This window comes from Heteronotia binoei, chromosome 7, assembly GCF_032191835.1.
Source record: "Heteronotia binoei isolate CCM8104 ecotype False Entrance Well chromosome 7, APGP_CSIRO_Hbin_v1, whole genome shotgun sequence".
Lineage (NCBI taxonomy): Eukaryota > Metazoa > Chordata > Lepidosauria > Squamata > Gekkonidae > Heteronotia > Heteronotia binoei.
Window position 1 is genome coordinate 58,130,720 of NC_083229.1, and position 251,030 is coordinate 58,381,749.

General features: G+C 42.9%; 4 protein-coding genes, 4 non-coding genes and 1 pseudogene across 11 annotated transcripts; 5 read left to right on the top strand and 4 right to left on the bottom strand.

The window, feature by feature from the left end:
* The first annotated feature begins 12,645 nt into the window (after positions 1 to 12,645).
* LOC132575597 (U6 spliceosomal RNA) lies at positions 12,646 to 12,754 on the top strand. The gene has a single exon (XR_009555690.1). It is a non-coding gene; the product is annotated as a U6 spliceosomal RNA (small nuclear RNA).
* Positions 12,755 to 31,943: 19,189 nt separating this feature from the next.
* CRH (corticotropin releasing hormone) lies at positions 31,944 to 33,614 on the top strand. The gene is made up of 2 exons (XM_060242962.1): positions 31,944 to 32,273; positions 32,911 to 33,614. Exon 2 carries the CDS (start codon positions 32,927 to 32,929, stop codon positions 33,482 to 33,484), a length of 558 nt encoding a protein of 185 aa, XP_060098945.1. The 5' UTR covers positions 31,944 to 32,273; positions 32,911 to 32,926; the 3' UTR covers positions 33,485 to 33,614.
* Positions 33,615 to 36,475: 2,861 nt separating this feature from the next.
* Positions 36,476 to 78,869, bottom strand: TRIM55 (tripartite motif containing 55). 4 transcript variants are annotated; one of them, XM_060243697.1, is made up of 11 exons: positions 78,539 to 78,868; positions 77,762 to 77,934; positions 70,420 to 70,585; positions 68,131 to 68,226; positions 62,079 to 62,312; positions 60,165 to 60,187; positions 59,924 to 60,048; positions 57,891 to 58,108; positions 56,502 to 56,810; positions 53,002 to 53,092; positions 36,476 to 37,213 (listed from the first exon to the last, which is right to left on the bottom strand). In XM_060243697.1, the coding sequence occupies exons 1-11, from the start codon at positions 78,704 to 78,706 to the stop codon at positions 37,203 to 37,205; spliced, it is 1,614 nt and encodes a 537-aa protein (XP_060099680.1). In that variant the 5' UTR covers positions 78,707 to 78,868; the 3' UTR covers positions 36,476 to 37,202. The 4 variants fall into 4 exon arrangements, with proteins under 4 accessions (XP_060099680.1, XP_060099679.1, XP_060099681.1 ...); XM_060243696.1 differs by lacking the exon at positions 53,002 to 53,092; XM_060243698.1 differs by lacking the exon at positions 36,476 to 37,213 and having other exon boundaries at positions 52,731 to 53,092; positions 77,762 to 77,939; positions 78,539 to 78,682.
* A 16,810-nt stretch (positions 78,870 to 95,679) lies between these two features.
* TRNAY-GUA (transfer RNA tyrosine (anticodon GUA)) lies at positions 95,680 to 95,775 on the bottom strand. The gene is made up of 2 exons: positions 95,739 to 95,775; positions 95,680 to 95,715 (listed from the first exon to the last, which is right to left on the bottom strand). It is a non-coding gene; the product is annotated as a tRNA-Tyr (tRNA).
* Positions 95,776 to 96,647: 872 nt separating this feature from the next.
* On the top strand, positions 96,648 to 96,720 carry TRNAR-ACG (transfer RNA arginine (anticodon ACG)). The gene has a single exon. It is a non-coding gene; the product is annotated as a tRNA-Arg (tRNA).
* Positions 96,721 to 98,020: 1,300 nt separating this feature from the next.
* On the top strand, positions 98,021 to 98,111 carry TRNAY-GUA (transfer RNA tyrosine (anticodon GUA)). Its single transcript is given in 2 exon segments — positions 98,021 to 98,057; positions 98,076 to 98,111. It is a non-coding gene; the product is annotated as a tRNA-Tyr (tRNA).
* Positions 98,112 to 104,019: 5,908 nt separating this feature from the next.
* On the bottom strand, positions 104,020 to 135,714 carry DNAJC5B (DnaJ heat shock protein family (Hsp40) member C5 beta). The gene is made up of 4 exons (XM_060243684.1): positions 135,582 to 135,714; positions 115,043 to 115,256; positions 111,909 to 112,080; positions 104,020 to 104,290 (listed from the first exon to the last, which is right to left on the bottom strand). The coding sequence occupies exons 1-4, from the start codon at positions 135,686 to 135,688 to the stop codon at positions 104,193 to 104,195; spliced, it is 591 nt and encodes a 196-aa protein (XP_060099667.1). The 5' UTR covers positions 135,689 to 135,714; the 3' UTR covers positions 104,020 to 104,192.
* Positions 135,715 to 179,129: 43,415 nt separating this feature from the next.
* On the top strand, positions 179,130 to 249,723 carry PDE7A (phosphodiesterase 7A). The gene is made up of 13 exons (XM_060243685.1): positions 179,130 to 179,873; positions 197,496 to 197,556; positions 208,842 to 208,925; positions 231,460 to 231,611; positions 232,881 to 232,944; positions 239,299 to 239,394; positions 241,559 to 241,659; positions 242,129 to 242,260; positions 242,599 to 242,690; positions 243,648 to 243,792; positions 245,514 to 245,610; positions 246,571 to 246,651; positions 248,008 to 249,723. Exons 1-13 carry the CDS (start codon positions 179,736 to 179,738, stop codon positions 248,217 to 248,219), a joined length of 1,455 nt encoding a protein of 484 aa, XP_060099668.1. The 5' UTR covers positions 179,130 to 179,735; the 3' UTR covers positions 248,220 to 249,723.
* On the bottom strand, positions 203,010 to 203,581 carry LOC132574785 (phosphatidylethanolamine-binding protein 1-like; annotated as a pseudogene).
* Positions 249,724 to 251,030: the final 1,307 nt, after the last annotated feature.

A 251,030-nucleotide genomic window follows, 5' to 3' on the forward strand; every position in this document is an offset into this window, starting at 1 on the left:
AAATACAAGTTGATGGGGTGTGAATTGGCAGAGACTGACCAAGAGAGAGATCTTAGGGTCATGGTATATAACTCACTGAAAATGTCAAGACAGTGTGAAATTGCAATAAAAAGGCCAACGCCATGCTGGGAATTATTAGGAAGGGAATTGAAAACAAATCAGCCAGTATCATAATGCCCCTGTATAAATCGATGATGTGGCCTCATTTGAAATACTGTATATAATTCTGGTCACTGCACCTCAAACAAGATATTATAGCATTGGGAAAAGTGCAGAAAAAGGCAACTAGAATGATTAAAGGGTTGGAACACTTTCCCTATGAAGAAAAGTTAAAACGCTTAGGGCTGTTTAGCTTGGAGAAACATCGACTGAGGGGTGACATGATAGAGGTTTACAAGGTTATGCATGGGATAGAGAAAGTAGAGAAAGAAGTACTTTTCTTCCTTTCTCACAATACAAGTACTTGTGGACATTCAATGAAATTGCTGAGCAGTCAGGTTAGAACTGATAAAAGGAAATACATCTTCACCCAAAGGGTGTTTAACATGTGATTAACACTGCCACAGGAGGTGGTGGTGGCTACAAACATAGACAGTTTCAAGAGGCAATTGGATAAGCATATGGAGCAGAAGTCCATCAGTGGATATTAACCACAGCTTATTGTTGGAACTCTCTGTCTGGAGCAGTGATGCTGTGTATTCTTGGTGCTTGGGGGAGGCACAGTGGGAGGACCTAGTGTACTGGCCCCACTGGTGGACCTCCTGATGGCATTTGGGTTTTTTAGCCACTGTGTGACACAGAGTGTTGGACTGAACGGGCCATTGGCCTGATCCAACATGGTTTCTCTTACGTTCTTATGATAGCCTCCCTGTGATCTGCTGGTAGCTTGAAATACAGCAGTGTTTTCTTCCAGTTCAGATTACTTTGACTGCAACTCCAATTTCATGTTCAGGTATGTTAGGCCAACTTGGAGGCTGGAAAGCAGTTCAGACATGCATGTACATCATTAGGGGTCTCATCACTCAGTGTAGTAACACTTAGCCATATTGTTCTCACTCAAAAGTACTGTATGTGAGTTGAACTGTATGTGAGTAACACTACAGTTTGGCCTGGTGCAAGTCATATGTGTTTGTTCATTTGCAGGTGTAAATCATCTCTTAGTGTTCTGGTCAATAAGAAAAGAATGGGCATGTGTGTGCAAACCAGTCCTCCATTAACACAGCAGAATGCCATTTTCAGAAAAGTAAGACTAAGGCAGAAGCATATATTCAATTGTCTTTAAATACAGAAACTCTTGGCTGTAGGTGTCTGTAAGTGAGATGAATCATGTCACTTATACAAAATATACCTAAGAGACTGTATTTTTGTTAGATCCAGCTGGGCAGCCATGTTGGTCTGAAGCAGTAGAACAAAACAGAAGTCAAGTTGCACCTTTAAAACCAACAAAGTTTTGTTCAGAATGTAAGCTTTCATCAGACAATAGAATGGAATGGCAAGCAACACACATAGAAACACACTTCATCAGACAATAGGATGGAATGGCAAGCAGTCCTAAATATAGAGAAAGTTGGCAGTGAATTGGTGTGCAAAATCATATAAATGTTTTTTAGCAGATTAAAAGAATCACAAGTTGGGGTCTGGTCATTGTTTGTGTTGACTGAGCTGCAAATGTTAGTTCATTTCTGTCAAGGCCTTCAATCGGTGGGGAGGGGGAGGAGAGGGTGGAGAGGTAGAGAATCTGCTGGTTATATAATTTAATATTATACTGAAGCAAATATTCATAGTAATACCCTTTTTGTGTTCAGAACAAGATATTATGAACCTGTTTGGAACAGCTGAACTATTTCCTTCTCTGAAAATAGGTTAGTTTGATCATATGATTAAGTTTCTTTACTTTTTTAATCTCCTCCTGAATACTAGGATTTGAATCTTTCTTCCAGTATCGAGCAAAAACTATTCTGGCCATAGTAACTAGGTTCTCTCTGAACTAAAGGCAGATTGTAAAAGATGAACTATGAGAAAGAATGTAATGCTGTACTTTATCAGGTATCACAAAGCCCAAGGTGTTATTTCACTGATTCCCCTTTTATTAATTGTTAGAATTACCTTGTAAATTCTAGTCATAAGATGCTAACCCTCATGAATTTGTATTTGTTCAAATTTTGAACATTTTCTTAGATTTGACCCTCTTAGGACCTTATTGTGTAAAAAAACCTTAAGCTGGATATATAAATGGTATAATTTAATTATTAATAATTAGAGATATATACACATTGAGACATGCTTCTTCCTAGTCAGAGAGAAAAGTAAATCAGTAGTGCTGGGATCTGTGTAGACCTCTAACTGCTGATCGAGAGATCTTTGGAGATATCCCAGTGACCTAGAAGATGATTTATCACAAAAGTATTATTTAATATACTTTCTTTCTTTCCTGTTTTGTAATCCATTAGAATGGATTTTTAGAGGCATTTAACATGTGCCTGTTCAATAGAGATTTTGGAAAACTATCTAGCTAGAAACCATCTAGCTAACCATTCCCATCTTGTTGCAGCATACAGCTGCTGCTGCAGGATTTGCATATTAGGTGCCCCCAAGCCTCCATTGAGCCATTTATATTAGAGCCTGTTTAATCCTAGGATCCCTTTTCCAGCAAATTAAATGATTGATCATATTCTGCCAAAGTAGTCTTAGGGATTACTACTGGAAGATCAGTCAACAAATAGTTACATTTTGGGATAATCATCATTTTAACAGCATTTATGCAGCCCAATAAAGACAATTCAAAAGTTTTCCACAGAGTCAACTTATTCTTGATGTCTCTGATTACTTTTTAAAAGTTGTTATCCAGTAGTATCTCCTTTCCTATATAATGCAACATCACCTGTGAACCATGTTTCCGAGCAGTCAGCTTCACCATCTCAACAATGTCCCAGAACCCATCTAATTTATTAGGGCCCTACTTATTTATTTGGTTTTCAGGTCTTTGCCAAAATTATTCTTGCCAATGTTAGTAAGTTCAGAATAATTTCTTATATCTACAGAAGTACCATTTTTACATAATTTAATAGGAAGGCTTGTGCTATAAAGGATAAAGTGATTCTCAAAACTTCTAATATAACTTCTGAAATAATTTCTTTGTATCATTCTGCTCTCTGTCACACTGCAAATCCTCATTCTTCTTAGAGCAGTACAAACACAAACCAGTCAGGTTATAATATATTTTTAAAGCCTTACTGGTGTTAAATTTGAGTTTTGGAACATGTTATTGACAAATGAACAGAGAACAATTAATCCCATGTACAGATTAACTGCCATTTCTCTGAGGCTAATGTATACCTTAAACTTTTTTGCCACCCAGTCCCATGACACTCTCTCTCTCTCTCTCTCTCTCGGCTTGACTTCGCGAACGAAGATTTAAGAAGGGTGCAGTAGTCCACGTCTGCTGCAGGCTCGCTGGTGGCTGACAAGACCAATGCGGGACAGGCAGATCCGGCCACAGTGGCTGCAGGGAAAAGTCTGATTTGGGGTTGGTGCTGTAGCAGTGCGATTCTTCCTCAATCTCCTTTTGTCCTCAAGACCAGCTATGCGTGCGTTCTCAAAGGAAGAGACAGCCTGGTGGATGGTGTGCCTCCATGCTTTGCGATCTGAGGCTAGGTCAGACCACTGGTGATGGTTGATGCGACAGGTGCCAAGGGATTTCTTCAAGGAGTCCTTGTACCTCTTCTTTGGTGCCCCTCTATTTCGATGGCCGGTGGAAAGTTCGCCATACAGGGCAATCTTGGGAAGGCGGTGGTTTTCCATCCTAGAAATATGCCCTGCCCAGCGCAGCTGCGTTTTCAACAGCAGTGCTTCGATGCTTGTAACCTCCGCCCTCTTGAGGACTTCAGTGTTGGTCACAAAGTCACTCCAGTGGATGTTGAGGATGGTGCGAAGGCAGAAGTTAGTCTGAAGAAGACAGAAGTTCTCCACCAGCCTGCACCCCAGGAAGATTATCACCCTCCCTGCATCACTGTGGGTGAATCAGTACTGAAGACAGTCCAGCAGTTCAGCTACCTGGGGTGCATCATCTCCTCAGATGCCAAGATTGACAAGGAGATCGACAACAGGCTGGCAAAGGCAAACCGTGCATTTGGCCGACTGCACAAAAGAGTATGGAGCAACAAGCATCTGAAAAAAGGCACAAAGATCAATGCTTACAAAGCGGTTGTGTTGACAACCCTCATCTACGGCTCCGAATCGTGGGTTTTAAACCGTCATCACCTGCGACTCCTTGAGTCCCATGACTACTCTTCCTTTATCAACCAATTCAATCAGCAGGGTATAACATATGAATACAAATCCTTGAATAGGTTTCATCACAGGATTTCAAACCTCATTAACTTTCTTAGGCCATATTCACACAGAAAAAGATCAGTTCCTAATCTGAAAATCATTTTGAATTTGAAAATATTCCATTTTTACTTGTGTTTTAACAGTTTCATATAAATTATCTTATTGTTAATTAGGTCCCCTTATCAAGCCTAGCCTGCCTTTTCCCAAATATTGGTATTATCTTCCATCTGAGTTGGTTTAAGGTTCCTGCACCTTTACTACTGAAACCACAAGAGAGACAGCCAGAGACAACTTTCTGCTAAATTTATTCCATGCTGACAATAAGTCATTAATTACTCTATTATCTCCTTTGTATGTTTTCTTCCTTTCAGAATTTTTGTACCATATCTATGTATGCACTGGATTTTTAGCTAAAGCAATCTCAATTATTAAAGCTGTTTTATCATTTTGCTGTTTCACCTAAAGATTTCTTTTTCTACAGTACTTTGTCATATAATAAAAGCATACGTTGTGGCACTGTTTTCCATACCTGTCTGATGGTGAAAGTCTCCAGTTGTATTATGGACTCCTGGCCAGGAACCACACCTGGAATAAACACATTTTTATTCACTAAAAGGGAGGTATCTCCTTGAGACTCCAGGCCAGCCTGTCTTTTCTCCCTCCTGAGCCAGAATCCTTTGCTGGACTGCTGATAACTAGTCTCCTTGGATCTATGAGAGTTGGGGTAATAGATTCATGCTGATATGCTTGAGGAACAGCATGTGATGTAATGTAAGTATGTAATGTAATATAAGAATAGAATGCAATATAAGAAAATGTATGATTTAGTAGCAATTTATATATCCTAAACAATTCAAAATACTTTATCTCAAGTATTATCAAACCCTAAATTTGACTCTTTTCTCCACATCTCACATGCCTCCCTCAAAGCTACAAAGTATTCTTATTAGATATTTCCTTTGGGGCAGGAAGAGAAAATGTTTACTGTTACACCTCAGATGAAAAATTAATTCACAGTTGAATGACAAGTAAATTAGCAATTCATTCTAAACCAGCAGGTATCCTGTTAACAAGGGTAATTTGGATTTCTTGTATTTGTTATACGGCTGATGGAGCAATTCCATTTCTGTTTAATTTCCATGAATTAAATATGTGTAAATGGTCTAAAAGTTACATTGGAAATGTTACTGGTGTTGTACAGTTGCTTGAAATTATTTGTTGGAAATTAGGCTTGTGATGGCTTCATCAATGGATGTTTTTCTACCTTGTAGATTTCATGTGGAAAAAAGGTATTGGTACTTAGTAAAAATTTGCCATATTCATTCATTATTATTTTGTCAGTTCAGTCTCACATAATGGGAAAGTGTGCTACCTATGATCTTCCCAATATGTGTGGCTGCCATTTTGTGTGAATAGGGCAACACACCTTTCCCCCCCAGTTTAGGTATGTGCAAACTTGTACTCTAAAAATCTGGGTTTCTGATTGTGTGTATTGAAGCTGGAAAATATGTATGACTACATATATTGATAGGATTGGGTACAACACAATCTCTCCTTTTGTGAAATTATATCATAAAAATTGCACTAACTGGTCATGATTATTAACTAGAAGTTCATAAAACATTGCCAATTAAAGAGATGTTAGTGACCAATGTTTTAACAGTGTGGTGCCTTGCATCTATGGTGCAAAGTTTGTGGATATTTTTCTCTGTAGATAAACTGGCAGATAAGTGCTAGAAGTTGGTTATACATCAGTGCCAATGACATTTGGAAAACTTAGGTTGGGCAGGGTGCTGAAAGGTGTGACCTCCAAGGTAGTAATTTTAAAACACCTAAGTGTTCCATGCACAGGGCAAGAGATTAGGATCTCAATACATTGGTGAGACAATACTCTTTGGTGGTGGATAGTGCTGTCAAGTGGCAACTGACTTATGAAAACCCTGGCAAGCTTTCAAGGCAAGAGATTAACAAAGGTGGTTTGCCATTGCCTGCCTCTATATTGCAACCCTGGACTTCCTTGGTGGTCTCCCATCCAAATACTGACCAGGGCCAGCCCTCCTTAACTTTTGAGATCTGACAAGATTTGGCTATACAAACCAATATATTTTCACTTAATATAAAAAACACTCACCAAGAAACTTTTAAATTAACTTCTGGGGAACATCTAACTTGAGACCCTGGATCAAACAATTTAGGAAGATTCATCCCTCTGTGATAATTTTTAGAAGTCCCTGGTCATGTTCAGCCTACTGGTGGATTGCCAGCTCTGGGAGTTGTAACCTATGCTCATTCAACAAAGGAAATGTTTTTTTAAGGAGTTCCTACCAAGGAACAGTCAGCCTAGCAATTGCAGTGGCATTCATACCCACCAGTCATTGTGCAACATGCAAATGATGCCCCATTATAGGAAGAGGTCAACTGGTTTACAATGATACAGGAATGCTCTGGTGATATCAGCCTGCTATTGCCTTAATGCAAACACCCCTCCCTGCAAGGAGGCCCATGGCATGTGTAGAAGGTACTCTCAAGCAAATATGCACCAGAGTCCCACAGATGCATGCTTGAGTTGCCTCCTTCAGCTACATTCCCTTTTGCCAATACACATACAGGGAAAGAAACATGGCCACTCCAAACATATTGTCCCTGTGTCTCTGTAGTAGAGACAATCCAAAGAGAATGCCCAAGAACCTTCCCACACAGGTGCTTGGATGGAGGATACAGGTGACAAATTCTGGAACACCAGTCTTTCTTTTGTCATATGAGGAAGATGCAAACATTAGGGACAACAGCAAGGAACAAATGACTCAGCTGATCTGGCCACATGGATCCATGCTAAGGTCACCTTGAGGTTTGACTACTGTAATACACTGTCCATGAATCTGCCCTTAAAGTCAAATAAAAAACTCTAGCAGGTACATAAGGCAACATCCTGGTTACTATCAGGTGACGGTGGAACATGCATGTTGTATCAATTCTGAAGTTAGTCCAGTGGTTAGCAATCATTTACTATGTTCAATTCAAGGTACTGGTTATTGCCTACAATGTCCTTAATGGCTTTGGACCCATATAGTTGCATGACCACCTTTCTGGCTATGGTCTGAGGCAACAAGACATGGCTTGGTGAAAAGGCTCAGATATAGCATATCCAAGGCCCTTGGTTCAAATCATTGAAGATAATAGCCTTAGGCAGACTAGTTAGATTTTGCCCCATCAAATAGCACTTGAGGTGGGCCACTCATATTGATTGGCTGCCCCCCCCTGAACATTTTGATCAACAAACCCCCATGCATTATCTTCTTTCTTTGCTAAGTGGGCTTGCTGATGCCACCTGGTCCCAGTTGTTAACAGTCAGACACTGCCTGGCCTAAGAGCGAAACCAAAATGGAACGGGTACAAACAAAATGGATGCCAGCAAGATTCAAATTGGAGACAAGCCTGGGAAAATATTTCTCTTTTTGGAAGGTGAAGTCAGATGGTTGACTAATGACCCTCCTCCCCACCCTAAAGAAATGCATAATTTAAACAATGGGTTTCTCAAAAAACAAAACAGTACCTCACCTTGAATTAAGTGTCCACATCAGGTCATACCTTCTCCTTCCCATTCACCCTAATTAATGAGCTAATCATACAACTTGGTAGCTTGGCCACCAAATGAGAAGGGAGCACGCACTGGAGATGCTAGGAAAGGCAGAAGGCAAAAGAAGAAGGAGACGGCAAAAGATGAGATGACTTGACAGTGTTACTGATGTAATTAACATGAATTTGAATGGACTTCGGAGGATGGTGGAAGATAGGAGGGCCTGGTGTGACTTGGTCCATGTGGTCACAAAGAGTTGGACTCAACTCTCAAAGGGTCATCAGGAAACATTAAGCACCATTAGCTCAAGTCAGGCAAACCCATCATGAATTTCCCAAGGTCTTTGCTTACCCTGTGAAAGTAATCAAGGTATTGTTGTAGGGGCAAATATGTCAGACAGCCCTAGAGAGGATTTTCCTTATACATATACACACTGTGCCCATAGCAATGTGTGTGTTCTCAGCACTAAACATTGTACTCTCACCTGCATGTGTGCCCTTTCCTCTTCTTCATGAAACCATGGTCAGTTCTCTTGCTGCCTTCTGCAGAACATAATCTTAGAGACTGGTAAGTATCGCCTTCCCTGAATATCTTCTCCCTTTTATCTTCCTCTTAGTTAGCTTGTATGTTCACTGTGTGCTTTGTGTGTATGTTTTGCTCTTTTATTACTTTTTTCAATAAAATAGCCTTCTGGTTGAACTTCAGCCTGCTTTGTTTTGTGAGTTCTCTAAGGGATAATTCTGGCATACATAGGTGGAGATCCCAATTACTCACCTCTTGCTAAACTAATTTCCTCAATTAATTAATTTTCAGCCAATCTGGGTACCAATCACCCCAGCAACCTTTGCGCCTCATTAGTCCCCACCCCGTATGCAAACTGCCTGGTTTCTCAAACATGGGAGGACTGTGTAATCTGGATTGTGTATCCTGACAATATATCTATACAGTATGCTGCCTTTCTAGTGCCAATTATTGTTACAATAAATGCATGAGCAGGCAAAGATTAAGCAAGTGCATTTCCCAGTAGCTAGATGCAGGACTAAAGGGAGAAGTTACATTTGCATTCCTTAAAGAACTGATTGAGATTCCAAAAACAGATTGGAAAGTTGGCGATAAGAAATGCACAGCATGAAAGTCTTTACTTTTTGGCAAGAAAGAGTAGAGCAGCTTGACACAATCTGTGACGTAGTTTCTAATGAAGTATTGATAATAAAGCATTTAAAACAGCACAAGAGGCCTCTCTAGCCCATTGGGAGGGAAACACAAGGGGCACACATGGCCCAAATTCTATCAGCCTTCAACAGACAAATCTCTCTGAAAATGAATATAGAACTCAAATGTAAGTGAGCGCTGTGGGGAGGAAGTCTTGTAGTGGGAGGAAACAAATGAATTAGAAGCTACACTTGGAGGGAGATTCTTGGAGAAGTGGACAAGACACAAATTGATACTTGTTTACTGCCATTACACTTAAGGTGGTCACAAGAGATTTTATCACTGTTTCTAAAGAAGCTAAAATATACACAAATGACATGGGGATTAAAGTATCTTTGATAAATCTCTCATCATGCTGGCTTAACTTCATTTACCAAAAAACAAGACAAAATCTATTTCAGCACATTTGGAGGACCAGTGAGTTAGTCCTGTCAAGGGAAGAGACTTCTACTAGTGCCAGCATCACAAAAGCATAGTGCAGGAGCTAGAATACTAGATGCTTGAGCAGAGAGCTGGGAAAGGGGTCCTACTGGGTGGGCTTGTTGGTATTCTTTAGACTAGTCTAAGATTGATGTGAGGTTAAAAGGGCATGAAATCCCATGAGGAAGAGTGGATTCAACTTCAGCTTGTTCTGCTTTAGCAACCTGACCATCAGCTCAAAGCATTGGTTCACAGTCAGGATGGACATATCTGGAGGGTTAGATAGTAAAATACAGAAAAGTCAACCAAAGCCTGAACCACCATCAGTGGATCATTGTATTGGATGAACCAGATCTCTCCCTTCATCTAGTGCCTTAAAAAAGCCTACTACCTTGTTGAGATATTGATTTATATCATATCTTGGAGGATTAATCACTCCTGTGGTACCTGTTTGTTGGGATATGCCAAGATCTAAATTCCAGTCGTTATAGGGTTAACATTTGTTTTCATTCTAGCACAGACCTGACCTGGAAATACAACCTGGCTCAGAGCCAATCTTGTGTGTTAATTGGTGTGTTTGATAAACTGATTGGGTGGTTTTGACTTATCAGTGTTTTCGGTTGGCTAATGAATTCCGTTTCGGTTGGCTAATGAATTGCAGTCAAGGTTGCAGAAAAGAGATTAATTGCCTATTAACCTCACATGCCTTGCTATCTGCTGTATTCCAGTACTTGTTGCAGCTGCCACCTTTGTTTTATGCATTAGCCTATTTGTAAATATATAGGTTTTAGAACCTTTGTTAGTTTCTGAAGAACCAACCCATTTTCCTGCTTCCTAATAGACTTAAATAACTTTATTTTGAAATAATGATCCATTGCCTCCATGCCTTATTTACCCAACACTTGCCATGTTTCTAAGGTCATGCACAAAGGTTCTGCACTTGTGATTCAGGGGAGTTAGCTATTTGATCTGGGGTTTTGTTTTGAATGTAGTTTAGAACCAGATGCTAGAACAGTCACAAACTTAATAATGTAGGATTGACCACTGGAGAGATGGTACTCATGTTACTGCTATATTATTTACATTGGAATTTAGTTACTGCTGAATCATACATAGTACATTTAAAGCGTTAGATATTTGGAATTTAGATGCTGTAAATCACAACAGCATCCCATTATGAAAAGTAGACCCAGGAGATCTCAATATCTATAAACCTGTCTCAGGGTGTGGTCACGCTCACCATTAAATCCATCTGCAACATCTAGTTCACATCTAGTTTCAAAAGTGAGTTTTGTTTCCAGACATAGGGGCGGATAAACGATTTATCGAGCCAACATTCGCTCGCTCATTCACTGGTGCAGTTATATCACTTGCAGGGGGCTTTGGGAGGGAAGCGGTGGTGTGCTTCCGATGAGTCGCCAACAATGGAGCGTTCAAACAGAGAAATTCTGCTCAGGAACCGTCAGAAGAATTTTGTTCCGGATTTAAAGCAGTATCAAATTAGTCCGTGCCCCAGTCGTCTCCACGTGGGACTTGAACGAGCTAACCACCATTCGCAGATGCTGACGTTTGGACAACCGCTTAAAATGCGACATGCTTCCAGACTCCACTCATGCCCGTAGCAGGATTTTCTGAACGTCTGACCTCACCCTCAGATGTTCAATTCTCAAGCAAGATGGTTGAATGGGTTGTCCATTAAGGTCACTATTGTCTACTCTGACTAGCATTGGCTCTCCAGGGTCTCAAGCTAAGGTTTTTCACATCACCTACTGCCTAGTCTTATTGACTGGAGATGCTGGGGACTGAAATTCTGCATGTCAGGCAGATGCTCTATCACTGAGCCACATTCCTTTTGCTCTTCCAGCCACTCCCAGAGAGGCTGTAGAAACCCTGAACTGGTGCCTGGAGGCAGTTTTGGAGTGGATGTGGGTGAAAAAATTGGAGCTTAATCCCAACAAGATGGAAGTGCTACTGATGAGCATAAGGTCTGAACTAGGACTTACAGTGTCACCTATTCTGGATGGGGTAGCATTCACCTTCAAGCAATACAGTTGTAGTTTAGAAGTGCTCTTGGGACCAGGATTACTGTTAGAGAAGCAGGAGGCTGATATATCCAGGATCACCCTTTACTGGCTTTGATTGGTTAGCCAGCTGTGACCTTTCCTGGGCGGAAAAGATTTGGCTACTGTGGTGTATGCTCTGGTTATGTCTAGATTCGATTAATGCAATGCATTCTATATGTGACTATCAGATTCAATGTACTAGATATATTAAAAAATAGAGGTAATCAATAGAGGAAGATAAAACTAGTATGTGACATTTTTATACCACTGGTATATGATTAAATCTGGTCAAATACCTCTGGATCCTTTGGCCTATTTATAAGATATGAGGAACAGTGTGTGTGTGTGTGTGTGGGGGGGGGGAATTTTAACAGACAGTGATGGATCCTAAGCCAACTTCTGCCTTTACTAAGTCAAAGATGAATTAGTAAAAGTAAAGGAAGATCTAATGGATCTGTTACTATTAATTTCTACTAGCAACTTAAAGCAACCAGGTTCTTCAGTAGGGAATTAGGCGGAAGCTTCTACTGTATTTCAGTAAACAAGATCATTATGTAAAACATTAATTATAAGGATATGAACTATCAGAGATATATGGCTCCACATGAACAATTAATTCCATGACAGTGCAACCATACAGAATTTAAAGCATTCTGTTTTCTGGGGACAGGCACATGGGAGCAGAGAAAGCAATTTTACAAACTAAGGGCATACAATCTACAAGGGAATCCTCTTGGCCATCCTCAGTTGCAGAAAATGGGTGCTATGGAAGAGCACTTACAAGGCTGGAATCTGATATGCACAGATCACAACATGGGAAAACTAAGCGTGGAAAGAGTTGTGCCTTTTTATTCACTTGTTTATTTGTATTTTTCGTTATGTTTCCAAGTTTCAATATAGATAAAAGGCTCTCTCTCTCCCTCTCTGAATATAAAAGTGATAAAGCCTGTGAAAATGTAAGAGCAGCTGCACATTTGTGCATTATGAGTGTATAAAGAACACCATGTTACCAGGCTGACATAGATGTTCCTATAATTAATGGTGTACAATTAATTGGAAACACATATACTAAAACTAGAACGATACAGAGAAGATTAGCAGGGCCCTATGCATGGATGACTTGCAAATTCATGAAGCATTCCATATTTTTGCATAAGTCATTTTTCATTCATATATCTTGTGCTTTTTCAGATTGTTGGTTTAGCATCTGTATACATCACATATACAAGTTTTGCTTGTATGAATAATAACTTACAGCAAAACACTGCATGTTTTTGGTTTTTTCAACTTTATTATTGGATTAATTGTACACCATTAATTATAGGAGTATCTCTGTCAGCCTGGTAACATGGTGTTCTTGATATATCTGCTTCTGTTCTACATACCATGGTCCATTTTTGTTTTTGTTTACATTTGTGTCTTACAGCAGGATTGGTGCCCATACTCATCTTTCATTATCATCCTGTGGGCAAAGAAAGAAATGTGAACACAGAATAAATATTGGGTCCCCAAATCAGCTCATGTGTGGGAAATCAGGAGCCCCTTCATGCATTTTGCAGTGGTAACTCACAGAAGACACTTCATAGATTTATTGAGTCTCCAGAGTCTCCCCAGTTTAAACTCCCACAAGTTTAACTAGGGCAGCCACAGTAATCAGTTAGACTCCCATTTAATCTGGATGAACTATGTCCATCAAAACACACTGTGTAAGATAACGCTGGGATTTGCTATTTTTTTCCTGAAATGCTGTCAGTGTCATTCTACTGAACTTAATTATGTTGCACATTGTATCCCCTTCCAAGGATTAAATGAGTGGAAGGCTGGGATAATTACTTTGGGTTCCTTCCTTCCTTCCTTCCTTCCTTCCTTCCTTCCTTCCTTCCTTCCTTCCTTCCTTCCACCTGACTAAGCTTTGCCAACTTTAGCTGGAGTCTTAACACTGATGGCATCAGCTCAATGGAAGTCAAATCATAGCCAATAGTAAGACTGCATTCTTAGTCTTCATCCAGTTGCACAGTAGTCTTTATTAAAGTAAATTCAAGGGTCACACAGTATCTCAATTCTTGGAGAAAATAGTAATTTCTTTATGCATGCTTTATCACTTTCTTAGTACTAGAATCTTGAGACATGAGCTCAATGGTAAGATTCAATCCTTACTCTACAAGAATCCTGACATTTTTACAGCTAGCCTGTGGGATGGGTTGAAACTTAAATTAAGGGCAGGACGGTACTGACTGGATATTAGGAAAACCCCCCTTTTTTTACAGTAGAGTTGTTCAACAGTGGAATCAGCTACCGAGGGAGTTTTCAAGCAGCGGCTGGACAAGCACTGGTCAGGGATGTTCTAGGCTGATCCTGCATTAAGTAGAGGGTTGGACTAGATGGCCTGTATGGCCCCTTCCAACTCTGTGATTCTATGCTGCTGCTATTACATTAGAACTGGACTCAGCTGACCAAGGATTATATATTAAGTATTTATTAGATCCTGATCCAAAACAAAGTGAAGCTCATCCAGAGATATGTGTGCGGTACCCATGTGCTGTTGAGTGCACATATCTAATTGCATCTACATGTGGCCATTTCTGTTAGCTGATGGAGAAAGGTAATTCCCTAAGTCCTACACTCCTGAATCCCTGACACAAGTGAAAGAAGGGTAGCAAAGCTGACTGTGTGGACCATCTGATTAGGTTAAAGATGTGATTCCAGGAACGGGAAAACCCCATCTGCAGCTCCTAGTTCAGAATATTGTAGGAAATTTATGTACAAGTCCTATTTGTGTATATGGTTTTCCAGTCATGCTGAGGCTGTGCACATGCAGCTGTGCTTGTGCATATCTATCTCTTCTGTTGGAGATTGAGGGTGACTATCTCAGAGTGAGTCTTGATTATATCTGTACTGTTGACTTCCAAATGTGGTTCTTTAGGATTAGAACCTATCAGTGTCAGTTCAACGCCTCCCCCCTCAAATTCATCTACTTGCATTGTTGATTATCAGCTGGAGTCCTCTTTTTGTGCTCACAACCTGACTTTGATCCCAGTGGAAGCTGGGTTCAGGTAGCCAGTTCATGGTTGACTCAGCCTTCCATCCTTCTGAGGTTGGTAAAATGACTACTCAGCTTGCTGGAGGTAAAGTGCAAATGAATGGGGAAGGCAATGGCAAACCACCCCATAAAAAAGTCTGCCATGAAAACATTGTGAAAGCAACGTCACCCCAGAGTCGGAAACGACTGGTGCCTGCACAGGGGATTATCTTTACCTTTTAAAATTTATATAAATACAAATGCTGTAGGATAGCACATATCAGATTTGTAGGAACCTATGAAGGGGTGGTGTATAAATGCAGCATGTGAACTGCAAAACTTTCTGGTATTTAGGAGTCTTTTATTGTGGGAGTCCACTTGGCATCTCCATTCAAGTTAGCAGCAAAGCATATTAGCCTAAACCTCATGAATCTTAATTACTGAATAAACTTTATGAAAAGGTGTGATCTTATGAATGGCTGGAGTGGGTAGATCCCTATAACTGAAACATAATGTCTGAATTAGTCCCAGGTGCTAAGCCCAGGCAGTATCATGCCTAGAAGAGTACAAAACACAGGAAGAGCTGTATTTATATTCTGGTCTGTCCTTGCATCAAATAAAAATCAATGTGAAATGGATCTTTGTATATATGACAATTAGATGCAACAATCTGTATGATGAGAAGTTCTTTCTCTTCATTGTTCTTTGAGATGACTCTCAAGAAACTCAGCTTCCAGTCACTTGCCCCTCTTGAAAAGTAGTGCCCTAGTAGCCGGAACAAATGGAGACTTAGAGTCTTCAGTTCCTTTGCACTGGTAATGAAAAACAAATGGTACATTAGATTCATTGGCTACTTTAAGTACTCAGACATCTGAATTCCTAATTGTTTTGTGTTAGTCATAACTTTAAGTAGGACAGAGACAATGCTATATATAGTTGATTGCCTATCTATTCAAGAAACAACATAGGCTTGGATCCTGTGTGGCACAAGTGGGGCTGTTCTCCGCCACCACTCTCTCATGGCAGTCTTTTATAACTACTAAAAATGTGTGGGTCAGTGGACCTCCAGGAACATCATGCAGATTGAAGTGTGTAGGGGAGGCCTGCAATGAGAGAGGGGAACTGGAAAAATCACCTCCCCTTTGTCTGCAAGCACAAACGCTCAGCATGAGCTGAAAGGGAGGTTCAGACTATGTTCTTTCCTAGCTTTGTGATGGAACTGAACATGACAAAAAAAATTATTTATTTATTTTCTGTATTTATATCCCGCCCTCCCCGCCGAAGCAGGCTCAGGGCGTATATTTAAATCATGGATGCATATTTAAATCATGGAGCTGCTGCTGCAAGTTCTCCTCCCTCTTCATAACATCTAGGGTAACCTTCCCCAGGTTCTGAATTGATTTTACTAGATGTCCCAGATGGTAGCAAGAGGAAAGTGGAAGCCTGCTATATAATGTCATCCAAGCATATGAAGTTGTCCTGTATTATACAACCTGGCTCAGGACTGCTGTTTTCAAAGTCCCACGTATTTTTAAATATTTAGTTCTGTCCTTAGAGACGCAAGATGATCGTTAGGTGTTCATTTCCATAGGAAAGAAGATGCAAGCACTGCTGCTAAACTGGATTTGGATATAGGTATGGGGGAGGTCTCCTGAGGGAGTTTTCTATAAAAGGCAACTATAAAAGGAACTTTGTGGTGAGCAATAGGAGGTGACTAGAGAAAATCAAGGAGCAAACTGGAGGAAGTGAGAGAAACAACTTGAATGAGGTAGAAGAGAATGAAGGAAAAGGGCTGTCTTTGCTGACAGCATATTTCAGTACAAGATTGGGGGGAAAATGCATCACTTAGATTTCCTATTGGGGAAAAATACATCACTTAGATGCATTTAGCTTTCAGGTGCACTCAGGCAGTGAATATGTGGCTTTTCAAAAACAGAGGAATTCAACTGTAAAAAGAATTAAGACATGTAAAAAGTGTTAAAAAGTAAGTGTAGTGGGCTACCATGCAATGATAAGGCTGGTGGGGCAGGACACACCCTTGAGCTCAGCAGCAAGACTCACCTGGGTGGAACAGGTTGGAACCAAGTGCAGGAGAGAATAGCCAGGGTAGCCTCAGAAAAAGGGCAGCTTGGGCAGCCTGCCACAGGAATGCACAGGGAACAGGAAAGAGAAGGGTGGAGCTTAACATAAGAGCTGGGTATGAAGCTGGGCTATAAATAGTCAGGAGGAGGAAAGGACTGGAGGAAGAAGGGCCAGAAATGGAAGTCAAGCTACTATGGTGGAGGTTCTTAGGCAAAGAGACAGGTTACAGCACTATGGCTCTTTTCCCTTGTAATGTATCGTAACCCTGACCTGGGTGCAGCTAATCACACCTTCAGTACTTGTAGTAGTCAACTTGAAGTAAAAAAAAATATATCTAAGAAAGCAGGGACTGGACTGGGTGTTTTCAACATCCCTTGGACCCCTTCTGTTATTGTATCCTTAATGCTAGCCATCAGAATAGGGAGATAGCATAGTTTCAAAGGAGCATGGTTTTAGTAAGTCTAATGCTTTCTCTATCTGGAACTACAGTGCCAACAACTTCCTTTCTCTCTGCTCCTGGCCAGTGGCGTGGACTAGGGCAGTCTAAAACACTGGCCCAGATCAAAGGAACAGTGTTATCAGAACATCACAGGGATGGGATCACAGTAAGGAAAAAGTTATTTCTTCCCCAAGTAATCCAGCATGTTACTTACTCATAGCTCTGAAAGTGTTGCGAAGAGATAAAAAAGAATTATTAAAGTGTATCAGAACACTTTACATTATGTTTGTGTAAACTTTGGTCAGTCGGTTTAATTGTAGGGTGGGGCTCAGGTATTGTGGCTTTCCAGTGGGCACAAAGAGTTTGTGTCCAAGGTGAAATTTGAACTGAGGACTTCTCAGATCACAAATCATGTCTTAGCTGCTATGTTGCACCAGGTCTCTTATATGCTAGTCATGAGAGCGTAGCAAATGTTTACTCTTGCCAGTTCTGAGGAAACAAGCAAGATCCATCATGCTCTGCTATTGCCAGCTTTGCCCAGGTAGTAATAATAATAATAATAATAATAATCTAACTAGGGAGTTTCAGCAATCTCACCCTACCTTACTACCTGTCTCTACTTTTTTTTTGCTGTTCCTATTTGCAGCATATCTTTAAACTGAACAGTATCAGCTTTACAAAAGTTTGTAATGAAGTTCCAGTTAAATGATGTATCATTTCATGAATTATTATTGAACACTAAATTTATTAAATATTCAAACAAAATCTGTTTCAGCACAATGAACAAGTGGATTGACTCAGAAGGTAATATATAAACCTCTTCATACATACTTCTCAGCCATCTAGGTTAAATTGCATTACAGCTTGTCACTTTTCTTAACTTGTAAGCATTTCTGTTCATCGCTGTCTTTTAGAAGTAAAAACCTAACTGCCTAGGCTTCATCCTCTATTTTCATCAGTGCACTCTGTTCTGTTATTTCCCTGATTGACATTTCTCAAACGACATTCTTTAGCTGTTATTATTTTGCTGACACTTTTTTTCCAGATTCCAAAAGGGGGTCTCCCTAAATGGTTACAGGATTATCTGTTTAACTAGGGCTTTTTTCTCGGGGAACATGGCAAAATGGAGTTCTGGAACCTCTTTGTGGAAACAACGTTCTCAAAAAATGTTTAAAAGTTCATGGGGGCACCTGTGTGTTTCTCATTCATTTCCCTCTTGAGAGTTCTGGCACCTCTTTTTCCAGAAAAAAAACCTTGTGTTTAATCATTCAGTTCTTATCAAATTAAATAGACTCCTATTTTACAATTTCAGGTATTCAAACTTAATATTCATTCTATACAGATAGTTTAAGAGATAAAAATGTATAGTTAAATCTCTAAAACATATCCCAGTTGTATGGTGAAATCATTTAATCAGATCAAGATATGTTATTGAGGACGGAAAGTAAAATGCAAGTGTTAAGATTGGAACAATAATTTGTATTTTAAACTTTTCACAGAAGCATGATGAGCAACCATTATGGTTGTGAGTTAAATGGTAAAATTAGGCAACTAGTGACTGAATTAAACTGACTTCAGAAAGAACTTAAAGCTGTTAAAATCAATAAATTTAAACAAGATGAAGCTGATTATCAGATGGTGTATCCATTTCTAAAAAGATTTGCAAAGTCTCCTTTTCAGAGCCATTAACAAGTGGTATTGACAGTAGTGGTTATCAGAACAATTCTGGACCATCTGAAGGTGAGGACAATTGGCAGGTCTTCTTTTTAAAGCTCCACCCTCATTCCCAACATGCATCTATGGGGAGGGAAATGTGTACAATGTGATCAGCCCACTATCTCAAATACAGGGCCTAGTAGTTAAATTGTCATCCAGAAATATCATTAATGGTTTAATAAGAGTTTAGGGTTTAGGCTTTGTTTTGACACCAAAATATCTCTATTTCAGTGCAAGAGCTGATGTCTTCAAATTGGTCCATGTGATTAAATTAAAGGAGCAGTTTGGGGACATTCAGTTCAGTGATATTCTTTTTTGTCCTTGATCTAATTATAATCCATTTGCCACCAATCATAATATTCTGGCCTTTGAAAATGTTGTTCTCCAAGATATTGAGAGATCAGAGACACCATTTAGATCTTCGTGGTATAATTTCATGTGCAAAGAATACCAAATTTTGGATGATCTAAGCACATTGGTATCAAACCAGCAGAGAAGAAAGAGCTGATGCAGAACTCTGTAGACCGTATACATGAGGCATATGGGCAATTAGGGGATGCCACCTTGCTTCTTTTTAAGCTAGTTACTTAATTTTACCATATAACCCACAACATCATAAGTGCCCTTAAGTTTTCAGCTTTTTGATTTTTGGCTCACTGTTCAGTGATGTTTAAAATAGAAATTAAAGCTGCAATTAATGCAATGAAAAATGGAAAGGCACCTGGGCCAGATGGATATACAGCTAAATATTTTAAAATCTTTAAAGATGAGTTAACACCAAAATTGCAGAAGTTGATGAACATGATAAGAATAAAAGGGAAAATACCAAACACATGGAAGGAAGCTGTTATTTCATTGATATCAAAGGAAGATAGAGATGTCATGAATGTAAAAAATTATAGACCAATTTCACTATTAAATAATGACTATAAAATATATACAAGAATCTTGGCAGAACAGCTTAAACAACATTTGATAAATCTTATAAAGAAAGATCAAGTGGGGTTTCTTCCCAAAAGGCAAATGAGAGACAATATCAGAACTGTTGTAAATATTGTAGAATATTATGAAAGACATCCAGAAAAGGAAGTAGCATTATTCTTTGCGGATGCAGAGAAAGCATTTGACAATTTAAACTGGGACTTTATGTTTGCAGTAATGGAGAAAATGGAGTTGGGAGAAAGCTTTATAAGAATGATAAAAGCAATATACACTGAACAACGTGCGAGGCTATGTATAAACGCAGACCTTACAGAAGATATGATAATTAGCAAAGGTACAAGACAAGGTTGTCCGCTTTCCCCATTGTTGTTTATAATGACTCTTGAAATATTACTATGCAGATCCTAGAAGATAAAGAAATAGAAGGAATAAAAATAAAAGGATTTACTTACAAATATAGAGCATTTGCAGATGATATAATGTTTATAAATGAAAACCCCATACAAGTCACACCTTTGTTGTTAGCCAAAATACAAGAATATGGGGAGTTGGCGGGACTTTGTATTAATAAAGAAAAATCAAAATTTCTATGTAAAAATATGCAACTAAATAAGCAACAAGAATTACAGAGACTAACAGGCTGTGAAGTCACCTCCAAGGTAAAATATTTGGGTGTGGAGATAACAATGAAGAATATTGATCTATTTAGAAATAATTATGAGAAGCTATGGCATAAAATGGATGAAGATATGTTAAAATGAAACAAATTTAATTTGTCATTGCTGGGTAGAATAGCTGCAATTAAAATGAATATTCTACCAAGAATAATGTATTTGTTTCAAACTATTCCCATTGTGAAAGAAAGTAAACAATTTAATAAATGGCGAAGAAAAATTTCAGAATTTGTGTGGGCTGGGAAGAAACCAAGGATCAAAATGAAAAATTTGACAGATGCAAAAGAGAGAGGTGGATTTCAACTACCGAATTTAAAATTATATCAGAAAGCAATTTGTAAAAAGAATGGATAACGCTGTTAAACAAAAAACTCTTAGTGCTGGAAGGTCACGGAAATAAATTTGGCTGGCACGTGTATTTGTATTATGGAAAAAAGATGGGCTTTTTTTCTTTCACCATTATATAAGAAATAATTTGCTAAATACATGGATGAAATACAAGAGATATGGGGATGAGAGAAAACTGTTATGGATAGTGCCAGCTGAAGTAATAAAAATAACGGCTGAGATAGGTGAAGAAAAGTGGTTGTATTAAAAATACAAAGTGGCAAAATAGAACTGAAAACTGCTGAAGAGTTGAATAATAAATATGATTGGTTCCAAATGCAACAAATAAAGAGTTTGGTGGATAATGATATCAAAACTGAAGGAATAAGAAAAGAACAAACAGAAATGGAAAAAGTTCTGCTCGGAGATAATGAAAAATTAATTTCAAAAATATAAAAATTACTACGAAGGATGAAGTAGTGAAATCTCAAATAATTAAATGGGCAATTAATGTAAATAAAGAAATACAGATGGAAACTTGGGAACACTTGTGGAAGAATTCTATGAAGCTTTCAACGTGTCATAGTATTAAAGAGAACTGTTTCAAAATGATGTATAGATGGTATATAACTCCTAAAAAATTGACAAAGATGAACAATAAGATGCCAGATAGATGTTGGAAATGTAAAAAACATGAAGGTTCTTTCTATCATATGTGGTGGACTTGTGAAAGGGCAAAAAAGTATTGGCAGATGATTCAGCAAGAAATTTCTAAGATCTTGGGATATGAATTTAAGAAAGTTGCAGAGACTTTTCTGTTGGGATTACAAATGGAAAAATTTCCAAAAGAAGATAGAACTGTAATTTGGTACTTGCTTTCAGCTGCTAGGACATTATATGCGCAGTTGTGGAAGTAAGAAAAAATACCAGAGAAATGGGATTGGATTATAAAAGTTATGACATGGAGTGAAATGGACAAATTAACAAGAATATTAAGAGATTATGATTTAGAAGTTTTTAAGATGGAGTGGGAAAAGTTTAGAAGCTATGTAGAAAAAGAGTGGAAAATGATGGGCTGAGTCACTCTTGTTTTTGCCTGTGCCTTTTCAAGTGCTAAAACATTCCCTCCCTGCAACTGTTTTGGCAATTGAAAAGAAGCTGGGAGGCAGGAAAATGAGAATGTCTTCACCCACTGAGCTACCTTGTACCATTTAAAATATCTTAAAATGGCAGTGGCACTTTTTAGACTTCTAATTTGGCTGTCAGTCTGCTGTACCAAGACAAAATAGAAGTCCAGAGTCCATTTATTCTGGTGTGAGCTTTTGCGAGAGAGAGCTCACTTCTTCAAGTGCTGTGGGAAGACTGGGGGGGGGGAGGTTTTTTTCTTCCCATTGTACATGAAGTGATGAGCTCTGTCTCATGAAAACTCATATTGGAATAAACGTTATTAATCTTTAAGGTGCTGCTGAGTTTCTGTTATGTTCTGTTAAGAAGTAGCTTTATTCTTTTGATCTTTCACAATTTATAATGGCCCTGATTATGTTTCTAGTCAGATGGCCCTTTATCATGGGATGCCTGCCTTTGTGTAGATAGATTGCAAGTAGGTTGTAGTTGCACTCCACTTTTAAGATGAAACTCTATGTTGTTGTGGTGGGAACCTGACTTATAGTGGTTTTGAAGGCAAGAGACATTCGGAGGTGGTTTGTCATTGCCTGCCTCTGTGTCACTTTCCTGGAATTGCTTGGAGGTCTCACATTCAAATACTAGCCATGACTGATCCACCTTAGCTCCTGAGATCAGGCTACCCTGTGCTATCCAGGTCAGGGTTAAAGTGTTACTGGAGGATTATAATATTATTATAAATTCCAAATTTTAGATTATGAGAATTGTGCAGTAGATAACATCATCAAATTTCTCTGTGGCTGTTTTTGTTACTCCCACTGCTCCTTGTGATTAAGGAGAACATGACCTTGCCATGTTATAGATTTAGTAATAGCTCTGAGAGGAGACACTTTCTGATTTACCCAGCTGTTTATTTCTGGCCGAGAGTTTCCCAATTATTCCACCTGTCCTCCTCTTAGATGCTGAACATGATCTGAATAAATGCTGCCTCACCTCACTGCTTTTCCAGTGTTAAAACATTGATCCATCAGAACAACATCCAGGTGATGCTGAGAAGCGACCAAGGGCCAATTCACTGGGCTACATTTTGGCCTAATTGCTTTGGAGCAGTTTGCAGCCAGCTCTTTCTTGTTATAAAATAGTTCAAGAATACAAATTACTCCAATGTTCCTATGGGAGGCTTGTTTGATGGAGCCCTCAGATGTTACCAATGATGACTATAAACTTCCTAGTGCAAATAATATTAATGTTAATGACTGAAAGTTTCTAAAGACTTATCTATTATTGAAGTTTCCAACTTCAGTATGGGCTAAAACTTATGAAATAAATGTAAAAGACAGGTGGTCTCTTCATAGAAGCTGTTTAGTAAAGTCCAGAAAGCTTTGGTATTTTTAGTCTTTCCTAGAAGAGCACAACAACAAGAGAAGAATACTGTTTAAGAAAATCAATGAAGTATTTCTTCATATGGTGCATATTCAATATGTGGAAACTCAGAATGACATCCTTTAAAAACAGGTCAATGTCAAGCATGCGGTTTCAATGACGAGTCAGGTTTGATACAAAACTACGTTTATTGATAGACCAACACTTTCTGTGTAACAGATTCTTGAGAGTGATGCTAAAGATACAGTGATACAATACTTTTAAGGCATACTTCAAAAGGATTCCAAAAGGTGGGGTCGAGGGATGCGCTCTCACACATAAACTATCATAAATGTCTACATTAACATAGCATTATCAGGATTCCATCCTTGGTTTCCCCAGGTGTGCCACACTCCCTAACAGGAATGTATGGGAAGGTGCTGATTACTCTTTCTCAAGTTAGTTCTGTTTCTCTACTTCTGCTTCACAAGCAATAAAGCAAGAAGGGGGAGGGGGAAAGAATAACAGAGTTAATAGACCTTGGTCCTCCATGATATTTCACAGGCCAGCTCTATGGAGGACTCTAAAACAATCAATTACCAGTGGAATTCTACCATGCTTAACAGTCAGATGCTTAGATGGGAGACGAGCATCAGCTTGTTGTAATAGCAAATGCCAAATTTTAGAGAAAGGCTAGCACAACTGTGACTGCCAGATGCTGAAAGTTAGCAACAGGATTTGGATATGAACATTACCTCTCAGTCTATGAGGTCTAGGCACTATAAGCAGACAGGTTACTGATCTATATTGACAGTTGGCCTGACTTCCATTGCAATCCTGACATATTTATTGTTGGTTTTTATTAATCTGAAAATAATTTGAATATGCTATTTTTCCAGGATGAAAGGGGCATTTATTGGGAAGGGGAATATGCCCTAGCCCACTCCTTCTTACAGCTTTTGGTTTAACTTAAGGATTATTTGCTACGCAGTCAGCAGCTCCAGCAAAAGCATTTTCCAAAAAACAGATGCTTTGTATCATGTTGACTATATGAATGCGCAACCAGAAACAGCTAGAACCGAGTCAATGAAAGCTCAGCAATAATGACTATTAATTCTAAATAATCTTGTATTGGTTATTTTTAATTAGTTCATTTTCTTATAATATGATCCCAAGTCTAATAGAACCTTGGGAATATATCACCATCCAACAAGCTTATTTTGAAGCAGTCTGTAAATACAGTCTGTAAGGTTTTCAAAGCCTAAAATTTGTACGCTCCTCAAGTGATGGAGAGCCTCTGACCATTGCTGGTTTGTTGATGAAGGAGCCACAGGACTTGTGGATACCACAGAGGTCCACTCATGGAGGCCCTTGGGTCCAAGATAACCACCAGCCTCAGCTCTATACTGAACATCCTTGGGTCCCATTAATTGATGTGAACTCGGGATCAACTGGGACTGCCAGCTGGGTCTCGAATGAGACATGTAATTCTTCCAAACAACACAGAGAACAGGAAGTATGGTTTACCCCATAAAAAATTAAATTGTGGAATTCAGTGCCAGTGAAATTAGTGATAGCCAGGAGTACATATGGTTTTAAAAGGGGATTAGACTGATTCACAGAGGGTAAGTTCATCAATAGCTACTAGTCATTATGTCTAAAGGGAACCTACAGAGGCAGTATACTTCTGAATATTAGTGACAGGAGGCAAAAGCAGTGGAGGCCTTGGCCTTTATGCCACATTTGTTGGCTTATCAGGGTAGCTGGTTGGCCACAGTGTGAGGAAAGATGCTGAACTAGACAGACCCCTGGTCTGTTCCAGTAAGACACTTCTTATGTTTTAAGTAGATTCCACGGTGTTCAACAGGAATTACACTTGGATTTGTGTGAATAGGATGGCAGCCTTGATGGTGTTTACTATTTTATCATTTTTATCATTGTTGTTCTGTTACTATTGTTTATTGTAATTTTTAATTCTGTTCTGTAATTAAGTATCTCCCAAATTAAATACTGCCAGACAACTTCACTGACAAATGATTATGGGGAATCAATTACTTGTTTGTTGAGTAAATCTTTCCCAAGTGAAGAAGTTAAAGTTTTATCAGATCACCAGTCTGCCTGAATTCTTCCAACTTTCAAAACTGCTGGGGTCAAATCCACCTCCAGTGAAACCATAAACCAGTTTCAAAAGGGCCACACTGTGAATGGAATCAATGCAAAAGATATTCAGGTCCATGCCTATTTTTATAGCTACAGAGTGTGTCTGTTTATGGCAAGACTGAACTGGCAAGAAGAGGGGCTAAAATTAGATAACTTAATAAGATTTTTTTCTATGTTAACTACATATTGTATTCTGAGTCAGAGCTCTGGAAGAAGAGACTGTTTGACCTTCCCCACCCAGGACAGAATTAATAAAATGCTGGTGTTTCCTGTATAGAAGCCCTACAGTATATCACTTGAGGAAAATTCATCTGGAAAAAAAAATTCTGTTCTCCAGTGCTGCATTTGACTGACAAACTGTTTACCTACAGGCAATAATTTCTGCAGAGCTGCAAGAAACACATTTTGTAAATGCTATCTTGCACTGATCACGATGGCACCACTTGATAACCTTACAAACATGATTCAGGAGAGAGGGAGCCTTAGTCCAGTGACTAAAATGTTTTCCTTCGTTGCAGTTGTTTGTCTTGTCTCTTACAGGCCAGTGGAGGCTTGAAGCTGATGGAAACAACTGCTGGTCAATTTCACTCCTACAGTATGCTCTGGAGAGGGGCAGCAGCTACTCCATGTTAAATACAGCATTTACTTCAATGGACTTGAAAGGGTGAAACTCTGCTTAGGATTCAACTAAATCCCATTGAAGAAAAGAAGTGCATCCTTAAAATGCCCTTAACAGCCCTGTCCTGCCATTGAAGGCTTAGGCTGGAATAACTCTGCATAGGATTGCACAATGATCTTGAGATCTTCAAGTGTTTTTTAAAATACGAGAGCATTGCTAAACATTACTCTGTAGGATCAGCTCTCTACTAAAGAGCTGCATGACAAACATTGCATATGCACACAGAGATATACAAGCATCCTTTACCTGGTTTTAAAAAATGTTTTAAAAATTGTACTGAGCATGGGAGGAGATGAAGTGCTAGTCATAACTAGTGTTGTCTATATTGTTTTTCTTTTAGAACTGCTGCATGATGATTGTGTACACACTCCCCTTCTGATATACACTTTATTTCTTTGTATTCCATCTTTCCTCTTCGCTTGGGGCAGTTTTCCTGTGTTTACAGTAAAACAAAACTAGCTGTTGACATTAGGGGATAAGTAGGGAAATGCCTCCAATCTATATATTAGTAGTTCTACCTTTGTTTCTGGAAGCTTATCTAATCTTTCCTCACATAGCACTTCATCTTCAGAAAACAGCAGAACTAAGTGTATCAGAGAACCAGTGGGACCAGAGAGCCGAGCCAGTTACAATGTCCTTTGGGCAATCCCAGCTCTTTGGAAAGCAAGAATCTGAGCACAGAATTTAGATAATGTTATTCTCACAACTCTGTTTAGGATATGTCTTTCTTTGTTATGATGATGACAGATACAAAGAGGGTCCTGATGGCTATTACCACAAGCCTGGCTTTTTCATTAGTGATTGTTGTGTGTTAATTTAGTAGGGCCTCTTTTAAGACTAGCAGCCAAATGGCATAGAGTGATAAAGCAGCAGTACTACAGTACTGTGGTCTGAACTCTCTGCTCATGACCTGAGTTCGATTTCAGCGGAAGCTGGATTCAGGTAGCCGGCCCAAGGTTGACTCAGCCTTCCATTCTTCTGAGGTCGGTAAAATGAATACCTAGCTTGCTGGGGGGGGGGGGGAGTGTAAAAGACTGGGGAAGGCAATGGCAAACCACCCCGTAAAAAAGTCTGCCGTGAAAACTTTGTGAAAGCAACCTCACCCCAGAGCCGGAAACGACTGGTGCTTGCACAGGGGACCTTTCCTTTCCTTTTCCTTTTAAGACTAGTCTCAGGTCTGGAGTGCTGGAGAAAGTATGACACAGGCACCAAGTCCTGACATACAAATGATCACCCTGAAATCTCTTCAGTTTGTGAAGTTGTGCAGTTTCCACTTGCACCTGCTGGAATGGCCTTGGGTTAGCCATAGCTCTGGCAGGGGTTGTCTTTGAAAGGGCAGCTGCTGTGAGAGCCCTCTTGCCCCACCTACCTCACAGGGTGTCTGCTGTGTGGGGGAGAAGATGTGGGAGATTGTAAGCCGCTCTGAGACTCTGATTCAGAGAGAAGGACGGGGTATAAATCTGCAGTCTTCTTCTTCTTCGGAATAGGTTTTTTAATATTTCAAAACCCTAGGAAAGAAACAACAGCAACCTCTATGGTTAGCAACCATGGTGGGACAAAAGAAATATGTATAAGAGCAATAAGGTCAGTTTAGACCATTTTCACTCTCTTAAAAATCAACTCCAGCTGAACTGTCTTTGAGAGAAAGCGATGGCTGCAACACTGTTGTTTGGACCACTGTGCAGTAGCATTTCAGTTCTGTTACTGGGTTGATTCCTCCTACACCTACGTTTTCAGCATGTGAGTAGAAGAAGAAATTGGATTTATACCCCACCCTTCACTTGAAGTCTCAGAGTGGCTTACAATCTCTTTTCCCTTCCCTCCCTACAACAGATACCCTGTGAGGTAGGTGGGGCTGAGAGAGCTGAGAACTGCTCTTGAGAGGAACAGCTCTGAGAGTGTTATGACTGACCCAAAGTCACTCAGCTGATACATGTGGAGGAGTGGGGAATCAAACCTGGTTCTCTCAGATTAGAGTCCGCTCACAACCACTACACCAAACTGGCTCTCAGTAGTCTGTCACTGTTGCGCTACCCATTCAAAAGAAATAAATAGCTTAAGGCAACTCATTCCAAACATGTCAAGAACCTCCCCCCCCCACACACACTTTAAAATGAGTGGGTCATGCTCAAGGGTTGGCAAGCTGGGCTGAGTGGCCCTTGCAGAGCTACAAGCTGAGAAAAGCAGCACTGCAGATGGTTGGCAACCAGCTGGTGACAAATGCAGGAGGCAACTGGTTCAATGGCAAGTCTGCCTCCAGACCAGATCCAGACAAAATGCTCGTTAATGTGCTCAAGTTAATGGGGCTGAAAAATACTTGAGCACTGACAACTTAATAAAAAGAATGGGTCTGAAGATCACGTGGGACCACTGAGATGCAGAAATGTTCCTTCCACTTTATCATTGCCAGTGAAAAAAATAGGAATGGATTGCTGTGAGAGATGTTTGAAAGGATGTGTGGCTTCATGGGGAGATTTAGAAAGCATCCTACATTTTCTCCAGCCACAACAGTGCTCAGTGAAGTATAGGAGTCTCTTGCTGCATGTGCACATGAAACACCATGAAAGCTGCACCAAGGCCAGGGTCATAGCAGAGACCAGTCTGGAAAACCAGCAGTCTCCTTTGCACCTATTGTCTTACTTTCATTCTCTGTAAGAGGCTATGTGAGGGGTTCTCAGCCTTTTTGAGCCTGTGGGCACTTTGGGAATTTTGGCACAGTGTAGTGCGTGCAGTCACAAAATGGCTGCTGAAGCTTCCCTTCAGTCACACAGTGAAGATCCTTATGCTGAGGTGGCAGCAACTGCCAATGTCACATTTTTAAAAATTGGCATAGTCAATTAAATCTCTGGTCAATCAGAAGCCTTGTTGGGCAAGAGCCTCATCCACTGTCTAAAAGCACTTGGCAGGTGCCAGGAAAGGTTTGAGCAGGGGTGGGGATGGACCCCTGCACTATGCCAAGAAGAAAGACTGAAACACAAGCAAGAGGGACACAGAGAAGGCTATTAGTCTGGGCAGTAACTAGTGGCACAAAGGGTTGAGAGCCAGACTCAGCCTTCTTATGGAACAGATGATCAGAGGGCAGATTTAGGGAAGTCCAGTCCCACCTGCAGGTGTGAAGTGCCTCTCTTGACCATGTTCTAGCCCAGGATGTCAAATATGCGACCCGAGAGCTAGATTAGGCACCCAGAGGGTGCTATCAGGCCTGCGAGTAAATCAAAAGTAGGTTTGCAACCTATACACACCTGAACAACATCTGAACAGCATCCTCAAGATTGCTACAGCACAGACATTGTCTCCAGTTTTTGATGCAATAATTCAGAACAAGAGGTGTCAGTTATTGGAAACTGTTAAATAAACAAAATATTGCAAGAGTGCTAATGCTTAAAGCATATTTTAAGTTTTTAAAAAAATCTTTAATTGTATTTGTGTCCACTATCTGGCATTACATTTCATGACATACATAGCCCAGCCCAACAAGGTCTCATTTACCTCTGGCCCTCATAACAAATGAGTTCGATACCCGTCTAGCCCTATAGGAGAACTGCCTCCAATGGACCAAGTGTACACCCCAGGCAGTCTTGTTTAAGACTGGTCTAAGTCAGTGGGTTTAGACAGGAGTAACTTTGCGTAGGATGGCACTGCGAGTTCTTTTATTCAGAGGGAAGTTTCCACTTTCCCTCAGTGAATTCCACAAAAGAAGCTCTGAAGAAAGACTACAGGAGTTTTTCGCGGGGTGGTGAGAAATGTCCGCATCTCCCTCGTTTTCTCCAGGTTGCTGATGAGACAGGTGTTGGCCTTCTCTTGAGCAAGCGAAGGGGGACGAGGCAGCAGAGTTCAAGGCGCCAGATCTCTCGCTCCCTCCTGGCCCGGAGCAAAGCCCGGCAATGCACCCGACCCCTCGGCACTCTGCAAGCCTTTGGGGGCGTCCCCAGTGCCTCCGCCACATGTGCTCCGCCAGGCGCCCGCGGAACTCTCGGCGCAAGTCCGGGGGGGAAGACCTACCTCTGGCTGCTTTTCTCCCATTCGCAGAGAGCAACGCTACTCAGAATGCCCCCCTGGCCTAGTCAGTAGGACTTCCCTTCTCCCCAGGAAAGTGTGCTTAGGAGGACAATCTGCTGGGGGCAGGCGTTATCTCAGAAGCCGCGTCCTGAACCAAAACACGTCCCCTTGGAAGCCCCACCAAAACTTAGTGACTGCCCCGCTCCTCCGTCCCACCCACATGGAGCTCTTCGGATCGGGCTTTAAGAGAACACCCTGCAGAAATGTTGCCCGGCACAGCAGCCACATCGGCGCGTTGTTTCGTCGACGTGAGGCTTGTAGGAAACTTCTGCCGTTCCCTTCGACAGTAGACGGCAGGCAGGCAGGCAGGCCGGAAAGATGTGCTGGAGCCACTGAAGCGGCCTCGATTAGGGCACCGCCCTTGCTAAGAGGCAGCACCCCCTGGCCACTCACCGGGGAACTGCGCCGGAATGAGCGTTGAACAGCAGCCCTCCAGTCAGTCCCCTGTTGGGCACTGCTGGCTGGCAGGAGCCAAGTGGCTGGAGGAACGGAACGGAACGGAACGGGAGCGCGCTCGCTCCCTCCCCCCTTGGAGTTATCCAAGCGCCGTTTCCTTCTCCCAGGCGGAGAACGGGGGACGGGGGGGGGGGGGGGGGCTGGAGTGGCGGAGAGTTGAGGATGATTTCTGGCCAGGTCCTTGGGTGGGACGGGACCAAGTGTGCCTGCTCCAGGCCGCCGCACACAACACGGTCCCTTAAACAAGCAAACAAACTCAGAAATGATTCCCTGGAAATAACAGCCACCTTTGGTTCTGTGCTCGCCATCCACGCAGGCACAGTTGGGCTACCTGCCCACTTTCCCTACTTTTGGATCCCATCAGGATTCCCTTGGTAACCTGCATTAAACAGGACTTGAATTAGAACCCCGCGAAGGGGTATCGGCCAGCCTGGGGGATGCCTGTTGCTTGTGGCGGAGACCTTTTCATTCCAAGTGCTTTGGGAGAGTCAAACGCCTCTCAAGGGCAAAGCTGACGAACGGACAGAACCACAGGGAAGGGACAAAAATGCGAAAATGGGAGCGGGGTCTCGATTCTGGAAGGAAATCTGGAGCTCGTCTAAGCCCAATCGCACCCGAAGGCAGGATCCTTTCTTTCCTCCAATGAGCCCATTCCTCTTCACTCAGACCACCGAGCTCTTACCTCATTCTAAACACTTGGAAGAAATCAAGGGGGCGTCGAGGAGCCCAGGACTGAGGAACTTCCCACCCTGATGGGAAGCTAGCAAAGTTTTTTCTAGACAGTTGCCTGTAGCACCCGGCCAGAACAGCTGGCGATGTCTGTACGCCTTACCCACGGCGAAGCTTTTTGCGCTTTCGCCTGCCTTCGCTACCGGTGAAAAGAAAAACGCTAATGCTGGCTCAGCTTGGTTGCCAGCCTGTCTTTCCGAGGGACGCTTTCCCACAACCTTAAATGGAAGCTGCTTGTGTATTCTGTCCTGCAAAGGGGCTGTGCAGACCGGATAGCTGAGTGGCTGCCGGCACTTCCTTCGCAGAACTTCCCACGCCAAAGAGTTGAGACGGGGCATTCTGCCCCAGACGCCACCCGAGAAATCTCGTAATTCACTTAAAGGCCCTTTTCTCCTCTGAGACCAAAGTGGAAAGTCTGGGGCCACCTTGACCTTTGATAGTAAGAGGTGGCGCTTGCAATGGCTCCCCCCCCGCGGCCTCCATTCAAGGGTTTTTGTCAATGGGAAGAGAGTCCTGCTGATCTCCCCCGTCGCGGGTTTTGCTGACGTCACTAACGAGGCGATAAATATCTGTTGATATAATTGGATGTGAGATTCTGGGTTGTGATAGCAGAACGCTGCCCATTGCCTCTCCGAAGCGGCCCCCATGATTTATTCAGCAGTGGATCGGGGCACGCAAGCGAGCTGTCAAGAAAGCGTCAGCTTATTAGGCAAGGGCTGCGTGATTCCAGAAGAGGGTCTAACCTATAAAAATCACGCACCCGAGCTCTGATTAGCAAGCAATCTGATCACAAGGACGGCAGGAGACGGCTCTAAGAGACACGCATCCGGAGAGGAAGGGGAAAACCCGATCCACCCAGCATTGACTCCACCCGTCCAACTTGACTCCATCGGCATCTCTAAGGTATGAAAAGATCCATGTTAACTACACACGTAGACTCTGCAAGCTTAACTTGATCAGATTCTACCAGATAGTTTGGACGGCTGTGTGACTAGAGTGGGCAGTATATCTGCATGCGCGGGGAAAGAAAACAAAGTCATCTTGGGATCAGGGTGGAAGTGGCTGTGTGAGAGATTCTCTGGAAGCCGCCAAAGGGCTTTTACGTTGGGTTTTGTTCCTTGAATCGCTTCAGTTGTTTTGAATGATTATAAATCATGAGGCTTGTTGGGTCAAGTTTCTAAATCCAGTGCTCTTGCCGCCATAAAAAGCTTCCCTGATGCTCTAAAGCATGATCTTCGCATCCGGTGCCACTACCTTTGCTAAAGAGGGAGGTTTAGCCCTCGAAGCAAAGAGGAAATGCAATACTCCGCCATGAGCCCCAGAAGGATTTGGTTGTTGGTGTGCATTCCGTGGAGGGAATGCTGCAAGCTTTCAGGACCAAGGACAGCGACAGTTGAGTTGGTCGCGAGCGGGACACCTGTGTCTACTGAGCCCTGTGCTCACTACTCCGAGGGACAGAGCCTGCAACTTATGCCAGTTCTCTTCCCTTCCTGTTATATTATATTACATTATATTATCTTTTCTTTTTTCGTTTTTTAAGAACTGGCCGCTGAAACATGAAGATCCAGCTGCTGGTCTCTACAGGGATCCTGCTGGTCGCCCTCTTGCCTTGCCATGAGTGCAGAGCCCTCAGCAAGAGCGTCCCAGCCGGCGACAGCGCTCTGCAGCAGCCAGATCTTCTCCAAGCGCAACCACAGTCGCTGCCCATCTTGCTCCGCATGGGAGAAGAGTATTTCTTGCGCTTGGGCAACCTTCACAAGAACCCCGCCGCCTCCTCCCTCTTCCCTGCCTCCTCCGGCACTAGCAGCAGCAGCTTCAACCACCTGGCAGCCTCTGCGTCCGCCGGCAACTTTTTCCGAGCAGCGGCGCAACAGCTGCAGCAGCTGCCGCACCTGCAAGAGCGCTCACTAGAGGGCGCCGCCGAGCCCTGGGAAAGCGAAGACGACAGCGCCCACCTGGAAGCCCCGCAGAGGGAAAAACGCTCGGAAGAACCGCCGATCTCCCTGGATCTGACTTTCCATCTCCTCCGCGAAGTCCTGGAAATGGCCCGAGCGGAGCAGCTGGCGCAGCAGGCTCACAGCAACAGGAAACTGATGGAAACCATCGGGAAATGAAGCGCTCTCTCTCCCCTTCGCCCCTCCCCTGCCAAAGAGATCCTCCAACTAGCACAGCAGTTCGACAGCAGCATCCGCGCCCCTCCCCAGAGTGGCTCCAGTCCCATCCCGTTCTTTTGATTCGACAGCTTTCTCCATTCAAGGCGGTGCCCGGCCGTCGACCCACACCTGACCTCGATCTTCTCACTAGCATGCCCCGCGTTGTATCCGCGTGTCGTTCGTAGCCTCCTGTGGTTTCCCTTCTCTTTTCCTCGCCGTGTCAAGACTGATGGCGTGTTTGGGGGTGGGCTGCAGGTGCGGATCAGCTGTGGAAGCAGGCGAAGGAGAGAGCCTTGGGTGCCGGAGGGGGGCGCGCTGAGCAGGGGCGGGCGGGGGGGGCTCTCTGTGTACGCGACTTGGAATCTTCTCTTCTTCTTCCTTCTTTGTAAACATTTCCACAAATAAAACATCTTTTCAGCGCTCGGTCAATTGGGTTGTGTAAGAGAATGTTTAATATCTATATTTTTAATAAAAGCTGCAACGGAACGATGGCTGCTTACACTTTCCTTGCCTGTTGGTTGTCGAGAGTGTCAGGGCGGAAGGGGTCCCCACCGGCGCCAGCGGCCTGGGGTGGGGAGGGTGTGCCAGCATCCTGCGCCCCAGAGATGGCGATGAACCGGGAGCTGGGGGCACCGAGGGGCCAGGGTTACTTAGGGAGTCGCACTCATTATAGTAGGCAATCAACTCTAGATCTTAAACTGACCGCCACAACTCAGCCCTGGGGCGCGTGCCTCTGACCATGTACAAAGAGCACTCAGGCACCCCGAGGAACTAGTGTAGTGCAACACTTAGGCCCCCTGAGGGAAGGGCGTGGTGGTTATCCCGCCATCACTGCAGCATGGGTAGATTTAACGAGAGCTGGTTCCAAACGTATCATCTGTGCAGCCAGTCTTCCAGGGACCCGCCAAAAGTGCCAGCAGGAGGAACTGGACTAACCCTAGGGCCAGAACCCCATTCTCGACTTCTCCGCTCCTCTCCCCACCCCCTCCGGTTATTTCCCGGTACCAGGAAGGAGTGACGTCGCAGCAGCTTTATTTATAGCCAACTCTGAACTTTTTAAAAATCCAGTTTTGAAAATAACTTCTCGACTTTCTTTTGTGTCTACAGAATCAAAACTCGGTTTCTTTTCACTGAAATCTTACTTGCAAAATGTTGAATGAGAGAGAGATGCTGACTGCTTAGGAAACATTGTTTGGAAAGAAAAGTCATGTCAAAAGAGCTCGGCTGGACTAAGACGACTGACCCACGTGGGGGAGGGGAAGGAGGAGAGGTGCCCTTGTCCCCACAAGGCTTTCAGTCCAGCTCTCGGGGACGCGACGCGACCCGCCCCGGCCAGCCTCACCTATCTCGCTCCTGCTGTGCGGATGTGATCTTGGCAAGCCGCGCTAAGCGACCGTCCTTCGCCTTCCCCGCGAGTGGTTGCCTGGCCGGACATCCGACGGGGGGGCGCGGGGGGGTCGTTGGGACTCAGGGAGCCTGCCTGAAGGCGGCCCCCTCTCGCCAGCTGCGGTGCGGTGGTGTGGCTCTTGCTCAGTCTTCCCCTCGCCCAAAGGCTCTTCTGGGGCCAGGCGGGCTGGCCGGCCAACCCCACCCCGGGAGGTCCCCCGCGGCCCTTGGGTGCCCCTGTGCGGGAAGCAGGAGAAGGGGGGATGGACCCTGCGGGCCCTTCGAGGAGCTGAGGCAGAGCATGGATCCCTGCCCTGGGTCAGCTTGAGGCTTTTAGTCTCCCGTTGGGCAGTGTCCGGGAGAGTAAGAGCTGCTAGGCAGGGAAGGGGGGATGGGGCGGTTGTCTTCTGGGTCACCTGGGGTGGCCACTCTGTTTGGACCCCGTTCCCCCAGTGATTACTAGAGGCAAAGGTCCAGCTCTGACTTTCCCACCTCTTTTGCCTGAGAAAAGAGCTCCTGCAGCTATCCTGGCTCCTGAGAGAGCTTTAACAGCATTGACTGAAAGGGGCCCTTGTTTGGTTGGAGGCAGAGACTCCCCCTGCTTTTCTAAAAGCCCGGTATGCTGAGTGGGGGTCCAAAGCAGGTCACGACTTCATTCTCCCCTCCTCTCCTTACCCCTCACAGCAACAACTCTGTGAGGCAGGTCAGGGAGAAACAGTGACAGGCCTCAGGCCATCCAGGGAGCTTCCACAGCAGAGCAGGAATCTGAACCTGCATTTCCCAAATCCTACCCTGACGGTGTGACCCTTAACCCCCCCTCCCCCTCCGGCTCTGCTTGGGGATGTGTAGAAGAGGGAATTTCAGCTTCCCTCTGCCTTGCATGGCAAGCTGCTCCTGCCAAATACCTGCTCTGATGTGACCATTTGGGGTCTGAGCCTCCTTTGCAGCTGATGTCCAACTACATAACAATGAAATGTCTTTGGTGGTATTAGAGACAAGCAGTCTCAATGTTATTTTCTTTGTCATAGCTGTCCACATTAAGCTCTTATTCCCCTCTCTGTCACTAGCAAAAAAGATGGACTGATGATAATAATAATAAAGGGCTGTCAGGTCATGACTGACTTATGGTGACCCCGCATGGGATTTTCAAGGTAAGAGATGAAGACCAGGGTTTGCCATTGCCTCTTCTGCATAGCATCCCTGATCTTCCTTTGTGTTCCCCATCCACATATGGGCTGTGGCCAACCCTGCTTAATTTCTGAGCTCTCACAAGCTCAGAATGGTCCAGGCTATTCAGTCAGCTAAACATGGGTTACAGCTGCCTACAGTCATGGGCATTGCACTTACAGAGAAATACTGTATGGTATCTAATTTATAAATGTCCCAGCACTCACTCCACTAAATAAGCAAGCATCCTCTTCACCCTACTCATCTTATTTTATTTATTTATTTATTTATTTATTTATTTATTTATTTATTTATTTATTTATTTATTTTATGTTAAGATTGGTGGGAGGGGGGAGAAGCAGGCAGATAATAAAAACAGTGATGAGCCTTGCTGAACAATGAGGTCTAAATTTTTATTAACAATAATGCCATTAGTGAGGAAACATCTAACAATGTTGCTAAAGCCCTTACTTAAGAATAGAAGGATTTCCAAGACATTTGTGAACATGTATAACGTGTATCTAACTCTAGCAAAAACAGCAGAGTGTTTATTTTCAACACATTGCTTTCTGAAATAGATTTTGTTTGAGCACACTCAGGATCAGTTCATGTGAGAATTGCGCTATCATGGGATAGCTCGGTTTCATCCCAGACTGACTATTATCCATAAAGCTCTGTTACATGAATTCAGTATCCAGTTGTCATTTGTGAATTGGGCTTTGTCAAGTCATAAAGTTATTTGATGTCTGTCAATACTTCAAAAGGCAGGATGGATTTCACTCTCAACTGCTTCATTATTAGCTATCAGCTCACATTTCCTTCTTGTCCCTTTTCCAAATTGGCTTCAAACATCTTGTTTCAGAGAGTCAGATCCAGTGTGAGGGTTTTCAAACAAAGTTCTTAGGATAAAATCTGATCATTCATCCCTTGTAATGTACTATTTCTTATCTCTTCCATCCAAGTCAGTTACTGCCTGTGAATTCCTTCAGAATGTATACTAGAAGTCAGTTGGTTCAAGAGCGATCATTCATTCAATGAGTTCAACCAGGAGAAAGAGAAGACATGTCGAGCTGGCTCTTCTGCTCTTTCATTGCTCCCTGGCTGTCCTTGTCCTTGAGTGAGTGGATCAGACCCAGTCTGATAAAAGAAGCAGTTACAAACACTGAAAATTCATTTCTTTAAAAAGCTGGAGCTATGTTTTTGACTATACAGTTTCACAAAAAAGTAATTTTTCAACTACTGGGAAATCTCTATTCCCTAAATCTCCCCTTCCAAAGTATAGCTCAATCTCATCAGATCTTGTAAACTAAGCAGGGTAAGTACTTAGATGGGAGGCCACCAAGAAAGATGCTGCAGAGAAAGGTGATAGTCAACCACCTCTGCTTCTCACTCACCTTGAAAGCCCTTTGCTGGGTCACTATAAGACAGTTGTGAAAAGTAATAGAACAAAGTAGGAGTCCAGGAGCACCTTTAAGATCAACAAAGTTTTACTCAGAATGTAAGCTTCCAAATGCATGCATATGAATAAAACTTTGTTGGTCTTAAAGGTGATACTAGACTCCTACTTTGTTCTATTGCTTCAGACCAACACTGCTGCCCACCTGGATCTATCTTGTGAAAAGTAACTTATGTATGCCAATTTTCCTTTGAGCCAGCCAAGTTCCTCACCTCCCATTAATTTCCAAGGACAAGGAGTACGCTCAGTCTTCATTAGTATGGGTTGGGGATTTTTTTTTTACTTTTAAGTGTACAAAACCACATTTTCTGCATTTCTAACAAGTTCCAACAGAATAGTGACCCCCTAATTTATTTTTATTGATTTGATTTGTATCCTGCCCTCCCTCCCAAAGCAGGCCCAGTCTGGCCTATCCTTGTTTCACTGCCCAACCTCTACCCACTTACAAGTTACCTTTTCTCAGGTATATCCTCAATTGGGATCACAAATATTCTAGGGACTCTATGCTTTCCAGACATAGGCCTCCAGTTTGGATTGGGATCATGGTATGTGGGGAGAGGGAGCTTATATTTATATATTTAGAAAATGTATATGCTACCTCTCCAGAGATCTGCTTGAGGCAGCTTGCAACTAAAACAATACAACAAAGCCATCAAAACCAGTGTTAGATGCCTACCTGTGCTGCTTTCCCATACTGAATATCTGCAGAAAATGACTTGTACGGCACATGTAAATATCAGAACATATGATATTGTACAAAAGACAAGGTCAGAAAAACAGTAGGGAAATGTGTTCACAGTGCTCCCTTTCCACACATGACATGATAGAAGGGTAAATGGGGCTCTGGCCACCAGAGAAGCACAGAGAACCCAAAACCCATCTATGACCCACCCCAGGGACATAAGGAAAAACATAACTCTGTTGCTGGCCCATCATGATAGGCACATTACTATCAAGTTCAGTATTAGAAGATATGATGATTATAATGGTTATGACCATGTAGAACAATCTGCATCATTCCCTTTCACAAGCCCCACTGAGATGAATGAGTGTGTGATCTTGTGCAGTTCTCATTAATTTCAATGGGGCTCGCAGAGAAGAGCTTTGCTAGATTATGCCCTTGTGTTCATCAAGTATATTGATATAATGAATGCCCAAGTTTCACTGAGACCACTGAGCACTGGCATAGAATAATACTAATATGAGTGTTTTTATCAGTCACTCTTGAAAGTCAACTTTAAGTCTTTTATAAGGCAATTGCTTTTGATACTTTCTAAAATGATACTTTCCATAAATTCCACTTTTAACCTGGTCTAGTGCTGTATAGTAGATTCATATCCTTTTTGTCTTAACCCTGGAAAACTCAACAGAAGACTTCCCTATTTTCTCTAAATGTATGTTTTTAACTATATAAAACAATCTCTCTCCTTCACTTAACAATGGAGAACTCACATCTCAGTGGTACTGCATAGAGGTATAGAGATACCTCAAGATTATAACACCATCACAAAACATATATACAGCTGCCACAAGTGCTTATGATGAATGGATATATGGGATACAGAATGGTTTGGCACATTTCAAGCATCTTTTGTAAACACTCAAGCCTGAATTAGTGAGGGATGATGACCAGTTAGATATTAGTTGGCAGCTTCATGCTACTTAGACAGTGTCATGCTGCTATAAGAAAAATCCTGTTGCTAAATTAAAATGTAGTTTTCTTGCTTCTATTCAACCAGAGGTTTTGACATCTGAGGATGATGAGTGCTACTAACCGACAGATGCTGCCAACTGTACAGGTGCACAAGCAACAGATGTACTCTAACTTAGTTGATCTTAAAGAACCTGGGGACATTCCTAACCAAAGAAAGTCTGAACAACAATGATTGCATGTCAGCAGAGGCTATCTGAGCAGCTGCCACACTGAGGCAAAATTACTTGAAAAGCTATTCCTTTTGAATTCTGAGCAAGTAATCAAAACTGTTTGTTGACATGTTCAACTCAACACAAATTCAGCATTTCAAACAAGGTCGGTTCAAGTGTCAGTCACATTCTGTGTTAAGCTGGCAGCATCCTGGGGTGTAGCTAATGCTTACCAGAGCTCACCCCAAAGGCTATCAACCTTGGCATGTGTGAGCAGGACAAAAAGGCAGGTGTTTGTGTTTGCCTGTCTAGATTACTGTGAAAAGGCCTCACTGGGTAAACTAACATCTGGTCAGGAACTCTATGAAAGAACACTGATCTTCCTTGAGAGCTGGAAAACTCTCTGACCTCTGTTTGGAAAGTGGTACTCTTTAGCTACTGGGACGGAGGAAGTCCAGTGGACTTGGGCAAAGCCAAGATATTCTTATGGTGCAGTTCCTCTCTTAAAAAACATGATGCAAGATTAGCATTTGTGCTGCCAGTTTTAGGGGTCTGCTTCATTTAAGCTGGTTTTATTGTTATAAACAAAATAGATTTTGGAAGAACACCCAGGTGCATTAATAGAATGAATCTCCTGTACTCTCTGGAAACCAAACCATTGCAGCTGCTAGATCTTGCACTAGTCAAGGGAATGAAAAGCCCTTGCATTTGATCACATGCACAGCAGCTGAAATTCATACCCAGTAAGTATCAGCATCTCACTACCCCACTTCAGGGGACCATTGTTACACTAAAAAGGTAAAGGTAGTTCCCCTGTGCAAGCACCAGTTGTTTCTGACTTTGGGGTGACGTTGCATCATGATGCTTTCATGGCTTTTTATAGGGTGCTTTGCCATTGCCTTCTCCAGTAATCAACACTTTCCCCCTCGCAAGCTGGGTACTTATTTTACCAACCTCAGAAGGATGGAAGGCTGAGTCAACCTTGAACCGGCTACCTGAACCCAGCTTCTTCCGGGATCAAACTCAGGTTGTGAGTAGAGCTTAGGACTACAGTACTGCAGCCTTACCACTCTGCACCATGGGGCTGTTACACTAAGCAGGCCCAGATGTTACACTTGCCACAGGAATGCAAATATTGATCTTTCTAGCCTGGCTAGCATAGTTTCTCCATTGCTGCTCCAGCTGCTGATCCATATCAGCAGCAATGGGGCTTCCATTAGGTGGTTTGCCTTGTCATTTCCTTGCTGCTACAGCACTCCCTGCACTACAAATATTATTAATTTATTATTTATTATATTAAATTTCTAACCCACTCTCCTCACAAGTGGGCTCAGGTTGAGAAATACTAGGAGATTTGATTTTATTGGTACTTGTTTTTGTAGTTTTTATAGGGTTGATTTTCATGTTTGTATTTTCTAACACTCCCCACACCCCACCATGGGATTCTTCATTTTAAAAAATCAGCAGTCGAATATTGTTACAATGATATAACAATCTGTGTACTGAATTTCCAGCTTTCATTTTTAAAACAAATAAAAGGAGTTAGAAACTTACTTTTGCAAAAAAAAAAAATGAATCTGGGAATTCAGAAAGCCTGACAACATAATAATATTCAACTGCTGATTTAAAAAAAAAACAGTTTGCCAACAACACTGAACCTTCACCCTGAGAGTCAGACCATCCTGTAAGGCTACTGAGACTATCCTGTAGACTACAAACCATCCTGTAGGCTACTTCACTTGGAGAGTCAGTCCACCCTGTAGGGGAAACTCATTGCACAGTGTCCCTCAAATTATGCTGTGCATTCTTCTGCTGTATTATGGAATGCTTTACCTGGCATTAATTTATCACTTAATGTGTAGGGTGATTGTAGGTCTTCAATAGTTGAGTAGTAATTAGTTGTCACAAGACGTGTAGAGGAAATTGAAGTTATTTTACAATGATTTCAACTTTCTCTAAAGACTTTCTGTTTACTTTCCATAGAATATTATGCCCTTGGCAGAAATTCCTGCAGCTGTCAACTTTTATCATAACATTACAGCTACAAGCTCAAAGAATGCTTTTCTTCTGTCTATTTTTAATTCTCTGGGACCTAACTGAAATTCTTTTCTATAATGAAATAAGTTGTTCAGCTACTTAATGGTAGGCAAAGTAAAAATATGCACCAGCAAACGCCATCCATCATAAGATTAGCTGTTCAATTCCCAGCAAGGTAGTCGACAGTGAACTTCTAGCGCCCATGGGGACTGAATGTCTCACCAAAATAGATTTCCATTCTATTACAATTAGAGCACTGTGGCAAAAGAATAATGCAAGGCTGTTTGTTTCACAACCTTAATGATTCCAAAAATAGTTCCCAGCAAATGAATTCAGTGTTCCTGTTTGTGTGTTGGCTGGCTAAGTTTCCTGAAGGATATAATGTCAAGCACACTTTAGAAGTGTTAAACTAATGGGGAAGCCTTTCTGGGTGAAAGGGGCCCTTAAATAAGACTTTTTTGATATAATATGAGAGTTCCTTTGGGCTCAGGTCAATATGCTTCATTTCAAGGCATTCTGAGTCTGGCTCCAGTGGCTCTATGCAAAGGTATCGATAAAACCAAGTATGTAACATTTCCATCAGTGATCTTATGGCAATGTGCAAGACACTTATCTTGGCACAATTTGAATGGCATTCATGTCTCCCATAGCAGCCTTGGCATCTACTGAAGTGGATGGAGGAATGTTGGGCAGTATCAGAAAGGAGTTTAAGATGGATCTCCTGAGCAGTCAGGCCTTGGGATGATATGCCCCATTGCAGCTATTTGCTCAAGACAGGCTTTGCAAGTTAGAGGGAAAGTGGTGAAAAGCACTTGGCAGTATTTGGCAATTGCCTGGTACACTCCTCATCTACTTTTTTATAGGGCATCAATATCTGATGGCTGCGTCAAATGCTTCTTCCCCATTCTGAGCTTTAAAACATGCCTAGCAGCTGGGCTTTGATCCAGCTGCAGCAAAGGGGAAAAACACTACAGGGAACAAAATTTGATTCCCATTTCATTGTGGCCTCTTGCAAGTTTGGGGATCCCAGGAAGCTTCCATCAGAAAAGCCTGGTGACCCCTGAAAATGACTGCAGTCGATTACCTTGTATTCCTCAAACTACATGGATCTTCTAAAGGAAGTCTGAAATTCCCCTCCCCTTTCCTCCTTTTTGGAGATTATAATGTTAGACATCAAGCCAGGTGCTGGTTTGTTCAATCAGTCTGCCTTCAGCTTTTCATTGTCCCATTGTTAACCAAATGTATGTAAAGAGATGGTGATCATGTTAGCATCCAAAATGTGTCCCAAGAAGTATCAAATGCAAAGCAAAACCAAAACTGCAGAACCTTTTAAATGGACACTGAGTTTTTAAAAATAACATTGTAATAATTTAAATGTTAACCCAATCTAAACAGTTTTTCAAAAGCTCTGAGTACTGGGAGCACTGGGTTGAATCCCACAGATTCATTCTATTAATGCACCAGTAGCCTTCTCCTCATAGAAGATGGTCTGGAAATGTTCTTGCATTGGGGAAGGCTCCAGGGCCTGAAGGAAAGGACCACTGATGGTGAGAAAGGATCCTTGAGATCCAGCCCTGAATCTTAAAGAGATGGTACACCTCTTCAAGTTCCTTGCTATTGAACCAAGTTGCTTGAGAAACAAATGCACTTATGAAGCACATTCAGTTTAAGAATAAGTATAGTGCTACATGATAGGACTGACCAAAGAAAAGTGATGGCTCTTTTCTTTGGGAAAACTGCTTTAGTTGGTTGCTCACTCCTGACATAGGAGAAGTAGTCACCTTCTGAAGATCAAACAATGGCTGTATTATGCTGAGATATTAAGGGCAAGGTCTGTACTAATGATTACCCTTGACTTTGGAGGGAGAAGCCCTCTGTTTCTCCCAGCTGCTCTTGTTTAAAATGTATCTTGTGCTTCAAAAGGATGATAGAGTTTTCAGCTTGTGAAAGGTGGTCTGATAGAGCCATTATTGCCCATGGTTTGGTACGTTCAAACAGGTTTAGCAGTATTTTTGCAGCACTTCAAAAACCCGTAAAGCTTCTTTGACCAAAGTGAGTAGAGGCAAAAGAACAAAACAGATTGAAGTTTTCAAAAATAAGGAATTATTAGTCTATATATCTCAGGTAAGGACACTGCTATGATATCACCTTCAGCTTTCTTTCACTCCAGGCTATGCTAGCATGAATTTTTTTAGCAGGAGGTTAAGGATCAAACTGGGGCTCCTGTGGATCAGCTATTGGCTCTGTTTGCAAACTCATGTTATTTAAGTGGCTGCATATGCATATTGCAGTGGCATTAATAATAACTCCAAGGGATGTTTTAAAGAGGAGGGAAAGTGTGGCAGGAAAAGCAGTTGCCATTTCTGCTTGTGAGCTCCAGTCATAAGGAGAAAAAGGCTTACCCAACAAACAGAAGGACCATTTGAAGTGTAAAGAGGCCCAGTAGAGATGTGTTAGGGGATAACATCATATGTATTTATTTACATCTCCTACTCACATATGAAGCATAGATGGGCTTAAAACTCTGTCCCTCTTCCCCCTTCTCTGCTGCTGTAAGTATTTTGTTTTCCTGCCCAGTTTATTTCTGGTACTGGAGGAGGATGGAGAGAAAACCTTAAATCACTGAAGAGGTAAAACAGGGTGGAAGAAAGAGTTCAGCTTCCCTCACCAACAAGTTTATTTTCACTATAAAAATAGTCTTCCACCTCCTGCTTGACTCATGAATTGAAGAACACATGGTAAGGTATAATGTGGCAACCCCTCCACCATGTCTAGTTTGCCCCTTAATCTACTAGAACATCTTGTTCAAGTCAACCACATCAAATTGCCTTCCCCTTTAAGGACTGTGATCAAACAGTTTCTTACTAAATTGTCTGTAACTATTTTTTGTTAGCTGCTTTGCACAAACTCACCAGATATTGCCATTATGAAAGTTTGGCAAAAGACTTTGGGTATTAATGTGGCAAAGAGAACTTCATACTGACTCACTCCCATTTACTTAATACCAACTAAGAAAATAGTGAGGAAACATCAAGTAATCCTGTACCCTGTGCATTTCAAGAAGTAGACCTCAAAGAGCTGTCAGAAGAAACTTCCTCTCCTTTTGGAGAGAAGGGCAGAGATTCTAGCAGTGACGCAGAACACAGTCTTTGTATGCCACTTAGGAAGCAGACAGCACTTTAAAGTATAGATTGTTCTTTGAAAGGACCTGATGAATGAGGGCCCATTGCCATTTAAGATTATGACTCATGCCAGAGTTTGTGCCAGTTTCATTGGATGAGGTAACAAAGCCTGCATAATTTGTCAGATTTAGATGTACATAGCACTTGATCATGAATGAATGACTTAGTTTAGCTATGGCAAATATGTTAGAACTGGCACACAAGACCTATAGACACCCAGTACACATGCTATGGAAGCCAGCTCAGATCTGTAAGAACTCCATAAATAGAGCATCTTGCTGAGACATCAACTCCATCAGCACATTCTAATTCCTCGAAGTTACTCACTAGTTGGAAAGTGTCCACAGTACAATGTCAACAGTGTTGTTTACTCAGATCTCTTGCTCTCGCTTGGAGTTTTTTTGGAAAAATCTTGGGTTTGGGGTCTGAAAGGTATTATTTCTACGTACTGTGACCTTCAGCCTAAATGCGGATAGGTGGGAAATACAGAAAAATATAACATAGTTCAGCTTTCTGGCCCAAGATGAAAGACTGAATCATGAAAGACAGAGTAGATTTTCCCAGATTAGAGTCAGCACACTTAACCACTACACCATGCTGGCTCTCATGCTTAATGAAGAGAAAGCAAAACATACATAAATCCACTGTCTTCGTTGATGGTTGCTTTATAATAATTCAATTGTCACAGTCCTTCCTTAGACACAGACAGCACAAGTGATAGGTTGGATTCCACTAGTCAATTTATTTGGTGCCAACACATTCCTTAACCACAAAAAATGTCCTACCAGTACAAGGGCCCTCCTTGTCAGTGGGAAATCCTTGCATCAAAGGAATGTGCCAGCTGGACAGAATGGCAGGATCCAACCCAGTGAGATTATTCTACTTAAGACCGCTACATTCTCAAGAGAAATGTTATCAGCGAACCCTTGCTCATCTGTTCTACATTTTGCAGATTGTTTTGTTCTTGAATAGTTGAGAGCAGCCTTAAGGCTGTAAGAAAAGCAGCTTGAATTCATCCATGAATAATGAGAATGACCTTGTATTTCCCTATTCAGATTAGCTCTGCTCTTATAGAGAATGGGCTGTAAGTTAGGAACTTTCCCTATAATGGTATTATAAGCACTTATTAGTCATTGCAAAACATACTTGAAAATATTCAGGTGTGGGTAGAATTCGTATTGCTTGTCTCAGATTTTGCAACAAGCAGTAGCCACATCTATCACAACAGTGGTGATTACTTAAAACTCTATATGAAGTAAAATGTCCAAGAGAAGATGTTGTTTTGAAAGAAAGAATGAAATAGTATCTCTTTCTAATTTTTTAAAACTTTTTTTTCATTAACTCAGAGGATTACAAATTATTTTAAGAAGGCAATTTAATTTAAGAGGGCTTTCAGTTTTCAATGAAGCAAGATATACAGGCAAAGTCGACCTTTATTTGTATAAAGGAAATCACTGTATCTGAGGTAAGACTGCTAAGAAAAGACTGACTTTACAAACCAGAAGATACTTTGTGACTCACCATATATAAACTGTAGATGTGACTATTACATGAGACTGGGAAGGAAGGATAGCTTGGACTAATGACACTAGCACTATTGCTTGGAAACCCAACAAAAATGCTTTCTTATTACAAAAGTTCCTTGCTGGTGCTGCTGAATCACATAAGCAACTTCCAGAGATTAAGAGCTGAATTAAAAATAAGGAGGCAGGGGCAGGCCTTTGAATATTAAATATGAACTTGCTTATGACTAAACGAGCACATGTAGATGGTCTTTGTTAAACAGGAAGTCACTTCCAAAATGGTGACCATGAGTGGAGAAGAGATGGGCTGGGAGAGACGGATGTGCAGAACCCTCATGTTTGTTGCTAGCAGTCTTATCTCGAGATAAGGGATGAGGCACCAGCCAAATATGGCTCCTCTGTGTCAAATAGGTAGGGTTGCCAAGTGCAGTTCAAGAAATATCTGGGGACATTGGGGGTGGAGCCAAGAGCAAGGTTGTGACAAGCATAATTGAACTCCAAAGGGAGTTCTGGCCATCACATTTCAATGCCTTCCCTCCAATAATGAAGGATAGGGGCACATTTTTGGGAGGCTCATAGAATTGGACCTCCTAGTCCAATTTTTTCAAAACTTGGAGGGTATTTTGAGAAGAGGCACCGGATGCTATGCTGCAAATTTGGTGCCTCTACCCTTAACACTCTTGGATTCTACCAGCACTGTATGGGAAAACTATTAACATTGGGGTGAAATCTAGGAGCATCATACCAACATGATTACATTATTTCCACATTCATGTTAGAAATGATGTTGTGACACTGCATGACACTTACGTGCATGTCCCTGCCCTCTAAACCTCCTATTCATTGCCTGTGCTTGGCTGCTAACCCTGCTACCAGCAGGTTAGAATATCAGAATACTACCAGGCAGTGATGGTTTATAATTTGGTTTATGCTGTGGAAGATTTCCAAAGTAGGTTGACTACAGTGTGACTGTGGTGTGGAGAAAGCATAGCTTCTATAGGTCAGGAATGCATTCGTCTGTCTAGCATATTTGTATTCTGCCCAGTATCCAGAACAGCGTGCATAGTTCTTCTTTCCTCATTTTATTGTTATGACAGACCTGTAAGGTAGATTAGAATGAGAAAACACCTGTTCCATGGTCACCCAGCATGATTTATAGTAGGATAGAGATCCTGAGTCAGAGTCTAGCCTGATACTCTAACTTCTGCACCATTCTGGTTCCTCACTATATAATTCTGCAGGGGGCCATTTATCATCATATGATCTTGCACTGACTTCAGTACATTTCTACCTCTGTGAGCAAACCCATCTGACTCACAAGGGTATCAATGTGCAAAAAATAAGGCAAATGCTTAATTTTCTTGTTAGATTGCAAGCTGGAAGACTAGAAACTCCCCTTCTAACCTGAACCTTGAAATCTTCAGCAAAGGACAAGGAGGAAGAAACCTTTAAATGATTCCAGAACTGAAGTCTAGAACACCAACTTTAATAATATAATCACAGTTTATCACTGTGATGCAAATGTAGTGCGGCATTAATGCACAGTCTGATGTTTCAGTCCCATCTCTTAATGATCTCATTAGCTATTGTGCATTTAAAGTACTTTTACATAACGAGTGGTTGTCTGAGATTCAAATGTAATGTAGACTTCCTTGACATTTGATATAGTCTACCTCTTGGGCCGACACATTTTTAAATTTCAGTTCCTAATTCTATCTCTGCTTGGCAATTATGGCAGTCATGTAGGAATTGTGGCTTCTATAGTAGGAAAAAAATGACCCTCTGAAAATTCCAGCAGAGGGAACATGGTTCTAGCCAGATAATATGGGGGGAATTATGAAAAACAGAGCCCCATGGTGCAGTGTGTTAAAGCTGCAGTGCTGCAGTCCTAAACTCTGCTCACAACCTGAGTTTGATCCCAGCAGAAACTGGTTTCAGGTAGCCAGCTCAGGTTGACTCAGCCTTCCATCCTTCTGAGGTCGGTAAAATGAGTACCCATCTTGCTGGGGGGAAAGTGTAAATGACTGGGGAAGGCAATGGCAAACCATCCCCTTAAAAAGTCTGCCGTGAAAACTTTGTGAAAGCAACGTCACCCCAGAGTCGGAAATGACTGGTGCTTGCACAGAGGACCTTTCCTTTCCTATGAAAAACAAGAATAACAGATGCAGTTCAGCTTCTTTGCTCGATGGGAATGGAATCACAGCAAAGTGGATAGTTAAGGAGAAGCTATGAAAATATTTGGTCCCAGTGTATGGCTGAACAATGCAAGCTATAGCAGCTGTGTGGGGAGGGGTTGGCCAAGAAACTGTGGAGAGGATAAGTGATTCCCCTCTAGGATTCTGTAAGCCATAAGCTCTCCAGGCCTTGATCAGTTCAATAGGCTTGTTTCTATCTCTTTCTGCCCCATTCCTTGCTTTCTAAAACCTTTGCAGTATGCAAGTAGTTATGGGATGCCCCCCCCCCACACTTTTGGTTAATTTATGAGGGTTGGGGTGTTTGGTTTTTTTTGCATGCTTGAAGAATCCACAGAATAGAGAGAAAACCCTACTTTTAGTATATATGGCTTAATTTTGCTACTTTTGTAAGTAGTACAAGCAACCTATACAGATACCATTGCATTTGAATGAATACCTGCTTTTAGTTTACAAGTAACATAAGTGTATTTAATATGCCTTCTGGTTTTGAAAGGCAAGTTAGAATCAGAGGATTTACTTGTACAGATACTTTCCATGTCCTCACCTGATCCTCTCCAAAGGGTGAACTATGTGAAAAGCTGAGAATGTAGGCAACTAGCAAACATGTCTTTGACTGCACACAATATTGTAGCTCCACAGACAGCTATACTAATTTATTTCTATCAGTTATGCCCTGTAGGCTCTCACTGGTCATCAGATATTGTGAGTAGGGTAGGCACATGGGAGTCGGAGAACTAGGTGGCGGCCTAGGGCACTGGCTCCCCCAGGGGCGCCTCCCTCCCTCTGGCATGGTCAGCTGCACCCCTTGGTCCCTCCCCCCGCTGCCCTCCTCCCTTCCTTCGTGACGCTGGAAGCCAGCGCTACGCTCTGCTTGCCCCCCCTCCCGCCACCGAGCCTAGGCTGGTCCTTACCAGCTTCAATGTGGCTGTGTGCAGCTTCTAAGCCTTTGAAGGGCCCACGATAGGAGAGTTCACTCCCTCTCACTTCCGGTTCCAGGAAGGAGGGGGAGCGAACTCTCCCCTGCGGGCCCTTCAAAGGCTTAGAAGTCTCGCACAGCCACATTGAAGCTGGTAAGGACCAGCCTTGCCGACGGCAACGGGGGGGGGGGAGTGCGACCTGGCTTGCAGCACCACGATGGAGGGAGGGCGGGGGGGGGGGTAAGGATCAGTCTTGGGGGTGGGCAACGGAGGCTTTGCAAGCCTCGGCAAGATGGGGGGGGCAGGGAGTGAACACGCTCAGAGCCAATGGCTCAGAGCATGCCTGCTGTCTTCCTGCTCTTGCCGAGGCTTTGCAAGACTCGACAACATGTGGGGGGTGCCCAGCTCTCTCCTGCTTCGAAGTGGGAGAGGGCCAAGAATAGGGGGGTCCACATGCGCTGCACACAGCTCGATGATGTCATCATGATGATGTTGGGCCGTGTGCGCTCTTAAGTTTGTGAAAAACAGAAAAAGGAGGGGTGGGGGGCAAATTTCGGCCTGGGGTGCTGGAAACCTCAGCACTGGGCCTGATTGTGAGTGACCTAAGGATGCGTAAAGAGATTGTCCTCAGTTATCATTCTAATAAATCTCTTAAATACACCTGTAAGGCAGTCAGCTGATTTCGATATGGGAAATCAAGAGAAATCAGAAGAAAATGTTTAGGCTCAGCTGATTTATTAGGATACTAGTCACAAAGGTAGATGGATACTCAAAGTTTCAGATATATCAAAAGTTAAATTCTGGCAAAAGACCTATAGAACACAATCAACAGAGGCCACTCGATAGTCTGTGGTAATTGGAGGAGGGACATGTAACATTAGGTGTGCATTCCAATTGCCCTACAACATGGAAGCTGTGAGAGGGGATACGTAAAATCCCATTTAAAAAACACTGTCTGATTTACTACCCCCACCCCCACTAGGAGCATAATTTTCCCCGACTAGATATGCAAGCATCCAGCAAGTCACACAGAATTATTATATATGGAGAATAACTTGAGTGTTCAGCAAAGAAGATAGCTTCCCCTTCCCCTTGAAAAACTACTGATTCTTGGCAGCTGATGGAGGCAGCAGTAGAATTGCTAAACTGAGAAGCAAGAATACCACAGAGATCTACTGGGCCTAATTAAAGGTAAAGGTAGTCCCCTGTGCAAGCACCAGTTGTTTCCAATTCTGGGGTGACGTCGCATCACGTTTTCATGGCAGATTTTTTACGGGGTGGTTTGCCATTGCCTTCCCCAGTCATCTACACTTTACCCACAGCAAGCTGGGTACTCATTTTACCAATCTTGGAAGGATGGAAGGCTGAGTCAGCCTTGAACCAGCTACCTGAACCCAGCTTCCTCTGGGATCAAACTCAGGTCTTGAGCAGAGCTTGGACTGCAGTACTGCAGCTTTACCACTCTGTGCCACGGGGCTCTTCTGGGCCTAATTACAACTTCATTTTATTTATTTTCCTTTCAAATATGTAAGGAAAGGGGCCATTAATCAGAAATGTGGCAAAAAAATATTAGAGTAAAAACTAAGGATGTTGTCATTCATCTATAATGGGGACTTGTTTGTCTAGAGCCTTATTTAAGGTTGGTTATTCTAATGTGACCCAAAGACTCTCTGCTCAAAGGATTGGGTAATTGGTGCCAACTTTAGTATCCTGCACTGCCTCTAGTATGACGTCTTGGAGAACCGATAATGGGTAGTTGGATGTCCTAGGTTAGCCCAGGCCGATTTCGCAGTTAGCGTTTGCCTCCCTTTTGCTGTTGGGTTGTTCCCTGCAGGTCTGTTGTTCTGATTCTGCATTACAGAATTTCTCCCGGAGCAGCTTTCAATCTGTCTTTTGATTCTGCATTACTGTTGCTCGAGGAGTTCCCCCCACATCTGGAGCTATGTTCCCCTCCCTCCGCTCCTCCTTACACCCCCTTTTTTCCTATGCATGCATGTTTGAGTTACAACATGATCTGTGATTTCCAGCATAATGAATATTAATGAACATGACCACATGTGTATCGCTGCCGCATCCCGATCTGGTATTCACCCATGTTACGCACACAAAAGTTTAATGTACCTTTCCCCCCTCCGTTTTTTTTAAAAAAAGTGTGCTTGTTCGCATTACAACACAATCATTGAAGCCTAATGGAGGACAGCAGTAAAGTAATCCTCCTTCATCCCACAATGCAATTTCAAACTTCCCATTTTTTCCCTCCAGGCCATCCAGAAGGTCTGATGTGCCAGCATGCATGGTCTGACATGCTCATTGGCTGGTTTGATTGCAAGGTAGAGGATTCTCAAATGTGAACTGGGAGCATTAAGATCTTGTGAGACTGTGAATCCTATTGAGGCCACTGCCATCACTTGTCCCCCATGGTCTAATACAGAAAATGGCGGGTCAATTTCAATGGGCGCGCAAGTACACGATCAACAAGATACACATTGATGTAAAACACACTATTATCCCTTGAAAACAGTACTGAAGCACAAACCGCAGCATGAATGAGATTGTTTGTGGGAGGAGAGGAGATGCTTTTCCAGAGGAAAAAACCAAAAGCTAATTCCCGTGTTTGAAGATCATAACAAAACATGAAAAGCCATAAAAGCAGGGGCGGGGAGGCGTACAATGAAGTAAGTGTTTGGAGAATTGTGCAAATGAGACTCGCATTACATCACTATGTGCTGTGTTGCGTTGTATCACGGATTGGAGTTCTTTTTTTAAAAATTGCTCATTGCCAGGTGTGATTTCAAAAGGAAGGGGGCAAAAGTTATGCACAAATGAATGACGCAATAACAGGGCGGAATTGTGGGCGTGGAATGATGTGGGTGAGTTCTAATGCTGCGGAAGCTTGCCTGCGCATTTGCAAGAGTTCAGCACAAGAATCTAGAACCCTGAGTGTGGGGCAACCATAAACTTCTGGGAAAATGAGGATCACGTTGGAACGGTGCAAAAAAGGGTGAGAAACGGGTCAAACCGCCGCACCGGATCAAATAGTGCAGAATCTGACAGTAGCCCCGGGGAAAATAGAGCTGTAATGCTGGGGCAAAGGCAACTGCAGAATCGGCCCCAGTGTCATAAGATCTCAGAAGCTAAGCAGGGTAAAACGAGACTGCAGAATGCATGTCTGCATGCTACTCTATATGTAGTATGGAAAACTAACATGCCAAGGAGAAGGCCAGGCTAGAACCCAAGCTTTCCATGGACACAGAATTTTTGACATCAGTATTCTGAAGTGGAGGTATATCCCAAAGGAGATATACCCATGCTTCTCATGAATGCATAGTTGTTTTTTTGGGTACACACGCACACTCATACATACCTTCTACTTCCAGTATAATGTATACATCTTTGGGACAAGCAATCAAGCTCATCAATGGCATGATCTTTGCCATTCTTGTTCCTTTGCCATCTTTGTTCCTTCTTGCAACTATATTTCAGAGATACTTAATATAAGTCCATGGGATTTATGTGGGATTTCCTACCTTTCCTCCTTCTAAAACAAACTCTAATGTTTAACCATGCAGGACTTCACTCCAGGATGATGTTTCACAAGGAGGGGATGATAAGGAGGGAAAGCCTTAGGCAGCATGTATTACATGACAGCATGGTCCTTTGAGATGAAGCAAATGAGTTTCTTAACTCCCTTCAAGCATCACCAGAGGAATGATTTGTGCTGTTAGTTAAGGATATAACAAAACAGTTCCTACCCATTAAAGTAAAAATCATGTATTGAATCTGACTCCAGAGATGGTGCAGAATGATAAGAAAAGCCAAAACTGATATGCAGAATGCTAACCCCTGTGAGAAAATAACAAGAAGAATACTTCACTAATAGCACTGCTGAGATCAGTGAAGAAAACATTCAATTTTAGAAAGCCCCCCTAGTTATCTTTTCTGAACAATTTTTTGATAACTGTGATGAAAACACCCAGATCTGAAACATATATAAACTGATTTTTTGGGGCCATATTAATCCTTGAGAGAAATACATACAAAAAACCAGTAATCCACTTACTAGAAGCCTTCCTGCACACAGAATTTGCAGTACTCACTGAGAAAAAATAACTATTAAAATAGTTTAACTATGTGGTATAAATATGCCCTCTGCTACTAATATGACACCTGTCCCCACAGTACAAAATTTCAACCACCTGTTCATTCTTCCAGACAGCCTTATCTTCATTTTAGTCATTCCTTCTCTCCCATGGGGCTTCATTAACCTTAAACTATGAACACTCTATTGCTGCTTTTATTCCTGAGCATTGATCTATGCAAGCTTCTCCCAAAACAATTATTTTAAAAACATTAATCCTTAGTGCATGCATACAAGAATTCCACAGAAATCAGTACAATGTACTTTTATATAAGGCATTTAGGATGGTTAATGATGTAACACAGATGAAGAAAAAAACATTTGAATATTTTAGATACCATGAGTAGTAGAAAAAGAGACCAGCAGCATCTTAAAGACTGACAAAATTTGTGGTAGGGTATGAGCTTTCGTGAGTCACTGCTCACTTCTTCAGATACAGCTGCATCTGAAGACGTGAGCAGTGACTCATGAAAGCTCATCCCCTACCACTAATTTTGCTAATCTTTAAGGTGCTACTGGACTTTTTTTCCTTCCTTTTTTCTACTGCTACACACAGATTAACACAACTACCCATCTTGATCTACCATTTAGATACCATAAATTAGTGAATGTTTTAAAAGTGTAAGTCTCAAAAACTTCACACATGCAAAGGTGATATTGTGTTCATTAGATAATGTGTTTGCATGTGGCCATGGGTACTTCAAAAATTAGTTTGTTAAGAACTTGATATATTTCATAAGCAGATTTTAAAGTGGGACCTTTTAAAATATAATGGATACAGTCCTCATGATGCAATGTAATTTCACTTATTTAAATTATTTCAAGGTATCATTGATGTCAAAAACATTGTCACTCTCCATCTTTGTGATCTTATTGAATTTGAGATAGTGGTAGTGTAACACAGATCTGAGGTCATATTACACTGACTGAATTGAGGTAATCTATTTTCTGACCTCAGTACAAACACTACTATGTATGTTATTTGCAATGCAAAATTAATTTAAAACATGCCGTGCTTTTTTTGGAATGCTGTCAGAAATCAAAGAAAAGAATCCTATTATGCTAAAAAAAAAGAGAGAGAATCCTTTATGGTTCTGCATATACACACAATAGGACACTTTTAGATTCATATGACCAAAGTGAAAGCTGCATGTACAGAACTTGCACAAATACATGGGGTTGGATCCAACCAGTTTTTCTGGTGGTGAAAAAAGGAGGGGAGGTGCCCTTTGACCACCAAATTTTATACTGGGGATCAGTTGACCTGCATGGACAAAAGCAATGTGGGATGAGCCTGCCCTGAGCCCATTAAGGGACGGTGGGATATAAATGTAATAAAATAAATAAATAAATGAGGGCTTCAGAAAGGAGGGCCATTATATAAGATTGAGTAAAAACGCTAGCTGGACCCAACCTATGGTCTTGGCTAAATTACAGATTGGCTAAATTACAAATTCAAAGATAGACTGAATGGTAGTTTGCTGTTCTAGTACTTTCATGCATAATATTAAATAAATTAGACATGTTCTAACTGACCTTGCATATGACCAATTCAGGACAGTTTTCAAAGTTTTATTGGCATGAATCAGGATCCAAAGAATTACTTTAGGTATGTTCAAGTACTTTTGATTTTTGACATTTTTTGTTTTAAAGCAACTTACAAACTGCTTTTTCTCCTGCATTTCAAATGTGGTTTTCTGACTAGCATATTGGAAGGTGAGGAAGACTGCTGTTTGAGAAATCAAAAACTCTTTGTGCACACAGAACATGATCTTTGAATTTTGGCCACACGTCTTGTAAGAGGTCTTAACTGCATTGCCAGTTTCACTTTAGGAGCACTTTTTTTGTAGAAGCAGCCCAGCAGGTACTCATTTGCATATTAGGCCCACCCCCTGATGCCAAGCCAGCCGGAACTGTGTTCTTGTGCGTTCCTGCTCAAAAATGTCCTGCTATTAGAGCATTTATACATACTGTAGTTTCATTGTGATTGCCAGATACACATTCAGGAGACATTTGAAACGACATTTGAAACTTGAAATCTGGAATCAAGTTTCCTTGGACTAGTTAAGTTGGCCCACTGCATAAGTGACTGCATAAGTTAAGTTGGCCCGCTGCATATACTGGATGATAAACTGTCATGCTTGGATATTACCCAGAATGCAATGAAAACAATGAGTAGTCAAAAACTGGCCAGCTCACTAGAAGACATATTAGGGACTTTGATTACAAGAGATTGTTGATCAGAGCCCACAGAGTGCTCATCCTTTTCATTTGGCATTCCCCTCCAACATAAATGCCAAATTATCTATCTGAGTTAATGACACCAAAGTATAGAAGAGCTGTTATGCTAGCGTGGCTGAATGCTCTATCTTCAGCAGTAACACTAGGAAGATTCAGGGAATTCCATACTCAGATAGACTCTGCAACTGTGGCAGCAACAAGATTGACTCTGTTGACCATGCATTTTTGTTTGTTCTAAATTCTCAGAACCAAGAGCTGAATTGGTCTCCCCATTATTTAATCAGAACTCTCTTTCTCCAGAAGCAAAATCATCCTGGCTACTCAGAGACAAAGGTAAACAAGCCACTCTGTGTGTGGTGAAATTTTTTGCAGCTGTTGTTAACTTGCATGATAACTAACTTTTAGGTTTTCCTTCCATAGGATGAAGGTTTGCTGTTTATTACTTAGGTTGTAAAAACAGTAAGAAGTAAAAGGAAAGTACAGAAATTACTTCTGAAAGTGTGACTTGGGTGTGATGCTGATGTACATGGTACATCAAATCATCCCAAAGCAACAAAAGTCAATTGTAAAATCAGTATAGACACAATATTCACTTATTGTCATTAATAATACTAGTGCTATGAAAGACTATCAAAGTCAGCATCAAAAAGTATACAGTACACTAATTTGCAATACTGTATGCACCTACATCTGAGAATGTGGCTTTATTTTTTAAAAGAATCAAAATGATTACTTTCTGAAATTTCACTGACTTTCCCCTTTATAATGACATATGTCACAGATATTAATGTACTTATGTATTTTGTTTTGTAGATATTACTTTTCACTCAGAGCCATGAACCAATAAAATATACCTAGAAGCTACACACTAACCTGCGAAGTAGCTGTGGGTGTATTTTCTTCCTTACCACTCACAACAGGACTCCCATTTGCTGTGGCTGTCTCTGTCTTCTTTACATTCACTTCTACAGGAACAGAAGGCCCTACCTGCCTGTTTTCGGCCACTGGGACTGAATTTGAATTGCTTGTTTCATTCACTGGGACCATATTTGAACTGCTTGTTTGTCGAGGCTGAACCTTATACCAGCTAGGATAAAACAAAGGATCGGTTGGGTCTCCACTTGATCGTGTATCAGCTCCTGGTTCAGCAGGCTGTTGAGCAGTAATCAGCACAACTTCACCCTTGATTGAATATATTAAAAGTCATAAGTCATAAAACAATGCTTGGAGAGACATTCTCTCACACAAAAAGGGTCCTTTTTGTATATCTTGGCAAAGGTTTCTCTGAAGAAACTAAGAACATTGAAATTGCCTTTGGATTTGCCATATTGGCTTGGCTTGCTGGCAGCAAGCGAAGAACACTGAAGGATCATAATAAATGATGGTGAGCAGAGAAATATAATTTCTCCATATCCATACATTAGTTTTTCAAGGTTCTTAGTTGTATCATGCCTTCAGGGCCAGACTCTGAGACAGAAGTCCAGGCACTCAGTTTACTAGCTTAGCAAGCCCTTCCCAAAAGGCAAGCTATAGCTTTCCACTTGAAGAATACATTACCATCTAGAATCATAGAGTTGGACGTTACCTCCAGGGTCATCTAGTCCAACCCCCCGCACAATGCAGGAAATTCACAAATACCTCCCTCCCCCTTGCTCCATGCCCAAAAGATGGGAAAACTCTTTCCAGGATCCCTGGCCAAACTGGCCATAGAGAAGTACAAGAAAGAGGAAATCAGTAAGTGCAGAGTCTAAAATTACCTACCTGTACCACTGGATTGATTGCACAAACATTAAACATATTCCAATGAATGCACATAAATCCTTTCTTCACCACTACACTATTTCATTCTACCCTCTCATTTTTCTTAAAACAGACACACAACAACATATGTGATTGTGTGTGTTTTAATGCCAAACTACATATAACAGTGGGAGACTTATGACTTTAAATAAAGGTTTTCCTCAAGCATATGTAAAGCAGGGGCATTTAAAGCTCAAAAGAGTGAAATTGATGGGAATGTAACCCTACCAGCTGATACTACATCTAGAACCTCTCCTTTAGGTGTTGTTTTTTTCCTGTCCAAGTGAGAAAGGGAAAGGGGGGAGACTTGTCAACTGTCACATTTCAGCATGTTTATAACAATTTCAATTTAATCTGTAAATTAAAAAAAAAACACACTAAGCCTTCTCCACATTTTGATCAATAGCTAACTAGGACACGGAGAAAGCATTTAATACAGCCTACAGGATGCCAAATAATTACTTGATTAGGTGCAGTGGTGACAGCATCTGGTGCTGGAGGTGGTAGTGATGGTGCTGAGTTATTCTGAGGTACAGCTGATGTGTTCTTTGGTGGAATATCCCCTTGGGGCTGCTGAGATGGCAGTTCAGATACTTCATCCTCCTCACCAGATGATTCTGTGTGGATTTCATCAAATTCTTTACCTTCAACCACATCCTCTTCCTCATCTTCTTCTTCCTCTAATGGAACATAGAGATGAAACACAATGCTTGATTTCTATTAAAATAGAATTTGTGCATTCTTTGTAAACAGAGAGTTAATTCTGAGGTATCATTCTCCTCTCCTTTATATGAACAATATTGGCATAAACTTATTAAAGGAAAATAGTGTTAGAAAGTTAACACTGTGTTGTGTTCTGTGAAGCCTCTCCCATAGAGAAGTCCAAGAAAGAGTGTTTGGAGATGAAAATGTTACCAGAGTCCTCCTTGTCCTGAATAAACAAACAAACTTATTTATAAAATATTTAATTCGGAGAACGGAATCAGTTTTCAATATCGAGGCATCTATCAAGTATTCAAAAACACTAAAAACTTTAAAAAATACTAATTTAGGATTAAATTAGTGTCATCCTAGGCAGTGTTACACCCTTCTAAACAGATGATGTACCTGTGTCATCCTAGGCAGTGTTATACCCTTCCAAAGCCATATACTTCAATGAGCTTAGAAGATAACTGCTCAAAATGGCATTTTAAATGTGATTGGCTTGATTCAGACTATTTCCATAGGTGCAAGATTTCAGCCTGCAGAGCACAATTTCCCTGCTTTCTGCCACCCATAGCATCTGGAAACGCTCTATGGAATTCTGTGATGATCACTTGTTCCCAGGGAACAGGATTCTGAGGAAATCCTTGCACCCATGGAAATGCTAGTCTGGATCCAAGCCCTTTGCTCCATTGAAAATACATACAAGGATGCATGATTAAACCATGTCCTTTACCCATTAAATGTTACAGCTCACTGTAATACTAACTATAGACTGTAGCTGAATGTTTATTTTTCAAAACTACCATTTATAAGGCACTGAGATGTATAGTGCAAAAGAGGCTTTATTAAAACAGATACATCTCTCATGTTCGTATGATGTTACTTCAAAACAGATCCTGCAAATGTTATTGCTGCAGTCAATATTCCTGGATCATCTAAAAGAGACGGACTAAACACCTTTCAAAAATTCATTTCTATTTAAAGTTCTTTGAGAATAGCTAGTATTAACAATGCCACCCAAAGCAGAGTTTGCTAAGGAGAAGCCCTACAAGGGTGTAAGTCTGCTTAGAATGGCACTGCAAGTCCCATAGATGTAATGGAAATAGCTGACTGAGCTCTTGGTTGTCCATATAACAGGAGGATGGGGGGGAAGTACATATGAACCAAAATTCTAGAACTAAAAGTTCTCAGTAACTTCAAAGGTGTCAGGAGGTCTCTAATATTGCTGCTGTGTACCTTGTTACATAAAGGTATCTTAAACATCAGTGTATTTTCTTAACAATTATAATGTAAAACACATATTGTTATTTATTATTATATTTGCTTCTATAGACAGACATTATTACCATGGAGTTAATATTATTGGTAGAGTAGGTCTGGTGGAAATTAAACTGTTCTGGCCAGATCAATCCCCATTCCCTTGCCATGACACATAGGTGCCTTTATTCAAGGAAATGTTCTCCCATGCAACTAATAGCTGTTGTGCTTCTGTCTAGTCATACAAACAGGTCAAACAGGTTAATAACTCTGGTGGTATACAGGATGTTTGACTCTCAAAAATGGCTGTGCACATCCTGAGGGCTAAGGCATCAGATTTGATTAAAGAAGAAAAGTATTTAAAGCATGCTATGTTAGCCTTCGTGCAAGTTTACTTTTGATTATGAGACATGTTATGTTTTTGGAATGTCAAAAAGGTCTCTTCACCATATTCCTGACAGGATGTCTTCCCACAAAGTATGCACTTCTCCATAATTAAAAGAAACCAATTTGATTTTTTTGAAAGCACATACCTCTGTAAAAATCAATTTCTTGTATTATCTTTTCTTCTCTGTTGAGGCTGACTGTGAAATGGCTCATGTTTTCATAGCCAGACTCTATTTTTTCCATCTGAAATGCTTTAGAGGCTTCAGTAATTCTAAAATACAAGCAAAGTGTCGTTCGCCTTAGAGATTGCAAAGAAATGGTTTGAAAACTAGTAGCTTGTGATAAATGTGGAAAACATGCATAATATCTTGAAAGGGAAGAACTTACTTTTGTAGCAATGCTTTGGCATTCTGTGAAAAACAAGATAAAACCGGTAAAATTAATAAATCTTTAAACTGGTAATTTGCTCACCCACACCCCCAGACATATAGACTGCTAGTAAATGTTTACTCAGAGTGCTAGACTATGTTTTAACAAACTAATTACTTTGACATCTCAGATTGACTGGGACTGTAAAAGCAAAGCCCCTCCCAGAGAAGGTCACACATTTTCTCCCATAAGGTATATCTCTTTCTGAGTTTTCCTGCACAGTTTCATGCATACTGTCACACAGCTGCAGAACAGGAGGGAATGAGCTGGTACACCTGGCTACCTGACACTCTGAACATTTTTCCCAATTTATAAAGTGCCTTTATTTTGTTCATCAGGCTAAGCAGTAGCAGGCTGTGTATATTGCCACTGTTACCCTTTCAAGAAATGAGTTAGCTAAAATAATAATAATAATTTTATTTAGATCCTGCCCTCCCCGCCGAGGCAGGCTCAGGGCAGCTAACAACATCAGTCAATACAGTAAGTTATACAGTGATTTAAATAATAGCTAACAATTATTAAAATTCTAAAAACAATAGAACGATAAAATTAGCTAGTCATCTTTTATAAACTGGAGGGGATTTTATAAAGGAACAGGACAAACATTTTTTTAATTGGAAAACTCCAAAATAATTAAATCATTTCAACTGAATCAAGTTTTCTGGGCTCTAAGCTTGAGAGTATTTAACGTAATGGTTAACCCAGCCCTGACTATGAGAGCTATGAATAGAATGGTGTAGGTGGATTTCCCAGCTCAAAATCGCAAACATAAGGAACTCTGCAGGGTAGTGGCATCTCTTTGCAAAGCTGTCGTGTTCTGAAAGAAGGAAGATTCATTATGCTCTGATGTAGAAAATGTGGCTTTTTCTGAAAAAAGGGGTGTCCTGTATATTAGAGACATCTGACCTCATCTTATGCTTTAGGCCTCAACTCCATTGTGTGGGAGTTAAAAAAAAAGTTTGAAAAAAGAAATGAAGACAAGTTAGACACTGTATTAAGACTCCAATGAATATCTGGATTAAACATATGCAGAAATAACCAAATTAGATGTATTTGCCATATGAAAGCATGTCACAATGGCAAACATGTGACATAAGACAAGCCAATTATCCAGTATGTACCTCTCCTCACATTATATTTAACAATAGCTCTGGTTTTTTAGACCAGGGGTGGCCAAACTATGGCTCAGGAACCACATGTGGCTCTTTCACACATATTGTGTGGCTTTTGAAGCCCTCACCACCCTGTCAGATGGCTTGGAGGAGGCACTTCTCCCAGCCAAGCCAGTTGGCAGTTTGGAGAGTGCTTTTAAAATGAAAGTTTCTTTCTTTCTACCTCTCTCTTCCCCATCTATTTTGCTTCCTTCTTTCCTTCCAACCATCTCGTGGCTCTCAGACGTCTGATGTTCATGTCTTATGGCTCTCAAACATCTAACATTTATTCTATGCGGCTCTTACATTAAGCAAGTTTGACCACCCCTGTTCTAGACACTGGTCTGCATGTACAACATGATAAATAGCCATTTAGTAAAGTGTCATTTGTATTCAGCCTCGTTTTCACTCTTAACCATTATTAGTTTGGAGATCACCACATTTGAGTTTGTTGTTTAGTGGGTGACCTGCTCTATACTTGTGTTGGTGACATACATTATCAGAATGAAACACTTGCAGAATCAATGGACAAAAAATTCCCAAACATAGATACAGATACCCCTTCAAAGGTCACTACTGAGTAGACTGATATGAATACTAAAAACGATAATTTCCAGGCAATGACAAGAGGAGCTATAGTGTGTAAATGAAGAAATGAAAAGAGTAATTTAGAATTTTGGGGACAGAATTTCTCTTTGCTTTTGGAGTCTCTCTCACATACCTGTAAAAATACAGCCATCTCTGGTTCTTCCATGAACTGGATTCCTGATTCCACCAGTTTAGACACAGCCTCCAAATGGTCTGCATGCTTTTTAATCAGAGACCGGACATGTTCCAATTTCTCCTCTTGACTCCGAGTGATTATTTGTGTCATCTCACTTTTTTTTTCTTCTAGTATGGCGTACAAATAATCAAATTTTTCACACAATTGTTCCTTCTGCCTTTTGCAGCATTCCTATAAAATATGTTAAAGCTTACACTGTCATCATTTTTAATCTCCAGAAATTCTGGGAATTGCTTTTATCAAATATTTGCTTTTTTGTGAATGGAGGCTTTTAAAGACCCTGAGCAGTAACTTTTAAAGGCCCTGAGGCTTCTGCAGTCCTTTAGATGAAATCTGTTTCATTTCAAGCAGGTCCTGTGAAGAGGTGTCATATCATTTTTCTAAATAAATAAACAAATGAAATGTTTCAGAGCTGTCGGATAACTGAAGAGTTCTTCTCCCTCCCAGTATTTCCAATCTTAAGCATTCTATTATAATGACAGAGGGATAAAATTGTACCAGAATGTGCATTCCTGATCCAAGCTTGTCTTAGAAAATGCTGGCTTTCATGCCAACACTTAAGTTGTTACGATGACAAATATTTTAAAAGCTGGAGATAGGGTGCTAAAACTTAATTATACAGCACAGTTTAATTACAGATCACATCCAAAACTATGAACTGCAATGGCTTTTAAAGTATTTTTCTCTGTAGGTAAACTTTTATACCTATATATGATTATTCTCGGGCATACCATATAAATTTGCATTAGTTGGGAGTGTGGTTTCTTTCTTAACATAAATTGAAAGCTCATCTTGTGCCAATCATAAGAGCTAAATATAGCTGAGCAGGCTCTGCCTTTTAATTTGAAACTAGAAGTAAATAACTAGGCTTGCTCTTTTCGTAGCTGTGCCTTGTTCAAAGTTTTCAGTGAGCTAATTTAAGCTAGGTCAGAAAATATCCTGCATTAATAAATGAAGCAAGCAAACCTGGTCACTCAGGCTGTTCAAATCCCATTGAATCCAACTGTGCAAAGGATTGCAGCCCACATCTCTCAACAGAATAAAGAGTAGGCTATTTCTCCCCCAGTTCCAGGTAGTTCTTTCCACTTGGTAAATTTCAAGGTCAAACTGATGTCCAACAGAGATGACGATGATGTGAAATGCATAATCATAATTTGGAGGAAGCTTCTTATGTAAACATTATGAAGGCTGTTTTCCATAATCTCTTGGATTATTTATGGATGCAAAGCCTATTAAAATGCAATGAAGGTGGAAAAAAACTGTGCACATCTCCATTGCTCAAATCTGGCAAGATGGAAGTGGGGGGGGGGGGGGGGGAGTAGTTATTGGATGTGAGTCAGTTTTGGAAATCCTAGACTTTGGTCTTAGAAATTGCTTATCTTTCTTAATTTATCATTCTCTGTACTCTTCAGTCTTCTTGTTGTTGTTTGACTCAGTTAAAACTTGAATGTTAAGGAGTCTCTGCTTTTGTTTGATTCTACGTTCCTCAGTGTACTTAAAAGGCTCATTGGTGTCTGCAAATTCCTGATAGTACCCAATTTCATCCTTGCAAAGCAATGCTTTCCTGACAACAAATAACTTTTAACTGTTTATACTGTTTTCCTCCCAGTACTTGGTTCAGAGGTTTTAAAAGACTTTGGACTTTGTTTGATATACTATTTCCTGCCCCTTCCTTTAGTTCTATAAGGAACTGTAATGGATTTTTCTGCCAATTAGAATCACAAAGTGTTAATTTTAAACATCCTTTACCCCAGTTTTCTATTTATAATATTTCACTGGGGTGGTGGGACTTCAGTCATGTTAGTTGTCTTTTCCCCCCTTTTCTTTTAAAGAGTGTGTGAGATTGGTGGAATATCTTCAGCCATATCTGAAGGTTCTCCATAATAATAATAATACATTTTATTTATATCCCGCCCTCCCCGCCGAGGCAGGCTCAGGGCGGCTAACAACATCAGTCAATACAGTAAGTTATCTGTCACATGACATTGCACCTGTTGACTTTCTGTTAATTTTTAAAGTTCTGATATTGCAATGATAGTCTGAAAGTCACCTAAAATGGAATTCTGCTACATCAAAGCATTTACAAAAAAAAAAAAAAAGCAGTAGCCATCATATCCATGAGACCGGCCCCTCAACAACCAAAACCCTGTTTGATGCCTGCTGCAGGTAGAATTGCCCAGTTGCTCAGATGTTCTAAACCTCAGGTATCAGCTTCTGTTCCAACATCCCTAAGATCATCTCCTTGCAGTACTGGCAGCCTCCACAGGCAGAAGTGACATAGTCAAGGCACAGATCTTTGCCAGCAATGTGACCTGAGAGCTTATCTGTAAAGAGAAATGCCACTTCTTGTGCCTGAAAAATGTCAAAAGAGGAGTGGCAGGTTTCAGATGTCCTTACTGATGTCTCCAGGGGAAGTGTGCAGAGTAAACAGACCACATGGTGCTCCCAATTAAGCACTGACACTCTCTAATTGACCCTTATGGGAGTTATGACTCCTAAAGTAATATGGTAACAAGCAAGAAGTCATACACAAAGGTCATGAAGACCAAGCAACAGCAGGAATTTAATCTGTTCATAAGGGCTTTCTTCTGCAGGTATACCAATGGAAAACTTTGGCATGTCAATCAGTAGTCATTTCATTATATCTTCAGTTTTACATCTGAATGACCCACTACAGTTTAGAGCTATAGACTGCTTGCCATTCTAACAGCTAAATCTTTTTTTGCAGCTGGCCTAACATGCAACTGAACCAAAATCCTGGCAGAATTAATTTATTTTGTATGCCCATCCACTTCCACATGATACAGTCCCGTAATATAAGAGTGCACATATGTGTTGGAGATGCACCATGGCTCAGTGATAGAGCATCTGCTTTGCATGTGGAAGACCCTATATCCAATCCCTGGCATCTCCAGTTAAAATGATCAGGTAAGACATGATTTCAACTTGAGACTCTGGAGAGCTGCCACAAATCAGTGTAGACAATACTGACTATGATAGCCTGCTCCTAGACTGGTGCTGCCTAGGGCAGAACAGAGTGATTGGTAATGGCATGAGAGCAAAAAACACCCCCTGGCAAGCCTGTTCTCATCAGTGATGCTGGCCAGGTCTCAGCCAAGCAGTTACTGCAAAAGTTGGTCAGCTCATCTTCCTCCAACAGCATTTTAAAGATCCAATTTATCCCTGCAACCTCTTCCCCAAAGTGGGATCCTACTGTGCAGAATGGCTCCCACATGTATGGCAAATGAGCTTTGGCAGCATTCTATAGTACATACTTACCTACATGGTGGTGGAAAGTGACGTCATGTTACAGCTGAATTATACCAACCCCTCAAGAGTTTTCAAGGCAAGAGACATTCAGAAGTGGTTTGTCATTGCCTGCCTCCGAGTCATGACCCTGGTATTCCTTGGAGGGCTATACTAACCAGGGCTGATCCTGCATAGTTTCCAAGATCTGATGAGAAAGGGCTAGCCTGAGCTATCCAGGTCACGGCATACATGCATGCATGCATACCTACATATGCCCATTGAGGGAAGGGCAGATTATAAATCAAAAATAATACATACATATATACATAAATACACATATGGCTTTTTAATAGAAAAAACTCAGCAGGAACTTATTGCATATTAGGCCACACACCCTGACATCACCACTGTTTCATACAGGGCTTTTTGTGTAGAAAAAGCCCAGCAGAAACTCATTTGCATATTAGGCCACACCCACTGTCACCAAGCCAGTCGGAACTGCGTTCCTGATTTTTTAAAAAAGCCCTGCACGCATACATACTAATTTATTAAATATATATTCCCCTTCCCTAGGTCTCAGAGTGGTTTACCACAGTTTCTTCAATATCTCACTTTCTCCCCACAAAGGGCTCACAGTTGTAGTAACAGCTTTGGATGGCTTATGGAAACAAAAGAGAGGAAAGTAAATTCCTTTGCAGTCATTAATACTTTTAGTTCCTATTGTCCATTTTCTCCAGAACATCATTTCCTTTCTTCACTTTCTTCTAGCTCCATTTGCACATACACCCTTCAGTTTTCAGGCCACAATTGACCATAATCCTCTCTACTGCAGGTAGCATGCCTCTTCCTCAAAATGACTGGTGATGAGGATTGCCACAGCAGATCAACTGTTCCAACAGAAAAAGTCAGAAGAAAAAATTCAAGTGACTTTTCCTTCAGGTGTCTTCACACATTAAAGTTTTTTTATACTCAGCTAAACTAGATCTGTTTCTGATTCAGTACTGGTTAGGTCTGCCAATGTCAGCTTGGGAAAATCCTGGAGATTTGTGGGGGAGGGGCTAGTGCCTGGGAACATAGTTTGGGGAACAGAGGGAGCTAAGTGGGGATACAATGCCATTGAGTAACCTCCCCCCTCCCCACCGAAGCTCCTTTTTAATTCAGAGGAACTTCAGATTCTCAGGAGTGTGAAGGCCTGATTCAAGTTGAAACCATGACATGTGGGCAAAGGACCTTAAAACATTTTCCCTGTGCTGTTTTCCTGATATGAAATGGCTCTATGGATCCATTAAGGAATCTGATAACCCAGACTGTGGTACCAGGTGCTTACCTGAATCATCTGGACTTATTTACTAAACACATTTAACTGGGCTAACCCTGATGGTAGATGATAGATTATTAAAATTATTAAGATTGTATCTTTTATCAGACAAATTGTGCTATTTGAATAGTAAACTTTTGGGCTGCATAGAACTCATCACTACTCAGAAAGCAACCCTCTATATCAGGGGTCCTCAACCTTTTTAAATAGGGGGCCAGTTCACTGTCCCTCAGACTGTTGGAGGGCCGGACTGCCGTTACTGTACAAGGCCGCGGGCCGTCAGTTCTCCGTCTTCTGCATCTCTCTCCCTTCCCCACACCACACACCCCGGCCTGGGAACTCACCTCACCTCAGTATCACCTCAGCCCAGTGCCGGAAGTGTGCGTTGCTAACGCGAGTTTAGGTCGAACGTCACTTCTGGTCTGATTTTGCCATAACCCGGCGGGCCGCATAAACGTCCTCAGCGGGCCGCATCTGGCCCGCGGGCCGTAGGTTGAGGACCCCTGCTCTATATAATCTGAAAATTTGTTTTGCTTCATTCCCCAGTTAAGAGTATCCATCTGTATAAGCATACAAGTAGTTCCCCATCATTTTATCAACATATCTAATTATCAGTGCAGCCAAATATGTAGATATTTAAATTTGGGGGCTGGAGCCATGTGCAGGCAAGAAAGATTTTTCTATAAACCAGATAAATGCACCAGATTTGCATAAAAATCTGAAAACTAAAATAAAAAAAATTATGGGTTTTTTTTTAAAAAACCTTCAAAATAACAGAAGTAACATTAGTAGTTTTAAGAAATGAATTACCTCAGCTGCTATTACTAGGCAACCACAAGAGTATTGGCAGCCTTCAAGCCTTGGAAATAGTGGGGAAGAGGATAAAGGAGAAAGTGAGGTGCCCCCTATAAATCTTTGTGAACTCTCCACCATGCAATTGAGTCTGGCCTATCAGCCAGAACTATGCAGGGATTTTCCTGGGAAAGGCTGCCATGGGGAGGAAGGAGGGAAAACAGAAGACAGGGGGAAGATAAAGGTAGGTTGTCTGGTAAAAAAGGTAAAGGTAGTCCCCTGTGCAAGCACCAGTTGTTTCTGAATCTGGGGTGACGTTGCATCACAACGTTTTCATGGCAGACTTTTTACAGGGTGGTTTGCCATTGCTTTCTGCAGTCATCTACACTTACTCCCAGCAAGCTGTGTACTCATTTTACTGACCTCTTTAGCCTTGTCTGGTAGGTGGGAAGAAAAGCAGAAAAAGGGTAGAGGCTATCGGGGTCTTCAGGAAAGGGAAAGTGGAAACAGTGGAGGAGAGAAAAATGAGGCGCCTCCTGCAAGACCTTGCAAGTCCCCCACTTATACATATCTAACAGTCCTAATTACAAACTAAAATCAGCTCTGTAAATTGTAAATTTAACTGCTTACCTCCACTGTTCTGCAGCTTTCTTCCAACTGACTTACAATTCCTTGTATTCTGTCATTACTTCCCACTAATACTGCAATACCATCACTGAGCTCAGACTGTGGAGTGACAAGAATAAAAGAAAAATACAAAGTAAATATAAAATGTCACCATGGATAATTTTGTTTAATGGTCTTATTGGCTATCATTAGAGAGATTTGGGTTTTTTTTAATTTTCATAAAGATATTGGTAAAATGTACATACTTAACTGTTTGAAGAAGCAAGAAAATCTAATGTTGAAAAACCACAATAAATAATCTTGCTGAATAATATACATTTGCAATAGATTAAGTCAGTCACTGCAAAACATTCAATTCATTCTGATAATCTTCTTATCCTTCAGGAATGTTGACTAAACTCTAATGAGCAGGATTTTATTAACTTTCTGAAAATTTTCAGAGTTCAATTATTCCAGTTTCTGAGCTGCTCACATTTTTTTTCCTGGAGTATATACTGTGAATACACATTAGGTGAACATCTCCTAAATGCTGCAATTTGGGAAGGATTACTCAGAGCTTTTACATTATCTGGCTGAAATAGTAAATTATATAATAATTATATGAATATTCATAACACTTTTCACAGCTAGCTTTACTAAACTGAATCTCCTTATGACGATGGTAAAGCCATGAACAGCACCCAAGATTTTTCTCCAGTTAGAAATTGAGATGTTTTTACCCAAACCATCTATTCACGTCTAGAATTCATAAATAAATATAATTATAGGTTCCATCTAAACACAGTATTTGTAAAAGGCTCTGCTTCAAGAAATTAAGCTGTATTTCTTAGGAGGCTATTCCAAATAAAGAGGTAGGTTATTGTTAGGGCTATGGATATAGAACATTTTCTTTGGATTCAGAAGGTCCCTGGTTTAATCCCTGGCATCTCCAACTTTTAAAAAAGCATCAGGTAGTTGCTGATGAGAAAGTCTTCAGCCTAAAATCCTGCAAACTGCTGCCATTCAGAGAAGACAATGCTGAACTTGAATGGTCTGACACGGTATAAAGCAGTTTCATGTGGCAGTAAGTGGCGTGTTATAAATAAACAGACAAACAGTTCTTGTACACCTAGGAAATACATGTCCTTTTGTTTTACCTAGACTAGACTTTCAGCAACAGCAATTAACAGGCAACTTTTATTACCTTTTATTGCTATCCAGACCAAATGATCTTCCAGTTTATTACACTGTCTTGACATTTGATCCTTTGTATCAGCTTATACTCTTAACCCACCAACTACATGTATTTCAGCTCACTGTACCCTATCCCTCATCTGAAGAAGTATGCATGCATATGAAAGCTTACATTCTGAATAAAACTTTGTTGGTCTTAAAGGTGAACTTGATTCCTACTTTGTTCTACTGCTTCAGATCAACACAGCTGCCCACTTGGATCTAAGTAAAACAAAGTTTGAGACCAGTGGTACCTTTTAGACTAACAAAGTTTTATTCAAGGTAAGAGCTTTTGTGTGCATGCAAACTTCTGTTCTTCCAGAAATTCTTTTCTCCCAGAATTACAACTGCTCTCCAGACTACAGAGATCAGTTCACCTGAACAAAACAGTTGTTTTGGAAGGTGAACTCAAGTTGTAATAAGTTGGGACAGATTCAGAGGGGAGCAACTATAATAATAATAATGATGATGAATACTTTTAATGTATTTTTATCTTTGACATGCCAATAAAGGTTGTCTGTATGTCTAATAATGAATAGTTTGGCATTGCACATGAGGAAGGGCTGTAGAAACTGGGCATGTCTTACAGAGCTATGCACTGTTCATAAGGTAATCATGTTGGAAACATTGAGAAATGCTTGAGTGTGTGTGTGTAAGTTACAATGTTTGAAATCTGCTCTAGCAACAATTGGCATTAGTCCTACCACATGGGACATCTAATTCTCCTGGTAGTTTTGGTTATTGGTATTCTCCACACAGTGGGTCAATTCATGTATTTTCATACGTGTGCCACTTCAAAGAGCAGGCTAGATGAGCAGGCACATATTTGGAATATACTTAGAAAAATCAAAAAGATCTTATCAGTTCACAGGACCAAGATGTCTCAGCTCAATAATCTTGATAAACCCAGATGGTTCTAATATTATTCAATTAATTAACTGTTCCAGTTAATTAATTGTTAAAGTTAGACAAAGAAATTGCAATCAGGACACTGGTGAAGAATCTAAGGACAGAGCACTTTATTTCTTGTTTTTAAAAGTGGCTAGAATTCTACTTATGAAAAGAATTATTACTTTTTACCTTTTGTCTTTGGAAAACATTTGTGAGAGGCGCAACCTGGCAATCTTTATGAGCACCAAAAACTTTGCACATTGAACATGTGGGCACTTCACAACTCAGGCAATAAATATTAATTTTCTCATCTTCATGTTCTTCACACATCGGCTGTTCAGTTTTTCTTTCAGGCCTGTGAATAAATTTAAAGAATCCCAATCAGGAAAGACTACAGATCAAACAAAAGGAAACACAAAACAATGACTGCAAAAAGAGTAGGGTTACTGAGAACAGGGAACTCTGAAATTTAATTTAATTTAACTCTGAAATTCAGGAACCCCTGCATCTATAGGGGGTCCTATTAAGTCTACAGAAACTATTTATCAGGGATCCATCCTGTCCCCAAACTCCTATCATCCTATGTTGGTCTTCTGCTCATCTGTTTAAAAAGAATTATTTCAGACAACATTGATCCTACCCCAGAGGAACAGTTCTCATGGATGAAATGAATGAGACTTGCAAATAAGTAGAGGCCTAATATCTTCCAGTTGTTGATGGCTAACAAGGGGGGTGGGCTTTGACCTCAGAGGTATCAGGTTGGCTGCTGTGGGAAACATCATGCTGCAATAGATGAGCCATTGGCCTGACCCAACAGAACTGTTTATGTGATCTATACTGTCTCAGCAATATCAGAAAATACCACTTGTGTTGGAATTAAAAATAAATATTAATCTGGAAAGCAAAACAGCAACTTCAAGAAAGGGTTATGATAAGCAAGGTAGCACTACTCCCTACTACTTCTCCACTCTGTGTGTTGCCCTCAGATCCACTTCACACTTCCAACGCCTGTGCTGTGGGTAGGCTTGCCAATCCCCTGGTCCCAGTGGGGGTTCATCCACTTTCCCAGGCTTCTTCCCGCCCCCAGTCAGCTGGCTGGTGGGGGGAAGCCCCGCCCCCAGAGGGCCATGTGCCTTTCCACCTCCGGAGACTTCAGTCTCCGATTGAAAGGTTTCCTCTTGGGGTGGTGTGTCTGTGTTACTTTGAAGAAGTTGGCAGCAACTTGTGAGTAGAGAGGCCAATCCCTCGCTTCAGAGTTCCCAGAAACAGGGTGGTGGTGGGGAGGGAAACATCTGCTGAGCACTTAATTATTCCCTATGTTGAGATCGATTCTCATAGGGCGTTTTCGCACTGACCTTAATCAGCAGCGACGCCCCTCTTCGCCGCGCAGGATCTGCGCGGATTTCGCACTAACTGCCGCGGAGCACCCAGAAGAGCCGGAAAGTCCCGCGGCTTTTGCGGCACAAACGGAAACCGCCAAAAACCAGTTTCCATTTGCGCCACAAAAGCCGCGGGACTTTCCGGCTCTTCCAGGTGCTCCGCGGCAATTAGTGCGAAATCCACGCAGATCCTGCGCGGTGAAGAGGGGTGTCGCTACCGATTAAGGTCAGTGCGAAAACACCCATAGGGTATAATGGGGAATTGATCTGGAGGTTTCGGGGGCTCTGGGGGAGCTGTTTTTTGAGGTAGAGGCACCAAATTTTCAGTATAGTATCGAGTGCCTCTCTCCAAAGTACCCCCCAAGTTTCAAAACGATTGGACCAGTGGGTCCAATTCTATGAGCCCCAAAAGAAAGTGCCCCTATCCTTCATTATTTCCTATGGAAGGAAGACATTTTAAAAGGTGTGATGGCCAGAACTCCCTTGGAGTTCAATTATGCTTATTACACCCTTTGTTCCTGGCTCTGCCCCAATGTCTCCTGGCTCCACCCACAAAGTCTCCTGGCTCCACCCCCAAAGTCCCCAGATATTTCTTGAATTGGACTTGGCAACCCTAGCTGTGGGGTTCTAAATATATTTTTGAAGGCAAAAGTATACTGCCTCCAGCTCCATTCTTCAAATTCCTCTCCCAAAGCTATATTATTATAGTACCATGGTACCTAACATAGCGACTTTGGTGAACACCTTTCCTCATGCCCATCAAATGTCTTTAAAAAGTGGGCCGCTCCAAGTGGAGCTTTTGTCCAGAAAAGGTTCTTATTGGCCACTGGAGAGCTGATTGTCAAAAGCTGACAAAAATTGCTTTGGCAGGAGCTTTCACCACAGCACAGTGATCTTCACTGCATGCCTGAAAATAAGCTGTGTGTAAGCAAGAAAATAAACAGTTTGTTTATTTAAAAAGCATCTTGTTAAGCGGAGCTTCTGCCTGAAATTCTGAAGAGTTATTATTAGAGTTATGCATAATCTCACTCTCTGCCATTTTGTGGCTGGCTCCACCTCTTGCAACAGTCATTTTGTTTGTGTTTACCACAAATTCCAAAGATGCCCTTACTAAGGGCCCCTTAGGCTTAAAAAGTTTGGGCAGCCTGGTTGTAGAAAACCAAAATACAAACAGTCTGCATGGATATGCAGTCATGCTCTTCATTCTGAAGAGCAAAATAAAGATTTTCTACACCAGTAAGTGCAGATAGAAAGCAACTGTCAAGCTGGCATAAAAAATAAAGACTGGACTGAGTATGCCCCAAAAATCTGATGAGACTGGAAATGAGCAATATGTTACTGGACCAAACCACAAACAAGAAAGGCTAAAAAAGTTCTATTTTTAAGTTTTGCCATCTTGTATTTCATATATGTATTTTAGCTGTGGTTTTTAGTTTGGTTTATGATGCATTTTTATTGTGCTGTTTTAATTGTTGGTATCCCTGATCGAACAGTAAGGTGGGATATAAAATGTCAGCAAAATAAGAAAGTCAAATTAACTGGATGTTGAACCGAGGGACCCTCATCCCACAGTAGCAAGTTTCAACCTTTCAAGGCATTAAAGAAGTAGGTCCCAAATATGTGACGTATTTATTTTAATATTTATACCCTGCTCTTTTCAGTATTGCTATCAAGCAGGGCTTTTTTTTTTTTTTTGGCAAGAACACACAGGAACATGGCTCCGGCTGGCTTGGCCAGGGCTCCAGCTCAAAAATAGGTCTCCAGCAGAGGGAAGCACTAGGCAGCTATGCTCTCCCAGACTACACACTTTGTCCTCTCTGCAGCCTCCAGTGGGCTTGTGAAGAGAACAAGAGATGCAGAGCTGTCCACGAGCGCCCCCTCCCAGGAGAAGCTGGACCTGCCACTGCCTGCTCTGCCGCACATGGCTCTCTCTCTCCAGCTGTGTTTTGGGGAGTGGACAAAACAAGGCCTCTCATTGGGCTGTGTGAGGACATACTTCCATGAAATGCAGCTGATGGCACTGTTCTGTTCTGTGTCAATATGTGGAAAAGTAACCTGCTGAATGGTTGATGTCACTTCTGGTGACATCAGGGGGTGTGGCCTAATATGCAAATGAGTTCCTGCTATCAAGAATTTCAGCTGCCTCCGATCACAACCATCTTATGACATAGCCTCCTTTCTTAAAGAATATCTTAGAAGTCAGTTACAGCTCATCCAGAAAAGTCACAGTGGCTTCAGAATAGATCCTCTGTAGCCAAAACAGTCAATGTATGGCTGCAGAGTAGCCTGGAAAAAAAACATACTGTCCCTTTACTAGAGGCTTAATTAAATGTTATTTACCTCCCTGCATGAAGACTTAAGCTGCCCATTTCCACACATGAAACTTCTATTAAATGGACCAGACTCCCCCCAACCCGGCAGGCTAAGTTGGCAACCAGAGACAAAGTAAGCTTCCCTTAGAAAACAATCTTAAGCAGGACTACTCAGAATCCTATTGAAATCTACTCAGTCAGGCTTACTTCCAGGAAAGGCAAGAAGCCTCTCTTCACCCTGTTTTGACTTTGGATGATTTGCTGTCCCACTGTCAAATCTCATTGGCTCTGTAGCACCATCACAATGCTAAAATGTACCGAGTCACTCTGTTTTAGCTTCAAGATAGCATCCTGTAGCCAGAGAGATTTGGTTATGTGATGGCATTTGATACCAAAACAGGGTGAAGTCATTGCTGCCTATCCTTAGTTTTGCTTAAAAATAGAACTGGAAAAATGGGGCCCAGCAGTTACAAAGAACCAGCTGCCACCAGTGGTAAATGAACCGACATTCTGCACCATTTTCAGCTTCTCCCATCAACAAGAAATTAGAGACACACCTGTTTGGAATAGGAAGGGACAGTTCAGCTCAGACCTATTTATAAAACAAAGTGGGGGAATCCCATGGGCAACTAGCATGGTCAGCTACCTGCTACATGGTCTTTTCTGACAGTACCTTTGCCTCTTTGAGAGTGACCATATTTGAAGCTACTTATGAATATGGGTAACTTTCTACATACAAAACAAAAGGAGTAGGGGAGACAAAGTTCTCCTGGTTACATGTTCTACACAAGTATCAGTGAATAATTTAAATGTATGACAATACAATGATTTATTTATTTATGGGATTTGTATCCCACCCTTTCCACCAAAGTGCGCTCAGGGTGGGTTACAACATAAAATCATACAATAAAATACATAACATAATAGATTGTCTCTAAAAAGCATCAATTTAGACAGATAGTAAGATGGCAAGCATTAGTTCTTTGGGTCTGAGCAGAAATTCAATAAATAAGTTTGTTCATTGATAATTTTAAGCCAGCAATTTAGATAAACAGTGTAAGGCAGTTTGAGCAGATGTAAGCAGCTCTGAGCAGTTTTAGGCAGAAAGGGCCAATTCTGTTGGATGTCCACTACCACAACTGAAAGCCTGGAAAATAGTTCTGTCTTACAGGCCCTGTGGAATTTTAACAAGTCCCACAGGGCCCTGATCTCTGTGGAGAGCACATTCCATCAGGCTGGTGCCGAAAAGGCCCTGGCCTAGTTGGGACTAGACAGACACCTTTTGGGCTGGGGATTGTTGATTGGCCATTCTTAGGACCCTTTGGGGAACATATGGGAAAAGGCAGACTCGCAAGTATGTTGGTCCCTGGCCATTTAGGGCCTTAAAGGTTAAAACCAGCACCTTGAACTGGATTTGGAACTCTATTGGAAGCCAGTGCAGTTTGCAGATGACTGGCTGAATGTGTGCCCACAAAGGCCTCCCAGACATCAGGCTTGCTGCTGAGTTCTGCACTAGCTGGAGCTTCCAGATCAGGTTCATGGGTAGGCCCACATAGAGCGAATTACAATAGTCTAATCTGGAAGTGACCATTGCATGGATCACTGTAGCCAGGTCTTAGGATAAAAGGTAAGGAACTAGCTGCCAAATCTGCCAAAGATGGGGAAAAGCTGATCTGGCAACCACTGTGACCTGGGCCTCCATCGATAAGGAAGCATCCTGTGTCACACCAAGACTTCAAACCCTGGATGTCAGGGCCAACAATGCTTCATCCAGGGCCAGGAGCTGAATTCCTTTATCCATTCCCTCATGGCTCAGGTACAGGACCTCCATCTTCGATGGATTTAACTTCAGCTGATTCTGCCACAGCCAACCAGCCATGGCTCTCAGTGCCCGGCCTAAGATGCCTGGGGCCAAGTCCGGTTAGCCATCCATTAACTGATACAGCTGGGTATAATCTGTGTATTGATAGCACCCAAACCCAACTCCTGAATTAGCTGGGTGAGAGGGTGTATATAGATGTTAAATAACATCAGGAAAGGAATCACTCCCCGAGAGACCCCACATTCCAATGGGAATCATGGGGAGACCCTCTCTGCTAATGCCACTCTCTGTCCCTGGCCTTAGAGGAAGGAAGAAAGTCATTGTAGGGCAGTCCCCCAAATCCCCACATTGGCAAGGTGGTGGGTCAAAAGATCATGGTCAACCTGAGGTGCTTCATGTACTGAGGCCTAGTAGATGATCACAACCAGTAAAAGAGATGGTAAATCTGTGAATGGACTTCATAATTTCGGATTAAAAGTGTGATTGATTTCTTCAGACAAAAAACTTACCTCCACACAGAAAAACAGCTGCCAGGGAAGACTCTACCCTAATAGTCTCTCCCTGGTAGCTTTCTAATGTGCAGGCCAGATTCACATTTACCACCTCGTCTGCTATTCATCAGAACTAGGTCTGAGGTAAGGTCTTCCATATTCAAAACTTCCTAACTAATTAGCCCATGCAAAAGGTGCCAGCTAGCAATGTGTCACTACCACAAACAGAAAGCAGAAGAAATCAAAGAGCAACAAGCCAGAATATACAATGGAACAAATACTGCAGAGATAAACTGAAAATTCTCTTTAGGCTTAATCCTTCTTCAAAACTGTACTATAGAGAGCTGCCTGATCTTGGTTACAATCCTGAGAACTACTTTAAGAGAATCCCACAGTTGGTATACACCTACTTGGATTTTGATTCCCCCCCTCCTTTAAACTTTACATCTGTTATTCTCAATGCTAGTGTACTTGATGTTTGATTTTCAAAAGTTCTTGAATATTGTGACATATACAGAGGAGGAAAGTATACAAATAAATCAGTGGAGCCCACTCAGTTTGCTGTCTTGATAGGCCACAGCATGTTTTCTTTCTCAGCTGTGTGCCTATTAAACCCCTTGATTTGCCTGAGTGTGGATAGAAAGAAAGGCCGCTCATGGATGAATTAATTGTAGGTTCACTCTTCAGATGTGGAGGGCAAACACTCATGCCATTTTGAGTGTTGCTATAGAGCCAGTAATTCCACAAAACAATAAACCACAAGTGCCAACATTCTGTAACACCCAGAGAGGCCTGTGTGGCATCCAGTAGGATGAAGCCCCTCCCTATCAAAAGCACTCACTTCTTTTAAGGCATATCCTGGCTTGTATCAACAGTTTAAGAACCCATGGCCCAGCTACTTTTAACTAGGAGCAATGGGCTCTGATCCAGCGGGGCCTGCTGCTGAGTCTCCCTGTTTTCTTCTTCTGTGTGTGGTTGGTTATGTTTCCTCCTTCACCCAACTGGCAAGAAGAAGAAAAAAGTTGGAATGGAATACTCCTGGGGCATGGGCAGCAGCAGACAACTTCTAGGATGAAAATTCCTAGAGTGTCCTAGGTAGGAATTCTAGCCTTCAGGTCAGAACTGGGAATTCTCCAGAATTACAGCTCATCTCCAGACTAAAGAGACCTGTTTTCCTGGAGCAAATGGATGCTTTGGAAAGTGGACACTCTCGGCTTGGCTTCGCGAACGAAGATTTAAGAAGGGTGCAATAGTCCACGTTTGCTGCAGGCTTGCTGGTGGCTGACAAGACCAATGTGGGACAGGCAGGTCCGGCCACAGCGGCTGTAGGGAAAAGTCTGATTTAGGGTTGGACACTATGGCATTGTAATCTATTGAGGTCGCTGTCTTCTCCAGACTCCATACCCAGATCTCCAGGATTTTTCCAGCCTAGAGCTGGTAACCCTACCCCCTCATCACCTGGCACCCCTATTTCCATAGCAAATACAACTAAGTTAGAACCAGCATCAGAAGAGGGAAGTTTGTTACCTGGTAGATTCTTGTTTGTATATATCAATGATATTTTCCACCAAAAGATTCCTTTGAAGACCATACACACCATGTCTGTCCAGAACCACTTCGTGTCTGCAAGAGGGGCAGCGGAACCGACCTCCCGATGCTACAGTAGTGCCTCCTCTGGTTGGCAGGTATGGGTTTGAGGCCTGTTCTTGCCAAGCAATAAAATCACATCTTTGTAAAGCCAACTATGAATTCTTTCAATTCTTTCCAATTATTTTAAGTGCTCTCATTTTGGCATCATAAGATCAAAATCATTCTGAGTAAGCCATGATCTGATGTTTCTGCACATTTACTCCTGCACATTTACTTCAGCAGACTTTGGATCAAGACCTTTAATACAACTTACCTTGGATATGGAAGCAAATTCTATCCCCCAAATACACAAAAAGTTAAATAACTTCCAATACCATTTGTCCAATGCTTGCTAGCTAATAATAAAACAACTTATGCTTGAGACAAAAATTGCCATTTTTAGAGGTGTTGGGGAACAACAGGAATGGGTTTATGTGTTAATATCTCTGAATACTTGAAATAACAATTCCATCTACATAAATAAATAGGGACATTTCCAAGCGTAAGGGATCAAAATAAATAACAAAGACATTCTCTTTCCAAATTAAATGTCTCCTTATTTTTCCTTGTAAGAAAAATCTTGTTTATTAAACTAACATAAAGAATGACTTCCTAATTTTATAATATATTACTTTATACATTTTCAATCCATTTTAAAAGACTGAATGAACCTACCTGGAAGATATCACTGGCGCATTTTCTGCAGAGGTTGTGCTGACAGGGAAGGATAACCACCGGCTTGGTAAACATTTCTAAACATATGGGACAAATCAGTTGCTTCTCTAAGTTATCCATAGTTTGTTGCTCTTTGGAAAAAGACTTGTAACTAAGGGAGGTGCTCATCTCCTAGCAATTTCAAGGAGCAGAGGCTCAGAAACAGGGTGCTGCTGACCAATTTCCGGATTAGGTCCCCCAAAGAATTCCAAAGCTTGTGTGATCAGATGTTCTTTGAGGTTCTTTCCCTGGAGGACATTGTTTAAACTGAGTGAAGGGAGCTGAGTCTATTTTAGAAGCAGAACGTCATTGGTTACCATACTTACTTTCTCCATATATGCATCTGACACAAGGACAAATTTAGACAGGTGACAGCTCACTGGGGTGAGAGATCAACATTCCTGACTTTAAGAAGGAAGGAGTGCAAGGGAAAGGGAGAGACACTGACAGTTGCCACTGAAAGATATGAACCACTCACTGTTGAAAAAAGCTGGCTGGAGAATGCTGATCAGTTCAGCGTTCAGGCTTCACTGCAACAAAAGAAAGCACAAGGCCATGGGGAGGGGGAGGGGAGACAACTGGCCTGTTGCCTTTAGTTAGCATAAAGTCCTCACCAGCTCTAACCTAGCAAAAGTAGAACAATCTCTTTCCAAAGTATTTTTTTAGTTTTTGTGGATGTCGAAAGAAACCAAGCTACAGCTGGCAATTTCTTATAAAGAACTGAGGTGGGTGAGTGCTCCGATGATAACTGAAGGAGGAAATTAACAAGTATAGAAATGAATGGATAGATAAATGTTCCTGAAGTCAACCAAGATTTCTGAAACTAGGGCCTGTCCTGCAGAACAAGACAATTCAACTTTAACAGCAGATTTGGGGATGTAATCCAAGGTCAGTGAGTTGCCAGTTCCTTTGTTTATTAATGTGCTTTTATCACAATGGGAGTGTCATTTGGATTTTCTTTCTCAGATGTTGAATTATCTTAGACCATCTTTACCGAATGACAAAATGATGCAAGGAAAGGCAAGACATCCTGATGTTCTTTGAATTTTTAAAATTAAATCTTAAAACTAACTGATCATATGGTTGCCAACCTCCAGGTGGGGCCTGAAGCTCTCCTGGAATTATAACATCTCCAGACTACAGTGATAATTTCTCCTCAGGAAAAATGGCTGATTTGTAGGATGGATTCTATGGCATCACTTCACCACTGAACTCTCCCCCCTCCTCTCCCTAAAACTTGCCCTCCCAAGGATCTACTTCCAAATCTCCAGGAATTTCCCAATGCAGTTAGAGAGCCTAGCTGAGAAAAACAGCTGTACCATTGTAATGTACTGGGAGACGAGACGTGGTAAAGGCATTGGTCTTTAATAGCTGATACATTACAGAACTGGGAAACACGCGGCCGGGTCCGCTAATATATACATGCACCCCGGATCAACCCCCCTGCTGGCCAGCCCAATCCTGGCCAGTTAAACTTCCCGCGCTTGGTCTTGATTGGCGGTGACTTTTCCCGCGCTGCGCCAGGTAACCCGAGGACGTCCCGGCTTGCGCGGCGCGGGTGCAGAGTCCGATACTCAACACTCCTCCCCCCTTAGTTTAAACCACATAGTCCCGGAGGTACGCCGGTGCTCTCCGTTCCCGTGTCGATCTCCTCGGGGTCGCGCTTGGTGCGGAGGCTGGTTCCGTTGTGGGCGATGCTGCTTCTGGCTGCGGGATGTTGGGGTCTGTTTCAGGCTCTGGCTCTGGTTCGGTGTCTCTGGGGGCGTCATAAGTGGGTAGTTCCTGTATTGGCGAGCGCCCTTCCGGACCTTCGGTTGCCCGCGGATCCCTATTCCCTACCTCCTCTGTTTCTTCGGGTAGGGTGCGGCGGCGCAGCTGATCTATGTGCCGCCTTAGTACCTGGCCCCCCTCGGTGGTCACCTCGTATGACCTGGAACCTGTCACCCTAAGGACTCTCCCCGCGACCCACTCGGGACCGCTTGCGAAGTTCTTCGCGTACACCGGGTCACCCGGAAAGAACCCCCGCACCGCCTCCCGGACCTCTGGGGACCCGCGGACCTCGGGGGCCCGGTCGGGGTGCAGCCTGTCTAGGCGTGTTGTCAGTTTCCTCCCCATAAGCAGTTCTGCGGGGCTGGATCCCGTTATCGGGTTTGGGGTGATCCTGTTGTGGAACAGGAAGGCTGAGAGGCGGTGGTCCCAATCCCCTTGTACTATTCTCCCCAGTGCTTCCTTGGTGGTCCGCACCATCCGCTCTGCCTGGCCGTTGGTGGCCGGATGGAAGGGTGCGGATCTTATGTGTCGTATGAGGTACCTCTCCGTGAACTCCCGGAATTCCCGGGAGGTGAATGCAGTACCGTTATCCGTCACCAGGGTGTCTGGGATCCCGTGCGTGCATAGGACCCTCCTGAGTGCCCGGACGGCTGCTGCTGTGGAGGTTGAGGCTACTGGAATCACCTCCAGCCATTTTGTGTAGGCATCCACAAGTATAAAAAAGATTTGGCCCTGATACGGGCCTGCAAAATCTAAGTGGAGGCGGGACCATGGTCGCCTGTTAGACTCCCATCTGTGGACCGGGGCTGATGGGGGATCGGGCCGGGATTCTTGGCAGGGTTGGCACCTCCTCACCCACCCCTCTATCTCCTCATCCATGCCCGGCCACCACACATAACTACGGGCCAGGGCTTTCATCCTCACGATGCCCGGGTGGGTCTCGTGGAGGTCTTCCAGCACCTGCTTGCGCAAGGGGGGGGGAACCACCACCCGACTGCCCCAAAGCACACACCCCTTGTGGGTTGATAGCTCGTCCTTCCTGGACGCGAATGGCCTGAACGCGTCTTCGACTTTGCCTGATGGCCACCCCCTCCCCACCCAGTCCCTGACCCGTGCCAGGATGCGGTCCCTCCCTGTTGCCCGAGCCACCTCCGCTGCGTGCAGGGGGCGCTCGGGGAGCGATTCAATGAGCATTACCCCATGTGCAGGGGCGGGATCCGGTTCTGTCGTGGGGAGCGGCAGGCGGCTGAGGGCATCGGCGTGTCCCATGGCTTTACCCGGGCGGTGGATCAGTTCATACGTGTAGGAGTTCAGGAACTGGTTCCACCTCAGGACCCTCTGGGATAGGATTTGGGGGGTCTGACGGTCAGGAGCTAGGAGGCCCAGGAGCGGCTTGTGGTCCGTGGCGATGGTGAAACGCCTACCGTAGAGGTAGTCGTTGAACTTGTGCACCCCCGCCACGATCGCCAAGGCCTCCTTGTCAATTTGAGCGTAGTTCCGCTCCGCTGGAGATAGAGTCCGTGAATAGTACGCGACTGGCACTTCCCTCCCGTCCGGGAGTTGGTGCCCCAAAACCGCTCCTACTCCGTAGGGGGAGGCGTCGCAAGCTAGGATCAGGGGTAGGTTTTCGTCGTAGTGGTGAAGTACCGCGTTAGAGACCAAGAGGTCCTTCACCGCTTGGAACGCCGCGGCTTGGCGTTGGCCCCAGACCCACGGGGCCTGTTTATCCAGCAAACGGTGCAACGGTTCCGCTACGGCGGCTTTGTGCGGTAGGAACGTGTGATAAAAGTTCAACAATCCTAAAAAACTCTGTAGTTCTGCCTTGCATTTGGGCGCAGGAGCCTGGACTATGGCCCTGGTCTTGTCCGCCGTCGGGTGTATCCCCGCCGCGTCCACGGCGAACCCCAGGAACTCCACTCGCGGGACCCCTAACAAACATTTCTCCTTTTTGACTCTCAGCCCCGCCGCTTGGAACCGCCTGAGGACCTCGCGCAGGCGGCAGCAGAACTCTCCTTCATTGGGGGCGGCGATTAAAACGTCGTCAAAGAAGGGTTGAACTCCGGGGATCCCTTTAAGGAGAGAGTCCATTATGCTCTGGAATATCCCCGGAGCCACACTGACCCCGAACTGCAGCCGTTTAACCCTGAACGCGCCCCTGTGGGTCACGATCGTCTGCGCCTCCGCTGTCTTAGCGTCGACCGGCAGTTGCTGGTATGCTTGTGCTAAGTCCAGCTTCCCAAAAACCTTCGCCCCGGCTAGCGCTGCTAGGACGTGGCTGACCACCGGGACTGGGTAGGGGTTGTCTTGTAGCGCCTTATTGATCGTGCACTTGTAGTCAGCGCAGATCCTCACCTCCCCATTGGGTTTGACGGGCGTTACTATGGGGGTTTCCCATTCCGCGTATGTTACCGGTTCTAGGACGCCCTGGGCCGTTAGGCGGTCCAGTTCTGCCTCTATTTTAGGCTTAAGGGCGAACGGGACGCGCCTCGCTTTAAGCCTTATGGGCCTGACCATTGGGTCAATCGGTAGGGTGATGGGCGGACCCTTATAGCTCCCCAAAGACCCATCAAAGACCTCGGGGAACTCATGGCAGACCCCGTCGAAATTGCTTGCCTGCAAGTGGTCCACCCCCACCAGCTGGATCCCCAGGGGATTGAACCAAGCCAACCCTAGAAGTGTGGTCAGTTGGCGCTTGACCACTAGGATGTCCAGGGGCCCTCTGAAACCCCTTCTTTCCACATGCACCCGGGCCCACCCCACGATGTGTACTGGGTTCTTCTGAAAGTCCCTCAGTACGAAGTCCGCTGGCCTCGTTTGAAGGCGGCGGTGGGGGCATAGTTTCTTGAGGGTTTCCTCCGAAATGATGGAGATGGAGGAACCCGAGTCCACTTCCATGGTGCAGGGGGCGCCCTCGATTAGGACCGACATTTTGACCTTGTCTGGGGCCGATAGGGGCAAGTTCAATACCTGCAGAGTGGTGGATGCCGTCGTGTGGGTGTCCAGGGAGTCGTGATGCGCTGATGGTTGTCGGCGGCTGTTCTTGGCCCGGCAAGCCCGAGCGATGTGGCCCGTCTTTCCGCAGCTGCGGCAGTCCAGGTTGCGGTACGGGCAGTCCCGGCGCTCGTGGGGGTCGCCGCAGCTGGCGCATCTGGGACCGGTGGTGGCGGTGGCCCTCTCCGTCGCTCGCTGTCTAGTGGGGGCCCTTGTGTCCGTTCTTTGGGGCCGCCGGAGTTGAAACGCTTCTTCCTCTGTTCGGTCTTCTGGCTCCGTTTCCCCTTGGTGGACTGCTTCACCTCGTGGCTGGCCGAACGCCTTGGTGGCCCTCTCGAAGGCCGTTGCCTCGTTGAAGGCTTGTTGTAGCGTTAGCTCCTCCTTCGCGAAGAGCTTCTGCTGCAATCGCTCGTCGCGGAGGCCCCAGACGAAACGGTCCCGCAGGGCTTCGTCCCTTTTGTCAAAGTTGCAATTTCCGGCGATCTGCCGAAGGGCCGCCAGGTAGACCGCCGCTGTCTCCCCCGACTTTTGGTCCCTCTTGTGGAAGAGGAATCGGCGGGCGACGATGGACGGTTGGGGTGAAAAGTGGCCCGTGAGGAGCCTCACGACTTCCCGGTAGGTCCTCTCCGTCAGCTTAGCTGGAGCGGAGAGACCTCGTGCGATCTCGAAGGTCTCTTCGCCACAGACGCTCAGCAGGACGTCTCTCTTCCTCTCGTCATCGTCGATCAGGTTCGCCCGCAGGTAGCACTCGACCCTTTCGGTGTAGGTCTCCCATCTCTCGGGGTGCTCCGGGTTGAATTCCGCAAGATGGCCCGTCGTTACGCTCGAGTTCGCCATGGTGGCGGCGGGCTGCCCGATCCTGCGGTCTCTCGCCTTCCTCGTCTCCGGCCGGACCTATCTAGATCCCACCTTCGTCGCCAGTGTAATGTACTGGGAGACGAGACGTGGTAAAGGCATTGGTCTTTAATAGCTGATACATTACAGAACTGGGAAACACGCGGCCGGGTCCGCTAATATATACATGCACCCCGGATCAACCCCCCTGCTGGCCAGCCCAATCCTGGCCAGTTAAACTTCCCGCGCTTGGTCTTGATTGGCGGTGACTTTTCCCGCGCTGCGCCAGGTAACCCGAGGACGTCCCGGCTTGCGCGGCGCGGGTGCAGAGTCCGATACTCAACAACCATCATTAGCAGGCTTGGGCCCCAGCTGTGCTAAGACACATCCATCTTCTTGGCCTTAAAACAACTCTAGCTTCCTTATTGATGGAATATGATAAAGCTGGGGGTGAGGCGCTTGAGGGTTAAATTCCAGTCATCCAGGTTGCTCTTTGGCCCTAGAGAGCTTGTCAATGTGCTGCTGGTATGTGGCTATAAATTCCACACACTAGGGGAATTTACTGGAGGAGGGGGAGAGAAAAGAGAAGTTTTACTGTGGTCCAGTCATTCTCCCTTGTCCTAACCTACCTCACATGATTGTTGCAAAATGGGTGGAGAAAGGTAGAACCATATACTGCCCAGAGATCCATAGAAGAAGAGTGGGATAAAATGGAAAGAACTGGATGTCTGATGGACCAAGCAAGAACGATTTCTTAGCTTATTTGTTCTAGATTTTTTTTCTTATATAACTTGGGTTGATCTGGATAGTGTGAAGAAAGACAAAAGGCGGCTTTTTGTCTGGAGGGTGGTTGTGGCTGTCAGCAGCTTTATTTATTACAAGGTCATTGATTCTTTGCTAGATATTTCATGAAAACAATTGACGTTATGCATTTGTATTCTAACCTTGTTGTAAACACCTTAGCAGGGCCGACGCATGGGAGTAGGCCAAGTAGGCGGCTGCCTCGGGCGCCACTTGGCCTAAGTGCGCCATGAGGTGGCCCCTCTCCCCGTGCCCACTGCCGCCACCCACCTCCTCCTTGTGTCCACTGCCGCTGCCTCCCCAAGCACTGCTGCCTCCTCCCTGTGCTTGCCACTGCCGCCCAACTCCTCCTTGTGCCTGTCGCCACCTCCCTGAGAACCGCTGCTGCCTCCCCGTGCTCGCCCGCCACCTCCCCCCATGTGCCAGCCCCCCCCCCCCAATTCTTCTGAATGCAAAGTGCCCAATGTGATTATGTCAAGTAGAAGCTGGGGACATTGTATTGTGATGCTATGGTATTTGGGGGGAAACTCTATAGTTACCATAGAGTTTTGCTTGCCCAAATTACCAGAGCCTCACTGCGTGACATTCCTGGCATGATGATTTCACTTCCACATGATGTCATAAATCTGTAGGTATAATGGTATAAATCTGCAATTCTTCATCATGCTGGGGATGTTGCGCTGGGTCATGGCTTTTGGGGATGGAGCTTCCCCCACCTGCCAGCAACAGGCAGGAGCCCATGAAATCGAGGGATCCCCCATTCCCACCTAGGCCACGTTGCTGGCATCACAAAGGAAGTGACATCATCACACCAGCAACTTCCAGGTGACATTCTGGTATTTGGGTGAAAACACTATGGTAGAAGCATATTTTACCATAGAGTTTCTGCCCAAATACCATAGTTTTCCCCCAAATACCAGAGTGTCATCTGGAAGTTGTTGGTGTGATGATGTCACTTCCTGTGTAATGCTGGCAATATGGCCTAGGCTGCCTTCTTTCTACTGGTAAGTCCCCCCCCATCCTCTGCCAGAAGGGACCTGGAAACCCTAGATCAGAGCGCCAATGGTGTTCAGTTTCCCAACTTGCCATGAAATTCACCTGGGTCAGTCACTCTTTCTCTTGTTCTAACCTACCTCCCAGGGTTGTTATTTTGAAGATAAAACCAGGGAAGGGAGAGCTAGGTGTGTTATTCTGATAAAAGTGTGATGGATAGAATACCAGCTAATGGGAGTGATAGATGAGCAAGAAGAGGTTGTTGTCATTGAACAAAGAACCAAGGAAAGACCTTCACAACTAGCAAGTGAGGGGGTGATGGAGGTAGGGTTGCCCCACTCTGGCTTGGGAAATTCCTAGAGATTTGGGAGAGTTTTATGGGAAGTATGGAGAGGATGGAGCTAGGCTTATCAGGCCATGGGTAACAACCCAGAGGGCCACGGAAAAACAGGAAAATACACAATAGATATACCGTGGTCTAATTACTAATAATGTAACTTGTAATATTCATCACTAATCAATCCAATCTCAACACAATTCATTCAATACATAGATATTTCATATAACAATCTTCCAGTAAAGTGCTTGTTTCAAAATAAGGTGCTTGTGTCAAAGTCACAACATCTATTGTCTAGCGATCAGTTGTAATAGCGGGAGATCTCCAGGCCCCACCTGAAGTTTGGCAACCCTAGGAAGTGATCCCATTAACCTGAGATCACCTGTAATTCTGTGAGAACTCCAGGCTCTACCTGGAAGTAGGTAATCACAGATGGAAGTGGAGAGTGGCCCAGCCACAATTACACAGGTATATTGATGCGCATTCGGGATGGGAAAGCCTGGTTTGGGGTTGACAAACTGGGTGGCCCTGAACGGAACCTTCAAGCTGAACCCCTGAGCAAAGCCTGCCCAAGCTGAACCCCAGTGTATCTACACCATCCAAAAGTGACACAAGTGCAACCCCTTGCTGCATGCAAACCACTTCCAGGTGGTGTTGGGTACTTTCCCCAATGCATCTGTGTTACCCAGAAGTGATGCGAGTGTGTCAATCAATGCACTAATGTCACTTCCAGATGATGCAGGCGCACCAGGGCAGTACTTGACACTGCCCAGAAGTGGTGTGCATGGGTGGGGTGGGGTGGGGTGAATACCCAAACCAAACTGTGCAGAAGCTCAGTGAGTGTTCATGGAAGACTCCTTCCCCAACCTTGGTCCAGAATTGAACCTAGGACCTGTGTAGCCACCGCACCTGTCAGACTTTGGTCTGCTACCCATAGGAGGAATCATATACAAGTGTGGTACTGTCTATATCTTTCAAGCAAAGGAGAACTGAGACAGTGGACTGTAAAGTACCACCTTAAAAGAGTGATGTGAAATAACATTCTGATTGTGAAAGTACTACCTTACAAGAGTGGTGTGAAATAACTTTTTTATTTTTCTACGGACATTTAATGAATTTTGGTTTGTGATAATAATATAATTGCATCATTATGAAAGAGATTGCTTAAGCATTTATTTGCAACATAAAAATGCAGTGGTTTATTTATAGTGTTTGCTAATCCCCAGGTGGGGGATGGGAAACCCCCCCCCCTGGTTTGGAGGCCCTTCCTCTGCTTCAGAGTAATTAAAAAGTGGGGGAAGGGGAAGGAAATGTCTGCTGGGAACTCTATTATTCTCTATAGAGACTTATTCCCATAGAAAATAATGGAAAACTGATCTGCGGGTATCTGAGTCTCTGGGGGGCCTGTTTGTTGAGATAGAGGCACCAAATTTTCAGTATAGCATCCAATGTCTCTCCCCAAGTTTAAAACAAAATTGGACCAGGAGGTCCAATTCAATGAGGCCCAAAAGAAGGTCCCTTATCCTTCATTATTTCCTATAGGATTAAAAAGGTGTGCGGTCCCTTTAAATGTGATGGCCAAAACTCCCTTTGGTGTTCAATTATGCTTGTCACACCCTGTCATGAACTCAGTGGGTTGCTGCCTGTGACTCACTCTGCCTTCTGGAGGATCCTTCTCTCAGCCACAGAAGAAGAAGATGATTATATTGGATTTATATCCCACCCTCCACTCCGAAGAGTCTCAGAGCGGCTCACAATCTCCTTCTCCGGTGGTCTGGTCAGTGGGTCGGTCCGACTACTGGGTATAGGCTCCTCCTCCTCATCACAGGGTCGGGTCTTCCAATTGATCCGGAGGGGGGAGTGGCCTATACCTCCCAGAACTCTCCAGTTTTTCCCCGGCCCTGCATGAAGCAGGACGGTCTTCTTCCGAGCGCCTTCGGAGAAAAGCGCAGAAGATCCGGACGAGCAGGAAAACGAAGGCCAGGAGCATAGGGGTTGGTCCCCAACAAAACCGGCAGAGGGGCAAGCTGCTAGGGCTACTCGCGAGTAGACCCGTTTGACAGACGGCAGAGCCCTCTAGAGCTCCGTTTCCTCGCTGACGCGACCGAAACAGAGCGGGAGAAAAGCGGCGCAAAGCCGCATGAGCCCGAAAGCTGCAGCGCGGTAAGTCACCCCGCAGCGGGAAAGAGCCTGGCACGGTCGGACTAAAACCCCGGGAAGAGGCACTGCGCAGGCAGTACTGCCTGGAGCCCAAGCTGCCTGGCAGTGAATGCATGGCAGAGGGGAGAAACCTTTCGCGGGGGCAGTTTTAAGGGTCTGAGGGAAAGGCACCTTTAGGCCCGACAGAGGGCGCAGTGAAGACATGCTGCCCTCCATTTTAAGCTCTTCCCGCCCTTTTTTATTGCATCTACTTTCACTTCTGTTTCCAGTGACATTGGAAGGCAGCGAAATGGCGGCTAGCTCACAGAGCACCTCTCCCAGTGAGTTTGACTTGCCTCTTCTGTCAGGAACTCTGAACCCTCAGCAAGAGGCTCAGAATCCCGACCTTACAGGGGAGGATGCCAAGGCGAATTTACTGCAATGGCTTAAACAAGAAATGTTGAAAGAGTTGGGGCAGGACCTCCGTAACGTCTGGACTCCCCTGCTTCCTCGATGAAGCAAAAGAGACAAGAGGGAAGGAAAAGAGGCAGAGATCCCAGCCCTAGTGACCCTCCGGAAGGACGACCTAAGGGCAGGTCTCATTTAGGCTTGGATTCGCCTCTCCTAAGTTTGGCTGAGGAGTCGGAGTGCTCTGATCAACAGTCAGATAGGGAGGAAGGCGAACTTTCAGATGAGGAGGAGCAGCCTGATACTGTGCAATCTAGGCTTTTCCCCCTTGAATACTATTCAAAGTTGCTCCCTAAGGTTTTAAGGACCCTTAATTTTGTGGCTACTCCTAAAGAAAATGAGGAGCTGGATCCTGACCTTCCCACAGGCTCAGGGGAAATGATGCCAAAACTGAGTAGCGCTCAGACAGGGGTTCCCTTGCCAGCTGCCTTTTTTGCTATGGTCAAGGCAGAGTGGAAACGGCCGGCTAAGCCTAAGGCCAACCAGCAGGTCCTTTCTAAACTCTATTCCCTAATTCCACAGGCCACTAAGAGGCTAAAGTTGCCAACAGTGGATGACCCTCTGACTAGTCTGATCTCTAATTCGATCCTGCCTATGGACGCAGATGGTTTACCCAAGGATCCATGTGATAGGAGAATAGAGCAGGCTTTGCGCAAGGAATTTGAGGCGACAGCCTGGGCTATCAAAGCAGCCACAACATCCTCTTTGTTTGCCAGAGCAATGTGTACGTGGGCTAATAATTTAGCAGCAGCGGATAGTGGAGCTCCTAAGGAGTTCAAGGACGAGCTAAAAAAGATTGCCTTATCTGCTGCCTTCGTGGCAGATGGCTCATTGGACACCATGCAGCTAGCGGCTAGAGCCATGGCATGTGGCGTGGCGGCTAGATGCAACATTTGGCTTCGGAATTGGGAGGTCGATACTGCAGCCCAGGCTAGGGTGGCAGCAGTACCCTTTAAAGGAGCCTTGTTGTTCGGAGAGGGCCTAGATAGGTATCTCATTGAGAACAAGGATAAAAAGAAGGTCCTACCCTCCAAGGGTAAAGAGACAAAACAGAGGAAATCCTTTCCTTCCTTTCGAGACCCCAAAAAGTCATCTAGACCAGGTCCCTTTCGTTCCTTTAGAGGAAAGTGGCAACAGAAGGGGCGTGATTCCAAACCCTACTATTCTGGGAAGTCAGACCAGAGTTCTAAACCCCTTTAAAAAAAAAGGGGGATCCCAATGACTATGCCTCTCACCAGCCGACAGGGAAAATAGGGGGTCGTCTCTCTTTGTTCGCAGACACCTGGAATAATTCGATTCAAGACAAGTGGGTACTGGAGGTGGTGGCACAGGGCTACGCCATAGAGTTCCACTCCCTCCCCCCCAACCACTTTCGTTGGGTCCCGCGGAAGAGGGATTTGATTGCTCACAGAGCAATGCTGTCGGCCATTCAGCACTTGGTGGATATAGGGGCGGTGGAGCCTGTCCCAATACCCCAACAGGGCGTGGGAGTTTATTCCGTAATATTTTTAGTTCCAAAGAAGAACAGGGAGTTCAGAACCATCCTGGATCTGAAATGGCTCAACAAGTTCGTTCTAACGAAGCATTTCAAAATGGAGACCCTACGGTCAGTGTTTCTAGCCATTCAGCCACAGGATTTCCTAGCTTCCTTGGATCTATCCAAGGCTTATTTACATGTTCCCATTCGGGAATCGCACAGAAAATTTCTGCGTTTCTCCTACGGGGGGAAACATTTTCAGTATCGGGCCCTACCATTCGGTCTGAAGTCTTCGCCCCAGGTGTTTACAAAAATTCTGGTGACCCTGGTGGCGGAGCTGAGACTGCAGGGAGTGGCCCTTTTCCCTTACCTGGACGACATTCTGGTGAAGGCGGGGTCATACCAACAATGCCTGGAGGGCATTCAACAGACAGTGACCATGTTACGCTGTCACGGCTTTGTTGTGAACCTGGAAAAGAGCAATCTTCTTCCCTCACAGAGGCTAGTGCACTTGGGGGTGGAGATAGATACAACTGTGGACAGAGTCTTCTTGACTTTAGAGAGACGGGAGAAGTTCTGTCTTCTGTTATAAGGGGTTCTGCAACAACGCAGGGTGTCGGTTATGACGCTAGCGCAGTTGTTAGGGATGATGGTCTCCTTTCAGGACCTACCTTTTTGGGCCAGGTTCCACTCTCGACCCCTGCAGTTGTTTCTCCGTCCGTTCCAGGACATTATAGGGAACAAAATTCCCAAACTGGTGATTTTGCCATCAGAGGTGTCAACCCAGTTACAGTGGTGGCTGGATCCGGTTCGCTTTCTTCCGGGTCATCCGCTTTGCGAACCCCAGAGGGTTTGTATGACCACAGATGCCAGTCTATGGGGCTGGGGGGCTCACTCACAGGATCAAATGATCCAGGGACAATGGGAGCCCCACGAGATGAAGCGCAGTATCAACTTCTTGGAACTCAGAGCGATTTGGCTAGGGTTGCGAGGGTTGCAGGCAGTCCTGACGGGTCGCCATGTCCTGGTGAAAACGGACAACTCAACAGCCAAAGCGTACGTAAATCGACAGGGAGGAACCAGGGTGAAATCTCTTCATGCCGAGGTGAAGGTTCTCTTCGAGTGGGCGGAAGCCAATCTCCTGTCGATCAAGGCGGTTCATGTTCCGGGGAAGGACAATCTGTTGGCGAATTGGCTCAGCAGACGTTTTCTGGACCAGACGGAGTGGGTGTTGCACAGAGACACCTTCAGTCTGATAGTGGACAGGTACGGTCCAGTGTCGGTGGACTTGTTTGCCACGGCAGAGAATTGTCAGGTGGACAGGTTCTTTGCCAAAAACAGAGACACAAAAGCAGAAGGAACCGATGCGCTCAGTGGCGAGTGGCCAGCGGGACTGTGTGCCTTCCCGCCCATTCCTCTATTGCCCAGGGTGATACAGAGGGTGGTGGAGTTAAGGGCAGAGATGGTGCTGGTGGCTCCTTTCTGGCCAAGACGGTCGTGGTTCCAGGAACTTCTGAAGTTGTCGGTTCAGCCCTCTTGGCGGCTCCCGAGGAGGGACGACCTTCTGACTCAGGGCAACATGTCTCATCCTCAGCCAGACCTGTTACAGTTGACAGTTTGGAGGTTGAGCGGTTGCAGCTCGAGGAGCTAGGTTATAACAAGAGGGTGGTGGACACTATGTTGGCATCACGTAAATTCTCCACTAACAGAGTGTATAATACCACTTGGAAGGTTTTCTCTTCGTGGTCGACCCAGCGGGGGTGGGACCCGATGACGGTGAATGTTAAAGGTGTTCTTTGTTTCCTACAGGAAGGGGCAGACAAGGGGCTTTCCACTAGCACACTACGGCGCCAGGTAGCTGCCATATCTGCTATCCAAGGGGTGCGGGGGCGTAAGGCCTTGTCATTGCATCCGCATGTTAGATGCTTTTTGAGGGGTACTGCACTTCTTAAACCTCCACAGGTGCACAGGTTCCCCTCGTGGAAGCTGAATGTAGTGCTGAATGCCTTGTGTGGGCGTCCCTTCGAACCCATGGCTTCTTGTGGGATTAAAGAGCTGACATTTAAAACGCTCTTTCTAGTGGGCATCACCACGGCACGGAGAGTGTCTGAATTGAGGGCCCTTTCGGTTTACAAGGAACTCTGTGTTTTTCATAATGAGAAGGTGGTACTGAGACCAGACCCATCTTTCATCCCTAAAGTTAATTCTGTTTTTCATAGGTCTCAGGAGTTGGTTCTCCCGAATTTTTGTCCCAATCCTAAGTCTCCCAAGGAAAGGGAGTTGCACTGTCTAGACGTTAAGAGGGTGCTTAGCTTTTATATTGAGCGCACAAAAGACTGGAGAAAGTCTGATTCCTTGTTTGTTCCTTTCAGTAAGAGGTCACAGGGACGTCAGGTTTCCACTTCCTCTCTTAGCAGATGGCTGCGGGAATGTATTGTTCTGGCCTACAAGGCCCAAGGTCAAACCCCTCCAGATGGGATCACGGCTCATTCTCTGAGGGGTGCTGCAACATCAGCTGTGTATAGGTCCTTTCCGTCCTTGGAAGCTGTGTGTAAGGCAGCGACTTGGAGGTCGGTGCATACCTTTACCAAGCACTATAGGGTAGATAAGTGGGCTTCGGCGGAGGCGGCCTTTGGGAGGCGTGTGCTGCAGCATGCACTCTAAACAGGGAAGCCGGTCCCGCCCGGGGATGTACAGCTTTGTTACGTCCCAGTAGTCGGACCGACCCACTGACCAGACCACCGGAGAACGGAAGATTTGTATCACTTACCGTGAAGCTTCCTTCTCGGTGGACTGGCAGTGGGTCGGTCCGGCCCGCCCTTTGGAGGTTGAGCGGCTTCCTGGGTTTTGGAGATGGATTCTGGAGCTGGTTTCCTCTCTTGGAATACGTTGCAGTTTCTATGTTTTGCAATGCTCTGTTTCAATCTTCCATTTTGTATGGTGTATTGAAGCATAATAAAACTGTTCTCCTCGTTTACTCGTTTTCTGTATGTGAATGGGGAGGTTTTGGAAGTTATTTTTCTTAGGGGGATGCGGCTTGGATACAACTGGAGAGTTCTGGGAGGTATAGGCCACTCCCCCCTCCGGATCAATTGGAAGACCCGATCCTGTGATGAGGAGGAGGAGCCTATACCCAGTAGTCGGACCGACCCACTGCCAGTCCACCAAGAAGGAAGCTTCACGGTAAGTGATACAAATCTTCCGTTTACCTTCCTCCCCCACAACAGCCTGTCCACCCAACCTGACTCTGTGAGAGAAAAGAATGCAGTTTCACAGCCCACAAAGTTTATGTATCCATCTCCTCATACAATCCCTGGACACTGATTGGTTACAGCAGGCACCAAGCATTGTGGGGATTGTAGGCTGTGTCTGCTTTCTACTCCCACAGTGGTCTCTAGGCCTAGGCCTTCCAAGGCCTTGTCTCCCAGTCCTGCACAGATCATGACAACACCTTTGCTCCTGGCTCCACCCCAAAGTCTCCTGGCTCCACCCCCAAAGTCCCCAGATATTTCTTGAATTGAACTTGGCAACCCTAATGAGTGCCTAAGTGAAATTACCTCAGTGTGGGAGTACTGAAGTATTACTACAGGGAAAACATCATTTGCTGTCAAATAATATCCTATGGATACTAGTTCCAAACAATAGTTAGTTGCGAACAGAGATACATCAAACATACTTCTAAGCAAAATTTACATTTGAACTGGTTCCTGATTGAAGTTCTCAGCAAAATGCTGAAGAAATACCATTTCTTTGGCTAAGTGTAGGTGATAATTCTGCTTGGGTTCCATGACCATCGGATAATCTCACTGCTTATGTTTCAGTGCTAGGCACTGGTGTGTTTCTTTCTGTTTATTAGACACACAGATCTCTCAGAACTTGGCACTTGTTCTGAAGTTATTTTTAAAACGACAATTTCCCAGATCACGTCTGGCATGTGAGGCCTAATCTTAGGGCAAAGCCATCTGTGCTGTTATTTGGTAATACTTTATCACACAACTGTACAAGCAGAATGGATTGTGTCTACAAGTTTCAACCAGATATCCACTGCACTTACTGTAGTAAACTGTTCCTGCTTATGTTCTGTGCATATAATTAAATACATTGGCTCCTTTTATTTGACAATAAAATAATTAGACCTTTGCAGAATATTTTCTACATAAAGTATGTTTTACACACTGCTTAACATTAATGAATCATTATGAGAATGAAAAAAAGAATCAGTCTACAGATGTTATGTATTCTTACCTGAATTTATATGTTCAGAGACAAAAGTGGATTAACTCAGTGAAAAGAGGCCATGTTGATAGGAAATAGTAACATGCCAAATAAGAATTTCAGAAGTAAATCATTTTGGAGGCTAAATTCTGCCAGAAATGGTTTCAACAATGTTTTAAAAAATATCTGCTTTATTTTAAATATAACAATAAAGCACAGTGTAATGGTATTGGTTGCATTTACTACTCTGCTTGTGATATGTGTGAGTGTACATGCACCATACAGTTCACAAGAGAGAGAGCTAACACACACACAAATTTCTTGAGTGACAGATTCCTTGCTCTTACTTCCCTAGGATGACTTCACAAACTTCAGCTTGTCTCACAAAGTTTTACATGTCACTGTGCAAAGTTTTAATTCTGGCCAAATTGTTGACTTTCCCCTCATTATACAACATTCTGGAATGTTGGTTCAGTAGTGTAGTGGTAAGAATTTTTGGCCAGGACCGGAGAGACCTGGGATCACCAATGAAATCAGCCACTTATAAGTCCCTCTGCCTATTGGAAAACAAAATAATTATATTCTTTTATATGATGTATGCATGTGATATATCCAGTAGTTGTGTGCAGAATAATCATGGGGAATAATAATTTGCTATAAATTGGCCGCAACGATTAGTTAACAATAATAATAATAATACTTTTTATTTATATCCCGCCCTCCCGCAAAGCAGGCTCAGGGCGGCTCACAACACGTAAATACAATGTACAGTAAAACCATGTACAATAATTACAATTTCAATTATAAAATCATCCTTAAAATCATTAAAACTTACATTAAGATTAATATTATGGTTGTACATGAAACAGCAACTTCGGCACAAATACAGCAGAAATTGTGATTACAACCTCAAATTTTTAATTATCTTATTATATATATAGAAAAGTATTCCGCCTCCCCCTCCCCTGCTGAATGTGTTAACAGAACATACTGCTATATTTCAATTGAAAGGAGAAGCCCAGAGTAATCGTCTGTTTTCAATCTGCTTCTAATATTCTTAGCTGTAAAAGAACAGTCTCCTTCGAGCCGGAATCGAACCAGCGACCTAAGGATTTCCACAGAATGTTGAAGGCTTTCTACAGTCCTCCGCTCTACCAGCTGAGCTATCGAAGGAACACGTAAAATTAATTTTCCGAGAGCAACTTAATAGCTCTCAGCTGAAGAGACTGTGAGTATCTATATAATTTTATTTGAGAAAGCTATTCGGGATTTTGGAAACAAAATGCACAAAACCAGCCCCGTATTCAGTAGTATTCCAAAGCAGCCGGATTGTGCATCCGAACAAAGACTGGAGAAATCAAATGGAGGCGTGTGCCTGTTAAATGAGAAACCCACACATTTTACAACCGAGCAATCTTAAAACTGCAAAATAAAGTTCATGAGGCTTCTCTGACCGCCGGGGCCTCTCCGCAGGCTCCCACAGGACTTTTCTTCAGCTCAAAGTAGGAGTCAAGTTGAACTTTTAAGACCAAGAAAGTTTTATTCAGAATGCAAGCTTTGTTGGTCTTAAAGATGCACTTGACTCCTACTTTGTTCTACTGCTTCAAACCAACACGGCTGCCCACTTGGATCTTTCTTCAGCTCAGTCTCTTTTCTAATTTGAATAGGCATCCCCGAAGTTCCCCCATAAAACAGCCAAACGAGCTTCCGGCACAAACGTGATGCGTTCGTGTAGGTGACTCCGAGTAATAATCGCTGCCTTAATTCATCGAAGGCCCTGGGCTGTAGCCCGGGAAAGCAAGCCCCTGCCGCGAAAAAGCTGTTGCTCCTGAAGGGGCCAAGGAGCCGGTGCCTTCTCGGACGGGGCTGGCTTCTCCTCTGGGGCTGCGCTGGTGTCACGCGGCATCATTGGCCACTGACCCTGTGCCTTGCGGGGGAAACACGCAGACAGGCGAAGAGGCTCAAAGTCACACTCTATCTTTTTCTTAGCTGCTCGCCGGTCAAACACTTTCTGTGATAGGGCGCAAAGCCTGACAGTCACGGGAGGGCCAGTGGCGCAATGGATAACGCGTCTGACTACGGATCAGAAGATTGTAGGTTCGACTCCTGCCTGGCTCGAGGGTTTTTTGTTTCCTCCCGTCAAAAAGTTGCAAGATTGTTCCAGCCTGGAATACCATTGATTCGTCACAATATTTAAAACGTATGTGTCCATCATTTTTTATAGTTGCAGTTTGAATACTATTATCACAATATGATCCATACATGTTTCTCTCTTGACTTCCTTTCTATCTTGTCTGACATACTAACTCCAATACGCCAGGTTCCCCCTCCCCACATCATATATTACTTTTATGGATTGCACCGATTTTCTAGCCAGATATAAAGTATTCGATAATTGTATTGTTTTCATTATTTGCACTTTTAGAGTGTGGTCACCATTTAGTTATTTTGAAAGTCAATTGGCCTAAATGCTAATTTATAACTGATTATTTGCATCTTTTATTTATTTGATTTCAATATTTATATCCCACAATGGGAAAACGAAGAGGCTTGTATCACTCTCCGTCACCCTCGCAACAAACGGGGATTTGAACGGAGGCCTGCCAACATCCTAAACTGACGCTGCGGCTTTAAAAACTTCAGTATGTATAAAATATTATTTTGTGGGATCTTCGCCCTTGATCTCATTCAAGGGTTTAAAGAAGGTTTTGTTTAGGTTTATCTAGGACTAGCTGTTGCGCAGAGAATGATAAACAAGCTTCAGTTTAACATCAGTTTCTCAGATCTGCTTTTCTTTAATGTGTAATTTATCTCCTGCACGTCTAGGCAAAACTAAAAGCTTAAACGAGCCAGGCAGGACTCGAACCTAAAATCTTCTGATTTGTAGCTAGACGCGTTATCCATTGCGCCACTGGCACAGCAGATGCAATATTTTATTATCGTTTCTCAACATGTATATAATAGAAGTTTCATGTCGATTCTACAGAGATCGACTTTCCAAATTCGAAATACTTTCAATAGGCGCTTCTTACAGCTCAGCAAATCACTCGTTTTACTCCCAAACCTGCCGCACTCACACTTGGAGTCTCAAAGCCACAGGAATCTCCTGAACCAAAAAAAAGCATTGCTGTTGCAGGCAGCTAAGGGGACTACGGCGCGGCCTGACATGTTCTTAGATCTGAGCGCCTGGTTCCCCGGAGGCCATGCCAGCAGCGAGCGCGCTCTAAGCACCCTTGTCCTTCAGTGCCCTTCCAGTCCTCCGAAGTTTCAAATGCACAGTGATCACTTTGCTGGCCGCCAGTACAACGCCTTCCCGCGCATGAACTCTAGCGCCATCTTGTGATTTAATAACGCCAGGACTGTCTAACTAAGTAGTGTGGGGCAGATTCTTTTCTATAACGGCAAAAAATACTAACTCCCTTCGATAGCTCAGCTGGTAGAGCGGAGGACTGTAGGAATGTTTCTGGTTGGTAATCCTTAGGTCGCTGGTTCGATTCCGGCTCGAAGGAGATGGTTTTTCTCTCCGTCCAGGTTTTCATTTATTTATTGTTGAGAAGACGCTCATATCGCCTCCCATTAAGAGAAAACTACGGGAAGGGTACGGAGCTGACTTTAGTCAAAGGATGGCAAGTCGGTTGTCCAGCAAATTGGGATTTTTCATTGTTTAGTACATGACCCAACATAAACGGCGAGTAATAAAGCCTTTGAGACGACACAGAAGAATGTACTTCCCTCAGCGCGGAGCTTGGGAGGAAGGATTTCCATATGTAGGATTCATATTCGGAGCACCTGTCCCCGGAATTGGAACTTAATCTAGATCTCATACTTCCCAAATGTGACTGGATTAAAGCCCCCGTTTCCTCTTTTTTTGTGGCAGAGCTTCCTGGCCAAACTCCACTTGCCCTGACTAAGACAATTCCTCAGTCGCTGTGACTTAATTCTCTGGTCAAGCAGGAGCAATTAAAGTTTTAGGGGTGCCAACTGCTTGGAGAAAAACAATGTTCTGTTCTTTTAAGAGTCTTAATGGAATATCACTTACCTCCATGCCACACAAACCTTCTGCTCTCTGTTTCCACACAATAAAGCTCTATTAAAAGGAAAGGATTTGGATCTTTAACAATCCATACAGATTACAAACTGCCAGCTATTTTCAACAATTCATTAATAAATAATAAAAACACGGCAAGCCTACAAAGTTGCTCTGGCAAATTCCTCCCCCAAAATGGTAGCTTGGATATTTTAGGCTGCAGTAGCACTTCATGTGTGACCAAAAGTTCACAATGAAGAAAAGGCCAGAATGTACATGGGTAGATTATACAATATAGGTAAGATTTATTATTCACATACTATAGTGGACAACAAAAGTCAACATCAGCGTACATAGTACATTTGGAAAACAGTATAGTAATAACTTTAATTGCATAGAGTAAAATTCTTGGAAATATAAGGGAGACAATTAGAGCAGGGGTCCCCAACCCCCGGAACCATAGACCGGTATCAGTCTGGGGCCTGTTAGCAACTGGGCTGCGAGGCAGAGGCACCATACCACCCCTTTTGCCTCTCTACGACCTAGGCTGACAAAAGAGGCAGGGGAGGCAGCATTAGCGTTGCCAATCCCCAGGTGGGGGCAGGGGATCCCCTGGTTCGGAGGCCCTCCCCCCGCTTCAGGGTCGTCAGAAAGTGGGGGGAGAGAAGGGAAATGTCTTCTGGGAACTCTATTATTCCCTATGGAGATTTATTCCCATAGAAAATCATGGAGAATTGATCCGCGGGTATCTGGGGCTCTGGAGGGGCTGTTTTTTGGGGTAGAGGCACCAAATTTTCAGTATAGCATCTAGTGCCTCTCCCCAAAATACCCTCCAAGTTTCAAAAAGATTGGACCAGGGGGTCCAATTCTATGAGCCTCAAAAGAAGGTGCCCCTATCCTTCATTATTTCCTATGGAAGGAAGGAATTGAAAAGGTGTGCCGTCCCTTTAAATGTGATGGCCAGAACTCCCTTTGGAGTTCAATTATGCTTGTCACAGCCTTGACCTTGGTTCCATCCCTAATGTCTTCTGGCTCCACCCCCAAAGTCTCCTGGCTCCACCCCCAAAGTCCCCAAATATTTCTTGAATTGGACTTGGCAACCCTAGGCAGCATTGGAGCAAGGCAGAGCAGCCCCAGCACCCCTTCCACCCACCTGGGACTTGGGTGGATGAAAGAGGCAGTGTGGCCTCATTCTGAAGTTGCCTCCCCGCTGCTGCGACCTTTGCCTACCCCTCATTCATAGACTTCTGCTGATCGACAGGGTTTTTTTAATGAGAGGGGGAGGCAGACTAGCCTCTTCTGTCGCCTGGCCACCTAGCAGGGAGGCAGCAGAAGCAGCCCCAGTCTCCTCCTCATTTAAAGACTCCCCCAGGGGGAGCAGGGATGGGGCATGGGTGGAGTGGCAGCCTAAGGCGACAAAAAACCCAGCACTGCCCCCCTATCAGTCTGTGGAAAAATTCTATTCCACGAAACCGCTCCCTGGTGCCAAAAAGGTTGGGAGCCACTGCATTAGAGGATGCTATAGGCTAATCCTGCATTGAGCAGGGGGTTGGACTAGATGGCCTGTATGGCCCCTTCCTACTCTTATGATTCGAGGTATAATATAAATCATGTAGGTTTCATCTGTCTCATTCACCTGACTTGGTGATCACATAATCACAAATGAGGAATAAATCAAGCTCCATAACAAATAATTGAGGCCAAATGATATTTTGATAAAATAAATGCATACAGTAAGTGGAATTGTTGTAAGCCGCCCTGAGCCACTCGTGGGAAGGGCGGGATATAAACCCCGGAATAAATAAATAAATAAATAATAAATTCCTGGTTCAGGATATCTGAAACAGATCCTGTTCTTGACCCCATACAAATTTAAAAACTACTTCTGTTACAACTTTGTTCTGGATTAATGACAAGCAGAAACCCAGTTTTCTCTTCAAGGAAGTGTTCTTGTTTTGCTTGGAGGGAACTTCCTGCCATTCTATTTGCCATTTTATTAGAATCCAATCCTATGTCCATTGGGACTTCCTTTCATCTCTTTAACTGTGTACAGTCACAACCATGATGTTGACTAATATTTTAAAAAATCAAATACTTGCCTTTGTGCTCCTATTCCTCAGTTGTGCAGTCCAACATCACTAACAGATCAGTGTTTTGTTATTTGCTGTGTGTAACCCTTTTTTACAAAATAAATCTCAGCAGTCCACAGTTATACAGTAATTAAATGCCTACAATGCCCCTCAGTTCTCTACATAGGACAAACAGGTCAAACCCTATGCCAAAGGATAAATGGAAAGCTGAGAAGCATATTTACATTTTCTCCAAGAGAAAGGCAATGGCAAACCATCCTGTAACAAAATGTCTGTCAAGGAGTTGCCGTGATGTGACATCACCCCATGGGTCAGTAATGACTTGGTGCTTGCACAGGGGACTACCTTTATCTTTTCTCCAAGGACCTAATGCAACAGTCCTTTCCTGGCACAAATATCCTTTTGTCTTCACACATATATACATGTTTCCAAAGGCATGAAGATAATCTTGTCTTCATGTCCATTAAATAGAGATGTACACTCAGATATTTCTGGTCCAAATATGTATCAAAAAACATTCTATCAGTATTTTATATACATATATATTTGGTATCCTGAGCAATAGTACTGAGCAGAGTACTTATGGGTACAAAAAAAAATTCTGGAAATATTTGGGAACATTTGGAGGTGGCATTTTAATGCTCCTGGGCCTGTTTTCATTCAATTTTAAAGGATTCCCAGGCAACTGGGGGAGGCCACTGTTCCAAGCAATGGGATCAGATATTAGTGGGATCACTAGAACTGTCTGCCCAGTCATCACAGTTCTCTCACAGCCCTCCCTTATTAGGAAGGGAACTGAAAACAAATCAGCCAGTATCATAATGCCCCTGTATAAATCGATGGTGCAGTCTCATTTGGAATACTGTGTACAATTCTGGTCACTGCACCTCAAAAAGGATATTATAGCATTGGAAAAAGTCCAGAAAAGGGCAACTAGAATGATTAAAGGTTTGGAACACTTTCCCTATGAAGAAAGGTTAAAACGCTTGGGGCTGTTTTGCTTGGAGAAACATCGACTGCGGGGTGACATGATAGAGGTTTACAAGATTATGCATGGGATGGAGAAAGTGGAGAAAGAAGTACTTTTCTCCCTTTCTCACAATACAAGAACTTGTGGGCATTCAATGAAATTGCTGAGCAGTCAGGTTAAAATGGAAAAAGGAAGTACTTCTTCACCCAAAAGGTGATTAACATGTGGAATTCACTGCCACAGGAGGTGGTGGTGGCTGCAAGCATAGCCAGCTTCAAGAGGGGATTGGATAAAAATACGGAGCAGAGGTCCATCAGTGGCTATTAGCCACAGTATGGCTTCTCTTATGTTCTCTATTGCTCTCTAAGCATGGACAAAAAGGATAAAAAGCAAGCCTGCAGCTTGACTTCATTTCAGAGAAGCATGTGTGTAAGTGTGTGGTTTGCCAAGTCTGAGTGGCTGCCTTGGTACTGGATTGCCTTGGATTCTGTGGTTTGACAATGGTTGTGTTGCGCTTTCCACATCAGCTTATGGTTTGCTAGGATTCTTTGGTTGGTTTTGCTGGGTTTTTCTGGTTCTATTTACATTCAGAGGCTTTTTGGCTAGTGATTGCCCTTGTATGTTTGGATATTGGCCTTTTTCCCCTGAAGAAAGCATGAAAATGTTTCCCTTCAGAAACAATGGATACAAATAGGATAGCTAGAGGTATATAAGAAGAAACTTGCTGGATCAGACTGATGGTCTATTGAGTCCAGCATCCTGTTTCACATATTGGCCAACCAGTTCCTCTGGATGGTCAACAACGGGATAGAGGCCAAGGCCTTCCCTTGATGTTGCCTCCTGGCTCTGGGATTCGGAGGATTAGTGCCTCTGAATGTGGAGGTTCTTTCAGTCACTATGGCTGGCAGCCATTTATAGATTTATAATCCATTAATCTATCTGATCCCCTTTTAAAGCTGTTTATTCCTGTGGTCATCACTACATCCTCTGGTAGCGAATTCCACATTTTACTCACTCTTTGTATGAAGCAGTATTTCCTTTTGTCTGTCTTGAACCTCCTGCCCATCAGGTTCATTGGATGTCCATGAGTTCTTGGGAGAAGGAGGAAAAGTTCTTTGTCAACTATCTCCACCCCATACATAATTTTATAAATATTTTCTAAACTGAAAAATCCCAGACTCTTCAGGTTTTCCTCAAAAAGAACATATGAAGCTGCCTTATACTGAATCAGACCCACAGTCCATCGAAGTAAGTATTCTCTGCTCAGACTGGCAGTGGCTTTCCAGGGTCTCAAGCTGAGGTTTTTCACACCTATTTGCCTGGACCCTTTTTAGTTGGAGATGCCGGGGATTGGAACCAGGAACTTTCTGCTTACCAAGCAGATGCTCTACCACTAAGCCACTGGTCCTCCCCAAGTAGATTTATAAAGAAGGTGTCCCAATCCCCTAATCATCTTGCTTGCCTTCCTCTGTACTTTTTCCAGCTCTGTAATGTCTTTTTAGAGGTATGGTAACCAGAACTGCACACAGTATTCCAAATGAGGCCACACCATAGTTCTATACAAGGGCATTACAATATCAACCATTTTGTTCTCAGCCCCTTTCCTAATAATCCTTAAATTTGCCTTTTTCAGCACTTCAGTACACTGGGGTGACACTTTCATTGTTCAGGGTCCCATAGAACTGGACTCCTTGATCCAGTTTTCTTGAAATTTGAGGAGTCTTTAGTAAGGAAGCACTAGGTTTCCTGTAATTTTCCTGCTGTTTTACCGTCACTGAACAGCCACTCTAGCTCTCCCCCCAAAAGATAATGGACCCTTCCTCCCCCGCAAGCCTCTGAATTAATATTCCAAAATGGTATTGGGGGTCTGAATAATCTGGAATACCGATATGGATACCCTTTCCAAAATCCAATTTTTTAAAAAATCCTATTTTTAAAGTGCAGATTGCTACTATTAAGTCAAAAGCTGACTCTGAAAGCAGTTTAAACTGAATGAAATTATAGTCCCTATCTGAATGAAATTATAGTCCCTATGTGGTTGCAACACTGTACTGGAAAAACAGGGAGATGGGTGTACTAATTTTTAAAGATCCTAGAACTAAAGAAGAAATTATGTTCAAATTGCCTTTGACTAAATTACAAATCAAGTGCAGTTACTTACTTGACTAAGGACATTTTCCCATGTGTTGCTAAAGGTGCTTTTTGCATGGTACGTGAATGTAAAATTATGCACATTCAGTGTAAGAATGACTTCCACTTTATATCCATGTTAACTACAGTAAGAAGGGCAAGCAAACAGTTCTTAAGAGGTTGAAGGTGCTTTTAACAAGTAATCCTATACATGTTTATTTTCTCAGAAGCAGCTTTCACTGACTTCAATGGGACTTAAGTAAATCTATGGAATGAGATTAGAACACCTAGAAAATGTGAGAAAATGCTTTAACCAAGTTTTCCATTCAGTATTTTTTCTGTGACATTCAACCAGACTTCAATGGCTCCTTGTCTATGAATCTGTATGGTAGCTGCGATGACTGTCTCCAATAAGCTGAGTTTTCTCACTTGCATTTGTCATTTGCTGAAGTAGAATTGGAGATTCCCCATCTAAAATGAAGAAAACAAGATTATACATTTGTCTGATTTATTATCTAGTTCACCCTGGCCTAGCTTCAGATTTCAGAAGCTAAGCAAGGTTGGCCCTGGCTAGTATTTGAATGGAAGACCTGCAAGGAACACCAGAGTCATGAAGTGGAGGCAGGCAGTACCTCTGAACGTGTCTTGCCTTGAAAACTCTATGGGACAACCATCAGTCAGGTGTAACCTGATGGCAAAATAAAATAAAATTTTTAAAAATCCGGTTTAAGGTTTCATTTAAGAGACTGATTGTAGTCATTTTGTCTACTAGCACCAGTGTGCTATAAGCGTTCTACCATAGTTTCAACTAGTCTTCTTTTCAAAGTCCAGTTCCTGCTCAACAATAATCATATAGTTCAAACTAATGTTTAGATATTCCCATGAATATCTACTGGAACAGAATAAATATAATGGTTCACTGATGTGAACCTACTGGAGTAGATACAGCCCCTCATTTCAGCGAAGTTTTAAGCTTTCCTGTAGCCTAAAGAGCCTTCTTCCAGATTGTGGCCTTCTATCCCACTATCAGCAGAAGAATAGTACAAACATTGGAGTCTTGGGTCAATCCAGTGGCTCATCCAGTACTGCAGTGGCAAGATAGCTATCAGAAAGCTTCACAAAAAATAGCTCATGATGGCTATCGACCCTGTTATTCAGCCTGAGTATGTGAAAATGAAGTTTGCACCTTTGAAAGATAAGCAGCCATCACTATCTATTGTCTTTCATGCATTTATCTAACACCATTTAAAGCCATTTATGATGGTGGCTGTCACAGAATTCTGTGCTAAGTGCCATATGTAACTATCAGCCATTGTCACACATCAGGGGACTAGGGAGGGCCTTCTCCTGGCTACCACCACTCTGGTAAGGGTCTGTCTGGGAGGGCCCAGAGCACCCACCTGACCCCTGTTTTCTTTCTTCAAACCATGACCGAAGACACGTGAGGACAAAGGCAGTGTAAAATGATAAGTTTATTGTTAGTGCTCAAAAACAAACAAGTGGGTTTTAATTATTACTGCAACACTGAAAGGTAGAAACGGTAAAGTTGATGCAAAGAAAATAACAGCCCTAACTAAATGTCCCCTTCCTCTAATGCCAAAGACTCACCACCCTTGGGTGAGGGAACCCTTCTGCTGCAGCCTTTTCAGAGACAACACTCCTGACTGCAGCCATCCTCCAGAGAGAAAATTTCCCTGACTATAGCTAGATCTTTTATTTCCTTTCTTTCAGGCCCTACCCCTCTGGTCAAGTTTTTCCACCAAAAGTGCTGCCCACCCAATCAGAGGGACACAAGGGATCTTGGGAAATGTAGGCTGTGTAGCTGCTCTCACACAGGATTCCCTGGAGCCTGTAGGCCTCACTAGGCCTAGGATAATGACAGCACTATTACATACACATCTTGTTGGATGCTGTCATTCAATTCTCTGATAATGGTGGAGCCATTCTTTAGTTCAAAAAACATGGTGCAAGAGAGGAGGCTTCATTATTCCTCTCACTGGGGAAATGTTCCATCATTATCAGAGTGGAATAATTTAGAATTATTTGCAATTATTATTAGTTAGTCAGACACCCTCTACCTATATGTAATGTGTTGATGACTTCTGTTTCAATTTATCGGAAGAAGTGTGCATGCATGCAAAAGCTTATACCATGAATAAAGATCCAAGTGGGCAGCCGTGCTGGTCTGAAGCAACAGAACAAAGCAGTAGACAAGTTGGTCTTAAAGGTGCCACTGGCTCAAACTTTGTTCTGGTGATCAAAATAAGGCAAGATTGTAGCTTTCCCCCCCTCCTTACAGTGATTTTTTGCAGCTACTTGCCAGTGAAAATCTATGAGGAATCATCTTGTGAATAGGACTAGAACAAATTCAACAGCTGCTCACATTACATTGTGATGGAAAATCCACAGTTCTAAATATCATTCGCTATACAGACAGTTGGCCACGCTTGAAGCCATAGGAGTTTCAAGGCAAGATATGAACAGAGGTGGCTTGCCATTTCTCTGCCTCTGGACTTCCTTGTTGGTCTGCTATCCAAGTAATCACCAGGGCTGAGCTCTGCTTAGCTTCCACGTAACCTGGACCATCAGGTTGGGGCAGTCCTCAGTAAGCCCTGACTTGGCTGTATAATGCTGGCAAAGAGAAATCCCCACTTGCTGCCACTCTTCTCTACACTAGTTGTGGTTCCTCTCTGTTCTGGTAATGAATGCTCTTTCCTTTTGAACTAATGAGCATATTGCCAGCAAATCTGGCCATGACCAAGATTTGCATGGCATGTGTTTGTGAAATGGTTTGCAAAATACTTAGCTCTAATTTTGTAAAATTTGTTTCTAGTGTAATTGTTGCAGGGGTGGGGAATGAAGATATTGGCAGTGGCTATAATTCACCACCTGTCTGCAGTGGTGTCATGATAGTATAGTATTCAGAGCTATCAAGATATTCTAATCTAGAGAATTCTATCCTTTCCTCCCATCACTGTTTTTACCTCCCCCCCTGCAATATTTCATTGCTTTTGGACTTTTACATGTCTTTTACATAGACTCAGATATGTATTCTTTTCAGAAGTGCCTATCGAATGTCTCTATATTTGGTTTCTACGTTCCAGAAGGGGTGAAAGGACAGAAGGAACCCTGTAGAAGACGTCTGGCTTTGTCTGTCTAGTGTTGGGCTCTAATACTGGACTGTCCCTTGGAGTACCTGGTCTCAGGGCATGTACAGACCATAGCCTCTCATACTTTTAGGTGGGAATTGTTATGGGGAAAGTCTGATATTTATCCAGTTCACTACCGTTACTGTCAGAAGCCAACATTGAAAGTTAGAATTCATCTAGTGAACAGTGCTGAAGACAATGAGGAGACAAGCATGGGACTGAATCACATCTAGACTGTAGAGGAGGAGATGAAAGCGTTGCTATGGCTGTACTCTGGTTTACTGCTAAATAACTACTCTCTCTAAATAACTACTTTCCCAAGTCCTCAGATATTTTGATGGGGGGGAAATACAACATTACTAAAATCAACTTTGCAAGCAGATGCTTGCAAAATACAATGGAAACACTGTCCATATAGTGAGAAAAAGGATTATTATTTTGCTTATCTCCAAAGCATGGCAGACATATTTACATGTTCACCTCGGGGGTGGGTGAGGGGAGAGTAATCCTTTTCCTGCAGGCTCCTGAAGGTCACAATGCTCTTGATGATTTCCCACTAACAGCAGGAAGTGCAGTGCTATGTCCCGTTTTGATTCTTCCAGTCAGCAGGCGGGACTAGAAATATGATATCTAATATCTCTTCAGAATCATGACACGAACTCAAAAATTGTGAGCTGTAAAAATGTCACAGCTGTCTTCTGAATTGCATTGTGGAGGGCATGCCAGTACTGAAGAGAGGCATTACAGGGATTTCATGAAGATTTGAACTTGAATTTCTAGGACATTCAAGTTTGAGGTTCCTCAGAAAATAAGATTTGCCACCTGGAATGCATTTGTTTGATCTCAGCTTCAGTGGTAGGCAATTTAAATTCTGCATAAATGCATGAAATGAAAATGCAAATCGGCAATGGCCAGTCTCACCCCACAGGAAACAATCCTGTCATAAAGCGAGAGCTCCTGCCATTGTGCAAAGGGTTCACCATTTCAATCAAGGACATTGTTTCAGCCCCCATCAGCTTGTATTGGTTAAAATTCATTTTCTTTGAACTGTTTCAGTTGAAAAGACACCTCCCCCCTCCCAGCAGAGTAATTTGTGATTATGTGTTCGCATGTAGACAAGGGTTGATATCTGATGTTCTGGAATAAGAAACACTATAATTTCCATTGTGTTTATTCAAATTGTCTGAGAACAGAATAGATTTGCATAAGGCTTTTGTTTTTCCCAAATTCACAATTTCGGAATCGGGGCAATAAATGTTCCGGTACTCATTTAGTACCATCTCCCATTAGAGTTTCCATTTCTCCCCAGAAGATGCTTCTACATGTTACTGTGCAGAAATTCAGCAGGTACAGCTTTTTCCTGGCATAGGAATTCAGGTATTGTAATGTGACACCCCTTGAATTTCTTCAGGAATAATTTTTTCACACAAACACCATTTTATTAGGCTAAGTTATTTTGCTTTCTTCTTGAAAGTGAAGTGTTGCATTCCTGAAATCATATAATATCCTGGAACGCTATCCAAAAAGATACAGAATTTATTTTAGGTTAGGTATGAAGCAGCAACCAAGTGTGTTCTGTTGTTAGTAGGGTTGCCAGGTCTGACTCAAGAAATATCTGGGGGCTTTGGGGGTGGAGTCAGGAGACTTTGGGGGTGGAGCCAGGAGCAAGGTTGTGACAAGCAGGACTGAACTCTAAATGGAGTTCTGGCTATGACATTTAGAGAGACCATGCACCATTTAAATGTTTCCCCTTCTTTGGAAATAAGGAGGATTCACAATTTCGGAATCGGGGGGTTCATAGAATTGAACCTCGGTCCAATCTTTTTTAAACTTTGAGGTTTTTTTGAGGAGAGGCACCAGATGCTATGCTGAAAGTTTGGTGCCTCCATCTCAAAACACAGCTCCCCTGCAGAGCCCCAGATACCCATGGATCAATTTTCCATAATACCCAATGGCAGGAGTGTCAAATTCATTTGTTATGAGGGCTGGATCTGATATAAATGAGATCTTGTTGGGCCAAGCCAGGCTGGGCCATGTGTGTCATAAAATGTAATGCCAGCTAGCAGAGATATAAACTTTATAAAGAACACTGTAAATAGTGTAAACTTTATAAAGACAAACACACTGTAAAAAAAACACCCTTAAAACATGCTTAAAAGACTAGCACTCTTGGGGGAGTGGCTCTGACCAATATCCGGTCAGGAGCTTTTGCCTAACGCTCTCCCAGCTGTCTCCAAAGTTATATCTTTTTTCACCCCTTTAACTATATTTTTTGAACTTTTGAAAGATGCCTCCGAAAGGGGGAAAAAAAACCAAGCAGAAGGAAAAAAGCTTTCAGCCTTTAACTAACTTCTTGGAACAGCCGTCCACCTCCCATGCAAGGTTGGGGAGAGATGAGGAACCAGAAACTGAAGATAGCCCTCTCACTGTGAATTTATTGTCTCAAGCTATGTCTAAATTAAGACAAGAATTACGAGAGGACATAACTTCTATGTTTCAACCAATGTGTCAGCGTCTGGATGAATTAGAGAATTCTTGTAAACTGGCAACCCAGACCGCACAAGAAGCCTTAAAAAAAGCTCAAGAGACGACTTCAGATGCATGGACGAGGGAACGAGTTTTAACAATGGACTTTCGTAGTCGGGAGCTGTGCTTAAAATTTAGAGGTTTTAAATCGGATGTGGAAGCTGAAATGGACTTATATATATTCATGGCAAATTGGCTTGCTGAAGTAACCCACCTGGAAGTCGAAATTCTCCCACTCATTCAGAAAGCATATCGTGTTGGCAAGGTATGTGAAGACAATTCGTCTTATACCAGAGATATTGTGGTGCAGTTCAAGGATTATAGAATGAGGCAAAGAGTCTTTGCAGAGGCTAGGGAGAGGGGAGGCTTCGACTACCAGGGGTTAAAGATTCAGGTCTTTCCGGATCTTCCTCCTGAATTTTTAAGAATCAGAAGAGACCTTAAGGGCACAACTGCCAAATTGCGGGACTTAAAAATTAAATATAAATGGCTACAATCAGGCAAACTATGTGTCCAAAAAGGCTCCACTTCGTTTACAGCTTATGACGCAGCCTCGGGTGAGATACTACTCTCTAAATTAATTCCCTCCCCCCCTACATCAAGAGTTAATAAGAGAAAGGAATGCTCTCCACTCGTTCCTCCAAGGACAACCCGTGCGTGTACTGAGGAAGTTCATGTCAATCTGGAAGAAAATATGGACTCTATTTAAAAGACACTGAAGCAACAAGAAAAGGGAAAAGCTGAAGAAACTTATAATTTATATTTATTGTTTTTTCTTTCAGAATTAAAGGCGGGGTGGGGTCAGCTGGTGAGAGCACCTGGGTAACATCCCTCCTTGTTTAATTCAGCCCAGGTGAAGAAAGAAGGACTTTCTTTTTTTTTTTCTTCTTGACCTTAATTTTAAGGTCTCCAGGGACTGAGATATATAGTTAGAATTTATTCTTTATGGATTTTTTTTTGAGAGTAGAAGGAATAATCAAGATATAGAAGAAGAAGGAAAATAAGAAGTTATATTGAATGCTTGTGGTATTAAGTTTTAAAAAATCTGTTAGGGAAAGCAGCATTGTTAAGCTTAATTATTCCTCTGCTATAAAAAAATAGAAAATATAAATAGACACATATATATATTAAGTGGTGTGGAATGGTAACATATGAGATATTTTTAAGCCACATTGTTTTTGATTTGTTATTATGGTACACCTACCTGGTGGAACAGGTAGTAATTTAATGAGTCTATAATAAAAAATATGAGTATGGAAAAAAAAAGAAAAAAAAAAGACTAGCACTTTTGCAATATTTTATTTAGCAGTCTCTGATAACTGACACCTCTTGCTCTGAATTACTGCATCAAAATCTTGCTCTTTCCCTCCCTCCACAGGGGACTAGGAAGGGTAGGAGCCTCAGCCAATAGAAGGAAGAGAGACTTGGCTCAGTAGCTCTGCTGTGTGATTGAGAGACCCTGACAAAGCAAGCTCTTCCTCCCCCACTTCCTTCCCAAGGGAAGAATCTCAGCCAATGTGGAAAACAGGCTTTGCTCTGTAGTTCCTGTGCGACTAAGAGAACCTGGCAAAGCAAGCAGTGATGCAGAACCATAAAAGGGAATGGTACCATAGAGTTTTCCTCCCAAACTGCTAGAGCATCCAAGAAAACCATAGAGTTTCCTTGGAAGCTCCTAGAGCAGCCAGTGTGTGATGTTGCCAGCACAATGATCTCACTTATGAGTGAGATCATTGTGCCAGCGATATTGGGAGGGGATCATCCCACTGGCCCACTGCGGGCTGGTGGGTTGGGGACCCACAAAGTGGGAGAACCCCCGCCTGGGAACCTGGCAGCCCTGTCAAAAAACCCCCTCAAGTTTCAAAAAGAGTGGACCAGCCGGTCCAATACTACAAGTCCCCAAAGAAGGTGCCCCCTCCTTCATTATTTCCAAATAAGGGATGGTATTTAAAAGGAGCACAGTCCCTTTAAATGTGATGGTCTGAACTTCCTTTAGAGTTCAATGGTACTTGTCACAACCTTGCTCCTGGCTCCACCCCCAAAGTCCCCAGATATTTCCTGAGCTGGACCTGGCAACCATAAAAGGGAATGAAAGCCACAAAGCTAAAGGACCAGCTGCTGTAACAGTAGAAATTAACACATAATAAGGCAAACAATGCAGGAAAGAAAGGAGAGCAGGAGGGCAAATGGATTTACAGGGATGTTAACCTGCTGGGCATTTACCAAAGTAACCTGTGCAGGATGAAAGGAATTCAATTAAACACTTCTTTCAGTTTAGTGCCTTTTCTCAAATTAAAACCATCAAAGCTGAACAGCTGGCGTAAAACCCCAGGGTCTGTATTTGAGAAAATACTGCACTTTTTTTTTTTTGCTCAATAGTACTTCTCCACTGGCCGCCCGGCCGCAATAATAAGCACCTCTTTCCATGTCAGTCTTAATTTGTTCTTCCAGGTCCTCAGGAGACATGCAAAATTCTTGTTCTTCCTCTGGTGGCTTGGGCTTACACTTGCCACAACAGCAGTTGAAACAACAGCAGAGGCAGCAGCAAAAGTAGCAGCCGGTCAAAAGGCCACAAAGAGCAAACAGGCCCTGGAGGAAACAGAGGAGAGACACAGACTCTGATTAGACTGGAAGCCTGAGAGATAGAATCCTTTTTTTCACACATGGAAGGCAACCGGACAGGATCATTTAGAAAACTATCTAGGCTGTTGAATTAAATGAATCTAGACTGGGACTTAGAAACAAAAGCTCTTCCTTTGTATCTGGGCCAAGAAGAATGGGTTCAAAATCAAACTTGTAAACTGTAAATAACCTGGTTTTTATTTTATTTACTTCATTTATACATTTCTCCCCAGGGGGTGGATAGTTCCTGTGGAAAGTGGGGTTTGTGGGGGGGGGGGAGACCTCACAGGGTTATAATGCTATAAAGCAGGGGTGGCCAGAGGTAGCTCTCCAGATGTTTTTTGCCTACAACTCCCATCAGCCCCAGCCATTGGCCATGCTGGCTGGGGCTGATGGGAGTTGTAGGAAAAAACATCTGGAGAGCTACCGTTGGCCACCCCTGCTATAAAGTCTATTCTCCAAGAGTAGTCATTTTCTCCAGGGAAACTTATTTCTGGAGACAACTGTAACTCCAGGAGACCTCCAGGCCCCATCTGGAGGTTGGCAACCCTACCTGGCTATGATACAAGGTGTGGGAAAGATGGAGAGGGGTTCAGCAGCTTTGGCTTCCAGTGTGTGGCAATGAAGCTGATGGCAAAATGGAGGCAGAGAAAGAGGTGGCTGTAGCACCTCCCATATGCCACCCTGAGGTCACCCACTCACCCCCCCCATCAGCTTTTATTCGAAACACACATCTCGGTGTTCCTGTAAACCTGCTTGAACTAGCCAACAGACTGTACTGCAGCAGAAAATTGTGTCTTTCCTAAAACCTACTACCAATTCTTGTCTGAAAATGATTTTCTGCAGGGTACCCTAAAAAAAAAAAGGTTGAGTTAAAATACTGATATTTATGTAGCTGCTTTGGGTAGCTCCAATAGGCTAAACTGACCCATGGACCTATGGAGAAAATCACCATTAAAAGACTAGGGAAAATACGTCCATTACTGGAATTACAGTTAGTTATTTGCAACGACAGCTTTGGAATTGACTGTATCTAGCGAGGACACCTTTTAAGAAAATTGGTGCTTTCAATAGCTGTGTGGTGAACAGAAATTCAGTGCACATGTAAGATTTTTTGTGTAATCGACACTTGCAGGAGATTAAGCAGAGAGTGGACTACTATGTCATACTTAAGATAGCAAATTAAAATTCTTAATGCTCCCTGAGTTGGAATAATTCTCTGCAGATGGTTCTACCCTGGCTCTTTCTCTGATTTTCTATCTACAAAGATTTTTTAATGCAAGGACCATTCAAAATTGCAACTAGGCACCTGTAGTTCAAAGTGGTACAGTCAAGTCTATCAATTTAGTAAACTATTGCCACGTTCTACTACATATATAGGCCAAACTGTAGACCCAAATTTCAGGAAAGTGTTTAAGGCAAAGTTTAGTTGAGAATCATACACAGAAAGAGTCTGAGGTCACAAACAGACATGATAAAGACCATGAGGGTTGAACCTTTCTACCCACTGTGGCTTTGGTAAGTAAAACCTCCTTTCTCCACTTTTATTAGCCCCATCAAGGGAAAACCTCCTTTAAAACCCATTGTTTCCCCTTGAGAGAGCTAATAATAGCACAGGAGTGAGGGATTTCAATGAACAGACATGTGTAGGGGGGTGTTAAGGGTTAAATCCCTGTTCCCTGTGCTATCTCTATAATATGTGAATGGAGATTTGTTATCTTCCTCATGTCTGTTGGTGCCCTGAGTCATAGGCAAAGCCTGACAGAATAAATACTCTGTCATACTAGAACAACTAGAAAATATGGAAAGGACATTGAAACATTAAGTGTTCACCTCCACCACTGCATTTCACAGCTGGAGCAAGTTGCACTTGCAATGTTTCTTTAAGTTATGTGGCTATAAAAGGCATAGAAATCTATTGGGGGAAAGCTAGGTCTCCTAACAATACTAAACACTAAAACTCATTTGGAAAAACCAAAGTGCAAGAGTATCTCACAGAAGGCAAAATAAAAGTATCACAAATTTTTAAAAAACTGTCTTGTGCAAAATGCCAAATCTTGTGTGCCTATGTTCTATTTAAGTTAACAATTTTCCTGCCCCAAAGATGTTGTAGCTCAAAATAGCAGTGAGAATTACACATTAGGTGTGAGTTTTGACAGATTCTTGATGCCTGAGGCCCAGTGTATTTGGTCAGATGCTGACTAAAGTGCTAGTGTGTGATACGTACACCCACAAATGCCAAATTCTTAGGATTACATAACAAACCAGATGAGTAAGACCTCTGATGCCATCAGAACCACAAGATGTTTACCCCAGTTCAGCCTGAACCGTTCTGTTCTTCTCCAACCTCTTCCACTTCCTTTCCCCTACCTCTTTGCAAGGCACCAAGGTGTGCCATAATCACACACAGTGTTATGTATTACTATTGCTTACGCAGACGCCATGCCATATATAGTCCAGAATGTGGCTAAGTTTGTGCTGCAAAAACTTATTAACTGGTTGTCACACTAAGAGGACTTTTCACTTTGAGCAATGAGTCATTTACATTTAGTCATTACTGAAAAGAAAGTCAAAATTAACCTGGAGCTCCAGCTTCAAATATAATTAATGTCTTGAGGCGATTAAAGTGGCATCCAGCATATTTAATTAGTAAATGAAAGGGACACGGAAGCATCCTTTAATAAGCACTTCCCTCAAAGAGTGTTTCAAATTATTAATTTTTTGCTGTTGTTTCTGAAGTTAAGATGGGCAACTGTTTCTACAAAGCTCTTTCTGATGCTGAAACTTGTTTTAGATGGATGTTTCTAGAATTCTGTGGAAGTTCCAAGTGGGTTCTGTGAACACTCCAGCAGCCAGACATAAAACAGGCTTGGCAATATCATGATTCCCTTTTACAAAGGATGAGCTATTTTCACATTGAAGTACTTACCTTTGCCCACCAGCTAGAAAGCATGAAATATGTATTGACATTTTCTTCGCCAAATTGCTCTGCTATGTAGAGCCCTAATGATCCATACTGGTCATATATGTTTCTTTTGGATACATCAGTTAGTATTGCATGAGCATTATTGATTTCTTTAAACTTTTCTGCTGCTTCTGGGTTATCAGGATTCTTGTCAGGATGATATTTCAGAGCCAGCTTCCTTAAACAAACAAGAAAAGGAGAATGCTGTGAGTAGACAGTTATTAAAGCCAGAGGAATGCTTCTTTCCTGAGCAGAAAGTTGACATGGCCCTGGTGAGCTCAGATTTACAGTCAAAAATTGTCATCAGTGCAGAGTTTGCATGAATAATCACTGTTTAGTTTAGTTACTACATTTTTGTTAGTGAGGTCTAGGGTTGCCAAGTCCAACTCAAGAAATATCTGGGGACTCTGGAGGTGGAGCCAGGAGACTTTGGGGGTGGAGCCGGGAGTAAGGGTGTGGCAAGCACAATTTAAAGGCATATCACATTTAAAGGGACCACACTCCTTTTAAATGCCTTCCCTCCATTTGGAATAATGAAGGACAGGGGCACCTTCTTTGGGGGCTCATAGAATTGGACCCCCCCAGTCCAATCTTTTTGAAACTTGGAGGTTAATTGGAGGAGAGTCACCAGATGCTATGCTGAAAATGTGGTGCCTCTACCTTAACAAATAACTCCCGTAGAGCCCCAGATACCCGTGGATCAATTCTCCATTATACCCCATGGGAATCATTCTCCATAGGGATTAATGGAGTGCCCAGCAGACATTTTCTCCCCCCACCCCGCTTTCTGATGACCCTGAAGTGGGGGGGAGGGCCTCCAAACCGGGGGATCCCCTGCCCCCACCTGAGGATTGGCAGCCCTAGTGAGGTCTTCTCACAAACAGGTCTGTGGTTCCTGTTTGCATATTCATTAGTTGCATCCTCTGGATAGAAAATGCAGCTTTGCTAAACTTTAGAGAATACCTTAATATATTCACAAAAAATATATCAAATGATTTTCAGTACTTTGCTGTGAAAACAGGAAAAAACTGTTAATTAAAATTATATGGGTAATTTTTTGAAACACTGTATATTTAAACATTAAATATTATTTTATTGAAGACAGTGATATTTCTCTATAAACATGACTGCAATTATGTGTTCCTGTAACATCATACAAACTGAGATATTGATGACTTCATCCCAAAACCACAGCACATATGGGCATGAACACAAACAGCCTGATTCTGTGGGTGTTTACTTGGAAGAAAACTTTGCTGACTTGCCCCCACTTTGCTGACTGGGGGATTACTTCTGCCAGGGTTGCAGTCCTGCACAAATATGCACAGGAGTAAGTTGTTCTGTATTCAGGAGAGTTTATAATTAAAAAAAATCTCGCTAAGATCAGTTTTATGGGGGTCATAAGTATTTTTGGCCACCTAAATATAGGTCCCTAACAGCCAGCCTTTAAAAACTGGGCAGCTGTTTAAGGTAATTTTGAGGATTCCTGTGTGAAGTTGTAGAAATGAAAGGCTAAATAAATCAATGTGAGAAAAAGAAGTGCAAAGGGAAGTAGGAAACCTTTGGTTACAAGTATAACACATTTTCTGCCAAGATCTGAGTCTGCCTCTCCAAAACGGGATTAAATGAGGAGGATGTGTAAATCATCTCCTGCACAGGAAAACGAACAAAAATTTGAAGATAGTCTCTTCATGGAAAGAACCTTTTTGCTCAGAAGGTGGTTCTTTTCACACACACTAAATAACGCACTTTCAATCCAGTTTCAGTGTACTTTGCAACTGGATTTCACTGTGTGAAATGGCAAGATCCACTTGCAAATGGCTGCTGAAGTGGACTGAAACTGCATTATTTAGCATATGTGAAACTCACAGGTTTCATTTTCAGCCTGTGGAAATGAAACATGATATTGTTTTCACATAACATGTCAAAGCTCCAAGCCATAAAATCAGCATCCTTAAATTTCTATCTAAATGCAAGAATCAGTTAATATGCTTTGAACTGAAATGAACCAAGTAGATTGCTCATTATAACCAGGCTATAACTGCATTACTCAAGCGCAAAAATTCATATAGGGTTTAGCTATGCAGCATCCTGTGAGGATCAGTTTTATTAAAAGAGGAGGGGGCATTATTTACCCCTACTGGAATAACCAGGTGGTACCTCTTGTAGCAGATTGGAGAGATACCCCAGGCTAAGAGCCTGCAGCCTTTACAAGGAGTACGGACTTACTACAGAAATGATCTAAGAAGGATTGATGCAGGTGGGATGATTATCTGGGGTGGGAGAAGATTCTTGGAGCAATGTATCATTCTGCCTCTCATATTTAAGGTGAAGCAGATGTGAGCTAGTCCTCTGAGCCTTTTCTTGAATCTGGATCTTCGCCTAAGTACAGGCTTGTTTTCACGTGATGCTTGACAATTGTCCACACTCAACTACACTGGTTAGAGGATATATGCAATTTAATATTGACCCTTTTTGGTTTTCACAAAGCTCATAAGAGACACCTTTCAGGTTAAAATACTTCTATGTGCTTCATTTGTGGCATAAAGTGATGGATCCATACCCATCACTTGTGCTATTCCTATCTATATGAAGCTATTGGGAGAGGTCGTCAGGAGGTATGGCCTGCAGTGGCACTGCTATTTGGCTGATACTCAGCTCTATCTTTTGTAGCGAGCCAGTTTGGTGCAGCTTCTGGGTGACCTTGGGTCAGTCACAAGTTCTCTCAGAGCTGTTCTCTCAAGAGCAGTTCTCTCAAAGCCCTTTCAGTCCCACCAACCTCACAGGTTGTCTGTTGTGGGGAGAGGAAGGGAAAGGAGATTGTAAACCACTCTGAGTGAAAGGCAAAGATTGGGTGAGTACAGACTGCCGGCTCAGGGTGGCATGAAGCCACTTCAAAGAGACCCCACAAAGCCACCCCAAAGAGAGCCAGTGGGGAAAGGGGCGGACTGGAAGCCTCCAGATGGCACGCGGCATGCCCCTAGAACAGGGACGGACTGCATGCACTCTGGAGGAGCTTCCAGTGCACTTGTGTGTCTCCCCCGCCGCTCCTCAGGTACTTCCCGACCATCCAAACAGCCAGGAAGTGCCTCGAAGTTGCCTTGGAATTTAGGCACCACTTTGCAAGTGGTGCCTTTCCAAGGTGGCTTTGAGCCGGCCTCAGGCAGGCTGAAGTCAGGACGGGGACAGGAGGCAAATGCGTGCGTTTGGATGCACTTTTTTTGTTTGCCTGCCTCCCGTCCCCAGAGCGGCTTAAACCGCCTGTCTGTTGTCACCCTATAAACCCAATCTCTTCCTCCTCCCCTTCCCCTGAGGATACTGTTGATGTTCTGAACCAGTGTGTGGAGTCAGTAATGGGCTAGATGAGGATGGACAAGCTGAAACCTAATCCTAACAAGACAGAGGTTCTATGGGTTATAAAAAGGCACACCAGAGACTTCAGATCTTCCTGTTTCCTTGAAAAGCTAGGTTCACAGCTTGGAAGTGCTGCTTGACAACCTTAGAAAACCAGGTAGCTGCTGTGGCTTGGAGCAGTGGCAGATTGGCCAGGGTGTCAGCTTGCCCGAAGGCAAGTGGGCCCCTGATGAAGTGGACCTCCTTAAACACTAGACACTAATGCTTAAAATGTTAATGTCCTTTTAGTAGCTTGAAAATACAATAAGACATTCCAATAGTATTACTGTAATGCAACTAAAATTTACATTTTATGGTTGCCAGCTTCCAGGAAGAGCCTGGGGATCTTGACTACCTTAGAATCTTTGGGTCTAAGGCATGGGTTAATATTCCTCTAGACAAGAGACGAAAAGGGGGAGCCAGAGCCAGAAAGCTATTATTTTTAGGCTATCAGAATGGCATGAAAGCATATCGGTTTGTGGATTCTAAAGACATGATAAGGCTGAGCAGAACAGCTTCATTTTGTGAGGATGAAGGCTGGAATAGGATTCATGCCAATGAAATGCCTAAGAGTGTTGAGTTACAGCTATCTCTGCAGAGTGAGGAGGGGCGCAGGAATGTAAACAGAGAAGCTCCCTCACTGAGACAGAGAGAGGAAATAGCTGGCAGTTCAGACAGTATAAAGCAGGAAAGCTCTGAAGATGTAAGGTGCAAAACGCCTGAGGTCAGAGTGTCTGCCAGAGAAAACAAAGGAATACCACCTAAATGGTATGGCTATGACATTGATGTTAATCGTGTGCTCAGTATAGAGTCCAGATGCTATAATAGTGTGTTAGATTTGGACTATGGAGAAGAGTAATGTCTGACTGAAAACTAATGGAATGTAACTGCAGAAAATAAACTCAGGTTGCCTAACTAATGTATAAGCACCAAAGAATGATGTGAGTGCTGGTGAGCTCAAAGCTGGGGAAAAGAGTGAGCTTCTATACTATAAACTATATGGTATGTGCTCCCATGGAGCGACTAGAGAGAAAAAGGAAGAGCCAGGGAAGGCTACATAAGTAAACTGCCAAACTGATAAGAGTGCAACTACTGGAACAAAAATAAAGTGCAGAACTAAACGTGTGTGCTAACACAGAGTCACAGAGGCAGTATAATAAAAGGATTTAATGATATGAATGGTAATGACTGTACATCTGAAAGCAATATGTAAATGTAACTGTGGAACATGTGTAATGTGCAATGATAAGATATGTTACAACTATGTGCTATATGAAACTGAGGAGGGGTGTCAGTATTGTGAAAGACAATGACAGTTTCTAAGCACATGCTGGGAAAGTGAAAGTAACTGATTTGCCAGGTAGATCATCTAGGTGACAGGAGGTGGCTGCTTGCCAGATTGCATCAGCCTGGACAGTGTCAGCATGACTCAGCAGCAAGCTGATTGGTCACCTGGGGAGATGAATTGTATAAATGTACAGAGACACTTTACTATGTGTAGGTTATGTATGGTGGTGTTGCAGCGGAGCATTCTGTCGGTTTGGAGAGTGGAGGTGTAAATAAATTGTATATAGTAGTTTTATTACTGCTGTGTGCAAGCCTTCATTCTTTGCATCACTAAAGACCACCCTCACTAAACACTGGCGCATCAACAATCAACCTTTTCCCCTTGCAATATGGCAAGTGTCTTATTGATGGTATTATAGCTTGCATGACCCAGATGTCTGTGCAACCTATGAATGCACCTACTGTGGGGTTGCTTATTCCACACTGTCTGTGCCCTTCCCACCATCTGGTCTAATACATAAACATTTTCCTTCAATACACCCTTTGCCAATAGTTTGCTTGCTTTTAGTATCTTATAGCCATTAACATCAAAGGATACTGTGAAACCAGCTGCTGCTAATGCAGAGACGCTTAACAAGCTTGTCTCCAAAGTTGGCACACACAGCACATTAGCAAAGGTATGCTTTAGTCCTGGAAAATGCACCGTTCCTTGGCAAAGCACTTCAGCCTCCTGGCCGTCTGCTAGGCTTACAGTTTTTAGACTTGCTGGCTTAGTGTCCTGCAACAGTTCCTCCTTGCAGCAAAACATCTGCGTTGCTCCAGAGTCTATAATCCACGGCACACTCTGTAGCCCTGAGCCAGTTCTCACCAGAGTTGCTTGCTGCGTCCTTCAAGACTGCCGGCCTCTTCTTTGCTGAGCACAACTTTTCCACAAATGTCCAGCCTGCCCGCAGATGTAGCACCTTTTCTTCTTAACTTGTAAAGCTCTCTTCTCCGGCTCTGCCTGCCAGCTGGAAACGACTCCTCTGGGCTTCTTCTTTCTCTGGTCGCGGTCAGCCTGCTCTTTGCATTCCAGCTGCCTCTGGTCTTCAGCCAGGAGCTTTCCAGTTATGTATGGCAAAGTCAGTTTATCCGTATCCTGGCCCTCAAATGCCATTCTGAGCATGTCAAATCTCTCATGAAGAGAACTGAGGATTAGGTACACTTTGTCCTGCTCAGGCATTATCTTCCCCCGCTGCTCTAACTCCTGGAAACACACAGACATACCGTCGAGGTGGTCCCTTATCGACTCCCCGGCCAGCATGCGTTTCCTGTACAGCTTCCGAGTTAGAGATATCAGTGAGCCTGCTGATTTCTGCACATACACGGCCTTGAGGACTTCCCAAGCCTCCTTCGCGTTCTTGTGCCCTTGAACATGCACCAGCTGGTCGTCAGACACACTCAAGATGATTGTGGCAAGAGCCTTCTGGCCCTGGCCGGCCTCCGCCGGTGTGGGATCCTCGGGAGGAGCAGACACACAGTCCCACAGCCCCTCTCACTTCAGGAAATGCTCAAGCCTCAACGACCAAACATTATAGTTGGTAGTAGTTAGTTTATCCACCAGGACAGTAGCTGCTGCTGTAGCCATCCTGCTCAGCCTCCGACGTTCAGCCACTGCTAGTCCTCTCCTCCAAGACAGCTTCTGGAGCACCTCAGCGTCCTTCTTCACCACCTCTCACAAAACTTACTGGCGCAGCGGAAGCGTGCTGGGCTCATAACCCTGTTGATGCGCCAGTGTTTAGTGGGGGTGGTCTTTAGTGACGCAAAGAATGAAGGTTTGCACACAGCAGTGGTAAAACTACTATATACAATTTATTTACACCTCCACTCTCCAAACTGACAGAATGCTTCGCTGCAACACCACCATACATAACCCATACATAGTAAAGTGTCTCTGTACATTTATACAATTAATCTCCCCAGGTGACCAATCAGCTTGCTGCTGAGTCATGCTGACATTGTCCAGGCTGATGCAATCTGGCAAGCAGCCACCTCCTGTCACCTAGATGATCTACCTGGCAGATCAGTTACTTTCACTTTCCCAGCATGTGCTTAGAAACTGTCATTGTCTTTCACAATACTGACACTCCCGCTTTTCCAACTGATCTCCAGCTGGCTGAGGTCAGCTCCCCTGGAGAAAATGCAACCTGTATTCACATTTAATATCTACTGCATACTGCTGGCAAAATGTACAATATATGTACACTGTAATTACATATATATATATATATATATATATATATATATATATATACATTTATTTCGCAAAAGTTTTCATTGTACCTTTTTTCCACTTATGTTTTTGAAAATTTTATTTCTTATAAAAATTAAACGATAGCCTGATAGTTGTGGGTGGGCCCCCTTTGTCTCCTGGCAACCAATATTTTTAGACCCAGTCTGCCACTGGCTTGGAGTGTGTTTGCTCAGCTCTAGCCAGTGCATCAACTGTGTCCATTCATGGACCAATCATATCTAGCCACAATGATTCATGCTTAGTTACAACTGGACCAGGTTATAGCAATGAGCTTTATTTGGAGTTTCCCCTAAAGAGCATTTGGAAGCTGCAGCTAATGCAGAATGCTGTGTCTAGACTGCTTGTTGGCGCCAGCTATTGGGACTACAGCAACTACATTGGCTACCGATCTGTTCATGAGCCCAATTCAAGGTGCTGGTTTTGTCCTTTAAAGCCCTACATGGCTTGGGACTAGGGTACCTGAAGGATCATCTAGTCTCATAAATTCCTGCCCAGGAATTAAAATTGTGAGGAGATGCCCTCCTGACTGTCCCACCCGTTAGAGACTCTCACGTGATGAGGAGATGAGAGGGCCTTTTCCATCGCAGCCCCACAATTATAGAACCACCTCTCCAGGGAGGTGTGCCTGGCCCCCTCATTGTTACTCTTCAGGAGGCAGTTGAAGGCATTCTTATTTAGGACTGCATTTGGATTACTTTTTATTACGGGCAGTTCTAATTGGAGTTTTTAAACTGTGAGTTATGGGTTATATAATAGTTGTGTTTTGTCATGTTTTATTTATATTATAAGCTGCCTTGAGTTCCACAAGGGGGAAAGGCAGCTAATAACTTAAATAAATAAGCATATAATGGGAATAAGATGCATTACAACTGGAAGAGATCTCTTAAGAGATGACAGAAAATACTAAATGAAGGTGGCAGGAGAGAATACAAAGTTTGAAAAGATCAAGGTGGTCCCTTGTGCAAGCTCCGAGTCATTACCAACCCATGGGGTGACATACAGTCCAGCAATAATTCCAGAGAAGGAAAGGAAAATAAAGTAATGCTCCAAAGAAATGAGATGGCATAAGAGGAAGGTACTGAAAAGCCTGTGTAACAAGGTTAAGTAGATTAAGGGAAGGATTTTTTAAAAATATGAAAATAGGGTTGAATCCCTTCTCTGCCATGGAAGCTTGTTTGGGAGACCTTGGGCCAGTCACACACTCTTAGCCTATCTCATTTTACAGGGTTGTTGTGAGAATAAAATGGATAAGCAGAGAACCATAGAAGCCATTTTGGACCCCCATTGGAGGAGGGAAAGATGGGATATAAGTAAATGTGTAATAAATAAATGTACTGCCCGGTGAATATTTCCCCTCCCTTTGTTGCTAAAATTCCACTTGCTATTTTTCCAAAGTGGGATCAATACTGTAATGAAACTTATTTCAATTAAAATTTAGGGTTTAAATTTATTGGTTTAAAAGTTTCTCCTGAGAACAGGACACGCAACAGAAAGGAAACTAGAAACATTGAAAACACTGCTTTAAAAATAAAGTCACAAAAATGCCAGAGTATGGATTAAATAAAGACTTTCCCACCAATCCCCCCTTCTACTTCAGACTCTGCCCCGCAGTCATTCCTCTGGTTTCCCCATCCCCCAGGAGCAGCATTTTGTGGAGATCAGTGGGTTGCCATGGGAGAGGAGGCAGGAAACTTCCATTCGGACACTGGAAAACTTAATCTAGATTCCCCGCTTATGTTATTACTATAACAACAGATAAAGTTGAACTGCAGAAAGGAAGCATAACCCCCTAAGCAGCACATGCTTGAATAGAGATTTCAGTAAGAATTACACAGAGAAGTGGATAGAAAGTACTGAAGTTACATTATCATGTTGGAGTGCATGGCACAAATCTGCCCTTAAAAAGGTAATCCCCTGTGCAAGCACCAGTCATTTCTGACTCTGATGTGACATTGTTTTTACAACGTTTTCATGGCAGACTTTTTACAGGTGGTTTGCCATTGCCTTCCCCAGTCATCTACACTTTACCCCCAGCGAGCTGGGCACTCATTTTACCAACCTTGGAAGGATGGAAGGCTGAGTCGGCTAGCTGAACCATGAGCCAGCTACCTGAACCCAGCTTTCACCAGGATCGAATTCAGGTCATGAGTAGAGCTTGGACTGCAGTACTGCAGCTTTATCAAAGCTACACCTCTTTCCAAGGACTTGTGTCTTCCCAACACTGCTAGGGAATGGGTCAAATGAAACATGAAAAGTGCACTGGTGTTAAGGCTGTGTGTGTGAAGCACCTGTGGCACACAGATAATTGCATCCCCATTATGAAAACAATTACTTCCCACACCCCAATAAAATTTTCCAGAGATATTTGGCATTCTGTTGCGAAGGCTAGTTTGCTTTTATATCAGGTAATTAGCAGGTGCCCTCTAGTGGCAACAGAAATAATTGATGTATTGTTTCTTGAAGGCTTTGAGGTTTCTCAAGAGAAAAGAGGCTTTGAGGTTTCTCAAGAGGAAACTGTCCCAGTCTTTATTTCTTACATTATATCCCACCCTTCCTCCAGGGACCCCAGAGTGGCATATTGCTCCTCCCCTCTCCCATTTGATCCTCACAATCTGAGTTTATGAGACATAGAGAAAGCAAGTGGCTCAAGATCACCTGTGGAGATGGCAGTTTAAGGATTTGAAAACAGACCTCTCCAGTCCTAGACAGTAGTCCAACTGCCTAGTAATCACTACACCACCCTGGCTCTCCAGTTTGCAGTCTTAAGCAGAGCTACACTTTCCTGATCTCACTGACTTCAGTTGCACTGTATTCATAGCTGAAATGGGAAGAGTATCTAGTGATGCTCACACTCATAAAAGATTTACAGCTAGTACAACAACCAACAACTGGCAGTAATATTAGAGGGGTTTTTTAAAAAGTAATGAAACAACAGCAAATACCTTACCTTTTTTTGTTAAAAACAACAACACAGGACTTGAACAGTGTTAAGATTTTCTTGGTCTTAGTCTGGAAACATACCACTTAAATCAGACTCAACCTGGCAAAGTGTCAGCAGTGGTCCGCTTCGTTTACAGGGGCCGATATGCCTTTGCTGCTATTCATGTCTTTGATGCTAAACCTGTAGCCTAACTACTCTATGGAATTCCTAGTTGGATTAACACTTTTAATCAGAGTGTTGTGATGATTCAAGCATCATTCCTACATCATACCCAAATTGTGTTGGATGTGTAGTCATGGCCCTGGGAATAGATGTGTCTCTTAGAGATAAGGGCCTGGCTCCAGACCTTAGAGTGCTAGCTGCACATCCATTTTTAATCAGAATACCCTACCTATGTATATACTATGCTCTTAGAAACTTACTGAACAATTGGTCGTATAAATTTTAAGGAAAATTAAATCAATTGGAGCACCACTTGATTTGATCTATATGCTCAGCAGCTCAGGAGATAGCAACCTTTTCTCTTTCTGCGCTGTCAGAGGTTAAGAGATATTGACAGGCAGTCCTATGCAGGAGCGAACAACTTGCTCTCCCTTGGCCTTAGATATCATCTCTGACTTTAGCTGCATATTTCTTCCATTTCAGAACGCCTCAAATCCACTGAACCTTTCTGCTAGCTAGGCATGACATTTTGCCTACTGCAGTTCTCTACGGCAGATATTTGCGGATGTCTCATACCAAAAGGCTCTGCCAATGCTGGGCTAGAATCCCTGAAACCATATTTTTTGTTTTACTCTACAGTCACCATCATTATGAGCAGAGGAATCTTAAAATTAGCTCCCTCATCCATAATTTTATTGGTCACCAGGGCTTTTTTAAAGCAGGAACGCAGTTCTGGCTGGCTTGGCATTGGGGTGTGTGTCTAACTATGCAAATGAGTTCCTGCTGGGCTTTTTCTACAACAAAAGTGCTGTTGGTCACCCTGACAAGTGGCTTGTCTCTTACCTTTTATCTGATTGAAATTCCTTTATCAAATTTTTAAAAATCAAACTTTTAATTCCTTTATCCCTAGTCAAGTTACGGGCAGCCCAATCCTAACCTCTGTGGCGGCCAGCTGTGGTGTAACTGCGGTGCTGCTAGTAGACTTCCTGAGGACTTCGGCACGCTCAAGTGTGGGGAGGGGAGAAGCATAGCTTGCCATGAGGGAGACTGTCGCCATGCCAACTCCACTGGCGTAGGCGCGAGAGGTGGAGGCAGCCAGAGGGGAGGGTCAGTGCACCTCCCACAGATTGGCCAGTCCTGGTGCATGCGCCGCGGCTCATGACAGTCAGGGGTGGGGAGAGGCGGCCCTGGAGAGGCTGATTGCCATCCCCAACCCACCGCCTGACAGAGAACAGAGCCAATCACGGACAGACTGTCAAAGGCAAAGGAGAGACGTATCACCAACACGGGGAGGGAACAGGAGTGAGGCTGGGCATGCACGCACGAGAAGCCTGGCTTGGTGTTGAGGTGGGGGCAGGGGAAGGGAAGGGGAAGTGTGAGCTGCATGGCTGGCCATTCCCCCGGCTGCCCCCACCTGCTGTCAGACTCATGCCAATGGCAAGCGGGCAAGGGAAGTCTTGTGCCCTCCCAGCGAGCCACAACCAAACAGGAAAAACAAAGTGCAGGAGTCTGCAATCAGGGAAACCAGGCAAAAGTGTGTACTGGAACAAGTAGACAGTCGCAGCATGCCACCGCGTCCCACAGGGAAGGCCTCCCCGGCAGGGACACAGAGTCTCACCCTGACACTACCCGCCATGTGTGGGGAACCCCTCCCCTGGTGGCAGCAGGACACGGAGTGCGAGGCGCCAGCCAAGTGCCTATAGCATCGACCCCTCCCCTCTGAAGCATGCCACAGGGCGAGGGGGGGAAAAGACCCTTCGGCTCCCCTATCCAGCCTCTTGTGGAGGTGGCTCATAGTTCACTCCGCTCCCCAAGAAACAAGAACGCCCACCTCTGAGACATCCCCCCCCCCCGCCAAGGATAGAGTGGCAGAGCGGAGGGGCACACAGAAACGGGAGACAAAGGATGGCACGGCTCAGACTTTATTCTGCTGGAACAGAGTGCAATGGTATCCCAGGTGCAACTTGGGCAGTCTCACTGGGGGCGGGGATCCACTCAGAGTGGCAGGCAGGAACAGCTGCCTGAGGGGGTGGGGTTGGAGCCCCTATGTTGAATTCCCACCTGCAAAACAGACACATAGATCAAGAGCACCTGCAGGAGGGGCAGCTGAAGTAGGGATGGTGTTTCGACCGAGGACTCTCTTAAGGGGACAGCCTCTGCCCCACCTCCCCACAGGCATGGGATCAGCTGCGCCCCTCCCCCACCAGGGGAGGGGAATGCAGCAGAGGACAGACCTGGCAGAGGCCTGGCAGCAGCAGGGGGGGCTAGCAACCCCCTCCTCAACCTGCTGCCTGGTTCAGCTACCAGAAATGCTTGCCCACCACGGATCCTCAAGCGAGGGGAAGATAGTGAGGGTGCGCAGTAACACTTACCTAGCCATGGGTGACCATCCTCGTGCGCTGAACCTTCAGAGGTACCTGTTGAGACCTGGAAATAAGAGCAGTTAGCCCCAGGGGAGAAACCTTGCTCTCCCCCTCACAAGTCAAAGATACTGTCTAAGCAACCTAGCCGTGTTGTTGCCCGTCACCAAACTGCACTCTAAGTCTACGCAGCAGGGAGCTCCCCAGCAGAGCCCCTCGCTCACATGCCTTTCCCTACCTAATGGGTTGTGCATGGCCTGAGTGAGAGGATTTCTAGGCAGTGGTGATTGGATGCTGGGGAGGGGGCTTGCCCAGCTCAGTGTGCACGGGGATTGGTGAGGCAATTACACCGCTCCCTAAGGGGTTTGCAGGCTCCCACAGCGGTGGGGCCACTCTTTGTTTTCACTTTCAATGAGCGTCTATGGGATACACCACCATTCTTGCAGACGTAACTTTACTCCTCTCGGAGGGGCATGTCATGGCCCGAACTCCTTAGGGAGCCACATAAGCCTGGCCGCGCACCTGACTCCTCCCCCTGTTGCGCTGGCATGGCTTCCTCCGCCGGATGTACGCCTCCGCTCGGGTGGAGCAGCACTCAGGCGTAGCCCTATGCCGCCAGCACTCTCGGGCGGAGTGGTGCTCCGGCGGCCCCACGCCCATGTAAGTCCCTTCCAGCACGGCAGAACTTGACTTACGCAGGTGCAAATACAATTTCCGCCAACGTGGGAGAGGGTTTGCTCCCAAAGCATTTTGCCTCCCCCCCGCATAGGTCACAGAAACCAACTGGAAAAAATTCCAAATAACTTGCTTTCCTCTTTGTCATACTGTCTCAGTTACTCCAACTTCCCAACCCACTTTAAACATATTCTACTATTTATATATAATTGTAATTAATGCCTAATAAAGGTTCTGACTAACTGACTGACAGTACTGTTCATGTTCAGCATGTTATGGCACCATCACTGTACACCGTTTTGGATAACAAAAACTTCCAAGGGAAGAAGACATGTTTTCCCAGTTCCATCTTTTCCATGAGTACTAATAGACGTTCAATCCTGATGTCTGCTTAACAGCCAACAACTGACAGTGATATTATGGGGGAGGGAGTGTCAATTAAAAGGCAGGGCTTTTTTTCTGGGAATGTGGTAGAAAAGAGTTCCAAAACCTCTTCATAAAAAACAAAATTAAAAAAAAATGTTTAAAAGTGCATGAATTCCAACAAGAAAAACCCATGTTTTTCTCTAGCATGGGCAAAGCCTTTCAGCATGAGACATCCTTGAGAGAAAAGCTGAAAGTCTTGAAAGTTCCAGCACCTCTTCCCCATCCCCCACAAAAAGCCCTGTAAAAAGGAATGAAACAGCAAATGCTTCACCTTGCTTTGTTCAAAGAAAAAGGAACAGTGCTGATATTTTCTTGGCCTTAATCTAAAAATTTAGTCTGGAAATTTCAGAAACTCACATCTGCAGCTGGGTGTGGGTGGTAATTTTGCAAGAGCATGGAAAAAGAGAGTGTGGAATTCACCTTCTGAAGAAGCTTGGTATTCTTTCTCTTTGCAAAAAGTATGGTGCCAAGGGGTGCCATACTGCCCACCAATACCTTTCTTGGTGTCCACCACAAGTTCCTAGAAAGTAGGTGGGGCTGCTGCCCAACAGGGCTTCTGATTGGCCAATTAAGATCTGATTGGCTATGCAGATTAAAATAATATTGTTTCAGTGGCAGCTGCCATGACAGTGTTTGTTTTATTTTCTCTTTTAAAGTGTATTTTTAAACACTTTCCCTCTTCTCCTCAGCTCTTGAGCTTCCTCTCTGGGTGTGGCTCTACTTCCTGCACCAGCCATTTTGTGGTTGTACCCTCTACTCTGTGTCAGAATTCCAATGATACCCACGGGCTCGAAAAGGCTGAGAACCCCCGACTTGAAGGAATGGGCTCCTGAAGTGGAGATCTATCAGCTCATTTGAAATTTGAAACATTTGGTTAACTAACAAATTGATACCAGTTGGTTGAAAATTGATAACAATTTTGGTAGAAAATAATCCATACAATTATAACATTTAAATACTATAGGTGTTGTCATTTTGGCAAAGAATACGCTAACTAATGGCAGTAGGAAATTTGGAGTCAGGAACTGTAGGATTATGATACAGCATTGCGAACTAGTTAGTTCAGCAGCAGGACAGGAGTTTCATGAAACTAATTAACACAAGTGAAAGGATCAGTTTAAAAAATATAAGAGGATGACTCATCATTTTGCGTTGCAAGTATTTACAACCATTCCATTAAGTGTGAATCCCTCTGATATTTCCACTTTATTCAGAAGCGGCCTCTGTTTTTACCTGTAATTGCTAATAAAGATGGATAAAGCACCCCTGTCAGTTTTACCATAGATTTCTATGTAAATCATCACTATTCATGTACAATGCAAAATGAAATCCACTTTACTTTGCATTGTTCCATGACAACTCTCCCCTTCAGGGATTAGAGCATCTTAGTCCCAGCAGAAGGTGAAATCAACACCAATATAAACAAGCAGGGGGCCTGCAAAAAATGACTAGGTTCAGAGGCAACCATAAATTTAATTCTAGCAATCAGCAGGGAAAGCTTCTAAGTGCCATCCTAAGTGGAGTTACACCTTTCTAAACCCCACTGACCTCCACTAGAAAAGTGTCAGTCTGTTTTGGATTACACTGTAATATAGGCTACTATAGAAAGAACATTATAAAACCATGCTAGAAACAAGAGAACGTATCAATCCTCTGAAGAAATTGGAGAAAATTATCCAAAGATGCTGTAAACTTTTTTGTTATTTTTAGAAAGTTAGCAATCCCTCCCCACACCAACAGTTTTTTACAACACCTTTGGAAATCTCCTTGTGTTTCTTAAGAAAGCTATAAACAGTCCTGGAGGACAGACAGTGCCTCTGTCAAAATGGTACCAGTACGTGTTTGATGTTGAAGCGTAACATCTGTGTCATGGGTTGGAGGGGAAGAACTGTTGAAAAATAAACTACAATCACTCACACTTATTGCCTGCTGTGGGTTCCCCTTAAGGGTTCCCTGCTAGAAATGCACACATTTAAAAAAGATGCACTTACTTTGCTTCTGTGAAACAAGAAACGAGGAAGCAAAGACTCATTAGTTAGTGGAAACAAGTGCAGGCAGGCAAAATGTGTAGGCTCACCTCCGGGAAAAGACCAGCCTGGCTTCAGCCATCAGCTGGAGAAAGAACAAATGAAGAGAGTTTGCATCTCTTCCCCTCCCAGAAAGAAAACTCTGCCCAGTTGCCTTGAGACTGCAGATGTGAGGACACCATGATGTTTGCTAGGGTGGTCTTAGCCATGGAGTGACCAGGGAAACTGCCCCTAGCCCTGCATGGGAAGGGGGCAACTGCTGAGCTATCCTGGTTTCCACCTGCACCAATGCCACTCCTGGGCTCTCTGCTGCTGCTGCTGCAGCAGACAAAGATGGTAAAGGGTGTCACAGTGGTGAGCAGCAATCGGTTGTAGGGGTGTGTGAGGGGCAGCCCCACTGACTTCTAATGCTGCAACTCCAGAAGTGATGACAGATGCAGCCTCTATCCCTTGCATCATAGCCTCTGGATTTGTGGTGTTGGTAGTGTCATTCCAGCAGTTGCTAGCAGGACAGTTACCCTCCCCGCATTGCCCTCCAGTTGATTGCTGGTCATTGCCTTCAAACCACTGCTGCTGTGACTCCATAGGTGATGACAGCAAGGGATGCTTCATCCCACACCACTGTTGTCTCTGGAGTCATAATCAGTGGCCAGCAATCAACTATAGAGGGTGTTGCCCTTATAGGTACCTTACCAACTGCACCCAGTGATATTGGGGTTCCATACTTGACTTTTGCCCAGGATGCCAGAATCACTAAGACCACCCCAGTCTCTACCAGTGACCAGAGATTCAAGGACTACTACTGAGTAGTGTTGGTATTTTAGTTTATATATTATTTATAAGCCACTTTGACAATAATTTGGTCAAATGGTGAGGTATGCATTTTCAGAATAAATAAATAAAATATACTGTACAAAATATGCCATTGGTTACATTGTATTTAAGTAAATAGTAACATAATTCCAAATATCAGTTATTACACAGTTTAATTTATTATTTAGTCATTCCACCTTTGCTCTGTCTGATCAAGCTTTTCAGCACCCATTTGATTAATTCTTTTGAAGAAAAAATTTGGCAAAAGAAAAAGCTTTAATTGGACAGACATCATTGATCTTCCAAACCTGTACCCACCATACTATATATGGTAACTCAAACCAGTTCTGAAGATTGTTTACAACTTTATTTATTTATTTACAACCTGCCTTTCCCACGATGGGCTCAGTTGTAACTATGGCTTTGTGTTACATACAAATGTAGCTTAATTCTAGTTTGCATTTTACTGGTATTTTACATCTAGCCTGTGACATAGGGCTGTTCTGCGCTGGTGTTTTGCCTTGCTTTCACTGTGTATTTCAATTGAGTTTAGTCTCCTGCCAAGAGCAGCTCAAAGATGAGGCCACTCTAGCTTTCAGCCAGCACTTGCCAGTGACAAGCCTTTCCCTACCTTTGGCCTTGACCCTTCCTTGCAACAGACTCTTCTTTCTATTTTGTCTCACCTCCACTTTCTTAAAGACACAGCTATGCGGCAAACTCCTCCCATATGTCTGCAAGGGAGAAATAAAGCCCTATCTTGATTGCCTACAACTCTAGAAACAAAAAAGTCTCAGAGGAGTTGGTTAGGTCTTTTGTTGGTCTGGAGACTCTGGTACTGATCATTCTGGCAAGGGCCAGCCTGTCCACTAGGCAGGCCTAGGCGGCAGCCTAGGACCCAGGCCAGGGGAGGGTGCCAGGTTGGGCAATTTGTATTGCCCTGGAGGAGAGGCCCCTGGGAGCCCAGAAGAGGCTGCATGCTGCCCAGACTCTTCTGCGATGCCTGCCCCACCCCACTGCCGGAGGCGTGCGGAGGTGTGCAGGCTGCCGCATCACTCTGCTTCTGCTTTCGGGAGCAACAGTGCTGCAGCACGCACCCTCCCCGGCCTCTGCTTTTGCCCGTGGGGACAGTGGCGAGGGTGCGGGGGAGTGGGGTGCCTTGGGACGCTCCTGATTCTGGCTATGTGGCAAGAAGATGGTGTTTACATGGAGACCGAAACATTCAGGGATCATCATGTATAATAATATATAATAATTCTCCTATGGTGGTGGCCAAATGGAGCTCTCCCATTGCTTACAGATGCATTCCATGCACTCAACAAATAATTGGCCCATCACAGCTCAGTTAGTGTCTCTGGCCTCCCATTGGCTGACTCCCTTGCCCTCACCTACTTCAGTCCCAGGAATGTTTAACAAACTGCCAAAACAGTCTTACCTCAGAGACGGATATGTTTCCAATGCTTCTCTCTGTCCTCTCTGTCAACTGGCCTCAGACAGGGCTGCTGCTTTACTGTTGCCTCACAGAAGGCATTGTGGCCACTGTCAGCAACAGATCTCTGCTGCCCCCAAAATGGCCCACACAGACGGCCTCCCAACACATGCCGCCTCTGAAGGCCACTGAAATAGCCAGGGAGCTGCTGCCATAATGCAATTAGGTGGTGACCTGGTCCCACCAAGAGTATTTCCTCAGAGGCCATGGCTGCTGCCTATTTCCTGTTGGTTCCTCTCTCCCTCCTTCCCACAGCCTTGCCCCTGGACAGATGAGGACTGGGCCACTGGGGAAGCTGCTAGCCAGAGGCTGTTGCTAGGCAACCAAGTCAGAGACTTTCAGCCTAACCTACCTCACAGGGTTGTTGTGCAGATCAAAAGGGGGAGAAGAGAATGATGTAAGCTGCTTTAGTCCCTACTGTGGAGAAAAACTGCACTTTTAGGTAGAGTCTGCAAGCAGCAGGGAGGAGATGGAAAGCTGAAGTCAGATCAGTTCCCCTACAGAAAATGGCCATCTTGAAGTGCATACTCTATGGCAGGGGTGGTAAAACTTGCTTAACACAAGAGCCACATAGAATAATTGTCAGATATTTGAGAGCCACAAAACACGAACATCAGATGTTTGAAAGCAGGCAGGCAGGCAGGCAGGCAGGCAGGCAGGAAGGAAGGAAGGAAGGAAGGAAGGAAGGAAGGAAGGAAGGAAGGAAAGAAGGAAGGAAGGAAGGAAGGAAGGAAGGAAGGAACAGGAAATATCTCCAAATCCCTTTTCATGAAAGACTCTGTTCCTGCGGTGCAAACTCCCCTGATATAATTTTTCACCTACTGAATAATTGTCATCTATATGAAAAACCCCATCAGGAATTGTTTCGCAGATTCTCTCCTCCTACTGTCAATCAGAATGATTTGTCTTTCTGTCAGTTTTTCCTGAATGACTCTAAGTTGGGAGTTGGGAAATGCAACGTCTGCTGCAAGCACCTTGTAGGCCCTAAAGCTGAAAAAAGATCCTTGGAAGTTTTCCTGGGAGATTTCCACTGAAATTGGCTGTAGGAGTTTATTTTCCTGATTTTTGCCACAGGGAAACTTTGCTTTTTCCTTGGTTAGTGTCTGAGCAGTGGATGGGGGCATAGCAGTCTATTGCCAGTCTGTGATTAGCCAAAGTTTTCTGGGAGAAGCGTCCCTGTCCTCATAATTCTCCACTGTCTTCCCTTTCCCCTGGGGATCATCACAGACAAAAAGCCATGCAGGCAGGGCTGGACCTCCCACTAGGTGACTTACGTGATTGTCTAGGGTGCCACTGGTCCAGGGGCACAGAACTGGACCCCCACCACCACCAGCGGGGCTTTCTTCTTGCTTTTGTACCCTGGACTCCATTCTATCCTATGGATCTGGCCCTGCATTCAGGTCAACAGCTGCTATAATAAAACAGGAAATTAGAAGAGATTTCACTTCTCTCTCTTCTGAGGAATATATGTACAATATGAATCATAATATTTATAGGACCTGACTCAGATTTCTCACCTCTTCAAAACTGTCTTTTCTTTCTTATCCAATTAACATATTTTTGTTTGTCAAGAAAACGTTCTTAAAAACATGTAGGCAGTATATTTTAAAGTCACAAAAATCAGATGCTGCCTATATGGGACATTCAGTCTCCTTTCCCTTAACCCTCCCAGGAAATATTCCTCTGTTCGCTTTCTCCACATTCTGGTCCCCCCACTTGTGTGGATTTTTTTTGTCTCCATGGGGGTTTGATGGAAGGGAGCAGTGACTCTCTTTTTTGATCCTCAGAAGATGGGCATGGAGCCCCACTTAAAATGGAGTTCAGTCATACTGATTAGGGAATGAGGCCGTAGCTGGAGATTAGGAAAAAGCACTCTATCTATATATTGCCTCATATTGTATGGATTATTTCACCTGCTCTCTGGGACCCTATTAAATTTATTGATAGCCTTTCTGTAGCAGAATTGTCAACTTTTTGGTATTTTATGTTAGGACGTTACGATTCTCAGAAAACTGTCACAATATATTAGAACACAGAGCAGGAGATAAATGGAGAATTATTTTATGAAGGAATTGTGGCAAGTATTTACTTTTCTGGAAGGGAAACCCTATACTGGAAAAGCCCTAAATGAAACATGTTCATACTGATGTTAGCACATTGCATTAATACTTGTAAAGATACACATGGAAAGAAGAGGATGAGAGTTGGTGATTATTATTTATATTGTTTTGTAAAATTAAAATAAATTAAAGCTGTTCCACTCAAAAGAAACCAAAAATAGGGCAGGCAATTAGGAGGGATAATGCACAAATTAGTAACAAAAAGACAGGAATGCTCAGGAAAGGCTGTGTGGGATGTGATTACTTGGTGGTGCTCATTCATCCCCCCCCCCCTTTTACAGAAGTGCCCCAACAAAAATAGTACAGCAGTTTTTAATGGTCCAAAAAACTCTTTGTCTCTGTTGTTCATCTGAGGCCCAGAAATACATGTCAAACCAACTGAACGGTATACATTATTTTAAGTAGTTTTTACAGTTTTATTATAAACCTCTGAAAGCCATAAAATACCTTACCTTCTTAAAAATATGTAGGTATTATTCGGGATCTCAGTTTCACAAAGGTTTAGAACTGTCATAAATACCTGTAACATTTCTTGATTTCATCATGGGCGGCCCCTTTTGTTAGGCCTAGGATATCATACAATGCTTCTCCTGATGTAGATAAAGCTCGCTGCCTTTGTTCAGCCATCTTATCAATTCATTTCCAAGAGCTCTAATGTGGAAGAAAAGACACCACAGGGCTAATGTTTCTGAACAGCTAGAGAAACAAGCAAGCCTTGGATACTATACAGCAGGGGTACCCAATCCCTGGTCCGTGGACCAGTACCATGCCGTGAGTTCTATAACTATTTAATTATATATTACAATGTAGTAATAATAATAATAATAATATGACATTGGATTTAAATCCTGCCCTCCACTCTAAATCTCAAAGTGGCTCACAATCTTCTTTATCTTCCTTCCCCACAACAGACACCCTCTCAGGTAGGTGAGGATGAGAGAGCTCTTACAGCAGCTGCCCTTTCAAGGATAACTCTGTGAGAGCTCTGGCTGACCCAAGACCATTCTAGTGTCAGAACTTGTAACTTTTGCTTTATGTGCCTTAGCCAAACCGACTCCATGCTGTACCTTAGTAATAACATAGAGTGCCTAACCACTGCAATTAACCCTGGCCCCGTGCTATGCCAAATATTTAGGGCAGTAGGGCGGACGACAGATAGTCTCTGCTTAACATCCACAGGTGCCCTTTGAAGACAGGCCGTTTGGCCTTCACAACAGGGGGGCATCCTCCTTTCTGATAACGGAGTCTGGGAAGAAGAAATGCTTGTTTGAAACCGTGTGAATGATTGCTTTATTGTGCTTTACTGCTGGCATAAAATGTAACCAACTGCCAGGAGTTGTCATTACTGTTATTTAGTCGCTCTAGTACTGTAGTTCTTCAATAAAGATCCTAACTTGTAACAAGTATTGGACTCGTCTGAAGTTCGTCCAAGTTCTGACATTATAACAGTAATCCTTATATTGGACTTATCTGTACTGGCAACCTGGCCCGATGGCGGCAAAGGCTCCAGACCACGGAGAGCCCACCATCCCACCCGATAAGGAACCCCTCGACCCGAAGGTAACCGGGGCAAGGAGAAAACTTAAAGTCCCCGCACCCTTCTCGGTTGACGCTTTCGCCCCGCGGACCTGGAGCCCGAGAAAATCTACGGCAGCCATGGAGGCCGCGGAGCAACGATACCGAATCCTCGCCACGGGCGGCGGGGAAGGCGAGGAGGGAGAAGCCAGGGACGAGGGGCTCGGCACCTACGGCGGAGGGGACCCGATCCGAACCCTGCGCAACGAGTTGTTCGATTGGGTGAAGGAGATCCACGACGAGGTCCACGCCTCCAGAACCCTGATGGCAGAGGAGATGCAACAGAACCTGGGAGCGATCCGCGACCAGATACGCGCGCTCCAGGGCACCGTGCTCGCGGGCCAGATCCCGGGGGCTGGTGGTCCAGCGGGCCCTCCAGCCGGCCCCCCGGCTGGGCCCCCCGCGGGCCCTCCGGCCGGTCCTCCAGCCGGCCCACCAGCAGGTCCCCCGGCCGGTCCGCCGGCGGGTCCCCCGGCCGGGCCGCCAGCAGGTCCCCCGGCCGGTCCGCCGGCGGGTCCCCCGGCCGGTCCGCCGGCGGGTCCCCCGGCCGGGCCGCCGGTAGGCCCCCCGGCCCCAACACCCGGAGGGCCGGTTGCCCCGGTAGTACCGGTGCCTGCAGCCCCCGTCGCCCTGGCTGGGGGAGACGGGGGGGGGACCAGAGAAGTAAAGATTACGTTCGACGGAGACGAGGTGGAGTACTTCACGATCCAGTGCAACACATTTTTCACGCACTGGGGAGCGGGATACCCCACAGAAGCGAGTCGGGTCGACCACATCGCCTCCAAACTGCGAGGGCCGGCTCGGAAGTGGTACGTGGGACTTTACACCGGGAGGAAGCCCGAGCTAGCCACGGTGGCCGACTTCTTGCAGGCGATGCTCTGACAGTACGGAGATCCCCTGCGGGAGGAGAAAGCTATCGAGGCCCTACAAAGGATCGAACAAGGGAACCGCACTACCCGCGAGTACGCCACTGAATTTATGGGCCACTGCGCAGCAGCCAGAGGGTGGAATGAGGTGATGAAGTACACTGCGTTCAAGAACAGCCTGAACGTAAACATCCTAGATCGGTGCTACCACCAAGGGAGACTGGACACCCTGGTGGGATGGATCCAACTGGCGGGGGAAGTGGAAACCGACCTCCAGCATGTCGGGATGCGGCGCCAACAACAAGGCAAGAAAGGGGGGAAGCCGAGTCCCTCTCCCGGCAAAACGGAAGGGAAGCGGGCCCCCGCAACCTCGACCCCCACCGCCACGGCGCGGAGATGCTTCAGATGTGGGGACCCGAATCATTTAGCTGCCAACTGCCCGGTGAGACCAACGCCGACCCCGAATCAACCCAAGCCGGCGCCCACCGCACAGAAGAAGAAAGGCGGTCGCTCGAAGGAGCCCAGTCGGGGCGCCGGCGCCACTTAATTGGCGATTGACGAGGATGTTACCACCATAGAGGAGTCCAGCGAGGAGTCCTGGGACCAAGAGTCGGCGGGAAACGACAGCGACCTGCTTTAATCGGTGCCGCAAAGCAGGTCCAAGAAACGCCGGCACTACTAACGGTGAGAGTTACCGGGGGTTTATTGTTCATGGCAGTCACCCTCCTGAACCCCAACCTCAAGAGATTTATGCACGCCCGCGCCCTGATTGACTCTGGGTGCACCCGAGACATTATCACCCCGCGCCTAGTAGAAGCGCTGGGACTGGCCACATCCCCTCTTCCCCACCCCATCCAGTTTGAACAGATGGACGGGTCAACTATGAGGGGGGAACCCTGTACCTTAGAAACCCAAGCTACCCCTGTAGGGACAGAGGAGCACTGGGGGATAGAAACATTTGTCATAGCCCCGTCTTCCTCCTTCGACGTGGTCGTGGGAGCAGGGTGGCTGGCCAGGCACCAACCGGACATTCGATGGGCCGAGCAAATTGTACGATTCCCGGACTGGCGGTGCGAACACCACCACTGGAGAGCTGAATGGGGCCCGAAGGCACCTCCCCAGAACGAGAGACTCTGCCTCACCCTGGAGGAAATAGGGTCGATCCCCAAAGAATACAGGGACTTGAGGAAAGCCTTTAGTGAGAGGGAAGCAGACGAACTCCCCCCCCACTGCCCTACAGACTGTGCTATCGAACTGATCCCTGGGCAAGCACTACCCAAAGCAAAGCTGTATTCCATGGGGTGGGCGGAAAAGGCCGAATTGAGAAAATTCATTGACAAAAATTTGAAGCGGGGTTTCATCCGACCGGCCACAGCCCCCCACGCCGCCCCGGTCCTATTCCGCAAGAAAAAGGATGGGGGGCTTAGACTTTGCACAGATTTTCGCGGGATAAACGGGATTTCCATGTCTAATGCTTATCCGATCCCACTGATAAAAGACCTATTGAACACTGTGGCCGAGGGTAAAATATTCACCAAACTCGATCTCCGAGACGCGTACTTTCGTGTGCGGATTAAAGAGGGAGACGAGTGGAAAACGGCATTCAACACACCCATGGGACAATTCGAATATTTGGTGATGCCTTTTGGGCTTCAGGGGGCGCCGGGGGTTTTCATGAATTTCATTAATGAAGTACTGAGGGAATTTTTGTACAAGCGGGTGGTGGTGTACCTTGATGACATCATTATCTATTCTAAAGATCTTGAATCACATGTGCCCCTGGTGAGAAAAGTGCTGACCACCTTATGCAAAAACAAACTGTATGCTAAACTGTCTAAGTGTGAGTTCCATAAGAAAGAACTCGACTACCTGGGATTTCGAGTGTCTGGGGAGGGACTAGCAATGGATCCCGCAAAAATTCAAGCGGTTCTAGATTGGGAACCCCCTCGAACCCGACGGCAGCTACAATCTTTTCTCGGGTTCGCAAATTTTTACCGCGGATTCATTAAGGGGTTCGCCCGGGTAATGCTCCCCCTCACGGAACTCCTCAAAACAAAGGGGAAAGGAGATGAGGCAAAAAAACCCGGTGCGCACCTAACATGGATGCCGGAGTGCCACCAAGCTTTCAAAGAGCTCAAACAACTCTTCACCTCTGAACCAATACTGGCTCACCCTAACGAATTAAAACCCTTCGTGGTGCAATGCGACGCCTCCGACGTCGCCGTAGGAGCCATATTGATGCAGAGGAACGAGGAGGGGGAACTCCGTCCCTGTGCCTACATCTCACACAAATTCTCAAATGAACAGAGGAACTGGTCGGTCTGGGACAAGGAAGCTTTTGCAGTAATGTTTGCCCTCAAAACATGGAGATCCTGGTTGGAGGGAGCCCGGGTCCCTTTCGAAATTTGGACCGATCATAAGAACCTGGAGGCCCTCACCGGCCGCCGCAAACTGACTGCAAAACAAATCCGGTGGGCGGGATTCTTTGCCAAATTCGACTTCGTGCTGAAACACATCCCCGGCACAAAAAACTTTTTGGCTGACGCACTATCGCGCATGCCTCAGCACGAGAGCCAGAGGGAGGAAGTGATCGATTCCCTCATCCCTCCCTCCGCCATCGCGGGGGGGGGGGGGGCACCACCCGTTCAGGAAAGCAGACCGGGGCCCCTGACCTACCACAAAAGGACCGCTTCGCTACAGAAGCCGAATTAGAGGGAACAGGACGACCAGAGGGGCTCGAGAAGGGGGAAGGAGGGCTTTGGTTTCACAAAGGGAAAATCTACGTGCCTAAGTCCTTAAGAAAAGAGGTTCTGGAGCGAAGCCACTCTAGCCGCCTAGCCGGCCACTTCGGGTATGTTAAGACCCTCAATTTAATCACCCGACAATTCTGGTGGCCCAAGCTAAAAAGGGATGTCTCTGAATTCGTACTCGCCTGCCCCACTTGCATCATGTCTAAACGGAGGGGGGGGAAACCACCGGGCCACTTGGTTCCACTCCCCACCGCGAGCCGCCCCTGGGCCGTAGTGTCAATGGACTTCATAGCGGAGCTCCCTCCATCGCAAGGGAAGACAGTGATACTGGTAGTAGTAGATACGTTTTCTAAACAAGCCCACTTCATCCCCTGCAAGAAACTCCCCACAGCCAAGAAATTGGCCCAGCTTTTCTTTAATCACGTGGTCCGCCTACACTCATTCCCAGAGAAGGTCATTAGTGACCGCGGGCCACAGTTCGTTGCCAACTTCTGGCGGGAGTTTTGCAAATTGGCAGGAATTGAGCAGGGACTTAGCTCCGCATACCATCCGCAGACGGACGGACAGACGGAGAGGGTGAACGGGCTTCTCGAGCAGTACCTGCGATGCTATGTCAACTACCAGCAAACGAATTGGGTGGAACTACTCCCCTTTGCAGAATATGGGTACAACAACAGCCTTCATAGTTCCACCAAAACCTCCCCTTTCCAAATAGTCAATGGCTATGAAGGGAAACCGTTCCCTAATCTCCCTTTACCATCCGGGTCCCTGGAGCCCACTTCATGCCAACAATGGTGGGAAGGAATACGAGAGGGGTGGAGGGTGATTCAAGAAAACCTAGAGGAGGCAGAAAGGGAGTACAAAAAGCACTTTGACAAAAAGCACACCCCCCAATGGGAATTGAAAGAGGGAGAGACAGTGTTCCTATCCACAAAGAATCTGCCCCTCCCGCAGGGGTGTCGCAAACTCGCTCTGAAGTATCTGGGTCCCTTCAAAATAACAAAGGTTATCAACAAAGTGACGGTGGAGTTAGAACTACCCAAATCCTTGAGTAAGATCCACCCTGTTTTTCATTGCAGCCTTCTTCGCAAAGATCCTGGGGCTACGCCATTCCATCCTCGCCCCCCGGAGCCGCCTCCGACAATAGTGAAGGGTCAGAGTCACCATGAAGTGCAGGAAATTCTGGACTCCAAAGTCCAACGGGGTGTGCTGTACTACCTTATCAGGTGGAAATACTTCCCTCCGAGCTGTGATGAATGGGTGAAAGCTAGCGATGTGTCTGCCCCGCAACTACTGAAAAGGTTTCACCTACTGTACCCACACAAGCCCAAGCCGAAGGGCTTAGGGGGGGCAGTATGTCAGAACTTGTAACTTTTGCTTTATGTGCCTTAGCCAAACCGACTCCATGCTGTACCTTAGTAATAACATAGAGTGCCTAACCACTGCAATTAACCCTGGCCCCGTGCTATGCCAAATATTTAGGGCAGTAGGGCGGACGACAGATAGTCTCTGCTTAACATCCACAGGTGCCCTTTGAAGACAGGCCGTTTGGCCTTCACAACAGGGGGCATCCTCCTTTCTGATAACGGAGTCTGGGAAGAAGAAATGCTTGTTTGAAACCGTGTGAATGATTGCTTTATTGTGCTTTACTGCTGGCATAAAATGTAACCAACTGCCAGGAGTTGTCATTACTGTTATTTAGTCGCTCTAGTACTGTAGTTCTTCAGTAAAGATCCTAACTTGTAACAAGTATTGGACTCGTCTGAAGTTCGTCCAAGTTCTGACATCTAGCAGCTGCAAATGGAGGAGTGGGAAATCAAACCCAGTTTTCCCAGATAAGAATCTGCATACTTAACCACCACACCAAAATAAAGTGCACAACTGTATCATCCTGAAACCATCGCCACCTCACCCCACCCCTGGTCCATGGATAAATTGTCTTCCACAAAACCGGTCCCTGGTGCTAAAAAGGTTGGGGACCACTGCTATAGAGGCTTCAAATGCTTATTCTCCTTCCCCTCATGAAGCCCTTTAAAGTGATTTGCAAAATGAAAATATGCAACAGAATACACAAAGATCCTAAGACCGCCCCCTCAAATTGTTTATAAAGTTTTATTTGCTTTAATGCAAATAACAGGGTATTCCATCAAAAGAGGCTCTGGGCTTTCTTGGTTGACTATAAACTTTAGCAACTAGGCACACAGTGATGCTAGCCTCCAGGTGAGACCTGGAGATCCCCTGGAATTACAGCTCATCTCCAAATTACAGAGATCAGTTCCCCTGGAGAGCCAGTTTGGTGTAGTGGTTAAGTGTGCGGACTCTTATCTGGGAGAACCAGGTTTGATTCCCCATTCCTCCACTTGCACCTGCTAGCATGGCCTTGGGTCAGCCATGGCTCTGGCAGAGGTTGTCCTTGAAAGGGCAGCTGCTGTGAGAGCCCTCTCCAGCCCCACCCACCTCACAGGGTGTCGGTTGTGGGGGAGGAAGGTAAAGGAGATTGTGAGCCGCTCTGAGACTCTTCTGAGTAGAGGGCAGGATATAAATCCAATATCTTCTTCTTCTGGAGAAAACTGATTCCTCGGAGGTGAACTCTGACATTGTACCCCCTGAGGTCCCTGTCCTCCCCAGGCAACAAACCCCAAATCTCCAGGAGTTTCCCAACCTTCATCTGGCAACTCTACCCCCACATCCCCTGTTGGTGACCATGGGGACCTGGCAATCCTATATGCATGAGGTATTTTAATCCTGAAGGATATGAGATAGGACTTTGCATTCTGCATTTCTCAGAACGTCTGCCCTGCTGAGCCAAATTTTCCCTTGCAATCTGTACTACCCTGTTTGCTGATGTTCTCCCAAAATTTATCCCAACCCCCCATCCAAGCAAATCTACCTCAAGGTTAATGTTCCCTCTAAACTGCAAAGTCTTGTGAGCAAAAATTCTACTTTGTGAGCTACTGCATAAATTAGTGTGCTTCGGGGCCATTTTCCCTGAGTTAAGACAAAAATGTGTGAGCTGGAGGCTAAAAATCTGTGAGCTAGCTCATGGTAATTCAGCTTAGAGGGAACTCTACTCAAGGTCCTCCTCCTGCTTCTTGCCTGATCAAATGCTTTGCCCTTCTTCAGCCACCAAATGCCCCTGCCTTGTCAGTCTGCCTCTACTACTGCCCTTCAACGTAAGTAGCTAAAGCGCCAAATGCCCTCACTGCACACTCCAGTCTTTACTACTATGTGTTTGAGATCTTTCCTATCAATTATCCTATAGACTTTAATGCTAAACACAGTGCCTTCCCTTGGCTCAAAAAGAGGAAGTCTTTTAGTCTATTTGGTCTGAAATTTGGAAATAGCCAATCATATAGGAGCAAAGAACAGTGGCCCCCACCCCCGACTCAGCCAACTGCTCCAAAAAGACATAATGGCTGATAGCACTGAAAGCTGTTGAAAGGTTTGGGGTGGATCCCCCTGCTTTCAGCAAAGATCAGTGATCATGGTAACCAGTTTCCATCTGAAGTTCAGGCCTGAATCTCCAGTTCAATCTGCTTAGTCCAAAACTAGGTGAAGCTGTTCAACCACTACGTGCTCAAACACCTTGCTGAGGAACAGAATATTGACTACCAGGATGGAGTAAAATCATTTGGGTTCAGGGATGCCTTCTTTGGGGAGGGTCAAAGTAAGCCAGCAGCACCGTTCCCTTCATTACCTCCCAGACCCATCTGACTAGTCCAGCGCAGTTTGCAACTCTCACCCAGGAAGGGCAAGGGTTGAGCCTAGATGCTTTGAAGCCCCTTATCCATTTCATCAGACCTCATCAACTGAAAGCAAGATAGCATTTGCTGCAGTAGCATTCTGAGATTTAACTGGATTACTGGCTGAGTCCTAGTTATGGTGGATACAGGCTATTTTGTCCACAAAATACCTTGCAAACAAGTCAGAGTGAGCTTGTAAATCTTCTGAGTCTATAACCCCAGGCACCTGCCCCTATACAACTAAGAAAAATATTACCAAATGGCATCCTATGCTTGAAGAAAACTGAGCCTGCTTTGCCACACTATTACAGAGTAGACATGATGGGTAATGTGCTGTCATTCATGTTTGGTCATATCTGCCTCAAGTTTTCATCCATTTAGGAAAAGATGGAGTATTCCAAGTACTGTGCAACAGGAACTGGGACAGGGATAAAGTCTGGGTGGAAAAACAGGAGCAAGACTTTCCTCAGTTTGCCTCAATCAACAGCTAAAACAACTCATCACTGAAAAGAGAGGCAGCACTATGCAATTTTGTTTACCTGCCATGATATCAAACTTCAATTTGACTGGGATACTGAAATGTGGAAGTCCCATTCTCTATCCCAAATCTGAGAGGCCTTAATTGTCTAATGAGTAAAATGAGCAGAAGGGACTTTGCCCTTTTCCTGCTTTAGTCTCAAGCCCTTTCCAGCTTTTCCAAAGAAGCACAGAGGCCCTTATACATCACAGTTGCACTATGATGGCTACAAGGGGAGAAAGCTCACATTAGAGCAGTGAGAACTGGAACCCTTGGCACTCATGTAAAGCCATCCAACGTGGTCTCAAAACATTTCTGGAATCTTAGTGTCTGATCCTACCAGACACTGTGTCAATGCCACAGGTCATAGGGACTGACTCCTTAGTCTTTCATATGGCAGGAAGTCAGCCCATGATAACGACTCTGTTTCAGGTAAAACTGATCATTAGCCTTTCTTCCTCTCTCCTAACTGCTCAGTAAGAAACACAATCCTGCCCTGATTCATGCATTATTTACTGGCCCACGTTTTGCTAGGGATTGAGATTGTAACAAATGAAATTTCCTCATTGTATTCTGTTCATAAAGTAGACCACAAAGATATGCTATCCACCCCCGCTTCCCCAAACCAATGAATGTTATATAAAGTGCACACCAAACTAATAACTTTAAGAACAATAATTTCCTTGCCATGGGGAAAGATAATGTTATTTTAAATTCATTATATCTTTCTACAATGTTTTTGAAATAAATATATTGGTATGAGTACTATTTGTATTTATTGACTTTACCCAAAGGAAATAAATCACACAAAACAACATGTGCATGAAATGAAATGAAAGTTGGTTTTCCTTTCCCCTAAGAATGGGTGGGAGGGAGGGAGGTTTCTTAATTACTCAGGTTTCTTAATTATTAAGATGACAGCTGAACTCTATTTTTAAATTAAAAATTATATGTCAGTCACATGTTTAACATGACAAGTACATGGCTACAAGTGCTGCACCCAGTGAAATCAACTGGAACAGGATCTGGGTTAGTGATGGTATTTAGCAACAAGATAAACATCTAATAAAATGTCTCAGATGTACAGCAGGTTTTAAAGATTTCAGTACTCTTTGTTGTCCATATGAAACTCCCTTAAAAAAAAAAAAGATCATCTGTTCAATGGCAACATAATCCTTGCTTTCATGCAAAGTGGTGATGTTTTACAGTTCTGACACCAGTGGGAGATTTCATGCTAAAGCATAGAAGGTTGGATCCAACCAGCTTTCCTACTCTTGAAAAATGGAGGAGGAGATCCCCCTTGACCACCAAAGAAAGAGACAATGAAGATAATGGGAGCTGCATAGACAAAAGCCATGTAGGGGAGACTGAAAAAACTGGCTGGATCCAAACCCATGTCTGCAATCCAATGTATAATTCTTGGGATTAAGTTTCATTGCACTCAGGGAGACTGACTTCTCTATAGCATGCATAGGAATGTGCTGCAGGACTACACTTCACCCAATTTCAATTTATGCAGTTAAATTGTAAACAGGATTGGCGCTTGACACATGTATGCAAGTTCCTTAAAAAAAAAAAAAGACAGTTTAGCTCTGTAGTCCAATTCAAATTGTTTGAGGAAGATTAAAAAAAGGGCTCAGTTCACTCGAAGTAAAGCTCTTTAAATTTTTCAAGAGTTGAGAAGCTTAAAAAATATTGACTTCAACTTTAAATTCCAGTTATCTATTCACATCTATAACCTAGGCATTTTTATTCACAATAAAGGTCCACTGAATTCAATGGGACAGTACCAAGTATGTGCATGAGACTGCAACCTGAAATCATTTCAAGGGTAATACAAGAGGCAATAATCCACACTGTTCTACATTTTATTTTTAAGACAAAAATTCAAGAATATTAGGCCTGGTTCCTATGAATTATCCTATTTTTGTCATTTTGCAGCATATCCTTTAACTTGTGCACAAATACAAAGACAAATATATAAGAATCACATAATATTAACAATCAGCATCTTATTCTTTAACATCAAGTATATCTGACAAAACTAAAACCTGGAAACACAAAGAACATACCTGCTTCTAAAACTTCAGAAACAGACTGTGGTATGTAGAAGAATGCTTCATGGGAACTCTTTGTATTACTGAAAGGTTGGATTGCATTTATAAAAGCATCATTTTTAAATCCTGAATGAGACAGAGGAGGGACCTCTCAAAAGTAAAACAGTTCTCTACCTGCAACACTCCTCCATGCACCGTGGAAAAAAAGTGGTTTTTTTTCTCTCTGCCTTCCTTCACATATGGGGTTAAACAGGTGAGAGGGATCTGATTACTTTTTTTGTTACTCTAGTATCCAATTGGCCATGCCTTCTGAAGGTCCATGAAAGAGTAAATAAAATATTCATGAGCACAAAGGTTGCTATAGCATGATCACTCATGACACCAAAAAGTGCATCACATCCCAGTTTGATTATGTTTCACTCTTGGCTCTGCTTTGCCTGATTGTAGCAGTCTAGCAACACCTATTTAAAAGTCATTAATCCTATTTTTTATGTTAGAATGGGTACAACATTTAAAGGTGCAAAATAGCTTAAGAAATTTAACAGGATGCTGAACTGTGGCCATTAGGAATGGGCATGAACTGAAGCCAGGGGTTCGGGAGAACGAGCTTCGCACAAATCATCCCCAAACCTCATGAACCTCCATACAAATGCCATCGGAGCCTACCACTGGTTTTCCTGATTTGGTTTTCCATTTTCCTGATTTATGCCCATCCCTAGTGGCCACCTAAGAGCCACTGTGAGAGTAGATCAGTTGTGCAGGGGCTGAAGGGGAGAGGGTGCTGCTCTGGTTAAGCTGCTAAAAGCAACTATGCAAATCCCACCTTGTCTTCACTTCAGACATGTGCTTTCACCCCCACACATTTGTCAAAATGGTCTCTGGCTTATGAAAACGTATGCCATAATATGAGGGTGTCAAACTCATTTGTCATGAGGGCTGGATCTGACATAAATGAGACTTTGTCAGGCCAGGCCATGTGTGTACCTTTTAAAGATTAGGTAGTAGCAGAGATATAAACTTTATAAAGGACACAGACAAACACAATTAAAAATGTAAAAAACTTAAAGCATGCTTAAAACATTCTTATGCTTGCAGCCTGCAGCGTAGCTGCTAGGCTGCATGAGCAGAGTTTGCTTCCCTGGATGGGAAGAGTCAGGGGGTACCCGTTTCGGCGTGCAGAGAAAAAGTTAGACTGTCAGATCTGCGCTCCTCGTCGGCTCCTTCGTCTTGGCAGACAATCGGGCTGAGGCTGAGGCTTTTCTTTTGTTTTTGGTTGGACGTCGGAGTTTGTTGTGGCAGTTGACTGGGCAGCGGCGGGTGAAGCGTTGGCTGGAGCGTCGGCGTCGGCTGGAGCTTCGGCTGCAGTGCTGTGGGCTGGCGGTGGCATCGGAGGTGGTGGAGGACGTGGCGTTGTCCTTCTTGTTGGCTGAGTCTGCCTAAGGTTTGGGGTCTGCTGGGGCAGGGGTTGTGGAGCCCAGGGGTTGGTCTTTCCCCTTTTATTTTTTGAGGGTGTGGGCCTGGGGGGCAATCTGGGTTTTTGGCCACCCCCCCCCCATTTTTCCTCCTTCTGGGGACATTGGTGTGCAGCAGAGGCTTTTTGTGGCCATTTTGAGTTCCCTTTCTTGTTTCAGGGGGAAGCCATTTTAGAGTGGAGCTGCAGGAGGCCATTTTGTGGTCTTGCGCTTGCTATTTAGATGGCTAGTGGAAAAGGGTCGGGCAAGCCCAAAGAGAAAAAGCCAGCGCCTAAGGCGCCCAAGGCTCCTGCGAAAAGGCCACCACTGCCGTTATCCTCTTCTGATGAGGAGGGTGTTATGGTGGTTGATTCTAATATTGTTTGTAGATTCAGGGCATTGGAACAGGTAGCGGGCATCCTTTCTTCAGGTGGGGAGGAAGGTTTGAGGCAATCTAAGAAGGGTAAGCAGGCGAGTATTCTCACCAGGCTGTCTATTCTTGAGGGCAGGTCTGGTGGAGTCGTGCCTGGCAGGGACGCTGGCCTTTGCGGTCCAGATGTGGGTTTGATGGCAGCGGCTGGAGCATTGGGGGTCGGTTAGCCATTGGTTCCTGCTGGATTCGGAAGTAGGTCGGGTGATAATTTACAGGTGGGCCTGGGCAGGTTTGGCCATGGGGAGCATGGGGGCTTGCTTCGGCAGCTGGGCAGGGCGCTTCCATGTCTAGCATGGGGGCGCCTGCCTCCTCTGCGTTGGGTGCATTTCAGAATTGGGCTTGGCCATGTGGGCAAAGTGTTCCTAGTGTGTACCCGGGTGCAGAGCATCCTGGCATGGCTGGTTCCTTATGGGGGCACCCTCAACATATGGGATGGTGCCTTTTGCTGCTTTGCCATTTGGGGAGGTTGCCTATTAAAAGGGGAGTACGTGGATATTTTTTCTCTTCTCTTTTGGGAGGTTGAGAAAAAAAACAAGGAGGAATTAGATGAGAAAGAGAAGGAAAAATTGGAAAAACAGAAGGTGGACAGGACCTGGGCTAATTGGCTTCTTGGGTTCTGTATTTATGTCGGGGTGATTGCGAGGGCGCAGCCGTGGCGGGCAGCATCCCTTTTCCAGTATTTGGACATAATTTATAAAGGCTATACGGCCTTTAGTAGACCAGCCTGGTTACAATATGACCAGGAATTTAGGATGAGGGCTGCCCTGTATCCATCCCTTCAGTGGGATTGGATCCATCACCAGCTTTGGCTGCAGGTTATTTCCCCGGCTAGGCCTAATCTGAGTGATCGCTCTGATTGTGGTCACTAGGTGAGTAGGTCATCCACATCTGCTGCTGGTTCATCAGGCTCTCCTTGCGGTGCAGCGGGGCAGGCGGTTCAACCCCGCATGCTCTGCTGGGAATTTGGATCCTTTGGGGTATGTAATAGGAAGGGGTGCCAGTTCAAGCACGAGTGCCCCATGTGTGGTGGTTCCCACTCATTTGACAACTGCCCTAGAGCCCGTGGGCGTAAAAATACGAAGAAGCCTGGTGGGAACGGAGGAGCCTTTCCAGCTAAGAAAGGGGCGCAGCCTGATAAGGGTGGGACCTCTTGAGCAGTGGCTGTCGAGGTACCCCTGAAGGGTTGATAGTTTGTATTTGTTAGAGGGATTTAAAGTTGGTTTTAGGATCCCTTTTCAGGGTCCTCGAGTTCCATTTATGTTAGGAAACCTAAAGTCAGTTCAGGGCTTGGAGCAGGTCATTAGGGACAAGATTGCAAAAGAGCTGGCTGAGGGAAGGATACTGGGTCCTTTTTTACATCCTCCAGTGAGTACGCTTAGAGTCTCACCTTTGGGTGTGGTGCCTAAAAAGGCGCCTGATGGATTTCGTTTGATTCACCATTTGTCTTTTCCTAAGGGGAAGTCTGTGAATGATGGGATCCCAGAGCACTTATGCTCTGTTAGGTACACCAGCTTTGACCAGGCTATTGCCGTGGTGAGGTGTTGCGGGGTGGGGGCAGAATTGGTGAAATGCAACATTAAATCTGCATTTCGCCTTTTACCTGTCCATCCCGATGATTTTGAGCTTTTAGGATTTTCTTTTGAGTGTCAATTTTACATTGATAGAGCATTGCCAATGGGCTACTCTGTGTCATGTTCTGCTTTCGATCGTTTCAGCACATTTTTAGAATGGGCTGTGTAGGAAAAAGTAGGTTTGCAGGATGTCATTTATTATTTGGATGACTATCTTTTGTGAGTCCTGAGGGGACTGGGCGTTGTGGGCAGTTGCTGTCTGGCTTTGTTGAGCTGGTGGCGGAGCTTGGGGTTCCTTTAGTGCCTGAGAAAACTGAAGGTCCGACCCAGAGGTTGACCTTTTGGGGGATTGAGATTGACACTGTTGCACAGTTGTCTAGGGTGCCTCTTCAGAAAATAGGGGAGCTGAGGGCTAGGATTTCTACCTTTCTTCTTAAAAGGAAGGTTACTTTGTTGGAGTTGCAGCAGCTAGTTGGGCACCTCAACTTTGCTTGCAAAGTGGTTGCTCCTGGGAGGGCTTTTCTTAGAAGGCTGTGTGATGCTATGGCAGGGTTACGCTTGCCTCAGCATAGAACTAGGGTCACCTGCAGCATGAGAGATGATTTGAGGGTTTGGCAGGAATTTCTGGAGTCCTTTAATGGAGTCTCTTTTTGGAGGGACGACATGAGGCTCGAAGCTGAGCTCCAGGTCATTTCTGATGCTGCTGGATCTTTGGGTTTTGGAGTCTATTTCCGGGGACATTGGTGTGCGGATAGTTGGCCTGACTCCTTGGCACGGGTAGGAGTGAACCGAGATCTTACATTTCTTGAGTTCTTTCCCATTTTAGTTGCGGTTTGGCTGTGCGGGAAGGTTATGGCTAATCACACTGTTCATTTTTGGTGTGATAATATGGCGGTGGTCCACGTCATTAATTCCCTTTCATCCAAATCTGGCTGGGTTATGAGATTGGTGAGGGCCTTCACTCTGCGCTGTTTGCGGCTTAACATTTTGTTTTTAGCCAAGCATGTTCCTGGGGTGAGTAACCAGGTGGCTGATGCTCTATCTTGTAAACAGATGGAGAGGTTTCGTTAGCTGGCCCCAGATGCCAACAGAGAGCCGGTGCCAATGCCCCAGGAGCTATGGCTGATTGGAGAGCCGAGGCCTGCAGAGCGATAGGTCTAGCCATTGCGCCCAGCACCAGGAAGTCTTACGAATGGGCGACAGTTTGAAGACTTTAGGGCTGAGGTAGGGTATTGAAGGGTTTGGCCCCTCCCGGTGGAGCATTTGCTCCATTACTGTGTTTCGCTGCGAGGTAAGGGGTTGGCCGTGCGATCCATTAGGGGGCGCCTGTCTGCATTGGCTTTTGTCAGTAAGGTGCTGGGTTATAGGGAAGAAACAGCTGACTTTCGTATTCGAAAGATGCTGGAGGGGTAGGCCAGAGATGCCGGTCCCAGGGTTGATACACGGAATCCTGTGTCTCCTTCGATTCTGCGGGGTTTGAAGAGGGTTTGGGACGTGGTGTGTGCTTCATCATTTGAAGCATTTTTGTTTCATGCTGCGTCTTTGTTAGCTTTTTTTGGGGGGGGCTCTTAGAGTAAGTGAGCTGGTGGCACAGTCTAGAAACGATGTTTCTGGTAAGGCTCTGTTGTTAAGGGATCTGCAGCTATTTGCGGGTAAGGCAGTCATTACTGTCCGTCGCTCTAAGACGGATCAGTTGCAGAGGGGTACGGTGCTGGGGGGCTGGGTCTCTCGCCCGTTAATGGCAGGGGAGCGGTTGCGATGACCCCTAGCCCTGGCCAGGCCGCTGGTGGGGTACCCTTGCTGTTTATTAGAATATTGAATAAAGTGGCCCAATTTTATACCAATACTCTGTGTCTGACTATTCCGTCCTTGGGGAGCAATCATGTTTGCAGCCTGCGATGCCAGGGAGGTGAAGCGGGGCTAAGTCACATGATTTGGTCATGCCCGGTGCTGCTTGATTTCTGGGGCGATATACTCAGGTGGATAAACCGCGTATTGGGAGGTCAGCACAGATTCACAGCCATGCAAGTTCTTTTAAACTACTTCCCGTCAGCATGGGTGTTGTCTCGCCCACAGCGATATTGGGGATTTCGGGCACTGATGACGGCAAAGAGGATAATCATGCAGATGTGGAGAACGGAATTTTCAGGAACCGTAGCGCAATGGCTGGAGGACATGCTGCGATTGGCGGTGGATGAAAGGCTGGTCTACCGACGAATGATGCAACAACAACAATTCGAGGACATTTGGGCACCGTTTTTGGCGGCTGTCAATAATTTACAGGGTCCGGGATGTGAATTTGAACATAGTTCCCTCTAGGCTGTGGGGGCCAAGGTGGTCCAGAGAGCTATATCAAGTATTAGGCATACAATAGGCAGAGATAGATAAGTATGGGCAACAAGGGTGACGGGTCACAGGGTGCTGGATGAGTGGATAATTGTGAACTACGTAATTTTTTGTTTGTTTAATTGTTAAATATTTATTATTACTATGGATCTGTTACATATACTAATTTCAATAAATGATGAATATATAAGGAAAAAAAAAATGTTTGCAGCCTGCAGCGTAGCTGCTAGGCTGCATGAGCAGAGTTTGCTTCCCTGGATGGGAAGAGTCAGGGGGCGCCCGCTTCGGCGCGCAGAGAAAAAGGCGGGATCTGACAGTCTAACTGTCAGATCTGTGCTCCTCGTTGGCTCCTTCATCTTGGCAGACAATTGGCCCTCCCACCCGCCCTGCATGTTATGTGGGCAATTGCTGGTTGCCTCCTTGGAGGAGCTGGGTAGGGATTTTTTACACCTTGGCTGATTGGAAGTGGCTGGGGTTCATTTTTTGTCTACCCTACATAACAAAGCAGTGGATTGAGTATTTGGCTATCGGGAGGTGCTGTTAAATAGGTAGTCACTTTAGTGGCAGGTTTTTGGGGTTTAGGGCACTATGCGGCTAGGGAAGGACTGTGAAGCATCCCCCTTTTGGGGAATTTGGGGTCTGGCATGATCAACCTTGGGGTTTGAAGACCCGGGTTTGGAGAATGCAGACTGTCCTGGAGGCTCGGCTAGAGGGTGCCTTTCTGACGAGATGTGCGTCTGGGTTTGAGCCCTCTGGTGCGTGCCTCCCTGCTGGGCCTGCCTGGAGGGAGCTGAGTAACACTCAGCTCCGGCTGGGGGGCTGGGTCTCTCATCTGTTAATGGCAGGGGAGCAGTCGCAGTGACCCCTAGCCCTGGCCAGGCCGCTGGTTGGGTACCCTTGCTGTTTATTAGACTATTGAATAAAGTGGCCCAATTTTATACCAATACTCTGTGTCTTACACTTTATTCCATCCTTGGGGAGCAATAGTATTCATTGCTTTCTTTGTATTTCTCCCATGGGATCCAGCGAACTGGACAAAGGAAGTTCTGTCTCTTTCCTTCCTTCCCCAACGGACCAGGAGAAGGAGGAGCCTAAGCCAATAGAAGGAAGAGAGGCTTGTATCAGTAGCTCTTCTGTATGGAGAGAGCCTGACAAAGCAAGCTCTCCCTCCCCTTTTCTTCCCCAAGGGAGGAATTTCAGCCAATGGAGAAAATAGAGATTTTGCTCTGTAGATCCTGAGCGATTGAGCAAGCCTGGCAAAGCAAGCTGTGATGCAGAAGGAAGCAAGAGAGAGGGAGAAGGAAACAGATGCTAGCCAGTTGCTTGGGGCTCCAGGGGCCTGATTCAGCCCCCGGTCCGGACCTCATGTTTGACACACCTGCCATAATACATCTGTTAGCCTCTAGTTGCCATGAGCCTCTTTGGCACAAAGCTCTTATAGATTTCCTCCACTAGCTGAAGGATATTCCTTCAGCTCAAAGAGCCTTCTGGGGAAAAAGACAGGGTATAAATGAAGTAAACAAAAAACAACATATCTCTTCAGCCACAGCAAGGCTCCATTCACTTGTGGAAAGCTCTAGAAAGGTTCTTTCATATGCAGGACAGATATATGAGATCCAACCCTTTGTTATTTTTTTTAAATCTATGTGTACTATTTCACTAAATTCCTAATTGATGGTATTAATTTCCTTTATCTTGTATAATTCCTCTGATTTCCATATGCTACATGGCTGTATAGGCAGGGACAAGAGGGGAAACCTGAAGACTCATGGCTGTAAATTACTGGCAACAATTTTACAAAATTGTGAATAGAATTTGACCAAAACGCTCCTGGTGAAACTGGGAGATGACAAAACAGCAGTTCAAAACAAGTTCACCTCTGCTGCAGTCATTTCAGTGATTCAGAAGCAAAACCAGTGCTCTTCTTCAGAGATTGTCAGTGGCATCAAGGCTGAACCCCAGTTCTCTAAGTTAATCACAGGGCCACAAGCTGGAGCCGGCTGTTTCACACGGAGACCTCATCAGACATTCATTTTGGGGTTGTGCAAATCCTCATATCTAATAATAAAAACTATTGTTAGCCATACAAATTCGGTTTTACAGAAAAATTTCTACAACAAACAATTTGAACTGCTGTTTGGTCAAAGTGAAGGGTCAAAGTGAAGGTAGGAAGAACAAACATATATGAAATTGTTTTTATTGTCTATTTTGCACATTTTGGAATTTCTGAATAATTATATTCAGAATTTTGTAAAATTGTTGTTGCCAGTAATTTACAGCCGTGAACCTTTGGGTTTCCCCACTTGTGTCTTTTCCATGGCTTCCTCTTGCTGTTTGTGTATAGGCAGGGCGGCATGACTGTGTAGTTTGGGAGGAGGAAAACTTGGAGAGAAAAGATGTAACAAAAATGATAGAGGTATAATAGGAGATGTTTAGAGAAGGGCAAAAATTGATATAAGGTTAAAAAACAAAACAAAAACACCAGCAGGTTAGAGGAGGGGCTCCCAGTGTGATGTCTATGGAGACCATGGTGCCCACGGACACCTTTCCACTAATGTCTCTAGAAAGTGGGCGGGACCTGGTAGGGATCCTGCCCAACAGGGCTTTTGATTGCCAACTGGAGATCTGTTTGGCTGTGCAGAGTGAAATAATGCTGTTTTGACAGTGGCTACCGCCAAAAATAGGTAAGAGCCCTGTGGCGCAGAGTCGTAAAGCTGCAGTACTGCAGTTGAAGTCCTCTGCTCATGACCTGAGTTCGATCCCAGCGAAAGCTGGTTCAGGTAGCTGGCTCCAGGTTGACTCAGCCTTCCAGTTTTCCAAGGTCAGTAAAATGAGTATCCAGCTTGCTGGAGGGAAAGTGTAGATGACTGGGGAAGGCAATGGCAAGCCACCCCATAAAAAGTCTGCCAGGAAAACACTGAAAGCAATGTCACCCCAGAATCGAAAACGACTGGTGCTTGCACTGGGGACTACCTTTACTTTTTTACCGCCAAAAATATTGATCTTATTCTAGAAAAAAAATTAAAAAATAATGTTGCCAGGTCCAGATGGCATACATCCAAGAGTTCTGAAAGACCTCAAAGGTGAACTTGTGGATCTCCTGACAAAAATATGTAATCTTTCGTTGAAATCTGCCTCCATTTCTGAGGACTGGAAGGTAGCAAATGTCATCCCCATCTTTAAAAAGGGTTCCAGAGAAGATCTGGGAAATTACAGGCCAGTCAGTCTGACTTCAATACTGGGAAAGTTGGAAGAAACCATTATCAAGGACCAAATGAGTAGGCATAGTGATGAACACAAGTTTTTGAGGAAGACTCAGCATGGGTTCTGTAAGGGAAGATCTTGCCTCACTAACCTGTTACAGTTCTTTGAGGGGGTGAACAAACATGTGGACAAAGGGAACCCAATAGATGTTGTTTACTTTGACTTCCAGAAAGCTTTTGCTAAAGTTCCTCATCAAAGGCTCCTTAGTAAGCTCAAGAGTCATGGAGTAAAAGGACAGATCAAAAACTGGCTAATTAATAGGAAACAGAGAGTGAGTATAAATGGAAAATCTTTGCAGTGGAAGACTGTAAGCAGTGGGGTGCCGCAGGGTTCGGTACTGGGTCCCATGCTCTTTAACTTGTTCATTAATGATTTGGAGTTGAGAGTAAGCAGTGAAATGGCTAAGTTTGCAGATGACACTAAATTGTTCAGGATGGTGAGAACCAGAGATGATTGTGAGGCACTCCAAAGGGATCCGTTGAGGCTAGGTGAGTGGGTGTCAACGTGGCAGATGAGGTTCAATGTGGCCAAGTGCTAAGTAATGCACATTGGGGCCAAAAATCCCAGCTACAAATACAAGTTGATGGGGTGTGAACTGGCAGAGACCAGGTCCGGATCTAGGGGGGGGCAGAGGGGGGGTGCTTGCCCAAGGCGCCGACAGGGGGGGCGCCAATTGGGCATGGAGTCCATTGTATTCTATGGGACCATAAGACAGAACGGCCCATAAGGGGGCGCCATTTTTTAATTTTGCCCCCCCCCCTCAAAAAACACGTAGATTCCATCCTGGAAGAGACTGAGAGAGATCTTGGGGTCATGGTAGATAACTCACTGAAAATGCCAAGACAGTGTGCGATTGCAATAAAAAAGGCCAATGCCATGTTGGAAATTATTAGGAAGGGAACTGAAAACAAATCAGCCAGTATCATAATGCCCCTGTATAAATCTATGGTGCGGTCTCATTTGGAGTACTGTGTACAATTCTGGTCACCACATCTCAAAAAGGATATTATAGCATTGGAGAAAGTCCAGAAAGGGGCAACTAGAATGATTAAAGGTTTGGAACACTTTCCCTATGAAGAAAGGTTAAAACTCTTGGGGCTCTTTAGCTTGGAGAAACGTCGACTGTGGGGTGACATGATAGAGGTTTTCAACATTATGCATGGTGTTATGTCTTGAAACATAAGCGGATGTACCGCATGGCAATCGCTACAGAGGTGACCCCATGGGTCCCTGGATGTAGCTCGCCAGACGCCCCGCCCATCAAGATCTGTGGCGGGAAGTTTGACTGACCAGGATTGGACTGGTCAGAATGGGGGGCAGTTCCGGGTAATGTATATAAGCGGGGCCCAGCCTGCGTGTTCTCTCTCTTGTAATGTACCACCGAATAAAGCATGTTGCCTTCAACCCGTCTCGCAACTCAGTACATTACACATGGGATGGAGAAAGTAGAGAAAGAAGTACTTTTCTCCCTTTCTCACACTACAAGAACTCGTGGGCATTCAATGAAATTGCTGAGCAGTCAGGTTAGAACGGATAAAACGAAGTATTTCTTCACCCAAAGGGTGATTAACATGTGGAATTCACTGCTATGGAAGGTGGTGGCGGCTACAAGCATAGCCAACTTCAAGGTGGGATTGGATAAAAATATGGAGCAGAGGTCCACTAGTGGCTATTAGCCACAGCATATTATTGGAACTATCTGGGGCAGTGATGCTCTGTATTCTTGATGTTTGGGGAGGGGGGCATAGTGGAAGGGCTTCTAGCCCCACTTGTGAAACTCCAGATGGCACTTGGGGGTTTTTTGGCCACTGTGTGACACAGAGTGTTGGACTGGATGGGCCATTGGCCTGATCCAACATGGCTTCTCTTATGTTCTCTTATTCTCTCACTCCACTTTTCCAGTACATTAAAAAAATTCCTGCACTTGTCCTTTCTTTCTCTGTGTGATTGTACCCATCACCCAGTGTCAGAATTGCAAGGGCACCCAGAGGCTTTGGAGCAGGGCCATAGTCAGGATTTTAAATTTTGTGGGGCCACAGGCAGTATTTTTTGTTTAGGGGAGTTGGGGGGGGGGGGCTCGCAATGTCAACTCTCAAAATATCCTGTGAAAGCCCCTAAAAATACACATTATCCCTTTTATTATCACAAAATAAAGCAAGAGCTTTCATCTTCCCCTGCACTTTTTATCAGGCTGGATAGTAAGTGGGTGGAGGAGAAAGCAAGGAGCAACTATGACGGCAATGGGTGCTGCTTGAATACAACAGTGGTAAGTGGTGGGAGACTGATTGGTGGGGCCAGGAAGGTTACACAGGGGTTTGATTGGTGGGGCCTGGACCCCCAGGGCTCCACCATATCTGTGGGCCTGCTTTGGAGACCCTGGGCTAGAATTTCAGAGTAGGATCTGGGAGACCTAGGTTTGAATTTCCACTCTGCAAAGAAGGCAGGCTAGGCAATCTCAGGCCAGTCCCCTCTCTGTCAGCCTACCAAGCCACTCAGGGTTCTTGTAATAACAAAAAGTGGAGGAGGGGATAACAATGCTGTAAGAAGAGAGAGAAAAAAGTGGGAGAGAAAAGTGGGGAATAAATGTGCATGTGTCATCTTATGAATCTGAAAAAGAATATTTTTAAAAATGCAAAACTGCATTCTACCATATCACTGTGTTCTGTAGAACTCCAGCTCCCTCTGGTGTATTATGGTTGCATATTATTTATATCTGATGCGCATCCTCCTGCAAATTTATCTTGCTTCAACCTAAAGTCCAGGGTGGACCAAACAAGGAAATGAGAAACTGGAAAATAGAGAAACCATGCTATTAAGTCCAAATGGATAGAGAAGCCATGAAGGGGAATTTTAAGTACCATGAATGTTAATCCAATTATTTATTATGTTGCATAAAATATAAATTACACATTATGACAACTATATTAATTAATTTAAACTATTTTATTGCTGGAATATTTTTATTTTTATAGTTGTTTGACAGTACTTTTTTGTTTTAAAAAGGTGCTGGTACTTATATATAAGGTAGCACCAATTTTCACCAATTCCCCCCTCAGAATGTACGAGAGCCAACCCCACAAAATGTGCTAGTACTCAAGTGACAATGAATTCCACCATTAAAAAAGGCCTAGGTTGGCTTCAAGAAAGCACGAAATAATAATTGCAATTGCCTTTGATTTCACCCTTGAATTTACTGCCAGCAAGGTTGTAATCATATCATGTTGCATGTTTGCTTTTTCAGGCTTCTCGCCTCACTACGCTAGATCCATTCCAAGTCCCTAGATCTAGAACTGTTGAATTCTCACCTTCAATCTGCAGTAGATTTCCAAGCATGAGTATATTGCTGCATAGGCCAAGTTCTTCTCTACTGCTTACAAAGAATGAGGCAGAGAAGTTTAGCTTCAGACAAACATTTTGTTCCATAAATGTACATGCAAGCTCCGCTGTGGTTCAACCTAAAAAAATGATTCCTTAGCACTGGAACGGGAAAAAGTTGGAAGTATTTGGCATTAATATTTTGATAGATTTATTGCTATGGGGTCAGATACTACACAAGAAAGAGGGGCAAACTTGCCTGCTTCATATGTGCCCTACAGCCCCCTCAAAGGTTGCCAACCTCTAGGTGTGTAGATATATTTTAGAAATACAACTGAACTCCAGATTGCAGCAATCAGTTCTTCTGCAGAAAAGGGCTACTATAGAAGGTGGATTCTATGGCATTATACACCACTGAGATCCCTCACCAAACCCCACCATCTCCAGGCTCTACCCCAAAATCTCCAGGAATTTTCCTACCTGGAGCTGACAACTCTATCCCCATCCTCTATGGCCTTTTGTTAAAGCAAGCTCCATGACCCTTGGCCTAGCTATCCTCCCTCTTGCACCAGCAGAAAGTGGATAGGATTCAAACCATGGATGAATTGGTTTGCGTTGACCTGAATCCTATGAGTGGTGAATCTTGCAGAGTGCAATTTCCCTGTTTCTCCCTCCTGCTGCAGCCCCATGACATTTTGTCTCATAGGTTGTCAGATTGTTAGGAACAGCACTGGTGGCAAAGAGAGGATCTGAAGTGGGAGGATAGAAATCAGAAAAAAATACCTACTAGGAATGGGCACTAACTGGGACAATATGATTCAGTTCATAGTTCATGGCATGTGCAGTTAATGAACATGAACCATCGTGAGCTTTTTTATGTTAGATGAACTGATACCAAACTTGCAGAGGATCTCCAGTTGACTCTCTTTTACCTGCCCTCCATGTTTGGTGAAGATTGGATTTATAGGGTCTGAGTTATGGCCCCGAAAGAAGGTGCTCCCAGGAAAGCTCTTTCTGGGAAAATGGCAGGCACAGGTTCAGGAGTGTGTACAATGGACCCTGTGCAATCTAAAACTACCAAACTCACAGTGGATCTCTGGCTGACTTTCCTCTATCTGCCCACCAAGTTTGCTGATGATTAGATTTACAGTGTCTAGGTCAGGGGCGTAGCCAGGATTTTTTTAGGTTGGGGGACTTCTTAAAAATTCTGAGGGCACTCCAATTTTTTAAAAGCCCCTTGACTTTAAAAAGTGGGCTTCCCCCCCCCTTCTGGTGGCCAAGACAACTGCCTACTTTTCCTCCCCCTGCTGCCGCTGCCGCCACCACCGCCGCCAGCCCACTCCCTTCCACCACACTTCCCCCCTCTTCCACCACTGCTGCCACCATCTCTTGCCCATTCCTTCCTGGTAGCTCGCCCACCCGCCATTCTCTTCCTCCAGCTGCCTGGCCCTCCTCCTTTTCAGTAGCCCGCCTGCCCCTTCCTCCCCTTGCCCACCGTCTTCTTCCTCCACCCGGCCCTTCCCCTCATCCTTAGCTCACCCGCCCCGCCTCCTCCACATGAGCTTCCCAGAGGCACCCCCTGCGCTTACAGGAGTGACACGATCCTCCTGCTTCCGCGCTTGGCATGCATTCTCTTAACAGCAAGCAGCAGGAAAGGGCTTCAAAGCCCCTTCCTGCTGCTTGCTATTAAGAGGACACCCAGTGAAGCATGGAAGAAGGATAGCGTAGCTGCCTGCCTCCCCCTTCGCGCCACGCTTCCCCTGCACTTACAGGAGCAATCCTCCTGCTACTGTGCTTTGGCGGGCATTCTCTTTCCCTTTTTTAAAAAAACAATTTTTACTTTATTAAAATTTACATACACCACAAAAGTATAGAATAAGCTAAACTTAAATACATATAACAAAATAACAAAACAAAGGTGAGATAAGCAGTTTCATTCTCCATCATCCATTTATGTGCAACCGTTCTAATTTTCTTTTTCCTTTCTTCTTTGCCCTACAATCTTAGTCTTCTACCATTCTCTTTAAGTAAATTAAATATTATTTACATTCTCCATTTCATTTACACTTTCATAACCATTCATAGAACTTTGACCAATCCTGTACTTTCTTTTTTCATGTTTGAGTGTCAAGCATATATGTCAATTTATCTACTTCTGCTATATCCAGTATCTTTACTATCAGATCTTTTCTCTTCCAATACTGAGCAGATATAATACTTGCAGCTGTTACTATGTGAATTATCATATATTTTGTTGATTTATCCATCTTAGTTGAAAGCATGTTTAACAAAAATAACTCGGGTTTAAATGGTATTGGCAGTTTCATTATTTTTTGTATCATGGACCTTTATTCAATACTTTTTAGCAACCTTGCAGGTCCACCAGATATGACAGAAGTGCCCACCCTTTTCTCACATTTTCAACATAGACTGGATAATCCCAGATACATTTTTGCCAATTTTACTGGTGTTATATGACATCTGTATATCATTTTAAAGATATTTTCTTTGTATGATACCAATCTTGCTATTTTAACATTTGTCTTCCATACCTGGGCCCATTCTTCTAATTCTAAGTTATGTCCTACATTTTTGGCGCATTGTATCATCCCTTCCTTAACCTCTTCATCCTGAGTTTCTAATCAAAGAAAATACTTGTAAATTCTACTAATCAATTTTTCTTCTGTTCCAAATAGAAGTTTATCTAGTTCACACTCTTTTATATAAAAACCAAATTCTTTATTTTTACAATATCTTGAATTGAGCTGCATCATAGGTCACCAGCCTGTAACGATGTTCTACACCAGGGGTCCTCAACCTACGGCCCGCGGGACAGATGCGGCCCGCTGAGGACGTTTATGCGGCCCGCCAGGTCCCTCCCCTGGATTTGGCAGCGCCTCCCTCCTGCTCTGGCAAGTCCCAGGAACTTGAATCAAACTTTTATTTTTAACCTTGCGGATGCTCATTCCTTAACCCTCTGGGGAGCCGCGAGAGCCACCGCGGGCTCGGAAAGTACCAGCCCGCAGCTTTGGGCTGGGCTCTGACTGGAAACCGCCTCCTCCTTCTCCTCCCTGTGGCCCCGACCGAGAAGCCCAGCAGCCACAGCCGCCAGACCCTTCTACTCCACTCCTCCGGCGGCAGTTGGCGGAGGGGAGGTGGCAGGTCAAAGGCACCATGCCTCCCCGGGCGCCCTCCCTCCCCTCGCTCTCTCCGCCCCGCCTTTCTCCTCTCGCTGCTGCCTGGCGTGGTGCGGCGCGCACGGTCGGGGGAAGTTAGCGAGCCGCTGGAGGGACAGCACAGCATCACTGCGAGCCGGAGGCTCGGGCTGGAGCTCCCAGCGGCGGCGCTGGGCACGAAACTGCGCGGGGAGAGAGGCGGCGGCAGCAGCAGGCGAGGTGAGCGGAGGGGCTCGCACGAGGCAGGAGCCGTTGGGGCGAGGAGGAGGGTGAGGGAGGCGGGCAGGGCATGCGCTGACGGGCGAAGTGAAGTTGCAGATGCTGAGGGAAGGAGAGAGGGAGGAAGGAAGCTGCCGCACGTGCCCCTGTATTGTTTCGGACCCGCAGCATTAGGTGGCGGTCGGCGCAGGCGGAGCAGTCCAAGGTCAGAGGCTCCAGAGAGAGAGACGCGAGCAGGCGCGTCCGCACTGACCTGGAAAGGGGGAGGGGTTCTGCCTCGGCTCTCTTTCCCTCACTTTGGGAGAAGTTGTGCGGAGTCTGGGGCTGGGGGTGCGCAGGGAGGCAAGCGTCTCGGGCGCACACGCGGGCGAAGTGGGAGGGGGGCGTGCTCAGGCTCTGCCCCCTTCGGAGCACGAGTGGCGCCACATGGAAGGGCCACTGAGGAAGCTCTGCGGGGTGGGGGGATATAGTTGTGTGTGGTGAAGAGTTGTTGAGAAAACAGGCATGCAGACAGGGATACCTCTATTGTGGCTGCCCCCAGCCTGGCTGGAAGCACACACAAGTGTAGGAGAACAACACCTGGGGGGGGGGGGAAACCTTGGCCTGTGTTCCAGACTTTTGGTGGCATCGGCGGTGCCCATCCGTCAAAGTAAGCGGCGTGCCTGGAGCTCGCCTCCCCCTCCCCCAGCCCTTGGCTGACAGACAGTGACTTCTCCAAAGTGACTCCCATTGAAATACTGGCAAGTTTGTTGATTTAACTTTACTTCATTTTAAATATTGTATTTGTTCCCGTTTTGTTTCTTCACTTCAAAATAAGATATACGCAGCATGCATAGGAATTTGTTCATAGTTTTTGTTTTTACTATAGTCCGGCCCTCCAACAGTCTGAGGGACAGTGAACTGGCCCCCTATTTAAAAAGGTTGAGGACCCCTGTTCTACACTTTCAATTCATTTGCTGACTTCAGTTGTCCTCCTGGTCCAGCACATCTTTGTATCTGTGTAAAGAGTCATATTCAATTAAATGACGTTGGGTGGCGGGCATTCTCTTAATAGCGAGCAGCAGGAAAGGGCTTTGAAGTCCCTTCCTGCTGCTCGCTATTAAGAGAATGCCTGCCAACGCATGTTAGCAGGAGGATTGCTCCTGTAAGCATGGGGGGGGGGACAGGGGGTGCCCATGTAGAGGGGGCGGTGGGCAGTCGGTCTGCAGGGGGCGCTGTGCACCCCAGGGCCGGGCCTGCCTCCTCCAAGCTACACACACCAAACTCACAGGGAACTTACCCTAACATCTGCTCCTCTACAATCTCTTCAAGTTGGGGGTGGACTACATTTCTGGGGTTACAGACCCCTCGCCCCAAGAAAAGGTCTCCCCAGTGCTTTTTCTGGGAATGGCTCATTAACAAGCCAGTGACACCAAACTCACAGGGAAACTTCACTTGGACAGACCCCTCCTACCAGACACTAGAAGCAAGGCAAGCATCCCCTCTCATGTCACCAAAGGCAAGTTCTGAAGGACAGAAAGGCAGACACCTGCATTCTCCAGCAGTGCCATAGCCAGAATTTTTTTTTATTGGGGGGTGGGCAGGCAGAGGCCAGTTTAGTACAGTGGAGCTTACTTCTGAGGAATCTGCTAAGAGGATCAGGCTGTGCAAAGGAATGGAGAAGCTGCTCTTGTTTTGTTTTGACTGAGCAGCCAATGCATATCTATTCCAGGACAGGGCTCACAAACAAACATTTATGGGAACCTTCATATTAACTTTACTTGTGGAGAATTGTGTTCTATTTACTGTCATGGAGGTTTGGATTGTTCAAAACTGTAACCTTCGTTTTTTTAAAAAAGGTTTTCCTCTTTTAGCTTAGAACACTCTCCAGCCTCACCCAACAACCATTTAGAAATGCTAATTACCTCCCTTCCCACAGACCTGTAGCCTCTGCACTTCTTTGCAGAGTTCACATTTCCATTGCACAAGTGCTGCATTCCTGAGAGCAATGCTGCTTTTTATGAGGATCACAGATACAGGCCAGCCTGTATTCTTCTTCCTTGCAGAGAGGATGCAACCAGTGTTCCCTAGAAGCTGAGTTAGTGTGTGCTATCTCACAGTTTTTTTAGCCTCCACCTCACACATTTTTGTCATAGCTCAGAAAAATGGCCCCAGCGCAAACTAATTTATGCAGTAGCTCACAACTTTAATACCACTAGCTCACGATGTAGAATTTTTGCTCACAAGACTCCACAGCTTAGAGGGAGCATTGGATGCAACCTGATGGTGATGCCCACCTGCAACATCTCTGTCAAGACAGTGACCCATTGGAGAACATGTATTCCCCTTGGCGCTTGGTTGCAATGCAGAGGTCAGTACCTGGTCCAGCCCTCGAATCAGGGGGATGACTTGCCAAGGCTAGCTGCATGGACACAGAGCATGTTTGTGGTGTCCTGAGAGGGCTTGAAGACATGCACCATTTGGGGGAGGGTTAGCCAGTCATTGGAGCTGATCCTGAGCTCCTTTCCCCTTGTAGGATGGTCATGGAGATGACATCCTGCAATTGGCTTTTCTGCTACACCAAATGCACAATCATTGTGGTGGAGTTCCAGTAGATGGGTAAGTCCAGGATGAGCTGGTGTTCAGGTTCATCCCTCTCCCCTCCTTCTCATGCAGATGGGTAGACTTGATGCTGCATAAAAAGTGGGCAGCCAGGCACCAGCAGTCTCCAGCAAGGCCTACATCCCAGGTGGCCCTGATACTGCTCCCCAGCTACAGAGCATCCTTCACCACCAGGTGAAGTATGTGCACCAGGCAGATGATGCCCTTGAGGTGTGCGATCTTCACTGCTGCCAGCATGTTAGTGCTGGCATTATGACCATGTAGCCTCAGATGATGTTGCTGCCACCCACCCACTTCTACTCTGTATTACAGCAGCAATGTTTTGTGCCATGTGATCTGCATCTATCCCCTGTGCATGGAGCAGAACCACGTTGTAGCACAGTGGAAGGACTGTCCCCTCCTGGGGACTGGGCCAGGCCCCGACAGTCCAGACGGACAGGTTCTGTTTGCCACCAGTGGGAGAGAGGAAGGTCTGCACAGGTGAAGAGCACAGTTTTGCCTTGTGCTCTGGAGAGGTTACCCTTGACCATTGCCATTGAGGAGTGGTGCATAGAGGGCAAGATGCATCAACTCATGGTCCTCCACAAGGGGATGGAGTGCCAGGGAGCCAAGCATTGCAGCAGTTGGTGAAAGGCTACATCCTCCTTGAATGAGAAGGGTTGGCCATCACCTCACCAATGAGGTGAGTGACTGCTTCACGGGCCCTCCATGTAGCCTTTCTGGATGGCACTGTCAAGTGTCCCCATGAGAATAACATCTTGGAGGGTGACGGGCCTTGATGTCCCATCACCACTGGCACTTTAAGTGTGGAGAGCCTTTCTTGAAGGGGGCTTCTGCTCTCCCCATCACTTCTCCCTGCTGAGAGGGAGGGAGCCTCTTCTTCCTTCCACTCATTAATACTCCTTCCCCCAATGGCAGGGGGTTTGGGGGGGGGGTGCAGTGGAATGGCATTCTGGAGCCTGTGCATGGAAAGAAGTTTCTCAAAAAATATTTTAAAGTTCATGAAAGACACCTGCATGCTTCCCCTTCATTTCCCTGTTGAGAGTTCCAGTATCTCTTTTTCCAGAAAAAAAGCCCTGCCCAGTGGTAATATAGTCCGGTGTACCCTTTGCAGGAGCTTGAGAAGAATGAAGAAGGACAAATGTTAGGGGATTGTGCCTCTCTGGATGTTGACGTGACACACCTGGCACTCACTGGGGGAGGGTGTGGAAATGTTTCTGAAGTGTGGGTTTGAAATCATAGAATCATAGAAGGGACCTCCAGGATCCATTTTCTTGCCTCACAAAAATACTCCTTCCCTTTCTTAGGGGAATTGCTCCCAGAATGGAACATGAATTCTTGTCTAGCAAGATCATGAGATTTTCCAAATGAGCTATAGAGATTTGCAGATGAGAGTCTTGGACTGGTTGTCTTTCCTTCTTTTTGTGTACTCTGGTCAAATATGCTGCTGCTTTCAGATTAAACTCTTTGATTCTTGCTGAAGTTTCACTAGCATTCTGGCTATCCTTTAATGCAAGATGGTGGTGTTATCCTTAATTAGTAAAAAAGTAATCCAAGAATTGGTGGATTTCCAAAGCATATTATTTAACCTCGCTAAATAAGCAAAAACAGTTCAACAATTAAAAAGATACAAATGGTTTATATTTAGTGCAAGGATTGGGATGTCATACATGGTTAAAAGCAATGACTGCAGTACAGTGATTCTGTTGCAGCTATTGAAAATGAAAGAAAGCTTGGCCAGTGAGGAAATACTGAAATGCCTGTATTCATGAGTGAAGGTTTTTAACAGCAGTGCTGTGAAGTGACGAAGAAAGTCCCTTCTTCAGCCAAATTATGTCCATTTATTCTTTATATCCTCTTGGACTGAATACTCTTGGATGGAATTGAGATCTTTACAAATTTCTCACTAGGGTTGTTCTCTCCCCAGGCTTGTTTCCCCCCAGGACAAGAATCAATTTTGCACCAGTTGCTCCAAGGGAAATTTTGACGTGTGGCTCCCTCCTCATGGTTTCTTAATCCTTAAAAGACAGCATCACTAAGCCACAAGGGAAACTAGATGGAGTTGCATGTCAAAAAGCGCCTGCCGAGCAACTGGTGAGAAATTGATTCCTTGTGCTGGGGAAAACAGAAGCTTGGAGGCGGAGCAACGCTAGTGAGAAACTGGTCCTAGGTTTTCTGTCTCATTACCAGTGCTGGTTTCTCAACGCCTATTACCCCTCTGTACACCTAATCCAATCAAACCTGTCATTCAACATCTGAAATCACCATTATAAAGTTTATATCACGACCTGGCCCAATGAAGTGATATAGTCAGATCTGGCCCTTTTAACAAATGAGTTTGACACCTCTGCTATCAGGGCTGGCGCTAAGGGTTCTGCTGCTAGAGGCAGACCCCTGCCCTGCGGCCCCAACCCTCCCAGCTCCCTTTTTTGCACGCACGCGCAGTAGCGCACACCACAATGACATCACGATGTGACGTCATCGTGAGGCCGTTTCCCCCCTCCTTGCAAGCCTCCAAAGAGTGAAGTTTTTGGTGCTGGGATCCGTTTGCACACTGGGCTCCTCTTGGGGAACCCAGCGAGCAAACGTTCGACCCTGCGCTGCCTCCCTGCAGCACGAGGAGGCGAAACTGGGTGGATTTGGCCCCGTTTGCACGCTGGGCTCCTCTCGGGGCCTAGACATGCGGTGGTAGGCATAAGGAGGCGGCAACGGGTGAGGGGAGTTGGTGGGGGAGGAGGCAAGCGGCATCAGGCAAGGGAAGGCGGGTGCGGGGAGGTGGCGAAGAGGTGGTTAGTGGGGAGGCGGCGGGCGAGGGAAGGTGGCGGGGAGAGGAGACAAGTGGCGGCAGGTGAGGGAAGGCAGGTGCAGCGAGCATACCAAGGCGGACGGGCGGAGAGGCAGCAGGCGCTGGGAGAGGGGGCACCTCATGGTGCACCTAGGCCAAGTGGCGCCCAAAGCGGCGGCCTACTTGGCCTACTCCCACGCGCTGGCCCTGTGTGCTATACAGAAAAATACTGGACTAAGCCAACTGAAATCAATAGATCTATACTGAAACAATACTGCATAGAATTGCACTGAAGGAAGCAATAACCACAATAACCATATTCATAAAACTACAAGCAGAAAATCTCAAAAAACTATGTATTTATTCAAGGCTTTGAAAAAGGGCATTTTCACTGTGTGCCCCAAAAATGTGAAGTTAGATTAAGATACACCTGTATGGATGGTAATTCTACAGTTGGGGCCATGACTGAGTAGGAACACAGTCCTTACCAGTCAGGCATGGAATGTGGAGTCAGGACCTCCAAAATGGTCTCAATCTCTAAACATTTCTGAAGCTCAATTTGAATATATACAAAATTATCTTTTTTCTAGGATGCTAGAACTGAATGCCAAGCCAACCCAGAAATATTTGAGAATATATTTAATTCTTCTAAGTTCAAAAATAACTTTTCCTTAGAATATATCAGTTCTAGCTATATAATTTTAACCTTCTCCTTCCTCTAAGAAGTTCAGGGCATGTTTCTAGCCTTCCCCTCCACCACTTCATATTAACCATGTGAGTTAGGCTGAGAGAGACTGACTCAGTGAGCATTATAGCAAAGTAGAGAACTGAGCATAGGTCTACTCTAATTTTTAACTACCCTGCTGCATTGGGTCCAGTGGTCTAATAGTCTAAAAAACCCATGATATTTTACATCTTGTGGGGCAGGGTTAATGACATTAGCTACAAAAGGAGTTAATCTCTCTTACAAGATTTTTCTAGTGTTATTGACTTTTCCAGTTACTCTATAGCCTTTTCATAATGTGACCACAGTACAGCAGCCTCAGTTCTAGGGTTGCCAATCCCCAGGTGGGGGCAGGGGATCCCCCGGTTTGGAGACCTTCCCCCCGCTTCAGGGTCATCAGAAAGCGGGGGGAGGGGAGGGAAATGTCTGCTGGGAACTCATGATTCCCTAAGGAGGCTTAGTCCCATAGAAAATAATAGAGAATTTATCTGGGGCTCTGGGAGCCCTGTTTTTTGAGATAGAGGCACCAGATTTTCAGTATAGCATCCAGTGGCTCTCCCCAATATACTCCCTAAGTTTCAAAATATTGGACCAGGAGGTCCTATTCTATGAGCCCCCAAAGAAGGTGCCCCTATCCTTCATTATTTCCTATGGAAGGAAGGCATTTAAAAAGGTGAGCTGTCCCTTTAAATGTGATGGCCAGAACTCCCTTTGGAGTTCTATTATGCTTGTCACACCCTTGTTCCTGGCTCCATCCCCAATGTCTCCTGGCTCCACCCCCAAAGTCCCCAGATATTTCATGAATTGGACTTGGCAACCCTACTCAGTTCAGTCATTTTAGCTTCTAGGAAGAGTTCAGGCTGGAATTGGTCTAGAACCCACTTATTTGTCATTTTGGTGGTTTATAATATTCATAAAACTCTCCTCCAACATCATATTTCAAATGAATCAGCTTTCTTCATTGGCCAGCTTTCACACTATATAGTAATGGTGAATACCATGGCATGAATTAACTTGTCTTTGGTCGCCAGTAACACATCCCTACACTTAAGAATATTTTCTAACTCCTTCAGATTTTACCAATGAACAAAGTTCAAACTGATTGCCCAGATCTCACCCAAATACCTCCAATTCACATTCTTTAGTCACAAATTGGAACTGATCAAGCAGATGAGACGAGAAGGACTAATAGCTATTAAAGCATATATTCTTTTTCAAGTACAGCATAAGAAATTACACCTTTGAAATGCTTTTAGAAACAAGTCACAGTCTCCAGAGGAGATCTGAAAATCATACCCTACTTTGACACAGGCTAAATTTACTTTATGGGAATAAAATGATTTTTAGGACTGTACTTTTAGCACATATGAGCTTTCAAATTATTCTAAAATAGTGTGAAAATATAAATTTGTACATAAATTTTAAAAGGTACAGAAAGAAGTCAGACTAAGAAGCCACAAGGAGCCATAGTAACTTTTATTATTTTCAAATGTTCTTTGCATCTAACAGATTACATTGTCTATACACATTTAAATCTAAGCACAAATCTTGAGTTCTGCTAGATTCAAGTCCATTAGCACTTTACAGACCAATAAGATTTTTGGTGTATATGCTTTTGAGGGTTGAACTAAAGTTGTCAATTCCCAGTTGGGGGCAGGGTGTCTCCTAGTTTGGAGGCCCTTCCCCTGCTTCAGAATTATCAGAAAGTGGTGTGTGTATGTGGGGGAGGGTTGAATGTCCGCTGGGCACTCCATTATACCCTATGGAGATTGGTCCCCATAGGGTATAATGGAGAATCGATCTGTGGGTATCTGGGGCTATGGAGGGCTGTTTTTTTGAGATAGAGGCACTAAATTTTCAGCACAGCATTTGGTACCTCTCTTCAATCCCCCCTCCCCAGTTTCAAAAAGATTGGACCAGGGGGTTCAATTCTATGAGCCCCAAAAGAAGGTGCCCCAATTCCCATATATTTCCTGTGTTGGACCTGGCAATCCTAGTCAAAGCTGCCTTTATCAGATACTGCAGAGTAACATGGCTATCCTCTGAAACTGAGGCCAATTCCCCACTAGCCTTGTCCCGGTCTTGCGCTTTTTCCTGCAGAGCTTCTACCCGATTTTGCACATGCTGCCACAGAGCTGTGACTTGCCCTGCCTCTTTCCCAAGTTCTCTCCGTGGCTTCAAAATCTGATTTTCAGAGAATCCTACAGCCGTGGAGCAGCATGTGCAAAATTGAGCAGAAGCATCATGGGGGGAAAGGAGCGCAGACGGGGGCAAGGCTAGTGGGTAATCTGCCTGAGTTGTTTGGTTTACCTTTTCTCTAGTGCTCAGCACACCTTTGATACTAAATAAATGTTAACTGCTTGTAGCAATTAGAACATTCTCTTCCACAAATCAAGTCTCCCCCCCAACCTTCTCATTATCTGGTCTAAGCTTCAAGTTGTTCATTATGTCCCCAAGGTTTACAACTGAGGCAATTTGTTACAGTAAAGATGTCAGCAAACATATAAGAGTGAAAATTGTTCAGGTAGACTGGGAAGCTTTAAAACAGGGCTATAACAGACAGCTTTAAAATGTGATATATGGCAGCTTTTGAGTAAGAGTTAAAGGCTTGGTAAACAACTTTTTGTGACTTGCATAGCTGTATAACCTACATTTAACTTGTCTTTAAAACACTGGCTCAGAGTAAATTGCACATTGAAGCTAGAAATGTTGCTTAATGGAAGGAGGAAATATTTGGTCAACACATTTATATGTTCTGGCAACAACTAAAATTCTTTATGTTAAGTACTAACCCTAGCAATCACTCAAGCACAGCAATGACATAATACTTTGGACCACAATGAAAGGGCTTCATTTTGTCCATTTGTAGGAAATAATCCCAAGCATATTTAATTAGAACTATTATAATAAATTATACATATATCATACTATATAGGCCTGAAGTTTTAATCAAGTAGTAAAATCCTGGAAAACACATCTTATTCTCACTGTTATGTATGAATCTAAATTCCTCTTCCAAGTCTGCCTGGGAGAAGACAGCAATTCCTGTAAAAACATTTGGCAGAAAATAAAGAGTTCCAGTTGCAGGCTGAAGATTGATCAATGCGATAAAGAACAGAATGTTACTTTATATAAACAGTGCTACCACTGAAAAGTATTAGCCAAATTCTAAAATTTTGACCAAAATTTAAATTTTTGTTGTTGTTGTTTAGTTGCATAGTTGAGTCTGACTCTTTGCGACCCCATGGACAAAGTCACGCCAGGCCCTCCTGTCTTGCACCATCCTCCGAAGTCTGCTCAAATTCGTGTTTGTTACATCAGTTAGTATAATCTTCATCATCTAGCTGTACACATTGTTTGAACAGAGGGCAAGTCTTGCATAGTAGACAGAACCGGGCAGCACCAATCTTATTGAGCCTGTGGGCAACAACTGTGGAATTTTGAGGACAAGTAATGAGCAACACCATAAAATGGCTGACACCCGTGGAAAATTACAAAGTGACAGTCATGGAAGGCTAGAAATTACAATGTTTGGAGATTACAAACCAAGCAACCTTCAAGGCTGATGCCAGTTATTTTGAAGGGATGCCTTTTGCAGACTAGGGTTGCCAAATCAGACTCAAGAAATACCTGGGGACTTTGGGGGTGGAGCCAGGAGCAAGGGTGTGACAAGCATGATTGAACTTAAAGGGAGTTCTGGCCATCACATTAAAAGGGACCGCACACCTTTTAAATGCCTTCCCTTCGTTTGGAAACAATGAAGGATAGGGGCACTTTCTTTTGGGGCTCATAGAATTGGATCCCCTGGTCCAATTTTTTTTAAACTTGGGGGGCATTCTGAGGAGATACTATGTTGAAAATTTGGGATTTCTACCTCATATCACGACGTTTTCACGGCAGACTTTTTTACAGGGTGGTTTGCCATTGCCTTCCCCAGTCATCTAAAACGGAACTAACCTCTAAATGTATTTATCTACAGCACTTTTACACACTTGTTGAAAAAAGGCAGAAAGCATAGGGTTGCCGGCGCCCCCCCCCCCCAACCCTCCAGGCCACCAGCAGGGGATGTAGGTGTAGGGTTGCCAGATGCAGGCTGGGAAACTCCTAGAGATTCAGGGATGGAACCTGAGGAGGAGATGAACCTCAGTGGGGTACAATGCTACACAGTCCACCTACCAAAGCATTCCTTTTCTTCAGGAGAACTACATTTAGCTCCAGTCAGGTAATGTGTGTCATCAGTTGTCTTTGTCATAAGTTAGGGAAACACTGAGGAATCTAAAAATGTGTATTCTGGAATACAAAAGTAACATCTGTCTTATGAAAGCAGATGCTCCTTTGGTTAGTCATTTAATAGACCATAATCATCGTCCCATGGACCTGTCATTCTGGGCCATTCAGAAATTAGCTAGCCATAATGACTGTTACTTAGAAAAGAGGTTGAATGGGTTCTGAAATTGGGTATTTTGGTACCTCATGGGTTAAATGAGGATCTTGATCTCTTGCCAGTAACATAGATAAGAGACCTGCTGCTTTCTGTCTTTTTTTCCTCCTGTGAATTCAGCATCTGTGTAAAAGTGCCTTAGATAAACTTTTAGAGGTTAGTTCAATTTTATATAACTTTTCAAGCTTGTTGACTGATGTATTACCATGTAATATTTAATGCTTCGAACATAGCATTTACTGGCATACTGGTTGACAAAGCTCTATATCGCTTTGCTTGGGCGTATATGTTTTGTTGTCTTTTAATATAACATTTATAGCCATTGGGAATTTTCAAATTATGTAATGTTTTCAGTTGTGCCCATTCATTTAGGTTTCTTCTAATGTGCTTTTAAATATCCTGTATGGGATATCCTGTGTTTTGACTGTTTTTACATTATTATATTTATTTTATATTATTTCAGATCCCCTGATAAAGTGAAATTAGTAGGGGCTCTAGTATGCCATCAATAAATGTTCGCTTTCCCACTACACCCACTGGCATTTGTATTTGCCTGCTTTTGTCTGGTGACAGGCTTACGTAAACCTCTGGTTTTGCTGTTTACTCAAATGAACTCATTCAAAAGTCGGACTAGCTCTTTGCTTTGTAGAGGTGTTTTGTTTGAGAAGCAAATGGGTATTGGAAACTCACTGGCAAGCATAATGGTGCCTGAGTGCCGTGTTAGGGATCACAGGGTTAGAATATTGGACTAAAATTTGGAAGGCCCAAGCTTAAATGGAGACACTGCCATGGGGTCTTGCTGGGTAGGGTTGCCAACTGACTGGAGGAAAAAATGTCCTGTCCCCTTAATGGAGGCTTAAGGAGATGTTAATTACTGAGTGATGTTATTTAACTTCAAGTCAATTAAAAGCTTTGCCTGTCTTTCCATACATTACGCCTCCTTTAAGGTGACAACACCTTGACTTGGATAGCCCAGGTTAGCCCAATTTTGGAAACTAAGTAGGGTCAACAACACTGGTTAATACTTGGAAGGGAAGTCTAGAGTTGCTTTGAAGAGCCAGGCAATGGCAAACCACCTCTGAATGCCTCTTGCCTTGAAAATCCCATATAGGATCACTTAAGTTGGCTGTGACTTGATGGCACAGGACATGTCCATCCAAGCCTGTTGACAACCCTATTGCTGAGATGACTGTCGGCCTGATCTTTTTCATAGTGTTCCTGTGAGAATACAGATGAGGAAAGAACCAGGTATGCCATGCTGAGCTGTTCAGAAAAAGGAACGGATAATGTACTAGTTAGATTCTGTACTAATGTACAAATTAAATTAATTCAAAAAGTGAAGCTTTCAATGAATAAATTATTGTTGTGTTGTATGAAAGGCTTGCAATATAAAGTAGAAGTGATGTTAACAATGGAACCACCCAGTCTACTTATGGAGTTTCAATACATCCAAAACCATCCTTTCCATATTTAAGTATTTATATGCCACCTTTCCATTCAAATAGTTCACACTTAAGGAGGTGAGTATCAAAATATTTCAACATTAAAACATTTCCTTGATTATCCCCCAGGACTGTTGAAGTCACTGTTTTCCCTGCTGACCAGGTATACACAACCTTGACTTTCTTTTGGAATCTTCCTCTTTGCTCCCTATTTGCAACATCATGGAAATGAAATCTTTTTGTCCTCCTTTCTGAAACTCTTTGGTCTTTTTCTTGAAGATAGTTTTAGTTTTAAGGCAATAACACTACTACCAGATGAGTCCTTGGATCACTGAAAAGCACCCTAACACTGGGAGTTTATTTGAAGAAAACAACCAAAAAACCCTACCGGCATCTCAAAATGTAACCACTGAGTCTCTGTTACAAGAGGAGACTACAAAACTATGTTAACATATAACGAATCAATACATATAAGGTAATGTATGTTAAAAACAGTGAATATTATTATTTAACATATCATATTGTTCCTGCAATCACCTTTGCCTTCCTAGTCCTCCTTCAAAGCCAGAGTTCTGTATGACATGGGATATAAAGTGATAGGAATAGCCTTGACAAGGAACAGTAAATCAAGGAGATTGGAGAAGAGGGCCTTGAGTAGTTAAAGCATCCTGTTTCCTTACCACAGCACTCTCATATTACAAAGGAACATTACCTGGTGGTCTCAATGAGTGAACTGGTTTTTTTTTTTTCAAAACACCCTTCTCGCCTTCCATTGTGCAATTTTGTCTCTTGACTGCTCCACCTGAGCAATTGTTTTGGTAGAAAAAGCAGGAAGTGGATAAAATTTCATGGGTTTAGTGCTTTTGGTTCTTTCCATTACGAATGTTTCTTCAGGGAAGTTTCCTCCTCCCTGCCAGTGTGAAATATATAATGTTAGTCTGTCATGTGAGTATTGTTTGGAAGGATAGTATGAATGCAATATAGGTACCCTATATATAGAGTAGGGTGAGGACCAATGTTCCCTCTAAGCTGCAGAGTCTTGAGAGCAAAAATTCTACTTTGTGAGCTACTAGCATTAAAGTTGTGAAAAAATTATTGTGCTCTGGGGTCATCCTTCCTGAGCTAAGACAGAAATCTGTGAGCTGGAGGCTAAAAATCTGTGAGCTAGTTCACGCTAACTCAGCTTAGAGGGAACACTGGTGAGGACAAATTTCAGCATGATGGGACTGCATGATGCAGGGGTGCACGAATGAACATTATTAGAGGTTAATTATATCAGTCTTTCCCACAGAATTAGCATTCCACCAGAAGGGAAGACAATGAGTCACTCACTGAGAGAGAATCCCACCATTGGCTCTGCCATTCACATGATTGTCTCTGTCGTGTGAGACTGCACCATGCTGCTGCAGCTTAAATTTGTTGTGTCTCCTCTCCCACCACCTGGACTCTTTCTTACTGTTGTTGTGTAGATGTAGACTTTCATGTTACTCACAATGAACAGTTTACTCACTACGAACACAGGAAGCAGCCAAGCACATCATGTTAGAGCGCAGCTCCAACTTACAACCCTCTTCTCCCAGATGTCAACTGCTGTCCTTCTGGTCAAAGGGAGAAGGAGAAGCAGTCTTATACAAGGCCTGCAGTGAGAAGCCCCTCTATAGCCACCTTTTAAATTATATTTTAATTAAGAACTGTACTGATTATCAATGGATTTGATTTGTTGCTTTGGCGACCAAGTTTTGGTAGAAAAACAGGATAAAAATAGTTAAGCATATAATGCACTAGTGATTCAGCATTTGTCTCAGTCTAACAGCTGGCAGTTCATTAGTGCCATTACTAGATTCACTAAAGATAAAAAACAAGGAATTGGATATTACCCAACTAATAAGAAAAAATTATGGGTTCAGCTCTATTAGGAGAAGGTATCTTTTTCTCTGATTCACTTATCCACTCTCCAGAGTCATGTTATTTCTTTCAACCTTGTGTTTTAGAGATGTCATGTTTCCAGGCCTCTATGGTCTCCTATTCTGAAAAACAATGGATTGCAAAAGGTTGGCATTTTAAAACATTCTTGTAGGATTAAGGTCCATAATTTTGGACCACTTACTGAGAACATTGCTTCTTGTGCAGATATTATCAAATTCCACTGTAGAAGGGAGTGCTTTTGAAGAAACTCCCAAATTAACAAATAAAAGAGGTTAGATATGATATCTAGGGCATCAGTCCCCACCCTGAGATTGAATGTGACAATTTCAGCCTGCAGGCCCTCCAGTCTGTCTGGAATCCAGCGCTATTTAGAACTTCATAGTCTCACAGATTCATCAATGTTCTTTTTGCATGTCAAAGCTAGGAGCTTTGATCTTTCTAACAATTCACCAAATACCTTGAGGGACTCCAATGACTCTCAGAACATAAGAACATAAGAGAAGCCATGTTGGATCAGGCCAACGGCCCATCAAGTCCAACACTCTGTGTCACACAGTGGCAAAAAATTTTATATACAGACATACACTGTGGCTAATAGCCACTGATGGACCTGTGCTCCATATTTTTATCTAAACCCCTCTTGAAGGTGGCTATACTTGTGGCCACCACCACCTCCTGTGGCAGTGAATTCCACATGTTAATCACCCTTTGGGTGTAGAAGTACTTCCTTTTATCCGTTTTAACCTTTCTGCTCAGCAATTTCATCGAATGCCCACGAGTTCTTGTATTGTGAGAAAGGGAGAAAAGTACTTCTTTCTCTACTTTCTCCATCCCATGCATTATCTTGTAAACCTCTATCATGTCACCCCGCAGTCGACGTTTCTCCAAGCTAAAGAGTCCCAAGCGTTTCAACCTTTCTTCATAGGGAAAGTGCTCCAGCCCTTTAATCATTCTAGTTGCCCTTTTCTGGACTTTCTCCAATGCTATAATATCCTTTTTGAGGTGCGGCGACCAGAACTGCACACAGTACTCCAAATGAGACCGCACCATCGATTTATACAGTGGCATTATGATACTGGCTGATTTGTTTTCAATTCCCTTCCTAATAATTCCCAGCATGGCGTTGGCCTTTTTTATTGCAGACGCACACTGTCTTGACATTTTCAGTGAGTTATCTACCACGACCCCAGAAGCTTTTCATGAAATGGCATAAAAGAAATATGACAATAACATTAAATTATTTTATTATTTTTACAAAATTTATATCCTGCTCTTTCACCAAATAATAAATTATAAAATTACATCATACAATCAGTTAAAACAAAAACTAAAATAAACTCTATTGCAGCTATTCAAACATAGGGCAGTAAGGAAGGTCACTACAAGATTGCCAGCCCCCTCCAAAAGTGTTAACACAATAGTGGAAAGGCAGTGATAGAAGGTGGTAGATAAATAAAACATCCTTGAGGTGGGAGTTCCATAATTTTGGTGTCATGATAGAGAAGGCACTTTCTTGGGTTAACCTCAAAAAGCACAAGCACCCTAAACAGGTCTCAGAGATCAATGTAGCAGTCAACTAGGTTTGTACAGGAATAAGCAATCCTTAAGGTATACTGGTCCCAAGAGCTTTACAGGTCAGCATGTTCCATTGGCCATCATTGTAGATGGTCAAGATGGGAGTGATATGTTTCCTATGACTCACTAGGATGCACAGATATAATGCTTACACTTTGCAGTACAAGGCTGGAGACATATGAGAGCAGAAGGGCGAATGACAGAGGTTACTGCTTTTTGTAGTTTGTTTACACAAACTTTCTTCCTACTGATCTTTGGTCAACCAAATTCTGCAAATGTCCGACTCACTCCAAAAGGTAATAGTAACGAGGTATAAGTGAGGCCTCTATCAGAGCACCTTCAGTGACCCTGATCTTTAAAAAAAAAATCACCTTCCATCAATAGAAAATCTATACACGGAGGAAACCATTAGGTAGGAACAGAAAAGATGTGTTTTGGATGGGTTAGAGAAAAGGCAGCCAGGTAAGGATAAGGTATAGAGAAGGTGGTTCAGGTTAGGATCTGCTGAGAAATTTTATCAGCAGCCAAATAGCAAACAATCTCTCCAACACCCCCAACCCACAGAATGCTATGGTACTTGCATTAGCTTCCTTAGATAAGCATATTTATTTAAAAAAACCAAACCTTATACCCCAGCCTTTCAACCAATGGGTTGGTTAACACACAAAATATTACAACACAAAACACAGCAGACTAAAATCAACCGAAGAGCAGCGTCAGCCTCCATAAAAGATAAACACCATGATGGGCAGTAATTATACCCCGCCATCAAAAGCATAGAGCAGCTTCCACCTGGCGCCTAAGGGATAGTAAAACGGGCGCCAGGCGATTATGTCTGGGGTGGGCAAGAGCCTCTTTCAAAAGATACTACCGGAAAAGGTCCTGAGGCAGATTTTTAAAGGAGGAAAGAGCCACGACTGGGCGATGAGACAAAAGCGCGTTATGCCCATCGATCCATCCTTCTTTCCTTCCTTCACAGGTTTAGAATTGACGGCGAGCCAAAAATACTTGCCCCACTCGCCAGTTGCCGGAGAAAGGGGCGGAAAACCCCCTTTTTTAAAATAAAAAAAAGCAAAAGCTCTCAGGAGCCGGCTACCATGAACATTAAAGGAAGAAGTTCGTGCAAAGATGCCTCAAAGCCTCCAACCTACCACTTCCCCCTCGGTGAGGGGAAAGAACGAAGGAGGCTCTTACGTCACGACGTAGGGTTCGTCGCCGTTCCCGCCGCGCGCAGGCCCGCCCCGGCTCGTGCCTCCTCTTGGGGCGAGCGTTGTCCGCTTGGGGGCTGTGTTGCTTGGAGGGCGGGAGGGACCGAGGCGGACCCCTGCACGCGCAGTTCTCGATCCTCCCTTCCCCCTCCCTGCTCGGTTCGCTTCCGGCGCCTCCACCACAGCCACCACCTGGCCCCTCCCCTCGCGCGCGGGGCCGCGCCTCGTGCCGGACAATAGCGGGGCTGCCGCAGCCAAGCGAGGGGGAGCGGGAGTGACTGAGTGTGTGTCTCTCGCTCTCTCTCTCACCCAAATCAGCCAGACGCCGCAGTTCGCAGCCACCTGGGCCCGCTCACCGACGCCAATGCGCGGCGGCATGCGGCCGCACCGGCTGCGGAGCTGACTGAGGAGACTCAAGCCGAGACTCGCCGTTTCTTCTTCCTCCTTTCCCTCTTCCTTCCTTGAGACTTAGTTCGCCCCTCAGCCTTTCCCGTGCCTGCATTGGAGCCCGTGGAGTGGAGTGGGTCGGGCGGCGGGGAAAGAAAGCTCGCCTGCTGCAGTTTGAGGACCCGCTGCCCATCCCGCCCCATTTCCAACTTCGGGACAGGTGAGGGCGGCGTGCCGGGCCAAGGCCTGGCTTTTGTGGGTACCCCAGGAGGCGAGGTGGCGGCGGCGCTGCCTCCGTTTCAATGGAAGTATGTTACCAACTGCCGGTGCTGCCCCTGGACAGGCCGGTCCCGCAGCATGTCCTCAGCCGCAGAGGGGCCATCAGCTTCAGCTCCAGTTCCGCGCTCTTCGGTTGCCCCAACCCCAGGCAGCTTTCTCAGGTGAGGCAGCCCCTCTTTTATTTACTCTGGTTTCCATAATGCAGAAGGGGGGGGGGGGAGGGATGGAAGGAGAAGGTAGCGCCTGGGGAAACTTGCAAATTAGATAGGATCAAAACAAATACGCATAAAACCCTCGCATACACACCATAGATCCGCTTGCCTCTGCGGCGACTCTTGGCTCTCCATAGGTCTCTTCTGGATTCCTTTACACTTTTCTCTGCGGTATGACTTGATGCTTAACGTTCTTTAAAATACCACATATTCCTTTAGGTGGCCTGCTCTCATTGATAGTATGTTACTCCAGGGAAGACTAGAGCACTTTGTGTGATCTCAAGCCTGTTAAAATGCCTGTCAAAAGACTGTGGCCAAGAGTAGACAGAGCAAAGAATACATCTGCACTTGTATTGTCTTAATTATTTACGAGGAGAAGTTTTAGTCCTCGATAGTGTTTTATTTAACAACAGTAATATTTATTAACTTCATTTATACCCCATCTTTCCATTAGGACCCAAAGTTGTGTACATTATTGTTGCTCTATTCTTTTTGTCTTCACAACAGCCTTGTAAGGTAGGCTGGCAAGCTTCCATGGCAAGAATGGGGATTTGAAACAGTTGTTATTTCAGTTGGACTCATTACTTTTAAATATTTTGGGGGAAATTGTTTTCCTGCTCTGAAACCAAATAAGTTTCTGCATATTTTAGTTCATTTGCAATTGCTAGAACTTTGATGAACTGCCAAAGATTTGCAGTGAAGTTTGTTTCTTACTTCGTCATCATAATTTCTAATTCATAATAAATTAAAAGGATTCCAGCATGAATGGTAACAGTAACCAAATTTAACCACAATAAATGTAGTAGGCGGGAGAATGTGGGAAAATAGACTATGCTGCTGTTTTTGGCTCTCTTCTCTTCAAATGTTTTGAGTATTGGGTTGCCCATCTGTTATTGCCCTGATGCAGTCTGCTGAGATTTCCCTGCAAATGGTAACAAATCTCTGAATTTTAAGGCATATGGCAAAAATGAAAATGTAAGATAATGCTCTTTATTTATTTATGCATAAGGGTTGCCTAAATTGGGTGAGGTACAGTTTTTAGTATCAAAAGGTGCTGAGAATTTTCCCTGCTGTTGGTCATATGTGGATGGTCCTTTTTGTAGATGAAGAGAGGATCAACCAGGCTTTTGTTCTGTTTTGTTCTTCTGGTATTTAATAATGGCACATAGGAACGAGCTATAACATATGTTGATTATGAAATAGTAATTGTGAAGAACATAAAAGTGTTGGCATGATATATGAGAGCTGTCATATAGTTTATGCTGTTATTTATTCTACCTAAACATTTGGAATGGACAATAAAATTCAGAAACATGTAATTGTATATGATGAGTAAGTGTATGTAACAGAATCCTGATGACATTTTTCCTTTTTTTTTTTTAAAGAAGACTTATGAAGAAGTTTTTTGAGGAGTGAGACAATATAGGGTGGAGAATGATTAACCCTTTTGCTGATTCAGATTGTCCCTTCCTTAAAAACAAAAACAAAACACCAGCATGGTGTAAAATGCAGTTAAGTGCACATTTTAAGCCCTGCAGGGGAAACAGCATATTATCGGGAAAAGAGAATTGTCAGGTGGGGGAAAAGAATAAGTATCTGATACTTGAGCTTCTCTGTGTTACCCCCCCCCCCCCAAAAAAAAAAATGTTCTCTGTGTTGTTTGATTATTTATAAAAGAGTTTGGGACTGATAGATATGCTAGCTCTGAAGTAAGCACTCTGATAGAGCTAGCAGTGATGAGAAGGAACTTTGCCATGCTTAAGAGGGCATGATGAAAAGGCTGGTTGCATTAGATTACAAAACCACATACAGATATTTATCTTAGAGCAGGAGTGTCAAACATGCAGCCTGGGGGCCAAATTAGGCCCCCCGTAGGGCTCCTATCAGGCCCCTGGGCAACTGGCTGTCATCATAAGAATATAAGAGAAGCCATGTTGGATCAGGCCAATGGCCCATCCAGTCCAACATTCTGTGTCACACAGTGGCCAAATTTTATATATACACACACATAAACACTGTGGCTAATAGCCACTGATGGACCTCTGCTCCATATTTTATCTAACCCCCTCTTGAAGCTGGCTATGCTTGTAGCTGCTACCACCTCCTGTGGCAGTGAATTCCACATGTTAATCACCCTTTGGGTGAAGAAGTACTTCCTTTTATCCGTTCTAACCCGACTGCTCAGCAATTTCCTTGAATGCCTATGAGTTCTTGTATTGTGAGAAATACCCTTTTCTGGACTTTTTCCAATGCTATAATATCCTTTTTGAGGTGCGGTGACCAGAATTGCACACAGTATTCCAAATGAGACCGCACCATCCATTTATATAGGGGCATTATGATACTGGCTGATTTGTTTTCAGTTCCCTTCCTAATAATTCCCAGCATGGCGTTGGCCTTTTTTATTGCAACCACACACTGTCTTGACATTTTCAGTGAGTTATCTACCACGACCCCAAGATCTCTCTCTTGGTCAGTCTCTGCCAGTTCACACCCCATCAACTTGTATTTGTACCTGGGATTTTTGGCTCCAATGTGGATTACTTTGCACTTGGCCACACTGAACCTCATCTGCCATGTTGACGCCCACTCACTCAGCCTCAAAAGATCCCTTTGGAGTTCCTCACAATCCTCTCTGGTTCTCACCACCCTGAACAATTTAGCGTCATCTGCAAACTTGGCCACTTCACTGCTTATTCCCAACCCCAAATCATTTATGAACAAGTTAAAGAGCATGGGACCCAGTACTGAGCCCTGTGGCACCCCACTGCTTACCATCCTCCACTGTGAAGACTGCCCATTTATACTCACTCTGCTTCCTATTAATTAGCCAGTTTTTGATCCACAAGAGGACCTGTCCTTTTACTCCATGATGAGCTTACTAAGGAGCCTTTGATGAGGAACTTTATCAAAAGCTTTCTGGAAGTCAAGGTAAACAACATCTATTGGGTCTCCTTTGTGCACATGTTTGTTCACCCCCTCAAAGAAATGTAACAGGTTAGTGAGACAAGATCTTCCCTTACACAACCCATGCTGAGTCTTCCTCAATAACTCGTGTTCATCAATGTGCCTACTCATTCTGTCCTTGATAATGGTTTCTACCAACTTTCCCGGTATTGAAGTCAGACTGACTGGCCTGTAATTTTCCAGATCTCCTCTGGAACCCTTTTTAAAGATGGGGGTGACATTTGCTACCTTCTAGTCCTCAGGAACGGAGGCAGATTTCAATGAAAGATTACGTATTTTTGTCAGAAGAGCCACAAGTTCAACTTTGAGTTCTTTCAGAACTCTTGGATGTATGCCATCCAGACCTGATGACTTATTAGTTTTTAATTCGTCTATCAGTTGTAGGATCTCCTCTCTTGTCACCTCAATCTGACTAAGGTCTTTCAACACCTCTTCCAAAATAAGTGGTTCTGGAGCAGGCAAACACTTCTCATCTTCCACAGTGAAGACGGAGGCAAAAAATGCATTCAGCTTCTTAGCCATTCCCTATCCTCTTTCCATTTCCCTATCCTCCTTCCCTATCCTCCAAGGGCCCCACTGCCTCCCTGGCTGGTTTCCAGCTTCTAATATATTTGAAGAAATTTTTATTGTTGGTCTTTATGTTTTTTGCAATATGCTCCTCATAGTCCCTTTTTGCCTGCCTGATCACAGTCTTACATTTGATTTGCCACAGCCTGTGTTCCCTTTTATTAATCTCACTTGGACTAGCTTTCCACCACTTAAAGGAGTCCTTCTTACCTTTTACAGCATCCATTACTTTGTTTGTTAACCATGCAGGCCTTTTCTTATACCTGTTTGTGCCTTTCCTAACTTGTGGTATATATTTTATCTGAGCTTCTAGGATTGTAGTTTCAAATAGCCTCCAAGCTTCCCCAAGGGTTTTGACTGTATTTACCTTTCCTTTCAGTTTCCTCTTCACCTGCTTCCTTCTCCCTCTCTCTTGCTTCCTTCTGCATAACAGCTTGCTTGGCAAGGCTTGCTTAATCACACAGGTGCTACAAAGCAAAGCCTCTGTTTTCTACATTGGCTGAGGCTCCTTCCTTGGGGAGGAAGAGGGGAGAAATAGCTTGCTTTGCCAGGCTCTCTCAGTCACGCAGAGCTACTGATCCAAGCATCTCTCTCTTCTCTTGGCTGAGGCTCCTCATTTTTGTCAGAAGAGCCACAAGTTCAACTTTTGAGTTCTTTCAGAACTCTTGGATGTATGGTCTCCTGGGGAAGGAAGGAGCCAGAGCTTCCTTTGCCCAGTTTCCTAGATCACATGGGAGAGATACAAAGAAAGCACCTTTAAGACTGAATGCTAATACTTAAGCATGTCTTATTTTAAGCTTTTAAAAATCTTTGTGTTTGTCTGTATCCTTTATAAAGTTTATATCTCTGCTACCTGGCATTACATTTTATGACGCACATGGCTCAGCCTGACAAGGTCTCATTTATGTAAGATCTGGCTCCCATAACAAGTAAGTTCAACACCTCTGTCTTAGAGTAACTTAATGTAGCTAGGGGGCACTTAGATGTGTTTGAAAACATGAGTTATACCTGTATTTTCTGACCGATAGATTCTTTAGCTGGATTTGGGAGTGCATTAAATAAAATAAGACCATAATACTTAATAGAATAAGCCACGGTGGATTTTCATACATATTGATGTAAGGCACTGGGTATTGAGCCCAAGATACATATCTCTGTATTTCATATACATAATTAATTTTTTAAAAACAACTGTAGTGTTAGCAATTTTATGTAGAAGTTCATTCATTTTCTAGAGTTAGACGGTTATGGTGTATGTGTGTGTGAACCATGTGTCTGGTTATTACTTTTGGTTACCTTAATGTCATGCTTTTGGTCAGGAGTGGAATTCTAGCAGGAGCTCCTTTCCATATTAGGCCACACATCCCTAATGCAGCCAATCCTCCAAGTGTTTACAAGGCTCTTTTTTGTAAGCTCTCGGAGGACTGGCTACATCAGGGGTGTGTGGCCTAAAAACAAAGTTCCTGCAAGAATTCCACCTCTGTTTTTTGGTAACCTTGATATGATGGTCCAAGATTTATAGTTTAGTTTCATAGCTTCTGTGGAGGATACAGATATCACTTAAGGTGGTGGTTCACTGTGATCATGCAGAGATGCAAGTGTAAGCTGGTTTCTGGGCCTGTGTCTTCTGTAAACAGGGTGGAGAAAATCTGCCTTCCACAGTATTTATCTCTTGTCACAAAAGACCTGGAGGGTCTAAGTCACATAGAACCATTTAAATTTATCATAGCTGTAATATACTCACTTTAACCCCCCAGTATTAGTATGAAATAACAGTTTTCTAAAAGCAAAATAATTTGGGAAATATGCTAAGTTTGGAACACAGTTGCTTAGATTGTTAATTTTAGCTTTTCTAATTGAATTACAATGCTTTCTCAAACACAAAAGGAATCCTAGGAGACTTAACATCTTTGGTTCCATGCTGATGAAAAAAATAGATATTTTTCCAGTAGCTGCTTTTTGACGTCTTCAGCATTTTCAATGTCTTTCCAAGGCAGGTGGGTCCAGTCCCTAAAATAAAATTGTTTTTTAGACAGTTTGAGTCAGTGTTTTGTAGTCATCCTCGAGTGATGTAAATTGCTTGTTGTTGTGCCTTATTAGGGGTGAGATGTTATTGGCAGACAAATTTTGTACATCTGATGGAATGAGAGAGCTTATGCCACAATTATTTTATTAGTTTTTCAGCTCTCAAATAACACAAATACCCTTCTGGTAGCAATCATCCCTCCATTTAATCTCTGTTTCCAAGGTAGATTCCTTTTGATAACAGTATCCAAACACACACGGGATATGGTTTTCTTTGAATCTAAGCAGGTAATAAGATTGGATCAGATAAGATGGCTTTGATCATACCTAGGGCTGTGCTCTGTGTTTTGACTGCACTGGAATGGCTTGTATTTATCTGATTCTTTCTTGTAGAGGTTTCTTAAATTGTATTTAGATTTCTTTCCTTCTGTGCTCTTTGGTTCTGAATAAAAAGGATCGATAATATACTGTCAAACATTAGAGAAACTTTATGTTACATTGATACTTGCAGAGCTTGCAGTATACTTACAAAGCTTGCTTTTGCACTATAGTTACAGAGCTTGCTTTGCTCCCTCCCCCTCTTTTTTTTGCAGAATTCTCTCCCTTCCCCCCCTCCCCCACACACTTTGAAAGTGATTTAAAGCTCTTGCCACAGTTTAGGGTTGTTTTCCTAGGCTAGGGATAGTATTGCTACAATACATGCAAGAAGCCTTGTCGCTCTAAACATGGAGTGCGATGCCACCTTGTGAAGACCAGCACCAATGTGCTGCTTTGAATGTCCACAGTAAATAAACTTTTAAAAGAAATCCTCCACAAGAATTAGCTTGTATAGCGCAATAGGGAAGGGGGCCATAGCTCTGCTCTTTATTCAGAAGGTCCTAGGTTCAGTCCCTGTTATCTCCAGTTGAAAACTGATCAGATGGTAGATAATATGAAAGAAACCATGGAGAGCTGATGACAATCAGACAATACTGAACTTGATATACTAATGGTCTGACTCAGTGTAAGGCAGATTCATGTGTTTATATGCTTTCAGTTTCATCCTGAAGAGTTGTATCTGAGACAAGCCAATAATTTGTCAGACTACTGTTGCTTCATGTTTTATGGATAAATTGCAAAAGGCCTATAGGTAGTATATTTGTAAGGACAAAAAAGGAGAATTAGCATTTACAAGGAAATAGTTCAGTCAGGATTATTTTATTAATTTTTTTTTGGGGGGGGAGTTTGTTTGAGAAATTGAATTACTCAAGGGGCATGTAGTAGGAAAAAGTAATTAAAGGAGTAGGAAAAATAAGTAAAGTTGTTACCTGCAACCACTTCTGAACTGGCTTCAAGGTCTGAGTCTGTGCATGTGAAACATTAGACAAGTTAAGGTTTAAGTAAAGATGCTGTTCCTTATAGTTTTTAATTGTTAAAAACAAAAATATAAATCCAGTGGTTAATGGTTGGATCTGGTGCTCTTGATGTGGAACAGTGTAAGTGAGAGCAGTCTATATCAAACTATATAGGCCATGGCTAAGAAGAGCTGGGAGTGTCTCTGTCTCCTATACACCCTCTGCCTCTCTTCTGTGTACATTCCATATTCACTTTCCAGTATTAACCAAGGTAGTGTAAAAACTGCACTGACTGGCTTTAAGCCCAAACTTGGTGAGATTAGCATCGGCAGTGATGCAGATGTAATGCTGCACCATGGTTAATGATGTGAAGAGAGAGGGTGGAATTTACTTGAGAGAAAACAGGCTGGTAGCAAAAGGAGTAGTGCCCCTGGATCTCTTGATCTCTTAATCTTCTGTGGCTGTAGATTAGAAAACTGGCTTGAAATGACTTCATGTACCTGAGTGTCTGCGCCATGGAACGTTCTTCCTTTTTTGCTAAAACTTCTTTGCGGTACCAGTTATTTTTCCTCATCTGCTACCTAGTGCAAATGAAAACGTATATAGGATCAGAATCTGAACTTGAGTCTGAACTAATCTAGTCATAAAGAAATTCTATAGATTAAGAGGATGTTTAATTTGCAGTGAAGTCATGCTCTGAAATTAACCTAAAACGGCTTTCCTGGGTAGTCAGAGGGCAACACCTCAAGCTTTTCTAGTAGCTTTCAGTTTCTCTGTGTGGGAAGGATGGTAGTTGATGTATTAATAGGGAGTAATCAATAAAATGGTCACAAATCATGTAATCAGTTAATTTATTGGGAACTTTCTGGAGCCATGAGAGTGAGGTTAAAGGAGGGAGGAATTCTTTGTCGGAGGTTTAGAGGAATATGAAGAGGGAATATGAGGAGCATATTGCAAAAAAATATAAAGACCAACAATAAACATTTCTTCAAATACATTAGAAGCAGGAAACCAGCCAGAGAGGCAGTGGGCCCTTGGATGACAAAGGGATAAAAGGTTTACTGAAGGATAATGGGAAATGGCTGAGAAGCTGAATGCATTTTTTTGTCTCTGCCTTCACTGTGAGAGTTGAGAAGTGCTTGCCCACTAAGAACCGCTGATTTAGGGAGGGGTGTTGAAAGAACTGAGTCAGATTGAGGTGATGAGAGAGAGGTCCTACAACTGATAGACAATCTAAAAACTGATAAATCACCAGGCCCAGATGGCATATATCCAAGAGTTCTGAAATAACTCAGATGTGAACTGACAAATATATGTAATCTCTCATTAAAATCTGCCTCTAATCTTGAGGACTGGAAGGTAGCTAATGTCACCCCATATTTAAAAAGGGTTCCAGAGGAGATCCAGGAAATTACAGGCTAGTCACCCTGACCCCAATATTGGGTAAGTTGGTGGAAACCATTATTAAAAAGATAATTAGTAGGCATATTGATGAACAAAAGCTATTGAGGAAGACTCAGCATGGGTTCTGTAAGGGAAAATCTGGTCTCACTAACCTGTTAGTGTTCTTTGAGGGGGTGAACAAACATGTGGACAAGGAGGACCTAATAGATGTTGTTTACCTTGACTTCCAGAAAGCTTTTGATAAAGTTCCTCATCAAAGGCTCCTTAGTAAGGTCAATAGTCATGGAGTAAAAGGACAAGTCCTCTTGTGGATCAAAAACTGGCTGATTAATAGAAAACAGAGATTGAGCATAAATGGGCAATTTTCGGAGTGGAGGGTGGTAAGCAGTGGGGTGCCGCAGGGCTCAATACCGAGTCTGATGCTTTTTAACTTCATTAATGATTTGGGGTTGGGAGTAAGCAGTGAAGTGTATAAGTTTGCAGATGACACTAAATCAGGTGACACTAAACTCATTTGTTATGAGGGCCAAATCTGACATAAATGAGACCTTGTTGAGCTGGGCTATATTGGGCTGGGTCATGTTGGACTGGTCCATGTGTATACCTATTTAAGATTAGGTAGCAGAGACATAAACTTCATAAAGGACACAGACAAATACAATTAAAGGTTTGTTTGTTTTTTAAAAAAACACAACTTAAAACATGCTTAAAACATTAGCACTTATTCATCTTAAAGGTGCTTTCTTTGTAGCTCTCCCATGGGATCAAGGGAACTGGGCAAAAGAAGCTCTGGCTCTTTCCTTCCTTCCTCAAGGAATGAGGAGAGGAGGAGCCTCAGCCAATAGAAGGAAGAGAGGCTTGGCTCAGTAGCTCTGCTGTGCGATTGAGAGAGCCTGGCAAACAAGCTATCCCTCTTCCCCTTCCTCGAGGGAGGACCTCAGCCAATTGAGAAAATAGAGGTTTTGCTCTGTAGTTCCTGTGTGATTGAGCAACTCTTGCAAAGGAAGCTGTTATGCAGAAGGATGCAAGAGAGAGTGAGAAGGAAATAGATAGCCAGTTGCTCAGGGGCCTGATAGGAGCCTTCTGGGGGTCTGCTTCGGCCTCTGGGCTGCATGTTTGACATCCCTGCACTAAATTGTTCAGGGTGATGAGAACCAGGAGAATTGTGTGGCACTCCAAAGGGTCTGTCAAGGCTGGGCGAGTGGGCGTCAGTTTGGCAAATGAGGTTCAACATGACAAAGTGCAAAGTAGTGCACATTGGGACAAAAAATCCTAACTATAAATACAAGTTGATGGGGTGTGAACTAGTGAATACTGACCAAGAGAGAGATCTTGGCAGGCCCGTATCCAAAAATTTTTTGTTGGGGGAGGGCTGCTGTCACTCTCTCATGCTCTCTCTCTCGTTGTTGCTCTCTCATTCTCTCTCTCTCTCATGCTCTCTTTCTCACTATTGCTCTCTGGTGCTCTCTCTCTCTCTCTCTCTCTCTCACACACACACACACATACACTCTCCCTCCCTCCCTCCCTTTTCCTCAAGTCCTATTGCTGGCCATGTGAATTAGAAGCATATTAGAGGCCTTCCAGTGAAGCGGCCCTACAGAAGGAAGGAGGGTTTAAATAGAGTGGCCTGCCTCCACTGTAGCTACAGACCTGGATTTTGGAGTTGTGATAGATAACTCACACTGAAAATGTCAAGACTGTGTGCCTCTATAATAAAAAAAGGCCAATGATATACTGGGGTTTATTAGGAAGGGAATTGAAAACAAATTAGCCAGTATCATAATGCCCCTGTATAAACTGATGGAATACTGTGTACAATTCTGGTCACCACACCTCTAAAACGATAGTCTAACATTAGAAAAAATGCAGAAAAGGGCAACTAGAATATTAAAAGATTGGAATACTTTTCATATGAAGACAGGTTAAAACACGTGGGGCATTTTAGCTTGAAGAAATGACAACTGAATGGCGACATGGTAGAGGTTTACAAGATTATGCATAGTTACCAATTATGATGACACATCAATAGAAGCCTTCTGTTGTGGGAGGTCAGAGATGGAGATTTGGACGTCCAGTTGCCTCAGCTAAAAGCCTGGTGAGGGGGGAAATTGTTCACCCCCTCAAAGCTCTGTGTTACTGGCCCTGCAGAATTGCAATAGATCCCGCAGGGCCCTAATCTCAGGTGGGAGCTTGTTCCCCAGGCTGGGACCAGGGCTGAGAGGGACCTGGCCCTAGTTGAGGTCAATCAGACTTCCTTTGGGCCAGAAATAACCAGAAGATGTTGGTCACTTGATCGAAATGCTCTATGGGGTACATACAGGAAGAGACAGGTCCCTGAGATATTTATGTCCCTGTTTAGAGTGCAGAGACAGTTGCCTTGGTGTTGAGATGCTTCCGATCTTTACTTTTGGAATCAGTCTGATTTTTTTAAAAAAAATCATTGTTGTGACCATTTTCTCCTGGGGAACTGATATCTGTCACTGGGAGATCAATTGTTATCCCAGAAGATCTCCACCTGGAGTTTGGCAGCCCTATTAGCCAGTGTCAAGAATTTCAGTGAAAATTCCTTGACTATTTATCTCCTGGAACCTAGGGATAAAGGCCTAAGTCTGGTAGTTAACTGAGGTGAGCATTAATAATTGCTTGATTAACCTTAGAACATGGAGTGGAGATACAGTGGTAATCCCAGGATACTAGTGGTTACCTGTACATGTCTGTGAAAGCAGTTTTAATTTTTAGGTGATAACTATTTTTCCTGAAGTAGTAACATAACATGTAGTATCTTCATTAGGACACTAGGCTTCTGGGAGATATTACGATGGCTACAGTGCATTATTTGTTTCATTAGAGAATTGCTTTTTAATAAACTAACGTCTTAATGGGATTGGATTCTGTGTTTGGCAGGAACTTGCGCCTTCCTCCCCCTAATAATTTAAATCATTAATTTTTAAAGCAGGGTTTGCATTCAGCTTTTAGAGCTTTCTCTTGCATTTGTTCAGAAAGCAATTTAGAGGATAATTTCCTGTTAATGCATAAAACAGCATGTAACTTGTAAAATTATATGCCATTAGAATAGCATTAACATACGATATTCCTACCTAAAATTCTTTAATACTAATATAAAAAATATTACACTCTAAATAATGGCTTGTTTCCAAAGCTCCTACCGTGCAAGTGGAATTCACTTCTTTTCATCTGTTTCCCTACCTCTGTCTGCTATCCTCTCAATGGCCCCTCAAAAGATAAGTGTAGTTTTCATGTGGTACAGACATTTCAGGCAGAGGTGTAAAGGACTGGGAAGGGGGGGGAGGGCTAGAGAAATGTGTTTGGGATGATGTGTTTTTCCTCAGTTCTTGTTTTCCAAATTGAGGGAGCCCTGAAAATCACCCACAAGCCAGAGACCATGCTCCTGAATTTTTGGAACGCAAGCTCAATTTTATCAATTAGAAGGGACCTTATCGCTTTATTATTATCTGCTGTGAAAATATCAATCGCGTCGTACTGGAAAAAACAAGACCCCCCCCCCACACACACTTTAAGACTGGTTCACAGAAATTTGGACTCATCTATTAATGGACAAAATAGCAGACAATATCAAAACCACAGAAGTCTCAACTCATCATTTGAATTACCATGCTTGGTGGTTCCCTCTACTCGAGAACATTGATGAGTATTGGAAAACTACAAACCTTTAAACTTTCAGTTTTCCCATTTTTTGAAAGTCAGTTGGTTATTTTAATCTCCAATGGACATATTGTTGGAAATAAGTAGTCAGCAAGAATTTGTAAAGTTAGGTTTTCTTTTGTATGTTTTTATTTGAATTATTTGTGTTTTTGCAATAAGAAAATTCAGACAATTAATAAAAATGTATATTTCAAAAAAAAAAACATCCACTATGAAAAATATTTCTTCTTCTGGAGTAAGTGAACTGTTTCTTAAGATGAGGGTTACTCAGTGTAGTGCAAAACAATTTCTGTGTATCCTGTAGACCCATACAACTTTGAAAAATATGCTTAGCTGTGATAGTCTGTGTGAGATTGAAAAAAGTGTGCTGTTTGAATTAAGTACAAAATACGTGTCTTCCATATTTAGTGTTTCCCCCCTGCCCCTTAGATGGCAGAGATTAAATTTCTGTAATGCGTAAGTCTTATTCATTCATACAAATAATATGCAAAATGTGTCTGAGGAAAAAATGTTCAAGAATATAAGCCCTCCTTGGAAACATGAGTATACAAGTGGGAGACCCACAAGAAACTGGCAGGGAAGGGCATTCCCCGCCTTTGCTTTCCCCTGCCTTCAGGGAGTCTGCGCAGGCTCCCTCTGGTTCTCCGGTGGCCTTTCCTTTCTCTCCTCTCCCACCCCCTCCAGCTAGCTTGTCCTGGCCCACCTGGCCCCGCAGTAGAACCTCACGCTGGAAGTCAGGCCATTGCTTACCATTGCTGCCTGAGGAGCAGGCCCTCTCTGCAGCCTCTATCTAGGAAAAACCCACTCTGGTTGAAGGTAAATAAATAGTTGAAGTACATAGGAAAATTGTCAAAATTCTGTTGCTGTTCACACAGGTGAAAGGGGTTCTAAAGAGCCCTTTCCTCTGTTTCACCTCATAAAATAGAAAGTAGCTGGGCTGGTATTGAACAAAGTCCTTGGAATTTGGGAAGATGATTGATTGGCTCCTGCAAATTAAGCCTTTTCATTACCAGTTGTCAGTCTCAGCACTAAATGAATATCTTTTTGTAAGAATTATGTAGAGGTTCTATTATGTTTGGCTAGGAAAAGCCCACTCTCTCAATGCTTTACCCCACAAATTTCAAGGAATTCCCCAACTTGGAGTTGGCAACCCTATCTCCTCCCCAGCAGCAGTAAATGTTCTGGAGAGCAGTTGTAATTCTGAGTGATCTCCAGCCCTCGTCTAGAGAGTGGCAACAGTGGTTCCACAGGAGCAAGTGGGTGGTTTGGAGGGTGGAGTCTATCGCATTGTACCTGTCTGAGGTCCCACCCCTCCTCAAACTACACTGTCTCCAGGCTCCACCCCTGAAATCTCCAGGAATTTCCCAACTAGGAATGGCAACCATATCTGCTTCGCAGCCAACCAGCCACCAACCAGCTAACCATGGAAGGAATGCCCTCCCTAAATTTTAGGTCCAGGACTCCAGAGGTTTGGACTGGATATTGATGAGTCAGTCAAATCACCTGTTCAACTGTCTGCAGTCTCTGTTAACTGATTTTCACCTCAGAACACAGAACTCCACAGCTGACCAATTAGAGTGAGGGAAGAAGAAGCAGGTAGCAGCCTGCCAGGCACGCAGCAAAGCTTTACTCCTTTGTTATAACACATTTTACCCCTTTTTCGCACCTTTAGGAATAGAATTTCTAAAAACCCCTTCAGAGCGGCTGCTTGCATTATGGAAGGAATGCACTCTCTAGATTTTGGGTTTCTGGGTCCGAGAGTTTGGACTGGGCATTGATGAGACAGTCAGGACATTTGTTTTTATATATATAGATGTATAGCATGTATATTCATTGGTATATACTAAATTATCTTTTTTCTTTAAGTGTTTTCTGTGCTCAGTGATTCTAAGCATCTTGTGCCTTTTTTGATAGGTTACCAGTAGAAGGTATTGAATTCTTTAAAAGACATCAGGCAGTTAATGTTTGAGAAATGTAGAATATGTGCAGAGGTCCAGCAAAGTTACTACTGAGACCCCCATTTATAGCTTTGAGTCCAGGATTGCCTGATAGGTCGGTGGGAGAATTCTGTGAAATTGTCAGTAGCAATAATTGCAGAAACTAAACTTGATCTGAATTTGATTTACCAGCCACAATCTAAAGGTGCAATCCTTGAAATTTTTATCACAATTGTGAGATAATTGGTAAATTAAAAGGAAGCTGTTCATGTGATTTGAAAATGTTTGTCCAGTAGAATTAGAGAGGAAAGTCTAATGTGGCAATTCTTAGTGGAATCAAATACGAATACCTCTTCCAGACAAGGGATAAAATATAACAAAAATTAATATGTGATGAGCTTCTAGAGATAAAATAGCAGAAGGGACATGGTAATAGCAACAAAAACAAGGCAAAAACAGGTTCTGTCAAAACTACCAGTTGGTCTCAGTTAAAAAATGGAACTTTTTTGAGGCTGTATTTCTTCCTTATCTACATATATCATAAATATGCATATGTAAGGTTGCCTTACTCTAATCTGGATAGCCCAGGCTAACCTTGTATTGTCAGATTGTGGAAGCTAGCAGGGTCAGCTGTGGTCAGTATTTGGACAGAGACACCCTCAAGGAATACCAGGCTCACTACACAACGGCAGGCATTGGCAAACCACATCTGAATATATCTTGCCTTGAAAACTCTACGAGGTCACCATAAGTCAACTGAGACTTACTGGTAAAAGAAAATGCCTTGTCTAGGTTGGTGTTTTGGCATCTTGTTAATTTAATTTGCTGCTTGTGGTGTTGTCCTTGATAGTGGGTAATGGATTTAAAGGTTAAAACCCACTAGCCTAATGAAAACCTTGTCTGTAATTGGGGCTTAAAGGCCTTTAGGATTATGTAAAAACAGAATAATAGAGCTGAATTCAGATGAACTAAGTTTGGAGGCAACTAAGAATAGAGCTTGGTAATATTAATAGAGACTGGATATGAACTCGATGTGGGGAATGTGCTAAAGTCTGTTTATAATGTTATATTTCAGGTAGAACAATCTAGGGTAAGAACTGTTTCTTTTATGTGAAGTTCATAATTGGATAGATACCTAGAATACAGTAGTTTAAAAGTATGGATTAGGTATGCTCTATCTTTAATAAGACCTCAGAGATTTAATTGCAGCTAGTTTCTATTGCTTCTGTTCTGGCTTCTCTAAATAATTAGTCCAGGTCAGTATTTCATTTTTTTTTAAACAGAAGAAGTCCCTTCACATAGGTTTCAACCTTTATTTGAAACCCCTTTGTAAAAATGGAAACTGTTCTCCCTGCTTATGTGCCATGCAGCATTGTCCTCAACAGCTAATAATGGTAGTTCCATTCACAAAGCCAATGACGTGTAGTAAAGTACCAGAAAAATACTTCTTCTGTACCTACCCCTGTTGCCAGATTATAGTGGTGAGAAAAGGAAAATAGGATCATGAAGGAAAAGCGGATTAGTGTTGCTGGACACTAGCAAATCTTTGTACCTCCATGTTTTAATGTAGACATTTCATTTCACTGGCAACTTTTGGTACCATACTCTTTTGGATTGAAATACACCCTGCATAAATATATTTATTTTATTTTATCAGATTTGTATCCTGCCCTCCCCTTATGGACTCAGGGCATCTAACAACATTTTAAAACAATTCCACTTAAAAACAAGACAATATAATAAAACAACAATATAACAATTTACAAAACTATAAGCTGATCATCCAAGATTCGTTTACCATCGTTGCTATTATTGCTTTGGCACTCACATATTGCTGACATTATTACTACTGTTGTGTTGCCGCCCTGAGCCATTCGTGGGAAGGGCGGGATATAAATCCCAAATAAATAAATAAATAAATAAATTATCATAGTGCCAGTCAGGCTCTCTGAGCTATGATGTAGCAGTTGCCTGCCTCAGGTGTTAAATGCAAGCTGAAATATATACAGTTAATGCTCCATTAAAGCATGTGATGAGTTACCTTTCAGCAGTGGTTCTCAACCTTTTTGAAGTAGGACCACTTCTAAACTTCCTATACTTTTAGCACCATTTGGAAAGTAATTCCTTGCTAGTTTTTCTCTCCCCATTATAAAATGCAAGCATCTCACATCAGTTTGATGCTGAACAAATAACTAAGTAGTTGGCTTCATTTCATGGCCATTATAATGGATGAAACATTGTGCAATTTGACATCATGACTCCCATTGCCTCCCTCCTTCCACTTCACCTATTTCCTTTCTGCTGATGTCATGACCCACTTTGGGGGGTAGACCTGTAGTTTGAGAACCAGCAGCTTTAAGAATGTATCAATGCAAAACAATCCTTAGAATTTCAATTTGACATTATGTGTAGTTTCTTGTTAAGCAGAATATACTAGGGATAGGCAGAATATTAACTTGAAAGAAAAAATGTCATATGTAGATGGCTTGCATTATGTTTACTTGATGCGTTTTAAAGGAAAAATGCAATATGAGATGGAGTACCAAAAGTAAAGGAAGCCACAACCTTTAGTTTGCAAGATCTGGGCAATTCGTAATAGCTTTTGTCCAGATCATCATTAAGTTCTTCTTTATGAGCTCTGCTTTCTTGCATTTTCAATAAGCCCAATTTCTGCTGTTTTCCTTACAGGAATTCTTGCTAATTGTTCAGGCTTTCATACCAGTCAGATGATGATGATGTGTGTGAAGTAACATCAAGTTGCAGCCAATTTATGGCAAACCCCTAGGGTTTTCAAGGCAAGAGACTAACAAGTGGTTTATTATTGCCTTCCTCTGCATAGTGAACCTGGAATTGCTTGGTGGTCTCTCATCCAAATGTTAACCAGGACTGACCATGCTTAGCTTCTGAGATCTGAGGAGATCAGGCTAGTCTGGGTCACAGCTATCTAGGTTCCCTGAGTACATTTAAGATATAATTAGGTTCTTGAAAAATATATAGATACTTTGATTTTGGAATATATTTATATATGGTAAGAGGTTACACATAACTTTCTAGTAAGATTATATCCCTCAATAAAAAGATGTACTGAATAGTGTTTTCTTACCACTGCATATGAAACTCTCCCTTTCCATCATAACTGTGGTTAACTGTAGTAACAGGCTACATCATTACTGGCATTAACCAGGGTTATTGTGAATCAAGATTACAAGCTGGTTATTAATTGTGGTTGGGTGTGCACTCTGGTTAGTGATACATAATGGTTAGTGTTAATGCTAACACAGCATTCAAAGAATGGCAGTGTGTGATCTTGCAGCCCACTTCTTTACCTGTGAGTACAGGATAACCTGTGTAATATCCGCACTAGATCTGAGTCGCTTATCTTATGTTGGTTGTTTTGAAAATCACAAACGAATAAGTGTATTGTGTCTCACAAAACCACTTATTGTTTAACTGGCTTCATTTCTTTACTTATAGTGACATTCTTATGTGAATATGACTTTATGATGATTTTGTAGAATTTGGCTAAGAAACCCCAGGAAAAGCATATGTTAGAACAAAGTATTGAAACAGAGGCAGTGTTCTTCAGGTAGAATTAGAGTTTAAGAATGTCTTCATGAACCAGAATAAATCTTTGTTTTGTCTTTTTCTTCCAGAGACGTGGGGCAATTTCCTATGACAGTTCTGATCAAACTGCATTGTACATTCGCATGCTAGGTAAGTGTGGTCACTGGCTGCAACATCCAGATCTATGTGTGTGGCTGCTTGCTTTCAGAATAGTTGATGTGCAGGTTGTATTTGCAGATACTGCATTTTAACACCTTTCCACTTCTTTTATTCTTCTCTCTTCCGCTGCTTTCAATAATTGTTTTGTTGTTTATATTGTTGGTTTGGCGCTGTGTATTTTGGTAGTCATAAACAAGTTCTTTACAGGCTAAGGCACTGAATAAGATCATAATGAGCTGGTCACAAAACATGAGATTACAGGCTCCCCAGTAACTCATACTTTACAGGATGGATGCAGATATTAAATTTTATTTACATTTTAAATATGAAACACAAATAAAAGCTGAAAAACTCAACTGCTTCTTGCTTTAAAAGTTTGCCTTGATTGCTGTATGTTTCCTGTCTCTTCAAATGCGCAATGGTTACAGCAGAAACTCTGTATTTATGAGATTAAAAATTTGTTTTGTCTAAACTGAATTTGAGTGACTCATATGAGCAAATATTTTTACAGGACAGTTTCGGCTTAAGCTGTAAACTAAATAGTGTCATGTGCCAGCAATCTTGAAGTAGTGTGGCTACAACAGGAAAAAAAGAGTTAGAGACATTTCAGTGTCAAAATTATTCCAGTTGCTTTTCTTAGATGTTAACTAGATGTAAGAAATATTCTTATGTAAGATGTAAGAAATATTCTTATATCTGTTGAAAGACTTTGCCTTTGAGACCATTGAATCTTGAAGTAAAACTACTGTTGATGAGCTATTGTTAGCTATTGATGAGCTAACAATAGCAGATCTTGAAGATCAACCTGTAACATGACCATTTGCCACTTGTTGATTCTAGTCTGTATCTGATCACCATTAGCTTAAATAGAATGACTGATCTATTGTAATGCTCCCTCTCCAGTGAGAAGAGCTGGTAAATAGACGACAAATAGGTGACACTTTAAAAATGGTGAGGAGTGAAAGTATTATTCCAAGTCACACACTTGTTACTGTCCTTTCTCTCCAGACTATACAAAATTATTCTTATGCTTATACTTATGTCCATGTTTTTGTGTTCTTATCTCTGTCATTCAAATTGGTTCCTATCCCACTATATATTGCTACTTTAGAGCAGCGCTCTGTTTGCCAAACTGGAAAACTTTAGTAGTCCTAACTAGACCTCTATTGCTTTGCAGCCTCTGGCCTTCCTGCTGATTTTCTTCTTAAGAAGAAATGTCAAAGTTGGCTTCTTACATTCCCTTGGTATCTGTAGCGATAGAGTTTGAAAAAGTAGGTCACATTCCCATTCTAGGCAGTCCAGCTTTGGACACTAGTTTCTGTTGTATTTGTTATATTGCAAATGAGACATTTGGTTAAGCTTGTCATTCATCATATTGGTAAATAATATGATAATATTATTAGTAATAATAATATTAGTAAATAATATGATGCATTACATCTGTTCATAAATAAATGGATGTTAAAATATTTAAATATCCAAGTTTCTTGCATTTGGTCTGGTTTTTGAACTAATTTTTAAAATAATTTTAAAATGATAAAAACTTAGCTGCTCAGTCTTCTGATTAGCAAAATGAAATTGTCAGGGAGAAATCCAAGGTTAGTATTTATTGCAGGTGACGTCCTTTGATTCCTTAACAGTTGTTGTTTAGTCGTGCAGTTGAGTCTGACTCTTTGTGACCCCATGGACAAAGTCACGCCAGGCCCTCCTGTTTTCCACCATCCTCCGAAGTCTGCTCAAATTTGTGTTTGCTACATCAGTAACACTGTCCAGCCATCTCATCTTTTGCCGTCCCCTTCTTCTTTTGCCTTTTGTCTTTCCTAGCATTAGGATCTTCTCCAGGGAGTGCTCCTTTCTCATTTGGTGGCCAAAGTATTTGAGCTTCAGCTTCAGCATCTGACCTTCCAGTGAACAGTCTAGGTTGATTTCCCTTGGGCCTGGCTGATTTGATCTACTTGCAGTGCAAGGGACTCTCAAGAGTCTTCTCCAGCACCACATCTCAAAGGCATCTATTCTTCTGTGCTCGGCCTTCCTTATGGTCCAGCTTTCACAGCCATACATTACTACTGGGAATACCATCGCTTTGACTATATGGACTTTTGTTGGCAGGATAATGTCTCTACTTTTTATTATACTGCCCTGGTTTGACATAGCTGTCCTCCCAAGGAGCAAACGTCTTTTAATTTCATGGCTACAGTCACCATCTGCAGTGATCTTGGATCCCAGAAATGTGAAGTCTGTCACTACTTCCATGTCTTCCCCTTCTATTTGCCGAGGTATGATGAGGCCAGATGCCATGATCTTAGTTTTTTTGATGTTGAGTTTTCAAGCCTACTTTTGTGCTCTCCTCTTTCACCTCCAATAAGAGGTTCTTTAGGTCCGCCTCACTTTCTGCCATTAGAGTAGTGTCATCTGCATAGCTGAGGTTGTTGTTTTTCCTGGCAATCTTAATTCTGATTTGTGCTTCATCCATGCCAGCATTTCGCATGATGTACTCTGCATATAAATTAAATAAGCAGAGTGACAATATACATCCTTGTCAAACTCCTTTTCCTATTCTAAACCAGTTGTTCCATATCCCATTCTGACAGTTGCTTCTTAACCCTTATACAGGTTTCTCAGGAGACATGTGAGGTGGTCTGGTACTCCCATCTCTTTAAGGACTTGCCACAGTTCTTGTGTATTCTTGCCACCTCTTCCTGATCTCTTCTGCTTCTGTTAGGTCCCTATCATCTTTGTCCTTTATCATGGCCATCTTTGCACAAAATGTTCCCTTGATTTCTCCAGTTTTCTTGAAGAAATCTCTTGTCCTTCTCATTCTATTATTTTCCTCTATTGCTTTGCATTATTCCTTCAGGAAGGCCTCCTTATCTCTCCTTGCTGTTCTCTGGAAATCAGCATTCAGTTGGGTAAATCTTTCCTTTTCACCTTTGCCTTTCACGTTCCTTCTTTTCTCAGGTATTTGTAAAGCCTCATCAGACAGCCACTTTGCTTTCTTGCATTTTTTTTCCCTTTGGGATGGTGCTGATTTCTGCCTTCTGTACAATGTCACGAACCTCCATCCATAGTTCTTCAGGCACTATGTCTATCAACTCTAGTTCCTTAAACCTATTCTTCACCTCCACTGTATATTCATAAGGGATGTGGTCAAGGTCAAACCTGAATGGCCTAATGGCTTCCCCAGTTTTCTCCAGTTTAAGCCTGAATTTTGCAATGAGTAGCTCATGATCTGAGCTGCAGTCAGGTCCAGGTCTTGTTTTTGCTGACTGTATGGAGTTTCTCCATCTTTGACTGCAGAGTATATAATCAATCTGATTTCTGTGTTGCCCATCAGGTGATGCCCTCGTGTAGAGTCGCCTTTTAGGAAGAGGGTGTTCGCTATGACCAGCTTGTTCTCTTGACAAAACTCTATTAGTCTTTGCCTGGCTTCATTTTGTTCTCCAAGGCCAAACTTGTCACCTTTTGACTTCCTACTTTGGCATTCCAGTTCCCTATGATGAGGAGAACATCTTTTTCTGGTGTTAATTCTAGAAGGTGTTGTAGATCTTCATAGAACTTCAGCCTCTTCTGGATCAGTGGTTGGGGCATAGACTTGGATTACTGTGATATTGAATGGTTTGCCTTGGATATGGACTGAGGTCATTCTGTCATTTTTGAGGTTGTATCCCATTACTGCCTTCCTCACTCTCTTGTTAACTATAAAGGCCACACTATTTCTTCTGTGGGACTCCTGCCCACAATAATAGATGAAGTGATCCTCTGAGTTAAATTCACCCATTCCTGTCCATTTTAGTTTACTGATTCCCAAGATGTCGATGTTTAGTCTTGCCATCTCTTGTTTGACCACCTCTAGCTTACCTTGATTCATAGATCTTACATTCCACGTTCTGATGCAGTATTGTTCTTTGCAGCATTGGACTGTTCTTTCACCATCAGACACATCCACAGTTGAGCATCCTTTCGGCTTTAGCCCAGCCGCTTCACTCTTTCTGTGGTTACTTGAACGCTCTTCCCCAGTAGCATATTGGGCACCTTCTGACCTAAGAGGCTCATCTTCCAGCGCCATATCTTTTAGCCTTTGGTTTCTGTTCATAAGGTTTTCTTGGCAAGGATACTGGAGTGGTTTGCCATTTCCTTCTCCAGTGGATCACATTTAGTCTGCGTTCTCAGCTTAACAGTATATACTGTTAAATTGTGAATGATATGTTAGTGGGGAATAAGCAATACATGCAATATTAGCTTTCACTGAGATTTTATCTCTTTCTTTCTAATTAAAGCAGTTTAAGGGCATGTTCAGCTGAAGGAAAGATCCTTGTGCCAGATGAAAACTTAAATAGGTTCATACTGTCAGGTGTTAGAATGAAGAAGAGACAAAATGGACCCATGCCTTATCATCCTGATACTGTATGGTAGTGGGAAAATAGTATCTGAATGTTAAGTGAAAATAAACTGGGTATTTATTATAAGAGGTTACAAATTTATTAAATCCCTTGGAAGCAATGTCTTCTGTAGAGGCTATATTTTGAAATGGGCAGTAGCCTCAATTGGAAATGATATAGGGTCTTATTATTTTTATGAGCTGAGGTTCAAGCAAGGGGCTGTTTGTGGTTCCAATTCCCAGGATAAACAGCAATGTCAACAAGAATCAAGTATGTTGGGGTCATCTACTAATGCATTGCAGCTGCTGACTCTTAAGCAGCAGCCTAGTGAAAGGTAAATAACTGGTTGAAGTACATAAGAGGAAAACTGTCAAAATTCTGTTGCTGTTCACACAGGTGAAAGGGGTCCTAAAGAGCCCTTTCCTCTCTGATTCACCTCATAAAATAGGAAGTAGCTGGGCTCGTATTGAACAGGGTCCTTGGGATTTGGGGAGATGATTGATTAGCTCCTGCAAATTAAGCCCCTTTGTTACCAGTTGTCAGTCCCAGCACTAAATGAATATCTTTTTTGTATGACTTATGTAGAGGTTCCATTATGTTTTGTTATAAGTTTGGAAAAATTAATTTTTTAAATTTCTCAATTCTGCACTCTGCAGCCCATGAAATTGAATATTGTTACAATTGTGGAAGGGAATAAAGAGAGACTGCTGATTCTATAGCATAAAGTAGCATTCCTTGCCCTGATCTATTTATTACTTCAGTTTAATGAATCGCTCCATCCTGGCTAGTGCTGGGCTCTGGGCGATTTACAACCATGGATAAAATATAGTTCTATAAAAAACCAATAAAACAATTAACTAAGATAAGTTCCTCTTGTAAGATCTGTTTCACAAACATCATCTGAATGCAGCTCAAGTGACTCCAGTTGCAAAATATGGAATAAGGGGAGAGAGAAAAATCTTTCTAATGCTGCAAGGATTGTCTACTGGACATATTGTGCATAGTAGAGCAGAGAGAGAGAAAGAACTGGGTCAGTGGTGGTCAGGTGGGAATCTAAATTCTAGGCTATCTCTGTTTTACGTTCAGCTGTTCATAGATCTTTGGTACCAAGCAATCTCACTCAGCCAGGTTGTACATGCCTTCCACAGGGTTCCCCATCTTGTGGAATGATGCTGCTCAGAAATTCTCCCGCTTGGCAGCAGAGATGTTATTCAAGATGGGTTCATTGCAGGTCAGTCAGTGGGGCTGCTCATAGACAAGCCATACATAGTGGTTAAATCCTGTGCCTTTACCAGGTGCTGATCCCACATAGTCTGACATAGTACATCCACTTCTGATGTTGTTGCCTTTCATGTTGGTCACCAACAGTTCAGTTCTGAACTGGTTCCATTCTCTGAGCTTTGGGTTCACCCTATTTGAATATTCAGTTCTATGAGGATCAAAGTGTAGAGTTTCTATAGGTCACAGCCATTCCACTCAATGGATGTTGGACGGTTCTGGACCTGGGTTTGGGTGAATATTTGGCTAAGTTCATTGATCTCCAGGGCCCCATTATGCACTTGCAAGGGATATTCTGGCTTTTTGTCCACCTTGCTCAGGCACAGTAGCCCGTTCCACTCCCTCAGCTCCAGTGGCATCTTTGGGGCAGTGACCAGAGCAAGAAGGGAGAGAGAGAGAGAGAGACCAAAAGGCAAAGCGGCTGCTGAGTGGGATCCTCTGCCAGCTGTGGCTCTGGGAGGCTTCCATTGGGCCCAGCGTGGAGCCCATGCTCAGGGTTGCTGTTCATAACTTTTGTGATGTTACCCCTTCTCTCATGAGCAATTTCCCCTCTTAATTCCCCACCCCCCCAGAGCGGAGCTGTTCACATCCTGAACAGAATATAATTGCTGTAAAATGGGCAGTAGGCGGGTCAAGATCCCGAGCAACTCCAGATTGCCGAGTGGGGCTTCCTGTGTTAATGAGTGGCTGCTCATGTGCACAGCTTAGAGGAACACTAGCCACTGAAAATTTAAATAGGTGCCTTAAAAACCATAAACTTATTACTCTATACAATCTGTTTGGACACCTGTACGGGCAATCTGATCAGTTATGGGTAAAATTAAACTCTTCCATCCCCTTCTCTGCCTCTACATGTAGAGTGCAACAAACTAACTAGACATAATGGGCTGGATCCTGTGACCCTTCAGTTGATGGAAGGGGAAGAGGGAGTGATTTTGCTCACTTAGTCCTTCTCACTGCAGCCCATTGACTCATGGCTTTATGAGGGTCTCAGTGTTTTAGAAATCAGCTTTCCTTGCTGCGGGGGTTAGGAAGATCTTGGTGTAATTGGATCACTGGATCGAACCCACTGGCTTGGAGCTAGATCTGCTGCAGTGAAACAAGCTTATACAAGAGGGTCTCCCCCGCATTTCCCTGTCTAAATCATCCCCATGTATTCCCAAAATCATGTGCTGAGGGTCAGACCCCTGTCCACACCATGCACTGCATTGGCATGGGGGCTGCATTTAACAGGGGAGAATAGGGTGAAATTGCATGTCTTGCATGAGTGCTGCATACCTCCAGTCACAAGATGAACCAGATTTTGTCTGATTTCTTCTGTTCAGCTGCATCTCATAGTGCATTTTGTTTCAGGGTCCATTGAAGCTCAGCACAGAATTTTTGGGGCACACAGGGAGCTCATTTGGAAAGGGCAGGGTAGAGAGTTTGCACAACCTCTTTTCTACTTTCGTCTAGATCTCTGAATCAGAGAAGTAATATGAGATGTGAATCTCAAACTAAAGGAGAATTCTGTTGATTCAGATATGCTGCTTAATGTGTTTCAATGAATGTTTTCTTAGGGGGTGAGGTACATATGTAGCAATATAGCAAAAAAACCCAGCAGGCAAACAATAATACAATGCTGTTAAACACTTGCATAATAGTAATAAAAACCCCATCATAGTATTTGAGAAGGAGGAACCTTATATACTGCCCTGTCCTCTTTGGAGAAGGGAAAGTACAAAATGCGATAAAGGTAACTGCTACTTTGTTCCTAACGTAAAGAGCATGTCATCTCTTCTAGTTATTTGGGGTTTTTTATAGTCTCAAATGCAAACTTAATACAATGCTGAGTGAAGCATTTTTCTGGGCATTCTATACTTAAGCTAGACTTTTGATTATGGAAGCTTCTACCTTACAAATTTTTATGCTGCTTTTCAATGCTTAAGCTGGTTAATTAATAATAAAAATAGTTTAATGCGGCTTTTGCATTGTAAAAAAAAACAGACAGCAGAAGCCTTACTGGCTTCCAAAAACCAACTCAAAATAATATACTTTATATTTCTTCCTAAAAGCCAGGAGAGAGAGCTTAGAACTTTGATAAATGACTCCATTAGCATGGGAAGTTCACCTAAAAGTCCTTCCCTTTTTCTGCTGGATTTATTTACCTCCTCAGAGAATGGATTCTTTGAAGGGATTGACTTGAAGGTCTAAGAGATGGGAAAGTGATTCTCTGAATGAAGAGCTCTAAGAATTGTGCAGGTGTTTTTTTTTAAAGCAGTAAGAAAAGTTGGATGTTGTGGCTGTGCCCAGAGATTATGATAGATGTTGTAACACACATTAATTTTTGAAAGAAAATCTGACTAAATGAGATTTAAATTCATTGCTGTAATGAATAGATCTGGGGACCAATTCACATTGATCTTACTTGGTTTGTCCTGTGACAGTATTTCTAGTTAACAGAAGTAGGACTTCTGTTAAATCTGAACAGGAGTGATCCTTTTGAAATTTTTTTTGTATACTTTCCACCAATCAGTGGAATAAATGTTGATTCAAGCAGCAAAATATTCCAAATTAAAGAGCTGCTATGTACTAATCCTTAGTATCACAAATAACTTATTGTCTGTGCCTGAATTAATTTCTTGTAGCTATTCAGGATTCATTGAGATGCAATTGAATTGCATCTAAATTCATGTCTACGGATAGTAATCGCATTAACACTTTATAGCATTACTTCTGTATGTGGAGTTTTGGAACACTTCATTATATAGTTGCCCTTTTTTGCTGGAACTCCACAAATTATTGCAGCATGATATATTTATTTATTACTTTAAATTTCTATCCCGTCCTCTCTGCAAGCGGACTCAGGGCGGCTAACAACATTCATTTTTACAAATTAAAAACCAATAAAAAATAGCTACAGTTTAAAATTATTTAAAAAACATTTCATTTCATGGTGTTGTATCACTACAATATAATATAAGCGGTGATCATATGATACTCTATAATGATGTAGGGTGGCAGCTCTTTCTGTTGAAGCCCACATATCTGTTATCTTGGAATAATCCTGATAAGGGCAGATTTGTGGATGTGCTTCTTAAGATATGTTTGAGCAGTTGGCACCTGCAAAGATTCAGACATATAGATTGGATATGCAGCATCGTGTAAAATACTACATGTGAGTTTGCCTGTCTTTGACGTTGTCCTGTGTGTAAAGCAGAGCAAAGGTTTTTTTTTTAAGAACAACCTGTGAATTACATAAAATATTTTTTCATCAAAGTTGAGTAACAGAGTATTAGCTACTCAGAATACAAAAAGGGCCCCGCATGGAAAGAGGCAGCCGGTTTTACAATCTTATGGCAGCTTTTTCCGCTCCGTACTGTGTGAGTTCCTCAACTTCCCTGTGCTCTACTGAGTCCCTCAGCTTTGGGAGTGGCTTTAAGAGTGGGGATAGGATTTTGGCTGTAGTAGAAAAGATAGGTTTGAAAGTCTCTAAGTGTGTGTGTAGCTCTTTAGATTCTAGCAGTTGCATGTAAATGTAATGTTAAGCCTGTTGCTGTTCTATCTGCTGTGTTACTTGCATACCGGGTGTACTTTCAGTGCTTTAAAAAAAATCTTGTATTGCATCCTGGGTCTACTTTTAGTTCTCTAAATTCTCTTGAGTTTGAAACTCTAGAGCTTTTATACCTAAGTAACAAAATTAGGACAGTTTTCTGGGAATATTATGCAGCTTCAGTGTCTTCCTTTTTAAGGTGACAGAAGATTACTTGAGGCATACAAATTTGATTCTGCAAGACCTCTAATGTAATTTACAGTTACACACACAAACTCTATTGCCATATAGTATCTTCAGCAACACTGCAGACTTCTCAAAATAACTTCATTCAGAAAAGTAGAAATGCAGAATTTCTGGAAAAATTGAAAGGGGTTTTCCCCCCCGTTTCTTCAGAAAAATTGGAATTTTGAGAAAAATTGAAATTATGCAATACTTTAGCAAACCTAAACTACTTTTGCTAATTTAACAACATAAAATGTATTACTGATAACTTAGTTAGCATATAAAACTGTATTTGTCATATTTATGGAATTTAAAAGCATATGTCTTCATAAAAAAAAAATAGAAAGTTTCCCCAATACTTCAGTTGTCAACTCTTGCACCCCAACTTCTGTAGCATATCTCATTGCACTTCTATCTTAATTTTGCTACCTGAGTGGTAGGAAATAAAAGCTGAGAACAGAAAACTATTTCTGTAGTAAACCAAACTATATTAACTGGTTGGAAACATTCACATACAGTGACAATATATACAGTTACCAGCATATTTTGGATATTAAGCTTTATAAGATTGAAAACACTGAAGCATTATAGCATATTAATTGTTGCCAAAATTATTTACCTTTTAAATACAAAATGTATTATTGAAGAAGTTGTATTTGTCTACAGTTATATGTAGGTGATATCATCTAATGCTGTAGATTGTCTTATATAAGAATGTTCATACTACATATTTTGAGTAAAACCTTGCATTTCATGTTATTCATTCCAAAAGGGGAGAAAATTGTGGGAGGATTTTTTTTGTCTGTGTATGCCTTGGAATTTCCCAATTTTTCCATTGCAGAAGCTGAGAATGTCTTAGAGCTTTTTCATGCTATACATATTGAGTGAGAAAAATTCTTTACAAAGCATTTCACTCATTCTAAAGGAACTTTATAAGAGATTTTCTGTCTGTGCTCTCCAAAGTATCCTAGAATTGGGACATTTTATGGAACACTGACAAAAAACCCTCTCTTTCCATTGGAAGAAGATCCTTTAAAAAAACAACACCCCCACTCCCAGCCTTCACATCTCTGCCAGGCAGTATAAATTTGAACACTGAAATAAAAGCAGATGTGTAACTGTTTGATTGGCCTATACTTCAAGTTTAAAATATTAATAATATAATACATTCTTTATGTGTACAGGATATTTGGGAATCTTGCAAAGCTTTTAAACATAGCTGTGATCTTCCCAGAATTCCAAGCAGTAGGGTATGTTAGCGAATGTAAATTCATACAAATATATTGCATTTTCGTTTTTGAAAGCTACTTATGTGGTCAGCTTTTTAGTAATAATACCTATTTGAGATGACTGCTTAGCTGAAATAGAAAAATATTTTAATCTCTAGATCGTTAATACTAAGTTTTGGTGTTTTGATAGGGTCTTGTGTAATATTCAAACAGCTGAACACAAGTAAGTAATCTTTGGCAACAATTATAATTGTAAAATTTGTTAATGTGAGATTATTATAGCTTAACTCACTGTTTTGGACAACCGTATGGTGTCAGGGAGCAAAAATAAAGTTCTAACACTTCTTCCTGTTTAATGATAATGATCTAACTTAGCATATGCAAATTCATCTAAGTACTTATGCATTTGGCTGTATGCTAAGGCAGGAAACAGTTTAATGAAAGCATGCAATTGCAAGCTTGAAAAGTCTTCAAACTTTATTTTGAAATATCAGTTCTAAAGACAATAGATATTGAATAGGTTTGTTGTATGACTGTTACACAACATACATATACACATTGCAACTGTACTCAGTTGCGATTTTCTCTGTAGCTCTTCGACACGGTGTATTTCACTCTTGACCCTATTTCTAGGAGATGTACGAGTAAGAAGTCGGGCAGGATTTGAAACAGAGAGAAGAGGTTCTCATCCATACATTGATTTCCGTATTTTTCACTGTAAGTATTTAAATAATAGCCGAAAAATAATGAAGAATACCATTTGTTTTTGGCTGCGGGGCTTCGAGTACTTGACTGGTTTTAGAATGGAAATTAACATTTTTCCTAATTTCCTGCAAAAGTAATAATTTCTGCTTCAAAAATTATATATAATATGTAGGATAGTATAATACTTTTCTAAATCCACATGGTACTATGCTGAAAATAGAATACTCTCTTGGCACAAGTGAAACATCCAAATTCTCTAGCCTGCTGTATACTTGGCTGAACAGAATGCTGGACCTCATTTCATGGAACCTTATTAATTACATTCACTTAACTATTAGAATCATCATTTACTAATACCATACTTGGATGGTGAGCATGGATTGTAATTGTCCTGTAAGCTCTGTCATTTGCCTCTTTACCACATGCTGAATATTTATTGAAAAGTTGTTATGATTCTGCAATTCATTACCTGGGTGGTGTTTTGTGCAGTTTAAAATTCCAACAGTGAAATCCCCAATGACTATGTAGCCTTCAGTTCTCTCTTGAAAGAATTGTTCCTCCTCCCTAAGTAGTGGATTTCAGGACTTTTGGGTGGGTAATGGAGCCCTTCCTTCTGGGCCAAAAGCCTTTTGTAGATATGCCTTCCTTTTTGATATCTTTTCAAAAGGTTTGCTGAGAAGACAGCAAGGTTGTGATGCCTTCCACCTCTCTTCCACTTACAACCAGTCCATATGTTGTGGCTTTGGCACTCAAAGATAATCAAGCCCAGTGACAACCAAGCCGGGTGATCTGTCTGCCCATGAGAGGCTGCCATATCCTGCTGCAACAGCAGCAGCAGGTAAATAACATGGGCAGATGACACTCCCCAGTGAAATTTTTGGCTAGAAAAATGGCACATGGTGGGGGAAGCAGGAGCCTTTCCTTTCTCATGTTGTGGTGGTCCTAACCAGAATGACCCCTGCAGCACTGTTAAAAGGAGTTCCCTGGTGGTAACACAGTATGGTGAATGCATCTCAGGGGTTCCATACTAGGACTTGGAGATGTCATCTAGTTTGGACTTGAGAAGAACAGCAGGATAGTGAGGTGAGGTCACTTCATGTTGGAGGAGATTCCTCTATGCTATCCCTGGCTTTTTGCTTTTTTTTTAGCCTGTTGCACATAATCCTGGCCTTGAACCAGTAAGGACATAACTCTGGCTCCCCATTCCTGTCACATAACTGTGTCATGTAATTTCCTTTCACAGTTTTGCAGCAAAATGAGGCTCAAATCTGGTCTTCTCGTTCTAATGAGTTTTGCTCTTAATCAGCTGTTGTTCAGGAAGTTTCTCATACTTTAGCTAATCAGCTGTTCTTTCCTCAAAGTAAAGCTTGGTTTAATAAAAAAAAATTCCAGACCTGAACCCAATTGCAGTGCTTTTCATTGAGACTTCTCCTGTGATAATGTTTCCTATAATAATGAGGCATGTCAGAAAGTGTCATTGCCATGACAAGTTCCAGTGGCAAAAGGCTCTCTTTTTGGCTTAAAACATTTTTGTGGTGTCTCTTTCATCATTCACTGGCTTTAATGTTTGGTGGCATAAACCAAGTAATTGTAGCATATCTAGGAAATCAGTATGTTTAGAAGAAAGAGCTGATATTTGCTCTGCACACATGTCTTGAAGGAGGCTTGCCAACAAAAGGGATGAGACTATTTAGGATGTAGAACTACAGCAAATCTGCAAGTTGCAATAAGGCAATATAATTTTTTTTTGCAAACTGAAAAGTGCAAATATTTGTTAAATGCCTGTGTGAGATATTATAATTGTCAAGCGTCTATATTTCTCAATAAGCAGTCTTTTGTTTTAAATCAAAGCTGTTTTATTGTTAGAAACTCAGAAGCTGCACCAAGAACACAAGCCTTGGGAGTAATGATGTATACAGGGTTACACAGTTGCTATATAGGATATCTTCAAAGGTTACCATACAGATGCATACTTGAGTCACAGGTTCAAAGGTTACTAAACACTATCTCTTTTATTACTAAGAAATTTAGGCTATTAAAAACATCTCCCATTCTCACACTTCTCTAGTAGACGATAAGAATTGTCTGTGTGAACCTGTGGGAGAGGCAATTTGAAAGTGGTACCAGCCAGGCTGTAGCATAAACATCCTTGGGCCAGATGGATTTATTACTTGCCCAATGGTTGTAAATAAGGGGGGAGCAGTAGAGAGCTGGTAACCTGCTTTTTGTCTAAGAAACAATTATGTTACAGAAATAAGCACGCTTGACATACTGCCCCCCCTAAGCCCCTCTCCGAGGTTTTGAAGGATATTTAGCATGGAATTGTTTAATTAATGCTGGCGCTCTCACATTGGACCCACTCATCATGTGCTGTTGAGAAATGTTTCCATCTAATCAGAAAATACAATACACCCCGCTTCAGTTTAGCATCTAAGATTTCTTTTACTTCATGGTGATTCTGGTCCCCCACTGGAATAGGCTCTGGAGCTTTGGGTCGGGGGTGCCAAGGCATGGCTCCAGGATCCCTCTGAAGTAAACTGCAATGAAAGATTTTATTTTACTAAACAGTTTGGGTAATTCGAGTTCTACAGTCTCTTTATTTATAATACGGAACGGTCCCAAAAACTTGCATGCCAGTTTTTTAGAAGTTTGTGATAGAGGCAAGTTCTTGGTAGATAGAAACACTGTATCTCTATAGTTAAATTTTCTTTTGGGCCCTCTATTTCAACCCTTCTAGAAATGCTTTGGGTTGAAATAGAGGGCCCAAAAGGAAATTTAACTATGGGAGTTTATCACCCACCAAATCAAAAAATAGAGGACGACTATAATATGATGGAAGGCTTAAAGATAGTGGTTAGACGTAAAACTGTGTCATCATAGGTGATTTTAACTACCCACAGATTGATTGGGTCAATATGTGTTCTGGTCAAGAGAAAGAGATTGAGTTTCTAGATGCTCTCAATGACTGTGCTATGGAGCAGATGGTCTCTGAACCTACCAGGGGTGGGGCGATCCTGGATTTGGTCCTAAGTAATGCCCAAGATTTGGTGAGAGATGTAAAAGTGATTGCACCGCTTGGGAGCAGTGACCATAACGTTATTGATTTCACCATTTGTATAAATAGAGAGTTGCCCCAAAAGACCAGCACAACCATGTTTAACTTTAAAAGGAGTAAATTCTCTGAGATTTGGAGGCGTGTGAAGAGGAAACTGAAAGGAATGGTAAATACAGTCAAAACCTCGGGGAAGCTTGGAGGGTATTTGAAACTACAATCCTAGAAGCTCAGATAAAATATATACCACAAGTTAGGAAAGGCACAAACAGGTATAACAGAAGGCCTGCATGGTTAACAAACAAAGTAATGGAAGCTGTAAAAGGTAAGAAGGACTCCTTTAAGCGGTGGAAAGCTAGTCCAAGTGAGGCTGTAGCAAATCAAATGAAAGACTGTGATCAGGCAGGCAAAAAGGGACTATGAGGAGCATATTGCAAAAAACATAAAGACCAAAAATAAAAATTTCTTCAAATATATTAGGAGCAGGAAACCAGCCAGGGAGGCAGTGGGGCCCTTGGTTGACCAAGGGGTAAAAGCATTACTGAAGGAGGGATAGGGAAATGGCTAAGAAGCTGAATGCATTTTTTGCCTCCGTCTTCACTGTGGAAGATGAGAAGTGTTTGCCTGCTCCAGAACCACTTATACTGGAAGGGGTGTTGAAAGACCTGAGTCAGATTGAGGTGACAAGAGATGAGGTCCTACAACTGATAGACGAATTAAAAACTAATAAGTCACCAGGTCCGGATGGCATACATCCAAGAGTTCTGAAAGAACTCAAAGTTGAACTTGTGGATCTTCTGACAAAAATATGTAATCTTACATTGAAATCTGCCTCCGTTCCTGAGGACTGGAAGGTAGCAGATGTCACCCCCATCTTTAAAAAGGGTTCCAGAGGAGATCCGGGAAACTACAGGCCAGTCAGTCTGACTTCACCGGGAAAGTTGGTAGAAACCATTATCAAGGACAGAATGAGTAGGCACATTGATGAACACGAGTTATTGAGGAAGACTCAGCATAGGTTCTGTACAGGAAGATCTTGTCTCACTAACCTGTTACATTTCTTTGAGGGGGTGAACAAACATGTGGACAAAGGAGAACCGATAGATATTGTTTACCTTGACTTCCAGAAAGCTTTTGATAAAGTTCCTCATCAAAGGCTCCTTAGTAAGCTTGAGAGTCATGAAGTAAAAGGACAGGTCCTCTTGTGGATCAAAAACTGGCTAACTAATAGGAAGCAGAGAGTGAGTATAAATGGGCAGTCTTCGCAGTGGAGGACGGTGAGCAGTGGAGTGCCGCAAGGCTCAGTATTGGGTCCCATGCTCTTTAACTTGTTCATAAATGATTTGGAGTTGAGAGTAAGCAGTGAAGTGGCCAAGTTTGCAGATGACACTAAATTGTTTAGGGTGGTGAGAACCAGAGAGGATTGTGAGGAACTCCAAAGGGATCTGTTGAGGCAGGGTGAGTGGGCGTCAACATGGCAGATGAGGCTCAGTGTGGCCAAGTGCAAAGTAATGCACATTGGGGCCAAGAATCCCAGCTACAAATACAAGTTGATGGGGTGTGAACTGGCAGAGACTGACCAAGAGAGAGATCTTGGGGTCGTGGTAGATAACTCACTGAAAAAGACAGTGTGCGGTTGCAATAAAAAAGGCCAACGCCATGCTGGGAATTATTAGGAAGGGAATTGAAAACAAATCAGCCAGTATCATAATGCCCCTGTATAAATGGATGGTGCGGTCTCATTTGGAATACTGTGTTCAATTCTGGTCACCGCACCTCAAAAAGGATATTATAGCATTGAAAAAAGTCTAGAAAGGGGCAAGTAGAATGATTAAAGGTTTGGAACACTTTCCCTGTGAAGAAAGGTTAAAACGTTTGGGGCTCTTTAGCTTGGAGAAACGTCGACTGCAGGGTGACATGATAGAAATTTACAAGATTATGCATGGGATGGAGAAGGCAGAGAAAGAAGTACTTTTCTCCCTTTCTCACAATACAAGAACTCATGGGCATTCAATGACATTGCTGAGCAGTTCGGTTAGAACTGATAAAAGGAAGTACTTCTTCACCCAAAGGGTGATTAACATGTGGAATTCACTGCCGCAGGAGGTGGTAGCAGCTACAAGCATAGCCAGCTTCAAGAGGGGGTTAGATAAAAATATGGAGCAGAGGTCCATCAGTGGCTATTAGCCACAGTGTGTGTGTGTGTGTATATATATATATAAAATTTTTGGCCACTGTGTGACACAGAGTGTTGGACTGGATGGGCCATTGGCCTGATCCAACATGGCTTCTCTTATGTTCTTATTTTCTTTTCTCCCATTTTAAAATCCCACTTTTTTTCATTTATGGTGGACATGTAAAATGGCAAAAAAAATATTGGATTGAAATTTATGATTTTTTGAGGGAAATTGTTACAAACGGATGTCAGTTTAAACCAGAAGTAATGCTACTCTCAATGATAAATAGAGAGACCCCAAAAGATGATATGTATATGATAAGCTACACTCTTGCAGCGGCAAGAATAGTGTATGCTAAGTACTGGAGACAAACGAAATATCCTAAATTAGAAGTAACTGATAAAATTTTCCTGGTAGCTGAGGCGAATGTACTGACCGCAATTATTAATGGGGAATCTAAAATACAGGCAAGTAAGAAATGGGAAAAGTTTTACATGTGGATTGATAGTAAAGAAGGATACGAGGGAGTAAAAGAGATAATTAATAATTAAGGTGAAAATGAAGAATTTAAGTTTTGATGTGAAAGAATGAAGTAAAGATTAAGTGGTTAATTTACAAAAAGGATTATATCCAACTATCTCTCTGGGGTGTTTTTTCCTTTTCCTTTCCTTTTCCTTTTCTTTTTCTTCTCTTATTTTCAATTGGCTCCCGGGTGTGGTAATAATTGGGATAGAGATATATTTATGTATTACTGAATGAGTGTATTGAGTATGTAATATTGTAACATGTAATAACGAAGTTTCCTTTATTGAATAAATTATTTTAAAGCTTTAAAAAAAAAATCCCAAGCAGGTGAATGATGCTTATCGTAATGTTTTTTGTAGTTCTCCTTAGCCAATTCCAAATTTTCTTGGATGTTGTTCCAAGCCTTCCCCAACTTTCCCCACCATTGCTCAAAAGTTGATGGTTTTTCAGGCATCGTTTCCCCTGGTAGTTGTGGAAAGGGTTTCCCTTCATACGCATTCACTACCAGGAAGGGGGATGATTTGGTGGAACTATGTATGCTGTTATTATAGCCATATTCTGCAAATGGAAGCAATTCTGCCCAGTTGGACTGCTGATAGTTCACAAAGCATCTTAAGTATTGCTCCAGCAGCGCATTTTTCTTTCCATCTGTCCGTCAGTCTGGAGGGTGGTAAGCAGAGCTCAATCTCTGCTCAATCCCAGTTAATTTACAAAACTCCCGCCAGAAATTGGCAACGATCTGTATGTCTCTGTCACTAATTAACTTACCCGGAAATGATTGCAGTTTTACCACGTGTTGGAAGAATAACTGAGCTGGTCTTTTAGCTGTGGGTATTTGAGAGCATGAAATGAAGTGGGCTTGCTTAGAGAAAGTGTCCACTACTACAAGAATTACGGTCTTTCCCTGAGAGGGGGGAAGCTTTACGATAAAATCCAATGAGACTACCGACCACGGTCTGGTTGCTATTTCCAGTGGTTGTAACAACCTTAGGGTTCTTCCCCCCCCCCCTTTAGCCATTAAGCATATTGGGCATGAAGCAACATAATCAGAGATATCTTTTTTCATAAATGGCCACCATGTTCTATTCACTAGATGCAGGGTTTTGACATATCCAAAGCTTGCTGATAGCTTGCTGTCATGTCCAGATAGCTTGCTGTCGTGACACAATTGGAGCACTTTCCAGAGGCTCTCTGGTACGTAAAGTTTACTGTCCTTGTACCAGAAGCCCCCTCTCCTTTCTTTACCCCCTCAGGTATTGCATCTTCTTCCTTTTCCACCTCGGCAATCAGTCTTTCTCCCCCCCCCCCCCCACTTCTCTTCTAATTTTTCGCGTTTTGCTTCTGAGCGGGTAGTTACTACTCCCCCCAATTGGCTGGGGGAGATGCGTGAATCGATCACCTCCTCCCTTTGGCTGTTGTGCTGGTGAAGTCAAGATAGTGCATTGGCCAGAAAATTCTTAGATCCCGGGTTGTGCTTCAGTTTAAAATTGAACTTAGCAAAGAATCCCACCCACCGGATCTGTTTCTCAGTCAGTTTCCTGCGACCAGTAAGGGCTTCCAGGTTCTTATGGTTGGTCCATATTTCAAACAGGACTCTCGCCCCTTCTAACCAAGCTCTCCGCGTCTTTAGTGCGAATGTTACAATGGAAGCTTCCTTGTCCCACACCGACCAATTGCATGAAAATTGCCCCCACAGCGACAGTGCTGGCGTCGCATTGGACCACGAAAGGTTTTAACTCATTGGGGTGAATCAGGATGGGTTCGCTGGTGGACCACCTTTTTAACTTGTTGAAAGCTTCTTGACAATTTTCTGTCCAATTTAATTTTGCTCCTGGCCACTTGGCCTCTGGACCTCTCCCTTTTGTTTTAAGAAGGTCCATTAAAGGAAGCATGGTATGTGTGAACCCTTGTATAAAATTACGATAAAAATTTGCGAATCTGATGAAGGATTGGAGCTGTCTACGTGTTCTTGGGGGTTCCCAATCTAGCACGGCTTGTATTTTGGCGGGGTCCATTGCCAAACTCCTCCCCGACACTCTGTAACCTAGGTAATACAATTCGGTCTTATGGAATTCACACTTGGATAGTTTTGCATACAGTTGATTTTCATAGAGCGTGGCTAAGACTTCCCTCACTAATTTCACATGGGAGGGGATGTCATTTGAATAAATAATTATATCGTCCAGGTACACCATACCCCTCTGTACAAATGTTTTCACAGGACCTCATTTATAAAGTTCATGAAAACTCCTGGGGCCCCCTGTAGCCCGAATGTCATGACCAAGTATTTGAATTGTCCCATCAGCATGTTAAACACCGTCTTCCATTCATCTTTCATGTGTACCTGGAAATAAGCGTTTCTTAGGTCCAGTTTGGTGAGTACCCTCTGACATGGTACTCAATAAATCCTTTATTGGGGTATGGGGGACGCATTTGAGGTAGAAATCTCGTTGATCCCCCTAAAATCCGTACATAGCCTGAGCCCCCCATTCTCCTTCTTTCTAAACAGTATGGGGGTGGCATGGGGGGGGGGGGGCTGTAGCCGGTCTGATGAACCCCTGCATTAAGTTCTTGTTTTGAAATGCGAAGTTCTTCATACTCTCTCATGAAGTTCCACTCCACCCCATGGAGTATAGTTTAGCTCGAGGGAGGCTCTGCCCCGGAATCAATTCTATAGCACAGTCAGTGTCTCGATGAGGGGGGAAGCTCATTTGCTTCTTCTTCACTGAACACTTGTTTTAAGTCTTTGTACTCATGGGGAATTGATTTCACCTCTTCTATAGTGAGGCATAGTTTTTCATTTAGAGGGGGAAGTTCCAGACCCCTCTCCACGTTCCATTGATGGGGCTTGCATCCTCCATCTCTAAAGTCTATGATTTTATGTTGGGTTCATGTTTGGCCAACCATCCCACTCGCAGGACAATGTGAAATGATGAAGAAGGGGCCACAACAAAAATTTCTGTATCCCAGTGGTCTTCTGTTCCCACTGGCACCCCCTGGGTTTGCTTCGTACAGGGTTCCTCCTTCATCACTGTCCCATCCATTTGCTCAAATTGTATGGGGTGCTGTAGTGGACTCATAGGGAGTCAAAGGGATTCTACCTGTTTGGGTGTGATTATGTCTCTGGTGCACCCTGAATCTAGCAGTGCTTGGGCATGTATAAAACATTTAAGTCTAGGGTTCAGTAAAGTCAGTGGGATGAAAAACAAGGTCCCAGTAATTCTCACCGTCAGCGGCGCCGTTAATTCCACGACCTGCTGCTTGGTGCCTCAGTGCAGGTCACCTTCGTTTCCCACCAGCTCGTCTTCCCAGGCATCTTTTCCCAACTCGTCAACAACGATGATTTCTTCCTCCTGTGGGGTTGCAGACACTGAGCTGTCCTTAGCTGGTTCTTTCGCTCATCCCTCTGCCTTTTTCGCCTTGGGTGCGCTGGTCTTCGGGGTGAGGGGGGGCCTCGAGGCCGCTTGGGGCAATTGGCCGCCATATGGTTGGGGTCGCCGCACAGAAAGCAACGTCTAGGGGTGGATGGTTTAGCTGTTTCCCAAGACTTACTTGCTTTCCGCCCTTCTGCTTTTGCCCCCCGCTGAGACTCATGTCCCCCCTTACCCCCTTGCTGCTGTTGACGCTGGAGAACCACTCTTTTCATGTTGGTTTCCACCTCACCCGCCAGTTGCACCCACCCCACCTGTGTGGTAGGGTGAGCCTGTTGGAAGGCTCGATCCAGTAAGCTGGCATTCAGGCCTTCTGGAATTGCTCTATCTTCATCTGCTTGTTCCACCCTCGCGCTTTAGCTGCATTGGCTTGGAATTCGGCTGCATAATCTGTCACGGCTTTGGACCCCTGGTGTAGGTCCCTCAATGTGGTCAGTGCTCGGGTCTCTTACAAAGAATCTTCATACTGCATCAGTAGAGCTCTTAGGAATGCCTCTAATTCGGGGCTCCTAGTCTCGTACAGGCTCACGTACCATCTCTTGGCCACCCCCTTCAGTTTTGAGCCTAAGTAATCCACTCGGCTAAATTCATTGGGGAAGTGTGCCCCCAGTAGAACATAAAGCTATTACCTTGTATTGAAAACTATTCCACTTCTTCGGGGTCTCTGTCAAAGGTGGCATCCAGTTCACGGCCTCTCCTGTAATCTCGCAACTGTAGCAGCGGCTGAGGTTGCTGAGGCAGCTGTGACGGTGCTAGGGGAGGGGTTGTGGTGGTTGCCCCCCTCTTTTTGCCAGCAGTTGCAATGTCTGGTCTAGTTGCTTCCTCACCTCTTGGGCCATGAATGCATTGTTGGCTCGCATTTCTTCTCTTAAGCTTCTGGCCATCTCTGCCATTTCTAACCTCATCGTTTGGAGGAAGTCCTGCGGGTTGGGGTTTTGTTCTTCCTCCTCCTCCTAATCTGGAATCGGATCGGTGCATCGCTCTTCCCTGATTAAAACAATTTTATTGGTAGCATATGGTAATAAATCTATTTCTTACATCTTAAAAAAACCCATATATTACTTTCTACCCACCCCTCCCCCGTTACTTGACCCCCGCCGATATTATTTACTTGCAATGCAAATATTTAAAGGTACCCTTAACTATTAAAACAAAAACTTATATTCTTCTTTTTTCTTTTAAACTTAATCATTATCAAAATTGTCCAATGTCCTTTTATTTTCCACTCTTTTTCTACATTTATAAACTTTTTCCACTCCATCTTAAAAACTTCTAAAACATAGTCTCTTAATATTCTTGTTAATTTGTCCATTTCACTCCATGTCATAACTTTTATAATCCAATCCCATTTCTCTGGTATTTTTTCTTGCTTCCACAACTGCGCATATAATATCCTAGCAGCTGAAAGCAAGTACCAAATTACAGTTCTATCTTCTTTTGGAAATTTTTCCATTTGTAATCCCAACAGAAAAGTCTCTGCAACTTTTTTGAATTCATATCCCAAGATCTTAGAAATTTCTTGCTGAATCATCTGCCAATACTTTTTTGCTCTTTCACAAGTCCACCACATATGGTAGAAAGAACCTTCATCTTTTTTACATTTCCAACATCTATCTGGCATTTTATTGTTCATCTTTGCCAATTTTTTAGGAGTCATATACCATCTATACATCATTTTAAAACAGTTCTCTTTAATACTATGACACGTCGAAAGCTTCATAGAATTCTTCCACAAGTATTCCCAAGTTTCCATCTGTATTTCTTTATTTACATTAATAGCCCATTTAATCATTTGCGATTTCACTACTTCATCCTCCGTAGATCATTTTAAAAGTAATTTATATATTTTTGAAATTAATTTTTCATTATCTCCAAGCAGAACTTTTCCCATTTCTGTTTGTTCTTTTCTTATTCCTTCATTTTTGATATCATTATCCACCAAGCTCTTTATTTGTTGCATTTGGAACAATCATATTTTTTATTCAACTCTTCAGCAGTTTTCAATTCTATTTTGCCACTTTGTATTTTTAATAATTGATTATATGACAACCACTTTTCTTCACCTATCTCAGCCGTTATTTTTATTACCTCAGCTGGCACTATCCATAACGGTCTTCTCTCATCTTCATATTTCTTATATTTCATCTATGTATTTAGCAAATTATTTCTTATGTAATGGTGAGAGAAAAAACCGTCCATCTTCTTTTTTCCATAATACAAATAAGTGTGCCAGCCAAATTTATTTCCATGACCTTCCAACACTAAGAGTTTTTTGTTTAACAGCGTTATCCATTCTTTTATCGTTACTAAACAAACGGCTTCCTGACATAATTTTAAATTCGGTAGTTGAAATCCACCTCTCTCTTTTGCATCTGTCAAAATTTTCATTTTGATCCTTGGTTTCTTCCCAGCCCACACAAATTCTGAAATTTCCATTCACCATTTATCAAATTGTTTACTATCTTTCACAATGGGAATAGTTTGAAACAAATACATTATTCTTGGTAGAATATTCATTTTAATTGCAGCTATTCTACCCAGCAGTGACAAATTAAGTTTATTCCATTTTAACATATTTCCATCCATTTTACGCCATAACTTCTCATAATTATTTTTAAACAGATCAATATTCTTCATTGTTACCTCCACACCTAAATATTTTACCTCCGAGGTACCCTGGTCACTGTCGTCTCCCGTCCTTGTGCGTGGGGGGGGCAGCGCCAAGATTGCCTCTCTCCGAGCGGGCGCTTTGTCCATTAGGCTGGTGGACCTTCTGGGGCCCCAATCCATTATAAACAGTCACTGTATGTGCAGCAGAGACCCTCACCCTGCCGGCCTCCTGGCGTCGAGTATGTGCTATGGAGGTTGTCTCGGGGCTGTGTCGGGTCCTTGATCTTCAGCAATTGGTCGTTCTGGGTTTTCGGGGGCTTCTCCATAATCTGGAGCTCTCTCTGCCATTTGGGTAGAAAGTTTCCAAGTCGGTTAGGTCCCCAAGTGGGATTACTCCCAAAATGTCAAGTGTCGCTATTTCTCAATAAGCAGTCTTTTGTTTTAAATCAAAGCTGTTTTATTGTTAGAAACTCAAATGCTGTACCAAGGACACAAGCCTTGGGAGTAATGACATATACAGGGTTACACAGTTGCTACATAGGATATCTTCAAAGGTTACCATACAGATGCATACTTGAGTCACGGGTTCAAAGGTTACTAAACACTATCTCTTTTATTACTAAGGAATTTAGGCTATTAAAAACATCTCCCATTCTCACACTTCTCTAGCAGACAATAAGAGTTGTCTGTGTGAACCTGTGGGAGAGGCGACTTGAAAGTGGTACCAGCCAGGCTGTAGCATAAACATCCTTGGGCCAGATGGATTTATTACTTGCCCAATGGTTGTAAATAAGGGGGGAGCAGTAGAGAGCTGGTGACCTGCTCTTTGTCGTTATGTTATGTTACAGAAATAAGTTATGTTACAGAAATAAGTGCGCTTGACAATAATGCTTTATATTTTAGATATAATTATTTCTGTAATTTTATTACTAAGTGATACTCCATGATCCACGTATGGAACTGAAATGTGGAATATTATTTTAAGAGGCATCAAAAGAAAATTCATATTTCACAAATATTTAAAAATGCTGAGCTGGTTCCCAGCATGGAATGGTGAGGTTTGTGATGTGTTACTAATTCACTTGGATATTAGTGCTTACAAATTCTTGGACATAATGCAACTCCTTTAGATAATGTCCAAGTCAATCAATGAAGTTTATTGCAGATCTCACTATTCTATGCTGGGAAGCAGCTTTATAGCAGGTTTAAGCATTTTTTCTTCTTCTGTTAGTATATATACTACTTTAATAAAACAGGATTTCCAAAACAGTCATATGATCATTCATACATGTTTTCTACAAATTTTTACAAAGATGGGGTGGTAGGTCACTGCGGAAGATTGGTATTTTATTATTATTATTTTAATGCTTAGTGTCCTGCAGGCTGTCCCTCTCTGTTATCCATTGTTTGTAAAGTTTCCTCCCCCTCCATGGTTTGCAGTAATAATAGTTTAGTATTGCATTTTCATGAGGGGTAAGTATAATTAGATATAGCCAGGATTATAACGTGTAGTGGACTTTTAAATTTATGGTTTGCATTCTGGTAATCTCTACCGATAGCTAATCCTGATTATGAGCATCAGCATGGTACAGTTAAGAGTGTTGAGCTATGATCTGGTATACTTAAGTCTGAACCCATTTCTGCCATGAATGCTTGTTGACTGACTTTGGGCCAGTCACCCAGTCTCAGCCTTATCTTTTGTCATGATGTGATAGTTCTGATGATAAAACAGGAGAGGAGAAAGATGTAAACTGTATTTGATCCCCATTGGGGAGAAAAGTGAGGTATAAATATCTAAAAAGGAATAATAAGAAGACGACATTGGAGTTGTATTCTGCCCTCCACTCTAGAGTCTCAGAGCTGCTCACAATCTCCTTTATCTTCCTTCCCCACAGTAAACACCTTGTGATGTGGGTGGGGCTGAGAGAGCTCTCCCAGAAGCTGCCCTTTCAAGGACAAGCTCTGTGGTAACTATGGCTGACCCAAGGCCATTCCAGCAGGTGCAAGTGGAGGAGTGGGGAATCATACCCGGTTCTCCCTGATAAGAGTCCGCGCAGTTAACCACTACACCAAACTGATTCTCTATGGCTCTATAAATGATGTGACACTAAACTGTAGTTACAGTAGGTCATGGAAAAGGGAACAAAAGCACTGATAGGTGAGATGGGGAAAGGAAGGAGCTGAACATTAAGCCATGCTTTGGAGATCTGATAACTTAATTCTCACTCTTCTTCCACCATACAGAAGAACAGTTCTGTTTTATTACTCTTTCATGCACAAAACTTCCTTGGAGGAATTTGCTTACCTGTTAGAGGAGCAGTTCTTTGGTGTGGAGCCTGTGAATTTTCAAGGTTTTCCTCCTGCTAATAAAGTACCCCTGTACCATTAAATCCTTTGTATGGATTTGAGGCTTTCAACAGCACATAATATTTTTGTGCAGGATAGTTGAGGAGGCAGAGAAAAACAGGTATTGCATTTTAGAAATTTCCAACTTGTTCATTCAGCTTGTTTGAGTTAACAAAAGTGCATCAAAACATGACCAGAGAAAAAGCCTCTGTGTATTTAAACAAATATAAAACCCAAACCATTCCCTTGTATTTGATTTTGGAATAGTCATCATAAACTTCAAACTTGGCTCATAATTCATTTTAACAGGAAAATATTGACATTCCATATACATGCTGTTGTGTGGTCCGTTGCCAATTCTATGGATTACTGTTCTCGGATCTGACTTGATATATCTGTAGCTATGATGATGTTTAATTTTTGATGTGGTTCATTTTAATGGTTTAATGCTGTAAGCCGCCCTGAGCCCACGTGGGATAGGACGGGGTATAAATTGAAAAATTAAATTAAATTAATTCTCTTTATCTAGATACTTCTTTATTAGTTCTGTTTGACAGTTTATTTTAGGTTGTTTTATATTTATTGTGCCTCGAGTGTTCTTGTTGAACAAAGTGAGATATAAATAAATTTGAACTGAGTAAATGCCAAATAGCCAGTAAAATTAACTGTGGATTTGTCTCTGAGTTGACACCAAAGGACACGGCTGTTTATATTACACCTCCCCCCCCCACAACCTTTCTGTTGTGAAGTAAAGGTTTTGTGAAGGTTTGTCTACCCCAGCAACTTTTCCATGTGGAAGGTGTAAGACACAAGCAAAATGAAGTGAGCAACTGAGTTGCATAAAGGAGAACTCCAGCAGAAATAGTTTTGCTAACTGTTCTCCATGTGTGGGGAGAGATTTGAGCTGTGCTGGGACAGGAGGAAACCTTAGGGACTAAGTTGTATGCTATGCTGCCAGTTTACCTATGTATTCTCTGGTGTTTCAGACCATGTACTGATTTTGTTAACTGGCTAAATTTGAAGCAATAAGCACAAAACTTCTTGTCATGATTTTAGGCCTACTGTAGCCTGAAGGGCAGGTAGAAGCCTGCTCAGGAGTTGCTATTAGATTTACATCTCCCAGGATCCCATCTGTCCCTCTGATTGGGTGAAAGCAGTTTTGGAGGGAAAATTGGCCTAGAGGGGAGTGAGACCTGGGAGGAAAACATAAAAGGTCAAGCCACAAACAGGGTGTATTCTCTCTGGAAAAGGATGTAGGAAAGAAGACAGCAGGAGAGATCCCTCACCCAAAGGGGTGGTGAGTCTTTGGAGCTATAGCAAAGGAATGTCTAGTCATGTGTTAGGGGTTTTATTTATTTTCACCAACCTTTACTATTTTCTATATTCACAATGCACTAAATGTTTTTACTACCCACTCATTGTTCTAGAGTACTTATAATAAATTTATTGTTAACTGCCTGGGTCCTCACTTCTCTTCAGTCATGGTTAAAAGGTGCTTGCTAATAAGGAAGATAGAGGGATTGGGTGGGTGCTCTTGGCAGGACCGGTTCTACATGTTTTTTGAGGGGGGCAAAATTAAAAAAATGGTGCCCCCTTACGGGCCCATTCTATCCTATGGACCCATAGAATAGAATGGACTCCATGCCCAATTTGGTACCCTTCCCTATGGTGGCACCCGGGGCAAGCGCCCCCTCTGCTCCCTCCTAGATCTGGCCCTGGCTCTTGGATCTCCCATACAGACCCTTACCAGAGTGGTAGCAGTCAGTAGAAAGCTCTTCCTGGTCCTCTGCTGTGTGACACGTCTTATTATCAGTCACTTGAATAAGATAATTCATGGAGCGTTATTCTTAAAGCTTGTATTTTAATTTAGTTTAGATTTAAATGGATAAAATTTATTTCCCTATTTTCTGTAGTCCTTTCCAAACCAACACTTGCCGAAAAGGCAATCTTTTCCCAAAATGAAATAGCTCTAGGTCAAAACTGCCAGATGTGCACTTTCTGCATTTTATGTACATTAATTTGTTTTGATCTATGCTGGCTATGGGCCGTAATAATAAACTGATTCTGTGTTGCAATACCAGCAGAATCTAGCTGATGACATATACTTTGGCAATCGATTTTGGGGTCAAATATAATTGATGAATCATATTCCATAGGTTTATTAGCTATATTATTTATTTACTTCATTTATGCACAATTTTCTTCAGCAGTCATCCAAAGCAGCTTAGATCATTCTTTCCTCCATTTTATCTTCTGAACAACCTTGTGAGGGAAATTAGACTGAGACTGTGTGACTGGCACAGGGTCATACCCAATGAGCTTCCATGGCAGAGTGGAGATTCAAACCTGGGTCTCCCAGATCCTAGTTTTCAACTGTAGTGCTACACCACACTGGCTTTCATGCAGTGGTTACTGTTGAACAGTAGCAAAGAGTTCTGGGTAAGTCATGTGGCTGCAAGTTTGGTCCCAGTGAATCCTCCCTTAAAGGCCAAAATGAGCCTGGAAAGGGCCTTGCCCCTCCTCCTGCCTTCTGATGAAAGAAAACAAGGCTTAAAGCCTAGCAATACTGTTGTAGTTACCTAGCAATGGCTACTGAGGGTATTCATTTTTTTTAAAGCTTACAAGCACTGTTTCTGTAACTTTGGGGATGGTTAACCCACAAGATACTGTTTTTTTAGATTTCAGATTTGTCTGCTAACCTAGACTGTTCTTTTAGGTTTATAGAAAGCTCTGTCTTATCTGTCCATGGCTCCAGTCTCTGGATTTAAGTGTCTGAAGATTTGGCCCTGCTTAGAATTAGTATATAAGAGTGGGGACTCCTGCATGACTCATGGGCAATGTTCCCTCTAAGCTGCAGTTTTGTGAGCAAAAATTCTACTTTGTGAGCTACTGGCATTAAAGTTGTGAGCTATTGCATAAATTAGTGTGCTCTGGAGTCATCTTTCCTTAGCTAAGACAAAAATGTGTGAGCTGGAAGCTAAAAATCTGCGAGCTAGCTCACACTAACTCAGCTTAGAGGAACACTGCTTGTGGGGGGGTGTTTCTCATCACGTGTTCATTGCTGAAGCTGGTGTTGCTCTCAGCCCCCATGTACCTTTGAGCCTGGCCACAGCAGTGCTTGGGAGCCACTCCAAGCCCAGATTGGCTCCTGGCATCTCTCACCACAACTAGGTCTGAAGCTGCTGCCAGCTGAGCCCGGAGCTTCTCCCAGTGTCCATGGCTGACAGCTATACAGAGAAGTGCTTTATGGGGGGGGGGGATTTAAACCCTCCATATATTTTGTGTGTGTGATTTCAAACTTTTCTGCAACCCTGAGTGGGGGTGGGAGTCTTCTAAGTTTGCATGAAAATCTGTTTAGTGTTTTTGTGGCCCCAGACCATGGATGAGGGGCAAACTTAACTTCTAGATATACATTGATACCCCCATTTCAGTTTTTATGCATGTGTTAGACAAGAAGTAAATTTGCACTTAACTGTAAGTGGATACAGATAGAAATTAAATCCTTCTTGCATTGTAGTTTTCATATGTGAACAATTTTTTAGTTGGGAGGGGGGCTGTCATACATTACTTGGTAAATGCTTCCCAGGACTTTTAAGATGAGTATTGTGTAGGAAGTAGTTTCCATATTCTTTCTTTCACAATAATTTGTCAAAACGTATTCTGGTTTTTCACTTTTGTGCACTGCCTTATTTTAAGCAGTCCATTACAGTGTTCAGATACATGTGACTATAATAATATACCTATTCTGCATCCACTCTTACACAATTCATTACGTCTTTGCTAACCACTGACAGCTTGGAATGTAGGAATTTCAGTAGTTGTTGCAGAACTTAATGTATCCTTCAAACATGCTGAGAAGATTTTGCAAGTCTGTTGTTAAAATTCTCCTGAGAAACTGTAGCTGAAGAACAAATTGCAATTCATGAAGCAATTCTTATTCATATTACATAAAAATACATTAAACGGGACCAAGAAACCAGGGTTTGAAATTTCCAATTACATTTTAAATAGCAGTCAAGTAAGGCAGAAATCAAGGAAATTCTGTTATTCCTATAACTTTTTTAAAAATTGGAAATTGTAGAATAACTATTGTAATAATATCAGAATTATGATATTACAGTTGTTTACCAATAACACTATATTATAACAAGTGATGAACAGTAGTTTCATACAAGTTCCCTTATACCTATTGAGAACAAACAGATTACAAATTCATCTAAAGAAATAAACTAAATTAAGGTAAGTACTTATTATAAGTGTTTATAGTAGCTCTAATCATTTATACAATATTCCTAATCAAGTTCCAGTCAAAGAAAATATCATAATGATGATGTTCCATACCATAAATCTTTGACCTCAAATCCTGTGCTGTGAATTCCAGAAAAGGAAACCATTTTTCTGGTAACTTAGAAAGACAAAGTTGAGGTACTGATTGGGAAATGGATTCTGCAATTTTGTCCATAAAAAAAAAAAAAAATCCAGACTTTGAATACTAACAATCTATGGACAGCAAAGATTTCCTTTTCCTGTTGCAGCTCCAGGCCCTCACCCACCTTTGAGCCCAGCTACACCAGTGCTTGGGAGCTGCTCCAATCCCATCTGCCCCCACATCCAGTCCACGGGCGAAGCAGTTGGCCCCCTTCCTGGAACCCCGTGACCTAGCAATGGTGATCCATGCTACGGTCACTTCGAGACTGGATTACTGCAACGCCCTCTACATGGGGCTGCCCTTGTGCCGAACTCGGCGGCTGCAGCTGGTGCAGAACGCGGCGGCTAGGCTACTGCTGGGGCTCCCAAGGTGGGAGCACATACAGCCGGGGCTACGCGGACTGCACTGGCTGCCAGTGGTATACCGAGTTTGTTACAAGGTGCTGGTTATCACCTTTAAAGCCCTATATGGCCGAGGACCTGCCTACCTGAGGGACTGTCTCTCCCCATATGAGCCCCAGAGAGCGCTGAGGTCAGCTGGAAAAAACCAGCTGAATATCCCTGGGCCAAGGGAGGCCAGATTGAAGGATCGGGCCTTCTCTATTGCTGCTCCACTGCTGTGGAATCAACTCCCGGAGGAGGTACGGGCCCTACGATGCTTAGATCAATTCCGTAGGGCCTGTAAGACCCACGTCTTCAAAATAGCCTTCAACTAATGACAAGCCAGGAAGTGCCGTTGAAAATGCTTTTAGTTACTGAATTCTATTGAAAATCTAATGTCTATAGCACTTTATTGCTAATGTTAATTTTAATATAATTTGTAATCTGTTTTTAACTATGATTTTATAAGTATAATTGATGTATAATATATTTTATGTTGTGAGCCGCCCTGAGCCTGCCTTGGCGGGGAGGGCGGGATAGAAATAAAAAGTTATTATTATTATTGTTCCTATAACTTTTTATCTGTAAGACTAAAGATTAGTTGACTGGGATCAGAAAATTGCTAACCATCTTTGGGGAATATTCTAGAGTTCAAGCCATACCCTGAAAATATAAATGTATGAAATATTGATTATGGCATAGCTGTCAGAGGGATATATTGAAAACTGGTATTTTGGTTGGTTACTAACATTATACACATTTCCTGATTATCTGTCAGGTGGTTTTTTTTTTACTGATTATCTGAATACTAGACTTTCTGTGTCACGATTTGACTGTCTTTATTAGTTGAAACTTATTTTTCCCCTGAAGGGGGCAAAAATATTATTACATAAAATGGATATTGTTTCAGTTGTAGTCAGTGTGTCTTATATAGCTCATTTTCCAGTAATAATCAGAATTCATTGTATTTTTAGTTAAACAACAATTTCATTCTGGTTTCTGGCAAGGGATCACAGGAACTGGAAGTGATGTATTGCATTTAGTAACCATCTGGCTGTTTTTGTTGTTGGCAAAAAGGAATATGCATAGGATAAATTTGTCACTTCTGGGAATTTTTTTTTAAAAACTTTTGTATCATACTATTATGGTTATGGCCTTGTGGCTAGGGCACCTGACTTTATATATGGTTGCACTTTCTCTGACACTGGATAGCTGCCTGTGTTCTGCCCATCTGTAAATGAGTCTATGCCTGTTGGGTTGGTCACATCACTCTTTCTACTCCTGCATATTATTAGAAGAGTTTATAATCATGTCAACAATACTGGCTGTTTGGAAAGTAGAACTGCATGTGAATAAAATTAACGAATCATCTACTTATGATCTCTGAAATACCAGCAGTGTTGTAGCACAGAAATTATAAGTATGTGTAAATTCTACCTTTGCATTCCCCAGTGGTGGCTGGGGATGGGGGACCTGGCAACCCTACTTTTAAAACACTCTATTTGACAATGTTAAATCCAGTAATTGTTATATTTGAGGTAAACTTGCCCTCCTCTCTAAACAAACAATGACTAAACAAATAATTTTTCCCTTCCTTTTTTGACTGTTGTTCCTTTGATTATGTGCTCTTGGTACTAATTTCAAAGTCGGGGGGAAAAAACCCTTCCTTTATATCAGAACAGCAGTTTGAAACCCATTTGTACAAGCCCAACTTTCCCTGGTGTATTCCATGAAATTATGAGCCAAAACACCCTTTGAGGCTGTTAGTGTGGGCACTTGCTCATTCCTTTTCTCTTCTATATACAGTTTTTAAAAACTTGTTCTAGAATGAAAGCAAGAGAATATTTCAAACCCTACATTCTCAAGGGAAAAAAAACTGTTGATCTGCTTTTGTTCTCTGTTAAGGATCATGGCATCTTTAAATAGAGGTGAAAGATTGCATCCTCTAGAAATATCAGTACTTTAAAAGGGAAGTTTAGAGAAAGAGATAAGTCATGATCTGGTAAACACGTCTGTCTTTCTGGCAATGAATACTTCATTAGGGGGATCTATTTAAATATTTTACCGGGAGCATCATCATTTGGTTAACTAAAAGTAAACAATACTCAAATGTAAGCTCAGCAGGTGTTAAGAGTTCAGTAATGAAAATTGTCGTCATTCCCTAGGAATGATAATGCAAACTGCCTAGCTTTTCAGATTTTTGAATTGTAGATGTCTGAAGAATGTGACACAAGAATGTAGATCTTCACATTTAAAGATGTTACTGTAGTGTTGTGATGTAACAGTAATATCAGCTTATGCCTTGGAGACAAAATGTGGTTTTGATTTCAGGGTTGATAAATTTGTTCCATCTAGAAAAACTGAGAGTACAGATTGCAGGAGTTACAGATGTAATACCTTCGGCCTCCTCCTGTTACATTTGCAGTGTGCCTCTTTCTACTGCTGCAGGGTGCTTGTGTGAGACAGTGTTGGCTGTTGCTTGGCCCAAACCTCCTTACATTAACTCAGCAGCAGAAGGAACTGTAGCTGTAGGTGCTCCTGTCCCCCAAGATTAACAAAGAGTGTTTTACATAGCTGCAAATAAAAGGTGAAGCAGAATTATTGTCTACCTGAACTGGAATTCTGTGAATAATAGGAATGTCTTCTGTCGCTGGTTTTACTATGGGTAGGGCAGCAGTGGTCAGAGTGCTCGTGAGAACATGGCAGAAACACATGGGTGGGGGGGGGAATGAAATATACTTTGGGATGAATTGCTTTCTGTAACTTGGACTTGTTGCAGATATAATACTGCTCAGATTAAGGAACTGAGAGCAGCTTTGGGGATTACATGTTCCTTCCTGAACTCCATTCTTTTATTTGTGTATGAATCGCATACTATTTTATACAGAGAGAGAAATAGACAGGGTTTGTCATAGTATCTGGCTGTTAACCTTGATTAAAATGATCCCAGGACACTCCTAAAATTCCTTTCAGTACCAGATTAAATCAGTCCTGCATTGGCATTCAGGAGTTTTCTAGTCCTTTTTGTGTGACACCCCACCTCCCATTTCTTATGATTTATTTGCCATTGTTTTATATTTTAAAAACAAACATAACCAATACACCACGGAATCAGTTTGATACTGTAGAGTTTCCTCTTTCCAAAGTTTATCTAATAATGATACAATCGTAGTTGTGTTGTGTTGTATCGTGTGATGATTTAGAAAATAGATCCTAATAATTTTTTCCAATTGCAATGACAGTAGCTGTTTGGAATTTAAACATGTTGCAGAGTTTAACTATCATATATATTTTTCTTTTTAAAATGGTCAGATTTATTCATTGGATCCAGCTCAGTATTTCTGTGGTGCAAAGACTTCTGCCCGTGGAGCATGTTCTCAACTCCCTCACTTGTGGTAACCTGAAATGTCCCTTGAAATCCTATTCCTGGGGGCTGTGCTGGATCCACGCAATGTATGCAGAATAGAGATCTCTAAATAATTGTTACTCTTACATATTAGCTGATTTCTTTCAGTCATATTGCTTTTCATGAGATAGTATATTACATATTAAGAGTTGGTTGTTGTTTTTTACATTTCTTCCCCCCCCCCCCCCAGCAAATTCTGAAATAGAAGTTTCTGTGTCTGCAAGGAATATCCGAAGATTACTGAGTTTCCAGCGGTACTTGAGATCTTCCCGTTTCTTCCGTGGTATCACTCTTCCAAGTTCTTCAAACTTTTTAGATGATGATTATAACGGACAAGCTAAGGTTTGTGTGTGAAGTTCCTGAATCAAACTGCCTTATTATTCTGTCCTGGAAAAAAATTGTGTATGATAAGGTTTGCAGTTAACTAACAGTGCAAACCTGCAATCTAGAGTGTGGCTCTGCACAGGACTGCACTGTAAGTGACTTGTACTAAATGTTGGTGCTTAAAGGGAATTATTACCAGTAACAAGAACATTCTTTGGCATTGTGGGAAATAATTGGGATAGATAAAATAGTGTTTCCTTCAAAGACAAAACAAATGTTTCTTGTTTTGCAAACAGTGGTAGATATTGTAGCTGTTAACAAATGACTTCAAAGATGGCTCAATATAACATCAAACAAAATGCTCTGTAGAACCTCATTAGTTGCCCTAAAGCCAGATAAATTGGGAGTGCTTTGTTCAGTCTCTGTGATAAACACCTGGTAGTAGATGTTCTTCCTGCAGTTGAGCTTGTTAGCAATTTAGGAGCTGAGTAGCTCTTGAGCTACTAAATGGATATATCTGGATAATAATAAATACAGTAAAAAAAAATTCTGGACTCTTTTGAGGACGAAAGAAATACCTCTTCAGAAAATGGTCCAAGGCCACTACTTTCACCCCTTCCCTACCAATATAAATAACCATCCAGAAGAAAACTGGCACAGACAAACCACACAGATATGTGCCATTGTTTTGCATGGGACTGCATAACTCAACCAAGTTGCTATTGCTTGGTGTAGCAGAATACATACCTTCTGCCACTCAACTTCTCTTTGTGTGGTAGCATGTTTCGGCATGTGGATCACTCAGGTTTAGAGCAGAAGCTCAGAACCTGATGGTTTTTGTGGGATTACTGAAACTCGGGGAACAATTTTTATGTACTTTTCATCAATTATAGAACATTTCCAGAGAAATACACTTTATAGAATAATTGATCCCTCATTTGCAATTGGAACATTATGTCTGGAGCAGTGAAGCTCTGTATTCTTGGTCCTTGGGGGGCAACAGTGAGAGGGATTGGTTTTTGACCATTGCATGACACAGAGTGTTGGACTGGATGGGCTATTGGCCTGATTCAACATGGTTTCTCTTATGTTCTTAACCTTCATGATCACAACATTTTGTTCTACCTATGAAATATGAAGATTGCTGTGGTTACATACATGCTTCTGGTCATTTTTATTTTCTTTCCAGTACTTGTATGGAGAGAAACTAAACATGATTCTAATCCACAATGTATGAAAGTGATGTGAAATAACTCAGAATAAAATATTATTTTGTTTCTCTTTCAGTGTATGCTAGAGAAAGTTGGAAACTGGAATTTTGATATCTTCCTCTTTGACAGGCTAACAAATGGTAAGGCAATTGTCAGTCAGACATGTATAACATGCCAGCCCTGCCCCTTTTATGCTGTTTTCTAGTCATTGAGTTTTGTCTCTTTTGCAGGCATTGTACATCCTGTAAATAAGATACTTTCGCGATTTCAGTCCAGTATTTAGTAACAGGAAGCCTGTTCATACTTGCAGACTGCTAATAAACTACACTCTTTAGCATTTCTTTTTTTAGTGTACAGAATTGTTCCTATTTGTGGCAAGTATCAGAGTGTAGCTGTATTGATCTGCAGTAGAACAGGTATACTAGAGGGTGTCAACTAGATACCCATTAGTATGTGGGGTTCCTCAAGGGGCAGTCCTCTTTCCAGTGTTGTTTAACATGTGCCTCTTTACCTATTTGGTATGGGGTTTTGGACTGAAATGTCACCAGTATGCTGATAATACTCAGCTATATCTGTTGATGGGTGGCTGGCCAGATGCTGCGCCAGCAGTTTTGGCTGAGGGGCTGGAGGCTGTGGTGGGATGGTTGAAACAGCTGACTGAGACTGAATCCTGGTAAGACAGAGGTTCTGTGGCTGGCTGGGACTCAGGCTTGGGGTGCTGACTCAGCTCTGGATGGTGTGCCCCTAATATTGGCATCAACTGTCAAAAGCCTGGATGAGATTCTGGATGTCTCCCTATCAGTGGAGGCCCAGATCACAAATGTTGCCACACTGGCATTTTTCCAGCCATGTCAGGTCAGGCAACTGGCTCTCTACCAACACTCCTTCTAAGCTGTAGTCTTGTGAACAAAAATTCTACTTCATGAGCTACTGGCATTAAAGTTGTGAACTGCCGTATAAATTAGTTTGCTTTGAAACCATTTTTCCTGAGCAAAGACAAAAATGTATGAGCCAGAGGCTAAAAAACTGTGAGCTAGCTCACACTAATTCAACTTTGAAGGAACACTACTCCCTACCTGTCTCGCTCTGACTTAGCTGCAGTAATCCATGCAGTCATCTCCTCCAGATTAAACTACTGTAACTCACTCTGTGCTGGGCTACCCTTGAGACTGAACCAGAAACTTTGTCCAAAATGTGGCAGCATGGGACCCAAGGAACGGCACACATCCAGCCTGTACTGTGTGAACTGCACTGCCTCCAGATGGAGTACCATACCATGTTCAAGGTTCTGGTGTTAACCTTCAAGGCCCTTAATGGTCTGGATTTATGTATCTTTGGGACTGCCTCTCTTGGTATACTCCCCAAAGAGCATTGCACTTGGCAGATAAGAACGTATCTTTAGCTTGAGAGACATCTGGTGGTCTTTAGCTTGAGAGACATCTGGCTGTCCTCAGCAAGGGCCAGGGTGTTTTCACTATGGCCCCAGCGTGGTGGAACTCTCTGCCAAATAACATCTAAGCCAGGGGTGTGAAACATGTGGCCTGGGGGCTGAATCAGGTCCTTGGAGGGCTCCTATTGGGCCCCCGAGCAACTGGCTGTTATCTACCTCCTTCTCCCTCTCTCTTGCTTCCTTATGCATAATAACTAGCTTTGCAAGGCTTGCTAAATTGCACAGGAGCTACAAAGCAAAGTTTCTGTTTTCTCCATTGGCTGAGGCTCCTCCCTTAGAGAGGAAGGGGAAAGTGAGAGCTTGCTTTGTCAGGCTCTCTCAATTGAACAGCAGAGCTACTAAGCGAAGCCTTCTGTTGGCTAAGGCTCCTCCTACTCCTGGCCCTCTGTAGAAGGAAGGAAAGAGCCAGAGTATCCTTTGTCCAGTTCCCTGGATCCCATTGGAGAGATATAAAGAAAGCACCTTTAAGACAGAGTGCTAATGTTTTAAGAATGTTTTATTTAAGGTTTTTTTAAAAAAATCTTTGTGTTTGTGTTCTTTATAAAGTTTATATCTCTGCTACCTAATCTTAAATAGGGACATACATAGCCCAGCCCAACATGGCTTGGTTTGACAAAGTCTCATTTATGTCAGATCCAGTCCTCATAACAAATGAGTTTGACATCCCTGATCTAAGCCCTGCAGGACTTAATGCACTTCTGCAGGGCCTGTAAGGCAGAGATGTTCCACCAAACATTTGTTTGAGGGCAGTGACAGTTTCCATCTGTCCAGCACTCCCATTTTCTGTCTCCCCCCGTCGTGAAGCAGTGGGATAATCGATAGTTTTGCCATCATCTGATCAGACTGCCTATTGTATTTTACTGTATTTCTGCTGTTTAAAGTGTTAATTTAAAATTTTAATTTTTAAAAATTGATGTACACTGCCTGAGCCCTGTTTTTCAGGGGAGGACCATTTAGAAATCCAATTAAATATTTGTGGCAAGTAGCATTGTTTTGAAAAAATAATATCTTGACTGCTTTAAATATTGCTTGATATAATTTTTTTGAAAGGCTAGTCTTTAGTTGGGGCATTGTTAACAAAGTAGTATAATGAAGGCCCAGGTTCAAATCCCTACTCTGCTTTGAAACTATTTGGGTGATCTTGGGCCAGTCACTCTCAGCTGTTTTAGAGATGTTGTGAAGGTAAATTGAGAAAGGGTGAACCATGCATAACTGGCTCTGGAGAGTATACTGTGAAATGTGGTTCTTAAGAGCTACATTTCCCAGATTATTCCCCTGGGTCAGTTATGTTCTTCAGCTAACTTCCTTCTTAAGGTGCCCTCCATTAGGACTATTTGTATGGCCAAAGTGAGATCATGGGTCTTTTCTGTGCCTGTCCTTCTCCTTTGGAACAGTTAGCTAGGATGAGGAAGACCACCTTCCCTTGCTATGTTTAGAAAGTAATGTAAGACAGTCCTATTTGAGAGTGCATTTGGAGGGTAAATTTTTCCAGCAGATCCGGCTGCAAGTTTGCCGATCCTGTGTTTTAACTCTTTTGTATTTTAAGTCTGAATGCTTTTAAATTGGTACATTGAGTACCTCAATCTGTATTTTAATTTTTGGACTATTATAATTGGTGTCCCCACAACTTGACTGCTGCAGTGTTCTGCACTTTGAGTCTGAAGAAATGAATATTATTTAGGCCATTGTCTTAAGGTTCATTTATTACTTGATTAATTTGACTTTACCAGGTCAAAATACCGTTGCATTTATGTTTACACACTGCAATACTTCAATCAAAATGCTTTTGTAAGGAAAAAGTTTTCTCAAAGATAAAATAATTTAAAATTTAAATTGACCAAAGCTAGCACTCAGCACTAGGAATAAGCATGGACTGGGAAAAGGCAGTTCAGGGTCTGTGGTGGCCCATGGACCAAACCCCAAACTGAACCAAGTCAGGAGGCTCATTAACAGACCAAACTGGTCCATTCAGTTTTGTCCTATTGAAAGGGACTGCAGTCTTTTTCAATAGGATTTGCAGAAAGCTGGAAAAACAGCTGAGTGGCAGGGAACATGTTGCTTCCTGTTGCTCAGCCGTTTCAGGCTGGCTTGTGTAGTCCTATGTTCAGGAAAGGGAATTTAATGTATTTATTGTGTGACTGGAAACTCCACTGGGATGAACATGCTCTTCCAGGAGATTTTGAACTCTAATATGTAAATGCTAAATAGTTGGCAGGTAGTGCCTGTGGGAAGTAAAAAAATGTACTGGGACATAAGAGTGATAAATTACGATGGGAGTAGCTCAGAGGGGATACTGTATCTTCTTCAAATGCCTGATTTAGCGCAGAGAGGGGAACATTTGGGTAATTTGTATTTGGTTGCATTTGGTGTGGGTGGGGAGAGTGCACTGAAAATGGTTGTGGTTTAATTTCCTGGGGTGAAGAAAGGGTTAATGTGGTAACTGCTGGCTTCCATCCTTTCAGAAAGTACAGTTACCAGCAATTAACAACAAATGAGTTTGTGATGCAGCACAGCTTTGCCATCACTTGCACACTATGAGGCAGGCTGGGATAGCAGTTGGTCTCTAGCAGAGAGGCAGGGGAAAGAGTGATAGTGCTGCAGCAAGGACTCTGATTGGCCCGCATTAAGTCTGAACCAAGTCATTATCAGTGACCAAAGTTTACTAAATTCTAAAACTGACTATTGTAGCCTCTATATTCATTATTTGACCTTAATTTTTTCCTAGATGAATCCCATTTTTTTCTGTTATTGTTTTCTACAGCATCTCTCTTTCTCAAAATGCAGGATATTTATTTCAAAGTGGAAGAGTCAGGAAACCCTTATAAATCCAGTTTGGTGTAGTGGTTAAGTGCGCGGACTCTTATCTGGGAGAACCGGGTTTGATTCCTCACTCCTCCACATGCACCTGCTGGAATGGCCTTGGGTCAGCCATAGCTTTCGTAGGAGTTGTCCTTGAAAGGGCAGCTGCTATAAGAGCTCTCTTAGCCCCACCTACCTCACAGGGTGTCTGTTGTGGGGTGGGGGGAGGAGAAGGTAAAGGAGATTGTGACCGCTCTGAGATTCAGAGGGCAGGATATAAATCCAATATCATCATCATCTTCTAAATTAATTTATAGGTCCTCCCTACCACTCTGTATACAAATGATATTTTCCCTAATATCTGACTACCTTTACTCCCTTGCCTATCCTTTATTTTATTCTTTGCTGTTCATGATCTTCAAATTCTGTCTTCCAGGAACTGTTTGTCTGTTACTTTCTACTTTTAAAAAAAACAATTCTTTCTCTTTTGTCACACAAAGTATACAAGACATTAAAGGTTGTTTGTCAAGAGAAATGATTTGATATACCACAAGCAACTATTTTCTGTACAGTCAGTCACTAAATATATATTGGATATGCAAAAATGCTGTTAAATATTAAAGGAAGAAAGAAGGCAATTGTCCTTCATATCTTTTATCCCTCCAAGGAACTTCAAGCAGCACACATGTATTCTTCAGCTATTTAATTTATGGATGGCAGACTTATGGTGGGGAAGAAAGCTCCACCTTTTTGATGCAAGTAGCCCATGACATTGTAAATACCCCAGCAACTGCCTTGATGCTGAGAATTAGTAGAAAAGGAACCAAATTTATTCATGGAGCTTTTTGCTCCCACAATGCAGTGCTGCTGAACTAGCAAGAGGCCCTATGTTCCTTTGAATTTTTTGTACATGATTCCTTCCCCAACTTACTCCACAAGGGAGGATGGGGAAAATCCAACTCTGCCGGCACCCTTTACTAACGCTCTGCATAGAATCCAGCCCATTCTGTTCTCTTCTAATTTACCTGTGGCTGAATATAGGTGAATGGGTGTGAAGGCAGGAGCAAACTGTAATGCAAATGAACCTTTAGAATCACCATCATAGTGATTACTGTTGAACATTACACAATTATGTACTGACTGAAAACTTCAAGGTTTCTGTTGTCCATGGAATAGATCTAAAATACTGTGACTGTGTAAGTATAAATTATCAGAAATGATTTAAGCAAGCTGCCAACAATGAACTGCTTAAAGCATGTCTTACAGTTCAACACTTGCTTGTGTTTATAAGGCTTTACAGAGCGTGATGGGAATGCAAAAGATGGTGACTGCATTATTTTCCAGGACAGAAATGCCTCCAGTATGGGATAAATCTTTTAAATATTTTATAAGAACTGAATAAATCACATGTGAAGGGTTGCAAAATATGTGAGCTCACCTTTTAGTTCTGAGTTTGATTGTTTGGTATCTTAGTTCACTGCTAATGAATGTTAAAATATTAAAGTGAAACTATTACATTGTAAAGTTTTTAAAAATTATGTGTAAGAAGGCACCTAGAAGGAACTATATGCACAAGAAGAATAGTGATTTCCTTAATTTAAAAATACTGTTGGGAGGTTTTGTAATATTCCATATTCAGATCATTTTTGTTCTTGTGGCCAGGATAAAATTCATTCTTATTTCATAAAACACCAGAATGCTCTTTTCTCTTTTTAGGAATCACCTGTTTTATCATGTTAATTGTTCAGTAATTTTAAAAGGAATGCTATTTCCTATCTAATGATAGTCATCCAAATATAACCTTATCTATCATATTTTCCTTTAGAAACTAATTTCGTATGCTTCTAGTTATTGCTCAAGGAGCTCTGAAAAGGAAAGGAACTTTAAAATATATTTTGTTGCATTTATATCTTATCTGTCTTCCATTTTGAACATCTCAAGGGTCTCATGTGCACATAGGGTTCCCAAGAAATTTCTTTCAGACATTGAGCTGATCTGCTCCTTTAGTTGAGATGCTGTGTCATGTTCTTTCCAACCATATACTTAAATAGTTTTGGTGGACTGTGTTGGGTGCATTCACTAGTAACAAATCTGGTTACTTACTATGACTAGCAAGTCAGCTTCCTTTTTGTTGTACCTGGATCATCTGCAAGTGTGCACTATACTGTCTTGATTTTGTGTTATTCATGAGTAAAATTATTTATTAATTATTCCATTAAAATGGTTTTTTATTATTTTTCCTTAGGAAACAGTTTAGTCACCTTAACCTTCCACCTCTTTAATCTTCATGGACTTATAGAGCACTTCCAATTAGATACAATGAAACTCCGCAGATTTTTAGGTAAAACACTTCAACATGTTCATAATTTAAAACCAGATTGAAAAGTCCTGATCAGTCTTGTGTGTAAAATTCCAATAAGGTCCTTTCCAGAGAAAGTGCTTACCTGTGGCAATATCAATATATTCTGTTCCTTCACAAAGAATGAGAATTGGCAGTTAAAATGGCAGTTAAAATATGCTTTTATTATAAGAAGTTGTCATATACATTGGCTAATAGATCCCATGACCCCTTCCATACAACCATGTTCTGCTTTGTGCTCCAAGTATGTACCGTATTTTTCGGTCCATAAGGCGCTCCGGACCATAGGATGCACCTTCCTCCTGGGGGGCGATCCGCTGCCTCTGCCTCCGATCCGGCGCTTCCCCCGCGCCTGCCTGCCTGGCTCCATCTTTTTCAGGCAAGCGCTGGGATCGCTCCACATGGCCCCACCGCAAACCCATCGCTTCGCAAGCGCCGGCTGCGGAGGGGGCAGCGTGCTTCCTCCTTGTCTGTCTGCCTGGCTCTACCTCTGATGCTCAAAGCAAGCGCTGGGATCAGAGGGCGGAGGGAGCGATCCCAGCGCTTGCTTTAAACATCAGAGGTGGAGCCAGGCAGACAGACAAGGAGGAAGCACGCTGCCCCCTCCGCAGCTGCGCTTGCGAAGCGCTGGGTTTGCGGATGGGCCACGTGGAGCGATCCCAGCGCTTGCCTGAAGAAGATGGAGCCAGGCAGGCAGGTGCGGGGGAAGTGCCGGATTGGAGGCAGAGGCAGCGGATCGCCCCCCCCCCGGAAGGTACGTACCTTCTGACCATAAGACGCACACACTTTTCTCCCCACTTTTTTTTGGGGGGGGGAAGTGCGTCTTATGGTCCGAAAAATACGGTACTTATGTGGAGGAATTATGTTTTTCAACAGTGAAGGTGCTGTGGTATGGATTCCTTGAAAATGAAATTATCTGACATTTGAAGTGCTTCCTTAGGAAAAGTCTGGATTCCTGGAAGCAACTGTTGTGCCACTGTCTGGAAAGGCCCTTGTGCTAATGTTGCTCTTGGATCTTTATAAAAATGCATTAGGGGGTTTCCTATTGTAGAATAGTTTTATTTTGGTAAATTGGTTACCAAAAGAAAACAGCATGGACCCACAAGAACTTGGGTGACTTCTGATGCTTATACAAATTTGGCTAATTGATTCAAATGACTGAATTTTGTAGTCTGTATATAAAAATAAGGTCACACTTGTGTGTATTTCCCCTGAAATGAATGCAGATTGACTGATGATTTACATTTTCTGTAATTGTGCCTCCCTTCATAGTGCAGTAAGGAGGCAACCCCCTGTTTACAGGTATGAGGGGAAAGGCAGTAGGAGGGATAAGAGGTTACATCTTGGCCAAGATGTTTTGCTTGTAGGAGTGGAAGTGCCAAGCCCCAGTCACATTTGTATGTGTTAGCCAAGATTAAACCAACAGTCTCTTGAAGCTTTTGTGTGGTACAGTTCTGTGTGGCTTATCTGTGTTAATAAATGTGCAGGAGTCTGTAGATGATGAAAAGCTTATTTAAATTATCCAGATTACATATTATGGTTTTTGAGCCTTTAAACAGTCTTGTCTCTTGATTTCATCCATTGGACTTTATTTTTTAATATAAATTGTAGTCTCCATCCCTAAGTATTTTGGTGGGACCAGTTTAGTACTCTTTCAGAGGATTTGTTGGTGATCACTGTGGAGTTAATAATACCTTGGTGAAGAATCTCATTTGGTGCTGTAATAGTTCACTCCTTTTGGCCAAAGATTGTCCTGTTAAATATGCTGGTCAGTCAAAGTGGGGAGCTCAGCATGATCATACATTCATCGAGGGAAATGCTATAATAACACGATGGTGGAATGGCACTCCTCCCCTTCATCTTGCAGGAAGCTTTCAGTATGACCGTGTAGGATTCTGATTGTGTGAAAGCCTTAGTCATGGTCTTCATCCCTTTCCTGTTTTATGAAAACAGAATGAACCAGGCATTCATGCATATAGCTTGGTTTACATTAGAGGAGAGAAGCTATTTGTGTGCTAGTACTTGATGTTTGATGTTGCAGTGCCTACTTCAGCTGACTAAAAACAATAACTGTGCATTACCATGTATAAAATTCTCAATTAATGTACCATTTATACCACCTTTGGTTTTTGTTTTGTTTTTTTAGTCATGGTTCAAGAAGATTACCACAGTCAAAATCCATATCACAATGCGGTTCATGCTGCTGATGTGACTCAGGCCATGCACTGTTATTTAAAGGAACCTAAGGTAGCAGTTTTCTCTTCTTTATTGCAGAGATGTCTAAATGGGTAATGGTAACAGTTGTGTTGGTAATGAAACTTCAACTTCATGCTGAGTGTTTTAACTGTTGTTCTAGCACTTGGTGTTTCCCCTGTGTGTTTGCACAGAGTGGGGTGTGGAAACTACTTTTAAGTGTCTGAGAACTGAAGCTCTGAATGACTGGGGTGTTTTTCACTGAACAGCAGTTTTCCATGCCATAGATCACATGTGGCACAGGTGCCTGCTGTTTTTATTTAAAATAAATAAATTATAAATTTCATTAATAATTATCTTCCCTTCCCATGTTGTTTATATAGGGAAATCTGAAATCCCACAGGTGATAAATAAATGAAAAAACTGATTGGTTTGAAGACTAAATTTTGCCTTTTTAAATCCTAACCTAATGTTTTGTACATATTAATAGTGAATACTCATGTGGACATACATTATATTACAGCTTGTCAAATCGCTAACTCCGTGGGATGTTCTGCTCAGTTTAATTGCAGCTGCCACTCATGATTTGGATCACCCAGGTGTTAATCAGCCTTTCCTTATTAAAACAAACCATTATTTAGCAACTTTATACAAGGTAAGTGGAACATAAAGACTCCTTTTTTGTTATGAAGCCATGGGAGTAGCTTTGCTCTTTTAAAGAAGTAGGGTTATATTCTACTGCTTTTCTGTTGGTGGAAGTAGATCTTTTTCTTGCCTTCCCTTTCCCAGATTACCTTCAGACAAAAAGCCATATGACAAGACTTCAATTTTCCTCAATTACGTCACTGACAATATTGTCCCTCCTTCCTCTTCTGTTAGTAGAGTGGTGCAAGATACAACCCATAATTAATATACTGGATTGTTCATTCATGAAAACAGTGTGTAGCATTTAAAAAAACCCTCCTCAATACTGGTAATATGTCTTTCTTTCAGAATACCTCAGTACTGGAAAATCACCACTGGAGATCAGCTGTGGGGCTGCTAAGAGAGTCTGGATTATTTGCACACATGTCTCTAGAAAATAGGTATATGTCAGGTTGACCTTACACATATAGATATAATGGTTTTACTGTACAGTGTAGAATACATTGCAGAGTGAGTATTTTAGATTTATTTGAGGTGGAAATTAGAAGGTCTTGAAATTTCAAAATACATTTCCTGTCAGTTTTCCTCTTTCCTTGATTTTTCTCTGTTTTATAATACAAACTATAACATAGTTATACCTGTTATTAGGGATGGGCACAAACTGAGGGAAATGGTAGTTCATTTCATTTTGTGATTTGTTTGATTTCTGACCTGGTTCGGGTTTTTTTGGTTTGTATGGTTCAGGAGATGTAAAACTCATTGGGAGTCTTCAGCAGGCTTTCCTCTAAACCCCATCCAAGTTTGGTGAAGATCGGAATGTCCAAGTTATAGTCCCCAAAGCAGGTGCCCTGAGGAAAGCTCAGCTTCTGCTCTCACAATAACTCTGTGCTGCAGAATGGGGGTTCCATGATTGACTCCAGGAACTGCCAGTCAAGCTGCTATGGATGTTTCTATGGCTCATAGAAGTCCACCCCCAGTGTTGCCTAGGAATTTATTGAATCAGTGCCAGGCTGTCTGAGATAATGAACCCAAAAATGAGCCAAACAAATAACCAAGGTCCAGTCTAGTTCAGAACGAACCATGAATTGGCCCAATTCATGTATGAATCCTGATTCATGGTTCAGATCATGCCCATGTCTACCTGTTCTCTGTTGAGATGCACATGTAAAGTGCATACATTCATTTTCATTTACAATATGTTTAAGGAGTTTAAAGACTTTAAATAGTTACAATGTTGTATTCCAAGGAAGATAATATTGGGAAAATGGTTTTGTTCATTTTAATCACAAGCTTAGAACCAGGGTTGTTCAGAATTCATGAGTAATCTCTGAATTTTACATATGGATTTGTATGTAGAAAGTGATTTTCATGCTGCTACCATATATTTCCAATTTCAGGCAACTGATGGAAAGCCAAATAGGAGCACTGATTCTTGCCACAGACATCAGTCGGCAAAATGAATATCTATCCTTATTTCGTAGTCATTTGGACAAGGGAGACTTATGCTTAGAAGATGAGAACCATCGCCATCTTATTCTTCAGGTATTTTACTAGATTATGTTGTCGAAGGTTTTCATTGCTGGAGTCCATTGGCTGTTGTAGAGTTTCTGGTCTGTATGGCCATGGTCTTGGCATTGTAAGCATGTCACAGCCCAGGAAGCTCCCACAAGATAATGACTTAGCCCTACCCCACCTGTCTGAGTAGATATAAATTACCTGCCTACCAACTTCATCTCAATTTGACCCAGAAAGAACTTCAGTTTTCTGAGTTACACCTCTGAGGATGCCAGTCGCAGTTGCTGGCAAAATGTCAGGTCTCATGATGCCAACACCATGGCCACACAGCCCAGAAAATCTATAACAACCAATTTACTAGATTAGTAAGACAAAAAAGTAGCTGCTATTAAAGAACTTAATTTCTTTGTTGTCTGTTGTATAATAGTGTTTAGCCACTACACATCCATCTGAAGTCAGCCTGTTTGTGTTCTGTAGTAGTATAGTTTTTATACAAGCATAGTTTGCCAGTACAAAAAACTAAGGTTTTCTGTTTGTTCACAGAAACAAGTGCAGCACATGTGTCAAATGTTTTCCTCATTCTGATCCACCAGTGTTTCTCGACCTTTTTCTGGCGGGACCATCTTGAGAGGCAAGAGGGTATTTTTCTTGATGCTGCCTCAGTTCTTTTGCTTTGCTGAAACTGCAAAGAAAAGGCACTTACAAGAATGCTTACTTTTTTTTAAAAAAAGAAGAAAGCATTGTTTTTTTGCAACAGAACAGAATTCAGTTGTCATCATTACATGAAATGATTGATTCATTATTCTTTCTGTTGGATTTTGCTGGTTGGAAATTTGCTTGTGTGACTGTTAGCAAATAGTTTGCTTTTAGAATAGGCTTGTGCAACTCACACACTTTGGAACATCTTTAGGGCAGTGCCATTTGGCCACCTGTTTGATTTGTGGTGACTTGGCTTGAATTAAATGGGGAGGTGATTAAAGGGCTGTTTAAGTGCACCACCCAGCTAATGATTTAATGTGCCACATGTTGTTGGAGAAGAATGGATTTTGACTTCTTCATTGAGAGAGGCTAAACAAGCATTAAACAAAGCACAATACCACCCCTAGTTAAAGCAGGACACTCTGCTCAAGTCATTCTTTTTTCTTTGTGAATATCATGTGTATTAATACAGACTGGGAGACAGTATATTAATAACTAGTCTTTACGTAGTAGGGAGGGCTGTGAATGGAACACACAATATTTATAATAGTCTGGACATAATAATTTTGGGTTAAATTTTTATCTTCAAATTTTAAAAATGTAATTTTTAGGTAAGTGCTGTTAAATGAAAAATAAACTGAACTGTTTGATGTATTGTTTCAAATTACGACCAAAAGGAAGCCAAAATGACTATTTTTTAAATCTTGGGTTAAAATTACACAGCAGGCAGCTGGAGTACCTTTAAGTAAATATTCCTGTTTTCTTACTGATCTAGTGTTGCATTGATTGAGAGAAGCTGACTTGTACCTGTTCCAGCGTATTTTCTTCCCATTCATGTTGGCTGTAGTTCTGTTCAGTTGCAGTCAGGTTTCTTAAAAGTGCCACCGAGCAGGGAATTGCAAGCCTCCTTGTTATCACTGTTGTTAAATAGTTTTACGATTTTAAAAATAGTTGCTTTCTGTACCACATTGTAAACAACGAAGTTTGCATTATAAGTTGCATAGTTGGATTTCCCTTTGAATACAATGTGATACCATTTCATTTGCTAGATGGCTTTGAAATGTGCTGATATTTGCAATCCCTGCCGGACATGGGAACTGAGCAAGCAATGGAGTGAAAAAGTAACAGAAGAATTCTTTAACCAAGGCAAGTAATGAAAAACAAATGATTTTCACAGTGTAATTAGATGTGTGACGGTTACCTGGGCTAAAAATATGTATTATAATTAATTGTAAGAGATGCTAATATGCACAATTATAGTGGCTTCTTCAGATATTTTAATAGCAGGCATCTTTACACTTTGCATAACACTTGAGATTTCTGTTTACCTTAATTAAGGTTTCCTGGATAAAGAGCTGTTTTATTGTTTTAAAAGATTTATTTTAACTACATACATTAAATCTGTAATCTTAAGCACATTTGCTAAGAAGTAAGCCTGATTCAACTCAGTAGGACTGGCTTTGAATAAACATGCTCAAGATCATGCCCATGAATTAATAGCTTTAATGCACTGTTTGTATATGCTGATTTATGTTCCCAGTGCACTTGAAATAATATATAATAGTGCATGCCTGAGTGCCCAGTAGATCAGGTTTCTGTACCTCTGCACATTTGCAGCAGTATTTTGAGTTCTGTAATTTTGCAGATTCCCACTAGGATTATATTGACATTTTTGTATGTATAGTGAAGTGACATATGTGTTAAAAGATGACATCTGTGTCATATGTGTTTAAAAAATTACAGCTCTGCAAGGTGATTGTTGAATTTTCTCTGTGTAAATGTTCAGTGGCTAAGGTAAAACTATCTCTTGAAGGTAGTCAGAAACTGAAGAAACAGTTCCCCCCCGCTAGATGCCTTCTCAGTACCTATCTACAAAAGTAGCAGGGAGTTGAGTCATATGTTCATATATTTAGCCCTGAAAAAAATAGATCTGTTCCTTGTCTGGTGAATGTGAGGGCTTTTAATATTGCTTATACTTGTAAAGCACTATAGAGAAGCTGTTGGAATTTTTTTACATGTTTTGGTTTTCTAATTATATATTTAAAAGTAATAGTTTCAGATTCTTTGATTTTAGAAATTGTCTTATTAATCAGTATTTCTTTGTAGGAGATGTTGAAAAAAAGTACCACTTGGGTGTGAGTCCATTATGTGATCGACAGACAGAAACTGTTGCCAACATCCAGATTGGTAACTGCAGAGCTATATGAACAATTTATTACAATGCTCACAAATTGTGATGTTCCATTTTATATACATTTCCTATATATAAGCAGGACTATTTTTTTTTCTTTTGACATTTGTTGTGGGACATCCCAGGTAGGCATAAAAAATATTTATGCGTTAGTTCCCCCTATGCAGATGGCCTCAAGCACACAACATGTTCCATGAGCCACATCACATTTACAGCAGCTGAATATCATAGTGTGAGAAACATTAAGTGAAAACAGAGACAAGTAGAAATTTGGCTTCTGAAGTCTCTAGCAGGTTTTATAAACCAGCACAGAGGTAGGAATTAGAATCAAGAACGATGTACACTTTCAAGGTTAGGGGATACATGTCAGTCTTTGCTGCTCAGTGTCATTCTGCAGCATGGAGATGAGGAAGAGATTAAAAACATCTGTTGAGTAATATACAGCTAAGGTTCAGGACTGTTGTTTTTCTCTCAGTAGTCAAGAAAAATTTCCTAACTTTTTAATCCCCTCTACCTTCCCTGTTTTTTATCCCCTCTCTACCCTCACCTGAGCAATCCTCCCAATCGGTGGAAAGGTAGAAGGAAAGTTTCTTCCAGGATGGCAAGCCATTGCCAGGAGAAAGGGGGAACCGAACTTGCCACATCAGTTTGGGCAGGGCCTGTTTGGGTGCATTCAGTTCAAGGTTTGGTTTGTGGGCCACCTCGAACGACCCGTCTTAGGTTCATGACCATCCCTAGTTGCCAGTACTGAGGAAAGTTTGTGTATGTTGTAATTCTCACTCAGTTTTCAACTAGTATTTGAAAGAAAAATGTTAGTTTTTAACTGCAGATGATGTATGAAATGTATATATCCACAGTACTTTGCAGTTTTATTAACATCAGGGATTCTTCAAATGTTCTATTTGCATAAGCCAGGGGTGGCCAACAGTAGCTCTCCAGATGTTTTTTGCTTGCAACTCCCATCAGCCCCAGCCATCGGCCATGCTGGCTGGGGCTGATGGGAGTTGCAGGCAAAAAACACCTGGAGAGCTACCATTGGCCATAAGCTTTTAAATGACCAAGTTATTGAATCTGTTTAAATACTGCTGTTACTTTTGTGCTGCATTTATTTCTTCATGTGTTGATTTTTTTGTGATGTGACAAGTTTGATTGTTGAGATAATTTTATAATAGAAAGGGCTGTTAAAATATTTTAGTACAATTTAAATTATCACACTGATTATTTCAAATTGAGCTTCTACTTCAGGCAATGTTTTTATCCTCCATATAAATCAGAATTAAATCAAGCATAATAAAGTTTAAAATGCACAGCCTCTTATTGTCTTTAATTACAGTGTATTTCCCCCTCTCTAGGTTTTATGACCTATTTGGTAGAGCCATTGTTTGCTGAATGGGCAAGATTTTCAAACACCAGGCTGTCTCAAACAATGCTTGGGCATTTGGGACTGAATAAAGCTAGCTGGAAGGGCACGCAAAGGCAACAGTCCAGCAGCGGTGATGATACTGATCCTGCATTTGAAGAAATGGACTCTGATGTAATACCTCAGGAAAATCGACTATCCTGACACCAGGATCTGCTTGACGAACTGCCTCTTGCCCAATATCTGCAGAAGAGGGTTTGAGGATTAATATTTTTTGTCTGACTGCCAAGGTTTCAGTATAAACAATGCCAGCATTATTTATTTTCAAGTTTTTTCTTTGATCAAGATCTGAACACAGCAATATCCATATGCCTTGGTTGGCTTTTGCATGGAACCCTGAATATGCAAACCAGAGGCATGATTGAACTTTGATGGGGAGAAGACAAGGTGTGTTGTTATGTGCCACATTGTTTTGCTTTTTTTTTTTTTTAAGAAGAAGTTTAAAATAATGCCTTCAGCGTTACCATGGGACATGGATGACTCCATTTTCTTGGATTTTAGCAACTCCATTCAGTCCTTGTCCAAAATGTGGCAATGTGAAGTGGCCATTTTTGGCTGCCTCTGGCAAGAACTGATGTTTACAAATGTACCTGGAAACTATAGGTTTTAAACTAAATTGTGCATGGCTGTGAAGGAACCACTAACTTCAGCAACAACAGATCAAATCTGAAACTGCAGCTCGTTTTCCTCTCACTAAGAAAAACCTACCATGTGTCATAATTTGGCTGTGGTTAACACAAAGCTCAGCCAAATTTAACTCCATTGTAGAATGGGATTGCAGGATTAACAGGCAGAAAATACTTCTGAATTTTGGAAGGGGAGGTGGGATGGGGTTGAGGAGAGGAAGAGTTCTAATTGTTTTAAGATTCTGCAGTGAAGACATTGCATGTTGTTTTCACTATTGTACACTTGAACTGCACATGCAAGAAAAAAGGTGGAATGACTATGAACACCAGAAACAGCTCAGGGTATTTGCCAATCTGAAATATAGTGGGATGGGAAGTGTGTCCTTCAAAACAAGGGTACCAATGCCCCTTTCGCTGCAGTGTGTGTGCGTGTGTGTGTGCGTGTGAATAATTTTGGGGGGGGGGGAGGTGGGGAAGATGGGGAGGATTTGAAAGGCAAGTTTTTTTATTTATTGTTTTTAGAATGTGACATTTTCATGAGCAGCCACATGGGGGGGGAAACTAACAGGTTGCTACAGCTGCCTTAAACTATGCACAAAGCTAAGTGACCAAATTTTGTTGTAGACTGAAAAAGTGCATTGTTTACTTATTCCTCCCTCTACTGAAATGTTACCCGTTATAGGTTTTTTGATGTGAAAAGGAGAAATGTTTTTAAGGACAAATTTTAAGGACTAATTTTTAAACTTCAAGCATTCCTTTTTTTTATAATTTGTTTTTTACATTGTTTTAAGTACTGTAAGCACAACTGTAATCTATTTTGAGAAATTGGTGCTTTCTTTTTTTCATTTGTATTTCCCTTGTTCTTACTGTAAAGACTGTTTATTCCATTCTGTTTACAGTTCGCAACAGCCATTTTTGGGAGAGAGCTTCAGTGTAAAGCCATTGGTTAGAGGCTTTGCCATACTCATTTTAATGTGCCTGTTGCTGTTAACTTTTGATTAATAAAAAAACTTTTCACATTATTTTCTGAGTCTAGCCTTAGAGGTGGAGAAATAATTGAAATGATTTTCTTCATCAGCCTCTCTGTGGCTCCTTTTGAGAACTATTAGAAAACATCTCATGTACCTGTTTTCATAGAAAACCTTGGAAGGGAGGGGGAAATGAAGTTGTTGAATGGAATGGCAGTTATTTCAATTAGTTTGCCAGTTTCCATTCAGTTTAGTTAAAAATAAGTCATGCTGAAATTGTGTGGTTTTAAATGGACAGTACTGGGGGAAGGGTCAGTGACTTTTTTAAAAAAAATTGTGACTTGATGCTTTTCCCTATGAATGTCACTGCAAAAAGATGGCGCAGTATAGACATGGTTTAAAAAATCTGCAAAAGGAAGAGAAAAAATATTCCTATTACTGAATATGCACCTGGAAGGCTAGGGCAAAGCGTAGAACCCTCTCTCTACTAGAAAGAAGGTAGTTTGAGCCTACTCAACTCTGAACATTTATTTTACTAATTCAGGGCCAAACTAGACATTTGCTTTTCTTGGAGGTTGGGATTCCCAGATCCAGCTTGGGTTTCCTAGAGCCACACAGCAGCAAGGAATGACTATTAAAAATAAAATAAAACAGAGTGCTCCCTTGACCTAAAAAACCTGACTTCAAAAGTCCTCCCTCTGACTGCTGCCAGAGGGAGGGAGGGCTCCTGTCCCTCTGCCATTTCCACAGGAGCACCATAAACAGGGATATAGTCCCCCCCAAGCTCTGTTTCAGTGCAGAAAGGCTATGCTTTTTTATTTCTCAATTAAACTTTTATGCACTTAACAAAACATTTTAGAGAAACCTCTGCTTTATTTTTAATAGTCATTTTCTGCAGCTGCTGTGTGTAAAATCCTTAAACAAGAAAGCTTGTAATGGTGTTGAAAGTAAGGCTTTAGCAAGTGCAGTTTCTGCAGCACTCAGTTTTTCTTAACCTTGAATTCCTACAGTTGCTGTGTATTAATAATCAAAAGACCACACGGCCATTTCTTTATCTGAAACCCCAGAGACATGACAGTGTGTCAGTGTCTGCAGGAGGTGAAATTCTGTGGATGCAAATCTCTTTTTAAATTATTGCTGGGAAGTGACCTGTTCTTTTTGTTTCCTGTGTAATGTGCAAATATGCTAATACATTCTGCTGTAGAGAGCTGAGGTTTTTCTTTACCTGTTATCCAGTAAGTACAAACAAAAGGTCCATCCCTTTGCTGTGGTTACAGCTTCATGATACATGAAAACTGCTGAGTGCAGCTGTAGAAGAGGGGATACTATTCTGTTCTAGTAATAGCTGCTGGACTCCAGGT

Bases quoted from the DNA above. Each gene is read 5' to 3' on its own strand.
- PDE7A (XM_060243685.1), top strand. From the start codon at position 179,736: ATGGAAGTATGTTACCAACTGCCGGTGCTGCCCCTGGACAGGCCGGTC. The intron at 241,660-242,128 runs GTAGCAGTTTTC...ATTATATTACAG, and splicing joins GTTATTTAAAGGAACCTAAG to CTTGTCAAATCGCTAACTCC. The intron at 242,261-242,598 runs GTAAGTGGAACA...TCTTTCTTTCAG, and splicing joins ATTTAGCAACTTTATACAAG to AATACCTCAGTACTGGAAAA.
- DNAJC5B (XM_060243684.1), bottom strand. From the start codon at position 135,688: ATGGCTGAACAAAGGCAGCGAGCTTTATCTACATCAGGAGAAGCATTG. The intron at 115,257-135,581 runs GTATTTATGACA...TGTTTGTTTAAG, and splicing joins GAAATCAAGAAATGTTACAG to GAAGCTGGCTCTGAAATATC. The intron at 104,291-111,908 runs GTGCTTATTATT...TCTTCATTTTAG, and splicing joins TAAGACTGACATGGAAAGAG to ATGGGGAATCTCCAATTCTA.
- TRIM55 (XM_060243695.1), bottom strand. From the start codon at position 78,706: ATGAGCACCTCCCTTAGTTACAAGTCTTTTTCCAAAGAGCAACAAACT. The intron at 60,049-60,164 runs GTAAGTTCTTCC...CTTGTATTTTAG, and splicing joins GCCAAAGCATTGCTACAAAA to AATTACTGAAGCCTCTAAAG. The intron at 56,811-57,890 runs GTAATTATTTGG...TATTCAATCAAG, and splicing joins TCACCACTGCACCTAATCAA to GGTGAAGTTGTGCTGATTAC.
- CRH (XM_060242962.1), top strand. From the start codon at position 32,927: ATGAAGATCCAGCTGCTGGTCTCTACAGGGATCCTGCTGGTCGCCCTC.